Raw genomic sequence first — 288,358 nt, 5'->3', positions numbered from 1 at the left:
GAAACATTTGGGATTACAAATCTGGACTGAGGGTAGAGATTTGGGCTACATCAATTCACTGATCATATTTGAATTCATGGGATTCGATGAGCTTATAGAAAGGAAGCATGCAAAGAAATTAGACTCTAGGCCTAGCTGGGACAAAAAGCAGACAATAGATTACTGATCCTCACTCAAGTTTTAACAGTAAATAGTAACACCTTTAACTTTATTCACACATTGAGTATTTTGTCCGGCCTTTTTGGACCACAAGGTATCTTTATGTTTTTTAAAAATTTAGTCTAAATATAAGATTTAATATTAATAAAACCAGATTTTTTTAGATACTATGTCAGAAGGTAGATAAGACTGTCACTTCTGTTTAGGTTCATTATCTTCAGCCCATTTCATATACTGCTAAGAAGACGGGTGTGGAAATGAAATACAAGTTTAAAAATGTGAGTAAAACTGGATATAAATTTAAAGTAAAGGGTATCTAAGAAAAAAATCCCCTACAACCCACAATAAAGATTTTTTTAATTGATGGGGTTAGAAGCTCACCTTTTATACATTAGCATAGCTCATATAATGCATCATAAATGCCTAATGAAGGCAACCACATCTTCTCTAAATTAAAAAATAAAAAATGTTTCATTCATCATCCAGACTTCCAATCACTACATTTCTTCTACTTGGAAATAGCAAAGCAGCTATCCATATAAATGGCTCAGGGAAAGTCAGTCACACACACATACACAAAAACTACATACTGCATAATTCTTTTTATATGAAGTTCAAGAATCTGCAAGCAAGATAGAATAGTGGTGCCTAGAAGGAGCACAAAGAAACTCTCTGGGATGGTGGATATAGTCTGTCTATCAATCATCTATCTATACCTACCTACGTACCTACCTACCTGGGTGGTGGTCACCTCCAACTGCACATTTGGCACTTGAGCATTTTATTGTTATTTCTCTTAATTGAGGTACATATATTTTAATTCCTTTAAAGAAAAACTTCTTAGAAGCCTTAAGAATCTCACTCAACAAAGCTCATTTTATCCTTGTCAAAACCACAAAACCCCTACCCTGGCTGGTATGGCTCAGTGGATTGAGTACCAACCAGCCTGTGAATCAAAGGTCACTGGCTGGTCCCCAGTCAGGGTACATACCTGGGTTGTGGGCCAGGGACCCAGCTGGGGGTGTGGGAGAGGCAACAGATTAATGTTTCTCTCACACATAGATGTTTCTCTTCCTGTTTCTCCCTCCCAAAAAGTAAATAAAAATACAATCTTATAGAAAAACCAAAAAACAACCCCCCCAAAGCCTCTTGTTATATTTAGTGGCATTCTTCAAAGCTTTTCTCTACCTACTAGGTCCCACTCCCAACCTTTGTCTACCTCAACCATCTCCCAAAAGGTGTCACTATATTTGATCAGCAGAGATTAAAGATAATGGCCAATGGAACAGTCCATAGGACAAAGATGTTTGAAATCATCATATTCAGGATAAACTAGCTCTAGGGCCCTTCTTCTTCCAAACCAAAAGAAAGCTCGCAAAAGGAAATTGAAAGAAAATCATAATATGCACGCCAACCTTTTAATCACCACTTTGTATATCACATTTATATTGCTCAAGCTCATGAACTGTGAACCTGTATCTAAATATCTTCATAGAATTTCCATTGTAATTGTACTTTGACAATTCTGAACAGGGTAAAATGATATATAATCAGTTTATTTAAATTCCAATTAATTCTCTTACTGATAGTTATTATTTTAGGCAGTGACCGTAACAAACATTAAACAACCCAACAAAAATTGCTTTAAATAAATTCTCTCCCTTTCTCACTTTAAAATGAAAATACCAAGGGAAAAATATAAAAAAAAAAAAGAAACGTATTTATTACAACTGGCTGTTTATATTAAGTCAAACAAAATGAAAACTGATCAAAGTTGGCAAGTGAAGATCAGAATTGTAATGAGACACTGAATTAAGGTCATGACATACACAACACGCAATCAAGTGCATTACTTGGGATATTTTACTTCAAAATAAAAACATGAAACAAAGTCATGTCAACTAAGGTGTTTCAATAGAGTAAAGCTATCTCTTTACATTCCTCGATTTTTTAAAAAAGGTGTTAATAAAAATAACAAAAAATGAAAGATCTTGACAGATACTTTAGATTGTAGGAGCCCAGCAACAACATATAAAGGAAACCCTAAGGCTTTCTATTTTTTTACTATGCCCGAACTTCTACTAAAACGAAAAAAGAACTGATCTGCAGAAGGAATTGAAAGTATCTAAGGAAGAACTATCACGGGTCTTGTTTGAGTAGGAAAAAACTCAAGGCCTCGGGGCAAGGTTGCACTAAATTACGGAGGTGCAGAGCTGTTAAGCATTTTAGTTTAGGTAAAGTATTTTAACTTTTTTTAAAAAACCTGTATTGCAGGGGTGAGGGAGCAGAGTTAGGCACCGTGGGGGTGGCGGTCCTCTTAGGTGAGTGTTCAATTCTACAGCACCCAGCCTTTTTTTTGGGAGAGGCCAAGAACAGAGGGGCAAAAATAAACACGGGAAGAACCTCACTTTTGAAAGGCACTTGCACGTTACATAGCACTCTCACATGATTTAGCTCATCCGACACAATATTCTTTCTGCAAACCTCCAGCATTTACGGACATAAAAAGGCCAATACGAAGGACCTCTTCAAAATCCAGACCCAGGGAGATCCCACTACACATCCGTTCCCCGACCCCCGAAGCCCAAGGCCTTCCGAGACCCCCGGTCCTCCCAGCCGGCGTACACGTCACTCGCCCGCTGCCAATCAGCGCCGGGCAGGTCACGTCCTCCCGGGCCCCGCCGCCCCGCCCGCCGCCGGTAACTGGACTTCTATCGGACGCTGGCCGACTCTGCTTTCCGCGCACGCGCAGCAGCTCGGCTGGCGAGGCAGAAGCTCCCGAGCAGACGCTGCCGGCGAGGATGGTGCTGGAAAGTGTAGCCCGCATCGTGAAGGTGCAACTCCCCGCCTATCTTAAGAGGCTCCCAGTCCCGGAGAGCATTACTGGGTTTGCCCGGCTCACAGGTAATCCACACTTTTAGCGGGTGCCCATCTTCTGCTCTTCGCCGGGCGGGGGCGGGGCTGGGGAGGTAGGGGACGCTAAACGTCTTCGGGTCAAGGGGCGGGGCGGAGCTCGAGGAGTGGCGCGGCGCCTCGTGACCCTGCGAGCGTGCGACGGCGCAACTTCCTTGAAGCGTGTGTGATGCCGCCTCTTCGTTACAGGGTCTTTCAAGGGTGCTTGTCCTCGCGTCCCGCATTTTTCCGTGATGCGAGACCGTTTTTTTCCCCCAAGAAGGTGCTAAATTGGGACCTAGATCGTCTTAGCCATTGCCATCACTCTCCGTAGTTTGCTTTATTTTGAAGCAGAATAAGTTGTTATCCAATCCGCTGTGTATCAGGCAACAACAGCTCTCAGCTGGATTTTGCCGTCAGCGTGTGGATGTAAGTGTGTGCGTGTGGGAGAGAAGCACAGGCATACACGGAATATGTATAAGGTAGTTTTGTTTAGTAAGAAGACTAGGGGAGAGATTACCTATCAAGAGGGAATTTGAGGTCGCCTCCATTGCTGTGGGTGTGGAGGCAGTTGAGGTTAACTCACATTGTACGAGAGATACATTAGCCAAGTGTTCTTAGGCCAGTACAATGGCTCAAATTTTAGAAATGAAACTTAACGAATGTATGTGACGTTATGTACTTAAGGTGCCTCCTTTACAAAAAAAAAAACAACAAAAAACACCCACAACTCAGGACTTAAAGCCTAAAGAGTCAAGTTATCCAGAATGAACGCAATGCTTGGGAGATTTTGTTGTATCTGAGCATTACAGTGTAAGTGAGATATTTGTAAACGAGATTTGAGAGGTAGATTAGGATGACAAGGGGAAAAAAGCCATATTGATTCAGCAAACATCGAACTCATGTTCTGAGTGTCAGGAGGTGTTAAGCGTGAATTACAAGTAATTTCGACGTTAAGAGGCTTGCTTAGCTTCGAGCAGTCTGGAGATCTGTTAGCTGACTTAAAATACAGCAATTGGAAGGCTGACTGGATAATTTATTTTGTGTAGACCAAAAGACAACTAGGACTAAATTAGTGAGAATTGTTTGGAAATGGATGTCAACTCCAATATAAGGAAGTTAAAATTTTTTTTTTCATTATCCAAAACTCCCCAAATAGGGTGCCTGGGGAGATAGCCTCTCTCAGAGATTTAAGAAAGAAAAAAAAAAAGGTCAAAGTCTGGTAGGCAGATAGGTTTAGAGGGGGAAACTAGATGACTGTTACACATCTAGAGATTTTTTGGATTATGGACAGAAACAGTCTGTAGATAAATGAATTGTGAGATGTTAACATTTTAGATGTTAAAGGTTTTGGTAATTGAATAGAATAGAAACCGTGGTAACTGAATAATGGGAATTAAAAAGAAGTACCTAAATATCAAACCACAGAAAAGTAACATAAAATGAGAAAACTTTTAAGACAAGTGTTGATAAACATCAGTGTCATCTTTTGATCCCGCCAGTTTATTCCGATAGAATTGCAGCAATTATGTATAAAAACTCTTTTTCCCTGTTATCATTTCTTTTACTTAAGTACTTTATATATATTTATATTTATATAAATATTTATATATTTAATTTATTCTTCATCTTGTTCTAATAACTATGTAATCGTATTTTAAATTAAGGTCACAGTAGGCCTAACCGTTTCCCTGCTGCTGGAAATTTGGAATGTTTACATAAATACGTTTTTGTTCATAATGTTTTTTGTTCATAATGTTTAGTGGTAAGTAGCCATGTACCAATACCAGTTGTTATTTTTTGTCTCTTTTGAGTTATACCCTTGGGTATATTCACTAAAATAATAATACCAAGTCAAAAGGATATGATTATTTTGTGACATTTGTTCTCATTTGTCAAATTACCATGTTAATAATTTTCATAAGTTAACTGCTGAATTTGTAACAGTTAGGAAAGAAAAATGGCCTCTTAATTCCCTCCCCAGTCCTGAATTGTGTGTGTTAATTCTGATGGTGGATGGTTTTATGTGTTTCACTTTTCTATTGATAGTGTATAGTTGAAGCAGATTAGAAAATATGATATTTGATTTAGTGGCCAGAATGTTTTACAAGTGTGTTTTTTTCTTGAAGATCCCTCATGTCAACAAATAATTTCTATTAAAGGCAGTAGGGAAACTCAACCTAAATTTTTCCTTAAATCAATAATATATACTAACTTCCTTTTTCAAGCTCTTAAATATTTAATGTGAGTACTGTTTCTCAGAAATGTGAAAACTCTGGTAAATATATTAATGGTACATATTTAACTTAAGTCCCATTATAGTGTCTACATTTCTCATTGTATTGCTTACTTGTTTAGGAAACATTAACATGAATGTAGTAACTGCTTTATGAAAAAAAAGAGAAAGCCAGTTTCATACTAGACAATGAAAATTGCAGCAGTTGTGGAAGTACCATGGAAGAAAAGCAGTTTTCACTAGCTAATGTCAAATAGCTAATGACATTTGGCTCTCTTGAATGAGCTACTTTTTGAATCCATACTTAGGCTTTGTTGAAATAAAAACCTGAAAGATAACTTTCAGCAATTGTGTAAATGTCTAGGAGACAGAAATGTTATCATTTTCTATCTGAAAATTGGGGCAAAAAAGTTACAGTTCACATTATTGCCTGTTTTTCCTTTCCTATTTAGATCCAGTGGTTTAAAAAAACAAACAAAAAACAATTGACTCTCATTATGACTCTGCATTCTTAATTAAACACTTGGAGATCCTTTACCGTAGTGTTTACAGACAATCCTTATCTAGCAAAAACAACCTATCTGTTTTAGTCTAGGTCACATTTTTAAGAGTGAGGCTTTTAAGATAAATTTGTATAGTGTATTCTAATACTTTGACCTTTGGAAAAATCTTTCCCTGTTATATAAACTTTTAAAATAGAACAACAAAAAACATCTTCCCATTCTGAAGTCAGAAAATTATGTATTTCTATATTTAAAAGCTAGCTATGAAATTTTGAATATTCAAAATTCTCCCCCACTTGCACTAGTGTGCTTCTTTGAAATGAAATGAGGTTGATCCTAAACACAATGTTTTTCCCAAAGAAACACAAACATGTCAGAGCTGACAACTTGAAGAGCATTAGCTAGCTCTGTTTATCTTGAAAGGGCCAATTTTGAACAGAGAATTTGTTGGGAGTGCAACAGAGTTGAAAACGTGTGTCCACAAAAAGACATACAAGCGTGTTCATAGCAGTCTTTAATTTATAATAGCCCTAAACTGGAAGCAACCCAAGTATCTACCAACAGGAGAATGGATAAACAAATTATGGTATATTCATAGAGCAGAATGCTAGTTAGCAATAAAAAGGGATGAATTACTGATCCACTGAAGAATCAAAAAACTTTACTTTGAAAAGAGCTTTGGTTATAGAAGTCAGTGGTGGGAGATAGACTAGAAAGGGGCAGGGGAATCTTTCTGGGATGATGGGAATATTTTACATATTTTTACAGGGTTGTATTTAATTGTCACACACCAGAATTAAATGCTTAAGGTCAGTTTATTGTATATAAATTGTACCTTATTTTTTTAAAGAAATGGAACCAAAGTGAGTTTTCTCAATAAGAAAGTGTAATAAGTAAGTTCAAACTGAAGAATTTCATTTATTGACAAGTAAATAATAAAGGTATTTCTGAAAGAAGAATTTTACTTTAGAAAACTTTTTTTTGAGAATTTGGGAACATACTTACATTATTCTTATAATTTCTAAGTGTTTTTCCCCTCTTCCTAATTGGACCAACTATAGTTAAAAGTTAATGTAATTAAAGATTATATTAGCCTGTGTAGGGAACAGTTTTGATGAATTAAAACATTTTTATCCATATAACTACTTTGCAATATAAAATTCCTCAAGTCATCAGGTATTTATTGAGTACTTACAATGGCTAAGCAGTATTCTGGGTACAGCGATGCTGTTCTGTTCATAAGAGTAAATGGAAAAAAGATTTAAAAATTGATAATTACTTTCATTGTATTGGCCCTCTGGTCTTGAATAGTCTGTATTAGGTTTGAAGTGGTAGTAGTAAAGCCATCCATGGGAAATATTTTACTTTCATCTTTCTACAATTCAGAAGTAGAAGTCATTTGTATGTCTTTACCTGTAAATGATACATAAAATTTATAAAATTATAAGCAGTGAAATTGCCATATCGTCTTTATGGTGTCATTGTATGCTACCTTTTGAAAGGGGAAAAAAGCCTGTCCTAGTTCCTTAGGATATAATTCTTCATTGAAAAATGTCTTTATCATTGTATTTGTTTATATACCTCGAGCAGGAATAGGATGTGATGCTCACCCATCTAAATAAAATGTTTAATCTGCCCCTTCTTAGTTCTATTTCTTCCAAGGAAATACTTTCTTTTAACAGTATGTAAACTTTCAGAAAATTGTTGTTATTAAATTACTTGCTACTCAAGTTGCTTTGAAATGTTCTTTCTGTTAAGTATGGTGCTGATTCTTTCACTTTACCTTTTTAGTCTTTGTATTTCCTTATCTTAATAGTGTGAAATAGAATTGAACAAAATTTAATATTAGAACCCTGCTCAGTATTGATAGTATTAATGTAGTTACATTTTTTAAAAAATTAGAAACAGGATTAAAACAACAACTGGAAATAGGAAGACATCACTGATAGAGGAAGAAAATCTATCAGAAGTGAAAATATTGAACTAAGGGAAAAATTTTAAAGAAATTCAACCCTTTTACATTCAAATGAGTAAAAAAGCGTTGCCAACTGAGTGCCTTTCCAGGGTTTGCGCATTGAGGTCCGCCAGTTTCATCTTTGACTTAACTGTGGCCAAAATTCAACTCTTCTTTCTGCAACCTCTGATTTCCTCCCACACTTTCATCTTCAAACTTTGGCTTGTCTTCTAAAACTTGTAATACTTGAGGAACCTTCTTGCCATAAGTGAAACAAAGCTCTCTCTGAGGATAGTACTAATCCTCTACCTCCTTCAGTGGTTGGTGTCTTTTCTTTTTCTATCCTTCCTTCAGTTTATGGGATGAGGGAACAGAAGCAGTTGGCATTTTTAAGGTTCTGAAGAGCATCTTCCCCACTGGAACTGTTTACTCTCTTTCAAAGAAAACTATCGTCTGCCATCCTTCATTATTTCTTTTGCTGGTATATCCTGAACTTGAGTCTCTCCCTTACATTTTTAAAGTGTGCTAACCTCTCCTATTTTCTTCTTCTACAACACTGCACTTTCTTCTTGTGCTTGAAGCTGCTCTTCTTATATTCTGGATTTTTTTGTTTTGTTTTAAATTTGAGGCCCATACCAGCATACATCCAGATAATGAACCCAGAAATCTGGAAATCATGAAGGAGCTTCACTTCCTTTATTTACCTCATGCTCCATACTTAATGATCAAATCCTATTGATTTGACTACCTGAGTTAACGGTTCTTATGTTTCAAAGTGAGTGAGGATTGATCACAGACATACTCTGAGATTTGAATGAAAGCTTCAGAGTATTTCCTCAGAAAATGCATGTGCATACACACACACATGTCTAGGGCATCCATTTGTCCTCTCTTTGCTTTAATGGCCACGGTCTTAGTTTTAGCTCAGTATTTTTTTTTAAGGTTATTTCAGTGGATTTTCAACAGGTTGCCTTGTCTCTTAAACTTCCACCACTAGCCCTCTCTGCTCTTCCTTAGTGTTTCTCCACTAGTTCATCTTCCATCCAATACCAGTGTAATTCCATAAATGAACAATTTTCCAGTTACATTGATACTCAGATATTTCAATGGTTCCCTTTTATATCAGAGCTTTTCATAATCTGGCACCTGCTCACTTCTATAGTGCCTCTTCTGTTTCACTCTATCCCAGCAATTCTGTAGCACTTAATTTCCTACACTTTCATGTATGTCATATCTCTGTGCCCTTGCCTATTCTGTTTCTTCTGTGTGGAATGTAGCTAGCTCCTCCTCCCATCTGCTTATGGACTCCTATACACCAACTCATCTTTCAGAAACTTGTTTAGGTATCAAATCCTCCTCTCTCCTCAGCCCTGCAAATAGTTAGTCACTTCATTCTCAGTATTGCTTATTTATGATTGCACATACTACACAATACTGTAATCCTTTTTAATAGATCTATACTCCATACTAGATGGAAAGCTCCTTGTGGGTAGGGGCTGTGTCTTCTAATCTCTTCTAAAGTATATACCCTATAAGAGCAGGGCCTTATCTATCAGCTTGTATCCCTAGCATGTAGTACAATATTTGGAATGTGATGGCTACTTGTCTTGTTGAACAAATGAATGAATTACTGTTATTCCTATTTTATAGACCAAAGAAACCTGACTCCAAGTATATGAAAATCTGGATTTATACAACAGATAAATTGTGAATTAGTTATTTGCAATCCTGCTCTGTGCAAGGCACTGTACTAAGCAGTGGGTACACAGAGACAAAAAGACAGTTGCTGCACTTGCTTTTAGCATAGTATCTCCACATAGTAGGTACTTAATGATTACATAGTAAGAAGTTGAAAAGAGATTGTTTAACAATGAATATAGTATATTGATCAGATTTTTTTTCATTTAGATATATTTATTGAACATTTAAATTGATGAAAGAGCTCAGAAAGAAGGGATTGATTGTATAAGAGCAAACTTTATAGAGTGATGGATATACCCTATATTTTGTTGTAAGTGGTGTTTACAGGTCTATATAGTTGAAAAATTCATCAAATTGAACATTTAACACAAAGCTCAACAGGCTGAACACTAAATTATGCCTCAATATAAGATAAAATAACTTGAGCCAAGGATTATTTAGACACTAAAGTTACAGTGGTGATGCCAGCAAAGAAGGTCCCTGCCCTTGTAGGCCCTCTGTTGTGATTGGGGGACATGATAGGTGGGCACAACCCTTAAATTCATATTTCCAAAAGATAGTAAGGAATTTGAAAATGCTTCCAATATATTATTTAGTGACAAAAGAAGGATATAGACTATATATACAATATGGTATCAATTTTGCACAGTGTAGAAATGTGACAAAATGTTACTCTTGATGGGTGAGTTGAGAGTTACTTACTGTATGTTTTTATATATATATATATATTTTAAGATTTTATTTATTTTTAGAGAGGGAAGGGAGGGAGATGAGAGAGAGAGAGAGAGAGAGAAACATCAATGTGCAGTTGCTGGGGGTTCTGGCCTGCAACCCAGGAATGTACCCTTGGCTGGGAATCGAACCTGGGACACTTTGGTTCCCAGCCGGCGCTCAATCCACTGAGCTACGCCAGCCAGGTGTTTTTATATTTTTCTAAATTTTTAAAAATTCTATTTGATAATTCTAAAAAATATGCTGTATAAGATATACCTAACAATTAGTAGGTAACAGTTATTTTCTTCACAGTATCTATAATATCTACAGTTAGTTCAACATCAAACAGGTTCATATAGCTGGTCTTAAGAGTTTTGTTTTAAGTTTCTTGTTTGATATTTGTGTATTTCATATTCCTTTACTAAACTCAGCATTAATAAAGTGATTTCTAATGTAGCTTTATAGACTCTATTATTTTCCTTATAAAACTTTTCTGTAGTTAAAATGAAGTTTATCATTAAGAAGCAGATTGTACTAAAACTGCTGTGTAAGTTATTACTTTGTTGTAGGATAATAGTATCTTTCATTACTTTATATTAGTGTTTTTCACCAGGTGTGCTGCAAGAATTTTTAAAACATGCAATATCTGACTGTTTAGTCGGGGCACTGACCTCTTTTCTCTTAGATTGTCAAATGAAAACTGACAACATCCAACACAGCAATAACCATCCAGCGTGAATGAATCAAAATTACACCTGGTTTTTTTTGTCAGATGGGCAAAAAATATATATTTGATGTGTGTCACAGAATTTTAGTAATTAGTTTATGTGTGCCATGAGATGAAAAAGGTTGAAAATCACTGCTATCTATCTATATGTGTACATGTATTTATATTTATGTATATATAGAGAGAGAATATAGTATTTTACCAAGGACATAAGTGTGTAGAAAGAACATATGCTGTAGTAGATTTTAAAATAGTATTAACACCATTTATTTCCTGAGATCTGTGGGCTAGGTAGGAATACTTACCAGTAAATACTATACTTAAGAATCTAAGGTTTTCATCTTTACATTCTTACTCATTTCCTTTTTCTTGTTCTTATTTTTTTCATTCATTTACTTTTTGACTTTGAGTCATTTAGCCTCTTGTGACTTAATTTTGTGATATACAGTATAATACTTATTCTACATTCAACAAACATCTATTGAATAACTACTCTTAAGATAATACTGGCTGTTGGGGCCTACGTTAATATAAGACAGTTGCGTGATCTGGAAGATAAGTGTCAATAGGTAATTACAGTACAATGTGATGAGTGAGAAAGGGACTGGTATTTGTGCTGTACGTTATTCATTCAGTGAGTCACTGATTAAATGTTTCTGAAGTATCTAGTTTGTTCCCGAAGGGTAGCACATAGCTCCTTTTCTTACAGGCTATAGGAGAGTCAGTTTTACAAATAGATAACAGTAGCATGATAAAAGAGCACAAGGAAAAGGGTCTTAGGGGTGCATTAGGAAGTGATTAATTGATTAAAGAAAGAATTCCAGAGGAGACAGTAGGGGACCCTAGTCTTGAAGGGTTTACATAAATGAGTCAGGCGAGAGGTAGAAAGGCATGGCGAACAGAAGGAATTCCTTATGCAAAGAACACAGGAAGGCTACTACTAGTCATAGCTTTGGGGTGGCTTCAAGTACATGAGAGATGGGATGTTTGTGGGAGATGAAGCTGTCAAAGTAACCTGCCATGCTACAGAGTTGGTGCTTCATAAAAACAACGGTCTATAGCGGCACCGTCCACAAAACTCTGTGATGATGGCAGTGTTCTCTGTGCTGTCAGCTACTGTAGCCACTAGTCCCGTGTGGCTATTGAGCTGCTGAAATGTGACTTGTGTGTCTTAGAAATTGGATTTTTGAGTTTTACTTAATTTTACTTATTTAAATAACCACATCTGTGTTTTAATCATGTTTTTTACTTTTTATATTTTATGATGCTTTAAAATCATGGCTTCTCCCAGGACCAGTTAATTCCTAGAGATAATAAACAACTTGCTTGTGGAGATGACCTTTCATATGCAAATCAACCAATCGAAAGCCTGTACCCCTGTATCTTAACCACTTATTGTTTCCAACTCACCAACCAGGATTTCTCCTGCCCTAAATCACCCTAGGCCAGGTATGAAAAAATTAGGGACCACCCCAATAGCCTAGAGCCTGCTGATATTATTCAAAGTACCCAGTCCTAAACTGTTCACCACACCCTACCTTGCTGTTTCCTGGAGGCCACAGTAAAGGCTTGGACGCAGCTTTCCTGTCTCCTACCTCCTGATCAATCCTGGTACTTTTACATGTGTCTTGCATGTCCCCTACTCTTGAGAACTGTAAGTAATAAATGTTTCTTTGAAGGCAGTTGTCTCTATGTCATCTTATATGTGTTTAAAACAAAATCTTGGGCCCTGGCCAGGTGGCCCACTTGGTTGGAGCGTCATTCCATACACCAAAAGGTTGCAAGTTCCATCCCCGTGTACAGGAGGCAACCGATTGATGTTTCTCTCTCCCTTCAGAAATCAAATGCATACATACATATATAATCTCAGGTGAGGGTTAAAAAAATTTTTTTTGAATCTTGGGTACAAATCAAAACCTTATAGCTAGTGACTACTATATTGCACAGCACAGACTTATAGAGGCCTTCCCCCTGCCCTACGAAACAGTTGTCATTTCCGGAAATTTAATTACTTCAAAGGATCTATATGGAACGTCTTCACTTTAGTTATGAGAACAAGCCTGACAGATAAGATTCCTATTGAGCTTCAGATTCTTTCTGGTGACTATTTAAAATACTGTTTCCCCTCGAATTTCTACTACATAGTGTTAAGTTGAATTGGCAACATATTTTTTCAAAGGAGTCGCTGCTAATTTTCTTAGTCACTTAAAAGCTAACATTGATTGTATACCTTTTATGTTCCAGGCGCCCTTATGGGTGTTATACATATATCAATGGATTGTTTCATTTAGAACTCATAATAAACCTTTGGCATCAAATTGTTGTATCAAAAATAGTTTCATTTTGGAAGAGTTGGTATTAAGCCAGTCTTGCTTTCAATAAATAGTTATATCTGTAGAGTAAATTTTACCAAGAGAAGAACAGATAAAATGTTATGGGTTGGCCAAAAAGTTTGTTTCTGTAAGGTGACTCTAGTAGTGTTTAGTTGCCTTTAACTTCATTTGAAACAATTTTGGTAGGTTGTATTGTGACAGCTGTCATATCAGCATGAATTCAAAAAAATCAAAATTGGTGAATTTTTGTGTAGTCATTTTAATACTGAAGATGGAAGAAAATATGTAACATTTTTGGCATATTGTGCTTTAGTATTTCAAAAAAGGTAAAAATGCAACTGAAGTACAAAAAAAATGTGCAGTGTATGGAGAAGGTGCTGTGTGACAGGTTGAATGTATAAAAAGTGGTTTGCGAAGTTTCTTGCAGGAGACTTCTCACTGGACATTGCTCCATGGTCATGTAGACCAGTAGAAGTTGATAGCGATCAAATCGAGACATTAATTGAGCACAATCAATGTTATACCAGGCAGCAGATAGTTGACATACTCAAATATCCAAATCAATAAAGTAATTGGTAAAATTTGAAAATTTGTATTTTATTTTACAAAAAAAAACCTAAGTGGAGTTTTTGGCCAACCCAATTTATATGTTAGATTTGATTCATGGTGATTGAGAACAAGCTTTGGACTTACTGTCCTGGACTAAACCTGTTTAAGCTACTATTTACCCACATGAAAAATGGTAATAATAGTGGTACCTACTAAATACAGTTGTTGAAACTGACAAACTATTAAATGAGATAATAATAATTGTATTCTTAGCATAGTCTAAATTCATTATCATTAACATTTATTAATATGTCTTGGCACTTAATCTTCAGTTTTTCTCTACTAATCTATTTTTACATAGTGCTTAGTAAGGTATCAGGTAGGCCCCCAGCGAAGCATGTCAAATGATAACTCTTTAGGGACAGAAAGGGTTCCTTAAAGAGCCCAGCAGAGGCTGCATACCACTATCAGTTCATATGTACATGTGGAAACATTTATCCTGGTTTCCTGGTGTGTTTGTCTCTACAGGCATAGGGACCATTTCACTGATAACAGTTATATTCTCTATGCTTCAAGACAGTGCTGTGTACTGAAGAAGGCACTTAAAGAATGCCTGTGGAGCCTCCACCAATGTGGCTGAGATGTTTGGGCATTGTCCCCTGGAAGAGAAAGGTCAAAGATTCAATGTCTGGTCAGGGCAGACACCTGGGTTGCAGGTTATATCCCAACTCAGGACAAGTGCTAGAGGCAGCCGATCGAAATTTCCCTCTTACATCGATGTATCTCTCCCGCTCTTTTCTCTCCCTTCCCCTCTCTAAAAATAAAGTCTTTTAAAAAAAGAACACTTATGGAATAAGATGTACCTAACAATGAGAACATTCAGCATATGGAAATTTCAATTCTTTAACATGTAGCTTCTACACAACATTTAGGTGTTTCTTTAGGAATCAGTATGCCTTACCCAAAAATGTAAAGCATTGAAACTAAAAGAGATGAAAACATGTTCTCTCTGAAATTATATATGAATGGTAAAATAAAGATATTCTATTGTATGCTTTTAGATATGGTGGAGATACTTTTTAAGCCTATAAAATATATCACACGTTGAATTTTATTTATAATTAGGGGTCATAATTCCTGAAATAAAAATAAAGATAAACACAAATATACTTAGGAAAATGACAGGATATTTGATATAGGACCTATATCTGAAAATTTTATTTTCTATTTCACAAGTCTCAAATTAGCCTGTAAACGAAACAAGGTGGTCTTAGGTAAAAGGTGTCTTGATTTACTTATTCATGGTTTTAAAGAATAAAGTGAGAAGCAAAGAATAATTAAGAATAAGCTCAAGGATGACACATGATATTTGAGTTGTATTGCAAGAGCACGGCAGACTAACAAATCTGTCCATGTTTAGTTTCAGAATGGCTTCGGTTACTGCCTTTCCTCGGTGTACTTGCACTACTGGGCTACCTTGCAGTTCGTCCATTCCTCCCAAAGAAAAAACAACAGAAGGATAGCTTGATTAATCTTAAAATACAAAAGGAAAATCCCAAAGTGGTGAATGAAATAAACATTGAAGATTTGTGTCTTACTAAAGCAGCTTATTGTAGGTGTTGGCGTTCTAAGACGGTAAGATGTCCATTTACACATACACTACAGTTTTGTGTAGTTAAAATGTTTGCCGTCTGAAATCCTCAGTTTTGAGGTTCTGTGAGATGAGCGGTTCTTCCATAGTGTTCAGTACTGAAAGTCTGTGTCCTAAATTAAAGTTTGCCTTTTATGATCCGTACCACTTACATTAGAAAAGTTAGAGCATCCAGGGAGGATAGAAATCTGATTTTTTGTAGGACCATGTTTCAGCAGTTAGCTAGAATAACTTATAGTTTAAAAATACACCTATGTTATGAGAGGACATAAGATTAGTGAAGAGTTTAAGCTTTCGAGTCTGAATAAATTGTGTTCAAAGCTGATGCCTGCCACTTACAGTATGACTTTGGGCAAGTTGCTTAATCTTTAATCGTTGATTTTTAAATTTGATAATATAGCAACATCATAGACATTTTCAAGGATTAATGAGATGTTTGTACAGGGTCCAATAGCATGAGCTAGTAAATGTCTTTATGAGATCTGTGTTCTACTGCTTTGACCAGAGGTTATTTGAGATTTTAAGCACAATAATGTTCATCATGTCATCCTTTGTAACAGCAAAGTGTTAGAGACAGTCTAGAATCCGACAATGAGGATGATTAAAGTATGTGTAATAAAAATGATGGGATGTCAGGAAGCCACTACAAGTCATATTTTTAAAGACTATTTAATGACATGAAAGTATAATGTAGTACAACTAAGACGAAGATATTTCTGTACCCATTTTTGTTTAAAAATGCAGAGGAAAAATATACTAAAATGTTAATTGTTACCAATGAGTGAATTTTTAAAAATTGACTTTTTTGAAAATATTACAATTTGCATGAATTTTATAGTAAAAAACACTTTGAGTATATTTTGAATTTGTTGTACTTGAATTTAAATAAGTGAATAAGTGAGCTCAAATTTACAGCTCCACAGAGAACAAAAGCTTCTTTTGATCCCCTTTTAAACAAATTTCATTGACTCATATGGAATCATCCAAAACTTTTTATTTAAAGTCTATACCAAATACTTAGTTAACTATTTAAAATTGTTAGATTTGCTGTGGTATTGGAATGTAATTAGGTTAAATATAGAGTATATCTTTTACTCAGGAAAGCTATCTGATTCTTTTTTAAAGTAATTGTTTTCTTTGTAAGAGCATTTCACAAATATTTCTACCTAGTGAATCATTTTTAAATTAACACTTGTAATTCTTTTTCCTTTCTAGTTTCCTGCCTGTGATGGTTCACATATTAAACACAATGAATTGACAGGAGATAATGTGGGCCCGCTAATACTGAAGAAGAAAGAAGTATAGTAGTAGTGAATTAGGGTTAAATTCAGTGGTGTGCTGTAAAATCTTATAATGTTATTTTTTCATTCTTTGTGTATAGGTCTTTCAAATGGTGGTCTTAATTATTACTACTGATTGAGTAATTGTTTCTGCCAATTTATTTTCTTGCTACAGTACTGATTATATTTGATATTCCATATATTCAGTCATTTATATAGAAATTAAATTGTGCAACCCTTTTATTATTATGTCAAATGATTAATGTATCTTTCTACAATAAAACCAACACTTTTGATTTTAATTAATTGAGAAAAATATAAGTTTTAGGCAATGAATCCAAAAGTTTTTTTTTTAATATCAATATTTTTCAACGGAATGTGTAATTTAAATTTTTCTCCCTACTCTATTAAATATGTTATTTTACAGTTCTCTTAGGTTTTGATTATTTGAAGAGTTTGTTTATTTTCCGGTCTTCTACCTTCCATTCCTTTAAGATTAATAAGAAAAATATTGCTGTCAAGAATTAGTTGAGTTTTCAAAGAGGTAAACTCTTTGCTTTATGGAGATTGTTGACTAGTAAATATAAATATCCCCATTTCAGGAAAGACATGAACTGGATATAAAAAGTTCCAACAAGGAACATTTATTTACATTAGACAAGTCGTATTTACTTTGCAGTAGGCTTGTTTGCATCTGTTTAGGCAATGCTGTGTATCTTGAACCATTTGACTCATTGATGGGTGGAGTGGCAGGAACACTTATACCTCAACTCCTGAGCTGCTGAAATGTGAAGGTCAATTAGAAATAAACATTAAAATAATAAGCAGTTGTCAAAATTGTATTTATGTGAACATTTTCCTCTTTATAACAGTGTAAACCGATAAACAGGATACAGAGTTTGCAAAATAAACTTACTGGAGAATCTTTAAAATTTTTGTAATTTTTTAGCCTGAGTCTATTTAGTTTTATTTTATATTACAGTTCTTATATATTATTAGCTTTTCTTAAGTCTGTCTATTTAAAGGTAGAATCCAGTCAGTTCACTATGCCATTTTTATATATGATGAAGGTACAGGAAGGAGGCAGACATATGTAATTCTTCTGCCAATTAGAATTGAAGCTAATAGTTATTGAGCACTTACACATACCAAACACTGCACCAAGCATGGTACCTGGATTTTTAATTTATTACATGTAATGTCAATAGGTTCTGTCCTGTGATCCTGACTTTTACATGAGCAACATCAGGGATTTTAAAGTTAGGGTTAGTTGTGCTTTTGAGAAGTTTTACAAGGTGTAAGTCCAACATTGTTGTTACTCTTCCCTCACCTGTGAGGAGGGATACATGTAACATTGCTGTCACTTTGATTCTGGGTATTTTTTCCTGAGACCTTGCTTCAACAGCCCTAAAGGTGCTTGACTGTCAGATGAACCATTTATTTTTACACAGTTGGTCACAAGACTTTGGGAAAAATCCTCCTCACCAAGATTTTGAATAGCCTGATCTGTGCTCCATTTTTAAATGCTTTTCTTTAAAATCATTCACTGTGACTCACAGCAAAATGATTACATTTAGATGTCCTAGTGATTTCCATACTTAGATTTCATAGGAGAAGAGAAAATTGCCTAAAAAAGTGGACACTAAAATGAAATTATCAGCTTTAAAATTTTGCCAAATTTAAGAACATTTAACAAATTGAAAAAACTAATTAATAAAAGGTAATTTTCATACCCCAAAGGTAAGAAGGTACCCTCTCAGCAAAGCCCCCCCACCACTCACATTTTTCAGTTGTTTCTGATGAAGAGTTGTACCCAAATATTTTTCCCACCTGTGCAAATTTTTCAGCAGCCTGGGGCTGGTAGCAAAATTGCTTTAATGATATGCATCATGATTACTTGCTATCACTTCCGCTTGTAAATTCACAGAATTCTATCATTTCTTCCTTAAAAAATAGGCATTTTATAAGCAATTGCATCTGAATTAATACAAGATAACTTAGCTCTGGAAATGCACTACACATCTTGGGTTTTAAAACGTTCAAGAAACAGCCCTTGTTACTACATCTCATGATTGTTTTGAGGACTGCTTCTTGCCCAGCAGATACTCATTGCCTTGCTCAGCAAATGAGCACCGCCAGTATGTAAATAGGTATCCAAAACTGTTGAGCAGGCTGGCGGTATTAATGATTCATTCATATGGGTAATTAAGGAAGTTGTATTATGAAAAGCACATTACAAATCAGCTTTGAATTCAATGCTTCGTGACTCATTAAATTGCTTACGTATTTCGTAACCTAATTTGTTAATTTATGCAAAGCTAATGAAGCCATCTGCTGATCTATGTAGTTCTACCTTATATAGTCTTTAGAAACATGCTATCAGATTCTTCCTCTGCAAAGGGAGTTTTACTTTCTCAAAACTCTAGTGTTCAACAGGGTTCTTAAATTATGGTGGATATATTTTTAAACATTTTATTTAATTTTGGAGTGCGGAGAATAGAGGAAGAAAAGAGAAACATCAATGTGAGAAACAGCCATTGTTGCCTCTTCCAGCTGGGGACCTGGCATGCAACCCAGGCATGTGCCCTGACTGGGAGTTGAACCAGCGACCTTTCACTTTTCTGGACAAAGCCCCACCCACCAAGCCACACCGGTCAGGGTGGATATTTTATTTATTACCTGCCAGAAGCGTCTAACTAATTGCCCTTTATTCATTTAGAATCCAGTTGTGACAGCATCACCAATCTATCTGGAGAAGACCAGGAGAGATGGACTAGTAATACACATGTACTTTATTCGGAAGTGATTGCCTCGGGTCCCCATATCCAGAGTCTCCTTTTCCTTACCTCATACCTGGTTGTCTGATTTCTGCTCCTGAACAAATCCCAAGTGTCTGCAGGGTCCTGTTGGAGGTAGGGAAACAATATAATGTGACAGCTGACAACAGGGGAAGAGGGAACCAAAAAAATTAAATGTGAATATAAAAAGCATAGCACCTCAGGACCATTAAATATAGGATCCTGCACATCACAGTCCCTGAGAGCATTACTGTCATCATCTTGTACAAGTTATGTCTGATGATGTATTTGAACATAAGTATTCAAGAAGGCAGGATATGTGTTACATTTGATGATAACGTGCTCCACTTCAAATAGTTAAAAGCTTCGTGCTTAGAGTGGTACATACTGGTGGAAAATTTGTACAGAAAATAGCTTGACTCATGCCTTGCTATTGGGAAGTTTATCTTGGAAGTTTTTCCATTCAACTGAAACTCTTCAAGTTTCATGATTGTAATCCACTACAAAATTTAATTTGTTAACATAGGAGGAAAACTAAATAAAGGAATAGTGATTTACACTACATCAATTGTCTTAGATGACCTCCTCTCTTTTAGGAAGGATTAAAATCCTTTTTAAAAACCACTCAGCAAGAGTTTGCTAACTGCCTTACCACTGGCCATTGCTGTCCCTTTGCACCGGATGTTGGAATGTAAAAAACTCCCGTAGCTGTTTTTTGTTTGTTTGCTTGCTTTTTTTTTTAAAGCTATGTTACATTATCACAGGTTGTGTTTTTGCCCTAACAGTCCTTTACTGGAAGCTCATTTCCTTTCATGTTCATACAATCTAATTTTATCTTTTGCTTCAGTTTTGTAAAATCATGTATAGCAATCATTATTTTAATATAAAAAGTAGATAGTCCTTATAAGTTATTAGCAATTGTATTATGCAGTTTTATATTAGTTACGGTCTTGAAGAATATTGCAGATCTGTTAGATAGGTATATCTCTGTCTTTCGGTCAGAAGACATCATTCTCTAACTCCTCCTTGATTTAAGTGCTTGATTCTTTGCTTATAAAAAGAGTATACCTGTGATTCTGCTCTCACAGAGCACTGTTATCAAATAGGTCAGCCACAATGTTAACAAATTCCTGATCTGTATTATAAAGGTGTAATTTTCCAAGATACTATAGAAAAGGGAAAGAGGGTAATAAATTGCATAATTATAGAGATGAACACTATACTGGTATGAAAATAAGAATGTTAACAAACAATTCACTAAATTTTTTAATTTCTTGTAATTTTCCATTAGTATTCATGCATTCCTCTACATTATCACAATAAATATAGGACTCAATAACACCCATTCAACAAATTTAAGAAACTCAGAAGTACAGAGTTTTCAACTATATTTGAAATCAGCCTAGAAGTGAAATAAAATGAAAATAGAAATGTGTTTACTTTAAAGTGCTGTGTGACACTGTATAGCAACACACTGGAAAATCTAGAGGAAATGCATAGTTTCCCAGAAAAACATAAATGATGGAAAGTATCCCAAAGGTGAAATTTAAATGTTAATGGAACAGTATCAAATAAGAATGGAAAAGTGATTTTTTAAAAAATCCATAATTCCAGACCAAAGGGGGGAAAAAGATGGCTCAAACAGAATGAAAGCCTCACAATCAGTACTTTTAAGTGACCAAGAGATAGCCAACCTATCAGATGCACAGTTCAAAGCACTGGTGATCAGGATGCTCACAGAATTGGTTGATTTTGGTTGCAAATTAGATGAACAAATGAAGGCTACAATAGGAGAGATAAAGGAAAATGCACAGAGAACCAATAGTGATGGGAAGGGAACTGGGACTTAAAACAATAGAGTGGACCAGAAGAAAGAAAGAAACAATCAAACAGACAAGAATGGAGAAATAAGAATTAAAAAAAAATGAGAAGCTTAGGAACCTCCAGGACATCTTTAAACATTCCAACATCTGAATTATAGGGGTACCAGAAGGGGGAGAGGTAGAGCAACAGATTGAAAATGTATTTGAACAAATAATAAAGGAGAACTTCCCCATTCTGGCAAAGGAAACAGACTTCCAGGAAGTCCAGGAAGTTCAGAGAGTCCCAAAGAAGTTGGACCCAAGAAGGAACACACCAAGGAACATCATAATTACATTAGCCAAGATGAAAATTAAGCAGCAAGAGATAAGGAGAAGCAGCAAGAGATAAAAAGACAGTTACCTGCAAGGGAGTGCCCATCAGACTGTCAGCTGATTTCTCAAAAGAGACCTTATAGGCAAGGAGGGGCTGCAAAGAAGTATTCCAAGTCATGAAAGGCAAGGACCTACATCCCAGATTGCTCTATCCAGCAAAGCTTTCATTTAGAATGGAAGGGCAGATAAAGTGCTTCTCAGATAAGGTCAAGTTAAAGGAGTTCATCATCACCAAGCCCTTATTTTATGAAATATTAAAGGGACTTATCTAAGAAAAGGAAGATAAAAAACATGTACAGTAAAATGACAGCAAACTCACAATTATTAACAACCACACCTAAAACAAAAAAAGTAAGCAAACAACTAGAACAGGAACAGGACCACAGAAATGGAGATCACATGGAGGGTTATCAACAGGGGAATGGGAGGAGGAGAGAGGGGGGAAAAGTTACAGAGAATCAGTAGCATAGATGGTAGGTAGAAAATAGGGGGAGGGCAAGAATAGTATGGGAAATGTAGAAGCTAAAGAACTTATGACCCATGGACATGAACTAAAGGGGGGAATGTGGGTGGGAGAGGGTGTGCAGGGTGGAGGGGAATGAAGGCAGGGTAATGGGACAACTGTAATAGCATGATCAATAAAATATATTTTTTAAAAACCCCATAATTAAACCATAATTTAAAAAGTGCTAGGATTGCAAGAAAGATGATTCCAATGTTATTTAAACAATCTCAATTGCTTTTAAAAGGAGAAACTCCCCAATTAATTTCATTTGGCTTGTACAACATTAGTATGAATAGCTGAAAAACAAAAGACGAAAAAATTCATAGACCGATGTAACTTATACGTATGGATGAAAATACTAAATAAAAACGTAGCAACTTCTGGTCAAGATGGCAGCATAGGCAGACATGGTTTGCCTCTTTGTACAACCACATCAAAATTGCAACTAAAGTATAGAACAACCATCATTCAGAATCATCAGAAATCAAGTTTCATGGAAATCTGACAACTATGGACAGGAACTTTTCTTTAATTCCAACAACTATGGAATTAAAGAAAACACATCCATCTACACTGGTAGGAGGGGCACAGATTTGGAACAGGCTGGTCCCTCATACACATGGAGTGGGTAAATATTTGGGAGGGATATCTCAGGAATGAGGAGTCCCAGCCATGCACCAGGCCCCCAGCCCAGGGTTTCTGTGTCAGGAAGATAATTTCCCACAACTTCTGCCTCCAAAAACTAGCAGGGATTGAGTCAGTGGAAGAAACTTCTGGAGCCCCAAGCAGTTTCTCTTATAAAGAACCCACACATGGATTCACCTAATTCAGACTTACTTCCTCTGATATCCAGCACTGGGGTAGCAACTTGGAAGGCACCAGTGGTAAACAGGGAGAAACTGAAGTGTCTGGCATCAAGCTGAGCAGAGGCCATGGTCCCTTTTGTAAACCCTCCCCCACAGAATCAGCAAACTGGTGTTTTATCTGAGACTCCATCAACATGCATAACACTGTTTGACCAGCCTTAAAGATCCCCAAAGACTCTGCATCACACAACTTATGGATCCACCCAAGCTGCTTTTCTATATCAATGGCTGGTCTTGGCTCATGCTAAATGATTTCCTAAATTCTTTCAGACAAGCAACAGCTGGCCATAATGAGCCCCAACATGGCAGTAGCAGCAGTCATCCTAGATTCACAGCTTGGCTTCATCTGGGAATCTCCAAGGCCAGCACAAGCAGCAGTCATCTCAGATTTCTTTATAACTCAGGCAGGGTGGCCCCAGGCAAAATGTAGGTGGCAGCTGACCTTGTTCTGCACCAAATTCCTGGGCTTGCACACTGCGTGGACAGCTACAGACCACATCAGAGCATCACCACTCTGCCTCTGCACAGTTGATTCTCCACAGAGGGTGGAGGTTGGTGGTAGGTAAGTGGTCACAACCAATCCTTGCAGCTGGCTGGCCTGTGTAAATCCCCCCAACTGACCTACCAACAGCAACCAAGGCTCAACTACAAGAAGAGTGTATATTCAGCCCACACAAAGGGTATACCTTGAGTACCCAGCTTAGGTGAAAGGGGAGGCTGTGCTACTGGACCCTACAGAACATCTACTATATTAGGCCACACTCCCAAGACACGAAGTCAAAGCAACTCTACCTAATATATAGAAACAAACACAGGGAGGCTGCCAAAACAAGGAGATAAGAAACATGGCCCACATGAAAGAACAGATCAAAACTCCAGAAAAAGAGCTAAGTGAAATGGAGATAAGCAATCAAAACACTGATTATAAAGATGCTCAAGGAACTTGGTGAGAACCTCAACAGCATAAAAAAGACATACTCAGAAATGAAGGATATACTAATCGAAATAGAGAACAATTTACAGGGAAACAATAGTAGAGTGGATGAAGCCGAGAATCAAATCAATGACATGGAACAAAATACAACTTTCCCAATCAGAACAAGAAGGGAAAAAATCCAAAAAATGAGGATAGTATAAGCAGCCTCTGGGACAACTTCAAGTTAGGATTATAGGTGTGCCAGAGAGAGAAGAGAAAGAGCAAGAAATTTTTCTGTTTGAAAAATTAATGAAAGGAAACTTCCCTAATTTGGTGAAGGAAATAGACATGCAAGTAGAGGAACCAAAGAATCCCAAGCAAGATGGATGCAAAGAGACCCACTCCAAGAAACATCATAATTAAAGTGCCAGAGGTTAAAGACAAAAAGAATCTTAAAAGCAGCAAGAGAAAAGGAGTTAGTTACCTACAGGGAAGTTCCCATAAGGCTGTTAGCTGATTTCTTAAAAGAAACTTTGCAGGCTACAAGGGATTGGCAAGAAATATTCAAAGTCATGAAAAGCAGGGACCTCCAGCCAAAGTTGCCCTACCCAGCAAAGCTATCATTTAGAATTGAGGGACAGATAAAGAGCTTCCTAGACAAGAAAAAACTAAAGGAGTTTATCATCACCAAACCATTATTATATGAAGTATTAAAGGGACTCATTTAAGAAAAAGATCAAAACTATGAACAAAAATGGCAAAAAATACAAATCTATCAACAGTGAATCTAAAAAACAAATTAAGCAAACAAGAACAGAGATAGAATTATGAATACAGAGAGCCTTTGATGGTTGCCAGAAGGGAGGGTGTTGGGGGGGAATGGATGAAGAGGTGAGGGTATTAAGAAGTACAAATAGGTAGTTACAGAATAGCCATGGGGATGTTAAGTACAATAGAGAAATGGAGTAGCCAAAAAACTTATATGTGTGACCCATTGACATGAACAAAGTGGGTGGAATTGCCTGAAGGTATGGGAGGGGGTGCTGGGGGACAAAGGACAACTGTAATAAGCATAATCAATAAAATATAATTAAATTTGATGCAAAAATGTAGCACCTTAAAACACAAAAAAAGGCTAATGCACAATGGAAAAGAGAATTGTCTTCCAGAAATACATCTGTTTTAGTCTCTGTAATTCTATCAGCACAATCAATTATACAAATTAAAGAAAAAGTGAAAATATATCAAAAGATGCTAAAAGGGCTATTTCTAAGATTTAACAGTTATTCATAGTGAAGATTCTTGAGTAAAATAGAAATTGAAGGGAACTGAACCCAATGGAGATTATAAAAAGCCTACAAGTTTGAAAGTCGTAAACTTTTAAAATAAAAAACAGAATCTAGCAAGAATGTTAACTGTTATTATTTAATATTAAAGATTAACCTGAAGGATCCAGTGAGTGACTGACCAGGTTAAAAAATGAAATAATCACTACAAACACAGACAAATAGAAAACTTTTGTTGATATTATATACCTAGGAAATCACAGAGATTAGGAAAAACAAAGATATTTGGAAACACAATAAATAAACACATTTTAATAGTAATATGCACTTTGAAATGCTAATGGAAAAATACTTTGTTCACAATAGGGAAAGAGAAATATGATAATAATGTTAAAATAAATTTACCCCCAAATTACAAGACATATAAGAAAAAACAGCTATAAAAATCAATTACTAAAAGCAATTGAGATTTAATAGCATGAAAAATTGTAAAAGTATCTCTTAAAATTAATGTATAAATCAGTAAAATTCATATTAGAATCAAAAAAGCATTTAAAATGGGATTAAAATGTCTTAAAATTCTTATAGAATAGTTAGAAAATTGTACAAAAATAAAGACTATTGAGGGGAATTTTACTCATGAGATAGCAGCACATACTCTAAAGCCATTGGAATCAAGTCAATATGACTAATAATTACATAAAATAAGAATAAAAAAGAAGAGCATTGAGATTCAAGATACAGATGAAACTATAATATTTGACAAATGTGCTGTTTCAATTCAAAGAGAAAAGATTGTAAGTCCAATTTGTACTAAAGGCTTTCATGTGACACACAAAGTGATTAAAAAAATCATTTTAAAGAGAGAGTAGGGAGATGGTATAGGGAAAGAGAATAGGAAACTAAAAACAGGGAAAATCGACCATATTTTGCCATGTATAATGTACTCCCTTGTATAATGCACACCTGTGGTTGTGGCCCAAACTTTCAGGAAAAAAATCTTTCATTTTAATTTTTAATTACATTTTCAATATATTTATATTTAGATACTCATTTTCTGTATTAGGAAGGAATTTAAACATTTATTTTTGAACATATTATGGTACAAGAAATTATATGTAACATAACTACTAAATGCAAGAGCAGATACCAGGTATTTCAGGTACTATCCACGTATAATGCACATCCTTATTTTTCCCTCAAAAACTTAGACAAAATAGTGTCCATTATACATGGCAAGATATTGTATGTGACAAAAAGTAACACATGCAACAAAAGAGAAACAAAGTCAAATATCAATAATATGTAATAAATATGGAGGAAGTTTCAATGTGGGTTACAAAGAATTAACACCGATGCCATATGAATATGTATTATGTAATATACAATATACATACTGATCAATAAGTACGTAAAAATGGATAGTGTGGATAGAAGAAATGTCCGCACCTATACAGAATTTTTGAGTTTATCTGAGCCACATTGACAACAATGCTGGGAAGCAAGATCTTAAAAGCTCTGGAAAATGACAGTTTTGTAGTTTCTTTTGTATCTGGGATTAAGGAGGGACTATAGGGAAGATAACATGACTGAGGAGAAAACAAGTCAGGGACTGGATTACAGGATAGTTGTTAACAAGATTATGTGCTCTCTTCAGAATACTAAATTTCAGAGGGGTCTGAAAAAGGCATTTCCAAGGTGGAACCTGGAAGCACAGGAAGCACAGAAACAACGGGCAGGGCTTGCTTAGGGTGAAGAGAACCCATGTATCAGCCTGGGGTGAGACTACCCACCACGACCTGCCTACTTAGGGATTTATGGTCAGATTACCCAGTAAAGTTACTTTTGGTAATATTTACTACAGATCCTTTTTTTTTCATCCCAAATAATGAGAAATATGAATTGTTACAGTCTCTTTAGAAATCCATTTGGTAATATTTGGGAAAAAATATATTCTGTGTCACAGTAATCCTATATACATTATGAATATGTGTATTTTTTCATTATGACATTGATCTTAGTGAAAAATACAAATTAGAGTCATATTACTTGGCTCAATATTGCTATCCGTAGTGAAAAAAACAAGATGACTATGGCATGTTGAATCCCATTGCTGTGTGTATGTGTGTACATAAGGGCGGACCTCCCCACAGGAAGGATTATCTTTTGGAGGGCAGGCCCTTTGTAATACAGGCTTCCCCCACTAGCTGAGTGTCCTAGGAGCCCATCTGTATCAGTGTACTAACTGGTGAAGTGAGAGTCTGCATTCGGCTTCAGTGAATTTTTTTGGCAGACTTTTTCAACACATTTTCCCATTTTGTGATGGGGTGATTTACGCGAGAGCCCCAAAACGGCAACACCTCTGTGCTTCACCCTTCCTATTCACCCGATCTTGCCCTGAGTGACTATTTTTTGTTTCCCTGAATGAAAAAGTTGCCAATATTGAAGAGATGAAACAAAAAATGGCAGAAGCACCAAAAGGCATCAAAATTGATGAGTTCAAAAGCTGTGCTGAGTAGTGGAAAAAACGTCTTGATAGGTGTGTATTGCATCAAATGGAGAGTGTTTTGAAAGTGACTGAAGTTTGAACATGTAAGTATAAAAACACAATATTTTATAAATATATCCCTCTTTTTTGGTGTCTCCTTTCATTTATACACTTTCACTTTGGGTCACTGTGTGTGTGCCTGCATATATGTTTGCATACAATTGTATGAGTATGGTTAAAAATGGGGATGATCTGCTGTAATGAAGAAGACTTCATTTGTCTGGGGAGGATAAAGATGGGAATTTGGATGGAAGAAGAGAGGAGAAAGGAGAAAGAAAGTAAATCAAAAGGAAAGCAAGATACTAAGTTCCATGTATGTTGTCTCATTTGGAAACTATATAAATTAAACATATGTATACACAATAAGAACATTTAAAAAATTGGATTTGATAAGGTGAAGGTTATTGATGATCTTACTGAGAGCAGTTTTAGTTAAATGGGAGCAAAGAATGAAGTAAAGTGTGTATTAAAGCAGTTTGTATAATAAATAAGTAGTAACAGAGAAGACTACAATAAACTGAAACTTTAGGAAAATAATCCTAGTAAAAACAAACCTTAAAAAATGAGCATAAATAATAAACAATGATGAACCAAAAAAATGGATGAAGAAAGTCACTGCATGTGATGATTATAAGGCAAAGTTGGCCTTTGCTGTATTGGGCCCCTTCGTTGTTCATTCACAGGAGACTGAGACCTGGATTAGCTCAAAGCCTGATGGCACCAAACCCAAATTTTACACACCCAATTGTTTTAAACAGAGCCTAAACAAGCAGATTTTTTTAGCCATTTAGAGCTTGTCTGCTTTAAATAACATGTGAAAACTGTCTGACATCTATCTGCTTGCCGCAGATAAAATGAACCTTGGGCTATAAAGATCCTAAGTTGCTGCTACCTTTTGGAATTCTCTGACCTGGAGACGTCCTGCCATGCTGTGGCATGGCATCATACATAAGCCCCCTTGACATAAAACCCCTCTCTACCGCAGGAGTTCCCTCACCCCCCTCCCCTTCTGGATGGTGGCCCCCAAGGCTTTATGCCTTTGGTTGGTCTCCTGCTGTTCCCCAGCAGTGCAGACCTGTCAAAGTATTACCCAAATAAAGCTTGTGTGCTAGTGCCACCTTATGGCCATGTATTTTTTCTAGATCAGTCCCGAAATGTTCCAATTTACCCCCTCATAATGCATAATAATAAAAGTAAAAATTCATTAAGAAGATATACTGATCCAAAAATTGTAGACATCTAAAAACATATCCCCCAAATAAATAAATCCAAATTACATGACAGTAAACATTTCATTTACAAGGCAAATTATAAAGATAATTTAAAAAAGTGGTTGCAATTCAATTCCAATACAAAACAGAAGCAGAGAGGAATGTGTTAGGCACCCAGGTGATCCACTGGGGGATCTGTAGGTAACCTCTTGTTTAGTGTTGATGGCTTGATTTAAAGTAGACAAGTGCAGTGGCCACCGTTGAGCATGACATCTCACGTTCAGTGGTTGAGGAATGGCGCCGAGGGTGACAGGAATGGAGAACAGACAACATGTGGATCATAGAGGAGGGAGATGATCAGTTGAGGGTGAAAGACCAGCTGCCAAGCTAAGTGGCTGCACTTCGTTCCACTGATGTTCCCTCATAAATGTCCCCACAAAAAGAAACCAACCAGAATTCTGGAGGAGCTTTTCCTAGACGCAGTGAAATTATATGGAGCAATAGATCCAAATGGCACGAGGAGTGGACAGTAGTATACTCTGTAGTATATGTACTGTACGACTGAGACACTCATTCCCCTGCCAGCTTCAACAGTCTCTGCTGAAGGTTAGTTTCCAACCAAGTTCCTCTGTAGTAATTGCTGTTGGACAAAAGGAACTATGTAGCCCGAATTATATTCCCTCTTGAGGATAGTACACATCTGAAGACCACTTTATAGGAGTTTATATTAATTGTTGCCAACAGACTTAAGTAATACGTTGTCAGTGGAAGAAAAAGACTTGAGAGAGATGAGCTGATACAGGTCAGAACTGTTGGGGAACTAACTGTTGGTGAGCAGACAGGAAATGAGGATGATGTGGTCAGTGAGGGGCCTCTCAAGTTCAGAGGGTGAGTTGATCCAAAAACAACGGAAAAAAGTACTTAGTTTGCATCAGGACAGCAATGTAGCCTGATGGATTACTTTAAACTTTCCTAGGGTATTTACAGATGAATTGTGTTCTTGAAATGTGCAAATGCTAAGAGGACCTTCTATTTTATATTGTTTTACTAAATTAACTTTGCAATAAAAATCATAGAAAAGTTCTGTAGTCAAATCACATATTTATTAAGTCCTTGGTTCTGTGTATTCTTCACATATTTGTACCTTTTTTCTCTTGTGTAAGATAATTCATTAAAGAAAAGCAGGCAGGTGATGACAAATGAACTTTTAAGGACATTCTAATCTTGTTAATTCCAGTTTTATTTTGTTTGGATCACATGGCGTTTAAGTAATTTGGGCCCCAGAATGTTAATAATTAGAGCTCCGTTTGGAGCTGTGATTAAGATGGCTAAAAATGCTATTGTCATCACATCCTTCGAATATTCCTCCAGGTAGGGTGCACTGGTTCTTGCAGTTTCTAGCGCCAGAGGACCTAATACAGCCTGCATTTGGGTGGGGGTGGGTGAGGGAAGATGAAACATAATGAAAAGTGTTAGACAAAGTTAACATTTAATAAAAGCAAGTGGCTCTGTTAAAATAAACAAACCCTAGTACTAGCGAGCAATTTTCAATAGGTGTGCTGCAAGAATCTTTAAAACATGCAATACCTGACTATTTATATTTAGTCAGGGGCACTGACTTCTTTTCCTTTAGATTGTCAAATTTAAAAAATGACAACAGCCAACACAATAAATAGCAGTCTGGTGTGAATGAATCAAAATTACAACTATTTTTGTCATATCCACAAAATATATAATATATGTGTATCTTTGGTGTGCCACAGAATTTCAGTAATTAGTCTATGTGGGCCATGAGATGAAAAAGGTTGAAAATAGCTGTACTAGCCTGTTAGAAAAGATGCATGACTTAAAGTGCCAAAGGATTTTCATGAGTTAGTCACTAATTCTATATTCTTCCTAGCAAATATATTTGGATGAAGAGCAAAATAGTGACATATCAATATGCAGACATTTGGGGGCTGACTTGGCATTTTTGTCATCTTAGCTTTCCCCTGTTTAAATGTATATATATATTTCAGTGCTTGCATTACTATCAGAACCTCAAGTTTTTATTGAAGCAGCGTGTTGCTTATTTGCTGTTACCAACCACTTGAGTCTTGGCTATGACAAGACAATGCAAAAACACTCAAGTTTCTTATGGTTCACTAGGATTTTGATGATCATCTTCTTCTCGTTCTTCCTACTTAGGAGACAGTGATACAGTGAAACTGACATGGAATTTGGAATCTACAAACTGGAACCTGAGATTATAAACTAACTTACCCAAGGTTATAGGCAAGTAACATGGTATTCAAAACAAGTAGTCCAGCCCCAGAGGCCTGCTTTCTAACCACGACAGGGAGAATTTTGTTGTATGAAAGCTCAGAAGCTTTTGTTTTGGAATAACAATGGAGAAAAGACTCTCAGGGAATCAAGACATTATGCTGCCAGGTGAAAGAGTCTGCCAATAAGTAATAATACCTTTTTTAGTAGGAGGGAATATCATTGAATTAGAGGACAAAACTACGTCCTTCATACATTCATTCTTGCAGGCATGCAATGGTTATTTATTGTGTACTTCTTGCTTTCCAGGGACTGTGCTAAATGCAAAGGAAAAACAATGGGGAAAAAAAAACCCCAGAGATGGTTCCTATCCTTTTCCTGTGATTTAATGGGAAGAGTCAGTCAGTAATCTAATAGTCATACAAAATTAGTGTGTAATTAGTAATAATACATGTGCATTCATGTGTGGTGGAGGGGTACAAGGGGTAGAAAAGATATATTTTAAGATGAATTGATGTGTCTCTACTTTAAAATCATAATATTCAGCTCTACAATATTTAGCAAAATACAAAGATTCCAATTTCCAGATATGTTCTTATTTTACATTTTGGGAAAACAAAAATGTTTTCATAAGTTAAGGAAATATTTATCATAAAATTATACTTTTGAATTTCAGAAGAATTATATAAATCTTCAGAAGATTTTATAAATTTTAATGAGTAGTTGTGATCAATCAAGCATTTTACAAGTAAGGCTATATAGCTCGTATTTTGTGATTGGGCAAACATTTGTCATTTATAATTTTTAAAAATCAACAGTGAAATTATCAGAATTACTTAATATGTCCTTACCTGGACTGTAGCTTTGGGTATCCATGATAAAGCAATAAATATTTTCTCCTTAACATTGAACCCAGCAAAAGACATCAATACAAATGTAAAAGAAATCCGAACCAATAATGCCAAAGTCATGGTGGCGACACAAATGCCTATAGCAGACAGAAGCAAACATGAGTGACACGGTCCTTGGGGAGAAGTGACTCTTCATGTCTGGAGATATGATTTGTGAGAGTGTTGAAAATACTTTGAGGCTACTGCCTCTTTCTGCCTTTATTTTTTAAGTAAAAATAACAATCATAAAAATGCAAAATGATTGAGACCTTGATGTAAAGTGCAAGAGATTATCTGATGGTGGAGATACCATGAAAAATATGATAAATTATATTTAATTCTGAGCTCTCAGATTTTGAGCTTTCACTATAAATAAAAGCATTCAAATGGTGCCGATAGTAGCTAATATTTCTCCTCAGAAAAGAATGCCCATCCCCACTTCCTCAGGTCACTCAAGCAGGGGGGATGATGGTCTGTCTTTGGTAACAAAGAGCACACGCAGGAGCAAGAAGAGCAAAAGTATGTTAATGTCTCAGTGTGAGTGTCTGGAGAAGGCCCTTGTGGCATTCAAAGACATACTGTAAATAAAAATAAAAATTATTCATAATTTTCTTAAATATTTCCAACTCTTACATTTTTCATGCCAGCAATCGGTCTTACCAATAGCATTTGATTTAAGAGATGCAACAGATACCTCCAATCCAACCAAACCAAAAAGAAGGGGTTGAAAAATATCCCATGCAGTTGAAATAATCTTTTGGACACTAATCTGTTGAAAGGAGTAATACATTTTTAGTTATTGTGGCACATAAAAGTAACTGCATTTCAGAAACTCAAAGTCTATTTTAATGCATAAAATTAAAATATTTTATTTGTAGGAGAAATATTAAAACAATAAAAATTAAAAGTTGGTTAATTCTTTTACTCACTTAGGTAGAATTTGACTAAAAAAATCCACAAAGCTATAACATAAAAATATTTGGTAATTTTTTCATGAAATAACTAAGGCCTTTGGAGACATATTCTGATGGTTAAGCAAGAAATCTAGCTTTTGTAAGGAAACAGAACAAAGACAGAACTGCAGCATGCCTGATGAGAACACACTCAAGATCAGGCAAACACCCCACTAAAATCACCTTGGAACCCAGTCCTATGAAAGTGAACCCTGATAGTCTTCGACCACTGGGGAAAAAAATTGCTCATCTGTTAGGCTGTTTTGAAAGAACCCATTTTGAAAACTTCAAAGTTGTTTTTTCCTTAAAACCAAACCAAAACATATAGATTCTTATTAGGCTGCCTGCCCAGCTTCCCCTTCTGGAAACAAATCTCTCCCACTGCTACTTGCCAGTGATGTGGTTACAACAGCAGAGCCCCTGTGGGCACAGCAGTGCTCTGGCTCTTCTCCAGGAACTTGGATGAAGAGATTTTAGCTTAATGTAGGTTTATATATTTAAATAGAAGATACATAAAACTTTGATATCCTTTGTTTAGGGCATAAGTTACCTTTCTAACTATTCCTTTTATGTCTGGGTTTTCTGATTGCCATTTATAAAAGTGAAGTTTAAAAGGGAAAAAGAAAGAAAAACCAGTATTTTTTTCCTTGTTATAGCACATTATCCTATTTGTTATTTTTAATCCTTAAAGTTCATTTTTTTTACTGTCTGATTTCCTTTATCATATAAAAAGAGAATTCTAGTAGTTTTAATTTTATTCATCTAATTATAATTTAATAACCATTTAATTCCATTTTTAATTCTGATTTTATTGGAATACTAAACAAAAAGCCAGTATAATTTTGGGTAGGGAACAAATCAAGCTGATTTTAAAGTTTATCTAAGAAAGAATATGGGTAGGAAAGGCAAGAAATTCTTTTAAAATAAATGAGAGAAAATCTTCTATGTAAATTATGAGTTATGGTTTAAGATAGACTTAAGTAGAACACCTATAGGAATAGATAAGTAAGATTAGATTTCAGAAATGACCTTAGACATATGTGAGGGTACAGGCCATGTTAAAAGGTGCACTTAAAGGTCACTGAATAATTAATGATAAGTCAATAAATAATTTGGCCAAAATTGACTATTTAATTTATATATGCTTATATGTGTGTGTGTGTGTGTGTGTGTGTATCATATGTGTATATATATATGTCTACAAATATATATAAACACACACACACACATCCTTATTTCAGAGCATTCACAGAAATAAATTCCAGATGGATTAAAGAGCTAAATGAAAAAACAAAACAAAAACTACTAAAGTTTTAGATGATAATATAGAAGATATTATAATGTTTATAGTTTTATAATCTTGTAGTTTTTAGTAAAAAAATCTTTCTTAAGTAAGATACTGAATCCAAAGTAAAAAAGGAAGAACTGACTGGTTTGACTATAGGAAATTTTACTTCTAGACAAAAGACGTCATAAACAAAATTATTATAATACTATTGACTATATTCTGTGTGCTATACTTTACATCAGTGTGACTTATTTATGTTACAGTTGTATGTTTGTACCTCTTATTGTCTTTCACCTTTTTCACCCATTCCCTCACCCCACTCCCCTCTGACAACCATCAGTTTGTTCTCTATATCTATGAATGTTTTTACCATGTTTTACCATGTTTGTTTTGTTGTTTATTTTTATTTTTAAAAGGTTGTATTTATTTCTTTTTAAAGAGGGGGGAAGGGAAGGTGAAAGAGAGGGAGAGGAACATCTATGAGAGAGAGAAACACCCACCGGTTGCCTATTGTATGCATCCTGATCAGGGACAGAACCCGAGACCCAGGCGTACACCCTGACTGGGAATCGAACCCACAGCTTTTCACTTTGCAGGATGATGCCCAACCAGTTGAGCCACAATGCTCAGGGCTGTTTTGTTTTTATATTACACATATAAGTAAAGATACAGTATTTGTCTTTCTCTGCATGACTGATTTCACTTAGTTAAGTACCCTCTACCTATATCCATGTTGCTGCAAATGGCAAGATTTTTTTTTTTATGGCTGAGTAATATTTCATAAACAATGGTATAGTTTTTACTTACTGAAGGGCTGATGTATTAGGGAATCTCCTACCTTGTTGGTAGTAAATAGTGTAAATAAATAAAAACTTTTGAATGGATAATTTGGCAGTACCCATCGAAATAGAAACATAATATTTCTAAATTCAGCAATTCCATTACTAGGAATATATTCCAACAGAAGAGCTGTACATTTGCAAAAAGACACATGAACAGGACTGTTCATGGCAGCACTGTTAATAATAACAAAAAGTAAAAATGATCTAAATGTCTACAAATAGGGGACTGATTAGAGGAATGATTAATTCTGGGAAGAGGCATTGGATATTCAGGAGTGGTGGGGAAAAGGAGTCTTTTACAATTGGGTCTACATGTGGACCTTCTGTATTATTTAACCTTTTAAGAGCATGTTTTCATGTATTAATTGTGTAACTAAAATTTCAATTAAGAAAATAATTAAATCAATAAAATTATATAATCATATTTCATAAAACTTGGGAAAATTAGGCCTGATGTGATAGCTCCTTTCTGTGCATGTGCAGGTCATTTTCCTAAATGCTTTATTCTCTATTGATTTGTACACTTCCTCAAAGATACGAACTTCTAGAGTATCTTCCAATTAGAATGAGATTTCCTAAATGTCCATTTCAATATAAAAAGTGCAGTGATTTTATCATTAAAAATGGTGTGTTAAAAATACTTACCTTTCCGTTGGACCACTTCAGTCCTCCAATGACTGACAACATCAGTGTGCACAGCCCTCCGGCTCCGTGTATGCCAAGGTGAATGCTGCCTAGGATAGCAGTGATACACATACTCAGAATGAGGGCTGCTCTCTTCAGTGGAACATTAGCCTAGATAAATTTTTACAAAATTAATTTATATTAAATATATAATACTTACATTGTTTATCATTTATTAGTAACTTTTTGATACCATGTCTCTATATATTATTTTAAATAATGTCTAAAAATTTGACTTTCTTCCTAACCAAATATTTTAGTGGACTTTGTAACAAGTGATGAAATTTGTAATTACTGAGATTATCTGCCACTTCTCTGATACTAACATCAGTAAAGTGATTGAAATTCTTTAACTTGTCAGAGAAATGGTGTTGTGAGAGACCCCTTTGGTCTCTCTCCTTGAAGTTTGAACAGTTATAATTCAACAAAAGATTCTCTGCTTGACTGACAAACATGCCTGAGAGATTGGTGCATTGAGACATCTAAGGTGGGCAGGTGGGGACAAATAGGGGATGTGAGAAGGGAAAAGGACTGAGATAGCTATGAACATAGTCCTGCAGCAGGGGTGAGGGGGAGGGTATCTCACTGTGGGACCCAGCCTGGAGAGGGGAAGAATCTGGATGTGGCTGGCTCTCCCCTCAGCTGGGATGAACAAAGGGATTCAGTGGGCAAGCCTGTAGGAATGGGTAGTACCAGCTGCAGCTGCACACAGAAACCTGGGCAAGAACACAGCAAGGGGGTGTGGCAACATTCCAGACAGGGAAACAAAGCCATGGAGACCTCCTGCCTCATAGCCTCCCACAGGTTGCCTCCTTTTATCCTTGGTGTTGGGTTTCAGAGCACATTTTCTGTAAACCCAACAACTGGTACTACAGAAGTGCCTTTTTCCCTGAGCAAATGGTGCATTCTGTGACCAGTCCCTGGGATGGTGCATGAGGGAACCCCATGAGATCTGACACTGCCATTACCAGGAAGGCAAAACAAAGAAGCTGACTGCTTCCCCCAGCTCCCCACTCCCCAACCCCTAAACATCACAGCTACACTGATGGCAGCATCTGGCTGTGGAGGACAGCACTGGGATTTCACAGAGCTAAAAACCTATGACTCAGCACTACCTATTGGAAAAGAATATGAAGATTTCTTATCAACCTACTTGAGGAGTGCTAGATGCCTAGACAGAGAAGGAATCAATCAAATACCATGAATAACCAAGGTAGGAAGGCAGCTAGGAAAACAAATTTAAAAATCTCCAGAAAACAAACTTAGAGACATGAAAATATGCAACATAAATGACAGAAAATTCAAGATTGCTGTTCTGAAAATACTCAATGAGATGTGAGAAAATGCAGACAGACAATTTAGTGTGCTCAGAAAACCAATGAACAAAAGGAGTATTTACTAAAGAGGCTGAAGCTTTACAAAGGAAGCAAACAGAAATTTTGGATGTGTAGAACTCTTCAAAGAGATCAAGAGTGAATTAGTGAGCATAGGAAATAGAGCAGACCAGATAGAGAAATAGATTAGTGATATCAAAGATAGAAGTGTAGAAATGATACAGAGTGAAGAAGAGACTTGAGCACTAAAAAAAAAAAGAAATAACTCTACAAAAACTATCTGATTCCATCAGAAAGAGCACTATGAAAATAATAGGCATACCAGAAGAAGAAGAGAGAAATAAGGGAATGGAGAACCTATTCACACAAATAGTTCATGAGAACTTCCCAAACCCATCGAAAGAACCAGCCCTTGAATCCAAGAAGCAAACAGAACAACTAGTTACCTCAACACAAAGAGGTCTTCTCCAAGGCATGTTGTATTAAAACTGTCAAATATTAATGACAAAGAAACAATTCTCAAGGCAACATGAGAAAAGAAGGAAGTAATCTATAAAGGAAAGCCCATCTGGTTATCATAGGACTTCTCAGCAGAAACTCTAGGAGCCAGAAGAGATTGGAACCAAATATTCAAACGACTGAAAGAAATTACCCAAGAAAAATATATCCAGCAAAGTTATTCTTTAAATATGAAGGAGAAGTAAAGATGTTTTCAGACCAGAAGATGAGGGAATTTAGCACTAGAAGACATTTATTGCAGGAAATACTCAAGAAGGTTTTTCTTCCTGAAACAAAAAACAAAGGTCACAAAACTATGAATAAGATCACCAACAAACACATAGCATAAACAGGGATAATCTTTGATAACAAAAACATAAAAGGGGAGGGGCAAAGGTCTTAATTTACAAAGGAGGATGGAGATATGATGCATTTAATAGGAAAAGGATTACTGTATATATGAAAATTTCTTTTTCATAAACCTAATGGTAATCACATGAAAGACATCCTCTAAAACAGAGATACATATTTAAAAAAAGAGGAAACAGAGAAAAGAAGTATGGAATACCACCAAACAAAGACAACAGAATGAATCACAAGAGAAAAAGACCAATGGATGCACAGAGCTACCAGGAAACAAAAGATAAAATGGCTATAGGAAATCCTCATACATAAGTAATCACCCTAAATGTAAATGGACTGAATCCACCAATAAAGAGGCAAAGAGTAGCAGATCAAATGAAAAAAACACAAGTCAACCATATGCTGCCTTCAGGAGACCTAAAGTGAAAAAGTTAGACTCAAAGTGAAAGGGTGAAAAATGATTCTCCAAGCAAATAGCATCCACAGAAAACAAGGTGTAGCCATACTTACATCTGACAAAATAGATTTCAAGATAACAGTGGTAACAAGTAAAAAAAGATAGACATTTTATAATGATAAAAGGGATACTATATCAAGAAGACACAACACTTCTTAATATACATGCTCTCTGCCCTGGCTGGGTGCCTCAGTTGGTTGGAGCATTGTCCCATGCACCAAAAAGGTTGTGGGTTTGATTCCCAGTCGGGGTGCAAATGGGAGGCAATCAATCCATGTTTCTATCTCACATTGATGTTTCTCTTTCTCTCTCTCCCTTCTTCTCCCTCTAAAATCAATAAACATATCCTCAGGTGAGGATTACATATATGTATATATGTAATATGTAATACACACACACACACACAAACTCATTCAGATCACTGACATATATAAAGCAACTACTATCAGAACTAAGAGAGGAACAGACAACAACACAATAATAGTTGGTGACCTTGGTAGTTCATTGACAGCTCTAGATAGATCATCCAAACAGAAGAAAATCAATAAAGAAATATTGGCCTTAAATGATACAGTAGGTCAAATGACAATAATTGACATCTACAGAGCCTTTCATCCCAGAATATCAAATAATGCATTCTTCTCCAGTGCACATGGAACACCTCAAGGATAGAATATATGTTGGGTCACAAAACTAACATCAATAAGTTCTCTGACCACAATATTTGAAATTAGAAATTAACTGCACAAAGGATGTAAAGAAACCCGCAAATATAGAGAGACCAAACAACATATTACTGAAAAAAGACTGGGTCAAAAAGAAATAAAAGGTGAGACCAAAAATATATAGAAACACATGAGAATGACAATACAACATATCAAAACTTCTGGAATGCAGTGAAAGCAGTAATAAGAGCAAAGTTTATATTTTTACAGGCTTATCTCAAGAAACAAGAGAAATCCCAAGTAAGCAACCTAACATTGCATCTTAAGGAACTAGAAATGGAAGATCAAAAGCAACCCAAAATCAGCAGAAGAAAGGAAATAATAAAAATTAAAGCAGAATTGAATGAAATAGAGAATAAGAGACTATACAAAAAATTAACCAAAAATAAGCTGATTATTTGAAAAGATAATAAAATTGATACACCCCTGGGTAGACTAAAGAAAAAAAGAGAAAAAGACTCATATAAAAATCATAAACGAAAGAGTGTAAGTGAAGACATCACAATTATAAAAAGGATCATACTAGAATACTATGAAAGACTGTATGCCACCAAGTGCAATAACCTAGAGGAAATGAACAAGTCCCTAGAAATGTAATATTTTTAGACTGAGTCATGAAGAATTGGAATATATAAAGAGATCAATAAACAGTGAAGAAATGGAAACAACCATTAAAAACCTCCCCCAAAATAAAAGTTCAGGACCAGATGGCTCCTCTAGTGAATTCCCCCAAACGTTCAGTGAAGACTTGATACCTATTCCTTCCAAATTCTTACTAAAAACTGAAGAAGGGGAAATACCTCTTAACACATTTTATGAGTCCAGTATAACCCTGATACCAAAACCTGGCAAGGATAACACAAAAAAAGAAAACTACAGACCAATATCTCTGATGAATATAGATGCGAAAATCCTAAACAAAATACTAGCAAACAAAATACAACAATATGTTAAAAAAATAATACATTACAATCAAGTGGGATTCATTTCAGGGGTCCAAGGATGGTTCAACACATGCAAATTGATCAGTGTAATATACCACATTAGCAAAACAAAGGATAACATTTATATGATCTTATTAATAGATGTACAAAAGGCACTTGATAGGATACAAAATCCATTTATGATTAAAACACTCAATAGAATGGGTATAGAAGGAAAGTACCTCAACATAAAAAATACCATATATGACAAACCTTCAGTTAATATTATACTCAACAGTGAAAAACTGAAAGCTTTTTATCTAAAATCAGGAACAAGACAAGGATGTCTACTCTCATCGTTCTTATTCAACACAGTTCTGGAAGTCCTAGCCAGAGAAATCTGGCAACAGAAAGACATAAAATCCATCCAAATTGGGAAGGAAGAAATAAAAGTGTCACTTTTTCCAGATAACATGAATCTATTTTGTACATAGAAATCCCTAAAGACTTCACCAAAAACCCATTAGAAACAATAAACAAATGTAATAAAGTTGCAGGACACAGAATCAATGTACAAAAATCCACTGTTTTCCTATATCCTAATAATGAAGCTTCAGAAAAAGAAATGAAAAAACAATTCCTTTTGCAATTGCAACCAAAGGAAAAAACACCTAGGAATAAACTTAACAAAGGATGTGAAAAACCTATATACTGAACTACAAATTGTTATTAAAAGAGATTGAAAAGGATACCATGAAATGGAGAGATATTCTACATTTATGGATTGGAAGAATCAACATAGTTAAAATGCCATATTATCCAAAGCAATACACAGAATTAATACAATACTAATCAAAATCCCAATGTCATTTTTTAAAGGAGAACAAAAAAACATCAGATTTGTATGGAACCACAAAAGACCCCAAATAGCCAAAGCAATCTTGAGAGAAAAAAAAAAATAAAGCCAGAGGCATCACATTACCTGGTTTCAAATTACACTACAGAGCTACAAAAATCAAATCAGCATGAAACTGGCAGAAAAATGCAGAAACTGACCATTGGAACAGGATTGAGAGCCCAGAATAAAACCGTATGTCTACAGGCAAATAATTTTTGACAAAGGAGCCAATAACACACAATGAAGAAAAGAAAGTCCATTCAATAAATGGTGCTGGGAAAATTGGAAAGTCACATGCAAAACAATGAAACTAGATTACAGTTTCAAAATGGATCAAAGACCTAATATAGAAGATCTTAAACAATAAATTACACAAAAGAGAACATAGGTACTAAACTTATGGACCTTGGTTGTAGAGAATGTTTCATGAATTTGTGCCCAAAGGCTAAAGAAATAAAGGTAAAAATAAATGAATGGGCCCTGGCTGATGTGGCTCAGTGGATTGAATGCTGGCCTGAGAATCAAAGATTGTGAGTTCGGTTCCCAGTCAGGGCACATGCCAGGGTTGTGGGCCAGGCACCCAGTTGGGGACATTCGGTGGGGAACTGATCAATCTATCTATCACACATTGATGTTTTTCTCCCTTTCTTTCTCCCTCCCTTCTCCTCTCTAAAAATAAATAAATGGAATTTAAAAAATAAATGAATAGGATTGTATCAAATTAAAAAGCTTCTTCACAGCAAAAGAAACCACCAACAAAAAGCAACCAACCAAATGGGAGATGATATTTGCAAACAAGGGGTCAGTATCCAAAACATATAAAGAACTCATACAATTCAACAAATAAATAAACAAATAAACAATCCAATTAAAAAATGGGCCAAAGACCAGAACAGACACTTCTCCCAAGAAAACATACAAATGTCCAGCAGATATATGAAAAGATACTTAACTTTACGAGCTATTAAGTAAATACAAATGAAAACTACAATGAAATACCAGCTCACACCTGTTAGAATGACTATTATCAACAAGACAGACAATAACAAGGATTGGAGAGGTTGTGGAGAAAAACAAACCCTCATTCACTGCTGGTGGGAATGTAAACTGGGATAGCCACTGTGGACAACATTATGGTGTTTCCTCAAAAAATTAAGAGTAGAGTATGACCCAGCAATCCCACTTTTGCATTTCTACCTGAAAAACTCAAAAACATTTATTCAAAAATACATATACACTCCTATACTCATTGCAGCATTATTCATGGTGGCTGAGACATGGAGGCAACCTACATATTCTGTGATAGAAGATTGCATAAAGAAGATGGGGTACATATGTACTACAGAATGCTACTGAGCCATAAGAAAAGATGCAATACTCTCATTTGTGACATCGTGGGTGATCCTTGAGAATATTATGCTAAATGAAAAGTCAGAAAAAGCTAAGAACTGTATAAATTTATTCATATATGGGATATAAAACTGAAACTTATAGACACAGGCTATTATATAACCCTTCCCTTTTCTATGGTGGTTACAAGAGGGAAGGGATGTGGCGGGGGGCTAGTAATGTGTAAAGGTGGATTAATATATGATGATGGAAGATGATTTGACATTGGGTGGTGGGCACACAATGCAATATACAGATCACGTATAACAGAAATGTACACTTAAAACCTATATGACCCTATTAGCCAGCGTCACCTCAATAAATTTAATGAAAAAGAAAAAAAAACAAACCCCTCCCAAATATAACTTTAATAACCTCATTTTTCCTGTAAATCTAAATGGCTCTAAAAATGTCTAATAAAAATAAAAAATACTTTGTAAGTGAAGAAAAAACAAAAAGAGACCAATATGACTTGTAGTTCTATGTAACATATACTATGAATTCTTAAAAAAAATTTCTGAATACCTCATTAGCTATAACAATTGTTATAGGCAAACTGAGGTGGATGTTACAGAAATACAAGAGTAATGGAACATTCTTCAGGGCAGGGAAAGTCTGAGTTTAGTAGTGTTACCTTAGTCAAAGGGAGTGAATTTAACTCAGAAAATATACAGAAATAAATGGGAGTCTGTCTCCTCTAAAATGTTTAAGGAAAAGTGTGAGGTAAAAGAGACTAGAAAAAATTGTCAGAAGTCAAAAGGTAATTTAGTGAAGAAAGGTGGGGTGGAAAAGGGAAGCCTAGTGCACTGTTGGTGGGAATGCAGACTGGTGCAGCCACTGTGGAAAACAGTATGGAGTTTCCTCAGAAAACTAAAAATGGAACTGCATTTTGACCCAGCAATACCACTGCTCGGATTATATCCTAAGAATCCTGAAACACCAATTCAAAAGAACCTATGCACCCCAATGTTCATAGCAGCACAATTTACAATAGCCAAGTACTGGAAGCAGCCTAAGTGTCCATCAGTAAATGAGTGGATCAAAAAACAATGGTACATTTACACAATGGAATTCTATGCAGCAGAGAGAAAGAAGGAGCTCCTACACTTTGTGACAGCATGGATGGAACTGGAGAGCATTATGCTAAGTGAAATAAGCCAGGTGGTAAAAGATAAATACCATATGATCTCACCTATAAGTGGAACCTAATCAACAAAACAAACAAGCAAGCAAAATACAACCAGAGACATTGAAATTAAGAACAAACTAACAGTAACCAGAGAGGAGGAGGGAGTGGGATAATGGGGGATAATAGGGGAAGGGCCTTCAAGGAACATGTATGAAGGACACATGGACAAAGCCAAAGGGGGTAGGTTTGAGGGTGAGATGTGGGGATGGGTGGGAAGGGGGGTTTTGGTAGGGTGAAAAAGGAGACAACTGTATTTGAACAACAATTAAAAAAAGAAAGAAGGGTGGGGTGGAATGGATATGGTACTCTGAACTAAGTATTTTTTCTTTTCAAGTATCCATTGTAAATTTATTATGCATTAGGAAGCGTAACTTCACCAACAACATAGTAAAAAGATATATTCATAGCAGAATAGGTTACAAAACATATTTTTATTTAAGTGTATTTAATCAGTACATAACCTTTTATAAAAGTTATATATATATATTTTCTCTCAACATCTTCATTACATTTATAAATATATGACTTACACAGTGCTTCATCAAAATTTTTTCTAATATTCCTTATTTGCCTAGTGTGAAAGCAAATACTTCAGTCAGGGCATTGACTCATATCAGTCACAACTGTGCTCAGTTTTAAACAGAGTAGTCATTGGAAGCTACTTTTGGGAAAAGACAGTAAACATCAAATTTCATATTTCATGCATCTTCTAAAAGTTCAAATTTTTTAAAGAAATAGCTAATACTATACTTCTAAAGTTGATTTATTTTTTATTTACCTGATCTTCACTTGGAAAATAGCGAACAAAAATTCCCAAAATTATTCCTACCAGCACACCAATAAGTATATTCCGAAAAGAGGCTGCAAGATTATTAAGAATATCACCTGTAGGGGCACACATAAGGAAAACATTTCATAGAGAAGTATTTTTACACACCCAACACATCAGAAAATCAAACCTTGGTGATACATGAAAAAAGATATGTGTTTTATAGAGAAAATAGATGAAAATTAACCATTAATATTAACAAATATAAAAACATATGCAGATCTATTTGGTTTTTAAAGATTTTATTTACTTGCTTTCAGAGAGGGGGAATGGACAGAGAAGAGAGGGAGAGAAACATCAATGTGAGAGAGAAACGTTAATTGGTTGCCTGTCACACTTGCCTGACCAGGGGCCAAACCCACAACCCAGGCATGTGCCCTGACTGGGAATTGAACCAGTGACCTTTTGCTTTTCAGTACTATGCCCAACTATCTGAGACACACTGGTTAGGGCTATACAGATCTATTTGATAAATTATGTATGTACTCTTAAGTAATTTATTATATACAGTTTATTGAAAAATGTTTATTGAATAAGTAGGCTAGAAAACAAAGACCTAATAAGCTACAATGTGCTCCCTTTACACACCCTACCTAGGAGATCAGGTGAAGTAGAAGGATGGCCAGAGGTTGACAAAGAAGCGCTTCTGGCACCTAGCACAAGGCTGATAATATTTATTCTCTGATGTACTATATGAAAAAGAAAAAATGACTTAAATATTAAAAAAACAAATTAACAGTAATGACATAAACAAAAGGTTTATTCCAGCGTTAATCTTGGGACTATTCAAGGGTCAAGTGAGTTTTCAATATATTTTATGCTACCATATCTATACTTAATTATAATAAGTTTTTAAAAATGATACTGGGTCACAGGAAATTCAGTTAAGCTTTGTGTGTTTAGATCAGTAAAGCATGTAAATATATATAAAGAACTGGAGGGTGAAAACAACAATAAGGTGGAATAGAAAGCCTCAGAATTTCAATCCTGCACAGAGACACCAACTTAACAATGATATATAGTACAAAAGCCTTTATGAAACTCTACAAGTTGGTTGATAAGTTGTAGCAAATGAAACAACTTATTATGTACATCAAGGGAGCTCCTATTAGATTATCAAAGAATTTCACAGCAGAAAATTTATAGGCCAGAAGGGGGTAGGATTATACATTCAAAGTGTTGAAAGAAAAGGAAACTGCTAACTGACAACACTATTCTACAAAATTGTCATCAAAGATGAAGGAGAAATTAAGACTTCCCCAGATAAACAAAAGCTAAGCTAAGGAAGTTCATTAACCCTAAACCTTCCTTCAAAAGAAGAAGGAGGAGGAGGAGGAAGATGAGGAGGAGGAGGAGAAATAATAATAATAATAATAATAATAATAATAATAATAATAATAATGGAAAGGGCAAGGAGAAGGAGAGGAAGAAAGGGACTTCTTCAAGTGGAAATAAAAGGACATTAGCAACACAAAAGTAAACACATATAAAATTATAAACCTCTGGCAAAGGTACATATATAGATGAATTAAAAATCCTGTATGCTGGAATGGTGGTAAGTTCATCACTTTTCATTCTGTGATAGAATTTAATATAAAAGCATAAAAATAACAATAACTGTAATCTAGGTTAATGGATGGATATATAATATAAAATGATGAAATTTGATATATTAATAACTTTAAGTGGGGAGGGTGAGATGTAAAGGAGTAGTTTCTGTGTGTGATTGATGTTATTGCTTTAAAATAGACTGTTGTAATGATAAGGATGGAAAAAGATATTCCATGCAAATGGAAACCAAAAGGGAGCAAGGGTGGTCATAGTCATATCAGACAAAATAGACTTCAAGTCAAATATTGTCAAAAAAGATACAGAAGGGCTTCCATAAAATGGAGGCAAAAGCAGATATGCTTCACCTCCTCAGGCAATCAAAAGAACAATAACAACCAATTTTAAAGACAGAAAACAATCAGAACTGCCAGAAAATAAAACTGTATGGAAGTCTCACAGCCAAGGAGTTAAAGAAGAAACATTCATTCAAACTGGTAGGAGGGGTGGAGACAGAAAGCAGGGGCAGGTAGGACATGTGACAAGGCGCTGGCTGCCACCTCACCTGACGTGGGCAGGCGAGGTGGCAGCCAGCATACCAGGATACAGCACATTAGCATGTGGATAAGCTGGGAGGAACAACTGGGGAGCAAGACAGACCATGCAACCCACAGTTCCAGAGTGGGAAACAAAAGCCTCAAAACCTCTGGCTATAAAAATCTATGAGGGGTTGGCAGCAGGAGAAACTCCCAGCCTCACAAGAGAGGCTGTTGGAGTGGCCCACGGGATTCTAGAATGTACACAAATCCACTCACCTGGGAATCAGCATCTGAAAGGGCACAATCCATTTGTGGGAAACAAGTGAAGTGACTGAAAGCTGGGCAAGAGTCAAGCAATTGGCATTGTTCCCTCGCTGACCCCTCCTCCACATAGTGCCATAATGGAACAAAGTGGGCTGCCCAACCCTGGTGAATACCTAAGCCTCTGCCCCTTATAACAGGTGTACTAGAAATATGACCCAAATGAAAGAACAGATTAAAACTCCAGAAAAAGAACTAAGCAATGAGGAGATAGCCAACCTATCATATGCAGAGTTGAAAACACTGGTAATCAGGATGCTCACAGAAATGACTGCTTATGGACACAAAATAAAGGAAGAAGTGAAGGCTATACAAAGTGAAATAAAGAAGAACATACAGGGAACCAACAGTGAAAGGAAGGAAAGAAGGACTCAGAACAATAATTTGGAACAAAAGGAAGAAATAAACATTCAACAGAAACAGAATAAAAAAAACCAACACCAAGAATCCAAAAATATGAGAACAGGCTTAGGAACCTCTGGAACAACTTTAAATGTTCCAACATCTGAATCACAGGGGTGCCAGAAGGAGAAGAGGAAGAGCAACAAGTGGAAAAGTTATTTGAACAAATAATGAAAGAAAACGTCCCTAATCTAGCAGAGAAAATAGACATCCAAGTCCAGGAGCTCAGAGAGTCCCAAAGAAGCTGGACCCAAGGAAGCACACACCAAGGCACATCATAATTACATTAGCGAAGATTAGAGATAAGGAGAGAACCTTAAAAACAGCAAGAGGAAAGGAGAGAGTTAACTATGAAGGAGTTCTCATAAGACTGTCAGCTGATTTCTCAAAAGAAACTTTGCAGGCAAGTAGGGGCTAGAAAGAAGTATTTCAAGTCATGAAAGGCAAGGACCTACAATCTTAATTACTCTATCCAGCAAAGCTATCATTTACAATGGAAGGGCAGATAAAGTGCTTCCCAGATAAGGTCAAGTTAAAGGAATTCATCATTACCAAAACCTTATTAATGAAATGTTAAAAGGACTCATTGAAGAAACAGAAAAAGATAAAAAATATTAACAGTAAAATGAGAACAAATTTACAACTATCAACAATGGAACCTAAAAACAAAACAAAAACAAACTAAGCAAACAACTAGAACAGGAAAAGAATCAAGAAATGGAGATCACACGGAGGGTTATCAGTGGGGGTGAAGAGCAGGGAGGATGGAGGATAAGGTACAGGGAATAAGAAGCATGAATAATAGGTAGAAAATAGACAGGGGAAGGTTAAGAATAGTATAGGAATTGGAGAGGCCAAAGAACTTACATGTAGTACCCATGGACATGAACTAAGGGAAGGGGAATGCTAGAGGGAGCATGGGTGTAGGACAGAAGGGGATAAGGGGAGAAAAAATGGGACAAGTGTAATAGCACAATCAATAAAATATACTTTAAAAACAGAGCACAAAAGGACATTATATAATGCTAAAAGGGCCAATTGACCAGGAAGATAAAGTTAGATCTTGATAGTATATTCCAAAATACATCCACATTGAAGATCTAATGTATAAAATACTGGGTTAGCCAAAAACTCTGTATGGTATTTTTTTTTAATAAAATAAAAGACACATTTTTCATTTTCACCAATAACTCTAATGATTTGGATATTTTGAGTATGTTGGCTATCTCCCTTCATGGTATAATTTGATTGTTCTCAATTAATGTCTCAATTTGATTGCTTTCAACTTCAATGCCTCTACCCAACCACAGTTCATTTTCCAGCATGAAATCTCCACCACAAAACTTTGCAAAACACTTTTGTATGTTCAGTCACACACAGAACCCTTTCCATACACTACACAAATCTTTGTGTGTGTGTGTTTCAGTTTGTTTTTTACTTTTCTTGAAATAATGAAGCATAATATGCCAAAAATGTTGCATATTTTCTTCCATCTTCAATATTAAAATGGCTACACAAAAATTCACCAATTTTAATGTCTTTTTAAAAATTTACTCTGACATGACAGCTGTCACAATACAATCTAACAAAATTGTTTTGAATGAAGGTAAAGGCAACTTAGTGCTACCAGAGCCATCTTATGAAAAAAACCAAATGAACTTTTTGGCCAACTCAATAAAACCTTTAGAGTCCTCAAAATTTTAAGTGACAGTATACATAGTCATGTAATAAAAGAGGATTTTTTTTAGCATATGGCTGCTTGGTTTTTCACTTTTTATGTCCTCCTCAAATTAGGTTTGGTTTCTTGTAGCATGTTCCCATAGCATCTTATACTGTCTAATATTGATCACATTTGTTTAATATAAACTCCTTGAGTACATGGGTCACGTGATATTTTCTGTCTGCTGTGTCAACAGACAGTATTGAATAGTATTTAAAACTGTGGGTCTGGGCCAGATTTGTATCTTGGCTCCCCTACTTATTGGATTTGTGACTTTGGACCAAGTTATTTGTGACTTTGGACTCTCTTCCTCAGTTTCCTTCATCTGTAAAGTGGGTGTAGCACTATTGTGACTATGAAATTAGTGGAAACCTTTATGAAACTTAGAACAAGTGCTAAGCAATTGCTTATAAATATTGTTGTTCACTGTTTATCCTCAGTATTTGGCACAGTAGCTGGCACAATAAAAGAGGAGCACAATTTTTTTCTGAAAGAATACCTGATACCAGTAATGAAGAAAATATCACCAGACTTGTTGATAAAAAATTTAGAACTTCTGGCCCTGACTGGTGTGGCTCAGTGGCCTAGGTATCATCATGCAAGCCTAAAGGTCACTGATTTGACAGCTGTTGGGGCACATATCTGGTTTCCGGGCCTGGTCCCCTGTTGGGGCTTGTGTCAGAGGCAATTGATTGATGTGTCTCTCACATGGATGTTTCTCTGTCTTTCTTTCTCCCTCCCTTCTCCTCTCTCTAAAAATAAATAAATAAAACCTTTAAAAAATTTAGAACTTTTGAATGACAAAAAAGAGTTCTTATGAAGTTAAAAGTCAAATCAAAAGTGGGAAAAACTGCCCTGGTTGGGTGACTCAATTGTAAAGGTTGCAGGTTGGATCCCCAGGTACAGGAGGTAACCAATCAATGTTTCTCACATCAATGCTTCTCTCTTTTTCTCCATCTCCCTTCCTCTCTCTCTAAAACCAATAAATATATTCTCAGGTGATGATAAAAAATGGGGGAAACTAAAGAATATAAAACCAAGGTTATCATTCTTAATTTTATGAAGAATCTTGACAAATGAAAAAGAACAAAAGGTCACCCCTACAATATGAGGCAAAATATTTCAAGAAAAGCAATTTATAATTGCTAGACATGCTAGAATGCCAATGACCAATAAACACAAACATTTGTTTAATATCACTAGTTGTGAAAGTACTTCATTTAAAGAGGCCTCACTTTACCTACCAAATTAGCAAAAGTAAAAAAAGACAATACCTACTTTTGAAAAGGGAGAAGAGGAAGTGGCAAGCTTGTGCCCTGTAGTAGGACTATTGTGGTAATATATTTCAAAAGCTTATAACTTTATATACTTTTTAGCTCAACAATTACATTTTTAAGATTAAGAAAATATTAAATTTATGTACAACTATATAGCTATAAGCTGTTCCATCAAGTATTATTTTAATAGAAAATATTGGAGTCAACTTCAGTTTTCAATAATTAAGATGCAGCCAATTTAATTCTATGCCACCATTAAAATATCATATAAATATACTTACTGAATAGAAATATGTTTGCTATATATATTTAGATGCAAAACAACTCAGGTTGTAAGCAAGTATGGTCAACATTGAATAATTTTATAAGAATATTGGGAGAGAAAGAGATAGAGAGAGTCTGAGTAGACTTACATGAAAAGATTAAGAATTGAGTTCAGAGGGGAGAGGAGGGGGAATTTTGGGGGAATTTCAGGGGAAAAGGGGAAATGGGAAAGGGTTTACAGGAACGAGTATAAGGACACATGGATAAAAACTAGGGGCAGGTGAAATGGGAGGGAGGAGGGGAGTGTTGGGTGGGTGGGTTGGGATGGGAGTAAAAGATAGAAAATTGTACTGCAACAACAATTTAAATAAAATTTTAAAAAGAATTGTTATTTCTGGGATATGACTATTGCATATTTTATTTTTCCCTTTTCCCTTTTAAAAAATTTATGTCTTAGGATTTCAAGAGAAACTTAAAATACTTCAGTGCTTCAGTAATACAGGAGACTGAATTTCAAACATTGTAGATAACTAAAGCATTACTAAATGTGGAAATTTTTACTTTCACAATTTCTGTTGAGTGACATTCAAGATCAAATATGACCTTGGGGAAGAGAGGGACCATATATGCAAAGGCCTAGAAGCAATAGTATGTGACAAAAGTTTAACAACTGTCTCTGTGGATAGACCAGAATGCCTACTTTGTAGATTTTGTCTGTTTCATTGATATAAATACTTCCCTCATGACAGACTTTAAGCTACCAACATGACATCTGAGGACAAAAAAAGGGCCACATACCAAACCTGACGAGCTCAGGGGAGTCCTGCATGGTGACCTCACAAGCTCAGAGACCTAAAATAACCACATAGGCTGGTCTGGAAATAAAACTTTCTAACTAAAAGCAAGTCTTAGCAGGTAGTCACGTCCTGGGTCAGTATCTTCCTCGACAAAGGTCAACCGCAGTGAGTCTGTGTCTTCTCTTTTTGCATCGATGACAACAGAACTTTAAACTGTCCAAGTAATTCCCCCTTTTCCAGTCTACTCAAGGCACAATCTTTCATGAGAGCATGAGACCCCAGGCCCCCTCATTGTTATCTTATTGCCCAAATACCTTCTCTGTGTTGTAAATGTGAACAGTTAACTACCCTATGCTTACCAATGTAAAAGAAGTATGTGTCTTTCCATTTTATTCTTTATCCAGTCTCATTTTACATTGCTTTCCCACATCTCTCTAATCTACCTCCAAGGGGGATTTCATGTAACCCTGTTATGTCTCCTCTTTTGATTACAATTTACAAAGTAAACTGCAAAACTGTCATTTTTGAGAGCATTTTCTCAATCCACTGAGATTTTGGGGCTCTGCCCCTCACTACATAACAGTTTCTCTGCAGTTGTCATCATTTTGGCTCAAATAAACTAAAAAATGTTCTCAAAAAAATATTACCTTGGGATTCAGAATTGGTGCAGGATCCTGTTGTACCACCACTACCAAAAGGCACAGTTGCCTATACTCTATATGTTTAAGTTGTCTTAATAATAAAGCAACCATTTATTTACAATGATGACCAAAAGATACATTAAAAAAATAGCTATTGAATATATTAGTAGTATTGGTAATATGACTGTTTAAAATTTACTATTGAAAACTGTGACTTCCGGCCAAACACAGTTGTAGGTAAACACAGTGTGCCTTCTCGCACAACCAAAATAAGGACAACAAAAATTTAGAAACAAAAAAACAACCAGTACTGACAGAAAGTTGAACTATATGGAAGTCCAACAACCAAGGAATTAGAGAAGAAATATTCATCCAGGAGGGGCGGAGCCAGGCAGCTAGCTGGGGAGGACTCTCGGCAAAGGGCTGGCTGGCTGAGCCCGGGTGCACAAAGTGGCAGTGGATGGACCCAGTGAGGTAGTGGACTGTGGAGGGGCTGATGGACCACGCTGTCCCACATTCGCACGCAGATAAACCAGGTGAAACTGAAGAGCAAGACAGACTGTGCAACCCAGGGCTATGGTGTGGGGAAATAAAGCCTCAAAACACCAATTGAAAACACCTGTGGGGGTTGAGGTGCTAGGAGAAACTCCCGGCCTCACAGAAGAGTTCGTTGGAGAGACCCACAGGGTCCTAGAACATGCACAAACCCACCCACATGAGAATCAGCACCAGAAGGGCCCAGTTTGCTTGGGGGAAGCAGTGGAAGTGACTAAAATCCAGCAGAGAGCAGAGCAATCACCACTGTTCCCTCTTGGACTCCTCCCTCACATACTACGTCACAACCCAATGATGTGGGTTACCCCACCTGGGTGAACACCTAAGGCTCTGCCCCTCACTACATAACAGGTGAGTCAAGATAAAAAAAATGGTCCAAACAAAAGAACAGATCAAAGCCCCAGAAATAATACAACTAAGCAATGAAGAGATAGCCAACCTATCAGATGCACAGTTCAAAGCACTGGTGATCAGGATGCTCACAGAATTGGTTGAATTTGGTTGCAATTTAGATGAACAAATGAAGGCTATGCTAAGTGAAATAAAGGAAAATGTACAGGGAACCAAAAATGATGGGAAGGAAACTGGGACTCAAATCAATGGAGTGGACCAGAAGGAACAAAGAAATATACAATCAGAAAAGAAGGAAGAAACAAGAATTCAAAAAAAATGAGGAGAGGCTTAGGAACCTCCTGGACATCTTTAAACATTCCAACATCCGAATTACAGGGGTACCAGAAGGAGAAGACAAAGAGCAACAAGTGGAAAAGTTATTTGAACAAACAATAAAGGAGAACTTCCCCAATCTGGCAAAGGAAATAGACTTCCAGGAAATCTAGGAAACTCAGAGAGTCCCAAAGAAGTTGGACCCAAGGAGGAACAGACCAAGACACATCATAATTACATTAGCCAAGATAAAAATTAAGCAGAGGATCCTAGAATCAGCAAGAGAAAAGGAGACAGTTACCTACAAAGGAGTTCCCATCAGACTGTCAGCTGATTTCGCAAAAGAGACCTTACAGGCAAGGAGGGGCTGCAAAGAAGTATTCCACGTCATGAAAGGCAAAGACCTACATCCAAGATTGCTCTATCCAGCAAAGCTTTCATTTAGAATGGAAGGGCAGATAAAAATGCTTCTCAGATAAGGTCAAGTTAAAGGAGTTCATCATCACCAAGCCCTTACTATATAAAATGTCAAAGGGATTTATCTAAGAAAAAGAAGATAAAAAATATGTACAGTAAAATGACAGCAAACTCACAATTATTAACAACCATGTCTAAAACCAAAACAAAAAGAAAGTAAGCAAACAACTAGAACAGGAACAGGACCACAGAAATGGAGATCACATGGAGGGTTATCAACAGGGGAGAGGAAGGAAGAGAGAGAGGGGGAAAAGGTACAGAGAATAAGTAGCATAGATGGAAGGTAGAAAATAGACAGGGGGAGCGCAAGAACAGTATGGGAAATGTAGAAGCTAAAGAACTCATAATTATGACACATGGACATGAACTAAAGGGGGGGAATGTGGGTGGGAGAGGGTAGAGGGGAGTGAAAGGGGGAAAATGGGACAACTGTAATAGCATAATCAATAAATTATATTAAAAATAAAATAATAAATAAATAAATAATTGTTCTGAATTATAGAAAAAAAACTGTGATAAAATTCCAAAGCAACATGAGCAGATAAATGCTAATAAAATGGCTCTCAAATTAATAGACGTATATGGTCATTAAAATGAAATCATTTCTGTTAAGTAGTGGTTTCTTAACCCATTGAAATTTCCTTCCCAGTCTAGAAATTTCCTTCCTAGTCTATGATGGATAAAAAGCTGTTAAATGTAAAAAAGTCTTGGTTAACAAATGAAGGAAAGCTATAAACCTTACTTAAAGAACTAAGAACAGTAACAACAAAAAAGCTGTAAGTTATGTGGTAGTGGTTGTATTTTCTTCTTTACCTGTGGAGAAGACTATGCTCATACATGTACCGAATCCAGTGATAGCCACGATGTCATCCAAACTGCTGGCAGCAATTAGTAAGGTTGGAATGCCTTTCTCCACCCCATACCCGTTTTCTTGCAAGAGCAGCATGGAAGGCACGACAACAGCAGGAGAAACAGCACCTACTACAAAACTGAGAGAAAGACTTTGAAAATTGATTTTAAAACATCCATTTAACCAAATAGTTAATTTTTTAAATTAGAATTTACCACAAATATATTCACCTTTACAACAACTTCAAGTGTAAAGATTCTGCTTTTGAGTGAATGTCATTTAATGGTGGTAAAAGTGCCCCCTCACCCTGCCCCAGTAACTGTCATACTATTTTATGTTACCGTGATTTTAACTACTCTAAACATATCACTAAAATAATATAGTATTTGCCCCATTTCACTCAGCATAATGTCATCAAGGTTCATCCATGTTGTAGGGTGTGAAAAGATTTCTCTTTTTACAACTGAATAATATTCCATTGTATGTATATACCACACTTTCTTTATACATTCATATGTCAATGCATATTTGGCCTATTTTTGCCTTTTGGCCATCTCAAATAATGCTGCAATATCTCTTTGAGGTCCTGCTTTCAATTCTTTCAGATATACACCCAGAAGTAGGATTACTGATTTTATGGTAATTCTGTTTTTGTGTTTTTGAGGAACTTCTAAACTGTTTTCCAAATTTAATTCCTAACAGCAGTATGCAAGGGTTTCTCCATATCTGTGTCAACAATTTTCTGTTTTTTTAATAGTGACCACTGTAGTGATATTATGGTTTTAGTTTGCATTGCTCTAATGATTACAAATGTTGAGAACTTTTATAATCTTGCTGGCCACTTGTATATCTTGTTTAGAAAAATGTGTATTCAAGTCATTTGCTATTATTTAGTCAAGTTTTCTTTTGTTGTTGAGTTGTAGGAGTTCTTCAAATATTCTGAATATTGATTCCTCTTCAGATTCATGTTTTGTAAGCATTTTCTCCCATTTTGTTTGTTGCCTATTGACTCTGCATTTCACTTGCTGTGGAGTTTTCAAGTTTTATGAAGTCCAGTCTATCTACAAGGGGGAACCCCAAAAGCTGTAACTATCTTCTGGTGGTCAGGCCCCCTGGAGTACAGGCTTCCCCCACTAGGTGAGTGTTCTAGGAGCCCATCTGTATTAGTGTACCAGCTGGTGATGTTGTGAGAGTCTGTGTTAAGCTTCAGTTTTTTTAAAAAACCTCTTTTAACACACTTGCCCATTTCATGATGGGTGATTTATGAGCACATCTGCCCACACCACAATAGCTGTTTAGTAGTTTTTGACCAAAAATGGCATGACCCCCTGCCTTCTCTCCTTATTCACCCGATCTTGCCCCAAGTGACTTTTTTCATTGCCCTAATGAAAAAGTCCTCAAAGGGAAACATTTTGTTGATGTGGAAAAGGTAAAACAAAAAATGACAGAAGTTCTAAGAGGTATCAAAATTGATGAATTCAAAACTCTTTTGTCCCATGGAAGAAAACGTCTTGATAGGTATATTGCATCCAATGAAGAGTATTTTGAAGGTGACTGAAGTTTAAAAATGTAAGAATAAATACCCAGTTTTTTATAAATAAATTACTTTTGGGGGGTCCTCCCTCATATTTTTGCTTTGGTTGTACTTTCAGTGTCATAGCCAAGAAATCACTGCCAAATTCAATGTCATGAGGCTTTTACATGTGGTTTGTTGTGTACAGTATTCTTGGTTGGCAGGGTTTTTTTTTCCAGCATTTTGAATTTTTCCACTCCATTCTGGCCTACAAGGTTTATGCTGAGAAATCCAATTATTACCTTGTGAGAAATCTTCGTTTTATCCTGCTGCTTCAAGATAATTTCTGTGACTTTTGACAGTTTGAGTATAGCGTGTCTCACTGTAGATCTTTTTGGTTTTACTCAGGTGGCAGTTCTTAGAGCTTCTTAAATTTGTATGTTCATTTCAGTTCTAATTTGGTAACTTTGGCCATTATTTCTTCAAATAGGCTTTTTGACCATATGTCTCTGTCTTCTCCTAGAACTCCCATAATGGGTATATTGTACTATTAATGGTATCCCATAAGTCCCTTAGGACCTCTTCATTTTCCTTTGTTTTTCTTTTGTTCCTCTGATTTCAGCTGACCTTGTCATTGAGTTCACTAATTCTTTCTTCTGATTAATCCAGTCTGTTATTTATCCTCTGTAGTCATTTTCCCCCTAATTTTGTTACTATATACTACAGCTCAATAATTTATTTTTGGTTTTTTTTTAATAGTTTCTATATATATTTCTTGGTAATCTCATTTTGTTCATGCATTATTTTTCATGATTTCTTTTAGATGTCTGTGTTCTCTTTTAGTTCACTGAGCATTTTAATGATGTTACTTTGAGTTATTTGTTGGGCAATTCACACATTTCTTTTGTTTAGGGTTTGTTTCTGGAGTTTTTGTTGTTCCTTTGATTGAGCCATAATTCCTTCTTATTCATATGCTTTGTTACATTTTGTTGAAATTTGCATATTAAAAAGCCCAGCTACCTCTTCCTGTCTTTATGGATTGTCTTCACTAGGGAGAAGCCTTCATCTACCAGCCGCACTAGAGATTCTGGGGACTTCTCAAACATTTCTAGAATATGTATTTTCTGGGTTTGGGTATGTTATCTCCAGCTGAAGAATTTTACTTTTTTCTATTCTGGAGCATTCCCAGGGGTCTATCTGTAGTACTGCATTAGCTCTAGAGGTGTAGCTCTAGAGGTTTTCAGTGGACTTTTGGCATCTAAAGTTTGCGAGTCTCTCTTCTGTCAATGATCTGAGTAAGGTGAGACAGAAACCAGTGCCTGGGCAACCCATCATTATCCAAAAATCAGTTGCATTTTTATATGCCAATAAGAAACTAACAGAAAGGGAAATTAAAAAACAATTCCACTTACAATTGCTTAAAAAGGATAAAATGCCTAGGAATAAACCTAACCAATGGTGTAAAAATCCTATACCTGGAAAATTATAACACTGAAGAAACAAATAGAAAATACAAATAAGTGGAAGTATATACTGTGTTCATGGATAGGAAGATTTAAAATTACTAAAATGTCCATACTATATGGACATATGTATAGATGGCTTTCAACATACTAAAATGTCCAAAGCAATCTACAGAGGAGTGCAATTTCTATCAAGATTTTGATGATGTATTTCACACAACTAGAAGGAATATTTCAAAAATTTGTATGGAACCATAAAAGGCCCCACATAGCAACAGTGATTCTGAGAAAGAAGAACAAAGTTGGAGGAATCATGCCACCTAATATCAAACTATACTATAAGGCCATAGTAATCAAAACAGCATGGTAATAGCATAAAAACAGACACATAGATAAATGGAACAGGATAGAGAGCCCAGAAGTAAATCCATACTTTTATAGTGACTGATATTTGACAGAGGAAGCAAGCACATACAATGGGCTAAAGATAGTTTATTCAATAAATGATGTCAGGAAAATTGGACAGATACATCCAGAAAAATGAAACTAGACACCTTCTTACCCTAAATTATCAAAGACCTAAATGTTAGACCTGAAACCATAAAAATAATAGAGGAAAACATAGGCAGCAAGATCTCAGACATTGCTCATAGCAATATTTTATCAGATATATTTCCCCAGGCAAGGGAAACAAAAGAAAAAAATAAACAAATTAGACTACATCAAACTAAGAAGTTTTTGCACAGCAAAGGAAATCATCAACAAAATAAAAAGACAACACACAGAATAGGAGAACATATTTGCTGATACATCTGATAAGAATTTAATATCCAGAATTTATAAAGAACTTACAAAACTCAGCACCAAAAACCAAACAATCCAATTAAAAAATTAGCAAAAGACCCAAATAGACACTTCTCCAAGTAGGATGTAGAAATGATCAATAGCCATATGAAAAGATGCATAATATCACTAATCATCAGAGAAATGCAAATAAAAACCACAGTAAGATATTATGGCCCACCTCTCAGAATGGCTATCATCTATAAATCAAAAAAGAACAAGTACTGGTGAGGATGTGGAAAACGGGGAACTCTTTTGCACTGTTGGTGGGAATGCAGATTGGTACAGCCTTGTGGAAAGCAGTATGGCTGCTCAAAAATTAAAAATGGATCTTTCTTTTGACCCAGTGATTTCACTTCTGGGAATATATCTGAAGGAACTCAAAACACTAATTTGAAAGAACATAAGCACCGCTATATTCATTACACCATTATTTACAACCACCAAGATATGTAAGTAGTCCAACTGTCCATTAGGAGATGAGTGGATAAAACGACTATGGAACATTTACACAAAGGAGTACTATTTTGCTGTAAAAAACCCCAAGTTTTACCCTTTGCAACAGTATGAATGTACCTAGAGAACATTATTCTAAGTGAAATAAGCCAGAGAGAGAAAGACAAATACCACATGATTTCAGTCATATGTGGAATCTAATGAACAAAGTGAACAAGCAAGACAGAGACAGACTCATAGATAGAGAGAGGGATAACAGCTACCAGGGGGAGGTAGAGGATGAAGGGATTAAGCAAAAAGGTACAAGGAATTATGGACAAGGACAACAGTGTGGTGATGCAGGGGGGAGGGGATGTAAGGGGACTAAATAGTAATACCAAAATACAACAAAAATTATTTTATTTATTTTTAAAATACATTTTATTGATTCAGCTATTACAGTTGTCCCATTACCCCCTTCACTCCCCTCCACCCTGTACATTTTCCTTCATTTCACTTATTGTAGCCTTCATTTGTTCATCTAAATTGCAACCAAATTCAACCAATTCTGTGAGCATCCTGATTACCAGTGCTTTGAACTGTGCATCTGATAGGTTGGCTATCTCTTCATTGCTTAGTTGTATTATTTCTGGGGCTTTGATCTGTTCTTTTGTTTGGGCCATTTTTTTTTTTAATCTCAACTAGCCTGTTAGGTAGTGAGGGGTGGAGCCTTAGGTTGTTAGGTTGCTCACCTGGGTGAGGCAACCCAGTCTCTGGGTTGTGACAAGTATGTGGTGGAGGGGTCCAGGAGGGAACAATGGTGCTTGCTCTGCTCTCTGCTGGATTTTAGTCACTTCCGCCGCTTCCCCCAAGCAAACTGGGCCCTTCTGGTGCTGATTCGCATGTGGGTGGGTTTGTGTATGTTCTAGGACCCTGTGGGTCTCTCCAACAAACTCTCCTGTGAGGCTGGGAGTTTCTCCCGATACCTCAGCCCCCACAGGTGTTTTCAATTGGTGTTTTGAGGCTTTATTTCCCCACACCATAGCCCTGGGTTGCACAGTCTGTCTTGCTCTTTAGTTTCACCTGGTTTATCTGCGTGCGAATGTGGGACTGCCTGGTCTGCCAGCCACCTTGTTCACCATGCCCCCTTCCACAATTCGCCGCCTCACTGGGTCTACCAGCTGCTTCTTTGCTGTGAGCCCTCTCCACCTAGTTGCATGACTGCGCCCCTCCTACTGGTCTAGATGAATGTGTCTTCTTTAACTCATTGGTTGTTGGACTTCCATACAGTTCGATTTTCTGTCAGTTCTGGTTGTTTTTTGTTTTTAAATTGTTGTTGTCCTTCTTTTGGTTGTGTGAGGAGGCACAATGTGTCTATCTACAACTCCATCTTGGCTGGAAGTCCCAACAAAAATTATTTTAAAAGAGGAGAATGGCACAAATATAGTATTATCTATCCTGTGTATGAATTCAATAATTTTTTTCTCTCTCTCTAAAAAAAAATCAGCTGACAGCCTTATTAAAGGTCCCTTTTAGGTAACTGTTTCTCCTTTGCTGCCTTTAACATTCCTTCTTTTTCTTTCAAGTTAGCCATTTTAATTGTGATGTGTCTTGAAGTGGGCCTCTTTGTGTTCATCTTTACTGGGACTCTCTGTGCTTCCTGAACTTGAATGAATTTATCTGTACCAGGTTAGGGAAGTTTTATGCTGTATTTCTTCATATAAGTTTGGTATCCCTTGTTCCCTTTCTTCTCCATCTGGTATCCCTATGATGCAAATGTTGTTATTATTTTTTTTCAAATGTTGCTATGTTTAATGTTGTCCCAAAGGTCCCTTAAATTATCTTTGTTCTTTCGAAGTCTTTTTTCTTTTTGTTCCTTTTACTGGGCATTTTTTCCCACCCCATCTTCCAAATCACTGATTAGATCCTCTGCTTCATCTAGTCTGCTTTTTGTTCTTTCTAATGTATTCTTCATCTCAGATATTGCATTCTTCATTTCCAACTGGTTCTTATTTCCTCTTTCATGCCAACTCCACCCCTCTTCCCAGTCTGGATGAATGGTTGTCGGGACTTCTGTACAGTTCAATTTTCTGTCTGTTCTGGTTGGTTCTTGTTTCTAAATTTCTGTTGTACTTAATTTTGGTTGTGTGAGGAGGCACAGTGTGTCCACCTACACCTCCATCTTGGCTGGAAGTCTGTAGTTCTCATTTAGTTTCTTGAGCATCCTTATAACCATTACTTTGAACTCTACATCTGATAATTTGCTTACCTCAGTTTCATGTAGCTCTTTTTCTGGATATTCTTCCTTTTCTTTAATTTGAAGGTTGTTTCTTTGTCCCCCCCATTTCAGCTGTCTCTTTTTGTTTGTGTCTATGTGTTAAATAGATCTGTATTGATTCGTTGTTTTTGTGGGGCGACCTTACATGGTTGGAGTCCTGTGGCACTCAGTGGTGTAGTCTCTATGATCACCAGAGCTGGATGTTCTAGAAATGTTGTTTGTGTGGGTTATGTGGAGCCTCTTGTTGTAATTGGATCCTGATTGTTATTGGCCCGTTTGTTGATGGGATCTCACCTCCAGCCTGTTGACTGAGAGGTTCAACTCCACTATGTCTTGTACACTGTTGTACAGGTACTGAGAGAACAAACCAATACAATGCAAAAAACAAAACCAAAACATGCAAAAAAAAAACACCCTCCAACAACAATAGCAAAATCCATGATAAAAGAGCAAAAAATAACAAAAGTGGAAAGAGAAATGGAATAGTAGAGAAAGGGGAAAAAAGGAAAAAGAATGAGAAGAACAAAGGAAATCAAAATGATTATGAGAGGAGAAAAGAAAGAAATAATATGAGTAATGAGTAGAAAGATGAAAACAGTAAACAGGGACAAAGCAAGACAAAGAATAACAAAAATATGAAAAGGAAACAAGAAGGAAACAATGGAATAAACAAATGAGTAAAATAAGAGCTAGGAAAAAAGCAACAAAATAGGAGAAAAGTTAAAAAATGAAAAGGCTATGAAAAAGAAGAAAAATAATGATAATAGTGAAAAAGAACCAAGTGGAATTCAGCTCAGCAGAATTTAGTGCTTCCTTGCTGGGTTCTCCCTTTGGATATGGCTTTGATGTTGTCTGAGGCTTGTGTAAGCCAATGTTAGGTGCTCTCCACATCCAGCCCTAGGCAGCCTATTTAAAGCTACAAACATTCCACAGTTTGTGGTTGTTTCCTCTGGGCTTGGCTGTGCACAGCATGGGCCAAGCTGCTCTACATGGCTGGCTGATCCTGGCACTGGTGTTATGTGTTTGGGCCCAGGTATGGTCTCACTTCTCTTCTCTCAAGGAGAAGGTCCCACAATCATGCTGCAACCTTGCCTGCCACCTTTGTGAATAGAACTGGCCCCTTTTATGTCCCTGTCCTTCCTACCAGTCTTGGGGTCATTTTTTCCCATCCTTGGTTAAAGGTCTCTTTTTCAGGTAGTCTTTGGTTTATTTTGGGTAACTGTCCCCTTCTTTAGTTGTACTTCCAGTTTGGTTCTGGGAGGAGATGCACGACTACCCTCCTACTCTGCCGCCACATTGTGACCCAGATAAGTAAGTATGTAAGTGCAGTTGTTACAAATATCTTCCTTATAGTTAAGGACTTAAAGAAAAATATGGCTATAAAAGGAAAAAATTGGAAGATAGAATGACAAAGCAAATGGAACTTTTGTAAATAAAAGATGCAATAGCTGATGGAGACAACCTTAGTGTCCTTGAAGGATGAATGAATAAAGATGTGGTATAAATGTATACAATGGAATGTTAATCATGAGAAGAAGGAAAAATCAATATTATGACAACCTTAAGAGCATTATGCTAAGTGAAATAAGCCAGGCAGAGAAAGAAAACATTTTATGATCTCACTTATACACAGAATCTTAAAAAGCTGAGCTCATAGAAACAAAGAGCACAATGATGGTCACTAGAGGTTGAGTGTGGGGGAGGTGGGAGGATGCTGGTCAAAAGACTATGAACTTTCATTTATAATATTACTAAGGTTAGGGTAACCTAATGTACATGATTACAGTTAATATTAATGTATTGTATAGTTGAAAGTTGCTAAGAGAGTAGATTGTAACTGATCTCATAAAAAAGAAATGACAATTATATGATAGGAAGGAGGCATTAGCTAAGCTATATTGGTAATCATTCTGCAATATATAAGTGTACAAAATCAACACAGTGGACACCTTAAACTTATATAATGTTATATATCAATTACAACTTAATAAAGGTGGAAAATAAATGTAAAAATGTGTGATGGCTAATGACAATAAAAAATACAATATCTGAATTGAAAATTTCACTGGATAGGATTAATAGAAGGTTGAAGTCTGCACAAGAAAAGATCAGTGAATTGGAGGTATATTAATAGACTATATACAAAGTGAAGCACAGAGAGTAACATGAATGAAAATAAATTAATAGGAATATCAGGAATCTCTACAGAATAATATCAAGCAGTTAACACATGTGCAATTATAGTTCTAGAAGAAGGAGAAGGGGGAAAATATTTAAGAAATAATGGCTGAAAATTTTCCAAATTTGATGAAAAACTATAAAACTAAAACCTGATACCACTACATGCCCAATACAAAATGTTAAAATTAAATAGGCAGATACTATCAAATACTGGAGAAGGTATGGATGGCCTGTAATTTCATACATTGTTGATAGAAATATAAAATACAACAATACTTTGGAAAACTATTTGGCAGTTTCTTAATAAAATTAAACATTATCTTATCATATGACCTAGCAAATCTACTCCTTGGTATTTCCCTAAGAAATGAAAACAAATGTGCACACAAAGACTTGAATGCAAAATTTCATAGCTTTATTTGTAATAGCCCCAAACTGGGAAAACCCAAACATCCACCACCAAGTGAATGAATAAAGTTGGTGGTGTGTTCAGACAATGATACTACTCTGCAATACAATGGAATGAGCCACTAGTCATTAGATGGTTACAGCTCAAACACAACGTGCTGTCCAAAAAGGGGCAGAAACAAAAGAGTAAGTACTATATAATTATATTAACCTAAAATTCTAAAAAACAATCTACTCTATTGTGACAGAGAATAGATTATGTTTTTCCTGGGGCCAGGATGTAACTGACTGGCTCAGGGCACAAGAATTTTGCAGAATAATGAAAATGCACTGCGCAACTGTGCTGGTGGTTACATGGGCATATACATTCGCCAAAACACACTGAAATGATAATGGGTGTTCATTTCATTTTATGTAAACTATACCTCAATGAAAGCAATTTTTTAAAATTAGTAGCTTTCATGTACATCTGAAAAAACTTATTAGAAAATGTTATGAAAAAATTTCATTTCCAACATCAATAAAAAGCACAAAATATCTAACAACAAAACTATGAAATAGTCTAGACTTTTATAAAAATTAAAACACTATAGTACTTAAGATAATCCCTGAATAATTGGAAAAATGTTTCACATTTGCATATAAAAGCTTCAACATTATAAAGATGTCATTTATCCCTCCAATTAACTTATTTAGTTCTATGCCAATTAAAGTCCTCTGAGGATTCTTCATTTGGGAGAGTTTAGAATGAAAAACCAAGTCAATGTAAAAAAGACATTGTTTTTGTGAAGGTAAAATTATTAAAACTGTGTAATAGTGACACAAAAATAGATAAAATAAATTGGAAGAAAACAATACAAAAAGTTGAAACAAATTTGTGGGATTTCATTACATGAAATGAAATCATTACATGATAGCATTGACACTTAAAATATGCTTGGGAAGACAGGACGTTTCTGGGAACAGTATGGAAACTATTACCTATTCACATGGAAAAGAGTGCAGCTGGATCACCTCACACACTACATGCTAGCTGTTTTAACAAATTTTAAAAATTGAATTTAAAAGTAATAAGAGTAAAATATAGACAGATATATTTGTAACTCTGGGGTAAAAAAGATCTTTTGAATGACTCATATAAAGTCATCATAAAGAGAAATATTGTTGAATTTGATTACATTAAAAACTCTGTATATCAAAAGCAGGTATGTTCTGACTGCCACTATTTTTATTTTCAAGGTCAAGTAAATAGGTTTATGTATTGAACACTCTATCTATTGGAAATAATTTTTTTTAGATTAAAAAAGTCACCATAAGCAAAGTTAAATATCTAGTGGCACACTGGGACAAGATATTTGCAATACCTATAACAGACAAAGATTCGATATAATGAATAAGAAAGAAAAGTAACTCAACAGAAAAGCAGACAAAGGAAATGAACAGGTTAGTCACAGATAGGAGATGATTTACACAGAAATATACAAAATAATAGTGCCTTCTCTGTGGAGATGGGGAAGCCTGAAGTATTATTTCTAAGGTCTAGAATGCTATAAAACTCATAAGAGTTGTCACTTTGGGTAGAGGTATGGACAGTAGGATTTAGAGGTATGGTCAAAAAGCTTTTTACTTTTATTTGTAAAGTTCTAATTTTTCCAAAGGAAAATACATTTGGGTATTGTATAATAAAATTTAATTTAAAAAATTGATTGAATTTGGCAGTAAGTATATAATGGGTGAACTTTGCTATAAATTTCACCCAAATGACTATATGGAAACAAAAGCTAAGTGGCTGGGAAAATGTAGAGGAGTTCAGGATACAGAGATAGGGATTGTAGACTATTATTCTGAAGGCTTTGGACCTGAAGGAAAATGGATGGTGGAAAGTAATAGATGGGACATTGGATGTAGGGAAGGGTATTTGTTTGCTTATTTTTTTGTTATAACATCTACATCTATACAAAATCTCTCACAAATATGTATATATAATATGTACATGTGGTGTACAAGGGAGAGGACATTAGATAGGTTAAAAATAGAGATAGATTACAATATAAGAGAGAATGAATAAAGTGATGAAGTGAATTATGTTGGCATTACACGTTTAGGGACTATGCATATTTGTCAAGATACGGTAGACTTAGAACATAATTCTACTTTTGACCAACTGATTTCCAGGGATTTCTACCACTGTGAAAATAATTTTAATGAAAAGCTTGCCTATTCAGTATTCTGAATACATCAGTAATTTTAACGAAGCATCCTTAACTAGATATTTTCATAGGAAAAATGGGGAAAGTTACCCTAATAGAAATCCCCATTGCCAGGGAAACTTCATAAGGAAGTGGGAAATGACAGCAGTTGAACATGCTTCCATGAGGCATGGACCCATAGACAATCTTAAACAAACTCTCCTCAAACGCCGCAGAGCCTGAAATATAAACATAGCCATATTTGAAGAAAATTATCATGGCCAGCAAGAAAATTATTTAAGGAAATATTAAAATATATAGTTGTTTACTAAATCTTCCTGATTATCCCATTGGGCCTGACGTGCTAATACAGATAATTTCATGTGTCATCATAGATTGGGTAATAAGCTATTGCATGTTTTATAAAACATTGTTATATTTTAATCGTTAATAAGGATTTGTTTCTTTGTGATTACATAACTAGTTCTACCCTCCTTGATCTTCCTTCTAAATAGCATAATGGAAGTACAGCTTTATATCCATCAGTTAACTTTCAGAGATGAACTGTTTGAGTAACTTAATAATTATAAATAGAAAATATTAACCAGAAAAAGGAAAAAATCACTTAAAAATTGCATAATTAACTAAAAGGGGGAACTTTTAAATTTTTTCATGGGTTCAAATTTTCTACTGGAGAATATAATAAATTATCACTGTCTATAATTATTTATGCTACTGATATATTATACCACTAAACATACACTTGCCACATCTATTTGAGAAGCTGTTATGCGACTTTTCAAAAAATCCAAATAGATTTATAGTCCATTAACTTTTACAATAATGCAAAGATAAGCAGGAACAAAGACATAAATAAAAATATTATTGAAATTCTTAATCTCTCTGAAAAAATAAAACAAAATGGAAGCGAACCCTTTTATGGGGTGACCTTGTCCTTTGTTACCTGAAAAGCAAGTAGTTCTCCATAGAAGAGCCACAACTCCCAAATAATACTTACAAATGCTGCACAAGGGTCATTGATCTCTATGCAAACAATTAAAGGCTATTTTTAATGGAAATCTTACATCCCAGTGATTTCTCTTCATATCAGTAATAATGAAGACAAGAAGTAGAAATTAAGGTGTCAATGCTTCTGCAAATTTTTGTTTTTTACTTTAGTTTTATTTACAGACACTACTTGAAACAGCCACAACAAAAATTCTTCCTCTTTTTCATTTTACCAGCCCCTAATATTTAAAGTAACTTTACTCACAGTATAATTAGAAATTACCTGTGGATCGAGTCCAAGTCCAGCTTTTACTAGGATAAGGGTAAGGGCAGAATTTCTTAAAGTTGAAGACCACATGTTACTAATTTGGACGAACTTACTGAGCAATGGAACATTCCTGATGGTAAAACCAGCCAGTAACATCCCTTCAAAAATAAATAAATAAACAAACCAATAAATAAAGTCTGATTCAGTTCACTTTATTCCAAGAGAGAAAACAGAAATGTTTAATTTCCCCTCTTCAAACAAACTATATTTTTCATTACATTGGTGAAGGGCAAGTTACACACACAAGCAGAGGAGACAGCATAAAGAAGTGGAGACAAAAAGTGATATATCTCAATGGGAAACAACTAGTAACCCAGTGATGCTCAAACATAAAGCCCATGGGCAGAATGGGCAGGAAGCATCAGATTGTGAATAGCTAACCCAACTCCACAGTAACCTGCTTTAGCAGAGTAAGGCATGATGGGAAAGTTTTAAGCAGGAAGTGAGAGATAATTAGCCTCGAATATTCTCTCGCATTTACCTCGCAATGTAATGACCTTGGTGAGTTAGATAGACATAAAATTGGAGGAGAGGCCAGTTAAAAGCCATAGTCTGACTTCCTGCCAAGATGGAGGCATAGGTAGACACACTGTGCCTCCTTGCACAACCAAGATAGGGACAGCAACGATTTAGAAACAGAATAACAACCGGAACTGACAGAGAATTGAACTGTATGGAAGTCAGACAACCAAGAAGTTAAAATGAACCCATTCATCCAGACCGGTAGGAGGGGTGGTGTCGGGCAGCCTGGTGCTGGTCACAGCTCAGAGAACAGAGAGCATTGGGACCAGGCACGTAAGGCATCCAGGGTGCGCAAGAGTGCAGTGGGTGGACCCTGAATGTGCAAGCAGCAGCTGGCAGACCCTGGCTGAGGGGTGGCACCGGCAGACCCAGCGAGGCAGCAATTGTGAAGCAAGGCACTGTGCACAACCCAGGATCACAGTGCTGGGAAATAGAGCCTTGGGACACTGATTGAAAACACCTGTGGGGGTTGAGGTGCAGGAAGAGACTCCCAGCCTCACAGGAGATGTTGTTGGAAAGTCCCAGAAGGTGCACAAGCCCACCCACATGGGAATTGGCACCAGAGGGGCCCAGTTTGCTCCGGGGAAGCTGCAGAAGGGACTGAAATTGGCAGAGCGGAGCAAGCGCCATTATTCCCTCTTGGTCCCTGCCCCCACATACAACATCACAACCCAGCAAGTGGGGTGCCCCACCCTTGTGAACACCTAAGGCTCTGCCCCTCATACATAACAGGTGCAACCACACCAAAGAAAAAAAACGATGGTTTAAACAGAATTGAAAGCCTCACAATCAGTAATTTTAAGCAACTGAGAGACAGCCAGCTTATGAGATGCACAGTTCAAAGCACTGGTGATCAGGATGCTCACAGAATTGGTTGATTTTGGTCGCAAATTAGATGAAAAAATTAAGGCTACAATAAGTGAAATGAAGAAAAATCCACAGGGAACCCATAGTGATGGACTGAAAGCTGGGTCTCACGTCAATGGAGTGGACCAGAATGAAGAAAAAAACATACAATCAGAAAAGAAGGAAGAAACAAGAATTCAAAAAAATGAGGAGAGGCTTAGGAACCTCCTGGACATCTTTAAACATTCCAGCATCCAAATTATAGGGGTACCAGAAGGAGAAGACGAAGAGCAATAAGTGGAAAAGTTATTTGAACAAATAGTAAAGGAGAACTTCCCCAATCTGGCAAAGGAAATAGACTTCCAGGAAGTCCAGGAAACTCAGGGAGTCCCAAAGAAGTTGGACCCAAGAAGGAACATACCAAGGAATATCATAATTACATTAGCCAAGATGAAAATTAAGCAGAGAATCCTAGAATCAGCAAGAGAAAAGGAGACAGTTACCTACAAAGGAGTTCCCATCAGACTGTCAGCTGATTTCTCGAAAGAGACCTTACAGGCAAGGAGGGGCTGCAAAGAAGTATTCCAAGTCATGAAAGGCAAGGACCTACATCCCAGATTGCTCTATCCAGCAAAGCTTTCATTTAGCATGGAAGGGCAGATAAAGTGCTTCTTAGATAAGGTCAAGTTAAAGGAGTTCATCATCACCAAGCCCTTATTATATAAAATGTTAATGGGACTTATCTAAGAAAAAGAAGATAAAAACATGTATAGTGAAATGACAGCAAACTCACAATTATTAACAACCACACCTAAAACAAAAACAAAAAGAAAGTAAGCAAACAACTAGAACAGGAACAGGACCACAGAAGTGGAGATCACATGGAGGGTTATCAACAGGGGAGTGGAAGGAAGAGAGAGGGGGAAAAGGTATAGAGAATAAGTAGCATAGATGGTAGGTAGAAAATAGACAGGGGGAGCGCAAGAATAGTATGGGAAATGTAGAAGCTAAAGAACTTATGACACATGGACATGAACTAAAGGGGGGGAATGTGGGTGGGAGAGGGTATGCAGGATGGAGGGAATGAAGGGTGGGTAATGGGACAACTGTAATATCATAATCAATAAAATATATTTTTTAAAAAAGCCATGATATAGTTAGAAACAAATAGCTTAAACTAGGGCAAGAGTAAAAGCGTTGAAGAAGAGGGGAAGAGATTCAATGAATACTTAAAAAGTGCTGAACGAGTGTTATGGACATAGAAAGGGTGTTAGAGATAAAATGGAGAGATTATTTTTATTGACATTCTACAGAATATTTGGATATATTGAATATGTAGAAGACATGAGACACCTCTGATAGAACTTCTTCTATGTATTTTCCTCTGTCTACCTGGAGAGTTATTTATGTAATGGGATGGAGAATAGGGTATGACATTGGTTAGGCAGATGATGTATCTATGAATACTCATAGTGAAGATGCCCAAACAGCTTAGTCAAAAACTGTGAGACTTTTTGGTGCCTCAGATACTATAATATTTGAATCTTGTAACTGTATATGAGTTAGATTATCTACAGAAAAATTCAGTCTTTTCCAATATTTTCCTTTTCTATAATACATTTAAAATTAAGTAAAAATGTTCTATTAAATGATACAGCAACAAGATTCATATATTGAATATATTTAAATTATTTAAAAATATTTTAGAAAAATCTCTGGAGATATGTGTGTATATATATATATATACAGAGAGAGTGAGAATAAATATTTCTATAAATGAGCTATATATACACATATATGGTACATACACATATAAAGAAACTATGTAAATAATATTACATTAAAATATTTCTAAATTATACTTACTTTGACTAGAATACATGCATAATTTACATATAAGTGAATAAAAAAGAAATTAGAGTTAATTATACACTTACCAAGAAGAGGTGGAAGTTGAGGCACTGATGGTATTCTAATGAGTTCCAAAAGTTTTCCCCCCATTATGGAGCAATAAAAGGTAACTAATAGTCCAAATAAATTTCCACCAAAGAAAACAGGGCCTGAGAGTGACCAGACTGTACACCATACCATAACATGTAAAACTCCTGAAATGCAAAAAATCTATATGTACACACAGACATAGGTATATACATCTAAATGATGAATTCTATTTTATCAAATATCCTATAAATAGCCTGTCTTATCTAATGATACATAGTGTAGTCCATGGATTTGCAACTGGTATGCCACAACAATTTTTAAAACCTACAATACTGGAGTACTTAGTCAGGGGCACTGACTTCTTTTCCCTTAGATCAGGGGTGTCAAACTCATTTTCACCGGGGGCCACATCAGCCTCTCGGTTGACTTCAAAGGGCCAAATGCAATTTTAGAACTGTATAAATGTAATTACTCCTTAACAGTTAAGTGAGAGTCTGGCATTGCCGCTGGGTAGAAACAAGGTGCTGGACAGGATAAAACCAGGTGGAGGGCCGGATTTGGCCCAAGGGCCTTGTGTTTGCCACCTGTGCCTTAGATTGTTAAATAAAAAAAACGACAACAGCTAAACCAACAATAGCCATCCAGTGTGAATGCCTTGTCTTGAACCATAAATACGTAGGTCACATAAAAGATTTTCATCTAACTGGTCACATTACATAATAAAGTTGCATACTATTGGTTAATTCTTGATACCAGACATTCTTACAAAAAAAAGTATAGGCACCTGATTTTTTAAAAAGTCACTTTGAAGTGAAAAGGGTAGGTAATTACTATTATTTTAATTTTTTTGTAAATCTGTCAAAATTATACCTATTTTTGTCAGATTGGCAAAAAAATATATTTTTTGGCATGCCACAGGATTTTAGTAATGTTTATGCGTGCCATGAGGTGAAAAGTTAAAAATCGCTGGTGTAGTAGACTAATGTTGCTTGTTAACTAGGTTGAGGAAATATCTGTTTAACATATACTCCAAAATCCCTGTCAATTTATGGGACATTATAAACAAAATTTTTCATTTAAAAATATTTTAAAACTATATGTGCATCCTTTTAAGTTCTAAATATTTATCACAATATATGACATTTTTAAAATGTCATGGCAATATGAGATTTACTTCATTTTATATTTTAAAGGAGCTTTTCCACCAAGAATAAGATGATGACTGGCTGTTATAAGTTCTCAAATTTATTGAAGATCTCAGTTGCAGGGTGCCAAATTTCTTAACAGGAGCAAAATAAATCTTTGTATTGAAATTATAACTCAGTTGATATTTGGCATAAATTATTAAAGGAGGTAAGGGCTGGAAAGAGTGAAACCTGAGTTTTGGGATAACATAAAGTATTTTAGTTATGTGTGGGAAGCAGAAGTGGACAAGGTGAGTATGGATAAAGTAGTAGACATTTTCTTTCTGGCAACTAGATACAAAAGAAAGACCCTATTAACAGGGGAATCCATAGTATTTTTTAAATCTAAGTACTTCATTTTTTAATTGAATCTAAGGGGGTAATATTGCTTAATCAAATTATGTAGGTTTCAGGTATACAATTCTATAATATATTGTCTGTATAGTACATTGTGTGTTCACTACCCTAAGTCAAGTCTTCTTCCATCACCACCCATCCCCACATTACCCTTTTTTACCTCCTCCATCTGTCTTTCCTTCTAGTAATCACCATATTTTTGGCTGTGTCTATGAGGGTTTTTTTTTTTTTTCTTAATCTTTGCATCTTTTTCACCCGGTCCCCAAACTGCTCTCCCCTCTGACAGCTGTCAGTCTGTTATCTGTATTCATGAGTCTGTTTCTATTTGTTTGTTAGTTTTTGTTAATTAGATTCCACAAATAAGTGAAATCACCTGGTACTTACCTTTATCTGACTGGCTTATTTCGCCTCGCATAGTACTAACCAGGTCCATCCATGCTGTCACAAAAGGTAAGATTTCCTTCTTTTTAAACAGCTGCATGGTATTCAATTGTAACTTTTGTACTATTGTAACTTTTTGATCCACTCGTCTACTGATGGGCACTTGGGCTGCTTTCAAATCTTGGCTATTGTAATAATGCTGCAATGAACACAGGGCTACATACATGTATATTCTTTTGAATTAGTGTTTCAGGTTTCTTCATACATATTCCCAGACATAGAATCACTGGGTGATAAGGCAGTTCTATGTATAATTTTTTGAGATAACTCCATACTGTTTTCCACAGTGGCTACACCTTGTGTATTCCCACCAACAGTGCACAAGTGTTCCCTTTACTTCACATCCTTGCCAGCACTTGCTGGTTGTCGATTTACTGATGACAGCTATGCTGACAGGTGTGAGATGGTATCTCTTTGTAGTTTTACTTTGCATTTCTCTGATGATTAGTGATATAGATATTTATAAAGATGGATGGTTACACTGCAAATTGCCATCTGTAAATTAAATGGCTACATTCATTCACTATAAATAATAATTTTTAATGCTTTTTCAGGTTCTTTAAACAGCTTAAGTGCATTCTCTCTCTGTGACCCCTTTCTGATCCAGCAATTCCACTTTTGGGTATTTGTATAAAATAAGAAAGAAAGAAAACACTAACTGAAAAACATATGTGTACCGCCATCTACATTGCAGCATTACTTACAATAGCCAAGTCATGGAAATGACCTAAATGCCTATCAATGAATAAAAGGATACCGAAAATGGGGTGTGTATATATAAGGTGGAATATTATTCAGTCATAAAAAGAAGAAAAGTTTGTTATTTGTGACCAAATGGATTGACTTTGAGGGCATTGTGCTAAGTGCAAGTCAGAGGACAAATACAATATGATCTCATGTGTGGTACATACAAAACAAAACAGCCCTGGCTGGCATAGCTCAGTGGATTGAGCACAGGCTGTGAACCAAAGTGTTGCAGTTTCGATTCCCAGTCAGGGTACATGCCTGGGTTGCAGGCCATGACCCCCAGCAACCCCACATTGATGTTTCTCTCTCTCTTTCTCCCTCCCTTCCCTCTCTAAAAATAAATAAAATAAAATCTTAAAAAAAACTGAGCTCATAGTACAGAGAACAGATTGCTGATTGCCAGAGGGGTGAAATGGGTGAAGGGAGTCAAAAGATACATAGTACCAGTTATAAAAATAAGTAAGTCATCACTCATGTTAAATCAAAAGCTAGAAATGAAGCCCTGGCTGGCGTAGCTCAGTGGATTGAGTGTGGGCTGTGAACCAAAGTGTCGCAGGTTCAATTCCCAGTCAGGGTACATGCCTGGGTTGCAGGCCATGACCCCCAGCAACCGCACATTGACGTTTCTCTTTCTCTCTCTCCCTCCCTCTTTCTCTCTCTCTCTCTCTCTCTCTCTCTCCCTCCCCCTCCCTTCCCTCTCTAAAAAAAGAAATAAATAAAATCTTTTAAAAAATTACATTAAAAAAAGCTAGAAATGATTAAGCTTAGTGAGGAAGGCATGTAGGAAGCTGAGTTAGGCTGAAGCTAGGCTTCTTGCACTTCACAATTAGCCAAATTGTGAATGCAAGGAAAAAGGTTTTTTTTTTTTTTTTTAAGATTTTATTTATTTATTTTTAGAGGAGGAGGGAGAAAGAGAGGGAGGGAAACATCAGTGTGTAGTTGCCTCTTGTGCACCCTCTACTGGGGACCTGTACTGGGAAGCCTTGGCTCACAGGCTGGTGCTCAATCCACTGAGCCATACCAGCCAGGGCCAAAGGAAAAGTTTTTGATGGAAATAGAAAGTGCTGCTCCAGTGAACATACAAATGATAAGAAAGTGAAACAGCCTTATTGCTGAAATGGAGAAAGTTTTAGTGGTCTGGGTAAAAGATCAAACCAGTCACATCATTCATTTAAGCCAAAGCCTAATGCTCAGCAAGCCTCTAATTCTCTTCAGTTCTATAAAAGCCAAGAAAGGTGAACAGACTGCAGAAGAAAAGTTTGAAGCTAACTAATGTTTGTCATCTGGTTTAAGGAAAAAAGTCTTCATAACACAGAAGTGCAAGGTGAGGCAGCAAGTGCTGATGTAGAAGCTTTACCAAGTTATCCAGAAGATCTAGCTAAGATAATTAATGAAGGTGGCTACACCAAACAACAGATTTTCAGTGTAGATGAGACAGCTTTATAACCAAAGATCTCTTCTAGGATTTTCATAGGTAGAGAGGGGAAGTCAATGGCTGGCTTCAAAGCTTCAAAGGGCGGGCTGACTCCCTTGTTCAGTGCTAACACAGCGGATGACTTTAAGTTGAAGCCAATGCTCATTTTTCATTCCAAAAAATCCTAGGGCCTGTAGGAATTATGCTAAATCTACTTCTTCCTGTGCTCTATAAATGGAACAAAGCTATAATGATAGCACATCTCCTTGTAATATGCTTTATTGAATATTTAAGCCCACCATTGAGACCTACTGCTGAGAAAAGTTTCCTTTGAAGATGTTAGTGTTCATTGACAATGCAGCTGGTTATCCAAGAGCATGATGGAGATGTACAATGAGATTAATGTTGTTTTCATGACTGCTAACAGAACAACCACTCTGCAGCCCATGGATAAAGAAGTAATTTCTACTTTCAAGTGTTATTGAAAAATGCATTTCATAATGCTATAGTTACCATAGATATTAATTTCTCTAATGGATCTGGGCAAAATAAATAAAAAACCCAGAAAGGACTCACCCTTCTAGATGTTATTAAGCATATTTGTGATTCATGGGAAAAGGTCAAATTATCAATATGAATAGGAATTTGGAAGAAGTTAATTCCAATCCTCATGGATGACTTTAATAAGTTAAAGACTTCAGTGAAGGAAGTAACAGCAGATGTGGTAGAAATACCAAGAGAACTAGAATTAGAAGTGGAGCCTGAAAATGTGACTGAATTGCTACAATCTCATGATAAAACTTTAATGGATGAAAAGTTGCTTCTTATGAATGAGCAAGGAAGGTGTTTTTTTTTTTTTTTTTTTTTTTTTTTTTTAGATAGAATCTACTTCTGGTGAAGATGCAATGAAAATTGTTAAAATGACAACAAAGGATTTAGAAGATTACACACACTTAGTTGACAAAGCAGTGGCAGAATCTGACAGAGTTGACTCCAATTTTGAAAGAAGTTCTACTGTGGGTAAAATCCTACCAAACAACATCACATGCAATAGAAATTGTTTGTGAATGGAAGAGTCTGGAGCAAAGCACACAGAATACAGTGTAAAGATGAAGTATTATAGAATTGTGCACCTGAAACCTGTTTAATTTTGTTAACCAGTGCCAATAAATTCAATAAAAAGGAAAAAAGAAAGGGTCAATTTATGTGGTAACCTTCATTGTTATCTCATTTTAGGAAATTGCCACAGCCACCCCAACCTTCAGCAACCGATCAGTCAGAAGACAGCAAAATCAAGGCAAGACCTTCCACCAGCAAAAAAAATCATGACTTGCTAAAGGCTCAGATGATGATAAGACTTTTTCAGCAATAATGTATTTTTAAATTAAGGTATTTACATTGATTTTTAAAAGACATAATGCTATTGCACACTCAATGGGCCACACAGTGTACACAGTGCAGTGTAAACATAACTTTCACGTGCACTGAGAAACCCAAAACCTCATGGGACTCGCCTTATTCTTTGCTTTATTGTAGTGGTCTGAAAATGAACCTGCTGTATCTCAGAGTTATGACTGTATTGGCTTAGTAGTTGATCCAGAAATATTTTCTCCTTGATTTTTAGGATTTTGTACATAGGCAATCATTTCATCTGCAAAGGCACTTTTATTTCTTCCTTTCCAATCTGTATACCTTTTATTTTTTCTTTTCTTATTGTATTAGGCAGGACTTCCAGTAAGATATTTCAAAGGAGTGGTGAGAAAGGGCATGATTGTCTTGTTCCTGATCTTAGGGGGGCAGCTATTTTCTCACCATTAAGTGGTGGTAGCTGTTGATTTTTATTTGATGTTCTTTATCAAATTGAGGAAGTTCCATTCTATTCCTATTTGATGAGACTTTTTTCCTTTTAAATCATGAATAGGTGTTGTATTTTGTTGAATGCCTTTCCTTAATCTATGGATATTATCATGTGATTTTTCTTCTTTAGCTGGTTGATGTGATGAATTACATTAAATAATTTTCAAATGTGAACCATTGGGTAATTCCCACATGGTTGTGACATAGTTTTTAGACACTGTTGAGTTTGATTTGTTAATATTTTGCTGAGGATTTCTGCACCTATATTCTTGGGAGATATTGGTCTCTAATTTTCTTTTCTTGTAAAGTCTTTGGTTTTCGTATGAGGGTAATACTGTCCTCAAATAATGAATTGGGAAGTATCCCTCTGCTTCTATCTTCGGGAATAGATTGTAGAGAATTGTTATAATGTCATGGGTCCATCCTTTTGGCGTCTCTGGGCCACAATGGAAGAGATTTTGTAACACTGAAAGAAGAGTTGTCTTGGGCCAAATATTAAATACATTGTAACACATAGTCACAAAATAAATCTCATAATGTTTTAAGTAAATTTATGATTTTGTGTTGGGCCACATTCATAGCCACCCTGAGCTGCATGTGGCCCATGGGCCACAGGTTGGACACCTCTGTGGAAATGCTTGGTAAAGTTTGCCAGTGAAGCCATCTGAGTCTGGTGCTTTCTGTTTTGGGAGGTTACTAATTGTTGATTCAATTTCTTTAATAGATATAGGGCTATTTAGATCATCTGTTTCTTCTTGTGTGCATTTTGGCAGATTGTATCTTTGAAGAAATTGGTCCATTTCATCTAGGTTATCAAATTTGTGGTCACAGAGTTGTTCACAATATGCCTTTATTATCCTTTCACTGTCTATGGGATCTCCAGTGATATCCCCTCTTTCATTTCTGATACTAGTGGTTTTTCTTTGCTCTCTTTTTTCTTAGTGTAGATAAAAATTTATTGATGCTACTTATCTTTTTAAAAAACAGCTGTTAGTTTTATTGATTTTCTCTTTTGATTTCTTGTTTTCAATGTCATTGATATCTGCTCCAACTTTTACTTCTTTTCTTCTGCTGCCTTTATTTTGATTATTTTTCTAGTTTCCTAGGGTATATACTTTTCATTTTTAGGTCTTTCCTCTTTTCTAATATATGCATCACTGATATAATTTTCTATCTAAGCATTGCTTCCACTACATCCCCAAATTTTGATAAGTTGTATTTTCATTTATAAGTAGCTCAAAATACTTTAAAATATCTCTTGAAGTTTCTTCTTTGACTGATGTGTTATTTAGAAGTGTATTTTTGAATTTATTGGATGACACTGATTCAGAAAACCATACAGGTTTCAAGTGTACAACTAAACAAAACATCATCTGCACACTGCATCATGCCCCCATCACCCAAAGCAAAATCTCTTTCCTTTCCTATTTATCTCCCCTTTGCCAATCTCTAACTACATCCACCCCTCTTTCCCTCTGGCTATCACCACAGTTGTTTGTGTCTGTTTGTTATGTGTGTGTGTGTTTTGCTTAATCCCTTCACCTTCTTTCACCCAGACCCCTGACTCCCCTTTCCTGACAGCTTTCAGTCTGTTCCATGTATCCATGCCACTATTTCTATCTTGTTCATCAATTAACTTTATTCATTAGGTCCCATATATAAGTGAGATTATATGGTATTTGTCTTTTTCTAACTGGCTTATTTCACTTAGAATAATAACCTCCAGGTCCATCCATGCTGTTGCAAAAGGTAAGATTTCATTCTTTTTTACAGCCAAGTGGTATTCCATTGTGTAAATGTATCACAGCTTTTCTATCCACTCATCTACTGATGGGCACTTGGGCTGTTTTCACATCTTGGTTATTATAAGTAATGCTATAATGAAAATAGGGTGTATGTATTCTTTCAGATTAGTGTTTCAAGTTTTCTCATATACATTTCCAGAAGTAAGATAGCTGTGCCAAAAGGCAGTTCCATTTTTAATTTTTTGAGGAAACTTCACACTCTTTTTCACAGTGGCTGCACCAGTCTACATTCCCACCAAAGTGCACAAGGGTTCCCCTTTCTCCATATCCTCACCAATGCTGATTGTTTGTTGATTTATTGATGATGGCCATTCTGACAGGCATGAGGTGATATCTTATTGAGGTTTTTATTTCCATTTCTCTGATGATTAGTGACATTGAGCATTTTTTTTTTCACTATGTCTATTGGCCATCTGTATGTTCTTTTTGGAGAAGTGACTATTCACATCCTTGTCCCATTTTTTAAATGATTATTTTTACTGCATTTTTTCCATTACCATTTAGTCACTTTATACCTCCTGCCCACCCACAATCATATGATATTTGTCTTTCTCTCTCTGGCTTATTTCACTTAGAATAATATTCTCCAGGTCCATCTCACTGCAAAGGGTAAAATTTTCTTATTTTTATGGCCAAGTAGTATTCCATTGTTTAAATGTCCCATAGTTTTTTTAGCCACTTATCCACTGATGGACACTTGAGCTGCTTCCATATCTTGGAGATTGTGAATAACACTGCAATGAAATAGGGTTGTTTATGTTCTTCTGAATTAGTGTTTTGGGTTCCTTCTGATATATTCCCAGTAGTGGGATTGCTGGGTCAAAAGAAAGATCCATTTGTAATTTTTTCAGTTAATTCCATATTGCTTTCCACAGTGGCTGCACCAATCTGCATTCCCATCAACAGGACAAAAGTGTTTCCCTTTCTCCACATCCTCACCAGTACTTGTTCATTGATTTATTGATGATAGCCATTCTGACAGGAGTGACATGGTGTCTCATTGCAGTTTTAATTTGCATTTCTCTGATGATTAGTGACATTGAGCATCTTTTCATATGTCTGTTGGCCATTTGTATGTCCGCTTGGGAGAAATGTCTATTCTGGTCCTTTGTTCATTTTTTAATTGGGTTGATTTTTTTGGTGTTGAATTGTATAAGTTCTTTATAAATTTTTGATATTAACCCTTATCAGATGTATTGGCAAATATGTTCTCCCATTCTGTGGGTTGTCTTTTTATTATGTTGATATTTTCCTTTGCTGTGCAAAACTTTTTAGTTTGGTGTAGTCCCATTTGTTTATTTTTTTTGTTTTGTTCCCCTTGTCGAGGAGATATATCTGATAAAATACTGCTATAAGCAATGTCCAAGACTTTACTGCCTATATTTTCTTCTAGGATTTTTATGGTTTTGTGTTGGGGACCACTCTGTGTGTGATTTTGGAGACTGCAGCCCCATGATAGCAGGCTCTGAAAGGGGTTAGTTAGTGATTTTACCCTGGAAAATCAGGTAACAAAGGTGGCAGACAGGACCCAACTCTAATACCAAGGGTTCCCATGGGAATCACACCTGATAAATACATTGTATCCTGTGAAGTTTACTCTGCTTTGTTTTGTATAGCCCTGGTAATATAAACTGGATGTTTAGGTTCAAGACATAAGGAGGAAACTCCTTATCTCATGAAACTCGTCTTAAAGACCCTCTGGCATCAGCATGACTAACAGACTCTGACCTATGACAGATATCTGTGTTCCTTCAATTGTCATCTATAGATAATACCTATTTTTGTATGACTATAGCCTTTTGATATTGATTGATGAGCTATGCATATATGATGTATACTCCTACACATACCATTCCCAATAAAGCCATTTGGGAGAGGGGCTCGGGGTCTTCTCCACTAGAGGGAATTGCCGCCCCCTTTCCTGCCAGAACAGCAAGATTGTGTCTGGGACGACTTATTTTTCATTTGAGGTAAATGGGAGAATTCTGCTGGATGGAGTTCCTCCCATAGTTTCAAGTCTGATATTTAAATTTTTAATCCATTTGAAGTTTATGATTGTGCATGATATAAGTTGATGGTCTAGTTTCATTTTTTTGCATGTATCGGTCCAATTTTCTCAACACTTTATTGAATAGGCTGTCTTCACCCCATTGTATGTTTTTGCTTCTCGTCAAATATTAATTGACCATATAGGTGTGGACTTACTTGTGTTGTATTTCTGTGGTTTCAGTTGTTACTTTTCCTCTTTCATTTCTGATTTTATTAATTTGGGTCCTCTTTTTTTCTTGATGAGTCTAGTTAAAGTTTTGTCAATTTTGTTTATCTTTTCAAAAAACCAGCTCTTGGTTTCATTGTTCTTTTGTATTTTTTTAGTCTGTATGCCATTTATTTCTGTTCTCATCTTTATTATTTCCTTCCTTCCACTTACTCTGGGCTGTGTTTGTTACTCTTTAGTGTTGTTATGTGTAGGGTTAGATTGTTTAGGATTTTTTTCTATTTTTTAAAGTAGGCCTGTAATGCTATGAGCATACCTCTCAGGACTGCTTTTGTTATGTCACATAGAATTTGGGTGTTGTGTGTTCATTTTCTTTTGTCTCCTGGTAACTTTTGATTTCTTCATATATCTCATTGTTAACCCGTTAATTGTTTAATAACATCTATTTAGCCTCCATGTATTCTAAAGTTTTTCAGTTTTTTCATTGTAACTGATTTCTAGTTTCATACTATTGCGATCAGAGAAGATGCTTGATATAATTTCAATCTTCTTGAACTTATTAAGGCTTATTTTGCACCCTAACATATTGTCTATCTTTGAGAATGTTTCACATGCCTTTGATAAGAATGTATATTCTGCTGGTTTTGAATGAAATGTTTTATAAATATCAGTTAAATCCACTGATCCAGTGTATCATTTAAGGTCACTGTTGACTTGTTGATATATCTGTCTGGAAGATCTATCCATTGATGTCAGTGGAGTGTTAAAATCCTCTACTCTGACTATTGCTGTTGATGTCTCTCTTAATAGTCAAGAGTTCTCTTTATATATTTAGGTGCTCCTATGTTGAGTGGATATATGTTTACAAGGGTAATAGCCTCTTGTTGGGTCAATCCCTTTAGTATTATGTAGTGACCTTCTTTGTCTCTTATTGTGGCCTTTGTGTTGAAGTCTATTTTGTCTGAGACAAGTATTGCTACCCCAGCTTTTTTTTTGTTTCTATTTGCATGGCATATTTTTTCCATCCCTTCATTTTCAGTGTAAGTATATCTTTTGTTCTGAGGTGGGTCTCTTTAGGTAGGTCTCTTTAAAGAGTATATATGAGTATATGGGTCATGCTTTCTCTTTCTTTTTTAAAAAGTTTTTATTTATTTATTTTTAGACAGAGGCAAAGGGAGGGAGAAAGAGAGGAAGAAAAACATCAATGTGTGGTTGCCTCTTGTGTTCCCCCCACAATGGGAACCTGGCCTGCAATCCAGGCATGTGCCCTGACTGGGTCTCAAACGAACAACCCTTTGGTGTTCAGGCCAGCAGTCAATCCACTGAGATGTGATTCTGATTTTTGCTTCCCTATAAGAGTAAGGTGTTTTTTTTTCTTTTGGCTTCTTTCAACATTTCTTTTTTTATCTTTGATTTCCTGCAAGTTAAATATAATATACTTAGATGTAGTTTTTTTTGGTATTTACCCTGCTTCATGTTCTCTGAAATTCTTGGATCTGTGTGATTTTCTATCTGACATTGGGGAAAACTGTTACCTCAAATATCCTCTGGTGCTTTTTGTCTTTCTCCTTGTATTCCCAATACATGTATGTTACACCTTTTGTAATGGCCCCACAGTTCTTGGATATTCTATTTCCTTTTTTCTCCATCATTTTTCTCTTTGCTTTTCAGTTTTATAAATTTCTGTTGACATATCCCCAAGCTCAGTTATTCTTTCTTCAGTTGTATACAGTCAACTAATAAACCCATCAAGTGAATTCTTTTTTATATGCATTTTTAAAGATTTAATTTATTTATTTTTAGAGAGAGGGGAAAGGAAGGAGAAAAAGAGGGAGAGAAAAATCTCATGTGCGCCCTACTGGGGACCTGGCCTGCAACCCAAGGCATATGCCTTGATTGGGAATTGAACCAGCAGCCTTTTGGTTTCCAGGCCAGCACTTAGCCACACCAGCCAGGTCTCAAATGCATTCTTTATTTGTTTAGCACTTTTAATTTCTAGCATTTATTTTGAATTCTTTCTTAGAATTTCTATCTCTCTGCTTATATTACCAATTTATTTTTACATGTTATCTCCATTTCCATTGGGGCTCTTAGTATTTTAGTTATAATTGTTTTGAATTCATGGTGTCATAATTCCAATATCCCTGCCATATCTGGGTCTGTCTGGGTCTGATGCTTTCTCTGTCTCTTCAGACTAATTTTTTGTTTTGTTTTGTTTTTTACATTTTAATACATTGCATATATTTTTGTTTAAAGGTGAACATGATGTCCTGGGTAAAAGAACCTTTGGTATATGGTAGTAAGGTGTGTTGGGAGGAGGAGTTCTATAGTCCTATGATTAGTTCTCAGTTGGTTAGTGAGTCTGTGCCTTTGGGCTGTGAACTTCACCAGTGCCTCTCAGGTCTTTTCTTATCCTCTTAGGTTTTACAGGATGGCGAGAAGGGACTAGAGTTGGTATTTCTCTTCTTCTAGATAGGATGGGCTTTAATAAAAGTCCCATAGGTTAGAGTCTGATAAAAGTTTCTCTTGAGGATGGGTCTTGTGAAGAATAGGATGCCCTGGTTATTTCATGGTGGTTACTTTCCCTCTGCCCTTGCCAGATGGCAGCTCCTATACAAAAGCGAGTTCCAGTCATCATGACTGGGTTCCCTGTGGAGGTTTTAGTTTGTTTTAGTTTACTCAGAAGCAAATGTTACACTTTAGCAAAAACACTGCTTTTCTATTTTATTGGCAAATACACAGAAGAGCAATTTAAAATATGGATTCAAACTACTGGTTCTTATACCTACGAATACTGTGGATGTTTTAAGCATATTTAAGTTGAGGCCTCACTCCTGGAGAAGGTTATGATGGGGCTCAGGACCTGGGTATTTCTCAGAAGTTTCCAGGCAGCTTTGATGTTTCCTCCTGGTTGGGCCACTGATTTTTAGGTTGACTGGGGCTCTTGTTGAGCTTCTCTTGCAGATTTATTAGCTGCAGTGAAGAACTTGGCCTCTGGGATTTTGGGTGTCTGTCTTGGGTTCTTTTCCCCAACAGAGAGTTTCTTTCTTTCTCTGGCTATTCTTTGATTCTTGGCTTCTTTCCTGGGCCTTTACCTGGGCTTTTGGGCTCTGCTGCCTTTGAGGTCTCCAAAACTGGAAAGGCCCTTCTTTTCTTTCCACTGGGTATGTTGGGACCAGGATTCTTTTTTGGAGACTTTTTTCCTGTGGCATATTTTTATATTTCTACATTTTCTTTTCTTTTTTTTAAACATTATCTATTTACGTTTAGAAAGGGGTGAAGGGAAGGAGAAAGAGAGGGAGAGAATTATCCATGTGTGAGAGAAACATTGATTGGTTGCCTCTCACACACCCCCAACTGGGTACCTGGCCTGCAACCCAGGCATGTGCTCTGACTAGGAGTCAAACTGGCAACTTTTTGGTTTGCAGGCCAGTGCTCAAACCACTGAGCCACACCAGCCAGGGCTTATTTCTATGTTTTCTTTGGTGAGAGTTTCTCCTATTGGAATGAGTAATGGAATGTCTTCTTTGAATTCATCTTGCACTTTATTTTGTTTTTTTCTATCCAGGTTTCTTTCTTCTCAGGCTTGGAGGTCTCTTGCTTCTGGGGTCTTGGGTCCTTCACTGGAGGAGCACTAGTTTTAGGAGCTGCCTCCTATGTAGTTAGGGCCAGTGCAGCCTTTCAAGCCTGTTTCATAAGGCTTCTGTCTCTTTTCTTCTTTTTGTTTTTCAGTATATTCTTTTTGTTTTTGTACTTCCTTTTCTTTTTTCCTCTTTTGACTAGGAGTAAACACTCATTTGACTTCATCCTGACTGCTGACGAATGAAGAAAAGATGGAAAGGGCAACCTATCTTTCAGGTTTCACAAACAAGAGTTTCACGCTTTCCCACTTCTCTGGCATTCTGTGCAAGCTTTTTCATCACAGCAACAATGTTTTTGGTGATATGCTAGCTTACATTCCAGTGTGGCCAATGAGTATACTGCTGCAAGAACCACTTTCAGAAATGTTTCAGACACTCCTGCCTATTGATGTGTTGATCTCTTTGGAAAAGTACTTGGCTTGAAGATTTACAGGTAAAGGAACTCTCTCTTATAGAGCTGTCTCCTGAGGTGTGAGGGTAAGAACTGCTTGATTCTTGCATCAGTAAGGAAGAGGTTGAAATTACCCAGGAAAAGGAGCTTGGTCTCATAGGCTTTATCTTCCATTTTTAAAGGTGTTAGGGGGATAATCTGAGAAATGGTTTTAATTCCATGCTTTTTAAAAAGTTTCTTATAAAAACATTCTGTCTTTTCAGGAGTTAAATTGAGGTTTCCCTTAGTAAATAAACAGATATCTGCTAAATCTTATTGAATGCCATGAGGCAAGGACAATCTGACCTTTAGTTCTTTACTTGGCATTTTCCATAATACTACCATTAAAAAGCAATTTTCATTCCTGCTCTAAAGCAATCCATTCACGTTCTTCCCGGACCTGGAATGTGCAACAGAGCACCCACTGCCTTCCTGATCCATGTGTATAACTGAGCAGTCAGGCTGAGACCACAGCAACGAGTAACCCTCCCAGAGCCCCAGGGGCATCCAAGTAGGCCCAGAGCCTGCCTCTGTCACCACGTGCCTGCTCTGGAGCTTTTAACTCACACTGAGTTTCTAGACAATTTTTTATTACAGTTGTGGTTTTCCTGCCCTGGTACTGTTTCCCACTGAGGTCTCTGCTCTGTTAAGTTATGATTCTCTATATCTACCTGCCTGTTTCCAATCTTTGTGAATGGGGCAGTAATTTGCTCTGTGACCTAACTTCTTTGATGGGACTAAAAGTTGCTAATTTTTCAGTTTGTTCCGTGTTTTATTTGTTGTTAGGTTGGAGTGATGAAGCTTGACTAGAATCTGAAAAAGTCTGGGATATTACCTTTGAACGCTAAACTTCTAAGACTTCTTACTTCATAAAACTGAGGATAAGATTTTAATGGAGAAATTCTGACCCCAAAATTATTTGAAAATCATAGTATAATAAAGCTTTCCTTTCATTTATTTAGAGGAAAAGTAGCTTCATAAAAAGTTAGTTTAGTAAACTAAAAAGAAACAAACATAAAAGAGTAATAGCCTACAACTTAAAGCTATTGCTGTAGAGTATTCATTTCTTTGGGACTAGGAAAGACACTCCCCAAACAAGGCATATAGACAGTGTGATTAAAAGTGATGAGACTGATTTCGGCATGTGGCTGAGAGTTTAGATTTCTTATTTATATTAACTTGCATGCACAGTGGGATTAGTGAATTAAGTATGACTTGCAGAGAAATCGTAGCTCTATTCTTCCTATTATCCATAGTATATGCTGATTTAAGGGTTTCTTTAAAGTGAACACAGTGTGTCTGTGTGTATGAGAGAGAGAGAAAGAGAGAAAGAGAGAGAGAGAAAGTGAAAGAGTACAACATCCCCAAATGAAAAGATGAAATTTCATTTCCCTATAAATTTCTCTAAAATTGCAAAATCAAAACTGAAAGAAAACAAAGGGGGAAGTCCTCAAAGTCAAGGGAAATCCACTGGGGACCAATACACTTTTTTCTCTTCCACAGGCCCCAGCTCTATTCTTAAAAACTGCTTTGTAGAAACTGCCTACTAAACAGGGTCAGGGAAACATGCAGGTAAGACCTAAGTGCAGAACTTTGCTCTGGCCTGGTGGCTCAGTTGGTTAGTGCTGTCCTGTGCACCAAAAGGTTGCAGGCTGGATCCCCTGTTGGGGCACATACAAAGGCAACCGACTGATGTTTCTCTCTTTATATATATAAAAAAACAAACAAACAACAAACAAACAAACCAATAAACATATTCTTGGGTGAGAAGGATTAAAAAAAAGACTGAAGTGAAGAAATTATATTTACAAAGGAATCCAGCTGCTTCCACTGGCAGTTATTCTCTGGTTTAGTTTAGATTCAGGGCCTTCACAATACTAATCTGATTAAACAGCAACCTTTACTAAATAAAAAATCAATGAATAAAGTTTGCTTTAAAAAAGTTACAAAGCAGCAAATAAGAAGTTAGAAATTTAAAATTTCAATTGCTTATCCGTCATCATATTTTAAAATAATGTTCATTCTCTATGAGCTCTATACTATTAAGTTTAATCATATGGAATATCCAGGAAGAAATCAAGAAAATCTCATATATATTTTGTGACAATGAGATACTTTAAATTTTTGGTGGGAAAGCAAGTTTTATGTAACTCTGTAAGGCAGCAGATGTTTTAAAATGTGGGGCCTATTTTAATAAGAATGTTAATATTGTCAGAAGTATAATGTTCCTTTTATCTAACTTAAAAATAAATGTAAAATGTAAGTCTAAAGTAAAAATTTTTAATCAAAGCTGTTTTTAATCTCCAAAATTTAACATTAAAAGTTATAAAAACATTAAAATATAGGTCTGCTAAGAAATTGTTATGTTTTTTGATAGATTCATGGGAACATTTCCTCTTTGTCCACATATTGCCTGTCATAGAGCTGAGAATCTGATCTGGATTACCTAGATTAAGCAGCAGCTTTGCTGGTTTGTGGTTTAATATTTATCAAATATATTTCTTATTTTCTCTCCACTTACATTTCTTATTTCACATACCATTTGTAATATATCTATTCAGTGTTCCTTGTGGAGGACAAGCACTTTTTTTCGTCTGTGGTTTTGTTTCCTCTGTGTTTGAGAAGACAATTTGCTTAGTTTCTTCCTGTTTACTAGTATTGCTACTGTTGAGAATCTGAAGTTAAACAGAGAAATCTTTTAAGAAATATAAATTCCATATAATTTTATGAATGTACAAAACCACCAAATCTCATAATTAAGCTCATATAATTACTGTCAATATGGAGAATTACACACACAAAAGTCTATTCAGGCTCCATGTCAATACGTGTTGTTGACATAGAGACCCGGTAGCTGTGCATTTTGCAGGGCACCTGGACTTCAGTTCCCGCCATTTCCATTTGTGATTTATGAGTAAGTGAGCCTACAGTGTGGGTAGAGGAGTTAAGTGTCCCTCCTCAATATAGCTCCCAAAGATTATCCAAGAAAACTTTTGTGGAATGAAAACACAACTAAATTGGGAAGGAGGTAAAATATAATTTAACATACACTCATTTCATTTGAAAAATGATATAACTGAAAGAAAAATGAGAAAAACAGATGAAGCCTTCAGAATATCAAGGTTCATGCTTCCCATATTACTTATAGACAACATTTTAGATAGTTCAGGGTGGTACCTCAATCTTTCAGACTTTAAATGGTAGTTAGTCTAGTTATGAAACTGCTGATTTGGGGGAAAAACAGTTTGTGAAAACGTTGAGAAGCTTTTGTCAAGGTAAAAAACAAAATTTAAAAAATTAAAATAAAACAAAACAGAGTAGAGTTAACCCTGGAAAAAAATTTCAAATTTGCCTTAAAGTCATCATGGTGTGTGTGTGTGTGTGTGTGTGTGTAAATGTATGTGTGTGCACACAGGCCAGCACTTTGGGTGTATTGATAATACAGTACTTTGAGTGCAGGGGAGAGAGAATGTCACATTGTCACAGAAATGGTAACAAAGGCTAGAGAGCAAGGACAGAGTAAGGAAAGAAAGAGGAAACATTTAATGACTGGGGGAACAGTGGCACCACAGCAGCTAATGTAAACAAATTATGTAGCTCTTTAAGATCCAAGTTCTTTAAAGCTAATCATGATTAATATGTTGGAGTTCTCAGGTAAAGACTTTTTTAGAAAGACTGTCACTGTACAAAAGGGCCAAGGTAAAGATGCAAAGGTGAACTTTAAGTAGGGTGCATGAAAGGTCATATACAGCAAAACCATATTACTTTGTTTTATTATTGCAGAATTTATGATAAATTGACATAGAATAAGATGAAGTCTTTAGAGATAAAACTAGAAATTGGAATCAGTGGTGAATACTTTAAATATTTAGAAGAACTTTTTGGCCCTTAAAAACAATAGAAATCTTTATTTAAAAAATGGAAAACTTAAAATTCTAATATAAGCAATTACTATTTAGTAAAACCACATCAACAAAAGGTTTACTGACTTTATATGACTGCAAAAATAAAACTTGGGTCTCTTCAAACACAGGGTGAAGCAAACACAGTTTTACAGTTCATATGGAAAACACAACAATTAATAAATAATACAAGAATAAACTCTGTTTCATGTACCCACAACTATAAACCTATTTTTACCCCGCCTGTTTATAATACATTTTATTGTTGTTCAATTACAGTTGTCCCCATTTTTCTCCCATTACTCTCCCCTGCCCTACCCACCTCCACCTCCCACATCCAATCCTCCCCCTCCCCCTGTTATCCTTGTCTGTGGGTCCTTTAAACATATTCCTTGACTTGACCCTTCCCCTTCTTTCCCCCATTACCCCCTCCTCCCTCCCCTCTGGTTACTGTCGGTTTGTTCTTTATTTCCACATCTCTGGTTCTATTTTGCTTGCTGACTATAGTACATTTTAATTAGTTTAGATTTATCTTTACCTTTTTGTAGTCTAAATTACCTAGTTTTACCTGGACATGGCAAGAAATAATAAGCTACATCTCCATTATTCCTAAAGTATACCCTCTTAAACTCCAAAATAATCTGTAGTCCTCTCTCTCCATCTTTTTATTCTTTTTGCTCATTTCTGAGGACCTAATAAAACTAGCTTTTTTAAAATGACCACTTCTCATTTTTTAGCCAGATATATAAAAGAAACCTAATAAATAAGCTTTAGAAATAAATTTTAATATCAGGTTGATTTTAATGTCTTATATTACAGTATAGTTTTAAGTACTTACCTCAGGTGTTATAGGTGATTGGATGTTTTTATCCTCCAAATGTTCATTTTCTGGTTTTGTGGTATACATGCTAATATTTAAAAGAAAAATTATTTGAAAGAAAAAATAGTACCATAAATCCATCTGAGAACAAACATGGTTAAGTGGGGTTAATTTCTTAATGATTTTTTAAATAATAAATTTGTATCATAGTAAAGTCACATATCTTTATAGTTGAAGCAGTTCTAATAGTCATTTTAAAGTTACTAATCAAAGTCATGTGCATAAGTTTTTAAAAACCATTATCACATAGAAATGTAATACTTCTTAATAGTTGATAGTGCTGGGCATCATTTTTGTTTTTTTTAAGTATACTTTATCGATTACGCTATTACAATTTAACAGTTTTTTCCCCTTGGACCTCCTCCATCTGGTACCCCCATTCCCTCCAGCAATCCCTCCATCATAGTTCATGTCCATGGGTCATGTCTACAAGTTCTTCGGTTACTCCATTTCCTATACTGTCCCCCCCCACCAATACTGTTCTTAACATCCCCTGTCTATTTTGTATCTACCAATTTGTGCTTACTAATCCCCCCACCTTTTCCTTCATTCTCCCCCTTTCCCCTCCCAGCTGATAACCCTCAAAATGATCTACATACCTATAATTCTTTTCCTGTTCTAGTAGTTTGCTAAGTTTGCTATTTGGATTCAATTATTGGTAATTGCAAATTTATTGCCATTTTAATGTTCATCATTTTGATCTTCTCTTTCTCACATAATTCCCTTTAGCATTTCATATAATAATGGCTTGGTGATGATGAACTCCTTTAGCTTTACCTTGTCTGGGAAGCACTTTATCTGCCCTTCTATTCTAAATGATAACTTTGCTGGGTAGAGTGATATAGGTTGTAGGTCCTTGCTTTTCAACACTTTGAGTACTTCTTGCTTGTTCTTTCTAGCCTGCAAAGTTTCTTTTGAGAAATCAGATGACAGTCTTATGGAAACTCCTTTGTAGGTAACTCTTCTTTCCTCTTGCTGTTTTTAAGATTCTCTCCTCATCTTTAACCTTTGCCATTTAAATTATGATGTGTCTTGGTGTGGTCCACTTTGTGTTCATCTTATTTGGGATTGTCTGTACCTCCTGGACTTGTATGTCTATTTCCTTCACCACATTCGGGAAGTTTTCTTTCATTATTTTGTCAAGTGAATTTCTTGCTCTTCCACTTCTCCTTCTGGCACCCTATGATTTGGCTATTGGTATGTTTAAAGGTGTCCCAGAGGTTCCTTAGCCTATCCTCAGTTTTTTGAATTGATTTTTATTCCTGCTGTTCTGATTGTTTTTTTCTTCCTTGTGTTCCAAATCATTGACTTGATTTTTGGCTTCATCCCCTCCACTGTTGGTTCCCTGCAGATTTTTCTTTTCTTCTTTAAAGTATATTTTATTGATTATGCTATTACAGTTGTCCCCAATTTTTCTCTCTGTTATCCCCTTCTTCCCTGTACCCCTTACCCTTCAGCATTCCCTCACCCCTTACTGCATGTCCATGGGTTGTACATATAAATTCTTTGGTTTCTCTATTTCCTATACTATTCTTAACCTCCTCCTGTCTATTTATGCCTACCAGTTGTGCTTCTTATTCCCTGTACCTATTTTCTCCCATTTTCCCCTCCTCTTCCCCACTGATAACCCTCCATGTGATTGCTATTTCTGTGATTCTGTTCCTGTTCTTATTGTTTGTTTACATTTTATTTTTGTTTTTTAGGTTCAGATGTGGATAGTTTGAGTTTGTTATCATTTTACTGTTAATAGTTTTTTATCATCATCTATCTCTTATATAAGTCCTTTTGACATTTCATATAATAAGGGCTTGTTGATGATGAACTCCTTTAACTTGGACCTTATCTGGGAAGCACTTCATCTGCCCTTCCATTCTAAATGATAGCTTTGCTAGATAGAGTAATCTTGGATATAGGTTCTTGCCTTTCCTGACTTCAAATGCTTCTTTACAGACCCTTCTTACCTGTAAGGTTTCTTTTGAGAAATCAGCTGATAGTCTTATGGGCACTCCTTTGTAGATAACTCTCTCCTTTCCTCTTTCTGCTTTTAAGATTCTCTCCTTATCTTTGATCTTGGGTAATTTAATTATAACGTGGCTTGGTGTGTTCCTCCTAGGGTCCAAGTTCTTTGGGACTCTCTGGGCTTCCTGGACTTCCTGATAGTCTATTTCCTTCACCAGACTCTGGAAGTTTTCCCTCATTATTTGTTCACGTAAGTTTTCAATTTCTTCCTCTTCCTCTTCTCCTTCTGGCACACCTATGGTTCATTATTGGAGCACTTGAAGTTGTCTCAGAGGTTCCTAAGCCTCTCCCCACTTTTTTGAATTCTTGTTTATTCATTATGTTCTGGTGGGATGTTTATTTTTTCCTTTTGCTCCAAATCACTGATTTCAGTCCCAGTTTCCTTCCCTTCACTGTTGGTTCCCTGTACATTTTCCTTTATTTCACTTTGTATAGCCTTCATTTCTTCCTTCATTTTGTGACTGAAATCAATCAATTCTGTGAACATCTTGATTACCAGTGTTTTGAACTCTGCATCAGATAGGTTGTCTATCTCCTCATCACTTAGATTTTTTTTCTGGAATTTGATCTGTTCTTTCATTTGGGCCTTATTTCGTTGTCTCAGTGCACCTGTTACATAGTAAGGGGCGGAGCCTTAGGTATTTGTCAGGGTGGGGCAATCCATGTTGCTGTATTGTGGTGCTGTATGTACAAGAGGGGTTAGAGAGGGTACAATGCCACTTCCTCGGCTCTTAGCCAGCTTTCAGTCACTTCCCCTGATACCACAAGGAAACTAGGCCCTTTCAGGTGCTCATTCCCAGGCAGGTGGGTTTGCATATGTTCTAGGACCCTGTAAGTCTCTCCAGTGAACCCTCTTGTGAGGCTGTAGTTTCTTTTGCCTTTGCAACCTCTACAGGATTTTACTGCTAGGGGTTTTTAGTGTTTAGTTTCTAGGTCAGCCAGACCCAGCCTCACCCTCACAGTCCATCACCTTGCCCTGTGTCCTCTCTGTCTTGGCTGCCTGTTTCCACCCCTCCTACCAGTCTGGATGAATGTTTCTTTAACTCCTTCGTTGCCAGAGTTCCATGCAGTCTGATTTTTTGGAAGTTCTGGTTGTTTATTGTTTTAAAATTGGTTGTTATCCTTCTTTTGTCTGTGCAAGGAAGCAAAGCATTTCTACCTATACCTCCATCTTGACTGGGACTCCTATATTTTTCTTTATTTCTCTTAATGCAACCTTCATTTCTACCTTGATTTTTTTTATGCCATTGAAGTACCCAGTAAGTTCCTGGAGCATCCTGATAACCAGTGTTTTGAACTGTGCAACTGATAGGTTACTTATCTCCATTTCATTTAATTCTTTTATCAGAGTTTTGTTCTGTTCTTTCAACTGGGCCACATTCCTTTGTTTCCTCATTTTGGCAGCCTCTGTGTGTTTGTTTCTGTATTAGGTAGAATTTCTTTATCTCCCTGTGTTAGTAGCATGGCCTATTGTATTAAAGTGCACCTGTATTTTGTATGGGTCAGAGCCTTAGGTAATCACTTAGGCTGGGCAAACTGTGCCATTGTTCTGTTGTTCTGTGAAGGGCTTGGAAAAAAGACAATGTTGCTGCCTGACCTCTGGAGGTCAGGAGAAAGCTCTCCCCTGACACTTGCCCCATTGCCAGTCAGTTCACTTACTCCCCATTTGCCACTGGTGCCCTTCCAGCTGTTGCTCTGGTACTGAAACCCAGAGAGGGTAGGTCTGTGTGAGCCCTAAGTCCACTTTGGGCCCTTTAAGAGGAGTCTCTTAAGAATTTGTTCTGCCAACCCAACCCTTGTCTTCCTAGTGCTGGAACCCTAGTGCTGGAACCCTAGCCTTCCCTGGGCTAGGTGGTCTGGTCTGGGGCTTATATCCCTCATTCCTGAGGTATTCCTCTTTATTTTTATGCACAAGACATAGATACAGAACCGCCTGTTTTGAATCTTTGCACCTCTTCACCTCTCTGTGCCTCTCTATGCCTCTCCACATCTTTGCCCCTCCTACCTGCAGGATGAATGTGGCTTCTTTAAATTCTTGGTTGTTGGACTTCCATACAGCAGTCAATTTTCTGGCAATTCTGGGTGATATTTGTTTTGTAGTTTGGTTGTATTTTTTTCTATATGTGTGAGAAGATGAAGACTGTTTAACTATACCTCCATCTTGACTGCAGTCTTGCTGGGCATCTTAAAAGCATATATTAGAGAACTCAGCTCTTTATTTCATGCTTGATATAATTTCCACCATTGATTTACACTATCTTCAGTCATACTCCTGCATAAGAGACTCCAAGAAAATTGAAAATGAAATGTGATCAACTACATTAATACCTACCTCTATAAGTTACTGATACATGCTGTCTTTATATATGATCCATTTGAAAGGTCTGTAAGACCAACATTTAAATAAAATAAATGTTTTACTTTGAATAAGAATGAACTAGAAAAAAAGAATGAACTAGAACCATATCAAGGGAAGAATAAGGTCTGGATATTTTTATTTTAAAATATCTATTGTTTCTACCTTCTCTGGGATATATGCTGCCTTTGATTGTAGGGAGAGTCTCCGGGCCTGGGCAGCCAGGGAAGATCAGCTGGCCCGGCGGGACTCAGTATATTTGCCTTAAAATATCTTTCAATTCTTGACTTAGTGTTGAGGAGGAAAATTAAAGATTTTAAGTTTTACATTTTAGATATTTGATAAAACCAACTCCCCTAGTGTTTTAAGTGTCTATGCTATTTTTAAAGGCAAGAAAATTTAAAAATGAAAAATTTTAATGAAAAACAACATTAACATTTGAGTATCAGCCACATTCGATACTTTACAGATTCTGTCTCACTTTAATAAAGTAAAATATTAGTATATAAAATCTTAAGTGATCAATTTAATTTATTACAATCAACAAAAAATAACTTTCATTTAAATGTTATTTAAATTTGATGAAAATATTAGATGTCTAAGTCCTTTAGGGTAAAATTCCATTTTAGTTGAAGAAAATATCATAATTATTACCTTGTCATTAGAATGACTACCTGTCATTGGCTGTTGGACCAGAGTTAAGTGTTAGTTAGCTCTGTGAACATGGAGGGTGGGTGAATCACCCATGCTGTGTCAAGTTCTCAAAGGATAGGCTGAAGGTTACTACCATTAAAAAATCTGAGGTCAGGGCACAAAGTTCATCCACTCAGTTTTTGAATGTCTACTCTTCTGGATTCTAAAGATAAAACAGCAAAATGAAACAAACAGATTTCAGCTTTAATGGAGCTAATATTCTTGTTGGGGTAAGGGAAAGACAAACAACATTTTCAGATTGCGATTAAATACTGAAGAAAATAAAACAAGATGATGTTACAGTGACCAAGGCAACAACTAAACTGCAATCTTAATGAAGAGAAACTGTGAGTCATAACTAGGCAGATGGGCTAGGACTGGGCAAATGTAACACCAAGAATCATATAAGCAGAGACATCAAGAAACCGGGCAGAATTGTTTAAGATTTGCAATTATTAGGATAGCAGGACTTGGAATCCAGATAAGCACACCATGCATTAGAGCTTCAAAACCTAGATAAGGAGTCTGAATAATAAATGTACAGATTAGCAGCTATAAAAAATACTGTGTCTGACAATAAATAAATAAAGTAATAAATAAATAATAAATAAAATAAATAAATAATGTGAAATAGACAAGTAAATAAATAAATAAATACTGTGTCTGACAATACTTGTGCCTGACAATTATTTAATACTCTCTTTACCTATTTGCCCAGAGTGGAACTGGTAGGTGGTATGCATAGTAACGAAAAACATGGACTTTGGACCTGAGATAAAAACATATTCCACTCTCCTCTATATCTTTTAATAACTGTAGGAAGTGACTTATTTCCATAGGTCTCAATTTTCTTGTCTATGAAATAATGATATGATAGTATTTAATTTATTGGTTATAGTGAGGATTAAGAAACAGCCAACACAGTCGAACTATGGTAAGCACTTAACATGAATCACCTCACTAGGATTACATAGGATTATAATTCTGAGTTATTTACTATTATTATCATTGCTTTACAGATGTTGAAACTGAGACTGAAGATTAAATTAATTTTGCCAAAGTCACACATTTAGCAAGTGGCATGGCTAGAAGTTGAACCAAGTACTCTTAAATATTATTCATATCCTTTTCAACCTTGGTATCATATTTTTCCTTTTAGTTATTCTGGTGATACTGCATTGTGAATTGAGGTTGCATTTTCTTGATAACTAATATATTTTCATATATTTATTGGCCATTTGAATATCTTCTTTAGTAAAGCATCTATTCAAATCTCTTGTCTGGTTACTTTCATTTAAAAAAAAATGAAAGTAACCAGACAAGATGAAGGTGTAGGTAGACATGCTTCACTTCCTCCTACAACTGAAAGGAGGATAACAACCAATTTAAAAACAAAAACAACCAGAACTGTCAGAAAGTCTAACCGTATGGAAGTCCGACAACCAAAGACTTAAAGAAAGAACATTCATTCAGATTGGTAGGAGGGGCTGAAATGGGCAGCAGGGGGGCAGAGTGGATGTGCAGTGAGGTGGTGGCTGGCAGACTGGGTGGTGCCACATTTGCTTGCAGATAAAAACCAGGAGGAACAACTGGGGAGCAAGAAATCCCAGCCCAGGACAGACTGTGCAACCCAGGGTTCCAGCGTTGGGAAAAATAAAGCCTCATAGCCTCTGGCTGTAAAAACCTGTGATGATTGCCATGGCAGAAGAAACTGCCAGTCTCTCAGGAGAGTCTGTTTGAGGGTACCATGGGATCCTAGAACATACACATGCCAACCCACTTGGGAAATCAGTACAAGGGCAGCCACTGGAAGGGTGCCAGTTGCTTGTGGGAAGTTGGGGAAGTGACTGAAAGCGGTGAGAGCTGGGTAAGTGTCATTGTTCTCTCTTTGACTTCTCCCCTACATACAGCACCACAACACAGCAACATGGGTTGCTCTGCCCTGTCAAATACCTAAGGCTCCATACCTTACAAGATAATAGGTATGCTGAGACAAAGAAATATGGCCCAAAAGAAAGAACAGATCAAAACTCCAGAAAAGAACTAACCGATGAAAAGATAGACAATCTATCAGACGCAGAGTTCAAAACACTGGTAATCAGGATGCTTACAGAAATGACTGAGTACGGTTATGAAATGAAGGAAAAAATGAAGGCTATACAAGGTGAAATAAAGGAAAATATACAGGGTACCAACAGTTAAGGGAAGGAAACCAGGACTCAAAACAATAATTTGGAACAAAAGGAAGAATTAGACATTCAACTCAAACAGAATGAAGAAATAAAAATTCAAAAAAGTGAGGAGAGGCTTAGGAACCTCTGGGACAATTTTAAATGTACCAATATCTGAATCATAGGGGTGCCAGAAGGAGAAGAGAAAGAGCAAGAAATTGAAAGCTTATTTGAACAAATAATGAAGGAAAACTTCCCCACCCTGGTGAAGGACATAGACATACAAGTCCAGGAAGCACAGAGACTTCCAAACAAGATGAACACCAAGAGGACCACACCAAAACACATCATAATTAAAATGGCAAAGGTTAAAGATAAGGAGAGAATCTTAAAAGCATCAAGAGGAAAGAAGAGAGTTACCTGCAAAGGAGTTTACATAAGACTGTCAGCTGATTTCTCAAAAGAAACATTGCAGGCAAGAAGGGGCTGCCAGAATTCAAAGTGTTGAAAAGCAAGGACCTACAACCTATATCACTCTACCCAGCAAAGTTATCATTTAGAATGGAAGGGCAGATGAAGTGCTTCCCAGACAAGGTAAAGCTAAAGGAGTTCATCATCACCAAGCCCTTATTATATGAGATGTTAAATGGGAATTATATAAGAAAAAGATCAAAACTATGAACAGTAAAATGACAACAAACTCACAACTATCAACAGTTTAACCTAAAAAAACCCCAAAACTAAGCAAACAGCTACAATAGGAATAGCATCATAGATATGGAGATCTCATGGAGGGTTATCAGTGGGCAGGGGAAGGAGGGAGAATGGGGGGGAAAGGTACAGGGAATAAGAAGCATAAATGGTAGGTATAAAATAGACTGGGGGCGTTAAGAATAGTGTAGGAAATGGAGAAGCCAAAGAACTTATGTGTATGACCCATGGACATGAACTACCATATAAGTCATGTTGGATTAAAGACCATCATAGTGGTCTCATTTTACCTAGATTACCTCTGAAAAGACACCCTCTCCACATAAAGCCACATTTTAAGGTACTACAGGTTAGGGTTAAACTCAAATTTTATTTTTCTCCTAATAACTCATTTTAAGGGTTCAATTTCTTGATAGAAAAACATGTTGTCAACAGCTCTGTAAAATTATTTGAAATAAATTTGATTTAAACAAAAGCCTACCTGTATAATGCAGAAGTAATGGTGGTAATCCAGGTATTTAAGGGTTACAGTGACTGTATCTTGTAAGGAGTCCTCTTACTAGATGTGTGGATAGCTAGCATAATAGAAAGAGTGGGCAGTTTAAAATCAGAAATATACTAGTTGTATGATCTTGGGTCAAGTACAATATCTCATCATCTTTTAATCGGCAAAGCACCATCTACTTTTCTTACTTCATGCTCACAGCTAGAGAAAGCAGAATCAAATTTGAGAATAGCTAACCAAATCTGTTTACTTGAATTTGTGGCATGATTTTTGTATAATAATAAAAAGAATATTTCATAGTGGTTTATGTTCCAATATCTTCTATTTGTGATCACCTCAGTTTTAAAAATTTTATGCTATATTTATTTCAGTAACCTTCTTAAGATCCTTTTTGGAATGAGGCAAAGTATACATACATATATACATACACACACACATACATATATATCTTGCAATCATGGTAGAATAAAGTGAGATGTTTGTATAGTTCATAGCAAAAGTATGATAGTCAACTGATAATTTTTATTATAAGCATGCAGCATCATAATCATGCATAAGCTTTACTTTTAAAGTGATGGATTTAGAGGATTTTCACTGGTTTTATTAGAATGCCTCTTTGGCTCCGCTGGTGTAGCTCAGTGGACTGAGTGCAGGTCTATGAACCCGAGGGTCACTGGTTTCATTCCCAGTCAGGGCACATGCCTGGGTTTCGGGCCAGGTCCCTGGTGGAGGTGTGAAGGAGGCAAGCACGCATTGATGTTTCTCTCCCTCTCTTTCTGCCTCCCTCCCCCCTCTCTAAAAATGAATAAATAAAACCTTTAAAGAAAAAGAATGGCTCTTTGACCGCACACATTAATAATGGAAAGTGCTGTATTGTAAAAAGTGTGGCAGGGTAAAAAGCATAGAGCAAACTATGCTCTGTGCTTTTAATATGCTATATAATACTGAGTGAATTTCTTGTCACTTCACCTCTCTGTACCTCAATTCCAAACCCGTAAAATGGTGCCTGGAGGGAGGCTGTCAGGCAATCTAAGGCTTGTGTTTAGGAGTTACTCTTTCTGAAGCAATGTTGTGCAATAGTGACATCTAGTGACTCCACCACATATCATTCAGCAAGAACTTGTGGACAATACTGTCCTCTAAATATGGATGACACACTCTGTGACTTAGCTAAAAACTTTAAAATAATTTTTCACACCCCCTCCCCAACTATAGATTTTAGAAACACCAATTGAATTTAACAGCAGAATTAACAACTGGGCACATAATAACTGATATAGCCTTCAAAAATCATAACACATCCAGAGTTAAGTTCAACTATTCTTACATGAGACTGAAACTTTTTTTTCCTTCCATTGAAAGTGGCAGAGCTGGAATTTGAATTCAAGGGTGTTTCAGTATGTGTTACATGCCCTTAGGCACTGTAATAGACATTTAACATCTATATATTAAATAAATGCTAGGTAAAGCAAATTCATCAATATTTGTGTTTGTATGTATTGCTTTAGAATCTCTGGAGTTATTGCTGCCTTTTAGATAAAGAATTTAAAAAAAAATTTTATTCATTGATTTTAGAAAGAGAGAGAGAGGAGCGGGGAGAGAGATGTGCTGTTCCACTCATTTACAGATTCATTGGTTGATTCTTGTAAGTGCCCCGACCAGGGATCAAACCCACAACCTTGGTATATGGGATGATGCTCTAACCAACCGACTCACTGGGTCAAGGCTAAATAACTTTTTCTTGAGTTTATACCAAAAACCATGAAGTAAAAACAACTACAGTATGTCTTTCTAAACAAATAAATTTGAGAGCTATATCCACAAAGAGACTCTTCTTTATAAAGAGCATTAATACTAAATCAGCTTAATTTTTTTGAAGATAATGACTAGCTGGCATTATTATTTAATCAGGAAAATACAAATCTTGGCTAAACTACTACTACAACTCAAATTGACTTTGTCATTGTTAAAATTCCTATGTAGTATTTAGTGTTTGTTCTCATGAATGAGATATCTTGAATTTTTACTCTTTTCAGGTTCATAGATCTTGTTTCCACAATATAGCATTAAGATATTTCAGGGTTCAGAGCATTTTTAAGTGTATTTTATGGATTATGCTATTACAGTTTTCCCAATTTTCCCTCTTTATCCCCCCTCCACCCTGCACCCCCAACCCTCCAGCATCCCCCCCCTTAGTTCATGTCCATGGGTTGTACATATAAGTTTTTCAAGTTCTCTGTTTCCTATACCATTTTTATCTCTCCCTGTCTATTTAATGCCTAATTATGCTTCATTTTCTCTGTACCTTTTCCTCCCTATTCCTCCCCTTCCCCTCCCCACTGAAAACCCTCCATGGAATATCCATTTCTCTGATCCTGTTCCTGTTCTAGTTGCTTGCTTAGTTTTTGTTTTCATTGTTTTTCTTTCTTTTTTTTTTTTTAGGTTCATTTGTTGATAGTTGTGAGTTTGTCGTCGTTTTACTGTTAATATTTTTGATCTTCCTTTTCTTAGATAAGTCCCTTTAACATTTCATATAATAATAGCTTTGTGATGGTGAACTCTTTTAACTTGACCTTATCTGGGAAGCACTTTATCTGCCCTTCCATTCTACATGATAGGTTTGCTGGATAGAGTATTCTTGGATGTAGGTCCTTGTCTTTCATGACTTCAAATACTTCTTTCCAGCCCCTTCTTGCCTGTAAGGTTTCTTTTGAGAAATCAGTTGATAGCCTTATGGGTACACTTTTGTAGGTAACGCTTTCCTTTCCTCTTGCTGTTTTTAAGATTCTCTCTTTGTCTTTAATCTTGGATAACTTAACGATAATGTGCCTTGGTGTGTTCCTCTTTGGGTCCAACCTCTTTGGGACTCTCTAGGCTTCCTGGATTTCCTGAAAGTCTATTTCCTTCACCAGATTGGGGAAGTTTTCCTTCATTCTTTGTTCAACTAAGTTTTCAGTTTCTTGTTGTTGTTCTTCTCCTTCTGCACCCCTATAATGTGGATATTGGAACATTTCAGGTTGTCCTAGAGGTTTGTAAGACTCTCTTTGCTTTTTTGAATTCTTGTTTCTTCATTCTGTTTCAGTTGGATGTATATTTTTTTCTTTTGTTCCAAATCGTTGCTTTGAGTCCTGGTGTCCTTCCTGTCATTGTTTGTTCCCTGAGTATTTTGCTTTATGTCATTTTGGGTATCTTTCATTTGTTCTTTCATTTTTTGACCAAGCTCAATAAATTCTGTGAGCATCTTGATTACCAGGGCTTTAAATTTTCCATTAGATAGGTTGGCTATATACTCTTATTTTAGCTCTCTTTCTGAGGTTTTGTTCTGTTCTTTCATTTTGGCCTTATTTCTTTGTTGGGGGCCCCTGTTAAGTTGTAAGGGGGCGGGGACTTAGGTATTCACCCAGGCAGGGCAACCCTCCTTACTGTGCTGCCTGTGGGGGAGGGGTCAGGGAGGAAACAGTGCAGCTGGCCTGCTCGTCTCTAGCCCACTTTCTTTCTTTCTTTTTTTTAGAAATTATTATTTTTAAAATTTTAATCATTGTTCAAAGTACAGTTTTCTGCCTTTTACTCCCATTCCAGCCCACCCACCCATCCCTCCCCACTTCCCTCCCATTATCACCCCCCTCCCTTAGTTTTTGTCCATGTGTCTTTTATATTTGTTCCTGTAAACCCTTCCCATTGTCCCCTGAAATTCCCTCTTCTCTCCCCTCTGGTCACTGTCAGCCTGTCCTCTATTTCAGTGTCTTTGACTATATTTTGCTTGTTTCTTTGTTTTGTTGTTTAGGTTCCTGTTAAAGGTGAGATCGTATGGTATTTGTCTTTCACTGCCTGGCTTATTTTGCTTAGCATAATGCTTTCCAGCTCCATCCATGCTGTTGCAAAGGGTAGGAGCTCCTTCTTTATGCTGCATAGAATTCCATTGTGTAAATGTACCATACTTTTTTGATCCATTCATTTACTGATGGGCATCTAGGTTGCGAGCACCAACTTACACCTTACACAAAAATAAATTCAAGGTGGGTAAAAGACTTAAATATAAACCATGACACCATTAAAGTCCTAGAGGAGAATATAGGTAGGAAAATCTCAGATATTTCATACAGAAACATTTTTACTGACATGTCTCCTAGAGCAAGGGACATAAAGGAAAGAATAAACAAATGGGACCTCATCAAAATAAAAAGCTTCTGCATGACTAAAGAAAACAGTATCAAAATAAAAAGAGAACCAAGTGTATGGGAAAACATATTTGCCAATGATACCTAAGACAAGGGTTTAATCCCTAGCCCACTTTCCAATGGAGGGAGACTGGAAGTTTCTCCTACCGTTGCAACTGTGGTAGTCCACAGCCACCTCTGCGTCTCAGTTTCCCCTTAAGTCAGCCCCTGCCACCTGGCTGCAGCCAGCTCTGCCCCTAGGGTCCATCACCTCACCGCAGTTTCTCTCCATCCAGCACCTTACTGGTCTGGTTGTTCTGTTTGACTGTTTCTTTATTTCTGTGGTTGTCAGAGTTTGATTTTCTGGCACTTCTGGTTGTTTATTGATTTTAGCTTGGTGGTTATTCTCCTTTTGGTTGTGCAAGAAAGTGAAAGGTTTCTACCTATGCCTCCATCTTGGCTGGAACCCAGAGCATGTTTTATATTCTTGTCTTTACCTTCACCCCAAACATGTGGTTTTTCTTACCCATGCAATAAAGTTACCAACCTACCCAGAAGCCAAACTTTTCCATAGCATGGCCTGAAACCATTTTGTTTGCTTTCTCGCTAGTTCTGTTGACTCTGCATTTTAGGTAAACCACTAATTGTTCTGCTATATATTATTTATTTGCTTGAAATTCCTTCCTACTGCTTAAGTGTCGTTCCCAGTAAAGCTTCCTGGAAAATACACCACAGAACTGGAAGTCATCTTTCCCTTCTGACTGTCACATCATGTTGTCATTTTCTCTATCTTCCTTCTACCTCTCTGGTTTTCCTTTTTTTTTTTTTTTTTTGGTATTTTTTTTACAGGCTCCTTTTCTCCTATCTATCCCTGAAATACTGGAGTTTCTCAGGAGTCTGCTTATGCTTTCTTCTTTTCTTAGGTATTCACCTGGGCTACATACTTTTAGGAAATTTATTTTACTCCAGCACTTCAATTATGGCCAATATGCTGATGAGCCTGACCTAACAGAGCACTCCTGAAATTCTAACTAGCATATTCAGTTAGTTATTGGATATTGCTCTCACTATTGCTACCTCTATAGTGAGAGTTGTGCATCTCACTATATGCACAACTGCACTCAAGACCTTTCCCCATCGAACCTATTGCCTTCTTCAGAGAATTTCCTATCTCACAGAAATGAAGCCACTATTTAGTTGCTTAAATTAGAAACAGAGGAGTCACTCCTTCTCTTGCCTTCTCCTTCCCTGCTGACATCCAGTGAGTTACTCAGTCATGTTATACAAGCATCTACATATTTTAAAAATTTGTCCACTTCTCTCCATACAAATTGCCACTCCTCCAGTCCAGGCCATTGGCTCTCCTCCTCCCCAGACACTGTGATGGCCTTCCACTGTTCTCCCCACCTCCAGCCTTGGTCCTCTCTATTATAATTTCTACAGTATAATCTAAAATGTAGGGTGATTATCCCCATTTCTTGCTTAATACTCCTTAATGGCTTCCTATAGAAGAAAAACTCCTTAAACTCAGCTTACAGAGCTCTTTGTATTAAGGGATAGCCTTGCCCCTATCTCTTCATTCTTCATTTACTATTCTAAATTTCACCCATCATAAAATTTAGTTCTTCAAGCCTGCCATGCCTCATATCCAAAGACTTTGCACATTCTGTATAGTGCCTTCCAACCCAACACCCTGCTTTTTGCCCTCATAACTCTGCATCAGTTTAGAAGTTATTCTTGCAGAAGCTCTCTTCAGTATGCATGCATCCTTATGATAGTGCCCACCTCTTGTCAGAACATGCACCCCACTATTATAATTGCTTGTTAACTATCATCATTATTTTATTTGATAGATATTTATTAGAAGTGGTACTTCTCCTCTGTATGTAGAATTAGTCGATACACAAGGTATTATGGAAGCATTTATGGTATGTGTAAGAGGGTCCAATTAATGCTTCTTAGAGTTTCCATCTATATCCCTACTAGGTTAAACCAGTGTTGATTTTGTAACCATTTCTGGGTTTTTAAAATTACCTAACACAACAGAGGGTAGCTGTATAGTTAATCCCATTAACTGTTGGATTTTAAACATATACAAAAATAGTTTCACACTGTAAGAGGCCTCCAGCCAGCTATTACTTACAACCTAGCAGAGTTTTTCTTTGATATCACTTTGGAAATAATGGACTGTAAAAAAGTGAAGAAGTAGACGACAACAGTAAAAAAAATATGGGGCACTGTCAGAACACTGTGATTAATAACACTACCATTTGCCTTGGCTGGTGTGGCTCAGTGGACTGAGTGCCTGCCTGTGAACCAAAAGGCTGCCAGTTCAATTCCCAGTCAGGGCATATGCCTGGGTTACAGGTCAGATCCTCAGTCGAGGGTGCATGAGAGGCAAACAAACATTGATGTTTTTCTCTCTCTTTCTCCCTCCCACCCTGTCTCTAAAAATAAATAAATAAGTAAACAAACAAACAAACAAGTAAATAAAATATTTTTAAAATAATTCTACCACTTATTCAATAGTCACACTTGCTCAAGCCTCTTACCCTCTTTTAGCCTTGGTTTCCTCATCTGAAAAAGGGAGTTACAAAATCAAATGAGATAAAAGAAAATAAAAGCATAGCACCAAATGTAAAGGGCTATCCAAATATTGTCTATTATTATTCTAATGAACACAGATCACATCTCCCTGTTACTGGTCACCCCAACTCTACAGGAAACAAGACTTACAAATTTTGTCCTTCATCTTCTTTTTACCATTTAAAGGGTAGAGTTTGTACTTCAATAAATGTATATCCATAAAAGTGGTTAAAAAAACACAAAGAAAGACAAGGCAAAAAATTTAACAAATAAATATTATAGGGACAAGAGAGGCAGAAGCAGGTGCCTATGAAAGTCTAGAATTTGGATATATGAACAAAAAAAACAATCAATAATTTTTCAGTAAAATGATAACCCATTGGGCTAGAAAGTCAGAATATCTGAGTTCAAGGACTAGTTTAGCTACTAACTTAACCACTAATCTCTCCATCCAACACTGGTCTTTCAGTTCCTTGATCTCCTTGGCTTGTATTATCTTTTCTTCCATCCTATCTCAGCCAGCCACTCACAAGACCACAAATCTCAAATGGCTACTTGATCCTGCCCACTCTGCTTCTTCAATATTGCTATAGATGGAATGTATCCCCTCAAATTCTGTATGTTGAAATCCTAATCGCCAATGTGATGGTATTGGGATGTGAGAACTTTTGTAGGTGATTAGGACATGAGGGCTTATTGGTGTTCTTATAAAAGGGACCCTGAGAGCTCCCTTCCCCCTTTCAGCCATCTGTGAACCAAGAATCGGCCCTCACCAGACACTGAATTTGCCAGCATCTTGATCTTGGGCTTCCCAGCCTCTAGAACTGTCAGAAAGAAACTCCTGTTGTTTATAAGCAACAAGTCCATGCTATTTTTGTTATAGCAGCCTGAACAGACTAAGATAAGTATTACTAATATTTATCTCTGAAATGATTATTTTCTCTTTTTTTCCATAAAACTCCTATCCAAACACATTCCTCCTTTCCCCCACTGATCTTGGCCCATACTTTATACTTGAGGAAAAGAGAATAAATATCAAGCAGAAGCTTTCTCCTCTTCTGATCACTAAATCTATCCGTGTGTCTGCATCTTTACCTGTAACTGCTGGCTTTGTTCCCTTTACTATAAATTTCACGTTCATGTTCCCAAGCCAACATTTCTATGTACTCCCTGGATCCCATCTCCTCTCATTTTCTCAAAAACTGTTCTCCTAAAATATACATTTTCTCTTATAGTATCATTTTTTCCTCTTGACTGGATTGTTCCCATTAGCCTAAAAATAAACTTACATATCCTTGTCCTTAAGAATCTTATTTTGACTCCACTTATGCCTTTATTACCTCCATTTTCAGATCCTTTTCATAGAAAAATATCTTGAGATGTCTATAAGTGCTACTTCTATTTCTTTACATCACATTTGCTTTTCATTGTGCTTGTCAAGGCACATAATTACTATGTGTTGGTCCAATGGTCAGATCTCTTTATTTTACTCTCAGCATGTTTCAGTATCATTGGCTATGCTTCATTATCTTTAGCTTTTAAGTCACCACACTTTTGGGGTTTCTTCCCACTTCACTGGCTATTCCTTCTCCAGGGGCTTTGCTTGCTTCTTTTCCTCTGCTTTACCTCTAATTGTTGGCCTGCTCTCTGAGAACATACTTTCCCTGGGTAGTTTTTTCCATATGATAATGACTCTCATACCTTTGGTCCCTTACAAAGAATTCAAGTCCCAGAACTTACATTAGATTTTAATAAGCATATCAAACTTAAGGTGAATAAAATAAAAATACCCTCTTACCTCCCACACACATTTTCTTCCCTAGTCTCTTTCATTCGGTATATGGTATGAATATCCCCTTGACCTCTTCCCCCTTTTTTCTCACCTCTCCATTCAAAACATAATCAAGTCTGTGGGCTTGCTTAAAGTATAGCTCATCTCCCTCCACATTTATAACACTTTATTCCAAATTACTGTCATGCCTTTCTGGTTTCTCCAATTGTCTTCCACTACTAATGTTACTCCTCAACCCCTATGATCCAATCACTACGTAATAGGTGGAATAAACTTTTTTACAGTATAATCAGATTATATCACTCCCTTCCAGAAAACTCTCTACTGATTTCTTGCTCACTTCAAGTAAATTTCAAACTTACTTCATGACTAGATCCCCATGGACAAATGTAGACCATAGAAGATTTGGCCCCTACCCTATCTCTTCAAGCTCATGTTGTACCACATTCTCTACATTTCAGCTACAGCAATCTTTATAATGTTCCTTTAAAATCCAAGCACTTTCCTACCTTAGGGCTTTTGCAATGGGAGTTCCCCTTATCTGCAATGATCTCTTTCCAAATACTTCCATGGTTGGCTTTCTATTTTTTATGTTACTGAAGTCTCAGCAAAATGTTAATTCTCCAGAGAGGCTTTCCCTAGCCACTCAGTCTAAAGCAACTCCTCCCCCAATCTCTCTCACTTCACACTATTTTACTTCTTCACTACATTTACCATAATCCACAATTTCTTTGTCCATATATTGTTTACCTGTTTATTTTCTATCTTCTATTTAAGCTCCATGACAATAGGAACTTGTAGTGTTTCTTACCATTGTATTCATAATTCCCGATGAAGTAGCAGGTTTCTTAAAAATATTTTATGAATGCCTATCCCTGAGTAAGTCACTCGATCTAACTCGCATTTGTGGGTCTTCTACTGCTGGACTTAGGTTGAGGTCCGGAGAATACAAAGGCAAATAAGGCATGGTTCCCTATGAATCTCAACCATTCATACCTTCAACAAACATTTACTGAATACATATTATGCTGTGTTCCAGTACCTGGAACATCTCAGTACTGTTCCATCTCAGTGTTCAGTGTCCTGTTCAGTAAAATGGAGTTTTGTTAAGCATCTCTACTTCATAGAAGTGTATAAACAGGATGAGTATGAAAATAATGTACAAAATGTGAAGTGTTATAAAAATGCTATTTTATATATTACTATTACTGGACCTGCCTCTTTCCTTTTGTTTGGTAAAGGGCAGGAGGTCACAACACCTGAGAGCCAATTGACAAAAACAGCGGTATAAATTTTGATACTCACAGAAAGCAATAAATAGGAATGCCCTTTTCAGAGGCACATGGTGACAAAATGTGTAAGAGCACGAATTCTTTAGGTGGGACAGGGCCTGCAGAGCCCTTATGAGAACTCCTCAGTGATGTGCCTGACACACCGTATGTGTGCAACGACTGTCCTTAATCCTTCAGAAGCACTGACCTAAAGTGCTTGTCCACTGTGATAAAGCCGACAGAAATAGGCGGGGTGAGAGGCGCTGGGGCAAGGCAGGAGAGCCTTTCCAGGATCAGCAACCATTACTGGAATGCATCTCTGATTATGAGGCGCATGTGAAGGATTTGCAGATATTCACCATCTGTACAATACTCAGCGCTTAATAAAATTAATTTTGGAGTCAGTCTTGATTGACCTGTCTTACTTGCAGGTAAAATGAGAAACAAGAGGAATGGAGAGAATAATGAAGAGGGGTGGGATGAGGGAGGAAAGAAACATTTCGGGGTGGCAGTGGTGGTGGGACGGAGAGGAAGGTCTGTGGCTGTTTCCCCAGAGTCTGACAACGGAGCAGATGTTTGCTCCCTTAACTGAAGTGTGAGCAAAGGCGTTCCTGGGGGCTACTGGAAAGGAATGACCGCAGGAGAGGAGGGAGAGAGTGGAGAAAAATGGACTGTACCTGCAATTCTTTCAGCAAACCCCACTGACCCTGGTGCCGCCCTAACGCCCAGCAACCGCCGCGTACACCCAGCACGCGCTGCTCTAGGGCAAAACGAGGAGGGCTCCTCCCAAGGTGGAGGGGCGGGGCCTGAGCGGAGCGCGGGGCCTGACGGGTCGGGGCAGGTCGATGCGTTTAAGTTGCCTTGTGGCTGCTGCCACTTACCAACACAAGAGCTGTGGGGTTCTCCCGGACCTTCTGGTGTGTGCTTTGGTCTATTCAACGTTTTCTTTTGATGTCTCTTGAATATTGACCTATTGGGTTGTAAAGGTCCAGGCACATAGTTGATGACAGGGCCCTTTAGCCAAAAGGTAGCATCAGTGGCTGCACCTGCCAGAACTAACTTGTGACAAGTCAGATCCTGTTTCCCCTTAAGTCAGCTTAAATACCATAAAAGAACATAGTCTCTGGGGTCAAGACTGTCTGGGCCAAAGTTCAGCACTGCTACTTTATAGCTATGGGACCCCAGGCAAATACATAACTCCCTGAGCTTCAGTTTTTTCATCTGTAGAGGGCATGGTGGTGTCAATTAAATGATGTGTTTGGAATAGGGATTGGTACAAAGTAAACACTCAATATACTATTATTAATATAGACTGTTTGGTTCCCCCCCCCCCCCCCCCCCCCACCGCTGCATGAAATCTCATATGGAAAGCTTCATATAAAACAAAAGAAAGCATAGTTGCTCTGGTTGAAGGTGGACCCAAAAGCTTTGGCTTCTCAGTTCCAAAGGTGGTCTATAAGGTTCTCTAATGGAATCCCCAAGCTTCCTAACATATAGATGAAAACAACTTATTGGAAAAAGGCCAAAGTTCTTATAAGGACAAACTACCCTTTTCTATTGCTACTCCAACAACTTTTACTTCTGCCCACACTGTATTCCTCTCTGTCTCCACATCTGTCCCTAGTTATTCCATCTATTGAGAGTGTTCTGTCCATTTAAAAAAAATGGATTATTTATTTATTTTTACAGAGAGGAGAAGAGAGGGAGGAAGAGAGAGAAACATCGATGTGAGAGAGAAAAACAGTGATGGGTTGCTTTTCACATGCACCACAACCTGGGATGGTGCCCACAACCCAGGTGTGTACCCTGACTGGGAATCGAACTGGTGACCTTTCTCTTCATGGGACAACATTCAACCAGCTGAGCCAGACCAGTCAGGGTTCTTCTCCTTATTTATCATTTGAAGTCTGATTAAAATTATAACTCTTTTGTGGGTGACCAAATAAGAAATTTCCATTTTATTATAATCCCCTTTCACCTTCAGCATATCTCAGCTATGTGCTTGGACCTTTACAACTCAATATGCTGGTGTATATACCTCAGCAAGGATTAAAAGTTCTTTTCTGCTCTGTTTTTGGAGTAGAAAAGGTCTGTTGTGATTATAAGGCTTATGTGATTTCCTTATGTGACTATAAGGAAATGCTTTGTTCTCATGGTAGCAAAAGGAAAAGCAAGAAAGTTCCCAAGCATCATGGGAGGAGAGACAAAGGGTAGAGCTGTGGAGGGGAGTCTGATGCCTCCAGGGCACTGCTCTGTGCCCCAGATACAGCCTTTTGTGGTTATGGGATGATACTTCAACCAGCTGAGTAACCTGGCGAGGGTCACTATGTCTTCTAACTGGAGCATTTAAGCCATTTACATTCAAAGTGATTATTGATAGGTACATATTTATTGCCATTTTATTCTTTTAACTATATTCCTTTCTCCTCTTCCTCCTCTTTTTCCTCTTCCTTCTTCTTCTTCTTCTAGAAGGCCCTTTAATGTGTCTTGTATTACTGGTTTGGTGGTAACAAATTCCTTTAGCTGGGTAAAGTAGTCTTGGTTGTAGGTCCTTGCTTTCCATCACTTTGAATATTTTATGGCATTATTTTCTGGCTTGAAATGTTTTTTGTTGAGAAATCAGCTGAAAGTCTTATAGGGGTTCCCTTGTAGGTAACTGTCTTTTTCTTGCCGCTTTTAAGATTCTCTCTGTTTAAACTGCCATTTTAATTATGATGTGTCTCTGTGTGTGGGTCTCTGTGGGTCCATCTTGTTTGGGACTCTCCGAGGTTCTTGGTCTTGTGTGTGGTTTTCCTTCGTCAGGTAAAGGACCTTTTTATTATTTCTTTAAATAGGTTCTCAATTCCTTACTCTCTCTCTTCTCCTTCTCATACCCGTATCACGTGGATGTTGTTATACTTCGTTGTCCCAAAAATCCATTCACTATCCTCATTAAACATTTTTTTTATTGCTCTGAGTGTTTTCTGCTACATTGTCTTCCAAATTGCTTATTCTATCCTCTGCTTCATCCAAACTACTATTTATTCCTTCTAGTGTATTCTTCATTTCAGGTATTGTATTCTTTACTTCTGACTTGTTCTTTTTGATGGTTTGTATGTTCTTTTTTTTTATGCTTGCCTTATTTTTGTTGAAGTTCTCATTAAGTACCTTGAGCATCCTTATAACCATCCTTTGAACTCTGTATCTGGTAAATTGCTTGCCTCCATTTCATTTAGCTCTTTTTATGGAGATTTCTCCTGTTTTGTTTTTTTTTTCACTTCATTTTTGTATCCCCATTTTGGCTGCCTCTTTGTTTTTGTTCTCTGTATATTAGGTAGATCTACTATGACTCCCTGTTTTGGCAGGGTGCCCTTATGTAGTAAGTGTCCTGTGGGACCCAATGGTACAGTCTCCTTGATCACCAGAGCTGGTGCTCCAAGAATGTCCATTGTGTGGGTTATGTGGGCCCTCTTGTTGTAATTGAGTCTTGATTGCTATTGGCCAATTTGTGCATGGTATCAACTCTCAGGCTAACTGACTATGAGGATCAACCCCAACCACAGTGTGCAACTGCTGTTATGGTGCTGAACAAATGGAGCAAAATTTGCCTCAGCAGGGTCTGGTGCCTTGTGGGATCTCTCTATGGATATGCCACTTATGAAACTAATTGGATCCTGCTCTGATGTTGTCTGAACTGACCACTAAGTGTACTGTTCTGGAGCCTCTTGGTGGGGACACTGGTGTAGGCCACTATTAGACACTGCCTGTGGCTGGCCCTGAGCAACAGGATTAGAACTACAAAACAATCTACAGTTTATGGCTTCCTCTTCTGGGCCTGTGTGTGTGGTAAGGATGAAGCTGTGCACCAAGGCTGGCTTTTATTATCAATGGGCCTGAGGACAGATCAGCACAAGTCCCAAGGAACTGCAAGATCTGCCCCCATTTGCCTCTGTTTGCCAGTTGCCTGTTAGGCTCAGTCACTGAAAGAGCCTCTGGAGGCACACGTGTTGTATGAGGTAGGTTCTCAGTGAGTCACCAGGTAGGGGTGAATGGTGTTGATCAGATTGATACAGGTTCAAACTCTGTGCCAGCACTGGGTCTGAGGCCACTCAGCAAAAGTTCCAGGGCATACCAAGTCTAGCTGCCAGTAGCAGTGTGTTTACACACCTTTGTGGTGGGTGGGGTCTTAGGGAGTCATCAGGGTGAGGCCAGCGGAGTTTATCAGGCCCAAACAGACCCAGATTTGGCCATTTGAAGACAGGGCTCTACACAAGTAGGGTGTGCAAGGAAAAAATTTCCCTTGTCCTGGAGCCAGACAAATAAGTGTTCCAGATTCTGCCAAGAGCTCAATCTCAGCACTGTGGGATTACCAGGAGTTGGGAGAGGGGGAGGAGCTTGTCAAAGTTGGGGGAAGTTGAGGGGAGTAGCCCCTGCCACAGGGCCGAATAACTTAGTCTGTCTTAGATTTTACCCTGGGCTCGGCAGGGTGGAGTCAGCAAGAGTCAGGAGGGTGGGGCTGCTGAGATTCTGAAGAGTGGGGCTAGGGGATCCCCTGTGAGGAGGGGGCACCAGTCAGTTTCATGGAAAAGTGGGAACAATGGCTCCACCCCAAAACTACGCAATTCAGTCACTGACACCCCCTGGATCTGCCAGGACTCCAACATGCACACCCTGGCCTAGGCAGCTAATTCTTCAGCAGGGTGGAAGCTCCATAGGGCTGGGCAACAGGGAGTCCAGAGGGTGGGGCTGATGCCATAGAGAGGGGAGGGGAGTGCTCCACCCAAGAAAGATGGCACCTGCAATGTGGGTGGGTGACTCAGCATAGGGGTCCTGGCTGCTATCCTCCTAACTCTTTCCCCAGAGCCACAAACCCCAGTTTCTCCTAGCATGATTCTGGTCTGTTCTGCCCTCTCTCCTTCAGAGACTAGGGTGAGGAACTGCAAATAATATTTTGTGTGTTAGCCCTTAAAAAAGCACCAGTGTCTCTAGCAGACTCTCATCTCTCCCTGGTGGATAGCCTCTGCTGATTTTCTCAGCCATATGTTATGTGGGCACCTCTTCCTGGCCCGGTGCTCTGAGCTGTGGTGCTCAGCTTGGGGTGCTCACTCACCTCCACAGCTTAGACCTCCCTCTGGAACCTTAGCTTAATCCACTGAGCTCCTGCCTATGGGAGCAGGTACAGGGTTTTTTGAGTCTCTCCCTTCCTACTAGTCTTGATGTGGCTTCTTCTCTAGATCCTTGGTTTTAAGACTTCTCTTCAGCTTGCCTTCAGATGGTTATTATGGGTGATTGCTCTATATTTTGGTTATAATTCCAGTTTTGTCCTGGGAGGAGGTGAGTGTAACATCCACCTGCTCTACCACCATATTGGACCCTGGAGAACACTTCTGAATCATTAATTTGGATCGCAAATATTTGTACATATCTTTTTTTTCTTGTAAGATTTTAAAGGCAAGTATCCTGTCTTATTCACATTTATATTCTGCAGTGTCAACCATCCACTAGAACTCAAGTAGCATTAAAAATAGAGCCCTTGAATATCTTGTTCATCACTGTATTCCCCAGTATCTAGCATAAGGCCTGGAACATAGCAGACATGCTGTAAGTGTACTCGAATGAGTGAATGAATGGATTCTAAAACATAAGCTTCAGCCCTGGCTGGTGTAGCTCAGTGGATTGAGCATGGGCTGCGAACCAAAGTGTTGCAGGTTCGATTCCCAGTCAGGCCACATTACCTGGGTTGCAGGCCATGACCCCCAGCAACTGCACACTGATGTTTCTCTCTCTCTCTCTTTCTCCCTCCCTTCCCTCTCTAAAAATAAATAAATAAAATCTTTAAAAAAAAAACATAAGCTTCATTATGGCAGGAATTTTTGTTTTATTCATTGTAAAATGAATATTTGAACATTACCACGTGAATAAATAATTTCGGGAAGGTTTAACATTGATTATATAAAACAAAAATGCTTGAATCTATATATCTTCACAGAATTCAAATGTATTTATATTAACTTTCACCCAACTAATTCAGTAGAGGATATATCTTTCTGAAAATAAGATATCCCTCAGAAATGCAAGAGTAAAATTTAAAAGAATCATAATAAAATGGGTGTTTACATTAAGAGTAGTTTCAGTTTTCTTCCTTGTATTTTTCTGTATTCTAAATTTTCTGTAATTAAAATATATTTTACAGTCAGAAAAAATAATCAATACTGTCTTGAAAGACTGTAATGGATGAGACTGTTTGCAAATACAAGTGATTGGCTCAGGAAATTTTGAGGGCACCCAAGTCCAGTCAAGGTTATTTGGCATTAATACCAAAGAGAAAAATGCTGAAATGTGAAAATCACTTAGAGATCTGAAACCTAATCAGCCTATCTAAGGGAAAGAAAAAAAAAAACTTCTCACAGAGAATATGAATGGCACTGGTCGTAGGAATTAAAAGGGCACTGAAGAACAAGAACTTTCAGTGTTTGTTTAGTACCATACTTAGAAATATGACATCCTGCTTTGGACTGAACTGTGTCCTCCTCTTTTCCCCACCCCCTTGCTAATTCAATATTTTGAAGCTCTAACCTCCAGTGTGATAGTATTTGGAGTTGGGGCCTTTGGGAGATAATTAGGTTTAGATGAGGTCAGAAGGGCAGGGCCCTGATGATGGGATGAGGACTCTAATAAGAAGAGAAACAAGAGAACTTGCATACTCTCCTCCATCCCCATCTCTTGCCTCACCCTGTGAGAACACAGTGAAGAGGAGGCAATGGGCAAGTCAGGAGGACCTCTGTCATCAGCAACCTCATGTTAGTCTCTCAGCCTCTGAAACTGTGAGAAAATACTCATCTGTTGTTCAAGCTACTCAGTCTATGGTATTTTGTTAGACAGCCTGAGGTGAATAAGTCAGACTAAGCAGACTAAGGTCTGAACTGTTATGTGCCAGGTAGTTTTCTACAGTGGAAGAAGATCCCCTCACTGATTAGGTCAATAAATGTTTATTAAATGCCTACTATCTTCCATGCCCTATGCAAAATGCTGAAGACTCACAGATGACCAAGACAGTGCTCCCACCCATATCTGGCTGATTTAATAGGAGACAAACACATAAAAACAAATAACAGAAAGGGATTATGAGTGCTCTGACACAAGTATGTGTAGGGTACATATACTCTTCTTTCAGGGACCTGAATGTAAGAATAATTATTTCCATCTGTGGTCGGGGTTGAGTAAATTTGGTTGGCCTGACCAATGCTCTGAATGAGGTTAACATCTAGATTCTAGATAGTTGCAAGGGGAAGAACCAAGGAAGATATTTTGTGCACTTTAACATTTTGGTAGGACCAATCAGACATAGTAAGAGGAGTAGACATGGAGGTGAGGCATATTAGCAGTGAAAGTGAGGGTAGAAACTGATGAGGCACTGGATTATGGTATTTAAAAACAAACAAACAAACAAAAACAGAGGAGCCAAAAAAAGAGGAGCCAACTCAACACATGAGAGGCTAGGTGACCATGCATCATGAAGCTGTGAGAGTGACAGTTAAATCAGAGAAAGCTGTTGGCTAGCAGAACAGGATTCCGAACCTAGTCTTTCCCATGTGCTTTTTAAATTGTGGTAGTACATTAAAGTGTGTGTGTGTTCCTATGTAAATCAAGATGTATGATGAAGGGGTGTTTGAAAAAAAAGAGAAGGTAGAGGGGTTAGACTGAAGATGCAGAACATCACCTCCCACTTATAAAGGATAATGGCTAAAAATGCTGTTTAAAGAAATAGCCACACTTTTGGTTTTATTACATTTTAAGACTAGACATTACATATTTCACTATCCATTTTGATAAAAGTAGTCTCTGCTAGTTGCCAAAAGTAGCCTCTGTTAGCAGCTTTGTAATCATTATATTCAGCATTCTTTCTTTTCACCTCTAAAGTCGTACAGAAATCTCCCCTTGAACTTCTTCATCTTTATGGTGATGTTCAGCTTTCTGGAGAAGTCTGGAGCCAAGTAAACCAATCAAGACACTTCCAATTGGGGCCGTGATGAGGATGGCCAAAAATGCCACTGTCAATACATCCATTCCATATTCTTCTAACTGTTTGTCTCCATGTGATCTTGCTGTGTCCAAAGCAACAGATCCTATTGCAGCCTATAAGAGTTTAAAGGTAAATTTGGAAACACACTACAATAAGCACATAGCCATAAGGTGAATTATTTTTAAACAAATTGCTTATTCTTTTCTCAACTAATAAAGTTCTATCAGTCTTCATTCAAAGTATACTGAAGTTGGTTCTGATTGTTTGGAAACTGTCCCTGCCTTTGCATATGGAAAAATGATGATTCATGTGTACCTATTTGCATAAGATAAGGTTACAAAAATATCAGGCAAATATATTTCAAAACACAGATTCATGATATTAATTAACTACAACATGATTCCATATACTAAATTTCTCCTAAATGAAGATGAAAGTTACTGGTCATCTCATTCTTTCATGTTTAGGAATTTGGACTTAAGAAAGAGCAAGATGAGCCCTGGCCAGTGTGGCTCAGGTGGTTGGAGCATCACCCTGTGCACCAAAGGTTCACTGCTTTGATTTCTGGTCAGTGCACATGCCTCACTTGCGGGTTTAGTTCTTGGTCAGGAGCATCTGAAAAGCAACCAATCACTGTTTCTCTCTCTCATATTAATGCTTCTCTTCCTTTCTTTCTTCCTCCCTCCCTCTCTCTCTAAAAATAAATAAACAAAATCTTAAAAAGAGAGAAAAAACAAGATGAGAAATGCAGTGATACTTACTGGCAGAGGGTACACTTTTAAATGAAAAAAAAAAGAATATGTATTGCTTTAGAGTCAAAACCAACTTTTAAACATCATGAAACTTGAAAGTGGTGAGAACCTTCAAAACCTGAAGTCAATTTCACTAAGTATTTGGTTTACTCTGTGCCTCAGGAGTTGGTGAAATGTTTCATTTAAAGGTTACCTACTGGGAAATCTTATGAAAATTCTCATTTTCTTTTAGAGGCAAAATACAATATTAGCGCACATGGGAAGATAACATATTAGTCACTTTGGTTATTCTCTTATTCCACAGAACACATTAGCCTCTGAGACAGTGAAACAGAGGAGCAGACATCAGTATGCACATGCTGAGCACAGTGGCCACCCCGCCAGCTCTGCAATGCCCCTGGCGGACTGCTGGTGAGAAAGGCGAAGGCTGTCTAATTTAGTCCCTGCACTTAGGCTTCTTCATTATTGTAGATTACCTGGTACCATTAACTAACGGAACATTTCACAAATTCTTGGCAGGAATTGTACATATTATGATATATATTTGACCCTTAAACAACATGGGTTTGAACCATGAAGGTCTACTTATATATGATTTTTTTTCCAATAAATATACAGTGGACTCTCCCTGTCTCTAGGTTTTGCAGCCATGGATTCAACCAACAGTAGAGTGAAAACAGCATTTTCCATCTGTGACTGGGAATCTGTGCGTGCAGAGGGCTGAATGTATGCATTGTTCAACACCACTTTATAGAAGGGCCTTGAGCACCCTCAGATTTGGGTATCCACAGGTGGGTCCTGGAACCAATCCCCCACTGATACAGAGGGATGCCTGAGTTTGGGGGCAGTCTAAAGTTGTACACAGATTTTCAACTGTGTGGAGCTCAGCATCCCTAACTCCTGCATTGTTCATGGGTCAGGCATACATTTCTCTTTTAGTTCTTTGTTGTGTGTGTGTATATATATATTTGGGGGTTTGTATGTATGCTGAGTTCTGATTTTAAAAGTATTTTTGTAGTATCATAGAAACAAAGCTGTTTGAAAACAACTAATATAGAAAAATATATAAGAAGTCTTGTTTCTTATACTGTGACAAAAGGAGGAAAAAGAAAATTATATGTAATACTTGTTTCACAGAACATACATTCTTCAACACATCCTCAATAATTTGTCTTTATTTTAAAATTTGCTTTGCAGCAGGAAGGTGCCATCTTTCAAATTTTAATGTTTAGAAATAAATCTTTCATATAAAAGCTATTAGACTGATGCTTTTAATATTCAAAGTTACTAGAGTGATTCTTTTAATATTCACCTACTAAAGTTACCAGACGTAGTATGGAAGCCGAAGACACTGTGAGGGAGAAACTCTTCCACCTGTTGTAATATATTAACCTCACAGTATTCTTAGTCATTATGTCTCAGGCATCTTTGAAAGTCTAATGGGAAAAAAAAACCTTCTCTGGAATAATGTTCAAGCTCACAGCCACACAAAATCTGGCATATAATTACAGAGCATATACATCCTCCAAAGCTTCCTAAATTAAGAATATTTGATTTTCATTTCATGAAATTTGCACACTTAAATGATTGCAATACAATCAGGGATGGAAGAGTTAAATCTCATTTGCTATAATTACTTTAGAAAATATGCAATACAATCAGGAATATACTACATTGGCAACAAATCATACTCTAAACAGTGCTAATTTAATGAGGAATTACAGGCATTCTACCAAATTTATGGTCAGTGATTTCAAGCACCTATCAGTCAGTGCCTTGTTCATTAGAGTGCACAAATGTTGGGTTACGTGGTAAGAACTGTGAATGACAGTTCAGCTAGTCTGAAAAATTTAATATCAACTAATAATCTAGGAAATCAGTAAAGCATTTTCTGAATGTCAATAAATGTTTCTACTTTTTAATATAAAGACCGTGATCAAGCATAACCAACCAGGAATCATGTTGGCACTGAAGCATTTCTAAATACTAAGATGAGCCATGCCTTTTGTTTCTCTCTCTTCTTGGAAGAGAATGAGATGAAAAGAATTAACAACTATCTCTCTGGGGGATTTAGAGAGCTCTGACTGATAAAAATTCAAACTCTTTCCTCTTCCTCCTACCGCTTCCCAGTAGTGTAGAGACTTATTGGAATTTTTGATGTACCTTGTTGATCTAAATACATTTAAATGAGCTGTCATATTTAAGAAATCAATATACCAAAAACTAAACTTTTAAGAGTAGATTAGTACAATCTCTTTTCATAGATCAAACTTCAATTACTTATTTTCACCAAATTTGAATAAGCCCTCTTATTTAAAATTTCCAGGTATCAAACAGAAATAGGAGTTAAAAGGCTGAGCCATCCTGGCCATCATTACCTGGACTGTAGCCTTCGGAAGCCATGCAAAAGAGATGAAGATCTTTTCCTTTATGTTAAAACCAGCAAAACACACCATCAGAAATGTAGTCAAAATTCGTATCAAAACTGCAGTTCCCAGGGTGGCAACACAAAGGCCTGTTAAGAAATACTCATTTTTTAGACATAATGGAATACTGGGGGAGAAATTGAATCTCATAGTTATTGATTCAAAATACTATGAAAAATACTATCAACAGCAATAATCTAAATCTGTTAAAAATTAAAAAGCTAAAAGTCGGTAGGCATAATTTGTCAAAACATCAATACAGCAACTGGCAAAAGTAGGTTTACAGTTGTGTGTGAAACACAGTTTATTGTTTTATTACTATTAATTATTGGTGTTTTAGGGGGAGGAGCATATACACTTTACTCTTGTACATAGCACTTAGAGCAGATGACTAATGAATGTGATGGTTGGTAAGTGTGCTGGTATATCTCTTAACAACACAGCTCACAAACGCTTCTTACAATGTCATTAAACATTTCTCCTCTACACATCATTGGACTTTAGGTCACTTTGCGTTGCAGCGTGGGACTCTGTTACATAAAGCAGGAGATCATTTACTATGTCTTTTTTAAACTGAACTAATTGGGGTGACATTGGTTAACAAAATTATATAGGTTTCAGGTGTACAATTCATTAATAGTTATCAATTACTGTATTATTTATTTGTATTACATCAGTAAACCTATTTTGTCCACCCCTGTATTAGGATCAATCAGATTATTTATTTAAAGGAAAGTATCTTCCTTGAAATAAAATGAAAAATTAAATGTTTGAATTTCTACAAAGGAGATTTAAATGTTATTTCTCCTATGCTTTAAAGTGAAAAGCATATTTTTTCCCATGTGTTTATTCAACAAGAATTTATTAAGTGCTAACAATGCCTAAGAGTATTTGGACTAGGTACTGGGTGTGCAAAATACATGCACACTTTGCTTCTATAAACTTCAAAGTCAGAGGAAGACAGAAATATAAACAAGTAATTAATAGACTGTAAGGTAAGTGAAGTATAAACATATTGGTAAGAGAGCAAGAAGAGGGAAAAGTCAGTATTTTCATCAAAATCGGTGAGAAATCTTATAGAGCCTAAGACCACAGGTGATAGACAAAATATTTACCCGCCAGTGTGGAGACAAGCAGCCAATCAGAACAGAGCTGGCTGGGCACTGGCCAATCAAAATAGACACTGTTCGTGAACCGCTGTTTTACCACACTGGCGTTACACGGACTGGGACTGCCCGTTAGCCCTGGTCCACATTCACAGTACTTCACTCAGTCCTTTAGAATCCTTTGCTGATAAAGTTCACCCTGATTTGCAAAATAAGGAATTGTGACAAGGGGTGCTGCAGGCTGCCGGACCTGAAAAGCGCACAGCTAAGGTGACTGGTAAATAATAGGGTGATTTTTTAAAAAAGTAACATTCGTTAGGTGTTTACTCCGTGCTACAGTCTGTATTGAGCCTTAAGTGAACTGCTTTGCTTAATCTTGACAACCTGTGGGGTAACTGTTCTCATTTTACAGTTGAAAAAGCTAAAATTCAGAAAGGATAAATAACTTGCCCACGCTCAAAGGCTGTAAAACCCCGACAGACGTTGCCGGGGGATCTATCGTGAACCTGCAATATGTTTTCTTTATAGAAAAGCTATGTGGCTCTTTGTTGAAGGGCATTCCTCCCTGGTTGGTAAATTTTCAGAAGTATTCATTGCCTAAAATACATAATACAAAAAATGATCTCATTCCCAGGAGGGAACATTAAAAGTTATAGGAGAGGATGATGAGAAAGTTTCACACACACTGAGTCTGAAATTCTGTAGGACTTACACAAGTGGTGATATCCAATTAGCAGTGGTGTGCAGGGTGGAGCAAAGGCAGGTTTACAGTTGTGAGTATGTACAACACAGAGTTTATTCTTGTATTATTTATTAATTGTTGTATTATTTTCCACATAAACAACTGTAGACCTGCTTTTGTCCCACCCTGTATATTGATTGAGAGAGAAAAATTTCGGAAGCATACAGTAGTTCACAATCAAAGGCACTGAGTGTAGATGAGCTCAGAGATATTATGCAAACAAGTAAGTAGCATACGAGCTTTAGAAAAAACTTAGATGAAGGTCAGCATTTAAGCCAGTATGTGTGAGTGTAAAGAAGGACTCAGTAAGCTCTGGAAAAGAGAAAGATTCAGAATTCAATGTAGAGAGTGTTTTAAAGGTCTTCCAAATGCTGTTGAGGGCTCACATGAAATAAAGACCGATAGGTATTCAGAGAACTCAGCAATATAACCTTCATCAGAGCAGTACTGGGGGTGTCATAGGGCAGGAACTGGGCTGAAATGTATTGGATAAAAGAATAAGAATAAGTTAAAATGGAAAAAGGGCATATGGTTGCTTACTTTTTTGGAAAAGTTTGGAAAGAGGAGAGAGTTAGATTAGCAGGTGAGGAAAGAAGTGAAATGGAGAAAGAATTTTTAATTGTGTTAAAATACACATAAAATTTACCATCTTAACACATTTTTAAGTATAGAGCTAAGTAGTATTAAGGTAAACATTCACATTTTTGTGCAATTAATCACTAGAATCTTTTCATTTTGCAAAACAAACTCTGTACCCATTAAATAAGAACTCTCCATTTCCCCCTCCCCCAAAGCCCTGGTACTACCATTTTACTTTCTGTCCCTATGAATATGACGACTCTGGATGTATCAGATAAGGGAAATCATAACAGTGTTCATCTTTTTGTGATTGGCGGATTTCACTTAGTAGTGTCCTCACGGTGCATCCATGTTGCCGTATTAGAATGGAAGAATATTATTTTAAGATAAGAGAGACTAGACTGTTTAAATTCTGAAGAGGAGAAAACTGACAAGTATGCACACAACAAGTGTATTTAAAGATGTATGAGAAGCATGAATGTGTCAGATGCAGAAGGAAGTGACAGGGGATCAGATCCTGGGATGGACAGAGATGATTGTGATGCCAAAAAAAGGAGGGAATATAGAGAACATAGGTGCAAATTAACTTTGAGTACAGTGCTATGAGTCAAGAGAGTTTTAATATGATGGCTTTTAAATGCATAAACAAATAAAAGAATGAATGAACAAATATTTCTTTTCTGTGGGTACATATTATGGAATTGGTTAATTTTCTTTAAAATTCTGGCCCTTGATCAGAACAAGGCTAGATGAAAACTCTATTCTTGGAAAAAAATATTTTAAGGCCTGTATTTTTTTATAGTAGTAAACAGTATTTGTTTTCTTTAAAAGGAACAGTTTTAAAGATATAAAATTTACTGTCTTAGACTGACAAACATTTTCTAACAAACTACTTAAAAAGACAGATCATTATTAAATTTTTATATGATATGACAGTGGGAACCACTGAACATACACCTTCTAAAGGTATTTCAACTGAATCTAAAAAGAGTTGACGTTACCCAAAGCACTTCTTTTATGTTCTTACCTACAGTTTCTGGTCTGAGAGATGCAATCGATACCTCTGCCCCAATCAGTCCAAAGAGAAGGGGCTGAAAGATGTCCCAGGCAACGGAAACAATTTTTTCAACCTCTGCCTAAAAGAAACACACACATACATACACAAATACACACATTTTTATTATGTAAAGTTACCAGTTCTGAATTTACTAATTTGAAATGGGAGTCAATTTGAGCTGAGATAGACTTTATTTCTGTGACATCTATAAATTAAGAGGTTAGCTAGAGAGAGCAAAGATACTGCATAAAGGTATTTCTAACAAAGTTGTTATATGAGGTGCTTTAGTGTGGTTTGCAAATGGATCTTAATTATAGACAGTCTTATAATCTTAGGAGAACTTCTACTTCTGAATACACATTTGTGTGTATGTTTACATATTGTTAATACTTAGGTTTATTTCATAGTTTAAAATGTTATGTTCATTTTACCAGTACGATTTAGAGATCTTATAATATTAGTACACATATCCAGATATGCACCTCATTATTGCTGCACAGGAATCTATGGTGTGGAAGTACCACATATATTCAATCATTTCTTTATTGATGGGCCTTTAAGTTGTTTCTAATTTCATTTTATCTTTATAAAAATACTGTTTAAGGTCAATTCAAATTATGCACAAAAATAAAATTCAGGCATAGTAAAGTGCTGTTCCAGTTATTATTGCCCCTTGGCTTCTTTCACTACTGCTCTGAAGAAAATGGAGCCTGGCCCCTTAAATTTCTCCTTTGCTAGCTAGCACCATATTAAATCTTGTCAGTAGAGGGTGCAGAAGAGATGTTGCCAGAGGAAGGTGCTCTTCCTGGTTTCAGTGGCTTTTCCAGCTGAATCCTACAGCACCAGGCTCCTGCAGCCCAAGGGGCTTCTCCAGTGCCAGGATCCTACCTGGTGGCCGGCAGCTTCCTCCAGCCTACTCCTGGGGTGGTTTCATAGCCTACTCCCTTGGCAATATACCATCCCATGTACCCTAGACAGTGAATTTCTTGGAAATTTGGAGGGTGGACTTCGAGCCAATTCTGCAGGCAGGGTACCATGGTGACTCCTCTGCCACCCAGTGAACCGAAGTTCTAAACAAGGTCTAGATTCTTAGCTCCTGGGCCAGGATAGGTGGAGTGGGTGGTGGGAAGGGGATGCTCTATTGAGCCCTAGAGGTTTACAGCTGCTATTCCTATATTCTTTAGGGGTCTCTTTACATCTTATAAAATAATATCTAGTTAACAATAAACTTGCCATATTCCAGTTACTATGTGATTTCTTTGTCCTGATAAAACCTGAAGTACTAACTTTATAACACATAATGCAAAAACCCTAGGAAAATATTGACATAATTGACTATAGTCTAACTAAAATATCCATGGCCAAAAAAAAAAAGGTGATAAACCAGGAGAAACATCTGTACTAAGTATAACAGAATAAGGAACAATGTCCAGTCAACAAGAAAAAGACATGGATTTGATAGAAAAATGGGAAGTGCCTATGCACAAGTATTTCACAGAAGACATAGAAAGAAACAGAAGTGGCCAAAAAAATGTAAAACGGAGTAATCAGAGAAACAGAAATTAAAATGATATACCAGATTTTTATGGGGGGGGGCAATCACATTGGAAAATATACTGAGAAGTTTTAATAATGTCAAGTACTTGTAATATTTTTAAGGAAATTTACTAATTGGTAGGAGAGCAAATTGATAATGCTTTTCTTGGTAGGCAATTTATTAGTACCTATTACAGTGTTAAAGAATTTACATTTAACAGATTTTTTCAATCAACTAATATAAACCCATATTTCTGGGTAACATTTTTTATACTTAAAATTACACATCTTTAAGGATCTGCACTTCCATATATATAGTATTAAGCAGTTTGACAAGGAGGATTACATAGTTTCTCTATTTTCTTTGTTTTATTACCTGATATTTTATCAGGGTAAATATTCTATTTCCCCTTGGCTTATAAATGTTGAAAGACATAATATATGTGAGGGGGTTGGTTGGTTTATTTACATAGTGATATTCCTATGTCAGGCAAAAAGTTGTGTTTTCACATCATAAGGAATCGGGTAATGACTTAGGTTCAAATCCTGCTACCCATTAACCATAAGCCACTTGCCACTCAACACCTCATTTCCCTCATCTCCAAAACGAGAGGTTTATATTAGGTAGCACACAATATCCTTTATCATTTAATGACAATGACTAGTTCTGCATATGTATTTTCTTGTGGCTTTTTTATAACTTCAAAACTGAGGTGAATTTGTTTATAAAGAAAATAGATAAATTGAATGGGCTAAGTATAAAAGAAGATGAGCCTAGAGGGATGTAGACTGTATTGTCCATGGAGAGGGAAGGCCACTTTGCACATTGTTGTGCACCACTAGTCAGAATCTCCAAACGTAAATCTTTTTCAAAGATGGACAAAAGGAGAAAAGAGAAATGGAATTAAATATCTCTTCATGAGTTAAATATCTACTTAAGCTGATCCTTTTCTTCTTAGAACATTTCAAGATTCATAAGATCCAAATTATATCAGGAAAAGAAAATCCCCTGGCTACAAAGGTCATCAGAAAAAGCACTGGACTTGAAAATAGACGGAAAAAATATGCAAAAGAGCCTTTAAAAAGGTGAGTGCATTTGAATGCAACAGATGGCAAGATTAATGATTTTATGGAAAACCAAGCATAAAAGTATGAAATAATGTCATAAAACTATAGACATAAACAAAATTTTATAAAATATTTTAGCTGTTTAAAACATAATATTGCTATAACATTGTTAAGTTTTTAAGTGTTTCATTTCCTATTTCCCACATAATAGTCATACCAATTCATCAGAGATTTTCTTTATTTTATAGTTAGGAAAACTGAGTATTAAAGAAGTTAAGTGACTTTTGGGGGGATTTACATCTAGCAAGTACTAGACCTGGGATTGGAATCCCAATCTCTTTATTTTAAATTTCATGCTGTTTTTACTATGTTGTGCTACTCTGGAAATAGGTATAAAAATAATATGAGCTATTATTTACTGAGTACATTCTATGACTAAGCACTTTGCTTTATGTAGATTATTCATTTCACTTAATCCTCCACTCTAGAAGTTGTTGCTATATCTCCCCTGATGTCCTCCCACACTTTAGAGACATGGAAGTTGAAGTCTGAGAAGTTAGGAGACTTATATGTGATAGTACAGCTACAAAATTGTATAGCTGAGGCTAGCCCAAGCAGTCAGAGCTCTTGACCCTGTGCTATACTACAGACCAAGGGAGAAAAGTCCAAAACCTGAACTCATTGAGCTGATGTCTCCAGAAGTAGGAACTTCCCTGAGCACTAAAATACAAAAGATAGCACAGTGCCTGCCATACAATTGACTCAGTGAAGATTCGTTTTCTTTCCTTTCTTTAGGGAACCATTTTGATAAACAGATTCTCCTTGGTTTACGACAGGATTATGTCCCAACAGCCCATCAAAGTGGAAAATTCATTTAATATACCTAACTACCAAACATCGAGGCTTGGCTTAGCCTGTCTTAAATGTGCTCAGGACACATTAACTGTAGGCTCAGGATGCCTACAGTTAAGCAATCAGCTTTAGTTTCTTTTCAAGAGTAATTGTCTTCTTGTTCTCACCAGAAGCAGGAGATATAGATGGGCATTTCATATACGAGATGGGACACAAAAACATAACACAATATCCACACGATGCTGGCAACATGGTAGCATCAATTGTTTTCTTTGCTGATCGTGGGGCTGACAGGCAGCTGAGGCTTGCTGCCTCTGCCCAGCATCCTGAGAAGTATCTGGTAACCCTAGCCCAGGAAAAGATCAAAAGTCAAAATTCCAAGTAGAGTTTCTACTGAATGGGTATTGCTTCAGCAGCAGCATCAAGTTGAAAAATTTTTAAGTCAAACCATTGTGAATCAGGGTCCCTCTGTAATCAAAACGTGTGTTCTCATCCTGGGTCTGCCACTCACTAGCTTTGCAACCTTGGGCAATCTGTCTGATATTGCCAAGTCTTCATGTCCTCATCTATATAGCAGGTCAAATATATATATTCATCAAGTTTATTGTAAAAGTAAATGAGATAACATATGTAAGATGTTAAAGATATTTTTCAGAAAAAAAATGAGTATTGAGGAAAGGTCATAAGAGTCTGCTAGACCTCACCACATGAAAATATAAGATATCTGTGTGTAAAAAATGAACAATCTAAAAAGGCATGAAGGGCTAATATCATATATATGTGTATGTGTCTGTCTGTATCTTACAGATCAATAATGCATTAAACTTAAGAAGAAAATTGACAAAAGACAGATCAAAGAAAATGAAAAAATACAAGTAGCTAAATATATGAAAAAGTATTACATTTTGCTGCTAATCAAAGAAACGGAAATCAAGATACCACTATTTACCTATCAGTATGGTACAGCCTTTTAAAAGGGAAAACGGATACTTTCAGAATAACAGTCAATAATATTATAATAACTATGCATGTTGCCAGGTGTGTACTGGAAGTAATGAGGGGAGCACTTTGTGAAATATTGATAGGATTATCTAATCACTATGCTGTACACCTGGAACTAATACAAAATAATATTGAGTGTAAACTGTAATTGAAAAATAAAATAAAAAATAATCAATGTGAAACCTCTTTCATAGAGCAATGTTATTTCTAGAAAATTCATCCTATAGATAAACTCAAAGATATGCTGTACATTGTTGATTTTATGGTATACATCTTCTCACATTTAAACATCTCTGAAATTATGAAGTCATGTCATAATTGGCAACATTCTTTTCCTTTCTTCTTAGTCTTGACAATGCTTAGAGTTTATGACACATGGTATATATAAGGATATTTTATTGAAGCATCTTTTGTTCAGCAGAATATGGAAAACAATGTGTTTTCCATATGTGTGTGAGTAGGAGACTGGTTTAATAAAGTACAGTATAGCCATAAAATGTAATACTCTGCAGCCCTTAGAAAGAATAAGGAAGGCATCAGAGAACTATGATTATGATATATTTTAAGTGAAGACATCAAGTTACAGATTGGTATATAATGGAGATAAGAAAGTGTGTCTTTGGGCATCCATTTGTATGTGCATAGAAAATAGCTTTTATGATAAAATAATTTTATTAATCTGATGTTAAGAAAACATCTGAATGAAAAATTAATCTAATCAGAAAAGGAGTTATGAGAAGGGCTTAAAATGAAACTCACTTTTTGGCCGGCCCACCCCAGGCCTGCGAGAAAAGCCAGGACCAATGTGCACAGTCCTCCGGAGCCAGGGAAGCTGAAGTACGAGCTGCTGAACACTGCGAGCACGGACAGCCCCAAGACGAGGAAGGCTCGTTTCCACATTAGTTTGTCCTTGAGGGGGAAAGAAGTTTAATTACCTCAATTATTTCATGTAATGGACCTTTAATTACTGGTGTTTCCATCTTCAAAACTTAGTGGAAAGTCAAAATGCCTGTACCTGTACACATAAATGCATGACACAACATTCACTTTCCTTTACTCAGCAAAAGCGGAGATAACACAGGTGCAAATGTAGCTGCCTCTTTCAGGAATAAGATTTAGCTTCCTGCGCAGTTATCGATGCAGAATTTTACAGGGTTGAATGGAATGGCAGAAAAAAGCACCATGGGCTTTGGAGCCAGACGGGCCAGGTTTATTCTAGCTCTTTCACATCGCTGGTATACGTGTGGCACGTTCCTGTGCCTCTCCAAACTTCATTTCCTCCTCCCTGAACGCTGTTACATCACGGGCTTTTATAAAGGATAAAGATGTGACACCTGTTAGTTTTAGGATCTCTGTTTACTCTTTATGTTATGCACTTTGGGTTTTTCTTTCTAAATCCTTACATACCAAGAAGATTTAAGAGACTATTGACTGAGTAGATTTTTGTTGTTGAGTTTTATTTTTTTATGTTGTTGATTTTTAATGTCTTAAGAAATGTGTACCTCTTTCCCTTTACTTTTCACTGTTCTGCCTTTAAAAATTCTTGATAACTTTAGAAGGCAGGCATGTCTTTAAGAATGCTTGACTTACAGGCAGGCAGGATCTGAAGGGGAAATAACTGAGTTCATTTCCAGCTCCACTGCATTCTAGCTATGTGACCTTGGTTCAAGTCACTTCCCCCACCCGAAGTTTGGACTTCCTTATCAGTAAAATGTTTGTGTGAATAGTACTCTCATCATGAGTTATTGTGTGGGTGCTACTGGATCATTGCTTCCCAATAGAAGGGCCAGTGACCATGGAAATTTCTGTATCTGCACTGCCTGTGGAAATGCTCTCTGCTATAGCCACATGTAGCCAGTGGTTGTCCTATTAAACAGAGTGGCACTTTTCTCAACTAACCATATCACTTTACACACATTTTTCTCTTCATTTTTTTGGTGTAGTTAGAAAGATCTTGTCACTTTTTTTATGCATTCAAAAAATTTACAATATATTTCACAATTTTCTTTTATAAGACAATTTTACCTTGAGTTTTATGGAGCATAATGAAAAGTCAAATCAACATACTGGTAATGGATATATTACTTTTCTTAAAGTTCTACTTAAGTTTCTTTCTTAAAGTATATTTTATTGATTATGCTGTTACAGTGGTCTCATTTTTTCTCCCCTTTACCCCCCTCAGCCCTGTGCACCCCCCACCAGCATTCCCCTACCTTAGTTCATGTCCGTGGGTCATACACATAAGTTCCTCAGCTTCTCCATTTCCCATATTATTCTTAACTTCCCCGTTTATTTTGTACCTACCATTTATGTTTCTTATTCCCTGTACCTTTTGCCCCATTCTTCCTTCTCCTCCTTCCTACTGATAACCCTCCATGTGATCTCTATTTCTGTGATTCTGTTCCTGTTCTAGTTGTTTGTTTAGTTTGTTTTTGTTTTCATTGTTTTTTAGGTTCAGTTTGTTGAAAGTTGTGAGTTTGTTGTCATTTTACTGTTAATAGTTTTGATCTTTTTCTGTTTCTTCAATAAGTCCCTTTAACATTTCATATAATAAGGGCTTGCTGATGATGAACTCCTTTAACTCGACCTTATCTGAGAAGCACTTTATCTGCCCTTCCATTCTAAATGAAAGCTTTGCTGGATAGAGTAATTTTGGATGTAGGTCCTTGCCTTTCATGACTTGGAATAGTTCTTTCCAGCCCCTTCTTGCCTGCAAGATTTCTTTTGGGAAATCAGCTGATAGTCTTATGGGAACTCCTTTGTAGGTAACTGTCTCTTTTTATCTTGCTGCTTTTAGGGTTCTCTCCTTATCTTTAATCTTGGGTAATGTAATTATGATGTGCCTTGGTGTGTGCTTTCTTGGGTCCAACTTCTTTGGGACTCTTTGGGCTTCCTGAACTTCCTGGAAGTCTCTTTTGCCAGATTGGGGAAGTTCTCCTTCACTATTTTTTCAAATAAGTTTTCAATTTCTTGCTGCTGTTCTTCTCACACCCCTATGATTCGGATGTTGGAACATTTGCAGTTGTCCCAAAGGTTCCTAAGCCTCTCTGCATTTTTCAAATTCTTGTTTCTTCATTCTGTTCTGATTGAATGTTTATTTCTTCCTTCTGTTCCAAATAATTTATTTGATTCCCAGCTTCCTTCCCTTCACTGTTGGTTCCCTGTATATTTTTCTGTGCATAGCCTTCACTTTTTCCTCTATTTAGTGACCAAACTCAACCATTTTTGTGAGTATTCTGATTAGCAGTGTCTTGAACTCTGCATCTGATAGATTAGCTATCTCTTTCATCACTTAGTTCTTTTACTGGAGCTTTGATCTGTTCTTTCATTTGGGCCATATTTCTTTGTCTTGTAACATCTGTTATGTTGTAAGGGGTGGAGCCTTAGGTATTCACCAGGGCTGGGGCAACCCATGTTGCTGCATTGTGGTGCTATATATGGGGGAGGGGTCAGAGAGGGAACAGCCACTTGCTGGGCTCTTGGCCAGCTTTCAGTCACTTCCCCTGCTTCCCATAAGCACACTGGGCCCTTCGGGTGCTGATTCCTTGGTAGGTGTGTTTGTGTATATCCTAGGACACTGTGGTTCTCTCCCATGAACTTTCCTGTGAGCCTGGGAGTTTCTCTCGCCACTGCAACCCCTCCCCCCAACTTTTTACCGCCAGAGGTTTTGAGGCTTTCTTTTCTCACTCTGGAACCCTGGGTTGCGCCATCTGTCTTGTTTCCGGGTTGTCTGTCCTTGTTTATCCACAAGCAAATGTGGAACTGCCAGCCACCAGCTGTCACCTTGCCCACCCAGTCTGCCAGCCACTGCCTTGGCATGCATCCTGTCCACCCTGGCTGTCTGTCTCCTCCCCTTCTACCGGTCTGGATGAATTTTTCTTAACTCCTTGGTTGTTGGACTTCCATACAGTTTGATTTTCTGGCAATTCTGGTTGTTTTTTTGTTTTAAAATTTGTTGTTGTCCTTCTTTTGGTTATGCAAAGAGGCAAAGTATGCTATTTGTGTCTCCATCATGGCCAGAAATCCCTCTACTTAAGTTTCTAATCCATTCAAAATGTTCTGAAATCTTCATTATGCCAATTCTTATAGAAAAAAAAACATTTTTATGTTGAGAAAGCATTGTGAACCATGAAGAACTTTGATCTCTGTGGTTAGAAATATTGGACATTATAATAAAATATTAAGGTCTATGTATAGTATTAGAAAGTATTAGAATCTAAGGTATTTTGATACTAAATAAAAAGCACACAGTCATTTTACATCTTGATTTAGTTGAATATTGTGTCTCTGATATTAGTGACATTGAGCATCTTTTCATACGTCTATTGGCCATCTGTCTGTCCTCTTTGAAGAAGTGCCTGTTTAGGTCCTTTGCCCATTTTTAATTGGGTTACTTAGTTATTTGGTGTTGAGTTTTGTAAGTACTTTATAAACTTTGGAGATTAAATCCTTATCAGATGTATTGGTGAATATGTTTTTCCATTCTGTGGGTTGTCTTTTTAGTTTGTTCATGTTTTCCTTTGCTGTGCAAAAACTTTTTAGTTTGATGTAGTCTCATATTTTTATTTTTTCTTTTGTTTCCCTTCCCTGGGAAAATATCTCTGATAAAAAAATTTCTATGAGCAGTACCTGAGACTTTGCTGCCTATGTTTTCTTCCAGGATTTTTATGATTTCAGGTTTAACATTTAAGTCTTCAATCCATTTTGAATTTATTCTTGTGTGTGATGTAAGAAAGTGGTCTAGCTTCATTTTTCTGCACATACCTGTCCAATTTTCCCAACACCATTTATTCAATAAATTATCATTAGCCCATTGTATGTGCTCGCTTCCTCTGTCGAATATTAATTGATTATAAAGGTGTGGGTTTATTTCTGGGCTCTCTATTCTGTTCCATTAATCTATGTGCCTGTTTTCATGCCAGTACCAGGCTGTTTTGATTACTAATGCCTTGCAGTATAGTTTATTAGGTAGAGTGATTTCTACAACTTTGTTCTTTCTCAGGATTGCTGTTGCTATGCAGGGCCTTTTGTGATTCCATATAAATTTTTGAAATATTTGTTCTAGTTCTGTTTATGAATGATTAATAAAAATAAGTAGAAATAATGGAATAAAAATTAATTTAAAAATTTAAAATTTGCATATTGTATCATTTTGGAATTGTTGTTATTTGTTTTACAGAAAAATTTGAACTGTACAGAATACAAATTAGAGAAAAAACCTTTAGGACTGCATTGAAATCTCATGCATTTAGTTCTCTTCCTACATCTCATAGACAGCACTGTTAGATATGCAGTTCGAACATGGGGTGCCGTTTTCTAAGTTATGTCCCTCACATTGGCTTTGGAGGAAGTGCTCCAGAATGCTTTTCCAGTAACAATGCAGAGCATAACTTTCCCACAGATTATTTCTTTTACCTGGTCACTGCTTGGAAAGTACCGAACAAAAAGTCCAAGAAGAGATCCAGCTGCCACACCAATTACCACCTCCAAAACTCCTTTGAAGACATTAAAAACTGTGGAGCCTTACAAATATATGAAAAAGAAAAACTTTAGACAGAACTCGAAATCCATAAACAAACTTGACTTTAAACATCAGCATAAAGCATCAAATTACACTGTAGGAAGAGTTTATAGATGTTGTCTGAGCTCTACATTCTTGAATCTATGACTTAAAATGTCTAATAGACCTATCTTATAATAAAAGCACATATATATGGGCTATATATTTCAAAACAGACATAAGCTATGACTAGTGTACTCTGTTCTATGTCTACTTCCATAAATATTTACTTAAGGAGCCCAAGAAAACATGAAAGGTAAAATTCATGGTTCAGAGATAATTTTTTTCTGTTATATTCAGAGGCTGGGTACGTAGGCAGATCTAGCCTTTAAACTGCCATTTTTAAGTAATAAATGCACACTGATATTGAGTAGCTGTGATATGGATAGAATACAGTAATTTAAGAATTTGGCAATTAAAATCAAGATTCTCTTCTTAGCACAGTGAGTGTAGGGGTAAGTCCCTCTAATGTTTATTCTAAAAGTAAATCTGAAAAAACACTATTTTTGAATAGGGATGTACAGTCACAGGGATGTAAAGTACAGCATAGGGAATACAGTTAGTATTGTAATAACTACATATGGTGCCAGGTGGGTAGTTGAAATAATGGGAGGATCATTTTGTATATTATATCATTGACTAACTAACCACTGGGCTATACACCTGAAACTAATGTAGTTTCTAGTAAAGTGACTAATGAGACTAATAAAGTAACATTGAAAGTCAATGGTAATTTAAAAAAATTAAACAAATTATTTTTGAAATTGCTCTTGGAGGTCTAGCTTCTTTGAAATATTATAATATAGAGAGGTAAGAAGAACCTGTATATTCCACCCAAGCATAAAAGACTTAGAACACTTGAATGAAGAAAATCTTTGTTAGCACATTGTGCAGAAAATTGTATTAAAATTGTTCAACACATAAAGCCTTTTTATACACTATTCTAAGAGTAAATGTACTAACAAATTATTGTGGTTTCTTCATATTGTGATGAAGGATGCAGACTATGCCACCTCAAAATATGCTACTTTGGCATAAGGATTACTTTGAGCTGAAGGCACTTGAGGAAAGACAGATACACAAAAAGTTCCTTGCACCCCCTCTGTTTGTTTAAAAGCTGGCTACAAATTTGTAAAGGTGTTCCTATTCTCTCTGGACCAGGAAGGCCAGAAGTTAACCACTGAGACCACCAGGGACCCTCACAGGCTCAGAGATGTCACCAGTAGAATTGACATGGCAGTTTTTCCTAAGACCAGCCATTATCTACCATTAGTTTCTCATATAGTTGCCTTGCCATAATTTGTTGACCTAAAAGCTCAAAGTCCTTATCTTTTGTCTGGCAATTCTCTACAAAATTACCGTTCTTTGCTAAGATGCCACATAAGCCCAAATTCTAACCACTCCTTTCAGTTACTCCTCCCTGAGTACTCCCATTTGAGTGTGGCACAACACACGTGCTAATAAACTGTTGTTCTGTTAATCTGTCGTTGGTCAATCTGACTTACAGAGCCCCAGCCAAGGAACCTAAAATGGGTAGAGGTAAACCAGTTTTTCTTGCCCTACAGTTTCAATCATCTCTCTGATTTAAAAGTATAATACCCTTGTAGTCATTTTATTTAATTCAGACAACTCTGTTAGACAGAGTATGACTGTCAAAAGTATGTTATGATAGCATATGTCTTGACCTATTATAGTGAATAATTTGCTATAAACATGTAGAAAGTACTAATTACTTTCAGTCTCTTGTATAGTAAGGTATTGTTTGTTTGTTTGTTTGTTTGTTTAAGACTTCTTGGACTCCATCTCTGAAATTTTAATTTAGTAAGTCTGGCAGGGCTTGGGATCCACATTTTTAAGAGGTCCAGATAGTGCCCATCCAAAGGATGAAGGACCACACGTAGGGGAACAGGCAGAGTGAATGTAACATTATCAACAAGGAAGGGTTTTTAACCTATCCATAGCCTTCTCCCCCCTCACCCCACCCCTGATTATGAAAACCGGAGCAAACCCTCCCCACTGCCCTCCCTGCCCCTGCTCTTCCCCCTCCCCCATGACTTTCATGCAAACTCTGATGCCCTTGTTAAAAACAAAACCATGGGACCACAATGGTGTCACTTGTGCTAAAGCCCATGATACCAAACCTAGATTTAATGCCTGATTGAACTGCAGTTTCAACATGTCTCAGAAATACAATCTTATTCCAAGTCTTGAATTTCCTGGTCAACATCAAGGAAACATCTTGTCATATGGACCCTCTCTACCTACCACCCCCCTAGAAAGAAGAGGCAGTCTGCCTAATACAAATCCTTGTCTTCCTTTCCTGCCTCAAAAGAAAAAAGACAGTCTGGTCTAAAAATAATCCTTTTCTTTTCTTTTGTCAATGGCTCCCTTGCCTTACCCTTCTCCCCATAACAATATTCCATTTTTTCCTACCCTTAGATCAGGGGTGTGAAACTCATTTTCACCAGGGGCCACATCAGCCTCAAGGTTGCCTTCAAAGGGCCGAATGTATTTTAGGACTGTGTAAATGTAACTACTCCTTAACTGTTATGGAGTTGAAATTACATTTGGCCCTTTGAAGGCAACTTCAAGGCTGATGTGGCCCCTGGTGAAAATGAGTTTGATGCCCCTGCCTTAGAGAGCCCTTCTAGTTGCTAAATGAATGTTGCCCAATTCATGAATCACATAATAAAGCCAATTAGATCTTCAAGTTTACTTGGTTATCTTTTTCAACACTCTACAGCTGTGTTTTCAGTTTCTAAAGGTTTGGCTTTAATTAGTCCAAGGCAGGGCCATATATATGTATTTTTTAACCCTCCCACCAGGCAATTCTAGTGTGGACAAAAAAGGACCACATACTAAACCCAACCAGCTCAGGGGTGGCCTGCATGGTGGGCTTTACAAACACAGAGGCTGAAAGTAGCTACATAGGATGGTCTGAATCATAAAAATTCCTAACTAAAAGCGGGTCACTGTGGGTACTCACATCCTCGGCCTGCAGCTTCCTTGGCAGAACCCCTCATTGTTATCTTGTTCTCTGCACACCATCCCTGTATACTGTAAATGTTAATTGTTAACTACCTTGGATCCACCAATGTAAAAGAAGTATGTGTCTCTCCATTTTACTCTTTATTCGATCTCAGATATTTTGCCTCTTTGTTTTCTCTTGCATCCCTAATCTATCACCAATGAATTTCATGTAACCTCCTGTCTTACAGTTCTTCCTATGATTCTAATGCATAAAATAAGCTGTAAAACTGCTATTCTCCAGAGCACTTTCCCAATTTGTTCAATTTTGCTTCCCAGACATTGTTGTGAGTTTGGCTCATATAAATACATAAAAATTCTCTGCAGGTTTGGATGTTTCTTACCTTGACACTAGAGTGCATCTGAGGCTGAGAATCATTTGTTTTAAAGGTGTGGGCCAGGAAAGCAGTGAAAACATAAGTTTGGATAGATACAGTACAGTTAAGACAAAGGCAACAGAGTAGATTTGATTTAATAGGTAATAGGGAATCCTCATTGTTCTTGAAAAGGAAAGTAACATTATGAGAGCCATCCTTTGATAAGATTAATTTACTAGTGAGACACGGAAGGGACTGGATGTTAAGGCAACTGGGGCAATAAGAAGAGGTGAGGTTCTAGGTAATCACTATAAATCATATATAACTACAAAATGGTTAAGACAACTACAGGGAACTGTACAGAGAATACATAACTTTCTAAAGTGTTTCTTCTTTATTACTACTTAAAACAAAATATACCCAAATCAGACAATTATCAAGTATTAATAAGACACTCATCTAAATCATTGTTTGTAACCATAAAATATAAAAATGAGAGAACAGAAATTGTTCCTTCCACTCGAACTCTTCTCTGTCATTTTGCTCATTGAAAAATCTACTCAACCTTTGTGTGAGGTCTCCAGATTAAACTTTCCTAGATGGCTCCATGCAAAAGCTGTTCTCCTTTAAATGTTGCTACTTTGCATTCCCCCTTCATTCACTTCCCACACTACTTGAGCAGTGTGTCTAGACGGTGAAGGGAGGGAAGGTAGGAAGCTACTGGTTCCCCCTTAGGTAAGGAACTAACTCTTGAGTTGCTTTCTCTATTTGAATTTACCTTAATCAGTCATCAAACAAATATGTCACACTTATTTCACTATAATCTCTCTCTTGAGCTCAAGAGGACAGCACACTGTGAAATGATCAGTTTACCTGTGGAAAAGGCCATGCCCAAGCATGTGTTGAAGCCAGTGATGGCCAGAATGTCATCAAAGCTGCCAGCAGCCATGAGTAAGGTTGGGATACCCTTTTCAACACCATAGCCTCGTTCCTGCAAAAGGAGCATTGAAGGCACCACGACAGCTGGAGACACAGCACCTAAAACAAAGCTAAGCAGGTAGCACTTTAAACATTTATGATACTATCTTACCCACCATCATCACCATCATTACTAAAATTACAACCTCTACTTTTTTTAGAGGATACCCTTTAGATAGTCTTTTCAATGGCAGTGATGCCTCAAACCAGAAACACACATATACAAGTTCTATGGAACACTTTTTTAAAAAACAAACTGTGGCCATGAACAACCTGCATTGCAAGCACTTTGGTTGCATATATATATTTATGTATGGGTGGTCTAGAATAGGGGTCCCCAACCCCTGGGACAAGGACAGGTACTGGTCCTTGGCCTGTTAGGAACTGGGCTGCACAGCAGGAAATAATGGCAGGTAAGTGAGCTTCCCTTCATCTGTGGAAAAATTGTCTTTCATGAAACCGGTCTCTTGTGCCAAAAAGGTTGGGGACTGCTGGTCTAGAAGACATATGGGGTTAGGCCCCAGGCATCTGCCTTTAAAAAAAAACATTCATGGCACAAGTTTTAAAAAACGTGGCCATGGATGTTTGGATTGGGATCCAGTGATTCTTCTCTCAGGGCTTAGTATGCCAAATGAGACAACAGAACAGAAGGGGAAGGCCACACTGATGGTGATGGTGATACGAAGAATAGAAGCAGTAGTAACAGCAGAAGCCTTTATAGTACTTAACACGTGCCAAACACCACTTTAAGCACTTCATATATATTAAATAATTTAATCCTCATAACAACCCCATGAGGCAGCTACAGTCATCCTGTTCATTTTGCAGATGAGGACACTGAGGTACAGAGAGATGGGGTAACTGCCAGAGACCACATCCTGGAAAGTCCCAAGTCAGGACTTGAGTCCAGACAGTGTAGCTCCAGAGTCTTAACCATGAGAACTCACAACTAACTTCTTGCCTACTTATTAGCCCTAAATTTCTACTAAGCGATTTATATTTATTTTCCTCTCTTGGTCCTTAGCCATTTGAAATAAGAACTGACAGTGGAAGGAAGAGACAGCAGGATCACCTAATGATATGTTGGAATATTAATAGCCATAATACTATGCTGGAATATCCATGTTATATTTTCTGATGTCCTTAAGAAAGTGCTATTATGCATTCTCCTGTATAGAATCAGAGAAAGCCCTAAATGACCATGCATATTTTCATATAACAAGGCAAAATCATTACCCCAGTATAAATGCCCATTGCCAGGGTAAACCCATTAGGAAGTGGGCAAGAAGGGCGGACGTGCATGCTTCCACAAGACAAGGACCCATGGATAATCGTACACAGACACCCTTCAACTTCTTCAGGGCCTGAAATATAAAAATAGACATATTAAAATAAGCCTCTGAAGACCAACAGAGAAAATGACATTAAATGCTTTTTCTTCAGTATTCAGGCCATGTCTGGATCATCATGAAGTTTGCATGTACTGAGTCTTACTTCACAAACATTTCAGTGTTCTAAGTGTTTTGGAGATAACTTATTTAGGCCTCATAACAACCCTGTAATGTAGGTAATATTATTACCACCGTTTTTAGATGTCCTCATCTGAAAAGGTACAAGTTAGAGTCATTTGCCCAAGATCACGAAACTGGTGAATGGTGGAGTTAGGTTTGAACCCAAGCAGGTTTAATCTTCTCAGTGTTAGCTTTATGTATGATTTGTGGCCCCAGAATGAACCCAGGTTAACGACCTTTATCCCCCAAAATATTCACTCCCATCTTCAAAAACATGCATAACTAAAATCATTTTAGAAAAGTATACTTGAGACTCATTCCGTATTCCAGGCAGTTTCCTAAGCTAGTATAGTTAGCCCTGAACTCCTGTTTTGGGCTTTGTGCTTCAAATAGAGGATGGCTCTCTCATGATCATTATCTATAACTATGGCCTATGTCTCTGACAGAGAAAGGGGAGTGCTTTATTCTTGGTGCTGTCCCCAAACAGACAGTAACTGTACTTTCCTCCATAAAAAAACATGGGGACATCTCCTGGGGATAGTCCTGCATGAAATAAATTCTATTGCCTTCTTGAGAATGCCATGAAAAGTGTCCATACCCATTTTCTAAAGCTGTGATTCTGATACTTGCAGCATTGGAGGAACAAAATTCATGGTCAAGAGTTAGAATTTTACAACTTCAATACCTTTGAATCCAGCCCAAGGCCAGCACGAACCAATATAATAGACAGGGCTAGGCTTCGCAAAGCAGAAGACCACTTGTGCTTGATCTGCACGTTCTCACTGATGACAGGGATATTTCTTATGAGAAACCCAGCAAGCAGCATGCCTGGAATGGGGGAGTCAAACAACTCTTTAGTTTTCAAACACAGAAAATACTTTTTGGCACTTTAGATGTGAACGAGATTACTCTATAATCCCAGAAACTACTTCCTTTATGCTTAGTCCTTAGATAAAATTACATTAAACTTTAATTTAAAAATTAATATGGTAAAGAAGCTAACAAAAAGCTTTAATATGCAATAAAAATGATAGACTAAAATAATCATTAGAGTAACTGAAACTGAGAGAAATAGGACAATATTGTAAAGTGTGATCAAATTCTAAATATGAAATGTTTTAATAAAATGTCCAATTCAGTCATCTGTGTGCAAGCAGCAAACAGCTCCTGAAATTACTTGCTACGTCAGATTACCTGAAATATCCATAAATACCTATGTGGGGCTCTATTTTGCCTTCAAACCAGGTAATTTAATAAAAAAAAAAACACAACCTGCTTTACAAAGGCTTAGAAGTGCCTCCTTTCATTCAACAATTCAACACATACCAACACCTTCAGTACCTGAGACACTGGGGTAGGTATTTGAGATAATAATGGACAAAGACTTGGCATCACACCTCAACAAGCTTGCAGACTGTAGGGGGGCAAGACAACTGGACAGACGCAATGTTATAAAACCATAAGCATAAGCTGAGACAGGAGGATGAGTCACAGCAGTCCAAAGGCAGGGAAGGGGGAAGGAGAGGGGATTGGGGGAGTTGAGAAGTTTATGGAAGACACTGAAGTTTCTTCCAAGGTATGACGAGAAAGGGTGACATAATCTGGAATTTGCAAGTAGTTGAGTGTGACTGAGAAAGCTGAGTGGTCGTGAGAGAATTCTGCCCTTGCTGATGTCACACATTCATACCAACGGGAAGACTGCTCTGCCAGGCACTGTGAGGCTCCTGCCCTCCTCTCACTATCTCCTCATAGGCACCACATGTTAAAGGACTAAACGCATTTACTGAGGTGGAGATGCTTTGTATGTAAGCTATGAGAACAGAGACGAATTACAAGCACAGCTTTTGTTAACTTGCTCCAGATACCTCCAGGCAAAAAAGCTGAATTCACCTCCAGGCATCTCTTATCACTGCCATTTAATCTAGAATAAGGTCTCAAAGTCCTGAATTCTGCAGTCATGGTCTGTCTAGAATTTTTGAAAGTATGAAGTAGGCTATAATAGCTCTTTCAAAAATTAGTGATAAAAACAACATGGTAAAAATTAACACATTACAGGCAGGAGTAAAGTAACAAGTGTATGTCCAACCCCACTGTAACTTTCCACCTTCATTCCCCAAAAGTTTCCACTATGAAGTGTTTTCTGTGCTCTTCCAGAACGTTTCATTACCTACTTAAGCACAACGTGTGTTTGCATGCATGTGTACTCTGTGTTGGACTCAAATGGGAGCATATTTTTGCACCACTGTACAATTTAGGTTTTTTTACACTCAACCCATATTCTGAACATATTCCCAATGATGCACATCTATATTTGCCTTATTCTTTTAAAAAGTCATAATAGTACCTCATTGTTTGAAAATATCATAATTTTGGGGCCAATTCATGGACCAATTCATATATCAGGTACTTATTAAGTGCCTACTACATGCCAGCCTTATGGTACTCTTACGGTTCCCTGGTAAAACTGAGGTGAGCTGGACCAACATGGTCCCTGTTCATATGGAGCTTATAGATTTGCAGGTTTGTGCAAGTATATCCACAGGATAATTCACAGCAGTGGAAGTGTTAGGCTCTAGGAACCAGGTATGTATATCATTTTTATAGATATTGATGAATTACCCGCCAAAAATGCTACACTAAACTTACATTTCATTAGTATGTCAATAGTTTCTTACTGAAACTTAAAATGTGGATCTAAACCAGTCCTAGATTGATTATAGCACATAATTACCTGAAATCCAGAGAAATAATAATGTTACAAGAACTCAAAAATATGTCAAGAGTTTCTTTAGGAGTTTTAGAGGGGATAAGGGAGCACTTTTTATTCTCCTGATGAACGTAAAAACAATTTCCTTGGGGCCATGTTTCCTTCGCCAGTGGTCCGGGTTGGTGTGGCCAACTGACTGCCACTCGGCAGGCATCCCCTTCTTGCCTCCATGCCCGCAGGAGCCTCTCCTTGGTTGTGGAGGAAAGAACACCTTCTTTCAAAAGGTGTATTCTTTTTTAAAAAATTTGTATTATAAATTTTAAAACTATCAACAAAAGTCCAGTTTATTTCAAATACTGCCAAGTTATTTTTGAAGCAAGTCCTTAGTGAAAAAGCTTAGCAAAGAAGTCACTCACATCACTGACAAGCGAGTATTGGTGTCACCATAAATGTTGGTGTTTATTTTTGTTTGTTAATGTTAATGAATAATGAAATTCATAATGAATGAATATGTTATGTTAATGCAAATGAAAATATGTATGGGAACTTCACTTGTTTGTCAAAGATGTGAGACTTACAGTATATCAAGTCCTTATTTGTAGCATTTGCTGATTTCTGTATTATAAATACTTCCATCCTGGCCCATGTTAAACTATGAACCTGGTGTCACTGAATGTGGAGCTGGAAAGAGATGGGCACTGCCACACCATGATATGGTATTTCCACAGTCTCAAGAGCAGAGATAAGGGGAAATGTCATAAAATACTTAGGATCAGTTTTAAGTATTTATTGTTCATGTTTTTAATGCAAGTTACTCAACTCTAAGTACAGTATACGAGGTCTGTCCAGAAGGTATCCAGCCATGTAATATGAAAAATAGAGACAATAACTGAAGATGCAAGATACAAGAAACACTGTACATAGGACAATGATACCTTAGTCCCCTTCAAAGTAGGGAGCACCTTGGGACCCCACACAGTTTTCCCAATTGCCATCAGCTGCCCCATCATATTCTTGAATCTCATTGATTGTCTGAAATCTCTTCCTTTTCAAAGGCGATTTTAGTTTTGGGAAAAGCCGTAAGTCGTAGGGCACCAAATCTGGGCTGTGGCGGGGGCTGAGTTACTTGGGTGATTTGATGTTTCTCCAAAAACCTCTGCATGAGATGTGATGCATGAGCAGGTTTGTTGTCTTGATGAAGCTGTCAATCACCAGTTGCCCATAGCTGTATCTTGCTGAATCATCCCAATAGTTTCCACATGGGAATGTTCAAGCTTAATGCAACATTTAATACAGATTCGTTGCTCTACTCAGTCATTTTGAATGCAATGACCACATAGTACACATGCTCACTCAATGGTGTCTACCACCCCCACTGACTAGTACCATGAAGTCGTCATTGTTCATGCATATGCATTCCAGTCCACTGTCCTCGGCTGCCAGGTTACATCCATGTCACTCAAACTGTTCTCGTTATATTAATAATGGCTGGACTTTTTCTGGACAGACCTCGTATATAACTTAATTTTTTGAAATCACCTTTTTCACAACTGGCTCACAAAAATCCTCAAAGTTAAACTATCAGTTTTTAGCTCCAGCACAGAAAATCCAGAAATAGTTTATTCCTTTATTTCCCAAGGTTTCCAAAGTACTACTCCTAAAACATAATTCACTCTGAAGAAGACAGGATGTGTTTAGCACTTACCAAGAAGAGGAGGCAGTGGAGGCAATGTAGGCAACTTAATGAGCCCCATAATTTTACCTCCAATGACGGCACATATGAAAAGGATTATAATTCCAAACAGGTTTCCTCCAGGAAGACATTCGCTGCCAGTAATTGACCAAACTACAGCCCATAGAAGAACAACCATGGTAACTGAAACAAACCAGGAAAACTAGTTTCTATTAATAAGTTGTTATATATAGATTTTAATATAATCTAATTTTTTAAATAGATAATATATGCAGATACTTACAACCATGTGTAAGTTTGAAGACCATTAGTAATATGAACAACCAGGTAATTACCAACATCTCAGAGAGTAGAATGTCACCACCAGTGGTTTTGAATCCACCTGTGTGACCCCTCCTAATCCCTTCCCAATTTCCTTTCACACTGCCGGCAGGAGCTATTCTGATTTTTTTTAACATTTCCTTATTTTTCCTTAAAATTTTACAATAAATATCTCACTAGTTAATATTAAAAAGAGAAACAATCACTACCTTTACCCTCTTCGCAGGAACATGAAAACACTTGAACAATCACATTCCAGTATTTAGTTCTGCCTTGATTTAAACATTACTATTGTTTCTTTCCTACTGTCAATGTTTGTTCAGAATTACCCACATACTTACCTATTTTTTAATCATCATTCATTATGCTATATCACGACCCTCACCTGAGACAACTATCTTGTTGCCTGAAGTATTCCCTTTAGTAGAGGCATTTGTTAAAATGTGAAATGCTTCTCTATTTGAAAACCTTGTGTTCTACACAACTGTACACTGAAAATAGAAAGGCTCATGGGAAAAAGAGAGTGATTGATTTTGAGAGAGAGCAAAACATCAATTTGCTATTCCACTCACTTATGCATTTATTGCTTTATTCTTGTAGGTACCCTGACTGGGGATCAAACCCGTAACCCTGGCATATCAGGACCATGTGCTAACCAACTGAGCTACCTGGCCAGGGCCTCGATTCAGTTTGCATTCACTTTTACTGCTTGATGATGCAAAGTATTAACGTGCCAGGAAAAATTATGTACAAAAATGCAAATTGCATATTACACTGACACAAGTTCCTACTTACCATTGCAAGTGAGTTAATTCATGACACAGAAACACCCTGCAGCCAAGTATGCCATATTTCCTATTAGGATCTGTTGTCAGTCAATTCTGCTTTACTTGTGTGTAATTATTTTTATTTTCATTTTTAAAAGATAGTTCTTCTGGGGGTATACAATCCTAAGTTCAGAGTTTCTTTCTCTCAGTTCCTTGGAAATATTATTCCTTGTTTTTTCAGGCTTTCACTGGTGCTAATTTTCATTTTAAGTTTAATTTTAGCTCTTTTAGAGAATTTTTCTTTGGCTGTTTTTAAGTATGTTATGTTTAGGTATGGCTTCCTTTGGTTTCCTTAGTTTTTGTTTTTCATTAATTCTTAAAAATTCCCAGTCTTTATTTCTTTAAATACTTCCTCTTTACCATTCTTCCTGTTCTCTTTTTCTGGAACTGTGATTAGATAGTCACACTCTTTTCTCCATGTTGCTAACCTAATTTCCATATTATCCATTTTTTCTGTGTGTACTACATTCTAGATAATCTCTTCACTTATTTGCTAGTTTACCAATTTTCTTTTTATTACCCTGCTGCCTAATCTAGCCACTAAGTTTTCAATTCCAATTACTGTTCTATATCTTTCATTTCTAGAAATTCAATTTGGTTCTTTATTAAAATATCTTTGTTCATTTTTAAAAGTAGTTACTTATTTTGTACTTATATTTGTATCTGAACTTTACAGATATCAAAATATTTTATATTCTATATTTTTAGATAATGCAATGTTTTGAAATGTTTCCTCATGCATGTTGTGATTTTTCTTGTTTGTTTTTGCAATAGTAACCTATTTCTTAAAACTTTATCTTTTAGAATTGTTGAAGCCTTAGGTAGAATGTGAGCTTTTCCAGAAAGGATCTGAATTCACTTCTCCCACATACTCAGAAGCTCATGGTCCAGGACCAGTTTTAGACATATTTTCACCTTGATTTTCTTCAGTGACTTTGGAGCATAAATGAGCATGAAGTTATGCATTTTTAGGGGAGACTACTCGCCCTGGCCAGCACCACAACTGAGACTGATAGATTTAGTTGCAGCCCCCATCTGCAGGGCAGGCTTATGTCGAATCAACTATCACACTGAGTCCCAGCTTTGTATGGGTAAGGGAGAATGATTTCTCCTGCTATATTTCTTCCAACCCGGGCAGGCTCTGGTGTAGCCTCCCATGCTCATGGTTCTCAAAATAAACCTCACATTCATTGGTGTTTTGCAGAAGCCTCTGGGGTAAAAGTCAGATTGAGTACTTATTTATTTCTTTTACTTATACTTTGTTTTGGTGTATGATGATTTCTTGTTTCCTTGATGGATAAATGGTACATTTAAAAAGACAATATATTTTTTTCAGATGTTTTCATTGGTATTAGTAAAAAGATTGTTGAGGCTTGTCTACCATATTGCTAGAGATTGAATCCAATATTCCATTTTTTAAATCATAATAGAATTGTTCAGGATTTTCTAGGCTTGTGATGCTATTTTAGTGAAATAACTGAGGGGCTTTGGTATTTTCCAATGGCTATATGAGCTGAAATTTCTATGCAGTATTGGGGGTATAATAGGAAAGCAGGAATTGCCAGCTACTAAATTTTACTTTATCACACCATAAACCCAATTTTATACTAAATTTAGCAAGGTAGAATTAAGAGTTTTCCATTCAATGGAACTTTAATGTCTCATATATCAGATCTGGTTACCCAGTTATTGATGGAAACAAATAACTACTGTATTAATAAGTATATATTGGCAATATACTTGACCAAAAATACACTGGTAACATAAATTATATAATGATGGAAATAAACAAACACTGTCAATAATTACATTTTTTTCCACTTTATGACCACTTTTTTAAACCTCTAATTTTCCATATTCAGAACACAGTTATAGATACATAGCAAATGTACATTTATAAGGTTTCCTTAAATCACATTTAATTTAGTTAGTAATTTGCTTCTCATGTTTTATTTTGGAAAATTGAATATTCACATGTAATATTGATATTTACTTATTAATAAGGATAATTATATATACTGAATGGTCACAGGAAATAGTATAGGAAAAACACAATCTTGCAAGCCTCAGGAATAGAAGTAAAGGAAAACAGGTGAAGAGATGTTTATACACTGAGTTAAATTTCTCTGGCACTTTATGGACAGTGATTATAGAATTAAAACATAATGAGTCTTAGCCCTGGCTGGTGTAGCTCAGTGGATTGAGCGCGGGCTGGGAACCAAAGTGTCCCAGGTTCGATTCCCAGCCAGGGTACATTCCTGGGTTGCAGGCCATGACCCCCAGCAACCGCACATTGATGTGTCTGTCTGTCTGTCTCTCTCTCCCCCACTCCCCTCCCTCCCTAAAAATAAATAAAATCTTTAAAAAAACAAAAACAAACAAACAAAAAAACATAATGAGTCTTGCCCTGAATGGTGTGGCTCAGTGGGTTGAGCACTAGCTTGCAAACTGAAAGGTTACTGGTTCAATCCCCAGTCAGGGCACATGCCAGTGTTGTGGGCCAGGTCCCCCCAGTTGAAGGCATGTGAGAGGCAAACTATTGATGTGTCTTTTGCACATTAATGTATCTCTCCCTCTCCTTCTCCCTCCCTTCTCCTCTCTCTAAAAGTAAATACATTTGTTTAAAAATTTTTAAAATAAAAATACTATGTCTCAAAATCACAACATTCATCATACCCTTTCCTTATGTCAATCTCTATCTGTTTTACTGTACACATTTTAACTAGAAATGTGCCATAATTTGAATGGTACAAATTCAGAAAAATAATAAGAACAGAAATGATATTAAATTATCTGTAGTCATATAAACTGGTATATATTTTGGAACATGGTTTTTCTCTATGTGTTTTAAATCAAGATTTTTTTCTTATGCTAATTTGGAAACATACCTAATTTCATTGAAAACATGTCTAGAGCCTAAAGCATAATGTATTATACTTGGTGTCCATTGTCCCAACTAAGAATGGTAAAAATGTCTTTTAGAGCTCCCAAATAAAAAAACAACTATAAAGTGAGCCTGACTTCAATAAAGATTACTTCTAGATTAAGTATGTTACATTCTACAACAAACATGTTATATATTTACTCTGGGAAGCAATATATTTATTTCAATGATGCTGTCAGTCCTCAATACAATTTTTGAAGTTGTCTTTCAATCTGCCTTTATAGATAATTTGCAAACCCCTTCTCCTTTTTCCTGTTATACTGCACATCCTCCAATATGCATAACAAGCCCACACACATTCACACTAATGCATGCACTTCCTTTCTGAACAACAAAAAAGTGTTATTCAATTTGAACGTCCATATATGCACCAAATTGGTATCGGAATAATGTTCGGCTGCTTCGAAAAACCAAATCCGTTCTTCAAAGACAAAAATATCTCAAACCTAACAATATTTAAAATCATGCTGAGATAAATTCCCAAAATAATATATCCCAAATATTTTAAGTAATAACAGCTTTACTGGAATAAGTTGAATTGCAAACCAAAATCCTTACTTGTAAAATGATGTGATTCATTTGGAAGTATAGACTGAGCTGAGTTCGCTCAAACGTTGGTTGCACTAACTAATGGTAATGACAACCAGCACTTACATAGTGCTTTTCTGTTTTCCAAGTGATTTCTGACACTTTTCTCATTGGAGTCCTAACATAATCCTGCGAAATAACTCAGATACAGAAAAGGAAAAGGTCCTTGATTCTTGGTCTTTTCCTGGCAGCTGAAATGGTGACCACAATACTCTTGGAAGTCTGCTGTCCGAGATGGTAGAGCCCTTCAGCCTGGGCCCTTAAATGACTATGTGGATCAGAGCAACTTACCATTGTGAATTGTTTGCCTAGTAGTTTTTATTTTACTTTTATAAAGGTTTTATTTATTTATTTTTAGAGGCAGTGGATGAAAGGGAGAGAGAGAGGGGGAGAAACATTGATGTGCAAGAGAAACATCAATCAGTTGCCTCTTGGACTTGCCCAACTGGGAACCTGGCCCACAACCCAGTCACGGGCCCTGACAAGAATCAAACAGGCGACCTTTCAGTTTGCAGGGCCATACCCAACCCACTGAGCTACACCAGCCAGAGCTCACCTGGTAGTTTTGATGTGAGAGAGAATTAAACTTCCTTTTGTTCTTTAAACTGTTATTTTAGGGTTTCCCATTATATAACAACTCTGTCTTTTGTACTGTGTTTCTGAACTCATCCTTACCATTTACATACCATTCGTTATTACTCTATCCAGTAAGCCATGTGGAGGGCAAGTGAATGTTTGCTTCAGTCTTTGCAAACAATTTGATTCAGATGGTGTTTCCTGCAGGCTTCTTTCACTGGTATTCACAACGCTACTTCCTTCTGTTGGTTCATTTCCATTTATACCTTTGAGGTTCATAACTGTTTCCTCCTATGTTTAAGGCAATTTAAAAAAATCTTTAAAGTTGCATATTTGCTATACATTTTTTTTAGTTACTGAGTTATCACATCAAAAATCAAATTTCCATTACTAGAATCAAGGCTAACACCGGGGAAGTGCACAGCTTTATTATTAGTTAATCAGCTAATACCTGTAACAAGAATTATCTTGGGCATATTTACCATTGAGTCACTATTTCTATCATTATAAATGCTTAAGTCACATAAAATTTCATTATGTTTTACTATACTGGGCATAAAATTAAGTTATTTAAGATATAATTAAAGGCAATAGTTGGTAAACGTATAAAAGTGGTTCAGGAAAAGATAACTATCTGTGGCAAAAACCAATTCACATTCATTCATTTACTTAAATTTAAGCAATGAAAGAACCATACTAAGGGTTAGGCTGGGAACACAGTGAATTTCACAGGGTTCTTATCTGTCTAGCCTCATATTGGGCCAGCTGCTAATGACCATCTGGGAAAACTGGTAGTCACACTACTCTGTACTATATGAGTTTGGGGATCAAGAATAGGGAGAATTGTTAACTGAGTGATAGGGAACAAAGAGAGAACACTTGTATCATGGATTTGGAAACATATAGTCCTTTCCTTAAGGAAAAACTTGGGATGTACTTCATCCGATTACAGGTTTACCTGTGTTTCTTGATACATGGAAGCTGTGTGATTCACCCCTGTTGGTTCCAAATCTTCATGTTCAATTGTTTTATTTTCATCCTCCATGATTTATAATTAAGAATAAGATGATAGAGGAACAACAAACAAGATCTGTTTTTCGGCAAACTGAGATTTAAACAAATAAACAGCAATTTGAGCAATGTAAATGAATGAATTGTACTTAGTTTTTCCCCCTTAGAACTCTGAATGGTTAAAATATCTGAAATTAGAGTATTCTTAGTTTTCAATTGCTAATCTTTTCTTTGATTACAATAACTTATCCTAATTCCTATTTACCTTTTACTGCTTTTGAAAAAGCCCTTGTTGACCAATATACTTCTTTTAGGGTGCAGCACTTTAAAGATATTATTTACTTACTTTTAGAGAGAGGGGTAGGGAGGGAGAAAGAGAGGGAAACATCTTTGTGAGAGAGAAACATCAGTCGGTTGCCTCTCATAACCTGCCTTGACCAGGGGCTGAACTCTCAACCAGGCATGTGCACTGACCAAGAATGGAACCCGTGACCTTTCGCTTTATAGGACAACTCCCAATCAACTGAACCACATCTGTCCGGGCTGACCAATGTACATTTATATGATTTCTTTCCCACACTGCTTTTGGAATTTATACTTAAAATATTCCAAGTAATACTACCATTAACTTTTCTTATCTAATGGGCCAACTTGATGAAGCAGAAACACTGGGTAATTTTCCAATGTTCATACAAGGAAATGAGTCACTAGATAGAAATCTATGGATTCTATTATTTTCAGAGAAACTAGAGTCACTAATTCTTTCCTGGTTGTAATTTCTAAACTAAAGTTAAAAAAATACAACAACATTGATCTGAGTAGCCAAAATGTCTAAGACATTGTAATAAGTATTATGGTAGGCTCTTGTTCATTAGTGTGGGCAATTCAAAGATACCAAAACACATTCTTTGTTCTCTGTAGGTTTCCATTATGTCAGAAAAAGTAAACTTATACAAAATAACTGAAAAACCTATAAGGCAGACTTTCCTAAACACCAACTTCAGTCCCTTCACCGGAGGCTTCCTGTGCTATACACATATAGGCTGCGAGCCAAGTACTCCAATGCTTAGCCATTTTGCAGCCAGAGGTGGTCACGTGTCCCAGTTCTTTGTAATGAGATATAAGTGGGGGTCCTTGTGGGGGACTTCCATTCTCAAACAATAAGGCAAGGCTTTCAAGGATCATGCTGCTTACTCTTTGCCCTCTCACATTTCCTTTTCTTTTTCCTAAAGATGTAGGTACACTACCTAGAAGGCCAACAGCCATTTTCAACCACAAGACTAAAAGGTCCTACACCAGAGACAGTAGATATGTAAAACAGGAGGAGCTGGTTCTTTGGTGGCATCCTTGAGTTGCTACGTCAGTTTTGGGCTGCCAAACTTTGAAGTAATTGTTTACACCACTATTAGAGGTCTGCTGGCTCTGGAGGTGGACAAACCCAGGCCCGCAGTTCAGCTCCATCATACAGCAAATTGCTTAGCCTCTTTGTAACTACAGTAATTCCTTATCCATACAGTGGAGGCTAGAGTAGTTCCAACCAGGCATATGGTAATAGTGTTGGTTATCAGCCACTCATACGCCTTCTAATTATCATAATTCTCTAAGAATCTTTTTGCTTTTCTTATTAAGCTGGACAAGGCCTCAGGAGTCTTCAAGAATTTACAACTTAATCCCACTGATTTCACTTATTATGCTTTCTACCTCTTTCTTTCAAGGCTAACTTCTTGATTAGCATAATTTAATAACACTCACCACTGTCATTTCTTCATCTTTCTCATTAGAACAATTACATAGAGTCTCTTAGGCAGCATCACTGCAATCACCTCCTTTATGAAATTCCCAATATCACGCAACTCTGTCACTCATGAAGCATGTTTTTGTTTATTTATTTATTTCCTTAAAAAATTATTTTTGTTCAGTTACAGTTGTCCCACCTTTTTCCCCGTTGCTCTCCCCTTCCTTGCTCTCCCTCCCACATTCAATCCCTGCCCCATTGTCTGTGCATGTGAGTCCTTATTCATATTCCTTGACTTGCCCCCTTCCCTTCTTCCCCACATTATCCACCCCTTCCCCTCTGATCACTGTCAGTTTGTTCTTTATCTCCATGTCTCTGGTGTGAGTAGAAGAAAGGGAACAAGATCAGAGCAGATTTTAATTGACTTAGAGACTAAAAGAATAATTCAAAGGATCAATAAATCCTGAAGACTATTTTTAAATGACCAAAAAGTATAAATGATTATTTCTAATAGACATAAACTATTGGCTAATATGAAGCTTTTACAAATTTATTTGACTAATATTACTGTGGTGTTTTTAATTGAATTTATTGGGGTGACACTGGTTTGCTAAACCATGTAGGTTTCAAGTGTACATCTCAATAAAACATCATCTGCACACTGCTTTGTCTACCCATTACCTCAAGCAAAGTCTCTGTCCTCATTTCCACTACTTTGTCCACTTTCAACTATACTCCTCCCTGCCTTTTCCTCTGGCTATCACCACTCTGTTGTCTGTGTCTATGTGTTATGTACAGTATATATGTTTTTTGATTAATCCCTTCATCTTTCATCCAGTTCCCCAACCTCCCTCCGTGCTGATAGCTGCCAGTCTTTTCTCTGTGTCCATGAGTGTATCTCCACTATGTTTGTTTATTTTGTTCATTAAATTCCACATATAAGTGAAATCATGTGGTATAAGTCTTTCTCTGACAGGCTTATTTCACTTAGCATAATAATTTCCAGGTCCATCCATACTGTCATAAAAGGTAAGATTTTTTTTTATGACTATGTAGTATTCCATTGTATAAATGTACCACAGTTTTTCTTATCCACTCATCTACTGATGGGCACTTGGGCTATTTCCAGATCTTGGCCATTGTAAACAATGGACAGTGAACATAGGGGTGCTTATATTCTTTTGAATTAGTGTTTAAGGTTTCTTAGGATATATTCCGAGAATTGGAATCACTGGGTCATAAGGCAGTTTCATTTTTAACTTTTGGAGGAAACTCCGTATTTTTTTCCACAGTGGCTGCACCAGTCTGCATTCTTACCAACAATGCACAAGCGTTCCCTTTTCTCCACATCCTTGCCAGCACTTGTTTGTAGATTTATTAATAATGGCCATTCTGACCAGTGTGAGGTGATAACTTGTGGTTTTAATTTGCATCTCTCTGATGATGAGTGCAGTTGATCATTTTTTCCTATGTTTATTGGCCATCTTTACATCCTCTTTGGAGAAGTGTCTATTTAGGTTCTTTGCCCATTTTTAAATTGCATTGTTTGTCTTCCTGGTGTTGAGTTGTATGAGTTCTTTATATATTTTGGAAATTAACATCTTATCAGATGTATCACTGGCAAATATGTTCTCCCATTCAGTGGATTCTCTTTTCATTTGTTGGTGATTTTGTTTGCTGTGCAAACCTTTTTAGTTTGATTTACATTGTGGTTCTTTGTAACATAAACAATCAAAACTTGGAATGTTGCATAATACATGTTACCTGTGGGTGTTTACACAGCTTTGTATTCCAAAAATTTTTTTCCTATTTCCCTACAGTCTCCACTATGGGAGCCAAAGTACTTATTAGAGATCAGAGAGGTATTACATGGAAAAAGCTAAAATAAAATACCAGTATTTTAATAAGCCCAGGAAAAGAACTTAAAACTAACTAGTTAACTCTGTTTATTTTCTATTATGTTTTCATTTCCAAAAGAACACACACCACCATTCTCACTTCAGAAAACCACTTAAATTTAGTAAAATTACAAAATGTAACCTTTACTTAAAACAACCATGTTCATAATATTTACTATTCATAGTCACTGGGTCTTGATATTACAACAGTACATCGTGTATTAAGGAGGTACTTTTGGCAAAGAGAGAGAGAGAGGGAGAGAGAGAGAGACAGAGAGAGAGAGAGAAAGAGAATATGTAAAAATGACCTTTGAAGGGTTCTAAGAAATGTCATGAAATCCATTATAAAGTAGAAAATTTATACTCCTTACTCATAGGTAAACACTTGAGGTCTCACCGCAAAGCCCATTAACTTTTATAGTGACAGCATGGATGGAACTGGAGAGCATTATACTAAGTGAAATAAGATAGGTCGTGGAAGACAAATACCATATGATCTCACCTATAAGTGGAACCTAATGAACAAAACAAACAAACAAGCCAAACAGAACCAGAGACATGGAAATAAAAAGCAAATTGGCAGTGACCAGAGGGGAGCAAGTAGAGTGATAATGGGGGGAATAACGGGAAGGGTCTAGCCAAAGAACATGTGTAAAGGACCCATGGACAAGGACATCAGGGTGGGGACTGCCTGTCGGAGTGGGTCGGGGTAGGGCAAAGGGGGAATAATTGGGGCAACTGTAACTGAACCACAATTAAAAAAAGAAAACAATTCTGATGACTTTGCCCATCTATCTGGTTTCCAAACCTTTGGAAAATAAGATGTTATAAATTAAAACGTAGAAAGAGATTGTGACAGATGCAAACTGACAGCAATGTGAGTGAGAGCCGCCAGTGAAAGACACAAAAAAGATAGCAACCTCAGGCTGCAAAATGTGGGGATAAGTATCTTTTTCCGTAGGGAATAGTTGTAGTTTGGGCCTGCCCTTTTTTGGGTAACAGTGCACTAATTTTGTTTTTTGGACTCTGCATCTCCCTGATTCCCTATTGATGTATTTCATGTTAGACTGTTTTCCGCAATCTCCCCAAACCTCATGCTCCACCAATGCCCCAGAGATGAGGACAGGCCTGGCCAATGAGGGAGCTCCTTGCCAATCACATGATTGCTCCAGTCATGAGAACCTGGCCCATAACTCACCAGAGAGTCAGCTCTAAAGTATTTACTAGAACCACTGGAAGAGCTTTCTTTCTATTGGGGTTGCTGAACTCCAGAGTTGTTAATAATCCTTGTGACATACAAGGAAAGCCCTCCAAAGAGCAAAATGACCACAGAGCAAAGCAGATTCTTAATATAGAAAGGGAGAAAGAGAAAACTCTAAATTAATAACCACACTGTTGGTACACCTGGAAGCATCTCCCCTTCCGTTAGGTGAGCCAATACCTTCCTTACCAGTTTCAGTTTGGTTTCTGCCACTTGCTACCAAATGAATCCTTAGTAATAACCTTTATACCTGAATGGGTCCTGAAAGATGCCCTGCATCATAACAGATGTTTACAAAGGTGATTTTACATCTTCAATAAAATGAGAAGAAAAAAATGATATGGAAATGTTTTGTTTTAAAGGGCATTAAAATATAAAATATAGTTTATAGCCCATTAAAGAGAATGTTAAAATAAAAAAAAATTCCATATTCAATATTTTGGCTCCAGAGTGACATCTACTCACAGACCCTTGACCAAGAGAGTCTCCAACTCCATCAAACTGCAGAAGGTCTGGGAAACATAGGAGACCACACACAATAATTCATAGCATTATGAAACACTTTCTCTGCTATACTAGCACATTATAGTTTGTCAGTAAATATTTTTATTGAATATATGAATGAATAAGTAAGTGATTGCTCATGGCAAACTCTAAAAACTCTACAATGACTCCTGGTCTGTTTCTAGTCCCACCTCACAAGTCTGGTTTCATCAGATTCCTTCTCTAAGCCCCAAGTCATTTGCTTAAGCTTCTATTCAATGCTCATAGTGCCCACGTCACACATGAGAATTGACTCTACCAGAATCTTTGGTATTTACTTGAGAGGTTCTTTAATAGGCTGGGTTATTTTGCTCAAAATTTCCAGTGAGTAAGGTCCTGAAATAAACAAACAAAATCTCAGGTCCAGAATTTGCCAAGGACTTTCAGGCCATGAAAAAAGCAAAGGGTTGAGAAAGTCATTTTCTCCAAGAAAATTCTTCATTATGAAAAATAGCCACAATTATATCTAAAGGCATAAGAGACAGGCAAAAACAGAGAGCAAACCTATTAAAGTTGGTTCTCACAATGCATAGTCTAAAGTCCCAAAGAGGTCACTTAAGGACTGAAGCACAGGACATTTCTTCTAATAACAGGTGCAAACACATGAAACTACCCTTCTCTGCTTCAGTTTACTAACTTGCCATTTCTGGGGAAATGGTTTTCATTGCCTCTGATTCCTTTAAGAAAATGGTTTTCATTAATCCTCACCTGAGGATATGTTTATTGATTTCAAAGAGAGAAGAAGGGAGAGAAAGAGAGAGAGAGAAACACTGATGTGAGAAACATAGATTGGTTGCTTCCTGTACACCCCCGACAGGGGATTAGGTCTGCAACCTAGCTATGTGCTGTGACTGGTAATTGAACCTGAAACCTTTTGGTGTATACTCCAACCAACTGAACCACCTGACTGGGGCCATCACCTCTGATTCTTAATTTTCAAATTTGTTTCCCTAAGTTATCCAATTAATAGCTGTGCCAACTTGTTGAAGAATGGGTTGAAGGACAGGGAGAGAGAAAATAGAAAATTCTGAAACACACTGAAAGAAATAATCCAAATTCCTGTTCTAGACCTATGTGGCTGCTCACCTCACCCACAGCACTTCAGAGAGAGCTGACTGCCAGAGCAGAGAAAGAACCCATCCAACCTAGTCCACAGTCCCCAGACTGAAGAGGCTCATCCATTGGCTGATCTTCACCTAATGAGATGATATCTCATTTTAAAAAATTGATATTCAGTAAAATAGGTGTCAGTTATCCAGAAAATTAATTTCAGTGAAATTCTTTGTTTTTCAACAATGTTAATTTAGAAATACTGTACTTTATGAACCTTAGTTATTTTTTCCATGGTGTTTATGGAAGTCTTTTAAAATCTTTGCTTCCAGAGATGCTTCAAGAGAACTGTTAAGAATTGATTTGACCTAAAAGTTCTCACCACAAGAAAAAATATTGCAACTGTGTGAGATGATAGATATCAACTAAACTTATTGTGTTAATCATTTAACAGTGTATACATGTATCCAATTATTGTGCGTACACCTTAAACTAATACAATGTTATATGTCAATTATATCTCAATAAAACCATGGGGGGAGAGTCAATCTGAGATGTGGGTGTCTGGGATGGAAAAATTAAAAAATGAGAAATATAGAAAAAAACAGATGGTTTCAAAATACCTAATAAACACCATTTAATGGAATAATAAAAGTTGAAAAGGTCCTATAGGGCCAAGTGGTACAACTTCCTGGCCACCCTGTCTTGGCATAATAGGTGCGCCTGCCCCCTCCCCCTGCCCCCTGTGTGAGCTGTGTGTACCCTCTTATCCTAGTTGAGCCTTTTTGGTTTTCCTCTTTTTTAAAATTATATTTTATCAATGATGCTATTACATTGTCCCAATTTTTCCCTCTCTGCCCCCTCTACCCACACCCCTAACACGCTCAGGCAATCCCCACACCATTCTAATAAAAAGACGTGCAAACACTGTGAACCACTTGTGCTTCTTTCTCTTCAGCATTCCCAGTAAACAGAATTTCCCAAAGGATTCCACATACTTAGCAACCATGTTGGCTTAATGTGAGCTTTATTTGCCAGTATTAGGGACATATGCCACCAAAGCCAAAGACCTGTGGACCTCCAAGGAACAGTCTGCTTAGCCTTTCCTCCCAACTTAAAACTACAGATCAAGAACATGAGTAGTGTATGTGTGTGTGTGTGTGTGTGTGTGTGTGTGTATGTGTATGTGTATGTATGTACATAGAAAAAAGTCTGTTAACAGTATTTGCCTTTGGGGAGGAAATAAAATTGGCATGATTTTTATTCTTTATATTCTCATTTTTATTCTCTGTATTTCTGTATTAGAATTTGTATAAGATTTTCTTATGTGTTAAATAATTTAAAATATATTAAAAAGAATTATACAATTCTTAAAGTTTTAGAGAATACAAAATGATACAGCTTTCTTTGGCAGTGGTATTTTCCACACGAGATCGGGAGCGTTCAGGGTGGTATGGCCATAGACAGCGATGGTACTTTTCATGGACAGAATCTGGTAATTGGATTTTAGGTAACTTAATCCCACTAGACACAATTTAAGGTCATTTTTTGTTTTTGTGGTTTTCAAAGAAGATGGGGAATGACCTAGAATCTTCTATAGTAGTAATTTTCAAATATTTTTAAGCCAAAAATCTTTTATCAAGTAAAACTTTACCCTGAAATCCAACAAGTAGGACAGATGAAGGTGAAACTCAGCAGCCCTGGCCACTCGCCCATTTCTCCCAGCAAGTGAAGCGTACTTGGGAAACCGCCTCTGTGAATACATGTTCATATACAGAGTGATGTTTGTGAAACCAGCCTTCTCGTTTTCAGGTTATCTTAGTGATCTAAATGTTTAAAAGAGCTTTCTATGATGTTTCAGAGGAAATAAACGAACTATCAATTTGCAAATGTCCATAGGCTTTTGCTCAAGTAAAATACGCTTACTGCTATCAATGGAACTCCTGCTAAGAGGTCATTACATGGATAAAGGCTAGTTATTTCTGTTATCTTCTGTTTGTCACATGGGCAAGCTGACATTTAATGGGGAGGTCTTACTGAGAATTCTTATGGATTATTGGAGTACTCTATGGGATGGATTCATGCATTGGAAGGGGGATCTGCCCAACTGTTTATTAAGTGCTCTATAATGATTATAATAACAGACTCTACTATCTTTGGTGTTCATCCAGTCATGTACTGAAAGTGTAGGTTCTTAGTCTCATACAGTATTTCTATGCAGAACATACAGAAACCTTCCAGGTTCCAGACTCTGCTGATAAACTCTGATCTAGTGTTCATTTCCCAAGTGGAACCCTGAGTGGTGTGGCTGTGTGTACCCTCTTATCCTAGTTGAGCCTTTTTAGTTTTCCTCTTTTTTAAAATTATATTTTACCAATGATGCTATTACATTGTCCCAATTTTTCCCTGTTGAAAATTTTTCCCTGTTTCCCTTGGTTTAACGTCATACCTCCCCAGTAGTGAGGAATTCAGATCAAGCAAAGAGTAGGGCCTTAAAAGTTCCCTGACAATGAAATTACTGAAATGATTAGGAATATTTTCCTAAATGAGAATAACCTTATTTGTAAGTGTTAGGTATGCCAACCACATGAGACCACATTATCAAGAGCAAACTACTATTCTATTTGTTTAATTGATATAGTAATTTGGTTGAATCATCATGTAGTAAAACACTATGTAATGAGATGTGAATAAAAGAATGCTGCCCTTTGGTGTGGTTCAGTGGATTGAGTCCTGGCCTGTAAACCAAAGGTTTGCCAATTTGGTTCCCAGTGAGGGTGCACGCCTGGGCTGTGGGCCAGGTCCCCAGTAGGAGGTGTGTGAGAGGCAACCACACATTGATGTTTCTCACCCTCTCTTTTTCCTTGTATTCCCCTCTGTCTAAAAATAAATAAATAAAACCTTAAAAAAAACCACAACGCTATAGCTAGGTAAGAAAGACGTGATACTGGCTTCTTTCTAATCTCTCTCCTTATGAAGGGCAAGTATTTAATTTTAGGTTTAAAATATTATTTCTTGGTCTACTAAAATCATTATCTCTAGAGATTGAATCTCCCCAAGCATGGCAGACAAGATTTACTGCCTAAATGCCACTGCCCATTTATGCCAGTGGGTCCCTGCTCCAGTACCAACACCAGCATCAATCTTTGTAGCACCATTCCTCTTTGCCAGCAGTTGGTTTAGGGCTAAGTGTGATTCATTTCTTGCCAATGAAATTTGTGGGTAAGGCTATTGAGGCCACTGGGTAAGACTTTACTTCATAATAAAAAGAGGCAAGGGGAAATTTCTCTCTTCCTTTGATCCTCAAAGGCCCTTGTGTTTGCGTGTGGGGGAGCTGGGGAAAGGTGGAGTTGTGGACGGGGACTGTATACTTTGGAACTCTAGCAGCCATCATCTACTCATGAAGAAAAAGTCAAAATTAGCTCATAGTAAGCAACATAGACTCTGATATCATTGGACTACTGATACAAATCTTGGGTCCACTTTTTCAGACATATTGTTGTATGAGAAGAGCAGGCTTGTATTTCTAAAGGCAATTTTGGCCAAATGTCCTGTTACTTGCTGCCAAAAGCAACCCAACCAATACAAGAAATGATTTTGATGTGAAGCCAACTCTGCAAAGTTAGGATGAGGAATAATGATGAGGAACCTTTGGCTTACCCAGTACCCCTAGCTTTTTGACGTGGTGAAAATCTTCATAGAAGATGAATGATCAGAACACTGCCTTTGTATTGATAATTCTCAAATATGTTCACAAAATAACATTTTAGTGCCATGTACGAAGAGTTTGGGTTCCTGGATCACTGAATAGAAGGCCACCAGCCAAACATCATTACATAAGTGAGAAATAGGCTTTACCTGAGAAAGAAATAAGCTTCCACTGCATTGTTACTGAGATTTTGGAGTTCACCTGTTACAGCTGTTAGTGTTACCTTTAGGTAATGTAATTGCAATGTGGGAAGTGTAGGTATAGAGTTAAACAAGGGAAAGGAAGTATTGCCTTGCTTGGCTGGGGTCAAGTGATACTTGAATAAAGCCTTGAAAGATGATTTAGTCTTGCAAAGAAAATCAAGGCCATTACAGGCAGAGGACCACACGATTACAGGATGTGAGGTGAAAAGTCCATGTAGGGAATTCTGTGCATGGCTGTATTAATTAGAGTATTGTGCTCAGGAAGTGTTGTGGTAAGACGAAATGGAGATGAAAACCCTGAGTGTAAATCCTGTGACACTGCGTCCCACTGGGGTGATTTTGGGCAAGTTAATCGGTCTGGTTAAGTTTCTTCATCTGTAAAGCAGTGACAGTGCCTATGTCATAGAAAACCTTAAAAGCAGTACAGGGTACATATTAGCGTCCCTATGGAGACCTCCCTTATCTTCCTTTTACAAGATTTTCCCTGAGAAAGAAGCATGTATCTACTCTACCGAAGAGCACAGATAAGCACAGGTAATTTTGAAACTTCTAGTCCTTCAAATAAACCACAGAAAAGTAAATAAAAGAATAGATTTCTAAAAAGACAAAGAACTTTTATTATGTTGACAAGATGTACTTAATAACTTTATAAGGCTGTTAAACACTCTTTAGAACTTATCATGAGCACCCTCTCATTTAGCAAGAGCACACGTAGGCAGCTCCACTTGCTCCCAGACATTGTGAAAAATGGATGTAAACCCCTTTCCACAGAGGAAAAATCTCTTATTATTGGGGTCCGGGTGTGGACCAAAGAGTCGGTGACCTATTTATTATCAGAAGGACTAACAAATAATTGGTCATGAACCAGATATTCAACAATCTCTTGTGATAGGATATTCTGTAAATGTTTTAAACAAAGAAACATTTTACATTATACTTGTAGAGTAAGAGACTTCACAGATAATCTGGTCTATAGGTAACAAATTGAAGTGCTTTCAGGGCCAAACTCAAACATGGGGTCTGTGGCAATTGGAGAAGGCACAGCCCCACTGAAGGCATTCAAGTCACTGCCAGTCTCTGGATCTACCCTCATGGTTTCATTTCTCATCTAAAGAAACTAAAGAGATTTAGGTGTAGTGCCTCTTAGAGGCTACATACCAAACGTATTAATTGAGTCAAGGAAAGCAGAAAACCAAAACCACTCCTGGTGTTTTAAGCAGAAGGAGATTTTACAGGGAATTAACTGAATGGATGAAAGGGCTAGAATCACAGGGTCTAGGCTTGGCTTCCAGGAATGATTTCTAGAATATCAGTAACTGAATAACCAAAGTATGTACTATTTTGATACCATCAGGAGGTCCCTCAGGGACTGCATGGTTCAAGAACACCACTTGTAGCTGTGACCCTGAGAAGCTGGGATCTGGGAGCTGCCTGGAGAGGGAGCACCGAATATGTTTACACCTCCCTCAACTGCCTTTTGATAGCTACAGAGCTGGTGATTCAACACAACAGTGCGGAACCTGGAAGTCCTAGCCAACACCCACAACTCTGGAGACTGGACACTGGCATCTCCTGGACCTTCCTTGCCCCCAGAGAACAGCCAAAAGTAGCAGGGAGATGACCTCTGCCTCACCCTTGTCTTCGAAATCTCAGACAAGTCATCTATTTGCCTGACCCTAATTTCACACCCAGAGCGCTAGCTGGAAGGCAGTTTGGGAAGTGTGTTTGGCTTCTCAGTGCCTCCAGTACAAGAGCGCACACTAGAAGCAGGCAGAAAAGGATCTGAGTGCCAAACCTCCATACCTGGCACAGTAGATTTAAGTGTAGGCCCCGTACTCAGCCCTACATTACTGACTTCCCCCCACTTATTCTATAGTGCCTTCTATGGAAACCCTAAAAAATAAAAATAAAAAAGGGCCCCAAACTTAGTCAATAGGGTTATAATTCTAAAGATCTTAATAGGCTAGAAAATGTATTGTGTGAATAAGTCACTTTGCTCATATTATTAGTATAGCATGAATTACACTATCTAATGATTTTTGGTATGGTCAGATCCTTTGGATTCTGAGCTACTGAAAGACAGAAACTGTCTTTGATTCATATTTGTGTCTCCTGTCCCCATGCCTGCCTGTCCCAGAGAAGACACACAGGTATTTGCTGAATTGAAATGTTTCACTCTTGGTTTGGAGAGAAACAGTAAGCCAGAATTTTATGAGTACTGTGTAGCAGCAATAATGTCCAGTGGAGACCCCATTACAGAGGCAGTTTTAGTCTTTCAGTGAAAACAGAGGTTGACCTGGGTAAGAAAGGTCTCTATCTGGGTGCTGTCAAAAAATGGTGCCTTTCTGCTATTAATTATTAGGGCCATAAGTTTTACCATAGTCCAGAGAGACAACAAGGATGAGATAACAAGCTGATGCCTGGTATTAAAGTTAAGCCACAGACATACTCAGCGTGCGCTTTGACAGGTGGTTCTTTTTTCCAGTCAGTACGACCTGACGGTACTTAGCACCTCCGAGTGCTAACCTAGCCCACACACAACAGCTGCACCCTCTGGTTGATTTCAGACCTAAAACAGAACCAAGAGAAACCCAGCCTAACAACAACACAACAGAAACAGCTGGAGGCTCGCTCCCAGTTCTGGCCTGGCAAAGCCACCAAGGTTCCCGCGGCTGGCGGGTTTTCTTTGCACCCTTTGCGTTCTCCAGGGACACTCACCTCGCAGTCTCTGGTACGGGCAGCCGGCTCTGCCCCACAACTAGGAAACTGGCTAAAAAGCTCTGCCCGGGAGCCTAGTCCAGCAGCGGCGCTCCCGGCCACTGGCTCGCTCTTCGCGGCAGGCGGAGCGCGGAGCGGTATTGATTCCAGCGAGTCCGACGGCGCGCCACGTGACAGCGGCCCGGCCTTTTCGAAAGAGCTGTGCGGCCTCGCCTCGGGGCAACCTTCGGGGAAGCTGCGGCAGACCCGAGCAACCCGGGGCTCAGGTCCCCTACGCATCCATGCTGATTTGGGGGTTAGGCGGCGGGGAAGCGGGGCTCGCACTGCAGACCACCGGGAGGCCACTTCCCGGGGACTTCGGAGCGGCCCTGTGTACGTTCCAGTCGTTCGTTCCCGCTGGGCCGCCTGCCACCCCTGGTGCCCCCATGAACGCGAACGCGGCGTTCCCGGGAGCTTCCTGGAGAGGCCACCCTCAGGGCGCAGCGCGGAGTGGTGCTCGAAGACGACTAGACCCGGGGCGAGGACGCGCAGCGCTGGCTCTCTGGAGCCAGATTGAGGGCTGACGGCCGTGGCTGGTTTATGGTTCCCTACACCAACCTCTATATTCTCGATGTTAATGCCTCCTTTCAGTTGTATTTTGTAAAGGAGTCTTCCGTGCGCGATGGGAAGACTAAGATTCTTCCACTGACCAATTAAGCAGGATAAAAGACCGCTTCTTGAACACGTGCCCTTCTAATTGTTTTAGGTTTTAACCTTTCCATCAGCTATTTGACTCTTTTTCCCTGCCTTCCCTGCTCTGTATTTTGCTCCTCCAACTAAGTATGTGCATGTGCCCACATGTCCCTTTCGGGGTAATTTTCATTTCCATCTGAAATAAGAAATTTCTTACCTGTTTTTCACTTCTGTAAGCAAGTCCCAGTTTTATCACCTCGTTTCAGGCAAGAACAATGTCAAGTAACAGTGTTCTCCACCAAGCACACGCCTCCACCAGCCAGAAACCACTCATCGCTCAGGTCCTCCTTTGTGGAAAGAATGGATGAACCTACGTTCTGTCCAATAAGCTTTTTCAGAGCATCTAAAATGATGATTTTCCTAAATTGAACCCTTCCTCTTCTAAAGCTCGCTCAAGTTTCTAGTGACATTCAGCTTCCTCTTACTGCAGGAATGAAACATAGTTTTCCATTTCTTTCAGTCATATGAGCTTTATTGATACATCACCTGATTTGATTAGCATGACTTTGGAGAACTTTGAACTACTGGGCTAGATTTTACTTTGCTTTTAATGCTTATAATGTTTTATAGCTTATAGTTAACTCTGAGAGAACTATGAGGGAACATTTGTTAAAGTTAGAATGCATTTTGTAGAATCATCACGTTTTTATTTAGAATTCATTTGTTCACAGCTATACAAATACATGTGTACTCACTCACAGCGTAAAGTACTCCATAACATAAACTTTAGGATTCCATACCTCACTTTATAAGAAGTTACAGCATTTTGGTTGTGATACACCCAAAAGAAATGCAGGTCATTTGGCCCAATTCCTTAATTTCACAAACTGGAAAACTAAAATCCAACATAAATTCAGTGACTTGTTCTAGGTGAACCAGTAGAGTAGTACCTGCTCCAGACCCCAAATTGAATCTTATCATCAATGGACTCTGGGAATACCATTCAAAAAATCCTTTGCTGTCAGTTTTAACTCACTTTCATCAACTGCAAAATATTCTTCCTGATTCATAAAATATTATCTGTTCTTTGCCTATTTTAATAGTTCCTTTGTTATTATTAAAGAGAAAAGGCTAAGTATAACCACTTATTTATTGAGTAGCTGCTACATATGTGCATCATACCACTTTATCTTTTGAAATAGTAACAAGTAAAATAAAAATAAAACTCTGTAACCAAGAGAACAAGAAAAAACTTCTAATAATCTCTGATAATCACCCATAGATTTACCTAGCATTTTCTCAAAATTTTTATTTTCTTCTTTATTTCTGTTACATGGTTCATTTATATTTATTTGTCTAGAGATTATTTCCAAATTCCATGTCCTCTCATCTGTTATCCTGGAACTTCGTGAAGAAAATCTATAATTAATTAAAGAAAATATTTCCCAAACTGACAATACTGCCAAGTTAGTTAACTATATTTATTTAGGCCCATGTCAAATATCATTGCTTACAGCTTGGACGGAGCTGGAAAGCATTATGCTAAGCGAAACAAGCCAGGCAGTGAAAGACAAATACCATATGATCTCACCTTTAACAGGAACCTAAACAACAAAACAAAGAAACAAGCAAAATATAACCAAAGACACTGAAATAGAGGACAAGCTGACAGTGACCAGAGGGGAGAGAAGAGGGATTTTCAGGGGACAATGGGAAGGGTTTACAGGAAAAAATTTAAAGGACACATGGACAAAAACTAGAGGGAGGGTGGTAATGGGAGGGAAGAGGGGAGGGTTGGTGGGTGGGCTGGATTGGGAGTAAAAGGGAGAAAACTGTACTTGAACAATGATTAAAATAAAATTAAAAAATATATATCGTTGCTTATTTTAATAAGGATTTTTTAGTTAGAGCAAGAAGTTAAGTTGTAAGAAAACAGTACTTAACTGTAAGTGATGATATCCGGTAAGTATAAATACCTGCTCATTATTTTTGTTTTATGTAACAGATCAGCAATAATTCTGACTAAACTCCTTTTAATGTAAGTTATTGAAGTCAAACTACTTCTTACGCTTGGTATTCATTTACAAAGGTATAAGATTTTAAACTTAGTTCCCATATACTAACAAATGCAAAACTGTATAAAATATTTGAATATTGGGAAATAGAGGTAAAATAGAAATTAATACCTTTTTTAAAAAAACCTTCCTTTTCCTTCATACTGGCATTTTATGTTATATGCTTATAACTTGCAGTTTATTTTTAAAACTACCCATTTGCAGTGAGTTCATTATCTTTTAGGTCATCTACAATGATTGTAGAGGAGATTAGAAAGAGATTAATATATTTAAAGAACTGGACTTGTGAGCAATGACATCATTAGAAAGGGCTTGTTTTCATTCCTATATGATTAACAAGAAGGACATAATGGTGAGTTTTCTGCACAACCAGCTTTGCCGTGGATAGGAAGGGCCTGCCTTCCCAGTGAGGAGATCCTGAAATCACAAGCTCCAGCCTCCATCGATGATGACAGGATTGCCTGTCATATAGGCGGACTGTGGTGACAAACACAAGGGGACACAACAATTAACCAGGTTTAACACAGGTTGTGTTTCTTCAATTCTTCTATGACACTTAACAAAGAGAATTTACGTAACTCTGAATTAAATTTTGGATGCTTTGAAATTGCCAAGTGTTCTTTTGGTCGGGCTTCTGGCTGGTATTTTAGCATGTGTCACATTCTAAGCAAGGTCTGTCAGGTGTTTGGTCTCAGAATCAGGAAATTAAAAAGTTAGGTGACATATGGTCATTCCATAAATTAGAATAAAATATAGGCTAGAATAGTACATTTTCATTTTGAAACTCAGAACTATTCTAAAATAGCTGAATTTTATGCCACTAATAAACTTTTTGAATATAACCAAGTGTGTCCATTATAAAGTGGTCATGTCAATTACCAAACAAAATTGTTTTTAAAAAGATACTGTATATACAGTTGATCAATACACACAGGCAATTACAGGAACTGAAGCATTTTAAAAATGTATGTATTTTAAAAGTTTGTATGGCCCTGGCCAGTGTGGCGCAGTTGGTTGGAGCATCGTCCTGTGGACCAAAACGTCACAGGTTTGATTCCTGGTCAGGGCACGTGCCCAAGTTGTAGTTCCAGACCCCATTTGGGGCGTGCCCAGGAAGGCAACTAATCAAAGTTTCTCTCTCTCCTCCCCTCCCCTCTCTCTAAAAGCAATGGAAAGATGTCCTGGGGTGAGGATAAAAATTTTATTTTAAATTTGTATGAAAATAATGATTATAATCTATTAAACTATGAAAAATTTTATACTTGTTTTAGATATAAAGCTGTGTTAAACTAAAGGAGTTAAAACAAATAACATTTTTTCCACAGAATTTTTTCATTTTCCAAGGAATTAAAGCTAAAATGATTTCTTGTAGTACGGCTTGAAAAATCTCTTTTCACTTAAACATGGATAGTAAAGAGTCAAATTTGAGCCCTGGCTGGCGTAGCTCAGTGAATTGAGCGCGGGCTGGGAACCAAAGTGTCTCAGGTTTGATTCCCAGCCAGGGTACATTCCTGGGTTGCAGGCCATAACCCCCAGCAACCACACATTGATGTTTCTCTCTCTCCCTGTCTCTCTCCCTCTCTCTCTCCCCCTTCCTTCCCTCCCTAAAAATAAATAAATAAAATCTTAAAAAAAAAAAGAAATGTAAAAATACAGAAAAAAAGAGTCAAATTTGTGTTTCTAGTTTTAAATTTATCTAAAGCCTGAGGCAATGGAAGAGGGAGCAAGGAAAAATATAAGTACAGAAATTTAAAAAGTTTATTCTGTGAAAGCCAATCGTATAATGTAGATGAACTAGGGCCTTACTAATCATTTTACCAAAAAATGACCCCAATTCTCCCAACTGTTTTTACAAGGCAAGCTGTCAGTTATACTTACGGACTCCTGTGGGCCCCTTTAAAAGCCCAAAGTTCCTTTTGTTGCACATTTCAAGCCAAACATTTCCAAATATTTGGTAACCTAAGCTCTGGATAAACAAGGGCAATTCAACTAACCAACTGTATCCTAAAATCAAACGAGCTCTTCTGAAGATATGCATTCAGAGAAATCACAAAGGCCAACATACTTGCTTAATTGATAATTTGTCTAACAAGTTTCCCAGCTATTAACAACTGTTGTTAATAGTTCTCTGAAGTAGTAATTACTTTGTCATTAAAACATTTTAAACCCTATATCTGTCACATTCACCAGCCACCTGGAGTGCAACAAGTTTCTGTAAAGAGGAACTAACTGATTAGTAACACCTCCTGAATCCCACCTACTTACTTCCTTTTCCTGTCTCTTTGCATACATTGTAGTTCCCCCCCATCATGTAACATTCAAAGACAAAACAAAGAGGGATGCTCTTGTGCTCTATGCCTTATAAACGTAGTTTCTGCTTTTGCACTAGTTTACCATTTTAAAGCTGCTGTTAAAGAAGAAACTGGTTCCTAAATAGGTGCAAAGTGGAAAGAGGCAGAATTTGGAATATTCATACACAATGACACGCAAGTAAGAGTTCATAGAAAAAAAAAGAGCCAGTGGGAGTCTTTTAAACAAGGGACCAGTAGAATGAAAATGACCAAATGCCAATTTTATGTTTCCTACACCTAAACACAATTAAATCTGGTTAACTCTCACTCCATTTCACCTGAAACTCTCATAATTTTGGAGGCTCATTTGTTTGACTTACCCTGAACCAGGGTAGCCCAAGCTGAAATTTTTTTTAAAGCAATTGTCTTTTATAAATTGAGCAATTTTTTTCACTCCTCTACTTATTTGCTACAAGATTTACTGACATGTAAAGTTGAATGAGGGAAAGTTGGCAGCTCAGGTCAAAGTGGCCTTCTTTGAGAAAATCAAATCAGAACAGATCTGTCTAAGTAACTGCAGCATCTTAGCAATATATATGCCATAACTCTCTAAGGCAACATTTTTTGATGAGCAAATAGTGGCTGGATGTGATTAAGATAATGAACTCCCTGGGAGGAGGAATGCTTACTTCATCAGAAGCCAAATACACACAAAGCAGGGCTATTTCTTCTGCAGTTGCAAATCTTCCAGTCTTCTGTCTCTTCAGAAAATCACTCAGTGCCTGTGACCAGAAACCATACCAGACATCAGTGACCTGAGCTGAAGTATTATGCACTCACCTGCAATTCCTTCTGAGGGTAAAAGGCAAGGTGAGTCTACAGAGGTACCACTGCTTTGGAACCATAATCATGCATGATACAAAATATGTGAGAATATCATTACTATCATTAATTGTGGACTAAGCAGATCAAGCAGGGCTATGGTGACTACCTATCCACTGAAACTATTTTGTTATATTGTGACCTACAGACATTGTGAAAGATCAGAAAGTTGATATTAAAGAAGAAAGCTTTTTAAAAGTTGTAGTAAAATACACCTAGTGTGAACTTTACCAGCTCAACCATTTTTATTTATTTATTTTTGTTCAAGTATAGTTGTGTCCCTTTCCTCTTACCTCTTCCCAACACCCCACCCACCCCCACCTCCTACCCTCAATACCACCCTCCTTTGGCTTTGTTCATGGGTCCCTTATACATGTTCCTTGATGACCCTTCTCCAATTTTCCCCCATTATCCCTCTCTCACCTCACCTCTGGTTACTGTCAGTTTGTCCTTTACTTCAATGTCTCTGGTTATATTTTGCTTGCTTGTTTGTTTTGTTGATTAGGTTTCATTTATAGGTGAGATCATACAGTATTTGTCTTTCACTGCCTGGCTTATTTCACTTAGCATAATGCTCTCCAGTTCCATCCATGCTGTTGTGAAGGGTAGGAGCTCCTTCTTTCTTTCTGCTGCATGGTATTCCATTGTGTACACATACCATAGTTTTTTGATCCACTCATTTACTGATGGACACCTTAGGTTGCTTCCAGCACTTGGCTATTGTAAATTGTGCTGCTATGAACATTGGGGTGCATAGGTTCTTTTGAATTGATGTTTCAGTATTCTTAGGGGATAATCCTAGCAGTGGAATTGCCGGTTCAAAAGGCAGTTCTATATTTAATTTTCTGAGAAAATTGCATACTGTTTTCCACAGTGGCTGCCCCAGTCTGCATTCCCACCAGTGGCATACTAGGGTTCCCTTTTCTCCACAACCTCACCAGCACTTGTTGTTTGTTGATTTGTTTATGATGGCCATTCTCACTGGCATGAAGTGGTATCTCATTGTGGTTTTAATCTGCATCTCTCTGATGGCCAGTGATGCTGAGCATCCTTTCATATGTTTCTGGTCCCTCTGTACATCCTCCTTGGAGAAGTGTCTGTTCAGGTTCTTTGCTCATAATTTAATTGGATTGTTTGTTTTCCTGGAGTGGAGTCATGTGAGTTGTTTACATATTTTGGAGATCACACCCCTTTCCAAGGTATCATTGGCAAATATATTTTCCCATATGGTTGGTTCCCTTTTCATTGTGCTGATGTTTTCTTTAGCAGTGCAGAAGCTTTTTATTTTGATGAAACCCCATTTTATTCTTTCCTTTATGTCCCTTGCTCTAGGGGACACATCAGTAAAAATATTGCTACATGGAATATCTGAGATTTTCCTCCCAATGTTCTCCTCCAGGACTTTTATGGTGTTGTGACTTATGTTCAAGTCTTTTATCCACCTTGAGTTTATTTTTGTGTATAGTGTAAGTTAGTGGTCGAGTTTTCATACTTGTGCGTGTAGCTATCCAGATCTCCCAACACCATTTGTAGAAGAGGCTATTATTACTCCACTTTATGCTTCTGCCTCCTTTGTCAAATATTACTTGACCATAGAGACTTGGGTTTATTTATGGGCTCTCTATTCCATTCCAGTGATCTATGTGTCTGTTCTTATGCCAGTAGGCAGTTTTGATTATAGTGGCCTTGCAATATAGTTTGAAATCAGTTATTGTGATCCCTCCTGCTTTGTTCCCCTTTCTCAAAATTGCTGTGGCTATTCGGGGTCATTTATGGTTCCATATACATTTTTGAAATGTTTGTTCATTATCTGTGAAATACATCATTGGTATTTTAATAGGAATTGCACTGAATCTATAAATTGCTTTGGGTAGAATGGACATTTTGATGATGTTAATTCTTCCAATCCATGAACATCATATATGTTTTCATTTGTGTCTTCCTTAATTTCTTTCTTCATTGTTGTGTAGTTTTCTGAGTACAGGTCTTTTACCTCCTTAGTTAGGTTTATTCCTAGGTACTTTATTTTTCTTGTTGCTATATGAAATGGAATTGTTTTTCCTGATTTTTGTTTCTGATATTTCATTGTTAGCATACAAAAATGCCTTTGATTTCTGAATATTGACTTTGTATCCCACTCTTTTGCCAAATTCACTTATTATGTTGACTAGTTTCTTGGTGGAGTCTATAGGGTTTTCTATGTACACTCTTATGTCATCTGCAAACTGACAATTTTACTTCCTCCTTTCCAATTTGGATGCCTTTTACTTCTTTTTCTTGTCTGATTGCTGTGGCTAGGACTTTCAACAATATGTTGAATAGAAATGATAAAGGCAGATATACTTGTCTTTTTCCTGCTCTTAGTGGGAAAGCTTTTAGTTTTTGCCCATTGAGTATGATGTTGGCTGTAGGTTCCTCATATATGGCCTTTATTATGTTGAGGTATGCTCCCTCTACTCCTACTTTGCTGAGTGTTTTTATCATAAATGGGTGCTGTACCTTATCAAATGTATTTTCTGCATATATTGATATGATCATGTAATTTTTTTCTCTCTTGTTTATGTAATGTATTACATTTATTGATTTGCTAATATTGTACCATCCTCACATCCATGCGATGAATCCCACTTGATCATGGTATATGATCTTTTTGATGTACTGCTGGATGTGGTTTCCGAATACTTTGTTGAGGATTTTAGCATCTATGTTCATCAGTAATGTTGGCCTGTAGTTTTCTTTCTTTGTTATGTCTTTATCTGGTTTTGGGATTAGGATGATGCTGGCCTCATAAAAAGAGTTTGGGAGGCTTCCTTCTTCTTGGATTTTTTGGAATAGTTTGAGAAGGGTAGGGGTTAGCGCTTCCTTAAATGTTTTGTAAAATTCTCCTGTGAAACCATGCAGTCTAGGGTTTGTCTTTGCTGGGAGTTTTTTGATTACTGTTTTGATTTCACTAGGTGTTATTGGTCTGTTCAGGCTTTCTGCTTCTTCTTGATTCAGTTTTGGAAGATTATGTGTTTCTAGAAATTTATCCATTCACCCAGGTTTTCAAATTTCTTGGCATAGAGTTGTTTGTAGTAATCTCTTACAATCTTTTGTATTTCTGTGGGATCAGTTGTAATCTCTCCCCTTTCATTTCTGACTTTATTTATTTGGGTCCTCTCTCTTTTTTTCTTGATGAGCCTGCTTAAAGGCTTGTCGATTTTGTTTATCTTTTCAAAGAACAACTCCTGGATTTACTGATCCTTTGAATTGTTTTTTTAATCTCAATGTCATTTAATTCTGCTCTGATCTTGGTTATTTCCTTACTTCTATTTGCTCTGGGCTGTCTTTGTTGTTTTTCCTACAGTTCTTGTAGATGTAGGGTTAGCCTGTTTATTTGAAATGTTTCTATATTTTTAAGGTAGGCCTGTGTCACTATGAACTTCCCTTCCAGGACTGCCTTTGCTGTGTCCCATAAGTTTTGGACTTTTGTGTGTTCATTTTCATTTGTTTCCAGAAACTTTTTGATTTCTTCCTTGATCTCATTATTAACCCATTCATTGCTTAATAGCATGCTATTCAATCTCCATGAATTTGAGTGTTTTTGAGTTTTTTCCTTGAGGTTGGTTTCTAGTTTCAGGCCCTTGTGGTCCGAGTAAATGCTTGATATAATTTCAATTTTCTTGAATTTGTTGCGACTTTTTTTGTGTGTTCTAGCATGTCGTCTATCTTTGCAAGTGTTCCGTGTGCATTTGAAAAGAATGTGTATTGTGCTTCTTTGGGATGAAAGGCTCTCTATATATCAGTTAAGTCCATTTGGTCTAGGGCATTGTTTAATGCCACAATATCCTTGATATTTTGTTTGGAAGATGTATCCATTATTGATAGTGGGGTGTTAAACTCCCCTAGTAGAACTGTGTGGCTGTCTTTCTTGAAGTCCTCCAAGATTTTCCTTATGTATTTGGGTGCTCCTATGTTGGGTACATATATGCTTATAATCTTTGTGTATTCTTGATAAATTCTTCCCTTGAGTATTATGAAGCCTTTGTTTTAAAATCTATTTTGTTTGATACAGGTATTGCTACACCAGCTTTTTTTTTTACTGTCCATTTGCTTGTAATAATGTTTCTTTCTTCATTTTCAGGCTGTGTGGGTATATTTTTCTGAGCTGGGTCTCTTGTAGGCAGCATATGTGTGGATCATATTTTCTTATCCATTCAGCTTCCCCATGTCTTTGGATGGGAGCATTCAATCCACTAACATTTAAGGTTATTACTGAGAGGTATTTACTCATTTTTCTCCCTTCATACCTGTGCTCCTCTCTTTCATGCTCTTTTTTTTCCTCTTCTTAAAGCAGTCCCTTTAACATATCTTGCAGTGCCAGTTTCATGGAGGTGTGTCCTTTCAGCCTTCTTTTGTCTGAGAAGCTCCTTATTTGGCCTTCCATTTTAATTGAGAGCCTTGCTGGGTACAGTAATAGTCTCAGTTTCAGCCCTTTGATTTTCATGATTTGGAATATTTCATGTCATTCCCTTCTGGCTTGGAGCGTTTCCATTGAGAAGTCAGCTGCTAGCCTTATTCGGGCTCCCTTGTATTTTACCTCCTATTTCTCTCTTGCTGCCTTTAAGATTCTCTCTTTGTCTTTAAAACTTGGCATTTTAATTATGATGTGTCTTGGAGTGGTCTCTTTGTGTTCATCTTAATTGGGACTCTCTGTGCTTCCTGAATTTGTGTAGCTTTTCTCCTCTTCAGGTTCAGGAAGTGTTTTGTCATTATTTTTTTCATACAAGTTTTCTATCCCTTGCTCCTTTTCTTCTCCTTCTGGTATTCTTATGATTCAAATGTTGTTGTGTTTCATGTTGCCCTGAAGTTCCCTTAAGCTATCTTCATATTTTTTGAGTCTTTCTTTGTGCAGCTGCTATACCTGAGTATTTCTTTGTTATAACCTGCTTATAATTCCTCCTAGTGTATTTTTTATTTCAGATAATTTATTCTTCATTTTTTCTGGGTTCTTGTTCATACTTTCTATTTCCTTTTTTCATATTGTTGTAGTTCCCACTCAATTCTTTGTTTTTGTCTTTCAGTTCATTGAGCACCCTTATAATCATTCTTTTGAATTCTGTATCTGATAGTTTTCTTCTTCAATTTCACTTAGCTCTTTTACTGAGGAATCTTCCATTCCTTTTGACTGCAGGTTCTTTCCTTGCCTCCCCATTTTAGGTGACTCTTTTTGTTTGTTTCTGAGATTCCACATGCCCTGCTTTGCCAGCTGGCTTTGTTGGGAAAACTTTTGTCGTAGGGTTTCTGTGGGACTCAGTGGTGTGTTCTCTTTGATCTCCTTGTCTGGATGCTCTAGGGTTGCCCTTCCTTCTCTTTGTGTGGGCTCTCTTGTTGTACTTGGGCTTTACCTGTTGGTGGCTCTTTTGTTGGTGGGTTCTCCTTTCCAGTGGGTTTACCAGTGTTCACAACTCCCACCTTGTCTTGTATGCTGCTGTATAGGCTTTGGTTAACAAAGCAATATTACAAGACCGCCAAACCTACGCCAGCAAACAAAACAAAACAAAAACCCTCTACCACATCAGCAGTCTCTACTGCAATAGAACTAACATTAATAAATGTGAAGAGGGATTGCAAATATTATATGATATGACAATAGGAACATGAGATGACTAGAAGAGAAGAAAATGTTGTGTGGTAAGAGGGAGGAGAATCGATAAGAGTTGGGATAGAACTAAGGTGAAGAAAGGGAGAGAGGAAAATTTACAACATAAGTTAAACACAAAAGGGTGTGGGAACAATAGGGTAAGAAGAGGACAGGGTATACTATGAATTTTGAAGTAAAATTGAAAAGGTACTGGGCCAATGGGAGCAAAATTGCAGAAAACCCACAGTAGGGTCCATAGCAATGCCAGTTGAATGAAATTAATAAAGGTGGAATGGGTATAAGAATATTGGAGAAAAGTGAAAAGTGAATTGTGAGAGGTTTGCAATAAAGAAAAATGATTTTGAGAGGGTGGGGCAGCAAACTAATAAGGGTGAGGAGTAAAGTCCAGGTTGAGAGAGGGAAAAAAAGAAAGAGGGAGGATAAAAAGGGGGAGAGAGAAAATAATGAGATAAAATTTCTTACTCAAGTGGTCAGGGGCAGGGTGAAGGCTAAATGGAGTAAGACAGTGGGAGAGCATTCTGTAGGATTTAAAGTACTAACAAGTAGAGAACCGATAGGAGATCCTTTGGAGAAGTATAGCAATAACTGTGATATTGTACCCAACTAGCCACTTTTTATAAAAGGTAAAAAATACATAAGACTCTTATTAGAAGGGAAAAGAATGTGAGCTGACTTTGGAAAGCAGAATGCTTATGCGAGGTTAGATAGTGAAATACAGTGAGGGTAAGGAAAAGAAACTTGGCATAGTGTATGAAAGAGCAAAGTTAACCACAACAGTAATAAAGCTAAGGAAGATAGTGAAATGGATAAAGACCAGGGAAGGGTACTGTGTGGGATTTGGGATAACAATAATATGATAAGAAATATATAATCTGAATAAGAAGAATAAAAAGTAAAAGACCAAGAGTAGTTTGTTACTGGAATATGAGTGAAGTGAAAGAAGAAACATTTAAATGCAGTATGAGAGGGAGAATAAAGAAAACCAATCAAACAATGAAATCAAGTAAAACCAAAAAAAATAATTAAATGGAAAGAAGAGAAATGAGAAATAAAAAGAAAAAAAAGAAAAGAAAATGCAAGTTCTGAAAGATAGTAAAGTGAAATTTGTCTCAGCTGTTGGTATTCACCTTCTGACTTTTTTCTGGATCTGTCTCTGGTCTTCTCTCAGCTCCAGATCTTTTTGTCTTACACTTGGAAAAACAAAAAATTCTCCTGCTGACTTTCAACCTGCTAAGCGGGTTTTGCTGGTCTTCCCAGATGCTGCAGGCAGCATGTATTTTTCCTTTCCTGTGGTTCCCCCAGGATGGGGGTTCAGTCTGGTCCACAATAATCCCAGGTGCCCAGTTTCCAGCCCGCGCCCTCAGAGCACGGTGTGGCCCATACTGTCCACTCTGCACACATGTGCCAGGCCAGAGCTTCTAACCCACCTCATTGTGCAACCCTTTGATTAGTTTGTGGGGTGCACTGAGTGGGAGCAAGTTGCACTCCTCCACCTCCCTCTTTGTTGGCCTGGGCGTTCTGCATATGAAGTCCCTTCGGCTCAGTCCAGTTCTGTTCAATTAAGTCTCTCTGGGCTCTGCTACCTCTCTGAGCCCCTGCTGCTCCCCTTTGATCAATCTGTGTGGTGTCCTGAGTGGGAGCAAATCACACCCCACTCCTCCCTCTTCACTGACCCAGCTGCTGAGCTCAAGAGTTCCTAGCACAGTGGCTGAGAGCCTCTTTTGAACGAATTCCCCTTGGTTTTGGATGGCCATTCCTAAGAAGCACCTGGCTTTCCACACAGACCAACTCCCTTACCAATGCACAGATTATCTGGGTCACAGCCAGTCAAAGCCCATCTCTTCTCCCATCTCCAGATGTCACCCGGCTCCCTGATTTCTCTGGCACTGTCCTGACCAACAACCACTGTCCCAGCTGGGGTATGCTGCCAGCTGGGGTACACTGCTGGCTGATACTGTGTCTTTATCCCCCCAGCAACTTTAAGCATCAGGTCCCTCCTGGCTCGGGTCTGTGACTTCCCCACTCTAGGAAGGGAGGGAGCTGTTAAGTTACAATCCCTGACCTGGCTCCCCTCCAAAGCTCCTGCAACAGCCTCGGTCTCCAGGGCGGGACCTGGGGACCTTCCCGTTGGCCTACAAAATCTCTTTACCATCTGTTTCTAAGCGTCCTCCTCTACAACGTTTGGCTTCCAAGTTTCATATCCTGAACTATTATTCTTAACAGCACTGCGTATAGGAGTTATTCACTTCATGCTTCTGATTATTGGCCAAGTTGCCATAGTACAGAAGAAAGAGTATAACTCTGGAGTTGAATGGTCCAAGGACATCCTGGTTCTGTTATACGTTAGCTATGTGGCCTTGGGCATGTTGCATCTCAACCATTTTTAAACATGAAAAAAAAAACCCCTCACCTGAGGATATGTTCACTGATTTTAAAGGGAGAAGGGAGAAACAGGGAGGGAGGGAGAGACATTGATCAGTTGCCTCCCTTATGCTCCCAGACTGGGGATCAAACCTGCAACCTAGGTACGTTCACTGACTAGGGATCAAACATGCAACCTTTTGGTGCACAGAATGATGCTCTAAACACCTGAGTCACCTGGCCAATGTTCATCTTAACCATTTTTAAATGTACAGTTCAGTGGTGTTAAGTACAGTACCCTGTTGTAAAACCAATATCCAGATCTCTCTTCATCTTGCCAAACCCATTGAACAGCAACTCCCCAGTCGCACCCACTCAGCCCCTGGCACTCACCATTCTACTTTCTGACTCTGAATCTGCCTACTTTAGGTAAGGAAGAGGGCATTTTCTCACCAGAAGATTTAAACACACTTAAAAGAATAGATATACCTACCGCTTCAGGATTTGGCCTGGCTTGTATTCTTTCTTGTAGAGATGGGGTATCAACTGTTCCTAAATCAAAGGGAGACATTCAGCTTCATTATTTACTTTAACTGAAAAAAGAAATTGACAATTAAACTTTCTTTCCATGTGATATGACAGTCAGTGAAATCCTTCTCCATGACTTCCTCCACCTGCCTACCTTTTTTATTTAATAGGCTTATAACCTCTTTAATAACATTCCTATGACTTTTAAAACACAGACTATAGTTCTTTGTGATGCTAGGCAAAGACTCTGGGTGAAGACTCTTCACTGGGTGCATTCCCAATATACACGAGTATATACAGGATGCAGCAGAAGTAATGCCTGTTTGAGTGTGGTTGGTAGGGTAATAAAATGGATGCAATAATTTATAGTTGTAATTTGAACATTTTGCCTAAAATGTCATGTGTTGTGCTTGAGCATGATATTGTTTTGTTACAGAATTATATGCTTATGATTTTGTAATAAAAAGGGGGCATTATTTGTGCTGGACCCTGTATTTCAGTCACATTGTGTTAACACAATACTTTCTGGATTTTAAGCACTTTGGCATGTATTATCTCAATTAATCCTCACAATCATCCTGAGATGTAGATACAATTGTAGAAGTCCTTCACCAGTACAAGGATCCAGACTGCCTTGGTGCTGTCAGAGCCATTCTTGCTGTCAAGTTCACTCTAGAGATCCCAAGGGACAGCTGCATGACTGTCCCAGCACTCCAGAATTCAGGTGTTCTAAATTTTGCTCCTCATCTTGCCTAATTTTATTGGTTTCAAATTCCTATTTTTATCACTACCTCATGTTTCTCATCAAACAATATAATTTGAAATTGTTTCACTTAAAAAAATGAATGACACTGAAAAGTTTTAAATTCCACTCAGTTCAAGTTCCTACAGAGCAAGTCTCCCAGACTTTTTTGTTTACTTATGTGTCTGTAAATTCCCTTTGGAGGGCTGTTTTTTTCCCTGCCTGACAGTACTCCAGGGATCGCATGATCTAAGATCATAATAAATGATTTTGCGGTAGTATCCTCAGCTTCATCTTTAGACCATGCTCCTGAGAATGCCACAGATTTGATACTTGCCTGGAAACCACTTCTTAATTTATCATCATTTGCCATTTCTCTGGAGAGGCATCATTTGTCATTTCTTCAAAATCAGCAAATCCTGGCTGTTATTGGTTAACAGCCCCTATTTTAGTTTCTCTTTCTCCTCACATTTTACTATAAGTGGGCAGCACTTTTGAATACCCTGGGTGGAAATTGCCTTAGCTGGATAACCCAGTTCATTGGAGTGTTTTCTACCTTCCATGTTACTACAGGGAATAGTTAATAAACTTTCTGAGATCTCATAACAAAGATCCCTTTGTATCAGTTTTCAATAATATTTCCTCACTTCTCTCATCAATAGCCTCTTTAAAGTATATTCTTCCAACGTGTGCTCAAGGCACCTGCATCTTTCACTTAAAGGACTAAACAAAAACAAACAAACAGACAAACAAGCAAACAAACAGCAATTCATGGACACAGACAACAGATTAGTGGTTACCAGAGAGGAGGACAGGGGGTGGTGGGAAGAGGGTGTAGTGGGGATAAATGGTGATGGAAGGAGGCTTGACCTGGGGTGGTGAACACTCAGTGCAATATACAGATGATGCATCGTAGCACTGCATGCCTATTTAATTTTATGTGCTGTGTCCATGGCACAGACCGACACGCTGTGCCACAGTCTGCACGAGTCCGGTGTTGGAGAGTTGTGACTGCACCACCTCCTGTGCCATCCCAGACACAACTGTTCCCAGTCAGGTTTTCTTCTGTGACTGGCTCAGTGAGTCATGCTGGTTCCTTGTTCCAGAGAGTGTGAAACATATTTTCCAAGTTCCTGGAAAGTCCAGCTGCTAAAACAACCATATTTTCCAAATCATTTTGCCATTTATTCCATTTGGTAAATAGCACCAAAAATAGCTGGGGTCCACATACCAGCAGTATGTAAAACCCAATGAAACTGTCTCCCATGTACCTGCTTTTATTAGTGTTACTTATGTTTACCTTTCTAGTCTAAGGAAAAGTAAGCAGGACACCTCAATCATGGAAATGCTATAGCTTGCAGGGTATTTGGTAGTTTCACTTCTTTCATCAGTAAGTTGGTGGTGTTCACCCTGAGGGGAGACCGTGACATATTACATCAGAGTCTCCTGTGGGGCCAGCCAAATCACAGGCATACCTCATTTTATTGCACTTCACTTTAATATGTTTCACACATGTTAAGTCTTTTACAAATTGACTGCAAGACCCTCCTCCAGCAAAAAAGATTATGAGTTGCTTTACTGCCATGGTCTGGAACGCACCCACAGTACCTCTGAGGTATGTCGGTACAGTACACAGTTTTCTCCATCAACTGCCTCCCCAAATTCTGGCATGCCCTTTAGGTTTTGAAAGATATCACAGGTAATTTTGAAACTATATCCCTCTCCAACTCCTCAGTACCAGTTTCGAACTACTGAGAGAGACTTTGATCCTGGATATGCATTGTTTAATTTCTTTTCAGAAAGGAAGTAAATAATTGTTCTTAGGCACCTTGTATTCATTTGGGGTGGGTGGATCCAGGTGAAAGGGCATATCTACTTAATAGACATGCCCACAGTTACTAAGAGGAGAAGTTATTCCCATAAAATGTTATTGAATGCTTTTGTTTAGATAAATTGAATGTCCTTACTACAAATAATGAATTTTGCTTTCCTCCTTTCCTTTATATGAGAGGTAAGCATACTTTTTGGCAAGCAGCTGGATGGGAAACCTTTTTAGTTTTGAGAAACATTTGGTGTGTTACAACTACTCAGCTCTGCCTGAGCATGAGGCTGTCCGGCCAACACGCAGCAGACTGGGTGCGGATGTGCTCCCACAGAACTGTATTTACAAAGCAGGTGGCAGCCAGATTTGGCCTACAGGCCTTGTTTGCTGGCCCCCCCCTTTCTTATAGCACAAAGGTATTAATCCCTCCTTTTCATTTATGGGCCACCTCAGGTGATTTACAGGACTCAGCGGCTCTCTGTCCTCTGGGAGGCTCCTCCTACTTTCTTCCTGCTGTCCTAACAGTGTGTCTACTTTCCCTCTTTCCCCTGAAAAGGTCATCCCTGTCTGCTTCCAACACACCAAGACCTGGTCTGTGCTGTCTCTTAACCATGTGGTTTGGAGTTGCCTCATGCACATAAGTAACCTTAAGCCCTTTGCATCTGTGGCTTATTCCTAACGACTTAGCCTCTCTATCCCAATTATCTTAATAAGCCTATGCTCTTTTCTTTTGAACTTTTCCCGATGACAGGGTACAATAAAACATGGAGTAAACAAGCTTATGTAGATATCTTTCACAGTGGCAACCAGATGTCAGCAAGGACAAGGTCACAGCCCTACAGGGTAGAACTCACCTGGGCACACGCAGTTGCACCTGATGCCCTGCTGGATGAAGTCTGCAGCCACAGCCTTGGTGAGGCCAATCACAGCTGCCTTGGTTGTGCTGTACACACATCTGTTCACCACTCCTGGGGTGGGGGGAGGGTTTGAAGTTGAAGGAATAAAAAAAAAAAAACAGTCTCCTTTAGACAGGGAGCACAGAGAAGTGTCCCAGTAACCATTGTCAGGTTTTCTTCCCCCAGTAGGGCCCAGATCCAGTGTCTGTGAGGCAGTCCCCATAGCCACAGGCAGTCCCCTCCCGGCACTGTGATGGCACTTCGGCACTTCTCACGAAGCTCTGTCAGGAGACTGTCACACTGTGGAAGGCATGTGTTTGCCTGACACTCGCTCCCATTAGAACTGGGAATTCTTTGGGAGCAGAGGTACTTAGTGGGTGATGCATACAACCTTTTCTGATTAATTGAATGGGTAAATGTTTCCTTCCCCCTCTTGATTCCTTCTTCCCGCTCTTGATTTTCACCTCCATATTCATTAGAAGAAATAAAAGGAGGACAAAGCAAAAATCCTCTAATTTTATTTTATGACTGGTTCACATCTCAGGCAAAAGGACTAGTAATTAAGGAATGCAATACCAATTTTTAAGAAGTGGTGTCGGAGTTAGGTGTTGGGTTTGTGACTTGGGCTGTGCTTGCTCCCTTAGCTCTGGATGGTGTGTGGGCATGTGCATCATCACCCCAGGAGACAGGCCTACCTTTGATGCTGGAAGCCACAGAGGACATGTTGATAATGTTGCCAGATTTCTGAGCAAGCATCTGCCAAAAGAAAACCATTTTTTAAGGAATGCCACTCTGCAGGCTAAAAATACTACCTTGTTTAAAGATCTGCATTTACTTAGGGTTTGTAGAACCATCCTGTTAGCTATTAACACTAAGTGCTTTAAGCAGTTGTAAGGGTCTCACCCTATCATTGCTGGGAGCTGATGGCTCGAGCTGCCGTCTCTGGCAGGAACAGTTCCCAGGGGGTTACCACCTTCCTGGGGCATAAGAGCATCAGCAAGACCAAGAATGAACTGTGAGCTAAGTGGAAGGACGGTAATCCTTTCTACGTGTTCCTGATGTCGGAATACTCTCATTTCCATTCAACACAGTATTTGTTGAATTTCCACTGTGGTCGGGCATTGTGCTAGGTCCAGGAGATGCAAAGGCAAATGACACGGTGCCTGCCTGTAGGCAGCTGCCAGTCTGATTGGAGTGGCTGATTTAACCAGCCTCCAGCGACAGCAGAGACCTTCACAGAGAAGAGGGTGGTGGTGGGAAGGGACCACTGATCCAGGCTGCGGGACACCCAGAACTGGCTCTTCAGGAGGAAATATGTGGGTTGATTTTTGGAAACTAGAGTGTTAGAAAAATAAAAGAGAAGTGTGTTTGAAGGAGAGGGAACCCTAAAGGGGTCTGTGGAGGAACTGGGAGGCAGGGATGGGTCTGGCTGCAGTGCAGGGTCAGAGGAACGAAGCTGCAGGGGCCACCAGGGCGAACTGTAGGCATTTGGGCTTCACCCGGAAGGCGATGCAGTGGTGAGAATGAAGGGTTCAAGGCAGGGGAGGAGCGGTATGTTCAGACTTGGGGTTATAAAGATGGCTCTGGTATCCCGTAGAGATACCAGAGGTCCCACCCCTGGGACCTGAGGCAGTGATTTAGGAAAGTGGCGATAAAAGCAGAAATGTCGAAATGTCTGGATAACAGAGGAGGAGGTGGCTGAGGCAGCAAGGGAAGGACTTGGTGAGTGGTTACGTGCAGCCTCCCCAAACTACAGAAGTGTTTCCTAGGAACACCTCCCTCAGAACTCTTCTGCTAACGCTAACGTGTGCACTTCCTGAAAGGAGGGTCCCTGGCTGTTTTGTTCTTCTAGACAGGGCACACAGTAGGTGGTCAATACAATGATGAACCAAAATAAAGGGCAGACTACTGGGCCCTGACCTAACCCTAAAGGAATATGTAATGAAATAGCTGCTCTGAGTTAAAAAGTTTTCAAATGAACTTTATATGTTATTAATTATAACACATATGTATGTTTTCAAGATAATACATGTATGGGCAAGGGCAGGGGTACCCAAGAATGTTTTGGGGGGAGAAGCAAGATGTGGGGAGAATTCCTGCCTCGTGGGTGCTAACTTCTCACTAAATCAGAGGCTGAGGAAATGACCATAAGGAACCAGGGCAGACAGTGGACAGGAATGTGGTGAAAAGTTCAAATTGGGGCAAATGAAAGAACCAGTGAAAGGCTAGAAGAAAAAACTGCACGCTCTGTATCATGAAAACCAGGAGAAAAGCTTCTAAAAGAAGTCTTCACAGAACACAACTTCCGTGGGGGGGTGTGAGTTTGTGCAGCAGCTCTCAGACAAAGAGGTGCAGGCTTGGGGTAGGCGGACGACTGGCTGGGCCCGAGGTGAGGCTGCAAGACTGTGTTTCCTTATGGCATTCTTCCTACGTGGGTACGTAGCTACTAACTGCACCTCAAAGCAGATTCTAAAGCAACTCTAAGGCATTGTGCTGGGTGGACTAACAGGACCCACGGAGAGCCTGAAGTCAAGAAAAATGGCAGGGAGAAAATATTCACCCCAAATTGTCTGTCTATATAATAAAGAATGTAATAATGCAGTGAGGTCCACACCAAACGAAACGAAACGAAACAAAACAAAAACAAACCAAACAAACCTGGACAGTTAGTACAGTACAATGATGTTGAAAACCAAGCCTTGAAGCTATTCTTATCAAAATTAGTAAATAGCATAACCCATTTTTATTCATTTTATTATGCAGTTTTATTGAGCTATCATTGTCTTATAGAACCCATTTTTAATACACATGGAATACATACAGCCCAATTTAATATATAAACATGGGCTATTAAGTAAGTTCACTGTCCAATCCTCTGAAATGCAGTAACTCGGGTAAAACTTTAGGACATGGTGGTGCTGCCCCTTGTCCCCTGTATTATCCATTCAAACCAGGTCTCTCTGCTGATTCTGGAGCCCTCAGTCCTTGTCTCCTTCCATTCTGCCTTCTCAACCAGCTCAGTACCTGCCGCCATTGTTGAACGCTCCTCCCAGCTCCCCATGCATGCAACAGTCCTCTCTGGCAAGGACAGCTCTAACATGAAATGCCTGGTACATACTGATGCCACAATACGTAGGATGGTTGTCCCAGAAACTCAGGCAGAAGCTAGAAAGATCTCTAAAGATTCCCTGTAGCTTCATCCCACTCTGACCCAGCCCTTTTCTTCCCCTTGACCAGAGCTCAGCTCCTAAACTAGGCAGATGTTGGCTTTTGGATCTTCAGTGATTCCACGCCTGACTTCCAACTGGACTGACAAGCCAGATTTGTATATTCATTCAACAAAGTCTTCTAAGCACCTCTACATGCTGGGAGCCCTTCTAAGGTACAGCAAAGGGTTAAAAATTCCACATATCCAAATTATTGCCATAACAGATTTTCCCTTCCATTCCATAGTGGACCTTGGATTGTACATGACCTCTTCTTACAGTATTTTCAGCTTGCTCTCTGCCTTTTGACTGATCTTCCAGTTTTGGAATGGTTTTCTGTCTGTCTATCCATGAACAAACATTTCCTACAAGAGTTCCTATGTTTTGTCCATCTGATGTTTCAGATCTGCCTAGGCTCCCATCCTGGCCTCCCCTGGAAAGTCCCAACCAGTTCATGTGCCCGTGGTTACCAAGCACAGAGGATCCTAGACAATGAGGTCTGCAAGGGGCTGCCTAGTCTATCACCCTCATTAAAAAAAAAGATGCTGAGAGGGCGCAAGTGCTGTCTTCCAGTTTACAGAGCGAGTTAGGGGCAAAGGTCAGGCCATACCTAAGGTCTTCTGAGGACAGGGCCGGATTTGACCAGTGGCACTGACTCCTGATTCCCCATCCCTGTCATTAATGTCTCGTGGGATTTTTATTTAAACAAATGAGTGTTACTGGCTTGTGTGGATTATTAAGACGCTTTAAATCCCAGACAAACTCATTAATGTACAAGTCAGTATTTGACATTTTAAGTTAACACTTATGTACATGTTTGTATTTCAGCGTCACTGCACCTGCTCCTGCTCCCTTCACTGACATTGGTCAAGCCTTCCAGACCCTGGGCTGGTTGTACAAATGAGCCCCACCCATGTACAGCCATGCCACGGCCGCCTGAGCTTCCCCCTTGACCACACCTCTACCTCTCTCCCTATCCAACGCTAAGGATCCAGCTTCCAAAAACACATTCAACGTCCAAATAACACAGATTCTCATGAACTCTAAATGAACAAAACAGGTAATTTATGTACTTCACAAAAATTTGCTACTTCAACATTCTGTGGATTCAAGCAAAGATCCTGTTCAGGCACTAAACAAGTAGATTAAAAAAATTCCTTTGTTACTAAGTCAATTTTCCTAATTTTCTTTTTAACATTCATCCGGGAGGGAGAAAGAGGGAAAGAAACATCAATGTGTGGTTGCCTCTCACGTGCCTCCTACTGGGGACCTGACCCACAACCCAGGCATGTGCCCTGACTAGGAATTGAACCAGCAACTGTTTGCATTGCAGACTGGTGCTCAATCCACTGAGCCACACCAGCCAGGGCCATCTGGATCCTTCTTGACATCAGGTGGAATTGTTAGAGCAAAATATCAGCCTCACCGTGTCACTGTAAAGCTCTCTCCGGCCCTGGGTTGGGCAGCTGCAGTATGCCCATTTTCTCATCCAGTGGCGAGGAAGAGAGTGGCTCTCCTCCCTTCACTGTAAGGGTTCAACTTACAGTCCTGAACTGAGCAGGCTCTGCACCTGGTCAGTCCCTTCCACTGTCTGGGCCTCTGATGTCTGCTACTGTGGGCTTAGAAGCTCATTTGAAATTCACGCCTCCCTCTCCCAGAGCACCTAGTGTGGTGCTTTTTGTCAAAAGGTATTTAATGATGGTAAAATAAAATTTAAAATATTGCTGAGTTGTGAAGGCTGGAGAATTCCAGGGTAGCTGACTCAGGAGGAATACTGTCTCTTCAGCACACACTGTGTCTTCCCTGTTTGGGGTCTCTGTAGCTTAGCTAAAAACAGGAGTGTTGGCAGAAATCTCAGGGTACAGAGCAGCAATGGGGCACATCCACCTTGAGGATATGTGCTTAGACACCAAAATTCAAGAAGGGGCACAGATTCCAGGGTTCAAACCCTGGCTCCAACCACTTGCTAGTTCTATGACCTTGGCAAGCCACACAGCCCCTCTTCACTCTCCGCACTGCGATGTGGTAGGGTAGTGCCTGCCGCATCGGTGTGCCGCCCCTCGGCCTGCTGGCTGCCCCTGTTCCAGGAACCCTCTCCCCAGACACTCCGCTGGGCCAACTGATATCCTAGCCTCTGTTTCTTCATGGTACTTACAACCACCCATGATACATATTTGTTTGATTACATATTATTCTGTCTTACCCCTCAAAAAAGGGGCCTCCCTTATGGAGGGACTTTGTCCTGTTCTCTTCTGCACCTAGGATGGAGCCTGGCATATAGGATGTGCTTAATATTCCTTGAATGGATGAACCAGAAGGCTCAATGAGTTAATTTATATTAAATGCCTCGATGTAAATGTTCAATACGGGTTAGACATTATGTCAGCTGTCGTCACTCTCCGGCATGTGTGGGGATCCTTTCTAGGTGTCCAGCGAGGAGCCCTAAGTACCCGGCGGGGCTCAGCCTGCTAGAGATGGTCTTACTTTGGGAAGAAACGCCTTGATCATCAGGTACATGCTGCGGACATTGAGGTTCATCGAGAAGTCCCAGTCTTTCTCTTCACAGTCCAGGATGGTTCCATGGTGGACAAACCTGGAGCAGTGAACAAACAATGGGGAAATGATCACTTAGCAAGATTTCAAGTCAATTTTCTCATCATATTTATTATCACATATTAACTGAGACCACTGTCTCATCCCTTACCAAGATTTTTAACAATTCAAACATAAGTATCCCTTAGTATATTAGTAAGTAGCCCAATAACTTAAGCTAAATAAATTTATTCAAAAACAATATCCTTCTTTAAAAGAAGAAGGTGAGAGTTTGGGGTCACTAAACCTAAGAAGCTCTATACCAAGTGCACAGGGAACATTGAAAACAAATTTAAATCAGAACAGCACACCTGTCCTGACTCCTATTTCAGGAGCAACAGCGCCCCCAGGTGGCAAAGATTTAACATTCTCTGGGGAAAAGAAGATTGTGAGGAAAGTAGCATCTCCTGGTAGCAAAGGAACATTGCTACTGTACCCTTCTCACATATGGAGTAAACAGAACAAAACAACACAAAAACCTTAAAATAAACTTCACAAAAGATTCCTTCAGGAATCTTTCTAAAGACTGGAGTCCTAAGTAATTTCACTCTCCCCGGACCAAAATTATGTAATTAACGATACAATATGACTGGTTATGACTATACTTCCATTCAATCGAATGGAACCACAAGCTCCATTTCTATACTCTTTACTTAGCTGAAAAATTAATAAATGCTCAAAAACTAATTTTTCTAGCTGATTTTGTCATGGCTCTGCATATATTCTTATAAGAGGGATGAGTAGGTTTTTTATAAAATAGATCGTCACAAAATGTCACTTTGACTTAATTCCTATACCTTGTAACACATGATAAACTACATGGTAATACATGATAAACTATGGCCAGATTGAGGCTTCCCCCAGTCTCCCAGGCTCTGAAGCATGGTTAGGAAAAAACACAAATATATAATAGAAGGCTCTAGGATTTTTCTATCAATCCAGCGGCACAAATATAACACTACATGAGAAGAGTGGAATTTCATAATGTATCAACTTAGCTTCTATGTCAGCCTCAATTGTACTCTTTGCTACTGTCATGCCCGAGAGGGCACAGTATTAGCTAGCAGTCACTGCATCTACAGGTAGCTGCTCCAGTTCCAGTCTCATCATTCACGTCTGGTGCCACCCTAGGCAGTTTAATGGAGCCATGCTTTTCGTGCTGCCTACAAAGGAACAATACGAAACTGCTTGCTGGGATTCATTGTCCTAATAAGAAACGCTGAGCTTGGAACAGCGTAAAGGACTTGGTGGGATGTTATGCCAAAACTTGGGAACATCTGCATTTCAATAAACTGAGTTCTTGGCTTATAATAAATATGCTTAGTTTTAAAGACTCTCTGCTGGAAAACAGTCTTGCACTTTATTTTATAAGTCCTGGTGGAACATCAGTGACAAGCCCATTGGTGTGAGCTTGTCACCAGACTTAACGATCAACATCTTTCCATCAGCACCAGCTGTCCTGGGCAGGCCTCCCTGCCTTCAGTCCCCCAACCCGTGTCTCTTCTGCGGCAGTCCACTTGAAGTAAAAATTCTGTTCCAAAATTAAGCCATGTTTCCCGAGGACTATATTATCGTTCATGATGAATAATTTGGCCATATTATCAAAATTCTTTGAATGAAAGTCACAGAAAACTTTCTGTAAGGACAGTGAAATAAAAAAGTTCTGAATTACCCAGCAACATTAAAGAGAACATCAAGTTTCTCGACTTCTTTGGCAAACTGATCAATTTGTTTCTTCTTCGTGACATCAAGAGCCCGCGTTTGAATACCTGAAAAATAAAACAAAAGGTACTATTTCCCTATACCCAGAAAAAACATCTAGCCTTGGAGACTCAGCTGTTTGGGAGTGTGGAGACCACGGGCCTGTCCAGTTAGGCTACACGGGGCTGCTGACCATTAGTAGGGTCTGAAGAAACTCAGCAGTCAAAGCCTTAAAGTCCTCCCCACTGGGCCTTCCAGTAACACACCTCCCTCTTCCTTCCTTTCTCTCCATTCTCTGAATTGATTAATGAATGTCCTGAGTAAAGACTTTCCAGGGAGGTGTAAATGATCCACCCTAGATGCTTCTCAGTAAGCAAGCAGTAACAACTGCACAGGGCTCTTCCAGCTTGCTCTATCCTCCAGAGGTTGAGTCACACGTACAGAAATTCTGAGTTCTGTCTGTGTGTGCAAGGGCAGCATGGTGGGAAAAGAGATGATTTCTATGTGTGAGTTTAATGTTTATTGCAATCCCATTATTCATTGACCTGACTTTGTTGGTCAAGGGTCTCATCACATATTTGTGGCCTAAAATGCAAGAGGAAATGAGGCCAGAAGGAGGGATGAAACGTCCGAGGCCTTGAAAGATCGGCCTGGCGGCTGGGAGAGGTGTGCTGTGCTGGTGACTAGAAAAATCCAGACGTTCTCTAATGAGAGCCACCCCATTATTGTTATGTTTTTTTAAACCGACATGGTCTGTTATTCTCTTTCGGATATAAGGAAAAACTACGCATAAACAAAGAAAGGGAAGACTGAAATTGAGGGTCAGGAACACTCCTTTCCTTTCCCCTTCCTACTTTCCAGTGTAACAGCTCTGCTTCCAGCCGGAGGAACGGTGACAACGTAGTCTAACTCAGTGAACCAGTTCGGAGGCTTTGTTTGTGTTGGTGCGTGCAGTCTTTTTTGTTCTGAGGAACAGCTAACCGAGGAATGAGGTCTCTGTTCGATTTCTTTCAGAGTGACTCCGATTGGAGTTATTCAATCCAATTGAATTGGGTTGGATTTGGGCGCAGTGAGCTGCAGTAAGGGCTGACAAACACATAAATACTTTGGGCGATCTCTCTGGGTTTCAAATCATGACATGTGATTTAGGGCAGAACTGTCTCCCATGTGGTAACCACTAGCCAGAGTGGCCGCTGAGCAAGGCAGGTAGTCTAAACCGAAATGTGCTGCCAGAGTGAAATACACGCGGACAGCGAAAGTTTAGTATGAAAAATAAAAGAATGTAAAATATTCCATTAATAATTCTTGACTGAGTATATGGAGTTTAATAAAGTACATTTGTGTAAATGAATTTTCACCTGTCTCATTTTCCTTTTTTAAATGTAGCCACTGGAAAACCTAAAATAACACGTGCGGCCCACGCGGTGTCGCTGTGGGGCGGCGCCGCTGCTAGAAGGGGGCGGGCGCAGAAGTGAAACGCAGTCCTGAAGAGTAAACAACTGTTAAACTTCCACATACAATTTTCTTATTAGGTACTGAATCCTTCAACATGTTGGATAATTGAAACATTATCGAAACGTTTGTTTACACCTTTAAGTATGCAGATTTTGTCTGTAGGTTCACGGAATCTAAACTTGGTTACCAGAGAGTCAGCTCTAAAAAGCAGGCCAGTGGAGCTGAGCAGCTAAGGAATTCTCTTTCAGAACCTGAGTAGTGTTCCTTGATAATACCCTGTGGACTCTGAATCCCAAGTTCAACCGGCTGAGTTGCTTACCTGGGTACTTTTCCAGTTCCTGCAGTTTGGACTCATTGATATCTGTGGCTATGACTTTGGCACCTTCTCTTGCAAAAGCCTGGTAGACACAATGCACAAATAAATGCTTTGTTTACTTGGTTAAACTGCTCTCATGAATGGAGAGTCATTCAGCCTTTTCCCCTTTACCCTATTTTCATTGCTACCCCCCTCCCCATAAAATATGTGGAATTTTAAACTAACTAGTCTCACCTCACCTTCCCATTGTTGTTTTTATCATTAATTAGAACAGCACAAAATATACTGTGTTTGTCATCTAGCTTTGTCCCCTTAAGTAATGTAAAATCTATGTGTTTTAATAAAACTACACTTCTGTTATTAATACCACTCAAAATACTGCTTTGTGACTTGATAGCCCATTTTTAGCAGGTTTTTATTATATCCCATTTCTTAGTATGTTCCAAATAATAAGAGAAAAATGGGTCATTTTAACACTTTTCCCCTTGAAAGTATACTTCTATTTTCATAAATGGCAAACCATACCCTGCCATTATCCTTAATGTGTAGGATATTAGCTCAGGTGTGGGGTATGATGTATGAGCACTCGCAGTGAGGAGGGGAAGGTGACTCGACAGGCTGAACTCTGGAGTCCTTTACTGAACTGGCATAATTTCAGAAAGCTGTGCACTCCTGTAAGGCCCCCGCAGTGAATTCCCATGGTGCACACCGCGAGAAGTCTGTTTCTCAGAATCAAAGGTTATCTGTAGCGTCACATAACAAACACATGAGGTGTTTATTCTTTCATCTACCTGGGGTCGGGAGTAGCGACATTTTATTTTTGTAACTTTAGACAACAGAAGCACAAGAGTCAATAAAACAAAAGCAAAAACAAAAACAGTAGAGCAGAATTAGCCAACCATGGAATCTGTCTACACACTTCAACACTTCAACAGGGAGCGAGGAAACAAGAGATGGTGACTTACTAAGGCAGCCGCCCGGCCGATCCCCTGAGCAGCAGCTGTGAGGATGATGACTTTCCCATCAAGTCGCCCCATAACGGAACCTGTGGTTTAATCTAAAGTCAGGTTTGTTTAATGGCTTACACAATAGCACACGGTTGTGTGCCAGCAGTAACATCCAGAGTGGATGGTTCAATGTACACCTTTAAGAACTTGAAGGCGGCACCTCTGTACAAACAGTCCCATCATCTGATACTTACTCTAAATACTTAGATTTGTATATAAAAAACATTTAGTAGAATCCACTGAAGTGGTAACTGAGGCTGACATTGGACTTGAACCTACCTTTCATTTCTTCAGGACCTGAAGAAGAGGGCCTCTGATGCTGATCGAGCAGGAGTGGAGTCCATCCCCTCACCACCGCCACCATCCTCCCTACCGCTGTGGCTGTGTGTGTGTGTGTGTGTGCCTGCATGCACCCTAACTACGCAGGAGCTTCTTGCTTTCTCTCCTGTGAGCTCTGGTCAGGGATTGCACTATTAATTGTCTACGGTTTTTTCCTTGTCCCTTACAAAGATGTCATGATTGGCCTCAGGGACTCATTGAGCAGAAGAGCTGGAAAACCAAATCATGAGCAATACCCTGATTCTGCAGAGGAGGAAACTGATCTGGCCCCTCAGAGTCCTGGAGCAGGTCAACAGCAGAGCTGGAGCCAAACTCAGGCTTCCTGGCTCTTCTGCTGTGTGAACTTTCCACCCACAAGGCTGCCAGTCCTCTTTTAAAGTTTAAGCCTGCAGCAGTGACGCTTTTAATGGACACAATCAATCATTTTTAAAAGGGAGGACTGAGAAGTTCTGACATAGGGGAAAGAGAATGTGCATGAGGTATTTGGCCTGTGCTTAGCTTATTGATTTTATGGTGAGGAATGGTTAGTGATGAGGTTGGGGTGGTAAAGAGTCAAATGATGAAATGACACTGTCTTCAGGGAACCAGGTGGCTTCTCTTACCCTGCTGTCTTTAATGTGTGCCTCTGACCTCACACCAAGTCACAGAAAAGCTGTACTGCTTCATCTCAGTGCATTGGATAGGCATCCAGGCAAAAAAAGGGGCAGGTGGTGGTGAGTCAGGTGGGTGTTGAGTGAACCAACCCAAACGGTGCACGTACAACTAACCTAAACAACCCCTCTGCTCAATTACCTGCTTGATAAAGTACAGGTAGCTAGCTAGTCCGTGTAGAGGGCACACATGCTCTATTCCTTTTTTTAAAAAAAGATTGTATTTATTTATTTTTAGAGAAAGGGGAAGGGAAGGAGAGAGGGAGCGAAACATCAATGTGTAATTGTCTCTTGTGTGCCCCCTACTGGGGACCTGGCCCGCAACCCAGGCATGTACCCTGACTGTGAATCAAACCAGTGACCCTTTGGCTCACAGGCCAGCACTCAATCCACTGAGCCACACCAGCCAGGGCTATTCCTTTCTTTTTGAACTTATCTCTGTTCTCTTCAGCTCTACTTGACTTTTTGCTGTAGTCAGTGGGTGTTTCCATTTCAGGCCTCTACATTAAGAGGGGCTAGTTCCTCCTGTGGGCAGTCAGCACTGAAGGATTTATGGGAGAGTGCAATGGGATCAGAAATGTACTTTAGAAAGATCACTGTGGAGAACAGACCTGGGCAGCGAGAAGGGGTGGATGATGAGACCTAGCCTGGTCACCAATGCACTAACTTCAAAGAGATTATGTGCTTTGCCCAGGGTTTCCCAGCTATGAATTCAAACCCAGGCCTGACTGCAGGTACAAGGGAACCTAGTTTGGGTTGTTCTTCTCAGGACCTCACACACACAGTGGACCCCATGTGGGGCCAGGGCCCTGAGCCTCCTGGACCTGGGTGCTGGTGACTGACCAATAGGCTGCCTGTGCTCTCAAGCCCATGCTGAATCAGTGCTGAAGCCACCTTACCGTGGGCCAGTGCCTGAGAGTGGCGTGAACACAAAGGCAGACACATTTCCAATAGACACAAGGCTCCTCCCATGGGCCTCGGTGACCCTCCTGCAAAGGCTCCCACACAGCCTGGCGTCTCGCCCCGTCCCCGTTGGTGCCAGCTCTTCCAGCCTTACCTAGCTGTCTCCTCAGATTCTGTCACACCACCATTTCCCCTAGTAAAACCCACGCCTGTTCTCTGGTTAAGTGCACATTTGTTATTCGATGGAGAAGCTGAGCTTTTGTGGTACCTGACCTCTGATGCAATGAGTTTGCACTGTTGCTTTTCCTTCTTACACAAGTGATACATTTTCATTTTAAAGACGAAAAGAGTTAAGAGATATATTCAATATATACTTTAGAAAGTAAGAGATTCCAATAATCATTACCCTCCTACAAACCTGGGCTGTTAGTTCACACGGTTGTCATTAGTGACTTACGGCACATGGCGCTGTGAAGGCGACCGAAGTTTCCCGTTGACACCCTGAGAAGCACTTACGGAGCACCTGTTGAAGCACAAGCAGCCCTTCTGCTCCCTGCCTAAACCTTTCCCTGGCTGCCCTCCCTGTCTGTCTGTGACCGGACTTTGGAGTCAAAGCCTCACTGTTAGATAAAACTGCACAATCAAACTGAAACAGATTTATCTGGGAGAATGAGAGCAAACATGGCCCGCGGTGGAGAATGAGGCAACTTTCAATACATCCAACGGGAAAACCACACATGATACCTTTCTTACTGTAAATACTAAAGCCAAAATGTTAATTTCTGACTCACAGAGACACAAACAGAATTTTCAGGAACTCTATCTTGATGAACCAGGAAGAAAAATGTTCACCTAAGACACTGTGAAATTCCCTCTTCTTTGACTATTTGGGAAAGCTTACCAGTACACCAGAGTTTCAAACTCTTTAAAAACCCACACTTACTTATCCAGATCTAACTGCTAAAATTAATCCTGAAATAGATAAGGTACAGAACAAAGCAACATGTAAAAATTGAACCTTCTGTTTCCCAGTCCAAAGTTTCATTAAAATACTTTAGGAACTCTTACTTTACAGCAGCAATGGATGGCGTCCTCCTGCTCACTCAGCCAGCAACAAACTTGAGAACTTCGTGCAGAAGAAAGTCAGGCGCTTAACAGTGCATGCTGGGATTGTAGTTCAGGTTCCTTCAGTTTTTAAGAGGAGTCTCCCATTCATACATTGTATTTGTGTAAGTGCTGCCATCTAGTGGAGATCAGGTAGAATTGTCAAGTCCAAGTACAACAGAAGGTGCAAAGTGGAAAAGCACCTTATAGCTTACTCAGAATGGGGAAATCATTTCCTTCACTGTAATCACTCTTAGTCCTTATCATTTGTTTGCACCTACTATGTGCTGTGCTGGGGGTACTCAAGATTGAATTAGCCAGGAATCACCTGTGGAAGATAGCAGAGCAACAAAATAGAAGGAACTCAAGTCATTGAAGATACTGGAGCCTCCCTTCCTGGCCTTTAACCTAGATTGTTCTGAGGGAGGGAAATAAAAATTCTCTCATGTTGAGTGTATAGTTGTGGTTATTTTGTCACACTCAGTCTATTCTAACACTAATACATGTTTAGTGGCAGAAGGCAGCCATCCTGACTACACTGAGGGGCTGGGTGGGGGAACTTGGGTGTAAGTACACAGTGGATGAGAAAAAAATCAAGGTTGGCTACAGAGAACAGATTGAAACGAAAGCACCCTTTCTTTTCATGTCATATGAACCCTCTATGCTAGGCTCAATAACTTCCATTTCATTGGGCATGTAGTTGGGCAGGGTGTCACGCATGTAGCACTTAAGTTGGCTCACTCAGCATTCAGCCAACACTCTCCCCTGCCTTTCACTTTAGAAAAGCCAGAGAGCACAACTCTGAATTCCTGGTATACAGTGTCTGAATTCCTAGCCTCCTTCACTGCCAGAGCTGGCTGCCAGTGAAACGTCATCTGGAATTTTGGAGGGCTTTTCTCCTACAAAGCTGAGGCCTCTCTGAAGGGCTTTTGACTTTTGCTCTATCCCTTCTTTTCTCCCAGAATGTGGATATGCTGCCTTGGGACAGAGCCATGAGACTTGGAATGAGGTCAGAGGCACACATTAGTGACAGTGGAGTAAGAAAAGGGACCTGGTTCCTTGAAGATGGCCCCAAGATAGTAGCCCTAGATTAACTCCCCTGGACTTCTTATGTGAGAAAAATAAACTTCAGAGTACTTTTTTCTTTAGTTTTTTTTTTGTTTTGTTTTGTTTTTTTGTTCTTAGTGCTAAGTGTATTCACAACTGTCAGTCACAGTGGTGAAGAACGAACACTGGGGTCAGGAGGATGAAGGTAGGTCTCGTATCTTTCCCTCACTAGTTAAGTCACTTAACTTCCCAAACCTGTCTTCTCATCTGTGACATAAAGGTAAGTTTCTCATCTCTGACATCTACCAGGGGATGTTTCGAGGAGGAAGGACTGAGCATGTGGGACCATCAGCACAATGTGTTACTAAATGTCAATAAAGATCGCAAATTCAATTATAATGGATAGCAAAATTATACTTTAAAAATTTTTAAAACCCTGACCTTAGTTTGTGCACGTGCCCACATGAGGTCTTTGCTAAAACTGAACCTCGTTACCACACTGTAGCCTCTAGTGTTGGGTGCAGTGAGCTGGAGTGATATTCAGCTGTGCCCCTTGCTTCAACAATGCTTTCCTTTTTGACTTTTGAGAATTTTTTAAAATTTAATCTTTATATTTTTTCCATTCCCATTTATTCTCCTTATACCCCCATCTCCCCAGCAATCATCACACTGTTGTCCATGTCCATGAGTCCTTACTCCATTTTACTCAATCCTCCCATCCTCTAACATCCCCCCACTAGCTGTCATCCTGCTCTCCATCTATGAGTCCGTCCCCATTTTTGCTAGTTCAGTTTGTTCATTAGATTCCACGTATGAGTGAAATTGTATGCCCAATTGTATGTTTCTCCAGCTTATTGCACTTAGCATAATGTTCTCCAGGTCCGTCCATACTGTCGCAAAGGGTAAAATCTTCCTTTTTTATGGCCGAGTAGTATTCCATTGTGTAAATGGAACAGACATATAATGGGTATGAGAATTTTCTAATCCAGGGCAAGTCTGACACTTTTTTGGATGCACTTTTCTTCAGCCTCCTTTCGTCCACTGATCTTCAACACTAAGGCTGACTCTCCAGCAGCCTAAGCCAGGTGGTACTGCAGATATTTGCTTACCCGTCTATACTGTCAGTGGACTACATTTCTTCAAGGCTAAGGTCTGTGTCTTTTTCACCATTACATTTTATCAGCTCCAATTAAAAGTACATCATTGGTTTGTTTTCTAAACACAGTATGATTTCCACAAAGGCAGTGCCTTTTGGTGCTTAGACTGATGATCTGCACCCCAGTAGGTGGTCACTTAATATTGCTGAGTATGAATGGCAGACTCTTAAAAAGTTTCCTGAATATAATTCTGTCTGTCAGACTCTCAAGAAAATGTTTCCTATGAATAAATAAATTTTGTCTTTTCTGGGCCTGACTTTACTTTCAAGGCCATTTAATATTGTCTGACCATATCGTTTTCAATACTTTTGACAGTTTCCATTGCTGATGTTCATCATTATTCCTTCACAACCATATGTCACGGTATTAAAACTCAAATCATAAGACTTAAGAAACATTCTGAGGGAGATGGCAACAAGATGGAGGCATAGGAAGTTCCAGTTCTTTCCCCCATAGAGACACCAGCTTAACAATACATGGACTGAAAGACCTTTGTGAGAACTTCAGAATCAGGTAAGAAGTTGCAGCACCCCAGGCGCGGGCAAAGCTGAGAACAGGCACACTGAAACAGGTAAGGGCTGATTCACTGTACCTGCCACCGCCCCTGCCCCAAACTAGCACAGCTCAGCCCCTGCGCCGTGATTTCTCCACTGTGGGAAGTCGTGGGAAGGAGAGGGGAAAGTTCACCCAAAGGCCAACCGTTTGGGAGGCTGCCCCAGTGACTGGTTTCCGTCTTGCCTCACTTGGAGCACTGCTGGGACTGGCAGTTTGGCAGCCAGAGGGTCTGTAGTGCTCCAGGCCAAGGCTAGTGTGGCTTGGCACAGTCAGGAGGAAGTGCTCAACTCAGAGCGTCATCCTCGGTGGGGAGAGAGAGCAGAGCGTGGCTCTGGTGCTTCAGCTTTTTGGAGGGTTGCCCAAGGGACTGGCACCCGCCTTGCTTTACTTGGGGTGCTGACGTGAAGCAGGTGTACTTTGGATGCCTAGGGCCAATGAGAACAAAGGAGAGTGGGGTGGCTTCCTTGTGCAACACCAGAGAACCAGAACTGCTGAGACCACAGAGGGAGCAGGAGGTTACGAGCCCCTGAAAAATAATTGGCAAAGCTCTCTAAATAGCAAATTACACACTCAAGCCCAGACAAGTCACATCCTCCCAAAAAGGTTTCAGACGCCCCCAGAATCTCTAACCAGGCTGATGGTGCAGGTCTTCCCCTCCACTAAAGTGACCATATAGATTGAAGAGAAAGCTAATTTTTTTGAATGCATAAAACTCAGCAAAAACTCAGAAGGCACACAAAGAAACAGAGAAACATGGCCCAATAAGAGGAAAAAAATAAATCTCCAGAAACAAACTCCAAAGAAATGGTCATCTCTGAATTGCCTGAAGAATTCAAAATAAGTGTTAAAGAAGCTCAATGACATACACAAGAACACAGACGACTCAGTGAAACCAGGCGAATAAGGTGTGAACAAAGTCAGAGCAGCAACAAAGAGACAGAAACTATAAAAAAGAACTGAACAGGAATTCTGGAGCTGCGGAAACTGAAAAAATACACTAGAGGGGCTCATAGCAGACTTGATCAAGCAGAAGAATCAACAAAGTTGAAGACAGGTCATTTGAAATTATTCAGAGAAGAAAAAAAAGTGAAAAGCTGAAGGTACTTAGGTGACACCAGCAAGTGGACCACATCATGCACAATAGTGCTCTGAGGGAGAAAATGGACATTCAAATCCGAGTTAAGCAACTTTCTACTAGACTGGGTACCTGATGACTGATTATATTTTTAATGGCCTTAAGGTAGTTTTATTACCCACATATACTTTCCTACTACTTTGCCTTACTTTTACTCAGTAGAGGGGCGGATATTGTAAAGAATCAGATCTGCAGCTCTGTTACAGTGTCTTGTTTGGGTAAGTGTGGAAAGGAGAAACAACACTCCTAAGATACAGGCCTGCGGGGGGAGGGTTTTAGGAAGAGACAATTTCTCCTTAGCCCTAGGGAATTCCTATGACAGTATGCTAAGGGAAAATATCCAATACACAGGCTAAAAATGAAAGCTATGATGCCATTCATAATTTCTTCTTAAATGAATCTTATCAAAAAGCCAAGAATGCCTTGAAATGACCAATACCGTTCTGAACTTTATGTAACTTCCTCTTTTATGTAATTTTTCAGGCATGTGATATAAAATATCAGATTCTCTCTAAAAACAGTTCTTGACCCCTTATAGAGTCACAGAATCCTTTGAGAATGTGATAAAAGAAAGTATGAACCTGAGTATCCTGGAAAAACGAGTCCACACAGAAGGTAACATAATTTTTTCAGGGGCTATAGACTGTATGAAGCCCATTCACAGATGCCTTATCTATGTGTGGTCCCAGGTTGAGAACACTTTATTTTGATAGAAACTCTGGTACTGTTTCCTCATGTCTAAAATGAAAGGGTAGAATAAATAATATATGAAGATCTTTTGGCTGAGCATGAAGTTCCAGAGAGTACAAGTTTCAATAACAAACCAACCAACTTAGAGTGCTTGTACAGTAAGTAGGGTGGGTGGGAAACAGAAAAGAACTTTTGTAGTTACTACAGCAAAAGGAAGATTAAGACTAGAAAATGAAAGGTCATAGTACTTGTCATCCCATAACAACTTAAATCCAGAAAGCATGTGTATGTTTTCAGAGCAAAACTCTACGTGTCAACAAACAAGAGAGGAGAACCAACTACATCCTGGGTACCCCACTGAAGGACTATTAATATCACAGGAGTTGTGATTCAGTACTAATGAAATATTTATTGAATGTTTAAGGTACTAAACAAGGAGTTATAATTCTCTTAAGTCACATGTTGATAACTTTACAGTAATAAAAATGTATACAATGTAGATTAGATATTTCCTTCAATAACTTTATTCTTTAAAAAATATATAAATAAATATGACAGTTCAACTTCTGAAGTATTACCACATTCAAGATGACATTGCTATCACCATTCTAAATGATGAGAATGCATTAATCTCCTGTCCTTTCACCTTCTAATTCTAGTGGCAAAATTAAAACTGCATTGAAATTAAGTTGGACTGTGACATAATTGCCAGGGTTAGACACATAAAGGAACAACCAAGGAATGCTGGGCCTCAGGAAAGTGACAGAGTAGGATCCTACTGAATCTTGCACTCGGGCAGGTCTTTTCCCGAAAAGGTCTGACAAGAACCTGACCGAGGATCCACATTCTCTGCTCCAGCAGGTGGCTCTTCTGTGGAGAGAAGAAACAAACAAAAGCCATCTTATTAAAAAAATATACAAAAACCAAATACAGCTGGAAGTGCAGAGGGTGTTAAGATAGTAAGAGACATGAAAAATGAAATATGGCAATGTGACCACTAACTTCCTCATTCTGGTCATTAAGAAGGTGCATGCCACTGCATCAGAGACGGAGAAGTTTATTCCCCATGTTCTCGTAAAATGAATTGCGTGAAGAACTAAGTTGTCCATAAAACCAAGAAGTGATGGAGTCTTATTTGAATTCATAAATTTAAGATACAAAGTAAAGCAAATGTGGAGTTTGGCTTCTGTCTCATTTTTAGAAAAAAAAATGGTATGCTAAAATAGTATGCATTTTAGAGAATATTTAGACATCTTTGGAAAACGTCTAGCCTTTAAAAGGACTTCAGATGCATCTATTTATTAACAATATACATTCAAATTATATTTATAAAAGTATAGGTGACCCCTGAACGGGTTTGAACTGCACAGGAACACTTACACGTGAATTTTTTTTCAGTAAATACGATAAATTATTTTCTCTTCCTTATGGTTTTTTTAACATTTGCTTTTCTCTAGCTTACTGTCTTATAAGAATACAGTATATAATACATATGAAATATGTGTCAACTGACTCTACGTTATCAGCAAGGCTTCCAGTCCACACCGGCTATTAGCTGCTGAGTCTCTGGGGGCGTCTAAAGGTGCCCGTGCATTTCCGCACGTGCAGAGCCGTCAGCACTCCTGCCCCCACTGCACTGGTCAAGGGTCGATGGGAAATCTAGCATAACTGGTCTTGCCAATTATCCGAAGTTCTTAAGATAATTTAGATTCCCTTCTATAATTAAAATTAAAGACTGACAGGTTTTTTAAGACTGATATTTTACTAATTTAAGTTGGGAGTATGTCCTTTAATTGTGAATTGGTCAGTTTATTGATTTATGTACTCCTCCAGCCTACTTATTTGTTCATTTCACTGAGAGGTAGTACCAGAGAGATCCACATATCGATAAACAGACTTAAACAGTTATATTTGTGGTTGGATTAATTCATATTATGCCTGTGCTAAGGTTTGTCAGTTTTTCAAAACTCTTGTAAAATGGCGTGTACGTATACAGCAATACTAGCTAATTGAAGGTCCTTAAATATTTGTTAAATAGTATTCCATGAAGGGGATGGTTACAAAAAGTTTCCTAATGGTTTTGTGCCTTGCAATACGTCCAAGAGCACTTTTCAGATGGCTGGCTTGATCAAATTTTAATATGTAGTTGATGAGAACAGACTGATTTCTTCTTTGTCACAAAGTAGAGCTCTCAGAAACCCTGGCGACCTTTGGTTAGGGCTTTAAGATGACTTGGCAGGTGCCTTTCTTAGTGTATAGTTTTGTTGCCTTAGACATCTACAGCTGCGTGTGTAACAGGGTATTTCAGACAGGCAGACACTGTCACCAAGAGTGCCGCCGTACACACCTGGAGTGTTTGGAGGGAAAGACTGCAAGCCATGCAACACTACAGAGCTTCCCTCACGATGACCCCGCCTGTGTGCGGCACCCTGCAGGGCTAGGCTGACCACTGACACTGCCCACCGCCTCACTTCGTCCAGTCAGGCACCGGCACTGCTGACTTCACTCCCACAACTCTCCCAGCTACTTCTCTCTCCATCTCTGCTGCACCTGCCCAAGTCCACCCTACTGTCACTCTTGTTTCGATAACTGCTATAAACTCTTGCTCTTACTATCTTGTTGGTTACCTCACACAGGAGGTAATGTTTTCAAACTGTATACCGTGTTTTTTTTTTGGATGATAAGATGCACACAGGTTTTAGAGGAGGAAAATGGGGAAAAAAATGTCTTTTAGCAAAAAATGTGGTAAAATATTTAGTAACATAAACAACATAATATTTCACCAACGTAAATGCAAAGCTACATTTGGACTTTAAGGCGCACCCCCATTTCCTCCCAAATTTGTGGGGGGGGGGGCAGGGAAGGGAAAGTGTGTCTTATAGTCTGAAAAATATGGTAACTTGTTATGTTCCCCTGATATTGTTTAAACTCTTTCAAAAATGATACAAATCTATAATGCCATTGGGAATACCGGCCCACTGAACTGATGAGAACTAGTCTTTTTTCAGTAAAAGTTTTGTTTAGAGAGGGTAGTGTCTTTATGTCCTGGGGAGAGCTGCTTGTCTCTCCTCGGGAAAAGCTTGAGGGTTTAAAAGCCAGAATGAAGCCTTCACTTGGGCTGGGAAGTGCCTGGACCTCGGTGCCATGCTTTGGAGAAACTCGCAGAGAGAGGCAGCAGACGAAGTCTGTGCCCTGTCACTAGCTCACTTACTTCTCTGGTCTAAACCTGCACTTTGGGGCCACATATTAACTTCCTGTTGTCTACCCCTGATTTCCAAGTAACCAGGACATATCCACCCACCTGGACAAAGGCCTAAACCCGAGTTGTCAAAATAGCGAACTGGATGTGGGGATGGGAAAGACTTCGATCGGCTGTCAAAAAACCAAGATTTTGGTGATTCCTTCGGCACGGGGTCCTGTACATTCCACTCCCTGCACTGAGAGGGCGTGCGCTGTCTCTTTTCCAGAGCTGCTCCAGTCACTTCCGGAGACTTTGGAGAATTCTCACAGGTTACTTCTTTGAGAACCTCACTGGAAAGATGACTACTACTTGAACTGGGCGGGTGAGGGGAAGAAAGGAGACTGTTAAGACTTCTCATTGCCTGAAATGTATGCTGTAAAACACTTTAAAAAATTATGGTAAGATAAACATAACACATAATCACTTTTTTATCATATTTATATGCTGTCAACCTGCTGCTTTGTTTGGTGTATCTCTACAGCTCAGAGAATGAAACAAGGTCCCTATAAATAGAGTCAATCCTGTGAGCATGGAGTCCTGAAAAGAAAACTCAGGGTGTGACACCAGGTTTTCAAATAAACTCGATATCTAGAGTGACTTATTCTGCTGATGAATTAGTCTTCTGGGCCAATGAATCTTTAGTGTGCCTTCGTTATTTTAAACTATGACACTGTGTGTTTCTGGATTAGTTATAGTCCTGATTCTTACAGAACACCACCAGCCTTTATCTGGTTCCTCCAGAGACGCAGGGGAGGCCATCCCAGAGGCCCTGCTTGCCTTCATTTGTCAGTCAGCCAAGTCTGTTGATACAACCCCCTACTTATCTCCCAAATTCATGTCCGTATTTTTATTTCCCCTCATCATGATTCTTCATTTTATTTATTGGCCTGGACTATAACAAATAAGATTCCTAAGCTGGGTTCCCTCACACTGCTCTGGTAGCCAGATGTGTTATCTGATCCCACAAGGGTGGGATCCCTTTCTCAAAACCCTCCAGGGTAGTCGACACTCCCGCAGTGTCAGGGCACCACCCAAACTTGTTCAGATTGATCTATAAGGGCCTGTGGAACTTGGACCAGTTACCTGTGGCTCCTTATCTTGCATTTGTCTCATTCTCCACACTCTAGCCACAGTGGATGTCTTTTAGTCCCCCTACTGGTTCTTCTTCCTGACTCCTGGCCTGTGTACATGCTGCTCCCTGGCCCATAAGGCTGATCTGTCTCTCCTTTCATCTGGCCTAATTTGCACTCATTTTTCAGATCTCATAGATTAGTCTTTTGATCACCACCCTTCCCCACATTTAGATAAGGTCTGGTCCCTCTATATACCCTTTCATAATGTTTCACTTGTTTCTGTTCTTTAATAGCACTCATTACGAAGACTTGGTTATTTGTATAATTATTTGTTTAATGCCTATTTTTCTTCTGCAGTATCATTAGTGGAGATTAGCATAAGATTCTAATCTTCAGCAGAAGCCAAATAAGTTTGTTAGAACTGTTTATAAAGTAAAAGGAAATAGGCTACAACAATGGACCTACGAAGTTCTCTTTTGAGCAGACGTGATGACTTTGGTATATGGACTTACACACTAGATGAGCTCTGAAAATTACTTTCCCCACATATGTAAAGGGCTGCTAACTGCAAAAAAACCCCATATGTATGTGCATATTATCATCCTCCCCCACAGGTACCGGCCATAAGCATAATTTTTGTATCATGTAAGCAGATCTTACCTTGACAGTTTACTCTTTTGCTTTATTAGCTGTTCATTTTGCTGCTTCAACTTAGAAATTTCCTTTTTTAGTCGTGCATATTCACTTTTCAAGATAAGAGCTTTTGTGCTTTGTACAATGCCACTGCCACCTCCACAGGTTAGGGGCTTATTGGGAGGTTGAGAATCATGATCTTCTGATACCACTGTGGGGATCAAACACACGGACAGGTGACAATTTTAATTACCTCTGAAGTTCAAAATAAAGGAAATAATCCTAAGTGCAATAAGTCACCATAAATCCCAACGCATCTCAACTACCATCTCCCTGGAAATCATCCTTGAATTCCTCCTTATACTGACTTCCAATCCTATTCCATCATCAATTCTAAATATTGCTAGAACCCTTTCCGCTATTTTCCACCCACCATTTCCACTACCATAATCCTGCTACCATAATCCTACCATGGATGCAGCAGCAGCAACGCTCTCTAGTTAGTTTTCTTCCACTGACCAAACCTTCTACGTCAGTGGAATCCCCTGAAGCGCTTCTTCCAACAGAGAGTGTATGGGGCCCACACCCCAGTCAGACTGCACTCAACATGTACTTGTTAACTAAACAAACCTTAGGATAGCATTAAAGCATATATTATCACATATCCTACACTATGTGCTTGGAAAGTATTATAAGGAACTGTTTTGTAAATTTTAGGTAAAATTGCATAGAAATGTGAGGAGCTTCTAAAGTTGAATAGTCCACCAAATCACTGACAATTTACAAAACAGAAAGGTGTGGTGAGATACTCAATGTCCATTTTCTTTTGAATTCAGGTACACTGTGTACCTGAAAGTTACTTAGAAATCAAGAACCATTATCAAGCCCTAATGTAACAACAAGAGTCCTTAGTTCTATTTTTATTCCTTGAAGTTTTCCAGGGAGGAGCTACAACAGATACCAGGGATGTTCAAACTAAGTATGTACTTGAGAATATCTTTAATGCTATCTCTAATTTCTGTTTTGAATAAGTGGACAACAATACACATAAATATCATCTTATGTTCGCTTGACATTTAGAATTTTAAGTGTGCTTTCACACACCACTTTTAGTGTGATTCTTACAACAAGCACAAATTTGCCAGGAGGTGAAGTGTGGTCCCAACGATTTCTCAGTCTTTCAGGGAGGGCGACCAGTTGAGAGACCTGCCCCTGACTTGTAGATCAATGCTTGTTCTGTGATACAAAACTGCCCCAAGTAGTGTTCAGCACTCTCTCTTGGAAGATGAAACACAGGAAATAGAGATATGGAAAAATATATAGCTTGAGGGATGTATTTGCAGAAATTTGGACATTAGATTTGAAAACTATACCTAAGATAAATTTTAAAGAGTTTACAAGTAAGCATCAACTCTGTATTTTCAGTATTAAGAAAAAGTAGGATGTTTACTTATTTGTATTGTGCACTGATTACCATATTTTACTGTGTATAACCCACACCTTTTTTTTGCCCAAATTTTTGAGGAAGAAATAAGGATGTGCATTATACATGGATGTAATGATTACATACTATGGCTATAATAATCCCATGTATAATACTCACAAAAACATGGGTGCGTATTATACATGGCTAAACATGGTATGTTTTACTACCATATCATTAAAATTCTATTAAGATGTGTTTGGATTTTTATTGAGAAGGGTATTTCTACTTTGACAGCTATGTCATTCTTTTATAGTACTGTGGGTATCTTCACTATGTAAAGATCTGATAATTCAAAGGTAAAATTCATATTTTTCAAGAATCTATAAGGGTTAAATGGCTGACATTATAGTAAAACTAAGGAGCTGTCACAGGATAAATACAATTGCAATGAATTCATTTTAGAAATAGTTTTTATAAATTAGTGATTAACCTAAGTTCATTCTTGACTGTCACATGTATCAAGTAGTCCTTAAAATACAGAAGTGCAGTGAGAAGCAAAATGGACAGGATCTGGAAATACCAACATTTGCCACTTACTTGAGATGTCTTGGGCTTGTTGATTTCTTCTAAGATTTTCTCTCAATGCCCTTATAACTTCTTTTTGATATTCTACAGTGGCTTTTGTAGAAGCAATTCTAATAAAAACAACAATAGAAATATGTAAAAGCCCAGCAATTAACTTTTAAAGGAAGAATACACAAGGCTGTTGTCAAGAATTCTCTAGTAAGATACATCACACAGACATAATACCCGTAAGTAGCAGCAGGTAAGTAGCAGCCTGTATGACACCCTCCCTTGTACCATGCACTTCATAGCTATAACAACATCACATTCGAAGTATGTTTGGCTGTGGTGTCAACATTAACATTGAGAAACCAATTCTTCTGAAATTTCTGGAAGCTCCATAGCTATTAACTGGACATTGAGCAAAATCATGTTTGAAGGCACCATAAAATAATTGGGCTGTTACCAAAAGGTTTTAGAAAGATCTCGAAGGTACAACAATTACCAGAGCCTGAAAGTGAAAGGCAGCTTCCTTTCTACACCGTCAGGAGAACCAGCCCTGGTTTAAGGTGATACAGTAAAAAGTAAAATTATGCTCATTGGTCCCCTGTAGAAAGACATACTATGAACTGTGGGGTTAAGCATTAATCAGTAATGATAAACTATAAGACTTTCTGACTTTCTTAGGGATGGAAAGTATCTGCTGATTCTATTTTATAAGTAAAATTGCTTTTATAATGAAGAACTCAGTATGTATTATGTTTCATTAAAACCAATAGTCTTATCAATGGAAGCCTGGTTAAATAGAATGCATAAAGATTCACAGGGCTTACTTTTTGAGCAAAACTGGGCATCACCATTAAATGTTTATTAAAGATTTATAGGATGAATAAAGTGTTGGAACCAGAAGGAATCTTAAGAAATCCTCTAATATAAACTTACCCTTTTATTGATTATGACTGTGAGGAGCAGAGAGATTAAACAACTTACACATGTGATATATTAATAAGGAGCAACACTGTATTTCTAAATCAGTTTCCCAAACTCTGTTTAATGTTCTTTTTATTATGGTATACAGTCGTCTCTTGCTATATCGCAGTTCACTTATTGTGGCTTCACTGTATCTTGGGTTTTAAAAGACCCATGATACTGAAGCCGTAATAAGTGAGCCACGATATAGTGAGGGATGACTGTATACTTCACTGCTGAGTACCCATATAGAATTTTATGTGTTAAAATTATGTAGGTTTAAGAGTGTATAAAGTGTTTGTAAGAGCATATGAAGTGTTTATAAGAGTGTGGGAAGGGCTAAAGAGAGCGGGAAAGGTTTATAGGAACATGGGAAGGGTTTATAAAGCCTTAAAATATATATAAATAGTAAAATAAATATAACACTACTTCGTGAATTTTCACCTATCGTGGGGGTCTCTGGAATGCAACTCCTGAGATAGGTGAGGGATCTCTGTACCACAAAAAACTTTAGGCATGCTATTATGTATAGTGCTATATATAGATAAATCAATGAAAAATATGCTCTTGGGCATGAGGTACTACAATTTCAAAGGAATTATAGGGTGTGGCAAAAGTAGGTTTACAGTTGTATGTGAAACAGCTTATTCTTGTTTTTAATTATTATATTATTTTCCACATAAACAACTGTAAACCTACTTTTGCCCTACCCTATACAATCTTTACACAAAAATACAATAGGAAGAAGAAACAAAATTAAGAGAAGCAACAAAACCTTAGTCAAATTGCTAAATGCACACACACAGTTTCTTGATTTTCAATTTCGAGCATAAAAAGGCCAATGTAAACTTTTATATATGATTAAACAAGAAGCATCCAAAGACATAGCGTGTTATTATAATTGATCAGAATTGTGCTTATTTTTAAAAATCTTTGCATCTGTAATAAGGGTTTAATAAATTTAAAATCTGTGGCTGTTTGTTCTTACTTTAAGAAAGCAGTAACAATATTTTTAGATATTTTCAAAACTTAACCAATGAAAAGAAATATATTATTAGTAAGAAAATTTAAGCTATTAAACTCATATTCAGTTAAGGCAAACACATACTCCTTTTCAAACTCCTTGGCAGTTTTCATCTTCTCTAGGTCTATTTTCACCAGCTTCATTTTGAGATCTTCAATTTCTTCTTTATAGGGTTTAGTTCCTAAAGCAACTTTGTCCTAAATTTTTAGAGAAAAAAATAATTTTAGAGCAGTTTCAAAGAATTGTGACTGTTTTTATTTGGTAGAGACATTTTAAAATAGTAAACTCTAGATATATAAAAAGTAGGAAAGGCACAAATTTTAATGCTAAAGTAAATAAATAGATATTTGATGTGAAGTATATTTGAAGCTGTAAGAAGCTAACATGTAATTAGAGAACATATGAATTTTATTTTTTAAAACAAATTCTTTTCCCAATTAAAAAATGATAAAATGAAACACAAAGGTTGAAGATAACAAAATGGGCAGATAAAGGTAATCAGAAAAATGAAACAAAAAGATGTCAGAACAACAACATAAAGTTAGAACTAAAGTTAAGGCATAAAGCATTATACAGCATATTGGGGATATTTTATATTCAAAGATGGTTCAATCCAGTGACATAAATATATCTACTTTCCACTCAGAAAAAAATTATTCACATATAAATACACACACACATATAATTCTTATTTTAATGAGTAATGTCTCATTGAATAAATGTTAAATAATGAAAAGAGAAGACATTCTTGACTTTTTTCTAATTTTAACAGGAAGGACAAGACACTGGAGCTGGAATAGCAAACTTAAAATGTCTATTAGGGTCAGATTCAAGTAGCAGAAATGTAAGAAGTGGCTGGGGCTAAATCAAAAGGGAGTGGTAAGGATGAGATGCATGAGAGTGTGATGTACAATAACATTCAAGTTGAAAAACACTCAAATGCATGTTATTTCTATAAGGAAACAGGCCAGATTCGGCCCATAGGCTACCACCTACAAGGTGGGACTCAATAACAAGGGCAGCAAATAGAAAAAAAAGAAAGAAGAATTTTAAAATATACTTATCTAATAAGGAGTGTTAAATATTTAGATAAGTATTTAAAAAATGAACATACATCTTAAACTATAAAGAATCATATCTATGTGTTTTAAAAATTATTTTTCTAGAAAGATAAAAAATCATTATTGTGCATGATAATATACTCCTACATTTCACTTCTAAGTTGTCACTTTCTTTTTCAAAGCTTGAATACTGAACATATATAGCTAATAGAAAGTTGGGTAAAAGATTAGATTTCCAAATGATCTGCTAAATTCAGCAGTAAAAGGAAAAAAATAACCCCTTTTATTTATATGTTTGTGAAGTTACCTCAAGTACTTGGATCATTTCTTTTGATTTTTCAAGACACTTATTTGATTCGCTAACTTGAGCTTGAAGTTTTGCTATTATGTCATTAGTCATCTCCAGTTCTTTCTGCATCTTTACAATCTTGACTTCCTTATGCATAGTACTTTCTTTAGCTTCACGTAATGAAGTTTCCAGCTCTTGAATTTTCTGCCAAAAAAAAAAAAGGACAGATATAAGTTCTGCCATGAAGACAGAATCATATTATATAGGTTTAAGACAAAGATAATCATATAGAGATACTAATTTTTCACAAATTTCATTAGCAAAGGGTAGAAGAGAAGCCAAATGTCACACAATTTATACATGCATTATTTATTTAGAAGCTGATGATTTTTGGACTAAAATGCCCAGATTTTACATTATATTTAGTGTTTATTTTATTTACTGGTTGGCACAGTAAACTCCTAAGTATTTTAAATTTTCACTCACATTTTAAATTAACACTAAAGAAAGTACATTTGTTAATTGCCCCTTTAAAGTAATACATGTATCTCTCCCTTTATTGTCATTACCTGGATTTCCAACTGAAAAACACAAGCATGTGGAAAAATTCAACTGCATAAAATGCAGGGTGTTTCCCCACCACAGACCCCAAGCAATGACTATGAAACACTTTCAAGGGTATCCTCCCAGAAACTTTCTATGTGTATCTACGCATACAGAAAGTCACAATTTATAAAAATAGTCAGTCATACATATAATAGGAACATACTAAACATATACTACTACATCTTTTTTATAACTTGATAATATATTTTCCTGAAGTTTCCATTACCAACACATACAGACCTTACAGTTTTGTTTTCATAGATATATGTGTCCTGTTTCATGGAAATACCATAAATTAGTTAACCCATCAACTACTGGTGAACATTTAGGTTATTTATTTATTTTTTTTTTGCAAGTACAAAATACCTGAATTTGTTCACATTTGTAAGATTATTTTCATCTACACACATGCAGATTTTCCTGGAGAATGTCTGTTTCTTTTGGCTCACCCAGAATTTATTCTTGTTTAATGAGTAAGGTAGGAATCCAGACCTATTTTCTGCCAGATGGCTATCTGGTTGATCTGAACCAAGTAATGAGTAGATCATCCCCTCCCCACTGAGTCGAAGGTTACCATCACTATGTATTAAATGTACTGCAGAATGCTCTATGCTGTTCCACTGCTCTATTTGCCTACTCCTGCATCATCACCAAAACACTCTACACTGCTCTAATTCGGCTTAAATACAAACTAAAAGCCTATATTTTATTACTGGTAGAGTATTTTTCCTGGGGTAACTGAAGATGGAATTTCCTTCTGCTTCTTTATCTTATGTTTTGGTAGATGAGTTTCATATTTTCACTATTTTTATGTATACCAGTTGACTGAAGTCTGTTGTGATCAGCAAATCAATAAACTGTATACTCAGGTTCTTCTTAGTTTCCAGTGGTAATTATTAAACTAGTGGTTAACGACATATTGTAAGCATTTATTATGGTAAAAATGAAAAATATAATTTACTCTTGGTTCCCACTACTCATTTTGTAGGCTAACAACATAAAATAGCATGTTTGCTTTATAGGTTCCCAAGTGAGGGAGCTTAATAAAGTGACTGAATAGCCCTGCCTGGTGTGGCGCAGGTTGGGCACTGGCCCGCAGAGCTCTCACTGGTCCGATTCCTGGTCAGGAACGTGACTGGGTTGTGGGTTCGGTCCTGGGTCGGGGCACGTGTGAGAGACAATCTCTCCCACATTGATGTTTCCCACCCTCTCTCTTTTCCTTTCTACCCCTTTCTCCAAAAATAAATAAATAAAATCTTTAATATGAATAAAGTAATTGGATTATTCAAATAAGAACAAATTTTTGGACACACATTAATCTATGTAACAAATCTATTATATTTTTAGCCTCTTATATATATATTTTTAAAGACTTTATTTATTTATTTTTAGAGAGGGAAGGGAGGAAGCAAGAGAGAGAGGGAGAGAGAAACATCAATGTGTGGTTGCTGGGGGCTGTGGCCTGCAACCCAGGAATGTGCCCTGACTGGGAATCGAACCTGCGACGCTTTGGTTCTCAGCCCGAGCTCAATCCACTGAGCTACGCCAGCCTGGGAGCCTCTTATCTTTTTTATTATAATATTAACCAATATTAAAAGCGTAGATACTAATTGGAAAAAGCGAAGTTGGTCTTTCCCTCTAAGCTAGTTCTATATACAGACACAGATTATAGTTTAATAAAAAGTCACACACTCGAGGAAATTTATAATGTAAGGTAATAACACCTTACATGGATCATATAGTCATTATTTAAATTAAGCTATGAGAACTTCCAGACAAGATGGAGGCATAGGTAGACACGTTTTCCCTCCTCATGCAACCACAAAAAGGGATTATAACTAAATCTCAAAACAAATAACAGCCATAACTCTCAGAAATTGAGCTGTATGAAGTCTGATACCTAAGGATTCAAAGAAGCCACGCTCATCCAGATGGGTAAAAGGGGTGGAGATGAGGCGGAGAGGTGAGGAAAAGAAGTATGGTGCATAGAGGCAGAGCTGGCAGAGCAGTACTACACTCACGTGTGGTGGGAGTGAGTGATTCCCACCCCAAGCCAGATTGTGCAGGGTTCTAGTGCCGGGAAGATAAATCCCCAAAACTTCTGGATGTAAAAACTAGTGGGAGTTGGGAAGGTGGAAGAAACTGCTGGATTTTCAGGAAACCTCACTCTAAGGGCCCCCAAAGTCTTAAAATGTACACAAACCCACTCACTCTGGGATTCAACACCAGGGCAATAGCTGGAAGGACACCAGTTGCATACAGGGAGTGGGGTCAAGTGAATGGAAATGGGGCGAGTGCTGGGAAAACCTCCAGAAGCCAGGCAGTGGCACAGTCCTCTCTGTGGGTCCTCCCTCCACACACAGCCACAAAATGGTTAAGTGGGTTGCCCAGCCCTGGAGATTACCTAAGACTCTGCCCCACACAATTTATGGTGTGTTTTCTACAACAGGACACTCTGCTAAGAAGGAGTTGAAGCAGTTCTACATAATACAAAGAAACAAACACAGGGAGGCCACCAAATTGAGGAGACAAAGAAATATGGGCCAAATGAAAGAATAGAACAAGGCTCCAGAAAAAGAACTAAACAAAACAGAGATAGTCAACCTATCAGATGCAGAATTCAAAACACGTGATCAGGATGCTCAAATAACTCATAGAGTATGGCAACAACATAAATGAAGACATGAAGGTTACACTAAGTGAAATAAAGAAAAATCTACAGGGAACCAACAATGAAGGGAAGGAAGGTGGGATGCAAATCAATGATTTGGAACACAAGGAAGAAATAAACATTCAACCAGAACAGCAAGAGGAAACAAGAATTTCAAAAAATGGGGACAGTAGAGGAAGACTCTGGGGCATCTCCAAATGTGCCAGTATCCAAATCATAGGGATGCCAGAAGGAGAAGAGGAAAAGCAAGAAATTGAAAACTCATTTGAAAAAATAATGAAAGAAAACTTCCCTAATTTGGTGAAAGAAATAGACATATACATCCAGGAAGCATAGAGAGTCCCAAACAAGTTGGACCCAAAGAGGACCACACCAAGACTCATCATGACTCAAGCTGACAAAGATTAAAGATAAAGAGATAATCTTAAAAAAGCAGTAAGAGAAAAGAGAGTTACCTACAAAGGAGTTGATTTCTCAAAAGAAACTTTGCAGGCAAGAAGGGATTGGTAAGAAGTATTCAAAGTCATGAAAGGACCTACATCCGATATTACTCTATCCAGCAAAGCTATAATTTAGAATGGAAGGGCAGGTAAAGTGCTTCTCAGATAAGGTCAAGTTAAATAGTATGGGAAATGTAGAAGTTCATCATCACCAAGCCCTTATTATATGAAATGTTAAAGGGACTTATCAAAGAAAAAGAAGAAGATCAAAACTATGAACATTAAAAAGAACAAATTCACAACAACTGAATCTAAACAAACAGACTAACTAAACAAACAATAAGAACAAGAACAGAATTATAAGTATGGCGATCATTTGGAGGGTTATCAGCTGGGAGGGGGAAGGGAAGAAATGAGGGAAAAGGTACAAGGATTAAAAAGCATAATTGGTAGGTACAAAATAGACAGGGCTATGTTAGGTAACAGTACAGGAAATAAAGAAGCCAAAGAACTTATATGTATGACTCATGGACATGAACTAAGGGGGTATAGCCAAAGGCAATGGGGGTACCGGGTGAGAAGGCCAAAGGAGGAAAAATTGGGACAATTATAATAACATAATCAACAAAATACACTTAAAATATTAAGCTATGAGTTACTTGTTTTATAGTCTGAAGGGAAGACATTATACAATGTCTAGCTTAATCTAATTGAGTGATAGTCACAGTAGAACTATATTTAAAAAACAAGCCCCTCACACAAACACACACACACAGAGATGGTCCATGTTCCTCAATTAATACATTCAATACTATAATTCTGCTCTGAATGTTATATAAGATACATCTTTAACTCCATTATGAAGGAAATTGAAAAAATATTAAAAAATCACATACACCTGTGATTTGTTGTTTGGCTGTTGATGTAACGTGAAGATTATTATCATCTTGTGTAGTAGGATTAGCAAGGGCACCGGGTGTCTGAGAGATCTTCAAAGTTTGGTAGTTTTTGAATAGTTTTTCATTTTCTTCTTTCATTGATTTCAGGTCATGCTCCCAATCTTTGGCTAAGCTGGCACTTCTTTGCTCAAACTCTGTTGATTCATTCACTATAGCCTATTGAATAGTAAAACCACAAATACATACTTAAAAAGACTATGAAAAGCACTAAAACTCTAGGATAAGGTATACGTTGAAATTCAGTTTCAGAACATTCTAGAATAGTATGTGAACAACATAAAAGAATGTGAACATTCTTTATGGTGCATTGGTTCCTGAAATTTCAGATGATGTTGGATGTTGATGAGGAGAGTAAAGGAGAATAAGGTCTGGAGAGGATTCAAACTGATTTGGAAGATGATAATCTTGTTACTAGATCAGTACAAACATATGAAAAGGAATTTAAAGATTTGTGGAGGTTAAAGTCTTTACATGTTATGGCTCATTATAAAACATTAACTGACATCTAATAGCAGAGCAATCCAGTATATTTAAAAACAATTTTCCTGTTTCATTCCATTAAAAGAAAAAAGAATTTTTCCTATAAACTGAATTCTAATAATTAATTTGAAAATTTTATATATCTGTGCAGGGAATAACAATCAATACCATCTTTTACATCAAAGGATAACTAACTCAGAAATTACTCATGCCATCCTTTTTGCTTCCTAATTCCTGTAGGATATTCTTTTTGTTCTCATCATAAATGGCTTATTGGTCTTATCTTCAACTTGCTTTCTTGCTGTCAGACTTGGACCCTAAATTAGTTGTATTCTTGCTGGCACCTTAGACTTTCCTTGTTTCTGGACCAATTTTAACAGCGACTGAAATAAACATAATATACTAATCAAGTGGTAATTACAGAATATAGGTTGTACCAACTAACTCACAGAAGATGCATGTATTAAAAGATTCCTTACAAGTATTTTATAGACATCAGTAGTTGCAGTTCCCTTAACCAAGGGATGACCCTGACCATAAGAATTGGGTATCATTGGCTCATATCAGAATCAGCAGAAATGCTGTCTGCACATCCTCTTCCCAGATATCAGCAGAACTGTAGATGGAGTGAGGAAACTATCTGATGATGCTCGCAGGAAGTAACATTGAAACCACCCCAGGGCAGAGCTGAGAAACTTCACATCACCAGAAATTCGTTAGTCCCCTCTTTCTGTGGTTCCTTATATGAACTAGCCAGGACACCTGAGATGCTAAGATGGGCTTTGAAATGAGAGTCCCCCAACTCCCAGGGGGCTGGTACCAGAATAAAACCACTTTCCTTTACATCAGCACCTGCCTCTCGAGTATTGGCTTTCAAAGCATTTTGTTACCTATTGACCTCACACCATAGTTACCAATTTTTACTGCCAGAGTGCTGAAAGAAGCTAAGTACCCATGCTGATCCACATGGTAGAAATCCCTGCTTTCTAGATACAGCTAGACTCTCAATACTACAAGAAAATTACATGGAGTTTACCTGAACTATGTGGACTTTACCTTATCTAAACATGGTTTTTATTCTTTTCTCTATTGATTGTAGACTTGTTTTTTAAAGTTCATTTACTCTTTTGCTTTCTCCAAGTATTCAACAAATTAGATTAACTATCCATTAAACATGATCTATATTTCAATGTGATTTAGGTATAGTTTCCAAATGAAATCAAAGTATTAGGAAAGAACTACCCAAATACATGAAATAAACCAATCTTATAAACTGTATACTCCAGCTCCCTTTGTTCCAACTGTATATACAAGAAGCAACTTTCTGAATACTACATATTTTATCAGATATATAAAGTAGACATTACTTCAGAAAGCAGAATTAATATTCTGATCAGTGAAAAGTACAATACATTAATAAACTGATCTTAAGCAATACTTCTTATGAATCTGTCTACTAGGGCCAATCACCTTGGGAACAATGATACAAACCACATTTTTGAACCTCAGGTTGAAGGATAGTGCATACGATAGTGACCCACTGAGATGACAAGCATATGAAGCCTTACTAAAGTAGCTTGCCAGGCCTGTCTGTGGCTGTACCATGACTCCTGTGTCACCTTGTCTAAGGCTGCTCTTAGGGAAAAGGCTCAATTACTGAAGAAGCAGTGGAAAATGAAAAAGGAAAGGAGAGTGGTAAGATTCAAGATTTCACAAGTGGAAATTGATTATTACACAGCCATGTTTTTGTTATCTTCTTTACAAGTATAAATTGATATATTTAAGTGTCTTAAGGAAGCACAATATGTTAGAAGAAGTTGTTAATTTTTTTCACAAAGCACATGTGAAATAAAGGAAACAGTTAAAATCCAGTTGCTCTAAGTCCCTTTGAGAATGAAGTAGAAAAATTAAAACAACAAAAAGAATGAAGTAGCATAATAAAAATTACTACTTACAATTATTCTGTTATTATAAAACTTATTCACTTGAAAAACCCTATCATTTTCTTTCTGGATGCCACTTTTAAGCTCTTCTATATCAAAATGTGTCTTTAACCACTCTTCCAAAAACTGGGTCATTTCTTTCCTGTTACATAGTACTTGTTGAAATTCAGTCTTTATACTGTGGAAGTCACTTTCTGAGAAATCTTTGAGAATTTCCTGTATTAAAAAATAAGCATTGAATTGTATGATTATAGAGAAGTTTTTATCTAAATATCAAACAAATATCATAAAAAGGGGAAAATACCTTACTGAACTCTCATTCTTAATATTTTTGAAGTAAATATAGATCTAGTTATTCTAATTATATTAGAGGTAAAATTATAATTTAAAGCTTCATTCTAGTTATTTGAATAATAAAGTTTTGGCAGTATAGGCTATGTAACAGAGGCCTACAAATTCTGCCTGTTAGAATTAAAATCTAAAAAACTATAAACCGGACTAATAATTACAATATATGACATGCTTCTGGATGTAACTTTTCTGTGCATATAGCAGACCTTTCAGGACTGTTAGGAATGAGATGCTAACCTCACACTTCTGGTTGAGAACAGAACACTACATATGGAATGGTTGCAATAAAAATGTTCCTGACTCTTAGTCACAAGTCTAAGTTTTCGAAGGCATTCAGAAACTTATTCTGGGGTTCCATGAATTCCCACTTGCTGATATTAAGTATATTTTTCAGTATCCATGGATCCTGAAAGAAGGTTACTCTATTACTTAGCACTCTTTATATCTGGCCAGCTGTTACTCTACAGCTTATTATTTATTTGTTTACTTATTTATGTACGTATCTACGTTTATTGGGGTTATACTGGTTAATAAAATTAAATGGGTTTCAAGTGTATAAGTCTATAATACGTCATCTGTATGCAGCTTATTTTTAATGTTTGGTAGATGAAAATGCCTCTAACCACAGGAAAAGGTACCTTTCTACTTGATAAAAAAGGCTTAAAATCTAATTAAGTTCATTTAAAATAAATTATACCTCAATATGTAGATCCACCTTCTGGCTCAATCTGAGGTCCCTTAATTCTCCGGATGGTACATCATAATCTTGTGGAAGGTGCTGAAGATTAATCAGCAGTTCATTTTGCTTTTCCACTTCATCAATAAAAACCATTTCAAATTTATTTATGGATTCATGTTGTTCTTTCTTTATCATTATAACATTGCTTAACACATACTTGCAGAGAAACAAACAAATTGGGAAATTAAATTTGTATCACATTTAGAGGACATTTTAAACATTTAAGACTAGGACTAATGGGATGGCATGTAATTTATCTAAATCCTCTGATGAGTGAGGAAAAAGGAAAGAGCCTCTCTCTATTCCCAACTCAGCATCTTGGAAGAGTAATTTCTGGTTCCTGATTTCTGGCATCCTACAGGATGACTATCCTCATGGATGTACTAAAAATACCTCCTTCAATGTTTAAAATGTGACATGATCTCCCTCCGCTAAAAATCCAACTTTCTTTATTGTCCTCAATCATCCAGGTCTCTCAGCTACATACCTGATACTCATTTTTAACATCCTCTTCTGCCTGTCTTGGTTCAGTAACCAATATGGGTATGCCATGCCTCAAGACTACTTATCAAGCATATTTAGATGTTTGTCTTCAAGGTGACAATAATTTGAATGCCATATGTTCCGTGGACTTCATTAATAAATTCTGGGTATCTGATTGTCAGGATTTGTGAAAGACTGTCAGAACCTGAGGGGAAATTTAACTAGGTAGAGCAGAAAACCCGCTCCCTATTTCCTCAACTTCCACTACTCCTTAACCTCTTATTACTTGGCCACTTCCTTAACCACTCAACTAAAACTGCTCTAACAAAGGTCACCAATGAGCTCTATTATTAACAAATTGAGATCTCTCAGTCCATATTCTGGAAGTCTAAATTATTTGATATTTTAATAAACAGAGCCTAGCAGCCGTTTCTGCACAGGGGCCTCTCATACAAACTGCACTTTTCACAAAGAAGCCTGCACTGAACTGCCTGCCTTAACTGTTTCTGCCAGCTGAGCCAGCCCTTATAAAGTAATTTCTGGAATCCTATTTCAACCAATAGGACTTAGGCTTTCCCCATCAAATCAGAACCGTCCAACTCTGGTCCATCAGAGCAGCTGTAATCTGAGCAATCAGAACAGTGCTTTTTGGACTAATCAAGCTGAGGATTTGGAACCCTCATTTGCATGAGGATGGACCAATCAGGGTCCAGGAACAGGGACTTCTGCCTACATAAACCAGCTCCCCTCTAAGAGCATGCTTTCCCTTTCCACTTAAGACCGAAGTCGGTGTCTCCCTGGCTGAGCTGAAACACTGAAGATGTCTCAGGAAAGCAGAACACAGCAGACCACTTAAGAGTAGAGTTGTCTAGCTGGAGAGGGGACTGGCTCCAGGGCCGCCTGGCCTCAGAGCTTTTCTACAACCATTGTGTTTTCACAGTTGTGCTATATCACAATTGAGCTATTCACAGCTGTGCTGTTTTAATCACTAGGTTATATCACAATTGAGCTTTTCTGTACTGGATAAAGTTTCCTTCACCACACTCCAAATTGGAGATTCCTGTTGGTGTTGAATTGGCACCAGTGACCATCAGTTGACAAAGCCTTCTGAGTTTCTCTTCTTGGATGTTCCATTGTAGGTATTTCTGCCTCAAAACATCTCACAGTAAACACCTGATTTCTCCTCCTGCTTCATCACTCTTCCTTTTTCCCACAAATTTCTATTTTCATCACCCAGAAACTTGGCCAAGGCTCAAATCCTGGGAAACAATCTAAACTTCTCTACCTTACTTCCACTATCAAGCACATGGACTGATTATTTTACGTTTCTAAATACTTCTTTAATCTCTTTCATCCTTTCCTGATAATATAGTCACCCACATGATTTCATCCGGACAATTCTAACTGCCTCTTCTCTATCTGTCACTAGGTTTGTCCTATGCAAACTCATTTGTTCTTTATCTGAGGTGAAGTATCAAAAATGGCAATGTGATCATGTTACTGCCACCACCTAAAACAACTGTCCAGTGGCTCCCCACCATTTGCAAAATGAACTCCATTCAAGCTTTATTGCCTGAGTCTGTCTTCAACTACAGTCTCATCTTCTTTAACTTTTCTTCTAGTCTGTCATATAACCTGCATATACTTCTATCACAGCACTTAATTAACTGTCTTTATGTCTAGCTCACCCACTAGAATATGAAATATTTGAGATATTATCCACACCTGTGTACCGAGTACCTTAACACAGTATCTAGGCCCATAGGCAGAGCTCAGGTTTTGTCGAATTATCAGGTCCTGGGTGCATTGAAAATGTTGCACATGCAATTCTTAGACCCACACAATCTTTAATTCAGTTGGTTGTGCATACACTAAGCAGCAACTATGCCAACTTGCAAAGCAGCACGTTACACTGAAGTTTGTAAGCAAAATTTATTGCAATATTTACAAAGATATTAGTAAAAAGGTGTTACCTTAAGATTCTTCATGACTCGGTAGAATTCCATGGAACACCTTTGGTTTATAGTGAGAAGTTTATGAATCTCTTTGGTTTGTGGATATGGAAGTGATAGGTTTGCTTTTATTTTAACTGAAAGCACTTTTTGGGTTTCAATCTCCTTCTCCAAGTCAAGAGACAATCTATTTAGGAATTCATATTGATTATCCATCTCTGAGTATCTCTTCAGAAGCTCCTAAAGAACATTAGAATTCATTCAATTTTACAAATGATTCTAATTTAACAACAAATATTTCTATCCTTAGAATTGTCAAAAATACTTATGCTTTAACATTTTCTGTTGGAGAATAATAAATTAAGACCATTATGTTAAAAAAGGGGAAACACATTATTGATTTCAGATTATAGAAATGATATATAATCATTGTGAAAATTTAAAAAATTAAACAAATATAAAAAACCAGAAATAACCAATTTCCGGTTACTGATTAAAAATTTCAATTTTTATCATTTTGATATTTTCTTTCAGTCTTTTGAACATCCATGATTTGAATGAGCATTTACAAAGTCTGAAGGGAAATTTGAGTGAATTCAACCTAGTATGTACTGTAGTTCATGGCTGAATGCTACCTTATGTTTACAAGAGGCAATGTGAGTTAGCAGATAACACAACAAAGTAAGGATCAAAATGCTATTTGCTAGACAAATAGAAAGGTATGAAGAGGCTATATCTATTTGTCTATTTGTTAGAAAATCTGAGTTTTCTAACTTTTTACAGAGTTCAAGGTCTAGCTCTGCTACTTCCTGACTGGGGAAATCATCGAGACATTTCCTCAACCACAAAATAAGAAGACCACTATAACTGCCACAAAGTCTACAAGGTGAATCAAGTAAAATATTTCATACTATCTATATCTATGTAACCTATAAAATATACACACATTGTATGTTAAAGGAAGTAAAATTATATTCATAAAAATACTTCTATATCCAAGTTTTAAACTCAGATTTGGTTTCAAATCCTGATTCTACCAACTAACTAGCTATGGACCTTGGAAAACTACTAAACTTCCTCTCTCAACGTTAGTTTGCTTATAAATGGAACAATAAACCCCATCTCATAAAATGAAGCACCAAATATAGTGCCTGACATGTGGCAGACACTCAATAAGCCTGGACCCATCAGCTCAAATGACTAGAAGCAACACAGGAGACACAGTGGTCTGAGTATAAGTGGAGGAACTTATACCTATAAGTTAGAACCTATAAGTTAGGTTCAAGTTGATAGAATCATATAATAAATAACATGTTTAGTTTAGGCTGTTTTGATATTAATGAGCTCTTTTTCATAATTTAAAGAAGAGCTAGTTAGATGTTCATTAATTTGGGATGTTAGAGAGGAGATTCCTGCCTTTGACCTTAGATAAATCACATTATGGCAGGAAGAAATCATTCACTTGTGCTTTTAATAGATATGGATAGAAAGTTGACTTCCATCAGGAATGTGTTAAACACAGAAGTTTTTAGGGATCTTGCATTTTAATGGGGGTGACAGTGAATCTTGCTGGTTTTACCCTCAACATACAGACTGCACACACCTCTCACCACTTCCTCTGCTACCCATCTGGGCTGAGCCACCATCCTTTTGCCTGGATTACAAATGGTCTTCCTGCTTTCCACTCTATCTTCAATACAACAGTTAGAGTCATCCCTTTAAAATGTAAGTCAGATCATGTTTCTGATCATGAAAATGGTCATAGCCCTGCAATGAATCTCCATCTCTTTCAGAGTAAAATCCAAAGTCTTTTTAAGGCCCCATCACTGCCTCCTCCCAATTAGCTCTCTGACCTCATTTCTTACTAGCTTTCTCCCTTCATGATGTTCCTGGAACCCATACAACAAGCTCCCTATAGGAGCTTTGTATGTTTCCCCTGCCAATGCTACCTGTCCTGCAGATACCTGTATGGCTCAAATCTTCACGTCTTTCAGGTATTTGGTCAAATATCATCTTTCCAGTGAGGCCTTAAAATCACAAGCCCCGACTGTTTTGTTTGTGTGTACACACACACACACACACACACACACATACACAAATGCATACCTGCACTAGGAAGTTTAGAAACATTGAGTATTATCATTTTATTCCACAGAGGTTCCTCTGATTCCAAAGACCAACTATTTTTAGCCTTTTTCATCTCATGGCACTTATAAACTAACTACTAAAATTCTGCGGCACACCAAAAAGTGTTTTACATTTTTTGCTGATCTGACAAAACAAATAGATATAATTTTGATTCATTCACACCAGATGGCTATTGTTGTGTTGGCTGTTGTCACCTTTTTATTTGACAATCTAAGGGAAAGGAGGTTCGTGCCCCTGACTAAACAGTCAGGTATTGCATGTTTTAAAAATTCTTGTGGCACACCAGGTGACAGTTGCTGCTCACAGACCTTTGGCAGGCACAATATTGATTTGTAACCTTAACAGGGGGCACTTACTTTTATCCGAAAGCACTTTTCTCTCAGGCTTTCTGTAAGGTGCTGTCTTTCATCACACAGTAACTTTTTTTCATATTTTACTACCTCTTTGTCGTTCTGTTGATCCTGCTTTGACACAAAGAAAAAAATAAGGCTTCAGCCATAACTACATTCACAGGTAATGTCTACTTATACTTTTTCAATTATATACTATATATAAAGTTTTAATAGTGGAATTAAATATTATACTTGTAATTCAAAAGCAATGTTAAAAATGGTCAGAAAAAGAATAATAGTACCATTAAGTCTTGTAGTGAGAGACCTCAATTCATTAGGAAATAAAAATGAGAGAACTACATACTTTTTGGAGATAGAATTTGTTCCTGTAAGCTTCATAGCGTCAAATTAGATTTTAGATTTCTCTGGTGCCTACCTTTCCAAATCTTTGAATAAGAATCATTGCTGCCAACTAAACATGCTAGCAAAACCATCTGTACTATCTGTGGTGTTCCAAGCCCTACTGACATTCTTCCCAGTGCTTTGAAACAGAAAATTCATATCCTGTTTACATTTTTATTTCTGTAAAATACAAAATATTTTCTCCCTTTTATCTTGTTAATTAGAGTACCTAAAAGAATGATTAATTGTTCAATAAATTATTTTTTGAGTGATTTAAATTTCTTTGTAAATTTAGTTAGGTCAAGTCAACATAAAAATGATTCCCAAGTGTCTGATATTTCTACTGAGATTACAAATGATGTTATTATTTTTTTAAAAGATTTTATTTATTTATTTTCAGAGAGGGAAGGGAGGGAGAAAGAGAGAGAGAGAAACATCAATGTCTGGTTGCTGGGGGCTGTGGCCTGCAGCCCAGGCATATGCCCTGACTGGGAATCAAACCTGCGACCTTTTGGTTCGCAGCCTGCACTCAATCCACTGAGCTACGCCAGCCAGGGCAAATGATGTTATTTTCCACTTTATTCTTTATTATTGAAATATGAGAACAAAAAAGATTTTTTGTAGATTTCATACAATTGCTTGACTGGTTTTTTAGATATTCAAATTAAACAGTATACTAGAACAACATCCTGTTTTTATATTTATCTTGCCTGTTTCCTTCTAACTCCATTAACAGGAGACCATGTCTAAAACTCTGTCATGTAGAGGCAGTGAAATGGGATATTTAACATTTTACAAATCAAATCCTTCAAATATTTCTCCATTGAGAATAACACTATTTCTTGGTTTTAAATCCCTTTAAAAACATTTTGGTTTTTAAAAGAAAACTGTATTTCCTATTTGTGTAAAAAATTATGTAAGTTCCCCCATTATACTTTATTGTCGGTAGATATTTGCAGAAAAACAACAAAACAAACCATTGTTACCATTAAAAAAATCAACAAAAAAGAAAAAAAAGAGAATGAACTCATGGACAGTGTGGTGACTGCAGGGGTGAGGGGGTAGAGGCAGAAGAGGATATGGGGGGATAAATGATGATGGAAATAAAAACTAAAAACAACAACAACAAGAACAACAAAACAAAGCTGGTTCTTACAAATAGTTACTAGTTGGGGGAAGATTCTGAACTCACTCTAGCTATCATTTTCCTTAAAGTTTCTCTGAATTGGTCTCTTTCCATTTCGAGAGACTCTTTTATTCTCCTTAGCTCATCTCTTTCCTTAGCTACAATTCTTATTTCTTCAAGGCTTTCATGAAGTTTCTTAGTCATGTATGAGTTATCCATCTCCACATTTTGTATAGATAAAATTTGAGCCTCAAATTGCTTCTTCAATTGTTCCATTTCATTCATTTTTTTATGAGTTTTATTGATAACTTCTTTCATTTTGAGAAGTTGAAGCTCTTTTTTCTGAAGCTCTTGGATCTTGAGATAATTATAAAACAAATTAGAATATAAACAGAGCTCCTTCAAAGAAGTTAACTAGTGTCTATTTGTTATATATGTACATATATATTCTATATCTACATATCTGTATCTATATCCTCTCTTAATTCACAAATAATTTTGGACACTCCCAAAAGAACAAACAACACATACCTTTTCCTGTAAATCATCTTTTGATTTATTTAAATCCTTTTTCATGTTTGAAATCTGAGTTGTTTTCTCTGAAACTGTTTCTTTAAATTTATCAATAGTTTCTTGGTGCTGTTTCAAATGCATATAAGCAATTTTTAGTTCCTGTTGTGTTTCCAGATCCTTTATTATTAGAAATTGAGAAATGATAAAATAAAGAAACACTGCCTTTCTTAATCATGAGCTAAATAAAATCTTAAAAAATGCATGCTTATAGTTAAAACAACCACTATTCCACCACTAAATTAGAACAGTTCAGAAGGCTATAAAGTAAAAGTTTCCATGCTGAGCCAAACCCACCCCAGTCTTGCTCCCTTTGAACTCTGCCATTTACTTTTCACCTTTCATACCATGTGGACATCGTTCTCAATCAGTATCACACGCCTCATTCTCACACGTACTATTCCAGTACTCAGAGGAGCCAGTGCTTTCTTGGACATTTGGATTGCAATGTTGCAGTAAACACTGCTGTATTTCTACCCAAATGTGTGAATATACTCATAGGATAAACTTCTAGAAGTAAAATTGCTATAATAAATGTACATGCTGATAAATTGTTAATAAGATGTGTCAAACCATCTTCCTAGAAGATTATGTAACATTTACATTTCAACAACAGTATCATTTATTTTGAAAGAAGGAAGCCTCTTGTATTAAAAACATGTTTACTGGATAGAAAGAAGAACAACTCACTCTAGCTATGGTTTCTTGCAGGTCTGCCTTGAGTTGGTCTCTTTCCAGTTTGAGAATCTCTTCTACTCTTCTTAGATTATCTCTTTCTTTCATTACAGATTTCATTTCCTCCAGGTTTTCATGAAGTTTCTGAGCCAAATTTAAATTCTCCATTTCTATTTTATCCAGAGTTAAACTTTGGGCTTTGATTTGTTTCTTTAATTGCTCCATTTCAGACACTTTTTTCTGTGTCTCACTGACCTCTTCTTTTAACTTCAAGAATTGATGTTCATTTGCCTTAAGTTCATGGATCTTAGGTTGATCATGAGATAACATGTTAGGATACAAATGGTTTAAAGGGAAGGATAAAGAATAGTTTCTATTCTTGGTTAAGACAACAGTTTTCCCATGTCACTCTTATGAATACTCTACAGAGTTCCACACAGAAATTACTTTCTTTTGAGTTATAATATACATAAGTGCTCTAAGGTGTATAGTTCAATTATTCTTCACATATGTATACATCTATGTACTTACAACCCACATTAAAATACACAACCTTTCTAACACCCTATAAAGTGCCTACATTTCCTATGCTACAACCATTATCTGACTTTTCTCATCCTAGAGGAGTTTTGCCTGCTTTTGATTTTACAAATCACAACGTATTTTATTCATTCTCCTGTCGGTAGGCATTTGAGTTGTTTTCAGTTTTTCTATTATGATTAGCAGTGTTATGAACATTCTTTTACATATCGTTATGTTGAAGTATGCACTCTTTTCTCTTAGGTACATACCCAAGGAATAGTTGTACTGAGCCAGAGGCAAGTGAATGTTTAGAGTTAGTTAAAAACTGCAAAGTTGTTTTCCAGCTAAACCATTTGACATCCCTAATGGATTTTAGGTACAAAGAAAACATATCTCATCAAAGCCCTCCCTGTCCAACCCCATCTTTTCTTATAATAGTGTTTAAATTTTCTAAAGTTATGTGCTTGTTTTATATTTCATCTGTCTTCTCAGAAATAACCCTTCTGAGTTCATCCTAGTTTCCTGGTGCTTCTCCAGATGCCTGTGAGCAGTTCCTAGTTCCTCTTTTCTCAGATTCTTTATTATTAGAGAAATTTTAAGAACAGTGACTTATCTTAATGTTAACTAGTATTTTTTAATGACAGTAATACATTTTCTTAGTAAAAAATAATAAAACTATTACTTCTTCGTCTACATTTTTATTGCTAGAAAGTTATAAGCTTTTCCCTCTCCTGTCTTCTCCCCCCAACAACCTTTTCCTCCTACTTTCCAGAGGCAAAGACATACACCTACGATTTTACAGCTTGCTTTTCCCACTAAGGGTTATTTTGAGCTCCAAATTAGTACACCCAAATCTATTTAATTTTTTTTTACCATAGTATTCTGACATATTGTTTATCTTTATCCAGTTTCCTTCTGAAGGACACTTAGGTTATTTCCCAATTTTTGTTACAAATTGTTACAATGAACAGCTGTGGTTTACGTATGTGTTTGTGTATGTTTATATCAAAGGGTTAACTGCTGTCAGAAAAACATGGAAGAGGTAGGAGTGTAACTTACCTTAGCTTCTGTTTCTCTGAGGCTTTCTCTGAGCTGGTCTCCCTCCATTTTGAGGGTTCCTTCCATTTGTCTTAGGCTATCTCTTTCCTCAGTAACACATCTTACTTCTTCAAGGTTTTCATGAAGTTGCTTAGTCAACCTTAACTTCTCTGCTTCTGTACTTTCCAAGATTGAATTCTGGGCCTCCAACTGCTTCTTCAATTGCTCTGTTTGATACATATTTTCCTTCAGATCATTTTTTAACATCAGAAGTTGATGTTCTTTCTCCTGAAGTTCTTGGCTCTTAAAATAATCACATAATAAATTAAAATATAAAGTTATTGATAAAAAGCTAAATAACAATTCTAAATTATGTACACAAATCTCTACCTATCCCCAATATTAGGCTAATTCATATCCTGTTTCATTACACAAAAGTCCTGATTCAAAACTGTTACTTAGGTAACAACTTAAAAGAAATACCTGTGCTTTTAAGGCACTATTTTTGTTTTCTAAATCCATTTGCGTATTTGATATTTCATCTGTCTTCTCAGAAATAATCCTTCTGAGTTCATCAATAATTTCCTGGTGCTCCTTCAGATTTATGTTTGTAATTCTTAATTCCTCTTGTTTTTCCAGGTCCTTTGTTATTACAGAAAGGAAAATAATAATATTCAGAGTAATACAATTCAAACTATATGTAGAAAAGTACAAGTAAGCAGTAAAAGTTCCCCTCCCTCCTTATCCTCCTAGTGCACATACTCTAAGTGACTTTCGGATGTTAATACATGCCAGGTATACTACTCTACAATTTCCCTATTAGGACGCACCCGAAACAGCACCATAGCTTTACTTCACTCTTTATCTGTGGCCTAGTATTCCATGCTCTGAATGTGCTGCACTTATTTAACCAGCACCCTACTAACGGGCAGTTAGAATTTTCCTGATGTTTTTTTTTGTTTTATTTTGTTATTGCAACTTGCTGCAATGACTGTTCTTCTACAAATATCTTTGCACAAGTGTGCTAACTAATGCAGGATAAATAGCCACAATTGAACTTTTTGGATCAACGAATAAACTTATTAAAATATTTGGAAGATATTAGCAAATACACCCTCCTTTCCTCCTTCAACCTTCCCCAGTGTTGGGCTTATTTTACATCCCCAACAACCCTGCTGTCCATGGGTCTTTTGGGACACAATGTCATATTTAATACAAGGGGGAAAAGAAGGTCACTCACTCTAATTACAGTTTCTCTTAGGTTTTCCTTGAGCTGGTCTCTCTCTACTTTGAGAGTCTCCTCTACACTCCTAAGGTCATCTCTTTCTTTTGTAACAGATCGTATGTCTTCAAGGTTGTCCTGGAGTCTCTGAGTTAACCTTATGTTCTCCATTTCTAGGTTTTCCAGAGTTGACTTTTGGGTTTCAAGTTGCTTCTTCAAGTATTCCATTTCACACATTTTTTCCTGAGTCTCATTTAAAGCTTTTGTCTCAAAAAGCTGATGTTCTTTTTCTTGAAATTCTTGAATCTGAGAAAATCACAAAACACGTTGGGACATAAGCAGAGTTTCTAGGAAAAAGAAGATTTGTTTCTAAATTAAATCAATCATCTTTACATTTGGTTTAATGTATGTATTATTTTCTTCCATAGGGATATGAGGAACAGATATTTGAGGGATAAGAGAATCAGATGCCATTTTCCAACTCAATAAGACCTACCTTTCCCCATAATTCATTATCTGAATTTTCTAAATCTCTCTGAATATTTGCTTCTTGATCTGTCTTCTCTGATATATCCCTTGTATTAATAGTTTCTTGGTACTCCTTCAGAATGGTATAAGTACTTTTTAGTTCCTCTTTGATTTTCTGTCCCTTGAAGCAAATAAATAAAACAATAGTGAGCATCACTGTTATAATATTTTTGTACCCCCCCAAAAAACATCAAAAGAGGGAAACTTACTTCAGCTACAAGTTCTTTATTATCTTCTTTGATTTGGTCTCTTTCCATTTGAAGGGTCTCTTGTATCCTTTTCAGTTCATCTCTTTCTTTAATTATAATTTTTATTTCTTCTTGACTTTCCTGAAGTCTCTTCATTAACTCAAGCCTCTCGCTTTCTATGCTTCCTAATGAAAAATCTTTGGCCTTGAGTTGTTCCTTTAATTGTGCCAGTTCACTCATTTTTTCCTGTGTTTCACTGATTTCTTTGAGGCAAATAAATTGTTCTTGTTTCTCATGAAGCTCTTGCATCTTAAAATAATGATAAGGGCCAAAAATTACATACACATATTAATAAAATGTTTATATGTGTGTATATGTATATACACGTATGTATATGTGTGTTTTGTGTGTATATATGTGCATATAATTGAGGGGAAACTGAAAGAAACCCCCAGAACTTATCTATAAAAATTGTGTATTCTTACAAGTTTAATTTTCAGTCACCTTAAAAAAGCATTTCCCATTTGATGCAATACACCTATTGAGACATTTTTTCCACTGCTCAAAATAGTTTTTGAACTCATCGTTTTGATGCCTTTTAGTGCTTCTGCTGTTTTTTGTTTCACCTCTTCCATGGAGGCAAAATGTTTCCCTTTGAGGACTTTTTCATCCAGGACAACAACAAAAAAATTGCCTGGGGTGAGATCAGGTGAATAGGGAGGGTAGGCATGGGGGTCATGCTGTTTTTGGTCAAAAACTGCTGAGGACTCAATACGTGTGGGCACTCGTGAATCATCCATTATGAAACGGGCAAATGCAATGTAAGAGTCTTCAAAAAATATTCACTGAAGCTGAATGCAGCCTCTCACAACAATGCCAGCTGTATACTGACACAGATGGGTTTCCAGAACATTCATCTAGCAGGGGTAGCCTGTACTATAAGGGGCCCACCCTCCAAAAGGTAATTCTAGTTATAGAATTTTAATATATATAATATATTAAAATATATATAATATATATATTAAAAAACCCAGTATGCTATGCTCTCCAAAAATATTTAGTAGGTAAACAGTAAGTAGTCTTAGTAATTCAGTTAGTTACCTCCATGAAGTTTTCCCTCCACTGTTTCTTTACCCCCGATTTACCTTCTTCTGTGATCCGTCATTGGTTGTTTCTAATTCCTTTTGGAAGCTTGACAGTTCAGTTTCCCTCCCTGAAAGGTTCACTCTCAGCTTATCAATAGTTTCCTCCTGTTCTGCCAGGTGACAATGGGCAACTTTAAGCTCCTCTTCAGTTTCTAGATGCTTTATTAAATAGAAGAAATTGTAAGAACTTTATAGAAAAATGATAACCATTACATTCTGATTCCTTCTTCCAAAGGGCTTAGTTTCCACAAAAATTTTTGCTTACAAAATATTTAAAAGGAAATCACATATATGTAGGGAAAAGAATGCAACCTACTTTAGCTACAATTTCTTCCATATTTTCTTTGAGTTGGTCATTTTCAGACTGAAGAACTTCCTGTAGCCTCTGTAGATCATCTCTCTCCTTAGCTATAGATTCCATTTCTTCATGACTTTCTTGAAGTCGCTCAGACAACTCATGCTTTTCCATTTCTAATCTTAGCAGAGACGACTCTTTAGTTTTCAGTTGCTCCTTCAATTGCTCCATCTCATTGATTATTTTCTTAGTCTCATTGTCTTTTTCCTTCTTATTAAAGGACTGTTCTTGTATGTCTTGAGCTTCTCGGATCTTAAGACAATCATAAAACAACACAGTTGATATCCAAAAGTACTTTATTTTATCTTAGGGGAAAAGATATGCGGATACTTTCTAAAACAACTAAGCCAGGATTTAAGGGTTCATTTACAGACCAATCTTCCCACTTCCCCACTCTTCCATTTTTCAGGTATTTAGCACTTATTTATAGAGGGCTCACTGTGATGTCTGTGTGCTATTTGTAGGCTGGAGATAAAACAGGAAATAAGACTTACAGGGTCTCTGCTGTCTTGAGACACTTTAGGGGGCAAGTAGACATTATGTCAAATCTTACCAAACTGATTTCTCTTAAGGTATTAGTGGAAAAACTAAACCATAGTGAGTGCTTTGGGGGCGGGGTATGGTAAAACTGGCAATACTGCAGGTAGGGAGACCAGAACATCTGAAAGCCATGAAATGAGGAAGAGCAACAGAGTAGAGTTGCTGGAGCACTAAGAACAGCAGGAAGAGAGACCTGAAATAACACAAGATACCAGCAGGGTCTGGGATCCAGGGCCTCCTAGGCCTTGCAAAGGATTCTGGTCTTTATGACAAGAGTAACAATTCACTATTAAAGTGTTTTAAGGAGAAACGATTTCCTGGGCTTAGAATGAAGGATAAATCAGAGAAGTATAAGAATGAATGTAGGGAGATTGGTTAGGAGGCTATTGCAGACACTCAGAGAAAGAAACAATGGCAGCTTGAATTACGGTGCTAGCAAAGTACAGAGAAAGTGGGAGGATTTCACACACACTCACCTCAAAATCCACAAGGTTTGGTGTGTGGATTATAGAGTGGGTGGGGAGGGAGAGATGGTAGTGAGATAATCCTCTAATTTCTGACTGAATCAGTAAAGAAGATAGTAGTGCCTTATGAGATGCTGAAGGAATAGATTTAAAGAAGGAAAAGAAATAGTATTTTGGCTTCAACCTTTCCTATAATATGGCATTGCTTTTTCTAAATAATTTCGAATACTTAAGAAAAAAGCTATCTTCTCTGAAACTGCTTCAATAGTGTCTAAGTATTTATGAGCAATTTTCAGTTGTTTCCACTTACTTCATTATGGACAGAATTTTATACTCCTAAAATTTATTGAAGCCCTAACCCCCAATGTAACTATTGGAGATATGGCACTTAAAGAGGGTAATTAAGGTTAACTGAGGTCATAAGGGTGGGACCATTATCCAACAGGACTGGTATATTTTAAGAGACAGAGATATCAGACACTTTCTCAGCTCAAGTGCACAGAAGAAAGACCATGAGACCATGCAGAAAAAAGGCACCATCTGCAATCCAGAACAAGAGGCCTCTCCAAAAACAGAATTTTCAGGTACCTTAACCTTGGACTCCTAGATTCCATAATTAGGAGAAAATAAATTTCTGTTGTTTTAGCCACCCAGTCTACATCTTGTTATGGCAGCCCTAGCACACTATAATATACTACCCCCCTTTATTTTTTATCCTCACTTGAGGACATACTCACTGATTTTTAGAGAGAGGAAGGGGAGGAGAGAGACAGAGAAACACTGATCGGCTGCCTCCTGCATGAATCCCAATCAGGGACTGAACTAACACCCCGGGCACAAGCTCAGACTGGGAATTGAACCCATGACCTTTAGGTTTGTGGGATGATGCCCAACCGAGACACACTGGCCAGGGCATACCTCCCTTAAAAAAGAAAAAATCATCATTAGCATCCTAGCCATTCTTGTGTATTAATTAAATAACTAGTAAAGCACTTATTCTCCTAAGGCCTAAGAAAAAAAATGAATCATACTACTTAGAATAAATTAAGGTGAGATTTAAGCACTCAGTAAAATTATGACTGAAGAACTAGAAATAGACAAAAACATGATACACACATTGATTTTATAGTAAACTCTAGACAAGTTTAGTACATAAAGTCTGACATAAATATTTTAGCTATAATTGTTTTTGCCTTTTCATTTTCAAATTGATTATAAGCAGTTATATTTCAAGTTATCTCAAACATATCAGCATGAAGTTTATAAATTATTGTTAGTTATTCCCACTGTAATATAAATAGGACTGAAGTTACCATCATGAACTTAAGTGCTTGAGGTTAAGAAGAAAGCTCATATATAAATATATGAAAACTTGGAACAGAAACTCTTTACCTCTTCCTGAAATTCATCCTTAGTTTCTTCTGCGTTTCCCTCTATATGCGAATTCTTGGAGCTTTCCTCAGAAATTCTCATTTCTAGTGTGTTAATAGTTTCTTGGTATTGCTTCAAAGACTCAAGAGCATTTCGTAATTGTTCTTGGGTGTCTATGTTCTTTGTCAGAGAAATAAGAAACCATTTCCATTAGAATAAGGTGAAAAAATGAAAATAATTTTGTAGTTTCTACTTGATCATAAATAATAAATGATGGCTCCTATAATGTTTTTAAGGAGGCTATGAGTTTTCAACATTGGTCAAAAGCTTACCATGTGCACAGTATCCTCAATGTCGCTTTTGAGTTGGTCTCTCTCAATCTGCAGGCTCTCTTGGAGCTGTCTGAAGGTATCTCTTTCTAGGGTTAAGGTTCTTACTTCTTCTAAGGTTTGTTGAAGCTTTTCAGTAATCAGTGTTTTCTCGCTTTCTACAGTTTGCAGACTAGAGTCTCTACTTGCTAATTGTTCCTTCAGCTCTTCTACTTCATTTAATCTCTCTTGATTCTGCTGAAGTTCTTGGGTTCTGTGTTTAGAGAGATTTTCTATTTCCTGATTTATTCTTGCATTCTCTTCGAGGACCATGTTATACTTTTGTTCAAACTCAATATGACAATTTTTAAAATCTTCGAATTCTTGATCTATCCTTTTATAATTCAACTGGGTAGATGCTAGGTCATCTTTAGTTTTCTTTATTTCTTCAAGTAAATCTTGAATTCTACTCTCCTTATGAGTTAATTCAGAAAATAATTTATCCTTTTCTGATGTCATGAGATATAGCTCTTCAGATTTATCATTTATCTATGGGGAAAAAAAGGAATACTTAGTTAACAATGTATGACCTAATGAAGCAGTTTCAGAAAAGAACTTTTTCTGCAAAAGAGACATTGAAATGAAATGAAGATTTGACTGAGAAATGGCAAAATTTTAACTGTCACATTCCTTTAACACTATATTGTCTGGTTTAATTTTACCATCAAAATAAGAGTTATTTGCTTAAAAATGTTTCTACCTCTTTCCTTAGCATTTCTACTTCTGAGGGTAAAGATGTCAATTCTGAGAGCAAGTTAACTTTTTTATGCAAGGCTTCATTTACTTCAACTTCTTTCTTCAGTTCTTTCTGGAGATCTGTAATCTTTCTTTCCAATTCCAAGTTACAGAGCAAATCTAGGAAATTATTGGTAAATTAAATAAAGAGTCTGCGGTTATTGGGTCAACTTAAACTATATAGTTAAATTTTTAATTAGATTATATAAATTTATTTTAAAAAGAACCAATGTTGATAAATAGCTAATCTAATTATTAATCTGTAGTTTTTTAAAAATGTAAGTTATAGGTATACATTATAATTTAACACTTGTAAGCACTACAGAGTGATCGTTCCCCTCAAGTCTATCCACCACCCTAGATATTAATAGCTCCTGAATCACCATTTTCTCCAGATCAGGTCCAATTTATCCGAGAAGTAATTTTTAACCCTTATGATTTGAAGTCCATGGAAACATTTATACATACTGATACAAATAATATATGGAAGTTAATATTGTTATTTAAAAATCAGAGAACAATGGATATTTGATCATTGGAATATAATTGCAAAATCCTTTGGGTACATTTTTACAGAAAGTCAGATTTGCGAAAGGGTAGTCTTAAATTACAAAATACCTTTTGGAACGTTGCCATCTATAAGGGAGGTGAGTCTTGTTATTTCATTAAAAGAAGATTGTAATTCTTTCTCCAGATCGATTTGTATTTTCTTTTTTGCCTCCAACCGGCTTTGATGTAACTGAATATCATTTTCCATTTGTTTGCAAATACTTTCAAGTTCTTTCTATTGAGAGAAATATTGCAAATTTACAAAAATATACTGATCATTACAAATGCTTTATTATAAATACTGCAAAAACCATTTACCATTTTCTCTTTCAACTCCAGATTTTCACTTCTAAGAAAGGCTGATTCTCTCTTTGCATCTAGGGCTACAGTTTCAGCATCGAGCAGAGTCTGTTTCTTTTGTTTTAGGTCTTCAGTGTCTTCCTAAACACACAACAAAAGTTGTTAGTGAAATCTAACTTTCTCAGAGTTAGAAAACATACACACACAGCTAGCATGCTAAAGTTCCCTATGCATTTTTTTTTTAAGTTATCCTCTCCAAAACACTACAGGTGAGTAGTTAATAATTAAAACTAAGGATATTAATTCATAAATAGAAAAGAAAAACAATAGGTAAATAAAGAAAAAAATATGAACAGGTAACCCAGTGAAGAGGAAATGCAAATGACCTATAAGTACATGAAAAAAAATCAAAGTCCCATTTGTAGAGAGAACGGGCAGTTAACAAGACTTTAGCTTACCTAAATTCAACCATATGTCCTTGGAAAAATATTAATACATAAATGAATGCATGCATGCATGAATGAAAATGAATAAAAAGAGATAAACAATTTTTAAAGAGAGAAGAATTCTGCTTGCTACTATCAATCCTATTCCAAGATTATATAAAAGCGCCCTTCTTACCCATGGCCTCAGAATAGTGAGAATACTTTTAAAAAGAGTCATTTGCCATGACTAGAAGGAGCAAAATAGTACTAACAGAAGGTAACAAAAGACTACTCTGAAAAACTCAAACAAAAACAAAAGAATAGAAAATAGTATTTAAAAATTCAAGCTAGAAACTGTTACCTTTTAAAAAGGGATGTTAAAAACTAAAATTGAAATGATACTTTCTTGAAGTAATCAAGTGGATTGATAGCAAATAGAAAAAAAAACCAACAATCTCACCATAAAATTCAATGTTACTTAATGCCACCATCTAACTAAAGTCATCAAAACAGTTTCTGAAAAATACTCAAACTATTAAAAAGTTACTTAAATAATCATGAGAATGTGTTCCTATCAGTGAAATGAAATTAATGACATTTATGAATACATGCTCAATTACATGTTTTATAGTTCTAGATACTTAACAACAACATAAATGCTCACCTAAGGATATTGACTATGCATTTCTGCCTGCATTTATATAAAAGAAATTCAAAAACTTAAAACATTTTTTAATTACTAATTTTGAATGGAAGCTCTTCACTAACTTGTTTACGTTCATTCAAAGGATGACATCCTCAGCTCCCTATGAATGGGTCTTTATCAGTAAAAATGGTAATGTTCCTAATTTAGTTTCATTGTCTGACAGGGTTATTGCCAAGATTGAATACTATACCTAAAGCAATTAAGACAATGCTCAGCACACAGTTGGCTCAATTAAGCATTTGCTATGATGATAATAATGGTAGTATACTATAAACATTAATATGATCACACAACAAAATAATCCTGATTTTTACCGATGAGTATGACAAATCCATTTTCATACTTTCTGACTTCTGAGACTCTATGTATTCCTGTAGCTTCTTAATCTGGTTTTCCTTTTCTTTAAGCAGATCTACTTTTGAATTTAGTTCATTCTAAAAAAATTAAAAGTGAGTAAAACAATTTAATTGTATTTGATTTCTAAGAGATTAAAAAGAACTTATATTTAACAGTTTAAACTGCTACACAGCAATATTCAAAAAGCTGGTATTTAAAAAATATAATTCCTTTTTATTTTCAGAAATCATGTTCAATTACATATGATTTGTTTTATACTTCTAGTTCCTTATCAGTAGAAATACCAACATTAATGCTCACCTCAAGATCTTGATTATAAACTTCTGCATGCTTAACTAAATTCTTTAAGTTCGAAATTTCATGAATTAGTTGCATCTGTAAGAGCATGTGAACAGGCAACAGAGCAAACCAATAGTTAATAAAGCAAAAAAAAAAAAAAGTATTGAATTACTACTTCAGAATCACCCAACACAGTAAGAAGGGACTGAGAGATCAGTTATTCAAGCTACTGTTAACAGAACACCTCATTATTTAAAAGTATAAAACAAAACAAAAAACCCAAAACCCAAATAAAACACCAAGCCCAATCGACCAAACAAAAAAATATGAAAATACCATATGAAAATCCCAGGAAGCCAGCAAACAAGAGACTTTAGAATGACCCAAATGATAGATTTGTCATCTGTTAATAAAGCTACAATAACTTCAAAAGTAAATTAGTATGCACCACTTGGAGGAGATAAAGTAGTAATCAAACTTTAAAAATATATACTTCTAATAGATTTCTGTTTTGGGTAAGTACAAAAAATGTATATATCCTAAAATATTCTTTTCTTCCCATAAATTATACTTGGCTTTACACTGGCATAGTTTTTAATGCATCATGATTTAGAATTTAGGTTTGGGTTAGAGGAGCTTCATGGTACCTTTACAGTATTACTGTTCACCAAAGCTATAATGATATAAATGGGATTATCGACTATTACCTTGTTGGTTTATTCTAGAGCAAATACTGTAAAGTTAATGCTTTTGTTTTATATTTTTCAACAGTCTAAAGTATAAATGCAAATTCCAATAGAATGTAAGGGACTTACAAAAATAGCACCTTATTTAAAGAAATTTTATCATTGTTTCATGTAACCAATGATAATTAAGAAAACATTTTAAATTCTTTTTTTCCTACTTAAGTCAATTCAAACTGGTCTCATTTCAAGTGCTCAAGTGGCATATGTAATCAGTGGCTACCCTTTTGTTCAGCAAAATTTTAGACATTTGTATTGGTTATAATTTAAATTTGCTCTTTTACTTTTTCTTCTGTTTCTAACTTGTGCAAGAAAATCACATCTACTGATAAGAAACTAAATAATCAATCTTAATTTTTAAAAGCATTCAGAAACAAAAATTCTCCCACTTTTATGTGAAATGGCACTTCATTTTAAGTATTTGAAACAGGAAAAGATTAAGTGATTTTTGGAATGATGAATGTCACTGGTAAATGATATATTGTTTTAAGATGCTGAGCATGAAGAGAAAATGTACAATATGATCAAAAGTTAATCCATTGCTACATAGGAAACAGTGCACATTTCAACTGTATATAATTTGCTGCAAGTAAAATGAAATTTAACTTAAGACAAAAACCTCCAAGTTGTGAAAATTATAAGACTAAATAAATAGATCAAGTTAAAATAGGTAGAGGATTGAAATTTCTCTTGTTCTCAGAATGATGATCCTTGTCCTGGTTTATTTTCCCTGCTAACATATAGGATATTTACTGTTTAAATATGCTATATTACATTATTCCTACTTGAAAATTATCCTCAACTTTGGTGATTTTTCATGAAACCCTTAGGCAAACCAGGGTACGTACCCTAAGGCCATAATTTGACTGTCATTCCTTTTTTTGTTAAACTTTTCCCCCAAATGCACATTTTGGAACATATTTTACTGTATACACATAACATTATTATGCACATAGACTTATGGTTTTGGTATAACATGGAATAGATATTGTAAAATGGACTTTGACTAGAGTAAGTTTTTATTACTTAATCTTTTAGCTTACCTTACAGAGCTGAGAATTTCAGTCTGTGTTCAAGTAAAACTAAAGAGAATAGTATTATTTTTCCCCCTTGATAGTGGTTAAAAGAGAAAAAAATCAAGATGTGAATTTTAAGTCATATAGATTCTGTGTTATTTTGTGATCTTTTTGTGTGTGATTCAATTCAGTGAGCTTCAGTTTTTGTTATTAATTGCATGTATAAATGGTATATGAAGAAATTAGAGAAATCATTGCTACATGTATGTCCAAAGTTAATTTTATGTCATATTATTTATAACAAAAATATACACAAAATTAGATGAAAATCTGGAGTTAGAAAGGATCATAGCAAGCCCCTGAACTATCCTTAAGGATGGAGATATACATGAAGTAAGCCCTGTGAGATTCAATGACTTGTTCAAGACCATGCCAATAATATACACCAGGTCTGAATCTGGGAGCTAGCCAGTAGCAAAACTGGGGCTTAAATCCAGGTAGTTTGGCGCTTAACCATGACACTAGACCATCTCCTCTCAATGAAACAGGTTTTATTGACTGAAGTCTAGTATTCTTTTCATGACATCTTACATTTTGTTAATATGTAAATTTTAAAACAAGTTAATCGAAACTCTGGAGAACTTATCAACTCTTACTTCCCTGGATAAAATGCCTGTGAAATATAGGAGTAACTTTAATTTGTAGGTAGAATAGAAATAATAGTTTTGGCACAGAAGCCTTTTTTTCCCTTTTAAAAGGTAAAGAGGGTGAGAAACTAAACAATGATATTGAGGAAAAATAACTGTGTCCCTTTGGGATTATCTATATAGAAATTGGAGAAGTATCTGCAAATGAACTCATATTTTAACGAACTATACCACAACACTGACTCTTATTTTTTCAGGGGATTCATAGATCACTTCACAAGGATAATACCAACTATGGATTCTTGTTCCAGAAAAATAAATTCACATTCAAAAATTCTGCAAAAGAATTCAGAGTGTCTGTGAACTCAAAGTAAGGACTCTCTGCATTATGAAATTTCTTGAATCTTTAGGACAATTTAAGTACCCAAAGTTTCATGGTTTTTGAGTTAGGTAGGTTCTCTTAACATGAGCCTAATATTATACATTAAGAAAATGTAAATGATATTTCATTTCTAAAAATTCCATTAAGACTATTTAGTATTAGTTATACTAATTTTTATAACTTTCTTATATGAAAAAAGAAATGTAGAAAATTAGCTTCCTCAGCTACTCTAATAATGTTCTAACTATTGATTTAGTAATATACTTTCTGAAGAAAACAAATCCATTAACATGTAGTATACATACATAAAACATTCAGCTGGGCATTAAAATTTCTTCAATGCAAATCCATTAATAAGAAGATTTGCTAAACTTTCACAAAGATGTTTTGAATTCCTTCTTCTTGTGTATAAGCACAGGTGAAACAAATATGATTTAATTATTTTAAAAACAATATAAATGAATTTTTTAAAAAATTCTCTAAATTGTGTATGCGTGTGGAAAATGGCTGGATCCTCAAGCTCAACTTCACAAATAAATCTTTAAGAGAATGATACTTCTTTAAAAAATGTTGTTTTAGTTTAGTTTCATGTTTCTGCATCCTTACCTCTTGATCTTTTTCTGCTTTTCTTTCAAGAACCTCAAATTCATCCAAATCATTCTTTTCTTTTAATTTCACTTCCATTTCTTCATTTTCTTTTCTTAGTCTTTCATAGTCTAATACTAGATTATCATAATCAGCACGAAGTGAATTCAACTCACTTTCTAAGTTTTCCTATTATGAACAAAACCAGATTTTGAGGTTAGAAAGAATTCAGTTTATATGTTTGTTTCCTTAACTAAAATTGCATTAGTCAATAATTTAACCTTGAATTATTTGGTAGTTTAGGCTATTCTCCTTTTCAATATCATCCTAATAGTTTAGCTTCATTTACAGTAAAATAAAGGGTTTGCATTTTCGTAAACTAGCTAACTTAAAATTAGAAGACTATTTTGAAAGGGGAAGAATTGAAAAACAAACAAACAAAAAAAGATCATGTAAACAAATGCTTTGCCTATGCCTGACTGGAAAAGTTTGGTCAGGAGTAGGAGGTAGGGTGCATAATGGGAAGTCCACTTTACCATAGATCCTTAAGGATCTTTAGGAATAAAGCTGATGATTTACTTCTCTACATGTCTGATTCCTGTTTTATTTTTCAGACGGTTCTGAATTTAGGAAGTGAAATTGGAAGTATTATTTATTGATCTCTAAAACTCTAATGGTTACAAGGTTTTACCATACTCAACAGAGAAAACAAAAACTAATACCACCAAGAATTTTATAAAAACAATGAATTTCTAAAGTATACTTTAAGGACACAAAAGCACTTTACCAATAATACTTAACTAATAATAATAACTAATTATGATTAAATTACAGTAGTTAGCTAATAATAATTCCCAAAAATGGCTGCGATTTTATTCTAAAATTAAAATGAAACTTTTTAAAACAGATACTATAAATATTTCTTTGAACATTAGCAGCCTTGAAAGCTAACATGGAATCTAAATTTACTATGGTATTTACCTTAGTGAATACCGTAGGAGTCTTTATTTCTAAATTCGTGATAAGGCCATATATTACATTTACCTTTATTTTTCATTATTATTTGGCAATATTACCAAATATATGCTATACCTGAGAATTTTGACGCTTTTAATATCTGTTCTTTTTCACCCTCGGTATTTTCCAAGGCAAAACAGAAAAAATAAATCACAGTTACCAAGATCTGCTGGTAATCAACAGAAGCAAAGTTTACCTACTACCATATACATGTTCGATAGCTTCCCTTGGGGTGGCCATTATCAACTGAGAGTCTAACAAGTGGGGAGGCCTTAATTAGAACCAAAACAGATACTGAAATTAAGTCAGAGCTGTGGAAACAGTAAACACCAATAACAAATGAATTTTAAAAGGAGTAAAAGGATGACGTTCAGTAAAATACATTTAAGTTACCTGACTTAGCAGCTTTGTTGCTGGATTCCACTCTATGTCAGTTACTATATCCAGGGTGTTACTGAAAACATCAGCCTCTGAGCAGATGGCTATAATTAGGGGGAAAAGAAATTTATCCATAAATATGTCAGTAAGTTTCCAAAAACTCAAAATGAAAATTATCTTTAAAATTCTAATCAGGTTCTGGCTGGGTAACCCAGTTGGGTGGAATGTCATCCCAATATGCCAAAGTCATGGGTTAGATCTCCAGGCAGGGCATGTACAAAAATCAACCAATGAACATATGAATAAGTAGAACAACAAATTCATGTTTCTCTCTCTCCTTTCCTCTAAAGTCAATAAACATTTTAAAAAATTCTGATCAAATGTAATACACTCAAATTAGTTAATATGTGTTCATAGTATGACTGCCAAAATACATTAACAGATGAGATCATTTGTTTTATTTTGTGAATTAAGATCATTTAAGATAATTAATTCATCCTTAATATAGGTAAAAAGAAATTCTGTATTTGATATTTGATCACTGTAAGTATTAACAGTTTTTTTTAAAGGAAAGCACTTCTTTTTTTAAAAGATTTTATTTGTTTGTTTTTAGAGAGGGAAGGGAGGGAGAAAGAGAGAGAGAAACATCAATGTGCGGTTGCTGGAGGTCATGGCCTGCAACCTAGGCATGTATCCTGACTGGGAATTGAACCTGCGACACTTTGGTTCGCAGCCCGCGCTCAATCCACTGAGCTACACCAGCCAGGCCAAGTATTAACAGTTTTTAAAATGCTGCTTAAAATACTTAAAATGTTAGACATAATTTTGAAAGTTCCTTGTGTCAATTCCACCTTTTCAAGATTAGCAAAGTTTAAGGCAAATGTTATGTGAACACTAATTTAATTGGATAATGACTAGAACAGAAAAAAAAAACCAATAAAAATGTACGTCTTATGTGCTTTAATGACAGTGAATCGTTCTTAAGATATATGGAAAAAGGGAGACTTCCGGCAAGATGGAGGCATAGGTGGACACACCGTACCTCCACACACAACCAAGATTAGAACAACAACAATTTAGAGGCAGAATAACACCCAGAACTGACAGAGAATTTATCTGAATGGAAGTTGGACAGCCAAGAAGTTGAAGTAGACCCAGTCATCTAGACCGATAAGGAGGCTGAGAGGAGGAGCAGGAGCGGGTCGGGAGCGGGTCACGGCGTGCGGAGATCGGGGAGAACTGGGCACCTAAGGCAACCGGGAGCGTGTAAGCCTTCCGGAACGCAATGGTGGTCCCTGAGTATGCAAGCGGTGGCTGGCAGACCCAGTGAGGCGGCATTGTGGACCAGGGCAGAGCGCGCAGCCCAGGATCCCAGGGGGGTTACTGAGGCCCCAGGAGAGTGGAGCTACCGCCATTGTTCCCTCCTGCCCCCACCCCCACACCATAACGGGAGCTACCAGACCGGAAAGAAAAAAAGGAGAGAGAGAGAGAGAGACAGACAGACAGACAGACATGTCTCTAATGGAAGAAAAGCTCAATCCCCCAGGACTCATCCTTTTGAGCAACCAAGAGATAGCCAATGTATCAGATGCACAGTTCAAAACACTGGTGATCAGGAAGCTCACAGAATTGGTTGATTTTGGTCGCAAATTACATGAAAAAAAAAATGCAGGTTACCATAAAAGAGATGAAGAAAGATGCACGGAGAATCAATAGTGAAGGGAAGGAAACTGGGACTCAAAACAATAGAGTAGACCCAAAGGAAGAAAAAAACAACCAAGCAGGAAAGAATGAAGAAATAAGAATTCAAAAAAATGACGAGAAGCTTAGGAACCTCCAGGACATCTTTAAATGTTCCAACATCTGAATTATAGGGGTACCAGAAGGGGAAGAGGAAAAGCAACAGATTGCGCACGTATTTGAACAAGTAAAGGAGAACTTCCCTATTCTGGCAAAGGAAATAGACTTCCAGGAAGTCCAGGAGGCTCAGAGAGCGCCAAAGAAGTTGGACCCAAGAAGAAACACACCAAGGCACATCATAATTACATTAGCCAAGGTAAAAATGAAGGAGAGAATCCTAGAAGCAGCAAGAGATAAGGGGACAGTAACCTACAAAGGAGTTCCCATCAGACTGTCAGCTGATTTCTCAAAGGAGACCTTACAGGCAAGAAGGGGCTGGAAAGAAATAATCCAAGTCATGAAAGACAAGGACCTACATCCCAGATTGCTCTATCCAGCAAAGCTCTCATTTAGAATGGAAGGGCAGATAAAGTGCTTTTCAGATAAGGTCAAGTTAAAGGAGTTCATCATCACCAAGCCCTTACTTTATGAAATGTTAAAGGGACTTATGTCAGAAAAGAAGATAAAGAAAAAACATGTATAGTAAAAGGACAGCAAACTCACAATTATTAACAACCACACCTAAAGCAAAACCAAAAGAAACTAAGCAAACAACTAGAACAGGAACAGAACCACAGAAATGGAGATCACATGGAGGGTTGGCAACAGGGGAGTGGGAGGAGGAGAGAGGGGGAAAAGGTACAGAGAATAAGTAGCAAAGAATGTAGGTTGAAAATAGATAGGGGGAGGGTAAGAATAGTATGGGAAATGTAGAAGCTAAAGAACTTATAACACATGGACATGACTAAAGGGGGGGATATGGGTGGGACAGGTTGTACAGGGTAGAGGGGAGTGAAGGGGGGGAAATGGGACAACTGTAATAGCATAATCAATAAAATATATTAAACAAAAATAAAACAAAACAAAAAAAGATATATGAAAAAAGAAAGCTTAAATGTTCACTTTTTTATTTATTCTTATCATCATTTCCATTGTAATCACATCTAAATTACATACATTTTATTTATTTTTGATTTTTTTAACTGTATTTTTATTGTTGACACTATTACAGGTGTCCCCATTTACCCCACTTTGCCCCCCGCCCCCAGCCATCACCACTGTTGTCTGTGTCTATGGGCTATGCCTGTATGTTCTTTGGCTAATCCTTTCACCTTCTTTTATCAGTTCCCCATTCTGCCCTTCCCCCTGACAGCTGTCAGTTTTTACCTTGTGTCCATGCCTCTGTTTCTATTTTATTTGTGTATCTGTTTGTGTATTGTCTATTTTGTCTGTATTTTGTTCATTAGATGCCACATATAAATAAGGTCATATGGCATAAAATACATATACTTTATTTAAATGTGTTTGCACATTTACTGAGTTATAAGTAAAGTCTCCCATTGTAGGGAACTTTTATAATTAAAAAAGAGAAGAAACTCATGAACATGGACAATGTTGTGGTGATTGCTGGGGGCAGGGCAGTTTGAGGAGAGGTGGAGGAGGGTATAAGATGGGGGATAAATGGTGATGGATGGTGACTTGACTTGGGCTGGTGAACACACAATACAGTATAGAGATGGTGTGTTTAGAACTGTGTACCTGAAACCTGTGTAATTTTGTTAACCAGTGTCACCCCAATAAAATCAATAAAAAGGAAATAAAATAAGAACACTCACATTCATCAATTTCTCCTCCTAAAGTTACAGAACTCTTAAGGCTTTTTGGTGTATTTGTTGGCATATTAAATTCATTTATATAGTTTGAGTCCTTCATTTTGTTAATTTTGCCAGGGCACCAAGTGACTCTTCGTTTTATTTTAGCCTACAGAAGAAAAATATCAAAATTACCTTACCCAGATAATAACAAGATAATAACTTGTTATTATCAAGGGAACTAGTTTCCATTTTTAAACACAATTGACTTGACAGAATTGGTTTTATTTTCAAATCAGTGTATAAGCCCATAGTAAATTTGATGAAATGATTTAAACTTTATTTTCTAATTTGAATCTTTACTTACAAGCTTCTCTGGGACTTAACTAACTGAAAAACTGGCTCCCTCACAACCCTTAAAATACGTACTGTGGAATTGTGCAGGACAGACAGTGCAGCCGTCTCCACCAGAGCTGCCAAAGCACGTTTGGGAACCCAGCTTGAACTGGGAAGGAACAGACAGGTAGCTCATCTGAATCTTCTTCAGCTGTGAAGCCTTTCACAGGGCCCTTCACAACGCCAGTTCTCTCCCAGTTCGGTAAAGCTGATGCTGCCACCAGTGCTCCTGGTTGCATGCATTCCTTTCTTACTTGGGACCTTGCTCCCTCAATAATCTGTTCACATGTCATTTTTACTAGGCTCCTTTCTCTCAGCTTTACAAATCCTCAAACCCGTTTGTTTTTGAGTAAAGAAAAACCAAACCAAACCAACCCTCTCAACTCCTTCTCTTTAGCTACCATTCTCTTTCAGTTTCTACACTGCCTTCTCCCTCATCCCTCAGAGACATCTCTGTCTCCTGGTTTTTATCCCACTCGGCTAGCTGTCCTCATCACTCACTCTGATTTGCTGGGTTCTCTTCCTCTGTCCATCTCCTGTTTGTGTTTTTTCATATTTCGTGGCTACCGTTTTCCCCTTGTCCCTTTATCTGTTACAAGCATTGTCTCATTGTATGTGATCCTCTCAGTCCTCTCTTGGCACATCCATTTTATGGAGAAGATGGTGGGGTGGGGGGGTGCCAAAAAAGTGTGGAGACCTCATGGACAATCTCACACCCAATTAGTGGCTGAGCCCATGCCTGTAACTTCAGAGCCTATCCACTAACCACTCCACTGCATTGCCTCTTGATTTTTTGTGTACTACAGATATTTGTATAATGCAGATATATATCTGTATAACTGCATGCTTTCATGCTCCTACCATGTAATAACTTTTTGCTTGAAATGGCCAGCTCTTTCCACAGCCTGCTCTGCAAAAGCCCAGTCATATAAATCCTCAACTCCAGTGACCTTCAACTTAACTCCAGTCACTCCTATACTCACTCTTGGACCTTGTCATTATCTGAAAGTCATAAAGCTAGACTTTCTGCTCTATCTACAGTTCCCATTCTTCCACTCCACTGTTTCAGTCTATCTCATTTTAGCTATTTAGATTAAGAGGGACCTCTGTTCCCTTGATTCACTACTTTCTTCTTGCTGGTTTCCTTTTGGTTCTCATCCCATCATCTTCGATTCCATAGATGATCACTTCAATCAAGTTTTTGGGTCAACGGCCTCAAATTATATGACCATTCTGTTCCATACACCTATCTCAAAGCAGTGTACCCTCACATGAATTACACTACCGCCTGAGCCTTTATCAGTCTCCTGAACACTGTCAGAACTACAGAGCCGCAAGACTGGCAGCCAACATCACCTGGGTCCTTAATGCTGCTGGCCAGACTTTCTGTATGTGGGCTTTTGTTGCCATTCCTTACAAAGGCTAAACTATTTCAAATACTTATTAGCATGTCTGCAAATTTGTGTCTCTACTATCTTCTGCCACCATAGCAGAAAAAGTAAACCTCCTATTTCGCAAAGAAAATATAAGCCCAAATTTATGAAAGCATTACTTGTACTGATGCCTATCCTTTTCTGTGCTTGTTGTAGTGAACAGGTGTTCCTCCCTTTATCTAAGGCCAGACCCTTCTGCTGTATTTAAGATCCCATCCCTTTGGGACATCTCAACCCATTGCAAAGTGGCTTTCACTCCCAATGCATAACACAAATTGCTTTTTCAAATGAGCTTCTTGTTTCTAAAACAAAAATATTTGTCTATATATATCTTATTTAACTTCTCGGCAGAATGTGACACACCGCTTTTCTGAAATAGTCTCTGCCTCTTGTTATCACATGCATCTGGTTTCCTTAATTCTAGAGCTAACCTGGGCTGCTTTATGGATTCTTCTTTTCTGCCTTTACCTACAAAGTTGTTGTTTCTTGAAGTTTTGTCTTTGACCATCTGTTCTTTGCATTCTCAATATGCTCCCAAAGCAAGCTCATCCATTCCCAAGACTTTAATTTGGATCTGTAGTAGCTAACGCCCAAATGGTATCTTCATCTCAGATATTTCACCTTACTTTAGCACATTTTTATTTTCAACTGACACCTCAAACTGGAGATGTCCCAAGTCAAACACTGAGCAGTTCCACTGCTCTTCATTCAGTGTTCCATAACTCAACAAATACTGCTATAAGCTACCCAGTAAGCCCAGCAATGCCTGTGAGTCATTCTGGAAAATGCCTTATCCCTTCCCCTGCCTCCCATATCAACACAATCACAAAGTCCTGTTGAATCTACCTCCCAATAACTCTTCAATCTATCCAATATTTTCCATCTCTAGGGCCACTATCCTTGTAAAGCCCCAGTCAACGTGATGTGCATAGCAGCTACACCTTTCTAAAATGCAGTTATGATCATGTTACCTACAAGGCTTTTTCCTGTTCATAGCATAACACAACGTTCAAAACCTTCAATGTGGTTTAAAATGTCCCTGCCACCAGAACACTTTAAGTCCAAGAAATATATTTTTTTCCCACAAATTCTGTACACATAGATGTCTTCCTGAACCGCTCATCCCTATACCTTCCCCTGGGCTACTTCCTACTCATCACTGAGTCAACATGTAGTTCTTGAGTGTCTTCTGTTATACCTAGCATGGTGATTTGAACATAATGTCTATGAATAATAATCTTAATAGCACACATTTATTGAGTATTTGCTCTGTGAAATATTAAGCACATTCTATATTACTTCCTACATCAGTCCTAGGAGGTGGGGATCAAGCTGCCTCACAGATTAGGAAGCTGCAGCAACATACATTTCAGAAATTGCTCAAGGTCAGCAGTTAGGAACTGACAGAACAGGGATTCAAATACAGGCAGTCCAGCTCCAGAAGCTGTTCTTAGTCATGACACTTACCCAAAACATCTCCTGGATAATAGATATACAGCAGAATTTTGATCAAATATGTTGACTTATATTCTAGATCAATTTTCCTGAGATTAGTATTTGTCTAAATAAAAAATATGCCCACATACACTAGACATCTGTGGTTCCCAATCACCTAATCAATTTCATTAGAATTTCTTAAGAAGAAAATTTCAAATAGATTCCTTGACTGTATTCCTGACTTATTGAATTTGGGTCTTTACATGTGGGAATCAGGAGTCAGTATTTTCCATTAATCTCTTAGGTGTTGTTGATGTATAGGCAAATACACAAAAAGTTCTGAGTTTCTTGAATATACTGTATTAAGGATAAGAAATACATAACTATTGAAGAAACATATAGGAATGCCAACTCTATTCTCTATATGCTGAGTTTAAGCTGTCTACTTTAAAAGTATTTTACAGTATTTTACCTTTAATTCCTGTCGTGATGTGAGGGAAGAAGAGGTCACCAGCATCCTTGTTAAGTTTTGAATTTTCTCAATCTGCACTTTTTGGAGCAAATCCTTTTCTTCCAAAAGTTGGGCTAATTGGTCTTTTTCCATTGCCTGGGCCCGAGTCTCTAAAGAAACCTATAGAATGTAATATTTGGTTATGTTAATAATAAATATAGGTAGGTTTTTAAAACCTTGGAAGTAGCTTAAAAATAGAATATAAATTTTGGGGGAACCATGAAGATTTTAATGTTATTGAAATAAAATACCCTATCTACAGAATACCAATATGTAGTTACTATAATTTCTGAATTTTATAATAAAGTAAAATATACAGTTCTCATGTGCATACTCCATATGCCATGTATAAGACTATAAAAATGCTGTCAGAGCAATTCTATTAATTGTCTTAAAATATATAAATGACAGGCAGAGAAGTCAGAAAAGCAGAGACCTAAATACCTATAGCAAAGGAAGAAATGTTCTTATAAGTCTACCATATGATGTTTAAATTCATTTTTAAAAAGATCACTAGGGGACCATAATGATTAAAACAAAAAAATTACAGTGACAAGTGATTATGCTTTTTATTAGATTGCTCTTGCAAGGTTAGAAGAGGAATTCAAGATAACATGGAACTATAGAAAATAGTTTTAAGTAACCATACATAATCTCTCTTTTTAACCTACTTCCCTATATTGTGACACTTTTGAAAAAAGTATCTCTACTTGGCCCATTTCAAAACCTTACATTTTGCCCTTTGGAAATGAAAAGTAAAGTCTAGAATAATTCCAAGAAACTAAATCTTTCAGTTTATAGTAAATTAAACTAAAACTTTTGAGTTGATTTCTTCTTAGCTGAAAAGTGTTTTAAAGTTAGGTTGCATAACTTAGATATGATGATGTAAGAGTTTCTGAGCCTTTAGGCAGATCTCAATTCTATTTCTCTCCCACTCTTCACTGAAATACATGGTTCATACATACCTCCTCTAGTTGTTTTTTAAGATCCATTATTTCTTTTCTATATCTCTTCAGGAGAGCTTCATCACTCGATACCTCATTAACATAAGGAGTATTCTTCATATATTTAGCAGTACTGGCAAACTGGAAAAAATACAAGAGTGTTAAGTGCTTGACACTAAAAAACTATTTTAGTCAATAATATTTAGGTTATTTGTAATTAAGTTCTACAGAGAAAAATCAATGCTCTTTCCAGGTGGCTTAATACTTTTGAACACAAATGCCCATAACTTACCCTGGCTGTTAGTCTTTAGGAGTCAAAGAAATATCTGAAAGACAGGTGCTGACAGAAAACCTACAAGAACTAGAATCTCATCTGCCCCTCAAAGTCCAGTGCAAATACTCCCCCTACCTGAAGCTTTGCTTCCAGTCAAAAGCATCTGTCCCTCCTTTGAACTCTATCCTACTTACTAGCCACAAAACTATTAACTATGGCAATCGTCTTGAAAGTCAGTCTAATCTTTCCTATTAGACTATAAGCTCTGTGAAGCCAGGGACTCTATTTTCTATGTTTTTCTGACAGGACCTTGATCCAGTGCTCAGCAGCTATTTAAAGCAATGTTTCTTAGAGTATGAGTATTGGAAGTAACTTTAAGTGGGAAAGTGAAGGTGACCATTACATACACCAAACCCTTCACTGAGAAAGCTGTTTTCTTGACATTTTTCATTTTCCCTTAAAAAACAAAACAAAACAAAACAATAACAAGAAAACAGAAAATGCAGGACTTAAGTTCAGAGTCAAGGTAAGAAACAATTAGCTAGCAGGAATTTAAGAATTATTGTTATAAAAACACACTTTTTTGAGTCACCTTCCACTTGTTGCAAGTGATACTGATTTTCATTTATAGGACTGATATAAAGTTTCCTTCTATAATAAATTATATAAAAAGTGAGTTATTTAAAGAAAAATATGTCAGTTTCAATAAAAGTGTTGGTTGTGGTAAAAACTGTGGAGGTGAGGTATGAATGATTGAAGTTTGGGAAAAATTTTAAAATGCTATTTAGTAGACAACACATTAATTTATGTCAATTAAAAAAAACTCCAGTTAATCTTAGTAGGTACGTTTTTAAGCCTAATAGGTGCCCAGGTCTCAGGAATGTTCTAGTATGCCCATACTCTATTCAGGACCAAATGTTACCTCCTCAATGTAGCCTTGCCAGTTTTATCTTTCATTTCCCCACACCTCGAATGAATTGCTCTTTTAACTGTGTACCAAGAGGTGTTTATAGATAATGACTTAGCTTACAGTGTTGAGCTAGTCATTTGTGTCTGAATAATCTGTAGCATCTTCTTTGTCACGATGATTTCCCTCCTACATTGAGTTGAAATTTAAAAAAAAAAATCAAACTTACCTGGAGAGTACTAAGAGTTTCATCAAAAGACACTGGAGTAATTGTGCAAATAATACGCGTTTTGGCATTTCCTCCCAAGGAATTCTGGAGAATTCGTGTTAATTTGCTATCTCGATAATTTATGAAACCACTTCGTGAAAAATGAGTTTGGGAAGAAAAGGGAAAAGAATTTTTATATAACAAAACTGGTTGGTTTATTAACGTAGAAGCTTACACTAGCTATAGTTTTAAAAATAAATTCTTTACAGAGTAAAGAAGGCAGATAAAATTACTAACAAAAAATATTTAAAATAAGAATAGTTGGTCACAGGAATATGTATAAGAAGTCATGCATGCTCACAGAATTCCAAAAGTTTTTGAATACATGGAAGAAATCAGTACTATTGTCACTGAACTGTTACAACTTTCAGACTAATGAAGAATATGAGCATTAATAGGTAAATGTACAATGGGATAAGCTTACCCAACTTGTCCGTCACTCAGTTTCTTGATCACTTGTCCCAAAATAAATAAACTTCGATTTATATTACATCCTTCCTTAAGTCGCATGCCTGAATTTATTACACAAATATGAAAACTAAAATCAATCTAAAATTCATGAACTTATTTACCAGTAAGTTATAAGAGAAATTAGAATTTAAAAGGTCAGATGCTAAAGTCTATGCTTTGGCACAGAACAGTAGAAGAAACTCTCTCTGTATTCCTCCCCTATCACATGAGTCAGCAAAGCTGTCACCTGAGAGATATAGCAAAAGGAAAAAGGTGACTAAGAATCAGGGGGAGGAAAAGCCCATTTCCTAAAAGAGTGTCTCTAACTCAATTCAAATTTATTTTTTCCAAACCTCCAAATACAAGCAATTATACACTTAAAATCAAATCAATTCCTACAGGCTCACAACTAAAAAAAGTTTTCATTTTAAAGTTGTTAATAAGTTCAAATGCTCATTTTAAAAAAGTACACAATGAAAAGTTCTTTCACTTTTATGCTTCATTGCACATATTCTTGTTCCTATACCAGGAATCCACTTTTATTAGTTTATTCTTCTAGAGATTTTTAGAAATACAAGTCCATATATATTAATTTCTTCCCTTTCCTTTTTATACAACTAATAGCACACTACACGTATGATTTTTGCACTTTGCTTTCTTAACTTGGCAACATATTATATCAGTAATCACTGATCTTTTTCATTGCCTAGAATTCCATTGTATGAATGTATCAGAACTGATATACCTAGCACCCTGTTGAGGGACATGTAAGTTTCCAATCTACCATATATCAAAGGTGCATTATTCACTATGGCTGTAATATTGTTGCTTAATAAACCAGCTTAAAACAATAAACATTTATTTTTTGTCCCCAGGTCTGAGGATTCACTGGTTTGGCGGATGTAGGCCACCCTCAGCTGAGTGTCTCTATGTCAGGCTGCAAGAAATTAACACAGAGAGGCCTGACATCTTTATGATTTTGAACCTTCCCATCTAAATATGGTCTTCCATTTGTTTATGTATTTGGTTATGTCCTTCAGGTCTGTTTTAAAGTTTTGTTTTCTTTTTTAATCCTCACCTGAGGATTTGTTTATTGATTTTAGAGAGAGGGGAAGGGAGAGTGAGAGAGGGAGACCCACTGATGTGAGAGAATAACCTCGACTGGTTGCCTCCTGTACATGCCCTGACCAGGGATTGAACCTACAACCTAGTAATGTGCCCTCACTAGGAATTGAACATGCAACCTTTTTGGTGAATGGAATGATGCTCCAATCAACTGAGCCACCCAGCAAGGGCTAGTTTTCTTTATTTTGGTCTTGGGAAATTTTTGAGTTTCTTCCTAGGTATTACATCATTTAAGTCAGTGTTGTAAATGAGGTCTTTTTGTACACTTAATATTCTAACTGGTTGTATTATGAAAATTATTAATGTCAGCATATTAATTCTGTACCCCACTACCTTTCTGAATTCCCTTACTGATTATGAAAATTTAGTTTTCATGGTACTCTCATGAGCTTTCCAGCTAGACAATCCTATCAACCACATAGTTTAAGTTTTTAAATTGATGCTATAGTAGCCTGAAGTAATAGCTAGATACAGAAGCAGATATTTACATTAAAGATGTTTATTCTGTAAAAGAACAGGAAACCATTCAGACCAACATACTGCATGAGTTTTCATTACCTTCAGCACCTGTTTGAGCAGCTCTTTCACTGCCGGCAAGATCAACCAAATTCTGAAAGGTAGATGAAAATAAACCTTTAGAAATGGCAACTTGAAATGATAAAATCCAAATGGTTGAAAGACTGTTTTAATGCATGGTTTATCTAAATACCACTCTGAACTCCTCGCTCCACTGTTTAGGCCTCCCCTTTTCTGAGTAGAACTGATCTCCATATCTCATTCCTTATCTACAATGTATCTTCCATAATGCTGCCAGAAGAGGTTCTCTATTTCCTACACACAATTCAAAGCCTTACCATGGTGAACTTGGTTCTTTATAATCTGGCACTTGTGTTGCTCCAGCCTTATATCTACCCATCATTTACCCTTAACTACACACTATGCTGAACTGTACTCTGCATGCCCTCATGTGCTTCTGCATTTGCAAGTGCTATCTTTTGCCACTCCCTTTTAGTTTGAATGTTCTAGTATGCCCCTACTCTTTATTCAGGACCAGATGTGAACTCCTCAGTGTAGTCCTGCCAGTTTTATTCTTCTTTCCCCACACCTTAAATGAATTGCTCTCTTAACTGTGTACTGAGAGGTGTTTATAGACAATGGCTTATTCTTATAGTGTTGAGCTAGTCATTTCTGTAGCATCTTTGAAAGCACTGGCCTCTTTCATTTCTCAAATGTTGTTGAAAAAATGTGACTGCCTGTCATGCTGCAGGCAGTATGTTAGGTACTAGAGACATAGCAGTTAACTGGGCAAATCAGGTCCCTGCTCTCACAGAGCTTATACTCCACATGGGGTGGGATGAGGATAGGAGGAAGCTGGTGAGAAGAGAGAAAAAGACAAACAGATAATCATAGTTAGTGTAATGCAGGTAATTTAAAGAGAGTACAGGAAGAGAAAAAGAGGAAGAGACAGAGGTTCCTTGGACTGGGTATTTGGGGACGGTCTTCCACTACACTAAGATAAATGACAGAGAATAGGAAGCCAGCCATGCAAAGACCAAAGGAACCACACTCCAGAATAAAAAATAGTACTCTCAGTCACAAAGCAATGAGCTTAGTGCACTCAAAACATAGAAGGGCAGCATGGCAGAGTGAAGTAGAGACAGGACAAAATAGAGTAAGCAAAGGTAAGAACTGCAATGGGGAACCATGAGGACTTTACGCAAGAGTGATGTGTCTTGATTTAACTTTCTGAAGGATCAACTGTGAACCCCAGGTGGAGAAAGGATTGGGGAGGGGCAAGAGTAGCAGCAGGGAGCCCAGTCAGAAGGCTGGTGCAGAAATCTGAATGTAAGATGATGGTGGCTTGAGCTAGGCTGGTAGCAGTGGAGATAGTAAGTAGTGGAGCGGTATCTTCTTTATTCTTCTGATCTTAAGAACCCAGTACTGTGCTCACAACATGGTAAAGGCTCAGTAAATATTCTTAATGCATTTAAGTCAGATATTTAAAATATTTCTTCCTGTGGAGCCTTGCAGGAATGTCAAGTAGTTCTGTACCTTTACCTTACAGTTCTATTTCAGATTCTTCTTTCTCCCCTAAAATAATCAGAGAAGTCTAATCTTCCACAGTTGACCTAGATACATAATAACAGGGCAAAGTGGTGATGAAATAAGGTATAAAGATGGGAACAAGCATTACTGTTCACAGACACTAAGGGATCCAAGCAATGAGAGGAGCTCATGTGGAATGGAAGAAAGTAAAGTTAGATGAGTTAAGAGTGGCCATATTTTGTCTAAGGAAGCGATACAACAAAAGCAGTGCTTAATAACATTCGAAATCTACACAACAGACTGGGGAGAGGAAGACTGGAGTCATGGAGGCCAGGTGCAGGAAAATGATGTAGTAATGCAAGAGAGATGAGAACCTAATTGAGTACGACACTCACGAGAATATTGAAAGATGGAATCAACAAGAAATGGCAATAACTGGACAAAGGGGAAAGCAGAAAAAGTTAAAATGACTTGGGTTTCCAGCCGAGGTGATCAGGATAATGCAGGTACTACTGGAAAAAAGGAATATGTATTTGCTATAATAGGAAAAAATTAATTTGGCTTTATTTTATTTTTTAAAAGGTTTTATTTATTTATTTTTAGAGAGGGAAGGGAGGGAGATAGAGAGAGAGAGAGAAACATCAATGTGCGGTTGCTGGGGGTCATGGCCTGCAACCAAGGCATGTACCCTGACTGGGAATCGAACCTGAGACACTTTGGTTCAAAGCTGTCACTCAATCTACTGAGCTACACCAGCCAGGGCAATTAATTTGGTTTTAGACACACTGAAGTTTGAGACAACAGTGGGACATACAATCATAATGATCTCTAAGACATGTATTAGAACTCAGAGACTCTATATAAAATACACATAACACAGAAATGATAGCAATGCCTGAGGGCAAGCATGGGAAGTAAGGAAGGCCACAGAGCAGCCTGTGCTTTTGTTAGAAGAGCCACAAAGGGAACAGAGAAGCACAGCTAAGAGAACCTGGATACTAACACAGAAAGGCCAGGAGACAGTCAAAGGCCACTTACGAAGAGCCACAAAATGACTCTTTGGGGAAGACTTTTTCTGAAGAAGATACTTCAGAGTAAGTAAGAGGGCTGGAAGGTTGTTGGACCAGATGGCATCTATGGTCCCTAGATGACAGAGCATCAAACAATATGAGAAAAGTCACCAAATAGATCACTGAATACACCAAGAATATCAAAGCTAAATTATGAAGAGAAAAGTTGGAATTGTATTGAAATATCACAAGACAGGTTTGGAAAACAAAACAGAAAGTTAGGTTTTGTGGTTTTTTTGCTGTTGTTAAATTAAAGCAAGATTAATCTACTAAAGTTTTGTTCTTATACAGTAAAGTGAGGTAAACTAGAATTAGATATTTAATTAAAACTAATTTTTCAAAATCTAAAAATGAACAAATATATTATAGATTTATTACATTTTCCCCTGAAGTTTTCAAATCAAATAGAGTAATCTTGAAATCACATCCCACATCAAGCTAAAAATCTAGGCCCTGAAGACAGAGAATAAAGTGAAAATGATAAGGAATAGGGAGGAAACATGACAAGAGACAGAAATGATACAGTGCAGCAATGTGAGGTTTATTTATGTGAAAAAAACAAATGTGTGCTTGTAGTCACTTATTCAACAGGTATTGAACATAAGCTATGCGCAATGTGTTGAGGCTACAAGATGAATGATATATCACTTTTCCCTGCAAGGGATTTATAGTCTAAATATTCTGTTTATAATATAAAATATATTTTCTTATTGTACATAAGAATGAACTTGAATAATGTGATTTATTTTTAAACCATCCCACTTAGGTTTCTGCTTATCTCACAAGCCTCAATTCTATTCGCTGAGACTAAAAAGCCAAAAAACAAAGACCTTCCCTCCACCCCAATTTCAAGATTATTTTAACCCTTAAATATGCATAGGGGGAAAAAAAACAAACTCCCACACACTTCTTCATTACTGGTCAGAAAAAGCCTCAAATCCTATAGACCTAACAGCTAAATTTTAGGAGGTAGAAGTCATAATTTCATGCTACATATGACACTAGTTAACCTATCAATTTATAGATGGTTTTAACTGTTTGGTTCAGTTAACAGTTCCTATGAAACCAAACATCCAGCAGCTGAATTAAATTTTGCTTTGGCCTAAATGGTACGTTTATCATGGGTCATTAGTACTCACCAAATGGGACACCTTGACAGATCCTTCACAGTTAGAAGGTTCACCTTTCTCTCTGCTTTCCAAAATCTAGATGGAAAAGGCAACTTGTAGAAAAATTAGTGCATTCTTAATTGGAAAGAGCAAATAGAGAAAGAATTACCTACCATCCTAAAAATGGTATGAGAACGACTGCTTCTTTGATTCATTTTTGTAATTCCATAATGCCTGTTCTCTGTAAAAAAAAATGAGTCACATTTCAGCTGTGTATATTAAAATCCAAAGAAAAACATTGACTTTGATTTTAGCTTTAAGGGAAAAGTGAGATTTGAAGCCTAAATACATTCAATTGAATATTTTTTACAATGTTTTGAAGAAATAAAGCATCAAGTCTTACTTTCTCCCTTTGTGATCCACTTCAAAGCCATTTCTGATGTATAAACAACTTCTTCTGTGAGGTCAGACACATATACATTCCTCTGAAACAGTTTAATTATGGGAAGAATAAAGAAATAGAAGTCACTTAAAAGTTTGCATATCAAAAAGAAGGTACAACTAAGAGAATTCATTTGTAGGAGTTAAAAATGCAAAATGGAAATTATAGCATAAAAGTAACAGGTAAACCTATAATATTTTCAATTTATTTCCTATTTCAAAGCACACCAAATTCTAATCTGAATCTTCCATCTTGCTCATTTTAGGCACTTATAGCACCAAGGTATTTTTAAAAAGATTTTATTTATTTATTTTTAGAGTGAGGGAAAGGGAGGGAGAAAGAGAGGGAGAGAAACACCGATGTGAGAAACATGGACTGGCTGTTTTTCACATACCCACAACTAAGGACCTGGCCCACAACCCTGGTATGTGCCCTGAGTGGGAACTGAACTGGTGACCTTTCATTTTGCAGGACAACGCCCAACCCACTAAGCCACACCAGTCAGGGCTACACCAATATATTACAGCTCTCAATATTTAAAAACTGCACACACAGGGGTAGGCAAAGGTGGGTTTACAGTTGTGAGTTTGCAAAACAAGTTTATACTTGTATTATTGTTTACTATATTATTTGTATTACAATAGTAAACCTACTTTTGCCCATCTCTGTATTGCTTAAAAGATGATCTCTACAAACGCTTAACAAAGAAAATAAGAAACAAACCATATATACAGGAAACACTTAAAAATATACAGAAACTAAAGGTAAATGCACAAGAACAATTATCCCCAAAATAAGTTTTTGAGCCACTTTGTGAACTCTGCTACTCACATTGAAGTCTTCCCGAATTATTAAAGGCTTCATTTTTCGTGTGTCACAAAGTAAGTCTGTAATGGTTTCATTGTATATCTCCATGTAAGACACACGTAAGAGAAATTCCCTATCAGGAAACTAGAGGAAAAAATTCATAAAAACATCAGAGATCAGCCAATTATGAAAACCTAGCACTACATGCTTATGTGCTAACATTAAAACATTTCTTTTAAAAAGAAATTATCTTTTTAAAACAACCACCCTCCCCAAGATGCCCTTACAGTTCTATATTATTAACAATGATAAACACAAAAATATAAAAGCAAAAACCCTCTTTCAGAAAAGTATAGTATCATAGAAAGAAGAGTGCCCAGTTCAACTTTATAAGCTTAAAATAAAACCCTACCCACAGATGTTCAAGTAAGAACATTAAAAATCATTACAATAATAATGAAAAACTAGTTTAAATAAATCAACTCAATTACTTAGGTTGCCTCATCTGGCCCTGCTTCCCTTGCCTTTTACCTACATCTATTATTTTTTATTGATCCTGGATAATCACTGGTAGTTAAACAAAGGCAAAGGAGCTAATAATAATTTTGACAAGACTTTCCTGCTCCTTAATGCCCATTTTGTGGAGGGGAGTATCACTGTTTCAGAATTTAAGTCAAAGAATGAAGAACTTTAAGCTCTGAAGTAAGTTTGTGAGGAAACAAGTGAATCTATGTCATGCCTTTCTTCTCTCCCTGAGGATAATTAAGAGACACCTGTGAATCTACTTCTTTTCATCATTACAAGAGAACACTGAAGTTGCTGTTCTATTACTACTACTTTTCCCTGTACAAACTAGAAATTTAGCTAAGTTATTTACCTTCTCAATTTTTTGGAAAATGTCATGAATTGCCCTGGGTATTACTCCCAAATAATCTTCTGAGCCCATCATAGTGTATGTTTTTCCTGAAGCAGTCTGTCCGTAGGCAAATATAGTACCTGCAAAGACAAAACACAAACACATGCAGAGAAAAAAAGGAGACTATAATGTGTAAAACTACCAATATTGGTTGAACAGATACCCAGGACAAAAATTTTCTACAGTGAACACAAACCATTGTAGCCTTGTATAGCAGAATCTATGATTGGCACAGCTATTTCTTCATAAACATTTTTAGTGGTTTCATTACTATGAAAGACACGATCTGAAAAATAAAACAATACAAAACACATATAAGTTAAAACAAACAAATAAACTGCATTTTCATTTGGAATTCATAGTTAGCCAAATAAATAAAATTGTCAGGATATGGTATAAAATACTTAAGACACATTATTTTCTTCACATTTTTGGTCCTCTAAGAAATATACTTCTCTCTTAGGTCTCTTGGGTGTCAGTCCTCACCCAGAAAAAGTACATGTCATCTATGTCATGTGCTTTCAAGAGGGGGTAGGGCAGAGGGGCTGAACACAGGGTCTAGAATCAGACTGTCTGCAAACCCTGGTTCTGAGACTTACAAGCTATGTGACTTTGGGAAAAGGAGTTGATGGCTTTTTGCCTCACTTTTGATTTGTAAAATCAATATATTATGTTATCTTCCTCAGAGAACTATTATAAACATTTGGTTAATACTTAGGGAATGAGAACTATTGATACCACTATTCTTTGAGAAATTTCAATGTTTATAACATATCTAACCAGAAGGTTTAGCTCAAACAAAACCAACAAATGAAGACATTTGTAAGAAAAGTACTAAAAAGAGCTGAATTTAGAGGGAATGACCAATTTGCTGGTTGCTAAATGCTGGGTTTCGGATGGCATTTGCCCTGAGGAATTCACTAGTCCAGGAAGTGGTCCCCTGCTTTTGTCAGCACACTAACAATGGGCCATTCTTGCAGTGGTAGCCTCACAAGAATGGATTTGTGATTCAGGAGGGAACGTTATCAACCTGTGATGAGAAATTCGGTGATCACACTGCTCGCTCCACGCCCACACATCTGTCCTATTGGCAGAACTACATGGAAAACCTAAGTGCTAGTTGAAGGCTGCTTAGGCATCATGATTTGTGAGCAAGGAGAGATGTCAGAATAATTCAAATCTTAATGTCATTTGCTTCAGATAGGTGAGTGGGTCAAATCCTCTGCAAGCACATATGGCTACTAAGAACCTATAGTACCTGAGTCGAAATGTTTGTGTACCCCTTACTTTTGGTTTTATCTCTGGAGCATACTGTTTTATCTTTTAAAAAAATATGGTAACACCCTCAAACAGTCCTTCACCAGGAATCATTTTCTCTACTATACATCTTTGCTCCAGAATCTTTTATGTTGGCCTTCTACTTTAACATTAATTTGACAACCTAATCACTCTGACTCCTAAGACTGTTGAGAGGACTCCACTCCACTGTTGCTCTTCAGTGCCTAAGGGACAGCATGGCAGTGTGGCTGGAGTGTAGATTTGCAGCCTGACTCCCGCTTGCTGGCTGTGTGACTCTGGGCCTCTCTGTTCTAATTCCACTTTAAAATGGCAAGGTTTCTATCACATAGCACCTACTGCAGAGGCTTGTTAGAAGATTAAATAGGTAAATATTATGAAATGCTTAGAACAGTGTCTGGCACATTGGCAGCACTATATACATATTAAACCAATACAACATATCAGCCCGGTGAACCTTTAGGGCCTCCAAGTCCCTTTGTCCTAGCTTGCTCTCCTTTATCCTGCAGACACCTGGACTAGTTAGCTTCTGCGCTATAAATTTCCACAGAGCTTATGTCATCAGAAGTGTAGTTCCTTGTTTAAACCCCTTCTTCTGACCATATGATAAGCTCCACAAAAACAGGGGTGGGTCCTTGCTGTATTCTAGTAGAAGGAATAGCTTCACTATTTATTGTTTAAAGAAATTTCTTGAAAATAACTGTGCAAAAAATACTACATTGAAAGATCTTAAAGATGACTTGACATTAAGTGACATATTTTGGGCTTAGGAAAAATGATAGTTTTAGTCATAAGGCCCTCTTTATTATCTTTTCGTACATGGATGAACACTTTTTTAAGGTTTCCCCTGAAGCAGTTAATGGAAGGCTTAGTCTCATTTTTAATGACAAATCCAGTATTATTAATAAACCTTTGTCCTCTTTAAAAAAATGTTTTATTTGATTTTTAGAGAGAGGGGGAGGGAGGGACGAAGAGAGAAAGAGAAACATCAGTGTGCAAGAGATACATTGATTGGTTACCTGTCGAATGCCCCCAAATGGAGACCTGGCCCACAACCCAGGCAAGTGCCCTGACTCGGAATTGAACTCATTACCCTTTGGTTCGCAGGCCAGAGCTCAATGTGCTGAGCCACACCATCCAGGGCAGCCTATGTACTCTTAATAGGGACAGAATAACAGGTTAACTTTTGATGCTATTATAAGCTTACCAAAATTGAAGGATTTACTCCCATCCACTTGATAAACAGTATTATTGCCAGTTTTCCAATAAACTTGGGTAGCTTCTCCAAGAGCTTCTTCTCTAAAACAATAAAACACTACGTTTTACTGTAACGGGTCAGAGAAGCCATATTATATGAAAGATAATTTAAAATATTTCATCTTCTAAAGAATATTTTAAAAGGTGGTAATGATTTATACCTATATCAGAGAACTATACAAAAATCCACCTTTGACGGGTCAACACTTTAATCTTTATTTATTTTTTTATCCTCACTCGAGGATATTTTATCATTGCTTTTAGAGAGAGAGGAAGGGAAAGAGAGAGAAATGACCAGTTGCTTCCATGCCCTGACCGGGATAGCTTGTGATTGGGATCAAACCTGAAACCAATCCTTTGGTGTATGTATGGGTCAACACTCCAACCAGCTAAGCCACACTGGCCAGAGCTTCAGTAACCTCCAGCCCTCTCACTGAGAAGGTCTTTACTCTCACTGCCAGTATTGGGTCTTTTACCCAATACTGGCAGCTGAAAAGATACATTCAAAATGAAACTGCTTATGTCCCTCGCCCTTAAAACTTTAAAAAGTTATCTGAAGTCCTTAATATGGCACATGAAACCTGGATCATGTTTATTTCTCTCTTCATCCTTATCTTCTAAATTCCTATGTGTATTCTAATTCCCTACAGATCAACTACTTGAACGTTCCCACAAGATAATAGATTCAACCCGTGTGTGCCTGGAATACCCTTACTAACCTTTCCTTAAAGTAACTTTATTTTTTCATGGTTGAAAAGGGTCAGGAGTTTCCTGACTGCAGCCATGCCTCTCCGGCAAACTGTCTGTCTCACTGAAGGACTGTGACTCCTCTAGCACACTCTCCACCTGCATGTCCTAACACTTATCAAGGTGTACCCTAACAGTTTCCTTATGGGAGAAAGCAGTAGGCTACAGAAACAAACACACTTTATTACTTCCCCTCCCTGCTTTTTCTGCATACCATTTCTTACTCCCGTATCAACATTTAACATTCTATACTTTTCACTTTATTTTCTGTCTCCCCCCACCCCACACTGCCCCAATTAAGAGCCACAGGGCAACGATGGCAGTATGTTTATACAGGACACTCTACTAAAGAGTCCATATTAACAAATATCAGTCATTCAACTTTTGCATGTTGTATTCAGTCACTGTCTGAAGTCTTGAGTGCGTACTGAATAAAAAGCAAAAAAGACAGACAGGTGCTTGCTCGAGAGGAGTATACACCAAAGAGAGAGAGGCAGGTAAGTGTAAAACGATTGATGAGGGCCAGTAAGGATCTTTTCCGCACGACTTCCCTGGGGGTGGGGTGGGGTGGGGTTGGCGAAGATCCAGAAAAAGCCCCGCAAGGTTAAATCTTTAAAGTTGGCGAGGCTGAATTATGCTCGACTGAAGAGAATCCGCAGCTGGAATGTATCTCTTAGATCCTTCGGTCCTTCCCCGTCGCTCGACAGAGAGGGTAAGCGGCAGAGTTACCGAGCGGCGACGCCAGGAAGCTGCAACTCGGGGAAGCGCCGCGGGACTCAGCACGGCCGGGGTGCGGCACACACCTACCTGCTGTTGAGCGGCCGGACCCGCACGCAGACGGCAACCGCGCCTTCCTCCGCCATCCCGTCTGGAAGCTAGGGAAGACCCTCCACAGTCTGGCTGTACCGTACCCACGAGCCACCCCGCCTTGAAGTTTAAATTTTCCCAAACGCCGCCGCTGATTGAGCGCGGCCTCGTGACGTCACGGGCCGTCCCACTTGCGTCGTGGCGCAGGGGCGCGCGAGGCCGGCGGCGCGTCCACGAGTGTGATGTGAGGGGAGGTGGTGGAAACGGTCTGGAGGAGGACACGGTCCTGGTTGGCAGGCAGGGATCTCGGAGCGCGCGGGCCCCGCCTATCCTGGTAATAGCAGAAATCGCTATTATCTGCCTGGAGCCACTGCAGTGCAGGCAGCCATTTGCAAACACCGCGCTCCTTTCCACCCTAAAAGTTTGCAGCCTGTAGAAAAAACAAGGCAGAGAGGTTTTTGATTTGTTTTGTTTTGTTTTCCCAACAAAAGGGAATTACAACCTTTAAAGAATCACATTAAGTGTCGGGGGATGAGGAGGGAGGACCAGCAAAAACCCGCAAAGTCCAGATTGGAAACAATCTTGTGCTCCTTAGAAGCTCAGGGTTAGGTTTTCCCTTAAAAAAAAAAAAATCTCTTTAATCTCTTTTTCCATTGCCTGTTGCCTTCTGAATGAGTCAAAATTTCGTCACCCCGAAGCTGCCTTTTGGGATACCAATTTTAGTCTGTTTTTTAAGAAACAAAACACTCAGGAAGAACCTTTGACCCTTCCCCCTTCCCTGCCCAACATATTCAGAGAAACCTGTTTCAAGAAGGGATCCTTGGCTTAATCACCACCTTAAGAATCTGTTAGTTTGATTATTAGCCCAGCTAGAAGATGCTGGGCTGTACCTAATAAGAGTAAGAAAGCTGTGTTTTAACTTAAATTGAGTGGTCAGGAAAGGTAAAGAGATTTGTTAAAGATGAACTGAAGCACAGTTAAAAAACTGGTTTATTTTAGCAAATATTGATTGTAATCAATCAGTATGTCCTCTAGCAGATAGAAAGGAATTCCAAGGACCTAGACAAAATGAGATGGGGGTGGAATAAGGAAATAACTAGGCCAAAAAGTGGGTTGGTTATTAAAAAGTTACCTTCCTCATGACAGAGTCCTATCAGGTGGATTACCTAACTAGGGCTCACTTGGGATTCCTAATTGACTAGTTCAAAAATTCTATTTCTGGGAGAGGCAAGAATATAACTGTCTTAATTTGATGACATGGGCTTAGCATGAGCATCTCCATTTTGGGCCTGTTGTCTTGTTTTTAACAGAAAAGAATTTGTCTGAAGTTATGGAACGTTTGGAGAGAGTTTTAAAATTTGCATGCATGCCACTTCTCTAAAAGGTGATTAAATTTTTTATTAACTTTGTTCTTACCTCGAAGATTAATAGATGCATGTGATGGAAAAATTTTAGTAGTATAAGAAGAATCACAGTGAAAAATAAACCTTCCTACACCTGATCCCAGGGTAAAAGAGTCTCTTTACAAAGCCAACTGCAATTTCCTGGAGTGTTTTCTTCAAATTAATTTGCAGATATGCACATATTCACTTATCTCTTTTTATATATTGTATGTCTTTTTACATAAACAGATACCTGCTATACATACTGTGGTGCAATTTACTTAAAATATGATCTTTACATAACTCTTTTTATTCAGTTCGAGAAGGTCAGGTGACTATCTGAGGCATGCATGTTAACTGCACACACGTTGAGGTTCACTCTTTCCCACTCAAACCTTGTTTATTTCTGTTGAACCTACAGAGGGCACTGTAGTCCTTCCAAAAGCCTGGCAAAGCCTTGATAGTGTTTTGCAGTTCTTGAATATGATGCCAATTTTAGGATTCTGAGAAAGTCCTTGTATTAGAAATATACATCAATTGAAATTACTTACCTGTACTCACTTCTTATACAGTCATTTTATATAAAGCTAATTGCTATATATGTTCATGTTATGTCATCACCCACAGCAGGGTAATTTTTGTTTAATAGATAGAACATTAATTTTCAAAGCACAAATCTTTTCTTTAATTTTGTAGCTATGTCTGTAATGCTCACATAGTATCCCTTTCTTTTTAATCATGATTACAAAGGAGTTGTGTGGCTTCATAGAAACTGCACTGACCTAGGTCAGTCCAACTCCACTATTTATAAGCTATACACTAGAAAATCATTTATCTCTGTGATTCAGTATTTTCTCATTTACAAAATGAGGAGATTAGATGAGAGTATTTCTAATGTTCCTTTCAACTTCAATGTCTATGATATCTTCCTAAAAAAATAAACTTTAAAATTGAGAATGGATGAGTGTTAAGTAGAATATGGATGTGTGAGGGGGTGGGAAAAGCCATTTAGGTTACAGGCAAAACCTAAGGCAGTCACAGTGTCACAAGGACTGATGACAGTCCATCCTAATCCATTCTCCTTTTTCTGGCCAGAAAGCAAGACTACACTCCTAGCCTGTCTTGCATGTAGGCTGCTACTCTGAGGCCTGGACAATAAAAACTTCACTGGTGCACTTTTCCTCCCTGGTCCTTGGGGATCAGCTTTCCCCTTTCCTTCACTGACTGTTGCAAACCTTCCCACTGTCCTCAAGACTGGGTCCATGCAACCTTACTGAGAAGCCAAGGCCTTCAGATAAAAGGTCCCCCCTCCCAGTTCTTCCAAACCAACAGGATGCACTCCAACCGATCAATATCACCAAATCTTGCCTCCTTTCATGCAATTCCCGAGAATGAGGTTTCTGTCTGGTCCGAGGTAGCTCCTTCCAATTATGCCCTTGATTCCTTTCTCTCCAGGACCTTGCTCCAGCAATTATTCTATATTTTAGAAAAATGCTACAAAACAACAAAGAGAAGAATCATCTATAATTCCACAACTCTTAAAAAAACAACTGAAGTTGTCAAGTGAATGTTCCATATCACTTACCCATCAAATTTTATCTTCCCTAAAGTGACTTATGTTAATTTGCTTTCTGATCATTTCTTGGATGCAAGCAAAAAACCTATATAAAGAGTAGCCATATTTATATATTCAAGAATGGAGTTATTCTGTACTTGATGTGCAATTTGCTTTTTACACTAACAAATCAATATGTAAATCTGCCCCTTTTTATATATCGACTGCCTAATGTGGTTATATTGTAGTTTATTTAGCCATTCCTTTCTGGATATTTAGATTGTTGCCAATTTTTCAATATAGCTTATAATATAAAAATCCATCTATATATTTATTGGGTTGACCAAAAAGTTCATTTAGTTTTTTTTTTTTTATGGTGGCTCTAATAGTGCTTAGTTGTCTTTAACTCCAGTCAAAACAATTTTGTTGGATTGTATTGTGATGGCTGTCTTATCAGCATGCATTGAAAAAAATATCAAAATGGGTGAATTTTATTTTCAATATAAATTTCAATCAATATTATCAAACAATTATTATCAATATCAATTTATTTTCAATATCAATTTTAATATTGAAGATGGAAGAAGATATGCCAACATTTTTGGTGTATTATGCTTTGTTATTTCAAGAGCAGTAAAAACCCAACTGAAACACAAAAAAACTTTGTGCAGTGTATGGAGAAGGTGCTGTGACCGATTGAATGTGTCAAAAGTGGTTTGTAAAGTTTCTTAGTACTATTGACATTTTTGCCAAATAATTATTTGCTGTGGGGCTGTCTTATACATTGGAACATGCAGCACCCCTGGCCTCTACCAGCTAGAAGCCAATAGCGGGAGATAGCCAACATACTCAAAATATTCAAATCAATAAAGTTATTGGTGAAAATGAAAAATGTTTCTTTTATTTTACAGAAAAAACCAAATGGACTTTTTGGCCAAACCACTACATCTGTATACTCTTATTCTTTTATTTTCATAAACTAGATTGTTAAAGTTGAAATATTTTGAGTTATAACAAGTATTACCAAATTACTTCCTCAGTAATATGTACGTTATACTATTGTATCACCAAGAGTCAGTGTTCACTTCTTCATTCCTTCACCATTACTTGATATTATTATTTTAATTTGCAATTCCATGACTGCAAAAAAGACTGTGTATCCTTTCATTGTTTCTTAGCAATATTTATATCTCAGTGGTTGAACTGTGCATTTGGATTCAATAGTCCTTTGCTCCTTTGCCCATTTTTAAAATATGGCTTGTTTATCCCTTAAATAATTTTCTTACTCTATAAAAAAACCACTTGTTTGTTTTTGTACCTTTGAGTCTTAAGAGTTCTTTGTACACATATTCTGGATAGAAGTCCTTTATCAGATACACTGTTTAGATATATATGCTCCCAGTTTATGATTTGTCTTCACAATGTCTTTCAGAGGGGAGTGGTGAGGGGAAAAGGGAGACAACTGTACTTGAATAACAGTAAAAAAAAAAAGAAAAAAAAGTCTTTCATACAACAAATGGTTTTTACATTTAATTTTTATGAAGCTCAACTCATTATTTTTTTTTCTTTATTAATTGTGTTTTGTTGTCGTATCTGAGAACTGTTGGCCTAACTCAGGGTCACAAAGCTTTTCTCTTATGTTTGCCCCAATGTTCACAGCAGCGTTGTTTACAATAGCCAAGTGCTGGAAGCAACTTAAGTGCCCATCAATACATGAGTGGCTCAGAAAGTTTCATAGGTTTACATTTTAAATAATGTCTATGGTCTACTTTGAGTTAATTTTTATATAAGGTAGACAGGGGCCTACACCTGTTTTTTGGCATACACGTAGTCATTTGTTCCAGTACTACGCATTGAAGGCTTATTTCCACACCATCAATTGCCTTTGCACTTTTCTAAACAAGTCATTAGATCTTCTTTGTATGGTTCTATTTCTGCATTCTCTATTTCATTCCATTGATGCATACATCAAACTTTAATTGTTATTGTTTAAAGCAACTAAATTTTAGGTCAGTTTTTTATACAGCAATATGTAACCAGTATAATCACTGTCAAGAACTGTGGAAGGGCTGAGATTTCCCTCTTCTTATAAGCCTGCCACAGTTTCATAGATCCTGATAGTAGAAGATCCAAGACCTCTGGGCCAGGGATGAAAAAAAGTGTATTATTCTTAAAAAGGAAAAGTTTATTTTTCACTACTGCAATGGCAGTAGCCAGAGTATCAGCATTTTTTGCTGGTTTTCTGAACCCGAGTTCTCACAAGGCGATGCCAAGAGGGCCGAGGGACACCTGTACACACAGTGGGTTAGAACATAAGAGAGGAACCCAGGGCTCAGGAAACCGAAATCTTTTGTGATGGGCAGTAAGTATGCCTTCCCTTTGCTCTGCACTGAGATATCATCTTCATTTTCCAAGGTTGTTCCTTATATAAAAATCCTTGAAAAGATATTTTGGCACAAAGGGCATGGAAACGCTTCACTTCAAGACCTACTGAAACACGAAACCCATGAGGATTGTCTCCCAATAGTCATGGTTACTTCTTTCCTGGAATATTCTATGTCCAAATGAAACAATATGAAAGCCATGATGTGTGTGAGCCACTTTGAAAAAGTAAAAAAGAAATAAGTGAAATAGACTTTTAATAACATTTTAGTTAACCAAGTATACCCCCAAAATGCTCATTTCAACATGCAATCAGTGCACAAAAACAATAATAATATATTTTACATTATTTTCTTTACACAAAAATCTTCAAAATTCAGAGTATATTTTATAGTCACAGCATGCATCAATTATGATGTTAAATTTTGATCAGAAATACCTAGTCTTTTTAAGATTTTTTAACATTTAACATTGAAAAAGTAGATTCATGTGCCCAAGTTGTCTCAAACATACTTAAAATTTTTCCAATAACTACATTATGTTTTTAAATTAAAATAAAAAATTTAGTTTTCCCTAGCTGTGGTTAGCAGCTCAATTGGTTGGAGCATTGTCTTGTGTACCAAAGGGTTGCTGGTTCAACCCCCTGGTCAGGGCACATGCCTAGGTTGCCAGTTTGATTTCTGGTTGGGGTGCATATGAAAGGCAAGTGAATAATTTTTCTCTCTCTCTCTCTCCCTTCCTCTCTCTCTAAAAGTCAATAAACATGTCTTTGGGTGTAGATAAAAAAATTAGTTTCTCAAGTGCATTAGCTCCATTTTAAATTCTCAGTAGCCATATGGGACCAGCAGATACTGTATCAGGCAGTGTAGCTCTGCTCTTTAGAGTCTGATATACAGACAGTTCTTGGTTCCTTTCTCACTGTCTGGTCATCACTCTTTGGTCTCCTTGTTAAACTCTCATCTTTGCCTTACTCCTAGAGATTATGGTTCCTGATGGCTTCATTCAGAGTTTTCTGCTCTTCATTTTCTGTTCCCTGTCTTTGTTTTAGTTACCACTTGTAGGCTGATAACTCCAAAGTCTGTATCTTTAATTTAAAAATTTCCCCAAGTTTTATGTCTCACTCTTTACTGGAGAACACACACATCTCTGTTTCCCAAACTAGTCTCATTCTTTCCATTGAATCAGCTCTTCCTCCTTTGTTGTAATTTTTAGTTGGTGCAACAGCAACCCAGTTACACAGCAGAAAAAAAATCAGAAGTTACTTTTAACTCCTGCTCTTGCTCAGAGTCCACAAGTAACTAATCAAATCCAATGGGTTTTTTCTCTAAAATATTTTCTGAACCCTTGCCTTCTTGGATGTTCTCTGTACCTTAGACAGCTTTTCACACCCTCTCACACATCCATATTCTTTTTGATACTTTTCCATACTTAATTTTAAGAAGTTTCTTTTTTTTAAAGAAGATGTCTGTGTCTGTCTGTGAATATTGTATCAACCTTGCATCCTAGGAATAAATTCCACTTGATCATGATGTATGATTTTTTAAAATGTTCTGCTGGATTCAGTTTGCTAATGTTTTGTTGAGAATTTTTGCATTTACAAGGGGATCCCCAAAATGAAATTATCTTCTGGAGGGTGGGTCCCTCATAGTACATACTACCCCTGATAGGTGAGTGTTCTAGAAGCCCATTTGTATCACTCTGCCAGCTGGCATTGTTCTGAGAAGCTGAGGTTTTGGCTTCAGTGAATTTTTTGAAGACTCTTGCACTGCATTTGCCCACTTCATAATGGGTAATTCATGAGTGCACCTGCCCACACCGTGCTGTGTGTTCAGCAGTTTTTGACAAAAAACAACAGGACCCCCATGTGTCACCCTCCCTATTTACCCAATCTTGCCTCAAGTGACTTTTTTTTTGTTTCCCTGAATGAAAAAAAGTCCTCAAAGGGGAATGTTTTACCAATGTGGAAGAGATGAAACAAAAAATGGCAGAAGCACTAAAAGGCATCAAAATCAGTTTAAAACAGTTCAAAAACTGTTTTGAGTAGTGGGAAAACATCTTGATAGTTGTATTGCATCAAATGGAGAGTACTTTGAAGGTGACTGAAGTTTAAACATGTTAGAATAAACCTACAATTTTTAAAAAATAAATTCCGGTTTTTTTTGGTCTTCCCCTGTACGCTCATTAGGAACATTGGCCTATAATTTTCTTCCTTCATAGTAGTGTCTTTATTTGGTTTTGGAATTAGGGTAATGGGGCCTTGTAAAGTAAGCTTGGAAGTCTTTCCTCCTCTTGCAAATTTTGGAATAGTTGGGGAAGAATAGGTGTTAGTTTTTCTTTGAACGTTTGGTAAAATTTATCTGTAAAGCCATCTGGTCCAGGATTTTTTTTGATGGAAACTTTTTTTTTAAAGACTTCATTTCTTTATTTTAAGAGAGAGGAAAGGGTGGAGAAAGAGGGGGAGAGAAACACTGATGTGCAAGAGAAACATTGATGGGTTGCCTCTTGTACATGCCTTCACCAGGGACCGAAACTGAATGCGCTCTGACCACGAATTGAACTGGTGACCTTTTGCTTTGCTGAATGACATCCAACCAACTGAGGCATACCAGTCAAGGCAGAAGTTTTTTGGTTACTGGTTCCATTTCATTAGTTGTAATAGGTCTGTTCAGATTTTCTGTTTCTTATTGATTCAGTTTTTGGATATTGTATGTTTCTAGGTAATTATCCATTTCTTTCAGATTGTCCAATGTATTGGCATACATCTGTTCATAATATTTTTATATAATCCTTTGTATTTCTGTGCTGTAAGTTGTCACTTCTCTTTCATTTCTGATTTTATTTCTTGGGGGCATTCTCTCTCTCTTTCTCTCTCTAGACAAGTCTTTTAAAAAGTTTATCAGTGTTGCTTATCTTTTCAACGAGCCAGCTCTTTGTTTTATTGATATTTTATATGTTTTAGACTCCATTTGGTTTATTTTGGCTCTGATTTTTATTATTTCTTTTCTTTTACTCACTTTGAATTGTGTTGATTGTTCTTTCTCTAGTTCCTTTGAGTATAAGGTTAGATTGTTTCTTTGAGATTTTTTCTTATTTCTTGAGGTAGGCATGTACTCCTATGAATTTTTCTTAAGAATGCTTTCATTGTGTCCCAGAGATTTTATGTGGTTGTGTTTTAATTTTCATTTGTCTCAATGTATTATTTGTTTTCTTCCTTGACCTTATTGTTAACCTAATCACCTTTTGGTGACATGTTATTTAGCCTGCATGTGTTTGTGTATATTTCAGTTTTTTTCTTGCAATTTATTTCTATTTTCATACCACTGTGGTCAGAGGAGATGCTTGGTATGATTTCAATCTTCTTAAATTTATTAAGACTTGTTTTGCGTGATAAAATGTGTTCTATCCTCGGGTATGTCCCATGTGCACTTGATAAGAATGTATACTCTGCTTTTAGGGTGAAATGCTCTCAAGATAGCAATAATTCATTCCATCTAGTGAGTCATTTAAGTTTGCTGTTTTCTTGTTGATTTTCTGTCAGGAAGATCTGTCCTTTTATGTCAATGGGGTGTGAAAATTCCCTGCTATGACTATTACTGGCTGTCTCTCCCTTTATGTGCATCAAGATTTACTTTATATATTTAGGTGTTCCTATGTTGGGTGCATAAATGTTTACAAGGGTGATATCTTCTTGATGGATTGATCCCTTTATCATTATGTAGTAGTATTCTTTGTCTCTTAATATTGCCATTGTTTTAAAATCTGTTTTATCTTTCTTTTTTCTTTCTGGCCTACTAAGACATGGAAACAAACAAACAAACAAACAAACAAACCAACCCCCCAAACATTGCCTCATTCTAAATCCCTACACCCTTGCAGAGATAACTAAGTTTTCAATTTAAGCTTTTAAATGAAAAAATCTTTTAATTGGTTAACTAATTAATTAATTAAAAATCCTCACCCAAGTATTGATTTTAGAGGGAGAGAAAGGCAGAGAGAGAGAAACATTGATAGGATGCCTCTTTTATGTGCCTTGACTGGGGAATGGACAGGCAACCCAGGTATGTGCCTTGACCAGCTTTTAAACCTACAACCTTTTTATATATGAGACAGTCCTCCAACCAACTGACCCACTCGGCCAGGGCTAATTAATTTATTTTTGATTTTATTTTTATTGATGACACTATTACAGGTGTGCCCATTTTCCCCTTCTTTGCCCACCTATCCCCAGCCTCCACCCTGCCTTCCCTCTGGCCATCGCCACACTGTTGTCTGTGTCTGTGGGTTATGCATGTATACTCATTGGTTAATCCCTTCACCTTCTTTCATCCAGTCCTATCTTATAAAAGTATTGTTATCCCAATTTTTTTTTCATTTCCATTTGCATGGCATATCTTTTCCCACCCCTTTACTTTTAGTCTTATTGTATCTTTTGCTCTGAGGTGGATCTCTTGTAGAGAGTATATACATGGGTCTTCTTTTTTATGCCTTTTGATTGGAGCATATAAGCCATTTGCATTTAGCTGATTATTGCTAGGTACTGATTTATTACCATTTTATTCTTTATAATTATTTTCTTCTTTTTCTTCTCCTTCTCCTCTTCCTCCCCCTCCTACCGCTCACCTTCCCTCTCCTCCTCCTCTTTCTCCATCTTCTTCTTCCCCTCCATCTCCTTCTTCTTCATCTTCATCTTCGTCTTCAAAAAGACACTTGAACATTTCTTATAATACTGGTTTGGTTGCAATGAATTTCTTTAGCTTTTTTTTTGCCTGGGGAGCTTTTTATTTCTCCTTTATTTTAAATGATATCCTTGCTGGATAAAGTGAACTTGGTTGTAAGTCCTTCCCTTCCCTGCTGCCCCCCTCCTTTGAATATTTTGTGCTAATCTCTTCTGGCCTGAAATGATTCTGTTGAAAAGTCAGCTGACCATCTAATGGGAGCTCCTTTGTAGGTAACTTACTGTCTTCCTCTTACTGCTTTTAAGATTCTCTCTTTCTCTTTAACCTTTGCCATTTTAATTATGATCTGTCTTTGTGTGGGCCTCTTTGGGTTTATCTTGTTTGAGATTCTCCATGCTTCCTGGACTTGTGTCTTTTTCCTTCTTTTGCACAGGTTAAGAAAGTTTTTAGTCATTATTTCTTCAAATAGGTTTTTAATCCATTGCTCCCTCTCTTCTCCTTCTAGTATTTATGACGTGAATATTGTCACATTTTGTGTTGTCCCAAAGGTCCCTTAAACTAGCCTCATTTAAAAAAAGATTTTATTTATTTATTTTTAGACAGAGAAGAAGGGAGGGAGAAAGAGATTGGAAGAAACATCAGTATGTGGTTGCCTCTCACATACCCCATACTGGGGACCTGGCCTGCAACCCAGGCATGTGCTCTGACTGGGAATCAAACTGGTGACCCTTTGGTTTGTAGGCCACAACTCAATACACTGAGCCACACCAACCAGGGCTAGCCTCATTAAAAAAAATTTTTTTCTGCTCTGATTGGGTGTTTTCTGCTCCTTGTCTTCCAAATCACTGATTTGATCCTCTGCTTCATTTAATCTACTGTTTATATGTTTTAGATATCATATTCTTCATTTCTGGCTGGTTATTTTTTATGATTACTATGTCCTTTTTCATGATTACTAACTCTTTATTTACGTTCTTACTGAGTTCATCTATTTTTTCCCTAAGTTCCTTGGGCACCCCTATAACCACTGTTTAGAGCTCTATATCTTATAGATTGCTTGTCTCCATTTCATTTATTTCATTTCATTTTTTTCCTGGAGATTTCTTTTGTTCTTTTATTTGAGACATATTTCTTTGTCTCCCCATTTTGGCTGCCTCTCTGTTTTTGTTTCTGTGTATTAGGTAGGTGTGGTATGAACCCCAGTCTTGGCAGGGTAACCTTATATAGTACAGACCCTGTGAGACCCAGTGGTGCAGTCTCCTTGATCACCTGAGCTGGGTGCTCCAGTGATGCTCTTGTGTGCATTGTGTGAGCCCTCTTGTTGTAATCAAGTCTTGGATGCCTTGGGCTGACCCTCAGGGAGGCTGACTGTGAGTAGCCACTCTGACCATAGTGTGTAAGCTGCTGTACAGGTTTGCACACTATGAACCCAAATTTGCCTCAGCAGGGTCTAGTGTCTGCCAAGCTCTCCCTTTGGATGTACTGCTTGTGGAGCTCATTGGATCCTGCTCTGATGTTGCCTGAAGCTCACCACTGGGTATGTTGGTTTTAGGGCCTCTTGGGACAGACACCAGTACAGGTTAACATTAGACGCTGCCTGTGACTGGTGGGGGGCAACCTGTTTGGAGCTACATAATGATCTATAGTTTGTGGCCACCTCTGCTGGGCTTGGGTGTGTGGGGGAAGGGCCAAGCTGCGCACCAAGGCCGATCTCCACCAGCATTGAATCCAGGGCAGGTCAGTTAAAGGCCCAAGGCACCCCAAGATGTGCCTCTGTCTGCCTCCACCTGCTGGCTGCTTGTTAGGCCCAGTCACTGAAAGAGCCTCTGGTAGTATACAAATTACATAAGATAGGTTCTCAGTGAGTCATTTGATAGGGGTGGGTGATGTTCACCAGACAGGTACAGATTCAAACTTAGCACCTGTGATGGGTCTGAGGCCACTCAGCAAGTGTCCCAGGGTACCCTAGGCCAGCTTCCACCTGCTGGGTGCCTGTGGACATTTGTGGTGGAGACACAGTGTCAGGGACTTGTCAGGGTGAAGCCAGCAGAGTTTTTTAGGCCCAAACAGACCAAGATTTGGTCATGTGAAGAGGGGTCTCTGCATTGGTTGAATGGTGTGTGAGTTAAAAATCTCCCTATTCTAGACCCACACAACTCAGTCTGTCCCAGATTCTGCCTGGACCTCCTGGAGAGCCTGAGCTTGGCAGGATGGGCCCCTGGGATTCAGGAAGGTGAGGATAGTGGATCTCCTGTGAGGAGGTTGTGCTGGTCTGGCTCATGAGAAGGGAGGGGGGAGCAGGTATCAGAGATACCTGCTGAGGTATCTGATACCTGCTGAGTTTGCCTGAATTTCTACACCCCAGGCCCAGGAAGCTGACTATTCCTCAGGGTGTTAGTCCACAAGGAGGGGCAAGAGAGAGTTGAGATAGTGGGGCTAGTGCATTTCCCCAGTGATGAAGCTAAGAAGGTTGATGTCTGCAGTTTGGGAGAGGGACTCAGTACCGGGACCCTGGTGGCTATCCCTTCATCTCTCTCCCCAGAGCCACACAACCCAGCCTCTTCTCACATGACTAGTCTGCTCTGAGCCACCCTCTCTCTACTGCAGTTCATGGTGAATGGCTGCCAATGAGATTTCCTGTGCTGGCATTTTATGAGATCAACTGGGTTTCTAGCAGACATACATCTCTCCCTGCTGGACAGAATCCCCAATGACTTTCACAGTCAGATATTATGTGGGCTCTTCTCCCCAGATATGATGGTTTTGGCTAGGGAGCCCATTGTGGTGTTGAGACCTCATGCAGCTCAGGGGGAACCCCCACAGTTGAGCTATGCCTCCGGAACCTCTGCTGCTGTGGCAGCAGGGCCAGCCCTTTTCATGTTTCTACCAGTCTCGATATAGCTTCTTTTGTAAATCTTTGGTTATTCTCTTCAGCTAGTCTTTCATTGGTTATTCAGGTTGATTATTCTATATGTTAGCTATAATTCCAGCTTAGTCCTTGGAAGGGCTGAGTGTAACTTCCACCCTCTCTGCTCCCATCTTGACTTCTATTTCAGTGTTATAGATTGCTAAATATGTAGGATTTAATGTAGGACTGTGTTTTATTCATCTTTGTTTGCCTCCATAGCCCATCACAAACAAAGCAGATTTATTATTTCAGACACTCGACATGTTTGCTAATTTCTTAGTTTTGCTGCTCCTCTTCTGTGCTCCATTACTCTAGGTATGTAACAAACCCCTCTTTCCTTGATGTTTGAGAGAAAATAATTTGACCAATTTACTAACAAATGCATTTGTGTGGGAAATTAATTTTTCAGGTGGGAATAAATGGAGATGGTTTATATGATGCTCTACATGCAAATTAATATTCAATATTCAAAATTTCTCTTAAACTTTCTTGGTTTTTCTTCTAGGCCAATCATTTTTATTGGCTGTAGTCTTCTGCCATGTTGTCTCATCTCTTTCTCTCCATAAACTCCTCTTCTCTCTTACAACCTTGCTTTGTCTATCCATTTCATCATTTAAAAAAATATGGAATGATTTCTTGGTTCCATTGTCTCTCTCCAATTTATACTTTCAGAGTTTTGCCTTTCATTCCTAAAAGAGGCAACTCTGCCTTAACTGGAGTTTAGGCAACAGCTGTTAATGATACTTCCAACATTATTATAGCAATTTTAAAAACTTTTTGCAACAGTTTTGGCTATAAGTAAGTAAATAAAATTAAGTTAGGTATAGGCCATTTAGAAATTTGTACATATGAGCATCAAAAGTCATAAAAATTTTTATAGTAGCATTATTTGCAATGGCTTCCAAAAATGGAAGCAACCAAGTGCTTAATCGACAGCAGAGTGAACAAATAAATTATGGTATTTTCATTCAATGAAATAAAATGCAGCAATGAAAATGAATGGAGTACTGCTACCTATAATGACACATGCAATATTGAGCAGAAATAACTGCACACAAAAGAATACATATTGTTTGAGGTATTTTGAATGAAGTTCAGAAATAGGAAAAACAAATAGTGTTAGAAATCAGGAGAAGCATTGCAATTGGAAGGGCACTTGATGGGCTTTTAGGGTCCTGGTAATATTCTATGTCTTTATGTTCATAGGGTTGCAAAAGTGTTTAATTAGTGAATGCTCATTGAGCTGACCCCTGTAGTTTATATATTATGTGAATTATACTTCAATTACATGGTTTACTTTTTACAAGGTGAGTTAAATATTCTTACTTCGATTTCACCATTGAGCAAGCTAAACTTAGAAGATTGAATTATTTGCCTTTGAATCAGAAGCAGAATGCGGGTGCAAGGTTTTTGTAACACTACTTCTGCTTTAAAAAAAGGGTTTATTAGCATTCATTTGCATGATTAAGCTTTTTCTGACATTCTTCATACTTTGCTTTTTTTTCTGAAAGGCCATGGCCATATAATAAATATTTTAGGTTTTGTGGCCATTGTAGTGTGAAGCAGCTATAGACAGTTCATAAATATGGGTGTGATGGTATTCTAATAAAACTTTATAGATAATGAAACTTAAATTTCATTTAATTTTTACATATCACAAAATAGTATTCTTTTGTTTTCTTTTCAATTATTCAAACATGTAAAAGCCACTCTTGGTTCCCAAGTCACACAAAAATGGGTGGGCAGGCTGGATTTGTTCTGTGGGTCTCCATTTGCACCCTGTTTTAGGTCTATTTGCAGTGTTGACATGAATTGCAATTTATGTCCATTATTTTTGCATTCCTTTATAGACATAGCAAGGAAGCAGCAAACCCTATATTGTGAAGCTCTTTAAATGCTAAAATTGCCAACTTACTTAGCACATCACTAATTTCATGGCTCATAGGTTAAGCAAGAAAGTTCTCTGAAGACCAGTTTTGTTCACAGTCTCCCCTTTTGTTTGTTTTTATTTCTTCCCTTTGCACTTAATGAGAAGAAGCAAAATGTTCTGGGATAAGAACAAAAGGTATTATTGAATGTCAACAGCTGTTGAGGCATCTGTTTCCAAAAAAGAGTTTGATTAGCATCCTAGAGCAATTAAGCCATTTTAGGTCAGAATGTAGGAGAAAGAGGAAATTGAAGGCATAGGTAACCGATGAGATGAAGGGTATTATTATTGACAACAAAGCACACATATTTGGAAAAGAATAAAGATAACAAAAGAAGAAGTAACTAGAAAACTCCTGATAAATTATCTTCTTTTGAAGTTTAATATTCATTTTGGTAAGAATACAAAAGGAAGCCAAGACATGTGAAAAGAAAGAGCTGGGAAAGTTCCTTGAGAATGTGTAAAAATAAAATTTGATAGTCTATATATCAGTGATTTTCAATTGGTTTCCTGGGGCATGTGTGTTGTAAATGCCCCCACAAACACAGTCCCAGATTTTGCTTACTGAGTTTTGGCTACAACAGAGAATAGCAGCTATTTAAGTGATGTCTGGCAGACTGAACCCACAGCCATGAAGTAATAAGGTGTGGTGTGAAGTGGAGCACAACTTGCAGCAAGGAACACATGAGAGGCAATGTCTATCACCAAACTGGCACCAAGGAAAAGCTCATGTTTACTGGAATGAGGGAAAGTTTGGCCCAGTGAGTTTACAGGATGGAAGTCAAGGAAGTGAACACGTCAACTCAACAAGCAAGATAGTGCTGAAGATTATCCGAGGGTCATCTGTAATAATATGTGGATACAATTGCATTCCTTTAAATGTGCAGCCAAATAAATATTCTAGTATTCCAGGTATGCCACAAACATGATCATAGTCTAAAATGTGTTTCTTAACATGGCCAGTATTGGGACATTAGGCAGAATAGTTTGTTGCTGTAAGGACAGCCTCACGTGTTTTCAGGATGTTCATCATCTATGGCCCTACCCACTAAATGACAGCAGTATCCCCTAGGTATTGTGACAACCAAAACGTCTTCACATTCTTTCAAATGTGGTATGGTACCATCATACCTGGACCAGAAACACTAGTGTAAATGATATAATTGTTCAATGTCACTGACCTCACTCACCCTTTGCCAGGCTGTTTGTTGGATAGATGGCTGGTACACAACCAGAGTTTGCAACAATGGACTTCTTGATAATGACACAAAGATACAAAATGTTTCTTTTACCCTTCAGATGAACAAGGCAAAAAGACTGTAGTAAACTGAAGATATGCGATCCCTACCTAAAGTACATTGTTTCTTTTTTTTTTTCTTTATACACAAGGCTAGTACAATAGAAAGTTGTGTATGGCTATTTCTTTTTTTTTTTTTTTTAAATAGCTAGTCTTTTTTTTTTTTTTACTGTTGTTCAATTACAGTTGTCCCCATTTCCCCCATTACTCTCCCCTGCCTTACCCAACCCCCTCTCATTCAATGTATGGCTATTTCTAATAAGCACAGCTTTTCACCAATTTCAACATCACATTGATCCTATTTTTTTCCATTTTTGGGTGATATATATTTGTATTTGTCCTTCCTTTCATGTGTCAGCTCTTCAGATATTTAATTGTAGTTTTTATGGGTAAATACATAGCTTTTAGTTATTTAGTTCATATGAAGTAACACCTCATGTGAAGTAGCTTCCATAAACCTCATTGTTCTTGTTGTGATCTCATCACACTGCTATTTGTTAATGTTCTTCTTAAGGTATGGTACCCAGAATTAAACTGATTAATACGGCTGGTCATTGTCAGGTTACAGTGGGTATTGGGTACTCTGATGTCCTTTGATCTGGATGTTAACTTCCTGCTAAGGCAAAGAATAAATGTATGACTATTGTAGATTTTGAGTCATTATTGATGTACTTTTGGTCATGTAAAACTTCATTAGAATTGTTAGTCTTTTTCATCTTGTACTATTGAAGTTTTATTTCTATGTGTCAAACTTTATATTTTCATTTTACATTTTTTAAAAATGTTTAGCTTACTTAAACTTGTGAAGAATAATTTGAATTCTGATTTTGTCATTAGCAGTTGCTTTTACACAACTGTCAAATATAATTTTGAGAAAAATGGTTTTTATGTCTTTAACAAATTATCAATAAAAATGTTCAACAGTGTAGAGCCAAGGATAGAATTCTATAGTAATTCACAAGAGAACACTCTCCACATTGATACTTATTAATCCACAACCTAATTATTATTCTCAATAAGCAATAACCTGTGGATTGACACTTAGGTTGTTTGCCTGTCTGAGTCATTATAAAGTGCTACAGTGAACATAGGGGTACATATATCTTTACGGATTAGTGTTTTCACATTTTTTTTGGTAAATGCCAAGATGAGAGATTGCTGGATAATATGTTAACTTTATTTTTAATTTTTTAAGGAACCTCCATACTATTTTCTATGGTGGCTGTACCAGCTTACATTTTTACCAACAGAGCACAAGAGTTCCCTTTTTCTACATCTTTGTGAACACTTGTTATTTTGTGTCTTTTTGATCATGGACATTCTAGCAGGTGTGAGGTGATATCTCATTGTAGTTTTTATTTGCATTTTCCTAGTAACTAGTGATGCTGAACAGCTTTCTTATGTCTGTTAGATATCTGTCTTTCTTGGAAAAATGTCTATTCAGGACAGATCATTGAATAAAGAAGATATGGCACTTATATATAATGGGATACTATTCAGCCATAAAATAATGAAATATTGCTCTTTGTGACAACATGGATGGATCCTGAGAGTATTATGCTAAGTGAAGTAAGTCTGATGGGAAAGGACAAAACTAGTATGTGGCATATAAAATAAAAAGTAACAAATGAACTAACAAAACAAACAAAAACAAACTCATAGATTCAGACAACAGAATGGTGGTATGAGAAGTGAAAGGTTTAGGGAAAGGGAACTTTGGGTAAATGAGGCCAAATATATACTAACAGAAGAAAACTAGACTTTGGGTGGCAAGCACACCATAGAATATACAGATATAAAATTATAATGCTGTACACCTGAAGTTTCGATAATGTTATCAACCAATGTTACCTCAATAAATTTAACAAAATTTTTAAAAAGCAATGACCATATCTAGCTATTTTATCTAATTCACACCTCTGAATCTTCACATATGAATGACTAATAACTTTGCAAATCCTTTGTCAAAATCAGTATATATCCCCACTCTCCTGGTTTGGTAGTCTAGTAAGCAATTGATATGAATTTTGTTTATTTAACTTTAGGTTATCACTACCTTCTTTTCTAAATGCTCCCAAATTATCTGTTTATAAATATGTTTTACAGATTTACAGTCATTTGCATTATATGTTGCTAGTAATCCTCAAAATCCATTTAGTTAAATATCAGGATATATGTAAGTCTCCTACTTCTAGCATCAACTGTTGTTCCATGATTATGCTTGACATTTTAATTTAGAATTTTCACTTACCTAGTTACTTAAAGTAATTAAACTATCTATCTGTCCATGGTACAGTTAAATACTTTAAATTTATAGTTGAACAAATTGGAAATGATATTGCAGGATATTTGTATACCAGGTATAGTTTGTGTATGTGTATATATAATGCATACTTTGAGAAATATTGTTCTCAGCTTTCTTCTACCCTTCGGTGGCTCCTGCTTTCTCACTAACACTCTGACAGGATCTAATTTCTTGTGTTAGTGATATAACAGTGGGAGAAGGAATGAAGTAAAGTAAGAAAAGAGTGTAACTAGGAATGGGAGAAGAGATTTTTCAGAGGATTATTCCAGGAAGTTAGACAAAGACACTTCATTTGTGTTGGAGAGGGGTGGAAGAGAAAAGGGGAATTTTAAGAGATACTGCTATGAAGCATGTGTTTCATTCACCACAATTGAGAAATGAAAAAAACTTGATATTAGCATTCAATTGATGAATTTGGTCCTTTAAGAGTCTCTTCCATGTACCTGGAGAGAGTGAGGGAGAGAGAGCTGGGGGTGGTGGTGAAGAGAAAGTTGGAAGAGGAGAGGGAGTGAGGAGAGGGGGGAAGGGAGAGAAGATACATATTATAGAAAATCTGAAAGCATCTCTTGGTGGGGGGAAGAAAATCTGAGAGTATTAGCATCAAAATGTTAACATGATTCTCTCTGAAGAGAAAGCTTGGTGAAAGGGTGAAAAATTTTTACTGTCTAAACTGCCTATTATCTGTTGGTTTGATATTTTGGTGGGTATTTGTTTAGAATAAAAAATAAGAAATAAAAAAAGAACCAAGCAACTCTTTTTTTACAGGTTGTTGAGGTAACATTTATATGTAGTGACATGTGAAAAATCTTAAGTGCATAAATCCATGAATCTTGATAAATGTGTGCCACTTGCATAAATACAAATCTCTAGAGACAGCATATTCATCACTACAGAAATTTGCCTCTCTTAGATACTCTTTCACTATCTACTTTTGTTACTGACCTTCAATTTCTTTTTAATAATACTTGTTTTACTCTTGTGATTCATGGTAATTGATGTTTCCCTAAGCCAATTCTTAGACCTAGTAAAGCAGTGTTTCTCTGGATCTCTCACAGCTGTTACAAGGAAATACTTGTACAATTCAAATTCACCTCACATATAGTGAAGTTGTAGGTTATATAATCAATAGGCAAAATCTCTAACACTCATATTTATACAAAATACCTATTAGAAGTAGGAGAGGCTTTAGAAGGAGGAGGATCCTGTTAATAATACTAAAATGGAATGAACTGAAATAAAACATCTAAGCATACACTTAACAAGACATATTCAAACCTATGTGAGAAAAACTATGAGACAGCTCCAAAGTGCATAAAATTAGATTTGAGCCAATGGAAAAGCATGCCATATTCTTGGCTAGAAAGACTGAATATCTTACTGCCTGTTTTTGGCTAGAATTTTTATGTTATCATGGCATATTTAAATATTTTTATCAATTTTGAACTTATTCTGGTGTATGATGTAAGTTGGTGGTCTAGTTTCATTTTTTTGCATGTACCTGTCCAGTTCTCCCAACACCATCTACTGAAGAGACTGTCTTTACTCCATTGTATGCTTCTGCCTTCTTTGTTGAATATTAATTGACCATAGAGACATGGGTTTATTTCTGGGCCCTCCATTCTCTTCTAGTGATCTATGTGGCAGTTCTTATGCCAGTACCAGGCTGTTTTGATTACAGTGGCTTTGTAGTATAGTTTAATATCAGGTATTGTGATCCCTCTTACTTTGCTCTTTTTTTCTCAAGATTGCTGAGGCTATTCAGGATCTTTTTTAGTTCCATATAGTTTTTTGTAGTAGTTTTTTCTGGATTTATGATATATGCCATTGGTATTTTAATAGGAATTGCATTAAATCTATAGATTGCTTTGGATAATATGGACATTTTAATGATGTTAATTCTTCCAAATCAATGAACATGGTATATTCTTCCATTTATTTATATCTTCCTCAATTTTCTTCTTCTGTGTTCTACAGTTTTCCAAGTATAGGCCTTTTACACACTTGGCTAAATTTATTACAAGGTACTTTTTTTTGTTGTTGCTATAGTAAACGAGATTTTTTTCTTAGTTTCTCTTTCTGATAGTTTATTGTTGGTGTACTAAAATGCCATCGATTTCTGAATATTGACTTTGTATCCTGCTACTTTGTTGAATTTACTTATTAGGTTGAGTAATTTTTGCTGGAGTCTGTAGGGTTTTCTGTGTACACTATCATATCATCTGCAAATAATGATAGTTTTACTTCCTCCTTTCCAATTTGGATACCTTTTATTTCTTTTTCTTGTCTGATCACTGTAGGTAGAACTTCCGGTATTATGTTGAAGAAGAGTGGTGAATGCAGTCACCCTTGTCTTGTTCCTGATCTTCAGGGGAAAGCTTTTATTTTTTGCCTGTTGAGTATAATGTTGGCTGTAGGTTTCTTGTATACAGCTTTCATTATGTTGAGATATGCTCCCTCTAACCTCCCTGCACTGAGTGCTTCTGTCGTAAACAGGTGCTGTACCTTATCAAATGCTTTTTCTGCATCTATTGATATAATCATGTGATTTTTGTCTTTCATTTTGTTTATGTGATGTATTATGTTTACTGATTTGCAACTATTGTACCATCCTTGCATCCCTGAAATGAATCCCACTTGATCATGGTGTATGATCTTTTTAATGTTTTGCTGAATCTGGCTTGCCGATATTTTGTTGAGGATTTTAGCATCTATGTTCATTGGTGATATTGTTTTCTTTCTTTGTTGTGCCTTTACCTGGTTTTGGAATTAGGATGATACTGGCCTTGTAAAAAGAGTTTGGAAGTCTTCCCTCTTCTTAAATTTTTTGGAATAGTTTGAGAAAGATAGGAGTTAGTCCTTCCTTAAATGTTTGGTAAAATTCACCTGGGAAGCCATCTGATTCAGGGCTGTTGTGTGCCAAAATTGTTTTGATTACCACTTCAATTTCACTAGTTGTTTTCAATCTAGTGAGGCTTACTGGTTCTTCTTGATTCAGTTTTGGAAGACTGTATGTTTCTAGAAATTTGTCCATTTCACCCATTTTGCCCAATCTCTTGGCATATAGTTTTTCATAGTAATTACAATCCTTCGTGTTTCTGTGGTATTGGTTGTAACTTCTCCTCTTTTACTTCTCATTTTATTTATTTGGGCCCTCTTGTTTCCTTGATGAACCTGGTTAAAGGTATGTCAATTTTGTTTATCTTTTCAAAGAACCAGCTCCTAGATTTATTGATCTTTGAATTGTTCTTTTAGTCTCTATGTCAATTAATTCTACTCTGATCTTGGTTATTTTTTCTTCTACTCACTCTGGGCTTTGTTTGTTTTATTCCCCTAGTTCTGGCAGACGTAGGGTTAGGCTGTTTTACTGAGATTTTATCTTCTTTAGGTAGGCCTGTATTGCTTTGAACTTCCATGTCAGGACTGCCTTTGCTGTGTTCATAGCTTTTGGGTTGTGTGTATTCATTTTCATTTGTTTCTAGATACTTTTTGATTTCTTTCTTGATTTCATTGTTCACCCATTCATTATTTAATAACGTGTTATTCAGAGTCCATGTATTTGAATGTTTTTGAATTTTTTCCTTTAGGTTGAATTCTAGTTTCATTTAATTTTTATCTGAGCTCATGCTTGATGATATTTTAAATTTCTTGAATTTGTTGAGACTTGTTTTGTTTCCTACCATGTGGTCTATCTTTGAAAATATTCCATGTACATTTGAAAAGAATGTATATTTTACTTCTTTGGGGTAAAATGTTCTGTATATGTCAATGAAGTCCTCTTGATCTAGAGTTTTGTTCCATGCCACAGTATTATTGTCGACTCTTTTTTGTCTTTAAAATTTGCTATTTTAATAATGATGTGTTTAAGAGTAGGACTCTTTGGGTTCATCTTGATTTGGACCCTCTGTGCTTCTGAACTTTTTTGACTTTTGCCCTTCCCAAGTTAGTGAAGTTTTCTGTCATTTTTTCAAACAGATTTTCTATCCTTTGCTCATTTCTTCTCTTTCTGATATTCCTGTGATGTGAATTATTACTTTTCGTGTTGTCCTGAAACTCCCTTAAACTATCATCATTCTTTCTGAGTCTTTTTTCATTTTGTTGCTCTGGATGAGAATTTCTGTCTATCATGTTTTTCAGCTTGCTTATTCAGTCCTCTGCTTCATCTAGCCTGCTTTTAATTCCTTCTAGTGTATTTTTCAGTTCAGGTATTGTATAATTAATTTCTTCCTGGTTCTTATTCATAGTTTTTATGTCCATTTTTATGCTGCTTTTGTTCCCACTAAGTTCCTTGTGGTTCCCATAGGGTTCCTTGTGGTTCTCACTGAATTACTTAATCAACCTTATAACCATTATTTTGTCTTCAGTGTGTGATAGATTGCTTGCTTCAATTTCATTTAGCTCTTTTTTCTGGAGATTCCTCCTTTACTTTTGATTGACACTTCTTTCTTTGTCTCCCCATTTTCTGTGATTCTTTTTTGTTTGTTTTGCATCTCAGGTTCCTATGCTTGTCTTCACAAGGTGAACTTCTGAGGTAGGATTTCTGTAGGACTCAGTGGTGCAGTCTTTTTGAACTCCTGATCTGGATGCTCTGGGGTTGCCCTTTATTCAGTTTGTGTAAGCTTTCTTACTGTACTTGGTCTTTGATTATTGATGGCTTCTTCATTGGTGGGTTCTCCCCTCCAGCTGGCTGACAGGGAGTCACAGCCTCCACCACATCTTTTTGCTGCTGCACAAATACTGGTTAACAAGGCACTACTCCCCAGGAAACCAAACCCATGCCAGCAAAAAACCCTTTCACATCAGCAATATCAATAGCAATTGAGCAAATATTAATAAGCGTGGAGAAAGATTAAGAATAAGATAGGAAAAAGGGAATATGAGATGACTAAAGGAGAGAAAAGTGGTTTTGAGCCAGAAGAGGAAGGAGAAATAAGGGAATAGAAACAAAGTAAGAAAAAGGGAGAAAATAAAATTTAAAACATAAGTGAAACATGGAACAGTGATGGCAAAATGAGGTAAGAAAAGGCAGGAGTATAATATGAGATTTTAAAATAAAATTTAAAAAGTAGTGAACCAAAGGGAACAAAATTGCATAAAAACCACAATAGGGTCAATAACAATGACAGGTGAGCAAAGATTAATAATGGTGGGAAGATAATAAGAATATTATATGAAAGAGAGAATAGAAGATGTCTATGCTAAAGAAAAATAATTTTGGAAGGATAAAGGGAGGAAAAAGAATAAGAGTAAGGAATAGAATCCAGGCTAAAAAAGGGAAAAATAAAATTCCAAACTCAAATAAGCAAGGGCAGGATGAAGGCAAACTGGAGTAGGACAAAGGGAGAGTAACTGATGAGATTTGAAATTAAAAAAATAGTGAAAAAACAGAAATATAGTTGAAGAACAGCAATGCCCATAATATCCATGCCAAACAAGCCATAATTTATATGAGTTGCAAGAAAATAAGATTTTTTCTTTCAATCCAATCATATTCATTTTTAAAATATATTTTATTGATTATGCTATTACAGTTATCTCATTTCCCCCCCTTTATTCCCCTTCACCCTGCACACCCCTTCCCACCCACATTCCCCACCTTTAGTTCATGTCCATGGGTCATACACGTAAGCTCTTTGGCTTCTCCATTTCCTATACTATTCTTAACCTCTCCCTGTCTATTTCGTATCTACCATTTATGCTTCTTATTCTCTTTATCTTTCCCCCCTCTCTCCCCCTCCCGTTCCCCCACTGATAACTCTCCATGTGATCTCCAATTCTGTGATTCTGCTCTTTTTCTAGTTGTTTGATTAGTTTATTTTTGTTTTTGTTTTAGGTGTGATTGTCAATAACTGTGAGTTTGTTGTCATTTTACTGTTCATATTTATTATCTTTGCTTAGAAAATAAGAATTTTATAAGAAGGGGAAAAAGGCCCTGGCTTGCGTAGCTCAGTGGATTGAGAGCGGGCTGCGAACCAAAGCATCACAGGTTCAATTCCCAGTCAGGGCACATGCATGGGTTTCAGGCCACGGCCCCCAGCAACTGCATGTTGATGTTTCTCTCTCTCTCTTTCTCCCTCCCTTCCCTCTCTAAAAATAAATAAATAAAATCTTTAAAAAAAAAGAAAGAAAAAAGAAGGGGAAAATAATGTGAGCTGACTACAGGAAGGAAGAGTGATTTTGAGAGCATAGAGGGAGGAGAAAGAGAGTAAGGATTTGGAGTGAGGCATGGCATGGGGGAAAATAAAATTTACAATGAAAATAAGAAACGGCAGGAAGAAAGCTGAAGGGAATAAGACAAGGGAAAGGTATAATGTTAGATTTGAAATAAAATAGAAATCTAAAAAGAAAAAATAAAAGACAAAGAATAGTGAATTAGTTGGAATACAATTGAAGCAAAAGAGGAAATATTAAAAGGCTATGCAAAAGAAAAAATAATGGAAATTCTGAAGAAGAATGAGGTGGAATTTGTCTCAGCAGAGCTTGGTGTTTGCCTTCTGTCTTCTCCTTCTGCATCTGCATCTGGCTTTTTATCAGCTCAAGGTCCCAGGGTGGATTGTCCAACTTCTAGCAGCACCACATGCATCACCCTCACCTGCTTCTAAAGGGGTCTTCTATTGTGGTAGGAGGGTAGGACCCCCGGGTCTCCACTGGGAGGCACTGTTCAGTCTTCTGGGAAAGTTGTGGGTGTGTTCCCCCTATACCTGCACGATCCATTTGTCCCAGCTTATTTCCAATAATGTATAATTTCTGGTGAACTAGCTGTCCATTTCAAGGGAGGGGGCCAATCAGTGTAAGGGGGTTGGTTAGCTTTTTCCCGCTTGGTGCTGATGGCAGCTCTGTGTGTGAGCTAAAGTTGGGTAGGGCCCCGATTCCCCTTTGCTGCACTGATTTTTGATCTCACTGTTTTGGTGGCCTTAGTGGAATAGGGCCCCAGGAACCAGTGCGATTTGTCTCCCTGGGAGAAGTTCAAAATGGCCCCTTTAGCTGTTTCTCTTTCTGTCCTTCTCTTACAGATATGCACCCTGCAGGGGGTTCTTGAGCCCGACCTGCCTGTTTTGCAGAGCTTCTCCATTGGATGTGGTGGGGTGATGCTTACAATCCTGTAGAAGGTGGGGGCTGAGTGCATCCTTTCCTTCCCCAAGGTTTGATCTCTACAGGGGAAGGGGGCTCTGTCTGGCTATAAATAACTCCTGCTCATCCAGTTCTCAGCCCACTGCTCTCATAACAGACACAGTCCCAATCTCTCTACTCTGTGCAGCCTCTGGTCTGCCAGCTGAGCTGGGCTGGGGCTGAGAAACCCCCTTGCTGTGTACCTTTCTGATCTCTCTGCCAGATGCACTCATCTGGAGGAAAACACACCTTCAATCCTTTTCTCTTGCTGGCAGAGCAGCTGTGCACAGGGTCCCTACTGAGCATGCCTCAGCTCCCCTATTAAAAGTCTCTCCAGGCATTCTCACTGCAGCACTGACTGGCTTTCCACAAACACCAGCTCTCCAAAGAGCCTAAAGTCTCTCACAGCCATGGCTGGCTGCAGCCTGCCTTGCCCCAACCCAAGTGCAAATAGAAACCCTCTCTCTCTCTGGCATTCTCCCAGTTGGTGTTTGCTGCTGCAGCTATGGGTGTGTTGCTTGCTGTGTGTGTGTGTGTGTGTAGTCTGGGTCTCCCCAACTTTGTGTATCCAAGTCATCCCCGGGCCTGGGTCTGGGTGGTCTCTGCCCTGGGAGGGGAGGGAGTTGCAAGGCTGCCATCTCTGACCAGGCTCTCTGTGGCTGCAGGCACCACACATGGAGTATTTCCCTTCAATGTATGAAACCTCCTTACCACCCATTGTGAAGCGTTTTCTGTTCTCCTTGACTCCCAGACTTCATATCAGCTAAGATTCTGTTGAGTGTTCAGTTTATTTTTTGGAAGATCAGCCAAGCATCCAAGATGGGGGCAAGAGCAAGTGGACTCAGCTTCCACCTACTTGGCTACCATCTTTTCTCCCTAGAACTATTTTCAATAGAAAAAGACTCTAAGTCAAATATCCATGTCTAAGAGATAGTTGAATAAAACATTATGCATCTTCATAATGAAGTACTATTCCCCTGTAAAAAAGAATAAAGACTATATCTATATACTGCTTTGAAGCGAACTCTGCAGTAGATCATTAAATAAAAAAAATCAATGAGAAAACTATATTATGCTTACTGTTATTCTAAGTAATTTTTTGACTTGTATTAGAAAAACAACAGAGTAATCCCAAACTAAAAGGACACAGGATCAGGTTTTCTCAACAGCAATACTATTGAAATTTAAACTGAAGTCTTTTTTTTGTTGTTGTTATAGGACTGTCTTTGCATTGTAGGATGGTTAACAGCATATCTGCAGATGCCAGCAGCATCTGCCTAGTTGTGACAAGCAGATGTCCCCTAGG

At 37.4% G+C, this 288,358-nt stretch overlaps 5 protein-coding genes across 15 annotated transcripts; 1 reads left to right on the top strand and 4 right to left on the bottom strand.

The window, feature by feature from the left end:
* The first annotated feature begins 2,860 nt into the window (after nucleotides 1-2,860).
* Nucleotides 2,861-17,636, top strand: CISD2 (CDGSH iron sulfur domain 2). The gene is made up of 3 exons (XM_028507501.2): nucleotides 2,861-3,063; nucleotides 15,189-15,403; nucleotides 16,635-17,636. The coding sequence occupies exons 1-3, from the start codon at nucleotides 2,961-2,963 to the stop codon at nucleotides 16,722-16,724; spliced, it is 408 nt and encodes a 135-aa protein (XP_028363302.1). The 5' UTR covers nucleotides 2,861-2,960; the 3' UTR covers nucleotides 16,725-17,636.
* A 12,595-nt stretch (nucleotides 17,637-30,231) lies between these two features.
* Nucleotides 30,232-108,400, bottom strand: LOC114492884 (sodium/hydrogen exchanger 9B1). The gene is given in 14 exon segments (XM_028507486.2): nucleotides 30,232-30,281; nucleotides 30,284-30,446; nucleotides 32,138-32,274; nucleotides 32,837-32,945; nucleotides 35,905-36,054; nucleotides 44,498-44,604; nucleotides 54,569-54,744; nucleotides 66,027-66,154; nucleotides 67,207-67,349; nucleotides 70,557-70,724; nucleotides 87,191-87,326; nucleotides 89,392-89,461; nucleotides 97,865-97,958; nucleotides 108,372-108,400. Coding segments are annotated over 12 exon segments (1,536 nt in total). The 5' UTR covers nucleotide 89,461; nucleotides 97,865-97,958; nucleotides 108,372-108,400.
* A 5,493-nt stretch (nucleotides 108,401-113,893) lies between these two features.
* On the bottom strand, nucleotides 113,894-164,169 carry SLC9B2 (solute carrier family 9 member B2). Of its 4 annotated transcripts, none has more exons than XM_036025832.1 (12): nucleotides 162,883-164,169; nucleotides 148,824-148,970; nucleotides 147,976-148,156; nucleotides 142,622-142,792; nucleotides 138,895-139,037; nucleotides 137,935-138,062; nucleotides 136,594-136,769; nucleotides 132,232-132,338; nucleotides 127,576-127,725; nucleotides 122,329-122,437; nucleotides 118,827-118,963; nucleotides 113,894-115,809 (listed from the first exon to the last, which is right to left on the bottom strand). In XM_036025832.1, exons 2-12 carry the CDS (start codon nucleotides 148,908-148,910, stop codon nucleotides 115,588-115,590), a joined length of 1,611 nt encoding a protein of 536 aa, XP_035881725.1. In that variant the 5' UTR covers nucleotides 148,911-148,970; nucleotides 162,883-164,169; the 3' UTR covers nucleotides 113,894-115,587. The 4 variants fall into 4 exon arrangements, with proteins under 4 accessions (XP_035881725.1, XP_028362682.1, XP_028362683.1 ...); XM_028506881.2 differs by lacking the exon at nucleotides 162,883-164,169 and adding an exon at nucleotides 161,994-162,116; XM_036025844.1 differs by lacking the exons at nucleotides 113,894-115,809; nucleotides 162,883-164,169 and adding exons at nucleotides 117,552-117,884; nucleotides 161,994-162,120.
* A 469-nt stretch (nucleotides 164,170-164,638) lies between these two features.
* On the bottom strand, nucleotides 164,639-193,460 carry BDH2 (3-hydroxybutyrate dehydrogenase 2). 2 transcript variants are annotated; one of them, XM_036025858.1, is made up of 10 exons: nucleotides 193,144-193,460; nucleotides 190,142-190,233; nucleotides 189,180-189,258; nucleotides 187,377-187,473; nucleotides 185,597-185,705; nucleotides 180,602-180,662; nucleotides 179,865-179,978; nucleotides 176,412-176,470; nucleotides 167,721-167,813; nucleotides 164,639-165,217 (listed from the first exon to the last, which is right to left on the bottom strand). In XM_036025858.1, exons 2-10 carry the CDS (start codon nucleotides 190,211-190,213, stop codon nucleotides 165,164-165,166), a joined length of 738 nt encoding a protein of 245 aa, XP_035881751.1. In that variant the 5' UTR covers nucleotides 190,214-190,233; nucleotides 193,144-193,460; the 3' UTR covers nucleotides 164,639-165,163. The 2 variants fall into 2 exon arrangements, with proteins under 2 accessions (XP_035881751.1, XP_028362731.1); XM_028506930.2 differs by having other exon boundaries at nucleotides 190,142-190,221; nucleotides 193,144-193,459.
* A 4,686-nt stretch (nucleotides 193,461-198,146) lies between these two features.
* Nucleotides 198,147-261,701, bottom strand: CENPE (centromere protein E). Of its 7 annotated transcripts, XM_028506075.2 has the most exons (44): nucleotides 261,514-261,701; nucleotides 259,910-260,001; nucleotides 257,603-257,692; nucleotides 257,368-257,486; nucleotides 256,515-256,634; nucleotides 255,645-255,726; nucleotides 255,415-255,482; nucleotides 255,272-255,337; nucleotides 251,575-251,626; nucleotides 249,866-249,953; nucleotides 249,403-249,532; nucleotides 248,014-248,133; nucleotides 247,010-247,168; nucleotides 243,296-243,440; nucleotides 239,796-239,884; nucleotides 238,407-238,574; nucleotides 235,034-235,108; nucleotides 234,691-234,810; nucleotides 233,264-233,386; nucleotides 233,015-233,180; nucleotides 232,362-232,516; nucleotides 231,626-232,150; nucleotides 231,315-231,473; nucleotides 228,880-229,170; nucleotides 228,564-228,722; nucleotides 227,440-227,727; nucleotides 227,199-227,351; nucleotides 226,721-227,008; nucleotides 225,964-226,122; nucleotides 225,502-225,783; nucleotides 223,936-224,226; nucleotides 223,207-223,365; nucleotides 222,742-223,032; nucleotides 221,172-221,276; nucleotides 218,689-218,907; nucleotides 216,191-216,388; nucleotides 215,155-215,358; nucleotides 212,657-212,875; nucleotides 208,062-208,247; nucleotides 206,778-206,890; nucleotides 204,734-204,831; nucleotides 202,738-202,921; nucleotides 201,065-201,318; nucleotides 198,147-198,633 (listed from the first exon to the last, which is right to left on the bottom strand). In XM_028506075.2, exons 1-44 carry the CDS (start codon nucleotides 261,567-261,569, stop codon nucleotides 198,539-198,541), a joined length of 7,203 nt encoding a protein of 2,400 aa, XP_028361876.1. In that variant the 5' UTR covers nucleotides 261,570-261,701; the 3' UTR covers nucleotides 198,147-198,538. The 7 variants fall into 7 exon arrangements, with proteins under 7 accessions (XP_028361876.1, XP_035881705.1, XP_035881707.1 ...); XM_036025812.1 differs by lacking the exon at nucleotides 222,742-223,032 and having other exon boundaries at nucleotides 221,172-221,279; nucleotides 261,514-261,637; XM_036025814.1 differs by lacking the exon at nucleotides 222,742-223,032 and having other exon boundaries at nucleotides 261,514-261,637.
* Nucleotides 261,702-288,358: the final 26,657 nt, after the last annotated feature.

Source organism: Phyllostomus discolor, chromosome 1, assembly GCF_004126475.2.
Source record: "Phyllostomus discolor isolate MPI-MPIP mPhyDis1 chromosome 1, mPhyDis1.pri.v3, whole genome shotgun sequence".
Taxonomy (NCBI): Eukaryota; Metazoa; Chordata; class Mammalia; order Chiroptera; family Phyllostomidae; genus Phyllostomus; species Phyllostomus discolor.
This window is presented reverse-complemented; position numbering and strand designations above follow the sequence as displayed.

Coding starts and splice junctions, on each gene's coding strand:
- CISD2 (XM_028507501.2), top strand. CDS start 2,961: ATGGTGCTGGAAAGTGTAGCCCGCATCGTGAAGGTGCAACTCCCCGCC. Junction 3,064..15,188: donor TGGGTTTGCCCGGCTCACAG/GTAATCCACACT, acceptor GTCCATGTTTAG/TTTCAGAATGGCTTCGGTTA. Junction 15,404..16,634: donor GGTGTTGGCGTTCTAAGACG/GTAAGATGTCCA, acceptor TTTCCTTTCTAG/TTTCCTGCCTGTGATGGTTC.
- SLC9B2 (XM_036025832.1), bottom strand. CDS start 148,910: ATGGAGGATGAAAATAAAACAATTGAACATGAAGATTTGGAACCAACA. Junction 139,038..142,621: donor TCCACTGCCTCCTCTTCTTG/GTAAGTGCTAAA, acceptor CCCCCATTCCAG/GCATGCTGCTTGCTGGGTTT. Junction 118,964..122,328: donor TCTCAGACCAGAAACTGTAG/GTAAGAACATAA, acceptor ATTTCTTAACAG/GCCTTTGTGTTGCCACCCTG.
- BDH2 (XM_036025858.1), bottom strand. CDS start 190,213: ATGGGGCGACTTGATGGGAAAGTCATCATCCTCACAGCTGCTGCTCAG. Junction 180,663..185,596: donor TCAAGGCGTTTCTTCCCAAA/GTAAGACCATCT, acceptor TTCTTTTGGCAG/ATGCTTGCTCAGAAATCTGG. Junction 179,979..180,601: donor TGTGGCTTCCAGCATCAAAG/GTAGGCCTGTCT, acceptor CCCCCACCCCAG/GAGTGGTGAACAGATGTGTG.
- CENPE (XM_028506075.2), bottom strand. CDS start 261,569: ATGGCGGAGGAAGGCGCGGTTGCCGTCTGCGTGCGGGTCCGGCCGCTC. Junction 231,474..231,625: donor TTGAGGATACTGTGCACATG/GTAAGCTTTTGA, acceptor TCTCTGACAAAG/AACATAGACACCCAAGAACA. Junction 225,784..225,963: donor ATAGTGCCTTAAAAGCACAG/GTATTTCTTTTA, acceptor GATTATTTTAAG/AGCCAAGAACTTCAGGAGAA.